The sequence below is a fragment of the Geotrypetes seraphini genome, chromosome 2 (assembly GCF_902459505.1).
Source record: "Geotrypetes seraphini chromosome 2, aGeoSer1.1, whole genome shotgun sequence".
NCBI lineage: Eukaryota > Metazoa > Chordata > Amphibia > Gymnophiona > Dermophiidae > Geotrypetes > Geotrypetes seraphini.
In genome coordinates this window covers 303,774,040-304,002,184 of record NC_047085.1, presented here as the reverse complement: position 1 = coordinate 304,002,184, position 228,145 = coordinate 303,774,040, and the positions used below count along the sequence as shown (strand labels likewise).

At 43.1% G+C, this 228,145-nt stretch overlaps 3 protein-coding genes across 5 annotated transcripts in view; all 3 read right to left on the bottom strand.

Annotated features, from left to right (window-relative positions):
* LGALS1 (galectin 1) overlaps positions 1 to 3,375 on the bottom strand; it is a 27,094-nt gene extending 23,719 nt beyond the window's left edge. Inside the window, exon 1 of the mRNA XM_033929920.1 lies at positions 3,285 to 3,375. Coding sequence (XP_033785811.1) covers positions 3,285 to 3,290 — 6 coding nt within the window. The 5' untranslated portion in view covers positions 3,291 to 3,375. The remainder of the gene's footprint in view (positions 1 to 3,284) is intronic.
* A 34,211-nt stretch (positions 3,376 to 37,586) lies between these two features.
* PDXP (pyridoxal phosphatase) lies at positions 37,587 to 54,231 on the bottom strand. Its single transcript, XM_033929919.1, has 2 exons — positions 53,399 to 54,231; positions 37,587 to 39,799 (listed from the first exon to the last, which is right to left on the bottom strand). Exons 1-2 carry the CDS (start codon positions 54,099 to 54,101, stop codon positions 39,474 to 39,476), a joined length of 1,029 nt encoding a protein of 342 aa, XP_033785810.1. The 5' UTR covers positions 54,102 to 54,231; the 3' UTR covers positions 37,587 to 39,473.
* Positions 54,232 to 70,319: 16,088 nt separating this feature from the next.
* SH3BP1 (SH3 domain binding protein 1) lies at positions 70,320 to 227,931 on the bottom strand. Of its 3 annotated transcripts, XM_033929915.1 has the most exons (20): positions 227,839 to 227,857; positions 184,175 to 184,206; positions 174,937 to 174,979; positions 173,675 to 173,779; positions 171,007 to 171,083; positions 169,758 to 169,869; positions 169,290 to 169,366; positions 157,783 to 157,906; positions 155,553 to 155,621; positions 138,061 to 138,154; positions 132,078 to 132,217; positions 121,945 to 122,056; positions 120,140 to 120,221; positions 106,347 to 106,427; positions 98,313 to 98,426; positions 90,147 to 90,244; positions 83,953 to 84,097; positions 82,631 to 82,773; positions 76,750 to 76,857; positions 70,320 to 71,787 (listed from the first exon to the last, which is right to left on the bottom strand). In XM_033929915.1, exons 5-20 carry the CDS (start codon positions 171,066 to 171,068, stop codon positions 71,390 to 71,392), a joined length of 1,959 nt encoding a protein of 652 aa, XP_033785806.1. In that variant the 5' UTR covers positions 171,069 to 171,083; positions 173,675 to 173,779; positions 174,937 to 174,979; positions 184,175 to 184,206; positions 227,839 to 227,857; the 3' UTR covers positions 70,320 to 71,389. The 3 variants fall into 3 exon arrangements, with proteins under 3 accessions (XP_033785806.1, XP_033785804.1, XP_033785805.1); XM_033929913.1 differs by lacking the exon at positions 184,175 to 184,206 and having other exon boundaries at positions 70,328 to 71,787; positions 227,839 to 227,931; XM_033929914.1 differs by lacking the exons at positions 76,750 to 76,857; positions 184,175 to 184,206 and having other exon boundaries at positions 70,328 to 71,787; positions 227,839 to 227,931.
* Positions 227,932 to 228,145: the final 214 nt, after the last annotated feature.

Here is a 228,145-nt window from a genome sequence, read left to right as displayed (position 1 = left end):
AGGGAGGCTGTGGGGGTGCGAGCGGTCCTTTGGGGTGGGAGTGCAAGCGCTCCTTCCGGGTGATGAATCGGGCGTCGGGGGGAACTATGTAAAAAAAATTGTACAATGCGCTCACGCGTATAACGCGCAAGGTTATGCGCGGTTTGTAAAAACCACGTATAACGCGCGCGTTATATGCGTGAAAATACAGTAACTACAGGGGTCTCGAAATCCCTCCTTGAGAGCCGCAATCCAGTCGGGTTTTCAGGATTTCCCCCATGAATATGCACAAGATCTATGTGCATGCACTGCTTTCAATGCAAATTCATTGGGGAAATCCTGAAAACCCGACTGGATTGCGGCCCTCAAGGAGGGACTTTGAGATCCCTGAACTAGGACGATCATTTCAAATAGTATATGTAGAAGGGTTGGAAACAAATATGACAGCAGATAAAGGCCAAATGGCCCATCTAGTCTGCTCATTCACAGTAACCATTATTCTTTCTCTCTCCGAGAGATCCCACCTGCCTATCCCAGGCCCTCTTGAATTCAGATAGTCTGCTTCAACCACCTCTAAAGGGGAAACTACAATAAAAGTGTATTACCCAATCTTAGATGAATAATGCAAGCGGGAAAAGAACAAAACTAAAGCTTGTTTATTTTTGTATGCCGAATTACATCCTGGCTTTGTTATTGGGGCATGGTTCACAGAACTGGAAGCGACAGGTTTATATCAAGTTCCTGCTCCCCTCCTCTTTAGTGGTGTTTCTCCATCCAGCCTGAAGCTTATCTAGTCAGGTTTTCAGTACATCCTCAATGAATATGCAAGAGATAAGGGGCAGTGCATGAAAACTTATGCAAGTCTGTCTCCTACATATTTGTTGCAAAAATCCTGAAAACCAGACTAGGTTAACTGCTGCTCTATAGTCGCCAGATGTCATTCCCATATGCAAGAAGTCATTGAATGGTGTCATCAGTACTTGTTCTCTGTATGACTGAAATTAGTTAAAGGGGAATCTAATTTTTTTAGGACTTAGTTATCTGTTTTGGCTGATTTAGGAGGTGAGGAGGGGGTTGTGATATAAAGTAGCATCACCAATTGCCTCCAGTGTGCCCCTCCAAATACTCTGCTTGGAGTTGCAGGGGGGGAGCAGAGTGACAAGGCCACTGACTATGCAACTGGTCTTGAGGGAAACAAATCCCTACATAGCATTCCCACCCTGAATAAGACTTACAGCATATAGGTAGTTATGCCAGCATAGCTTTCCCCACCAGCTCTACTCTAAGCAAATAAAACGCCAGCATTAAGAACAATGCATGAAACATCCGTATACCCTCTACTTTTAGTAGCAGAGTAAACAACTTAAGTTGAGCCAAGAGCACAGTAACAGATATGAGCATATACCTCATGCATGTTAAGCTGTTCACAAGCATGCACAATTGTGCATTCAACATTGATTAGGCTTAGGCCTTGTTACCTGTGCCTGAGCTATTACAAGTTGGGAAGTGCAAGCTTCACGTAGTTTGAACAGCCTGAGCTAGTATGAACTGCTTGCACCCAACTTGAAGCAGGAGCTCCAAAATATTAGAGGGTGTGTTATTTGAAATTGAGTTGCTATGTATGATATGACTACATCTGCACATACAGGTTCCTCACTTAGCACTCACCTTGTTTTTCTAGCATTTATGGAAGAGTCGCCTCATGATTGGAGCACTGGGCCTGAAGCCAGCAGTCTATTACCTCGCCTACAAAATTAGATCAAGCCCGCCAGGGACCTGGAATATTTAGTGTACTGAAATGTAATGCATCTTGAGCTACTACTGAAAAAGGTGCTAGCAAGATCCAAATAAAATGCTACTCAGCCTGATGAGCAAGCACCTGCCACTTCTTGCTCTGTATTGGTAGCATGGAATATTGTTGCGCCTTGGGTTTCGGCCAGGTACTAATGACCTGGATTAGGCCACTGTGAGAACGGGCTGCTGGGCTTGATGGACTACTGGTCTGACCCAGTAAGGCTAGACTCATGTTAAGTTAATAGCTACCCAAGATAAAAATAAGTATCTTGGATAGCAAAGTGGTTTGTGATCCCCCCTGATGTAGATCGGTCTCTAACTTACCCAGTATGCCACACCCAATTAACTCAGTATCACCTTAGTGTGGCACAGTTTAGAGACTGACAGGAAAAATTAATAAGTTTAGCAAACCGTTCTGAGCTCCCTTGAGAATAAGTGAATAAAATAAGGGCAAAATAAAAAAGTGTTCTATACTAGAAAGCTAGGATCTATGGTCAAACCAGAACCCCTCCCCCTCCTGCGAGGTCAACTCCATCCCCTTGTTAAATGTCAGCCTAGTAGCAGGCCAATTTCTCGAGTCTAAGATGAGGTTCGTGCAAGCCGACCACCAGGCTTTCTAGTGGTTTAGCTCCCTTAAGGACCCGCCTTAAACGACGGCCGCCTATTGTACAAGATTAGCTAAAGACTACCCACACCCCTCACCCAAAGAAGGCCTGTAGAGGATAGGAGCCATCCAGATCGGAAGATATGACTGCGTAAAATACATCACCCCAGATACCCATTACTCTTATGGCCGGGAGTCAGAAGAAAAATCACCCTTCTACTATGTTTAAAAAAAAAAGTCTACTCTAGCTCAGGATTGCTCCTACCTTTTAGACTCGCCTTCCAAATGGTAACGCACTTTGCCTTTATACAGTAGATCTATATTAAGTGTTATGAATAGCTTGAGGAGAAACAGCTAGACAGCTATGAAAAACAATCATAAGATTCAGAAAAAGATACACCCCCCCCCCCCCCCCCCCGTATCACGAGAATCTTAGACATACCAAACATATGACCAGCTAATCAAATCTAGCGAGTTACCGGTAGTTAATATTCTAACTTCAGTAGCTCAAGTAAGGCTGCCAAGAACTTAGTTACACAAATATTGCAAAGGGGGGGGGGGGGGGGAATTAAATAAGAAAAGCAAGAAAAATGCCTAGAGAACAGAAACTACAGCGTGCAAGTTGTACACGTGCATGATATTGGATATTTGTGAACAGCTTCAACAAGGGCACGCGTTAAAAAGTGACCACATTAAACTTAAGCTTCCGACCTAATCTGCAAAGCCCCTCCACTCCTTCGCCTAAATAGGATCTCGAAATCAGGTCGCCGAGCTAAGCGGACAGGTAAAGAAAAATTAAGACAGCAAAGTTTTAAGATCCCCCCTTCTCATCATAAGCTATAAAGGAAAAGACCGCCCAGCGCCAAAAAACTAAAGAACCGGCCCCGTTTCCTACCTAACTACTTACTGCCATTACACCCGTAGTCCGCTGCAATCGATAAGACCCACAGAGGAGAAGAAGAAGCTCCCATGTCTCCACCCTGCCTTTAAATAGAACGAGCGGTTGGGTCACCTGACCATCTCTGCCCTCAGAACCAACCCCAAAAGGAGGATTTCGATTGACAACTCTGCGGGATTATCTATTGGACAGCTCGCTCAGACCCTCCCTCTTAAGAAGACCCCCCCCTCCCCCTCCCCTCTCTTGCCCTTCAATCCATTCTCGAATCCAAACCCTGCACTGGGCAATCGTGGAATAGAGATTAAGCCGGGGGCGGGGCGGCTGGGCTGGAAAATAGTTTCTAGATGAAGTATTCAAGATATTAAAAAAAAAAAAAAAAAACCCTTTTAAACAAAAGTTAAAATTACTAGCAGACGGTCTGCTGTGTGTGCCAGAGCATGAGCCTGGAATGTCCATGCCGGGTTGGGGAAGGGGAGATTGGAAAACCTTTTGCCAGAATATACAGTATCCAAGTAGCAAAATAATTCTATCCTGAGCTTTAGTTTTCACTGTCATTCTGCAGTAACAATATGTAACGGATTACCATGGCAAACTGAACGGGATGTCGCCTGCTAGCTGTATATAGGAGACAAAAATGTTTCATTTTCTTTGGGGATGGCCTCTTCATAACATTTTCTAGTGATAAAGGATAGATATTCTGTGCGGGAGTGGGCAAAAGAGGATCCCAGGACAAGCAGGCAGCATATTCTCACATGGGTTGTCGTCATCCACGGAACCCGGCACAGACTGTCTAAGGCAGTGGTCTCAAACTCAAACCCTTTGCAGGGCCACATTTTGGATTTGTAGGTACTTGGAGGGCCGCAGAAAAAATAGTTAATATCTTATTAAAGAAATGACAATTTTGTATGAGGTAAAACTCTTTATAGTTCATAAATCTATAGCTAAAGAGACATATGATGAAGATACTGTTTTATTTTACTTTTGTGATTATGATAAACATACTGAGGGCCTCAAAATAGTACCTGGCGGGCCGCTTGTGGCCCCCAGGCCGCATGTTTGAGACCACTGGTCTAAGGTGAACTATCACTTTAAAGAAATTAAAACACTGATTATAGCATGCATGGGGGCCTTCCCCCAACTGCCAGTCACTTTGAACCAATCAGGGCCTTCTCCCCTCCCACTACATCACAAGATGCATTGGGAGGGGGAAGCCCCATCATTACAACATGGGGCCCTGTAGGCAGGAGGGAGGGAGTTTCTCTCCTCCATTTGCTCTTCCAAAGGTAAGGAGGGGATGATCCTTGCAGGGGGATCTTGAGCTGTGGGGATTCTTTCTGCCAGATCAGACAAGGTAGATGGTGAGTATGTCTGCAAAACTGGGAAGGGGTAAAACGCGGACCTCATGTACCTGACAGACCTCGCGGATCTAAACCCGCACGTCCTTAAAAATCTGAGGTCCGGGCCGCTTGTAGTTAGTTTCTGGCTCTGACAGACCTCGGTGACAATTTAGTGCTGACGGATCCGTCTCAGCATAGGGAGGGGAAAGTATTAGGATCCGTCAGTGCTAAAATGTCACCGAGGTCTGTCAGAGCCAGAGACTAGTGCTGGAGCGGCTCTAAAACGAATCCTTTAAACTGGTTTCCTGCAGCCCCAGTAAATCGGCTCTGACAGACCTCGATGACATTGCAGCGCTGACGGATCCTAATACTTTTCCCTCCCTATGCTGAGACGGATCAGCACTAAATTGTCACCGAGGTCTGTCAGAACCAGAAACTAACTACAAGCGGCACGGACCTCAGATTTTTAAGGACGTGCGAGTTTAAATCCGCGAGGTCCGTCAGGTCCGTGTTTTACCCCTTCCCTGCAAAACTTGCTTTTGAATGTTTTTTGTGTGGACTTTTTTATTTTTGAAAATGGGCATAAAAGTTAGACGTCCAAAGGACCAAAACTTATACCTTGCTCATTTTCAAAAATAAAAGATAGATGTTTGGCAACTTTGAAAATGGATATTTTTCCTGCTGGGTTGGTGACCGTTGTGCACAAAACATCCAACCTCAGACATAGTCACAATTTTTAATATGCCCCTCCACGTATATTGGTATTAGATCCCTAGTATGTGTCGAATTAGCACGCACTATTACATGCGTTAAACCGCTAACGCGGCTTCGTAAAAGGAGCCCTAGATTCCACCATTGCATATAGTGTAATTTGGATAAATCTTTCCCAAGAGTTTAAGATAATTTTTAAAGCAATGGATAACAAATAATCTAATAGGCGTTTTTGCTAACATAGATCGCAAGACATTATATCTGTATGTTAGTTTATTTTTCCAAATTAAATATTGAGCAAATAGTATTCTATGTTTCTTTCCAGTATAATTGAACAAATTTACATTCAAACATGTTTTACTGTACCTAAAACAATTTTGCATAAGAACATAAGAAGTTGCCTCCGCTGGGTCAGACCCGAAGGTCCATCGTGCCCAGCAATCCGCTCCTGCAGCGGCCCATCAGGTCCATGGCCTGTAAGGTGATCCTTGTCTCAACCCTTTAGTCCCCTTTATCCTTCTATCTATACCCTTTCATAACCTATCCCTACCCCTATCTGCATCCCTCAATCCCCGTATCCTTCAGGAATTTATCCAATCCTTCTTTGAACCCCTTTAGTGTACTCTGCCCTATCAACAAGACAAACAGAAATGAGAAAATGATACAGTATAGTGTGACTTAATTGGTGTTCGACATGATTTGTGAGCTAAATAAAATATTGTTTGTGTAATAGGTGCTGACCTTGATGATGAAAAGGTTATATTCCAAAATCTTTCCCCCAATCACTATTAGAGAAATTATATTGTAAATCTTCCTCCCACTTGTGTTGAAATCCTGTTAGATTTTCAGAAAGTAAAGACTTTATTAACTTGTCCATTTGAGATGCTAAATGACCTGTAGCCATAAATTGTTTACAATAAATGATTAATGAAGTGAAAGTGTTTAAGTCTTTAATTTCTGTGGTTAACTTTTTTAGAGAATGTAACAATTGAATCCATTTATAGAGCTGAGTATCCGGGAGGTTAAAAATAGATTGTAGCTCAGCAAATGATTTCCATGTAGAATTTATATTACTGTATTTATATGATTTGTTATAAGAAAGTCATTTAAGTCCCATATACTGTATTAGAAGATTGTCAAATTTTCCAAGAAATCATTTTTTATCTATTAATATTGGGTGTGCCAGATAGAGTGATGTAGACCAGGGAGTTGTTAATTTCTGATCTATCTCTTTAACCACCCCTCTTGCAAAACCGTAGTGTGGATGTTAGTGCCGGCCGTGGCGGTAACAGCTCCGATGCTCATAAACTTTTTAGCACCGTCCACAGTGGTAACAGCTCCAGTGCTCATAGAATTCCTATGAGCATCGGAGCCGTTACCACCGTAGACGGTGCTTAAAACCGTGCTATGGTTTTGCAAGGGGTTGGTGGGGGATAAGTATTTTAGGTTAGTGTTAGAAAGTAATGATATTGGTAAACACATGCCTGGAGTTTTAATTAGATGTATAACGTATAAGACTGATTGCTCAATTTGTAAGTATCTTAAATGGTGAGGGAGTTGAAGCAGGTCATGACCAGGTGCCTCTTTCACCTTGTATTTTAATTCAAGTCTCTTAGAAGATGTGGAGACCGATAGGGGTTTTGCCAGTTGTAGGGCTTGTAATATCTGATGGACTGGCAATGCAATAATTTCCTTTGATGGAATTTTACAGGATTGAAGGCTAGCTTGAAAATCCTTACTGCCTGTGGGCACAGCAGCCTGATTAAGATTCATTAGAGTAGAAACATTTTGTAAGAATTTAGGATTAGAAAACGCCTCTGTTGGGACTGGCTGCAAAAGCGGTAAAGAAGGTTGGTCAAGGTTTGCTATAAGGACATCATCAAGATCTGACCAATCTTTAGGTGGCCAGGTACTAGTGACCTGGATTGGCCACCGTGAGAACGGGCCATTGGTCTGACCCAGTAAAGCTGTTCTTATGTTCTTAGGAGAATCTGCCTGTGCTGAGGATGAACAAATGGGGGTGCAGGAGCCCCAATCCATGCTCTGAGGAATACAACAGAGTTTGATAAAACAGGATTCTCTGATGAAAGTTGTGCCACACAACCAGGGCACACGAAATGTGAGATAATAAAATTTGCGGACGATACAAAACTATTTAGTGGAGCTGGGACTAAAGAGGAATGCGAAGAATTGCAAAGGGACTTGAACAAATTGGGGGAATGGGCAGCGAGATGGCAGATGAAGTTCAACGTTGAGAAATGTAAAGTATTGCATGTTGGAAACAGAAACCCGAGGTACAACTATACGATGGGAGGGATATTATTGAATGAGAGCAACCGAGAAAGGGACTTGGGGGTAATGGTGGACATGACAATGAAGCCGATGGCACAGTGCGCAACAGCCGCTAAGAAAGCAAATAGAATGCTAGGCATAATCAAGAAGGGTATTACAACAAGGACAAAAGAAGTTATCCTGCCATTGTATCGGGCGATGGTGCGCCCGCATCTGGAATACTGCGTCCAATATTGGTCTCCGTACCTTAGGAAGGATATGGCGTTACTTGAGAGGGTTCAGAGGAGAGCGACACGCTTGATAAAAGGGATGGAAAACCTCTCATACGCTGAGAGATTGGAGAAACTGGGTCTCTTTTCCCTGGAGAAGAGGAGACTTAGAGGGGATATGATAGAGACTTATAAGATCATGAAGGGCATAGAGAGAGTAGAGAAGGACAGATTCTTCAAACTTTCGAAAAATAAAAGAACACTTGGAAAAGTTGAAAGGGGACAGATTTAAAACGAATGCTAGGAAGTTCTTCTTTACCCAACGAGTGGTGGACACCTGGAATGCGCTTCCATAGGGCGTAATAGGGCAGAGTACAGTACAGGGGTTTAAGAAAGGATTGGACAATTTCCTGCTGGAAAAGGGGATAGAGGGGTATAAATAGAGGATTACTGCACAGGTCCTGGACCTGTTGGGCCGCCGCGTGAGCAGACTGCTGGACATGATGGACCTCAGGTCTGACCCAGCAGAGGCATTGCTTATGTTCTTATGTGGTTCGAGGAGAGGAAGGCTGAAGTAAAGCAGCACTATCCTGCATAAACCTTTGTAAAAGATTGAAAAAATTAGAAAGTGATTGAATAGACTCAGAACCATGAGAAGGAGGTTCTGGAGCTAAAATAGGCAGAGCAAGTGGTACCTGGTCATGGACCAGAGGGGATGGAGATGCAACCCATTTAGTCTTAGCACTGGTTTTTGCCAATTTTGCCTCCACCGGTGGCAATGTTAGTGGCACCTAAGAGGCAAAGAGGCCACACAAAGAGGCACTGGGATGCCGCTGTTGACAATGGATGTTTCTGGAAAGGCTCCCTGGGGGCTTTCAGCCTTATGGTCCTCTCTCAGCTTCATGATGAAAGATTTGGCTGCAACTTTGGGAATTCCTCAACTTGCAGCAGAGTTATTTCTTCTTCTCCAGAACAATGCTATAGAAAAGGTACTACTCCTTCAAATAAATCAGGATTTTTATTCAAAAATGTTCCTAATTCCCAAGAAAACACAAGGACTCCGCCCAATCCTCGATCTCAGACCTCTCAATGCCTGCCTGAGGAGGGAAAAGTTCAGAATGATCTCCCTTCCAGCAATTCTTCCCTTACTGAAACAGCACGATTGGTTAACCACCTTATACCTCAAGGATGCAAACACTTATTTATATTATTTATTTATATACCCTTTAAATCTAAACGGTTTAAATATCATTACATACATACATACATAATTCAGTAAGACGAATAAAATCAAACAAATATTAACATATAATCATAGGAAAATCACGTGAAGTGTCCATCAAAAGAACAATTGCAAAGATCAGTTCCTAGAAAAATGCATTTAATAACAGCATTTTTAATAGTTTTCTGAAATTACCCTTGTCATAACATTTTCGTAATTGACCGACAAGTGAATTCCACAGTTTGACCTCCGCACAGCAAAAGACCATTTTACTGGTCTCAACATATTTTGGATTAGCATTTGTTTTTAATAACGCTGAATTCTCATAACGCAGAGACCTAGATGGTAAATAGTTTGACATCTTACTTTTAAACAATTCAGGTATGGCTCCATACAAGAATATTGATGGCAAATCATTATTGCTTTATATTGAGATCTAAAAACAACAGTCAGCCAGTGCAATTGTTGGAGATAGAGTGAGATGTGATCGTATGTTCCCATTCATCCATCCCACTGGCACTTTCTACGCTTCAAGTTTCTCAATATGCATTTCCAGTACAAAGTCCTGCCCTTTGGCCTATCGTCAGCACCACGGGGTGTTCACAAAGTGTCTAGCTGTGTAGCGGTGCATTTGCAAAGACAGCACCATAGTCTTTCCTTACCTAGACCATCTGCTACTCACCATTCAAACCACAGTGCACACCTTGCAAACACTGGGTCTCATTATCAACTTTGAGAAGTCCAGGCTAGCTCCAGTTCATTCCCTCATGTTCATTGGAGCACTTTTAAACACAATATCTGCAAGGGCCTAGCTTCTTCAGGAAAGACGTCAGGCCATAATCACGCTAGCAGACCAAGTAAGGCAATCATCTTCCCTACTAACTCGAACTATACTATGCCTTTTAGGCCAAATGGCAGCATCTCACTCGCTGGTGCCACATGCCAGATTCCACATGAAAAGGTTCTGGTCCCAATACTGCCCCACACACACACACTCTGTCGTCTCTGGTACAAATGCATCTGGGGGCACCTCCTTAGAAAGAACAGACTACGTCATGTTCAAGGAGAGGTCCATTTATTATGAGTCCTTCATTCATTTATATAGCATTATACATGGGTCAGTTTTTTCAGCATATGACTGTAGGAAAGACCATATTTGGTAACAGGATACATAAAGCAACTAGACAAATGTAGCAAATATAAGGAGGGGGGTTTGGGAAGAATACTGTCCTTTTGTCTAAGGTTTGAGCAAATGTTTCTTTCTTAGCAAATGTTTCTTATCTAAATGAGAAGCAGAATTGCTCAGCTAAACACAAGCTGGCTTACAGAACAAAATGAGGACACAGAGCTCAGAACACAAAGAGAAAATGACCTTGTAGCTTGTCAGCAGAACTTGTTGCAGGAATAGGAATACTTACAAGGAATATATATGTGCCCCTTCACCACATGCGTCCACTACAGTGGCATCTGAAGCTACACTGGAATCAATGCCTCCATCTACTTTCAAAGCTGTTTCCTCTGCCTTCAAAGTTCAAAGATTCTCTCCTGTGGTGGATTCCTGCATAAGGATGTCCATTCCAACTTGTACCTCCACAACTTGTCATAACAACTGATGCTTCCAACCAGGGCGGGGGGGGGGGGGGGAAGCGCACCTCAACAGCCTCGAAACTCAGGGTCAGTGGTCAACAAATGAAAAGACCCTGCAGATCAATCACTTAGAACTCCAAGCAGTTTATTATGCTCTTCAAGCCTTCTGTCCGTGGATTTCCAAAAGAAACATTCTCATTCAGACAATCAAGTGGCTATGTTTTAAATAAACAAGAATGGGGGATCGGGGTCCCTCCGACTCTGTAAGGAAGCTTACCATCTATGGAATTACGCTTTTTCTCTTCAAGTGGGCCTTCATGCAGTCTATATTCCAGGGGAGCTCAATGTTCTAGCAAACTCCCTCAGTAGGAAACTCAATTCTCACGAGTGCACCCTAAATCCTACTGTCCTACATGACATTTTCCAACAATGAGGGACTTCCCAGGTGGATCTTTCCACTTCTCAGATCAGTGCTCAATGCAGCCTGTTTTGCTCCTTACATCCAGCTCCACAAGCAATAGCAAGAGATGCAGTCTCATTCTCACGGCTTGGAAATTGAGAGTTCACTCCTAACCAACTTTCCTCTTTTGCAATCAGTAAAGTCAGTTCTGCTTGCAGCAAGATGACCTTCCACTAGAAAATCTTATCAGGCTAAATGGAAGCGTTTTTCCCTATGGGCACATGCTCGAAGTCAAGATTTTTTTTCATTGCCTGCTGGATTATATCTTCACATATCTTCTACACTTGTTAGACTCTGGCCTAAAGACAAACTCTGTAGATTTCGTTTGTCAGTCATCTCAGCGTACCACGCATTGGTGCATTGTAAACCAGTTTCACAGCACTCTCTCATTTCTCGCTTTATGATTGGTCTTACCAACTTTAGACCTCCACTGAGAAACTCTCACCCCCCTCACTCCTTTGCAGCAGAAGAGTCTCTTCATACATTAGATTGCAGAAGAGCACTTCTTTTTTACCTTAAGGAGACTTCTCATTTCCGCAAATCCAACCAAATATTCATTTCCTACAATCCAGCTACAAGTGGTCAACCAGCAACTAAAAGAGGAGGATTACACGCTGCATCCACTTTTGTTACACAAGAGCTCATATACAGCCCCCTAATTCAATTGGGGCACCTAAACTATGAGCTACAGCTGCTTCAATAGCAAACTTGAAATCAGTCCCAATTCAAGATATCTGCAGAGCAGCAACCTGGTCTTCAGTGCATATGTTTACAAAGCACTATTGTTTAGACCAAAGCTTATCACAAGACATTCATTTTGAACAATCAGTCTTGTGTAATTTATTTGCACTGTAATTTATATCCACCGCTCTTCTGCTTTTTCAGCTTGGGACTCACTGGACTCACTGGAAACCCTGAATATGTATACCCTAGAGCAGTGGTTCTCAACCCTATCCTTGAGGACCACCAGGCCAGTCGGGTTTTCAGGTTAGCGCCAATGAATATGCATGAGAAAGATCTGCATATAATGAAGGTGCCAGGCATGCAAATCTACTCCATGCATATTCATTAGGGCTATCCTGAAAACCCGACTGGTCTGGTGGTCCTCCAGGACAGGGTTGAGAATCACTGCCCTAGAGCAAAAGGAGGGACAGGGGAGATATGATTCAGACATTCAAATACTTGAAGGGTATTAACGTAGAACAAAATCTTTTCCAGAGAAAGGAAAATGGTAAAACCAGAGGACATAATTTGAGGTTGAGGGGTGGTAGATTCAGGGGCAATGTTAGGAAATTCTACTTTACGGAGAGGGTAGTGGATGCCAGGAATGCGCTCCCAAGAGAGGTGATGGAGAGGAAAATGGTGACTGAGTTTAAAGAAGCATGGGATGAACACATAGGAACTAGAATCAGAAAATAATAGTAAATATTGAACTAAGGCCAATGCTGGACAGACTTGCACGGTCTGTGTCTGTATATGGCCGTTTGGGGGAGGATGGGCTGAAGAGGGCTTCAATGGCTGGGAGGGTGTAGATGGGCTGGAGTAGGTTTTGATGGAGATTTTGGCAGTTGGAACCCAAGCACAGTACCGGGTAGAGCTTTGGATTCTTGCCCAGAAATAGCTAAGAAGAAAAAATTTTAAAATTTTAATTGAATCAGGTTGGGCACACTGGATGGACCATTCAAGTCTTTATCTGCTGTCATCTACTATGTTACTATGTTACCAAGTGTGCTTTCATATCCCCTGCTTGTCTCCGGAGAAAGCAAGGTGTTCTCCGTAGACAGCAGGGGAATGCAGCCACACTTGTCCGCCCACCGTCCCCTCATCTCGACTTGTTCCAAGTTTAATTAAAATTTGATTAAATCGCATTATCAAATTCAATTCAAAGCGATGTACAACTTGTTATATTGCTAGAGACAAAACTGACAGGATGAAGGGAGGGGCTCCAGGTGTAGGGCATCCTGCACATGCTCAGTGTGGCTCTATTCCACTACTGCTACAGAGAACACCTGTTCCAGGTAAGCAACCTTGATTTCTTCCCGCTGTAAACCTTTTTACCCATTCATAAACCTTTCATTGATTCATGGTGCCATGTCCATACTGAGTCAATCTCAGACAGTGAATTTCCACAGGTTTCACTCCCTCTGCCCATAGAAAGCGCCATACTGCATGTTGTTCTTCGATGGTTCAATCTTGCAATGGAGCATCCATGTTTCTAAGCTCGTGGCTGCCACGTGACTAAAGGCTGAGCGCTGCACTGTGCGTGGATGAACTATCCAATAGGCAATGTACAAGTGCATTTCACTAGCTCTGTTCCAGTTATGGCATAATTGAACAATTGCCTGAAGAAAGCCGCTGCATGATAGCTGAAACATTGGTTCTACCCAGACAAGGCAAGACCCGGATAACTGCAACAATTATGACGTCAGCTGCGGAAGCCTAAGAGAACAAATGGAAACCAGTTTCTCAAATGCAAGACTGCTACTTCCCTGGTCACACTGAAACCTCAAACCTCTATGGAATTTTATCTCGACTGTAAACCACCTTGCTGTAGTCATATGAAAGGCAGTATATCAATGAGATGCTTCTTTTTAACAAAAATAATTGACTGCTGTGGAAGCATGCGAGTGGGGAATTGCGACTGAAGATTTCCCTCACAGCCCTTTCCAGAAGGAAGTTTGGACAAGGCTGAAAGCTTATGAAAAGCTCCCAAAAAGCTGTTTGGTGTTATCAAAACCGTTGATTCGAGGTATGCACAAGGAGAAGCTGCATGCCACCAGCACTCAGGAGGTTGAGCAAATAGTGAAGATCTAAGTTTCCAAGTTTCCAAGTTTATTAAGTATTTGATTAATCGCTTATTCCAAATTCTAAGCGATGTACAAAATATTAAAATATTAAATTACAATAATCAAATGGAAACAAACTGTATAAATATGACTGACACAACAAAATGTAATACAAAAGGAATGGGATGGGAAAGAAATACAGATTAAAAAATAGTAAACAAGACATGTAAGGGAAAAAAAACAATAGGGAATGGGAGAGCAGTAAGCTTCAGAGAGTTGAAAAGCCAGGGCCCAATTGAAGCACCTGATCTAATCCAATTTTCAGGTTTATAATCCAAATTTTATTTTATTAGTTGTCGAATGCATCTTTAAAAAGAAAGCATTTTAGCTTGCTCTTGAATCTATCCAAATTAAGTTCTTCTCGCACATGAATTGGGAGTAAGTTCCACGTTTGGGGGGCAGTAACGGAAAAAAATAGATTGCCGCCGTGTGTTTATAGTTTTAAGAGAAGGAACAGTCAAAAGTTGTTGGTCAGTAGATCTGAGCAGATCTAGCAGTCAGAAGAATTCAAGAATGCTACAGCTTACCTTCTTAAGAACAAATCAAAACTGTGATTGTTATTTGAAAAGGATTAGGTCCCAATTCCTGCCCCATACTTTCTCTGTTTCTGTCATTTGGAAGCCAGGTACCTGGGGACATATCTCAAAGACCAGAAATCATCTTACAAAAACATGTCCAATTTTATTGTGAGCTTTACATCTCTTTTATATCATTCTAAATGAATCAGTGTTGTCAGCATGTGACGTAAATGCAAACCATATATGGACACAGGTCACATGAAACTTTAAAGAAATCGGCATTTTTTCTATCTCAAGACTGAAGTCCAAAGGATCAGAAGAGCCTTGGCCAGCAAAGCCTCTTCTGTTTGCAAATATGGCTTATAAAAACAATTGAAGTCACTTTACAACAAGATAACACACATCTTATCAAACATCAGAGAAGGAAAAACAAACAGGGTCTGGTTTTCTTACAGCTTCAAAACATATAGCCTAAGGAAAACTACCAAGGTACATGATACCGATACGTGTCCCTTCATTATTCTTACTGACATTAATAATATGAAACACATTAAAGAAGGTCACCATATTTCAGCAAATCGGGATGCATAGCAGAAATTTAGAAATTCAATATTAGATTTAGGTCAAGGTCTTTCATCTGGAGAGGAATAACAAGGTGACAAAGAAACTTTTATCCTTCTGACCTATACGAGACTTCCTAGTGCATCTTTCTAAAACAAAGTCTTACCCTCCTCATGTTTTGACGTTTTATGTTTTCTTTTCTGTACTTATTGTAATTCCTCCCGCTTCCCTTACGTGTAAGTTTGTAATGTCTTTGTCTCCAATGTATTTTAAAAATCACAATATTGCAATTGAATCAAAATTTTAATAAAACTTGAAACTTGATCAAACGTAAGAAACCATAAGGCTTTGAATGCTGCGAGATAAATCCTACCACAAAATGATACAGATTCCTGTGGAGGAGACCATCCTGTATTGGCCTAGATCACATGGTATCATCTGATACTTTTTAGTGGCTGACATAGCAAACGGAAAAGCACAGTAAGGCATCCAAGCATACTACATTTCAAGGGAATTGAAGTGTTAATATCACAAGCCAGGAGTTATTCCAACAGCTTACACCTCCCAAAAGCTTCTATTTTTTAATTATTGGTTTAAAAAAAAAAAAACAACAACATTGTAATAGTTGAAAATGCACATGAGGAAAGCTAAACTTTCATGAGATGTAGGTGACACACAGCTTAGCCCCACATTCCAGCTTTTTTTAAATTTTTTTTATTTATTTGATTATTCGTTATATCTTAATAACAAATTCATGAATGACCACAAAAAAATTTACAAATTCCATATAAAGAACAACAAAGCATATTAGGCAATAATTCAACAATGTCCTAGTCCGCATTATCACTGGTAGCCAGTATTTTAAAATAAAACTTCAAATCTTTCTGTCTACTTATCTAGGGACAGGCAACTGCCATTTTATATATCTATACAACATCCTCCAAAAGTAAAATCAGTATTTGAAATTAAGCTTTCAACAATGGTTTCTCTTTAATAAAGTCTTCTAACTGGACTGGATCATAAAACACATATTTATCACTACCAAACAAGATAAGGCATTTGCATGGAAATTTCAAAAAGAAAGTAGCTCCAACTGTCAAAACTTTAGGCTTTAGCTGAAGGAACTGTTTTCTTTTAAACTGAGTCTGTCTAGATCAGCGATGGCGAACCTGTGGCACGCGAAGGCCTTGCAGCTGGCATGCGCAGGGCCGCCATCAGGGCAGTACTACCAGGGGGTGCACAGGAGAGAGAGCTGAACGGGGACGATGGGGGACCCGCGGGGTTAAATATAACTCGAGCCGCGAGGCTCGTCTTCTACTCCGACTGCCCTGCCGCTCACACAGCCGATCGGAAATCTTCCCCGACGTCAGCGCTGACGTCGGAGGGAGGGCTTAAGCAAAGCCCGCCCTCAGACGTCAGCGCTGAAGTCGGGGAAGATTTCCGATTGGCTATGTGTGCGCGGCGGGACAGGCAGGAAATAGAAGACAAGCCTACGCGGCTCGAGCTACATTTTGCTGAGAAAGTTGCTAAGATGGGCTGGGAGACAAACGGGGAACACAAAAGGGGGAGGGAGTGCGTTTTGGACACAAGGCATGAACTTGGGAGAAAGGAAGGGAGGGAAAGAGATGCTGAGGTGGGGGATGGAATGGGGTTTTGGACACAGAAAGCATGAACTTGGGAGAGAGGAAAGGAGGGAAAGAGATGCTGAGGTGGAGGAGGGAATGGGTTTTTGGACACAGAAGGCATGGACTTGGGAGAGAGGAATGGAGGGAAATAGATGCTGAGGTGGGGGAGGGAATGGGTCTTTGGACACAAGGCATGAACTTGGGAGAGAGGAAGGGAGGGAAAGAGATGCTGAGGTGGGGGAGGGAATGGGTTTTTGGACACAAGGCATGGACTTGGGAGAGAGGAAGGGAGGGAAATAGATGCTGAGGTGGGGGAGGGAATGTGTTTTTGGACACAGAAGGCATGGACTTGGGAGAGAGGAAGGGAGGGAAAGAGATGCTGAGGTGGGGGAGGGAATGTGTTTTTGGACACAGAAGGCAAGGACTTGGGAGAGAGGAAGGGAGGGAAAGAGATGGTTGTGTACACGGGGAATAGAAGAAAGGAGAATTTTTGGTCATAGGGAGGGAGTGAGGTACAGACAGTGGCATACCAAGGTGGGGGTGGGGGCGGTCTGCCCCGGTTTTACGCCCCAAGGGGGTGCACAGCTGGCCACCCTCCAGTGTTCTCCCTAGGCTGGCAAACTGCGTCTCTTTAGCCACTTGAGTGCCACCGCCGCCATTGGGAACAGGCCGGTGCCAAGTTCTCCCTGCTTTTCCCTGTGGGGCCGACCAACTCTCGACACCCGCGTCAATTCTGATGTCGGAGAAGACGTTCTGGGCCAGCCAATCGCTGCCTGGCTGGCCCAGAATGTCCTCTCCGATGTTAGAATTGACGTCGAGTGGCGAGAGTTGGTCGGCCCCGTGGGGAAAAGAAGCAGGGCGAACTCGGCGCCGGCCTGTTCCCGATAGCGGCAGTGGCAGCCTATTCCCCAGTGGCGGTGGCAGCATTTTCTCAATGGTGGTGGCATAGGGGAGGGCAAGGAGAAAGAAAGAAAGGGGGGGACAGGGAGCCAAAAAAAAGAAAGAGGGCTGGGTGAAACAAAGAAAAATGGGGCACAGAGAGAGAGAGAAAGACAGACATACAGAATGAAAGGGGGTATGGAGAGAGAGAAAAAGAAAGAAGGGGGCAGGGTGAAACAAAGAAAAAATTTGGGGAGGGAATGAGATCTGGAGGAGAGAAAGCATACAAGAGGCTGAAAAAAGGGAAGAAATATTGGATGCACAGTCAGAAGAATAAAGTGCAACCAGAGACTGATGAAATTACCAAAGGTAGGAAAATTATTTTATTTTCAATTTAGTGATCAAAATGTGTCCGTTTTGAGAATTTATATATGCTGTCTATATTTTGCACTATGGCCCCCTTTTACTAAACCGCAATAGCGTTTTTTAGCGCAGGGAGCCTATGAGCTTCAAGAGCAGCGTGGGGCATTCAGCGCAGGTCCCTGTGCTAAAAACCGCTATCGCGGTTTAGTAAAAAGGGAGGGGGAATATTTGTCTATTTTTGTATAGTTGTTACTGAGGTGACATTGCATAAAGTCATCTGCCTTGACCTCTTTGAAAACCCGCGGAATATAAATGATAATTAACATTTTCTCTGCGTACAGCGTGCTTTGTGTTTTTTAAATTTTATTGTTGGTAGATCATTTTGACTTGGCCACAAAGGTAAGGGGGAGGGAGGGGAGCTGCTGAAAGAGTCTACCTTGACGTGCTTGCAGGCTTACAAATCTTTTGGTCAAAGAGTGCGGCGACAGAGAAAAGTATGTGTGTATTCGGCCCATGAATGAAATCATTAAAACATTATAAATTGCCAATAAATTGAAATGAAAACCAAAGGATTGTGAATCAAATTGATTCTCTGACTATACAAAGATTCCAACCTTTAAAAATGATGTTATATAGTTCAGGCAACTTTATAAAGAGTTTTTAGATACTAAAATCTTGTTATTAAGGTTTAATTGACGTGCTGGCACTTTGAGGAAATTCTTTGCTTTTGTGCGGCAGTTTGGGCACTCGGGCTCAAAAAGGTTAGCCATCACTGCTCTAGATACATCCGGAAACATTATCATTCCAGCTTTTAATGTAAAATGAATCCTTTATCCCATACTCCCTTATAAAGGCAAACAGCTGCTTTTTTGCTGGGAATTATGTTGAGCATATCCAAAATGCAGATACATTAGAGATATTCTCAGATGTTGTAAATAGTGGTAACTTGGAAGGCAGAGACCAATTTAGGACAGTTTCCCTCAACATGAACCTCAGCTTGGATCCATTACAGATTTACTGAATATAGTGGGAAGGGAGAGAATTGTTATTCTACAGAGTTCTAGTGAAGTTAATAGCGGGGGTTGGGGTGGGGGTGGGGAGAGAAAGTAACTGTATGTAAGGAGGGGATGATCACATGTGTATCCTGTGTGACTCATATCTTGGCAGCTCACAGCTCTCTCCCTAGAGAAATCTTCAGCTACTTTACTCTTAGGAACAAAGAAATCAGATTAAATCAGTGTGCTGCAAACTTTTTTTCACCATGGCACACTATACTCGGGAGTGCATTTAGAGCAGTGTTTCACAACCTGCGTTATGTGTACCTCAGGGGGTAAGCGGGCTGGCCACCTCCTGGGATCTCTCCCTGCCTGCTCCCCCCCCCCCCGCTAAAGCCGTCATCACCGATTCCTCCCTGCCCGACTCCCAAAGTTGACCCTGGCACCCGACACGCTCAATTCCCAACACCCATACACCCCCCCGCCGCTGCCGTAATAGGGATGGACCAAGCGGGTGCAGTGACTGCACGCAGCCAGCCCACAAGCCAACCCCCGATGTCAATTCTGACATCACAGAGAAGGTTCTGGGCCAGCCAATCGCTGCCTGGCTGGCTCGGAACCTTCTCTCTGACATCAGAATTGACATCGGGGGAAAGCCTGTGGGCTGGCCGCATGCAGTCGCTGCACATGCCTGGCCCATCCCAGTTACTATGGCGGCAGCGTGGAGATGGGAATGGAGCATGTCGGGTTGTAGGGTCAGCTTTGGGGGTGGGGCAGGGAGGCAGGGAGAAATTGGCAGTGGTGGCTTCAGCAGGGGCCAGACAGGGAGAGAGGAAGAAAAAGTTGGGGTGAATGGAGTGTGTCGGATGGCAGGGTCAGCTTAGGGGAGACAGAGAAATCAGCGGCGGTGGCTTCAGTAGGTGGGGGGCAGGCAGGCAGAGAGAGAAAGGAAGAAAAACTGGGGGAATGGAGTGTGTCGGGTGGCAGGGTCAGCTTTGGGGGTGGGGCAGGGAGAGAGGAAGAAAAAGTTGGACTCATGGAAGGACAGAGAGAGAGAGAGAGATGTTGGTTGGGGAATGGAATGAGGTCTGAAAGAAAGACAGAAAGAAAGAAAGAAAGACAGAAATATTGGATGCATAGTCAGAAGGAAGTGCAACCAGAAATGCATGAAATCACCAGACAACAAAGGTAAAATTTAGTGATGGAAATGTGTCAGTTTTCTAATCTAATCTTCAGTTTATATACCGGATCATTTTCTGAAGGAGCTTGACTCAGTTTACAATTCTTTAAAAATAGAAATGACATAATAATGGACCATAAGGAGAAGGGTGCTATTGGGGTAAAAATTCTTGAATCAGTGCTATTAAGTTAAGATAGAAATTTAAAAAATTAAAAACTAAAATATACTTGTTACAGTTTGTCAGTTGATAATCTTGAAAACTATTGTGTAAACAGCCAAGTTTTTAGATCTTTCCGAAATTGCTGTAGCTGACCTAACAGTCTTAAAGAGTCTGGGAGTTTGTTCCAAATCTCCACCAATTTAAATGTCATAGATTTACTAAGCTTCCCAGCACATTTAAGTCCTCTAGAGGATGGAAATAATTTATAAATTGTTGTAATCCTTGAGTGACAAAATCTAATAGCATTCCAACCTAGAGGGACTGAAGGATCAAATATTCCATAGAGAAATTTAAAAACAACACATGCACACTTAAACTGTATCCTATGATGGACTGGAAGCCAGTGAAGCTTTCTCAATAAAGGGGATATATGGTCGTACTTTCTCTTTCCAAAGAGAAGTTTAGCCGCTGTATTCTGTATCAACTGAAGTCAGTCTAGATTACCCTGTTTAATACCCAAATAAACAGAGTTACAGTAGTCCAACTGAGCAAGCACGGTGGAGTGTACCAATAATGAGTAGTGTTCATGATTAAATAATGAACTGACTTTTCTCAGCATACGCAAACTAAAGAAACATTTCTTTTCCAAAGAATTTATCTGGTCATTAAAAATAAGAGAGGAATCCAGGAATAATGCCCAAGACTCTGGAAGTAAAATCAAGTTGTAATAGGATACCTGACTTCAATACGACATTAGTGGGGAGAATTTCTAGCCTAGGTCCGATCCAAAGCAATTTGGTTTTTGAAGTATTCAATTTCATTTGAATGGAGTTTGCCCATCTCTGAAGTATAGAGATGCAATTGTCTATGCCTCGTGACCAACTTCTAATAGGATGAAAATATCATCCGCATAAGTAAATAAAGTCTCAACAGATGAAAGGCAATAATTTTTCAATGAGGTCATGTAGATGTTAAACAGAATTGGAGACACAGGGGAGCCCTGTGGTACCCCACATTTGGGTGTCCATGAAGATGAAATCTCGCCCTATAAACATACCTCATAGGAGCATTGCAAAATAAATTTGCTAAACCAGTTTTGAGAATTTATATCTATTGTCTATATTTTGCACTATATTTGTCTATTTTTCTATCGTTGTTACTGAGGTGACATTGCATATTTTAAAGTCATTTGCCTTGACCACTTTGAAAAACCCCTGAATATAAATGATAATTAACATTTTCTCTGTATACAATGTGCTTGTGGGTTTTTTTAATATTTTGTGGTTACCATTATGTATTAATAAGATTATATTGTGTGTATATGAAAAATGGAGGGAAGAAATTGCATTACAATTAGTAGTATTATTATGGGGGTGGAGTCAGGGGCAGAGGTTGGGTGGGGGTACTCGGTTAGTATTTGTTATGCTTAGGGAGTACTTGGCTTCAAAAGGTTGAGAAACCCTGGCCTAGAGGGCCTCCATGCATGCATGGACGTCGACCAATGATATCACACGCATGTCATCAGATTGATGTCTGTGCATGCTCCAGGTGCAGCCCTGAGCTCGGGGGCCTTCCAAAACCCAAACTGCTAGGTTTTGGAAATCTCTCCATCGCTGGGGGAGGGGGGGCAGAGATAGTGGTCCATCATGCCCAGCAGTCTGCTCACATTCTGGTTCAGCAGGAACTTGTCTAACTTTATCTTGAATCCCAGGAGGGTGTTTTCCCCTATAACAGCCTCCGGAAGAGCGTTCCAGTTTTCTACCACTCTCTGGGTGAAAAAGAACTTCCTTACGTTCATACGGAATCTATCCCCTTTCAACTTTAGAGAGTGCCCTCTCGTTCTCTCTACCTTGGAGAGGGCGAACAACCTGTCCTTATCTATTAAGTCTATTCCCTTCAGTACCTTGAATGTATCAATCATGTCCCCTCTCAATCTGCTCTGTTTGAGGGAGAAAAGGCCCAGTTTCTCTAATCTTTCGCTGTACGGCAGCTCCTCCAACCCCTTAACCATCTTAGTTGCTCTTCTCTTCTTAGCTCACCTCCCCCTCCCAAAAATTTTACCCAACTTCTTAAACTTGTTTCAAGCATATTTAAGATCTATTACAATTGTGGCCTATACTAGTAGGTAATTCCAGGCCTTGTCATCTTACTCTTTGAATTATACAAGTCATGCTTTCTAAAGCTACCAGGCCCACCTCCCATGGTTCTCTAATTATTTATTTAAAAAACAAAACCTTGCATTCTGCTCTTATTATAAATTTGTAGGCAGAATACAATAAAACATACATATAAAACAGATTTCATATTCATCAAATATTTATATAGATGCTTACTATTTCTTTATAAAGATGAAATTTGACATTCGCACTTTTGGAAGGTTATGAATATACTTTATCAATAACTATATATATAATAATTTTTGATAGGGAAATATGTTGATCTTATATATTCTAAGGATTTTAAGTGATGTATATAGTGTACAATGTATTTTTTTTCTTATATTCACTTAATGAAAGTATTAAAAATGAATAAAGATTAAAAAAAACCCAACAGATTTCAATCCCCCCCCCCCCATGGTAACAGCTGCCGCGCGGCAAACTCTCCAATGCCTATTAAATCCCTGTCGGCATCAGAATGATTACTGCAGCAGCAGACGCTACCGCAGCTTTGTAAAAGGAGCCCAAAATGAGTGAGGCTGTTGTCTGAAACATCTGGTCACCATATGCTAGTTGATGCTAGGCCTGTAATTGTGGCATCTTTGGGTAGGTTACCTCCGCCTTTTGGAGAACCCAGTATAAAGCTTAGCAACAATACTTTGGCAGAGGTCAGACAGAGGGACCCCAAGACTGGCCATTTGGTGTCATCACTGTGCGACATGAGACTCTGTGGCAGGGGCTTGTAAATGCTATCCCCATAGCCAGCCCAGGGAACAGAAACTGCTATATAAAATCAAGCCCAGCATTCCCACCTAGCAATATTTATTCAGTTTTCTATACTGTTCTCCTAGGAGAGCTCAGAAAGGCTTACATGAGTTTATTCAGATACTCAAGCATTTTTTCCCTGTCTGTCCTGGCGGGCTCACAATCTATCTAATGTACCTGGGGCAATGGGGGGATTAAGTGACTTGCTCAGGGTCACAAGGAGCAGCATGGGTTTGAACCCACAAGCCCAGGGTGCTGAGGCTGTAGTTTTAACCCCTATGCTACACTCTCCCCGCAGCACTACCAAATAGTCACAGGCATCGGGCTGCATTCACTTTTAATAAGAGTAATTTCCTAATCTGGTCCAGTCACCACTTTGAATGGAACAGGACAGCTGGACAACAGCAGGAATTGTGGGATAGAACATAGGTCTTGCCAGAACTGCCTGAAAACTGACTCGGCTGCTGACACACAAAGATGTTTCCTTCCCCTCATTATACAGTATATATATGTACATGAAACCACAGCAGAGAAAAGCCAAGCCAAGTGAAAGCTGCCAGAAATCAAGTCGGGAAATGGAGGCAGATAGTTCTAGAAGTACTTAAGTGAGAGAGCAAGAGACAGACCAAGGTTACTAAATAACCTGAACCATAGTTTGTCTCAACTACTGTATGATGTTGTATTAAATCATCAAAATCTGAAAAGATAAAATGTTGGCTCTCTTCCTTTACGACAGTAGGAATTACCCATCTGTCTAGTGATTACAGCTCTGGAATCCAAGGCCAGCTCAACCATTAGGCAAGACTAGATCACCTGGAGCAGCAGCTTCTTAAGGGCAGCAAAAAAACCCCAGCTGCAGTCAAAACAAAGTAATAGCTCTGACAGCCGCACAAACTCAGGACCATCAGCCTGCACTTTTATCCACAGGCAGAGTGGGAATTTCCAAATAGCCCTCCTGATATACAAAATTAAGTTTAATATTTAAATGTATGGTGTCCAGTTGTGCTTTACTGGATTGAGATTTCTTTGAACTTATGGTATAGCGGTATATAAGAAATAAAATTATTATTATTATTATTTTTCTTGCGGGACATTATTAGCACAATTTTGCCAGCAAAGAAGGGTTTAGAGAACTGCCACATGCAACGTGGCACTGCTTCCTTCCTCTGCGTAGGAGCAATCAGTGTAATATAAAACCTGTGACTAAAGCCAGACACAGAACATGTGCATCCAGGAAAATGATTCACCCTGTACAGTCCTTCAGACCTACAGTAAAGTCTCAGGGCTCACATTCTGCCTTGTCATGCACCTTCTGTCAGCAATATGTATATAAGCCAGAACAAACACCATCAGCCTTATATTTCACAGCCCCATTCACGTAGAAATCCTTTCCACTCTCCATTCGGAGTGCATCTTCACTCAAAGATTTCAGAATAGCAGTTAAAACATGGCTGTTTTCTGACCACAATATATGACTGATGTGTGAGGATGGTAAGGGGGTTAGGGAGGGAGAGGAATGTTCACTCTTATATGTTTTTGGCATCCACTGTACCAAAGAAAACAGGTATGACAGTGTGGAAGTTTTGTTCTAACATGGGTGTTTCCCAAGCTTTCTTCACAGGATAACCTGAGGGTTTGAGACCTTAAGCAACCTGGGCCAATCAGAGCCTTAGGCCTGTCCCCAGCACATCCCAGGATCCACTAGGAAGGGGAAGGCCCACTATTTTGTAAGAGGCAGACCTGCCAGTCAGAGGATAGGCATCCCTCTGGCCAGACTTCCCAATAAAGGCAGGGGGTGATCGGGGGCACAGGGGGATTTAAAATGGGCAATGGCAGTAGGAGGATTAGGCAAGCATGGTAGGAGAGAGTGTGCATCACTCCCGCTGCCAGGGTGAGTATCCAGCATACATGGGGGATATGGGGGGGGGGGTCTGCGCTGTCAAACCTTACTTTTCTGTCAGTGTCCAGGCACTGATCAGAAAGTAAGGCTATAACAGCCCAGACATGTCAGCAAATTTTGGCCGCATATGTGGCACAATGAGGTTAGGGAATCACTCTGCGATGATATGCTCATGAATTGCTTGGAATGCTCATTTTAATATTAATGACCTTGTTGTACTACATCTGCATGGCAGTATCGGAGACTGCTAGAAAACTCAGAAAAGACCATGGTAAGCCGTTTTAATAGTCCGCCTCTAAAATACATGCACACTAAACCAGCTAGAACCAGTTTAGTGACCATGTTAAAGGCAACCTTAAGTTTTGAGAATCTGGCCCTAAATCTGGTCAGGGCACAGAAAAGTCCAGTGTTAAAATCTGGGCTTAGCACATCTTAATACCCTTTAGTACAAGAAGCCTCAAGCATACTCAGCAAAACTTAAGCATGGCACAAGACAGACTCTGGGCTCAATGAAAGGGACTATGTGGAAAAGTGATATGTTCAATTGCTCATAGTTACTTCTATTAAAGCTGTTAAATGTATTTTGCCTTTACTTTTTCATTTACCCTCGTATACGATATCTTGTTAGGCAGAATAGATGGACCATACAGGTCTTACCTGTCATCATATTTGCTGTATCGTTCAACTAGCTTTTGCATTCCTGCAGAGAAGTAGTTTTTCAGCTACTCCCGAAGCCTAGTGAGCACTGCTTCCTTTACCTCCTTTGTCTTTTGCTGTCCAGGTCACAGTGATGCACTTGTGTCTTGTCATCGGTGACAATTCTCTCCAGAATACTCAGATCTTCTTCATACCGTCACAGGAACTGGGTCACATGCTGTTGCTTATGCAGATCAGTAAGCTTTGCGTAGACTTTCCTGTATCCCAAGTCATCATGCATTATGGCAAATGCATATCCATTGCCGATATTCAAATTTGCAGTCTTCTCTAATCAAGGCATCCACTCTTTCCATGTGCTCTTATGTGCACAATGTTGATAGACAACCAGAACCTTTGTTGGTTACACCTGTTCTTTCTACTTTACACCTTTTTACCCACTCATAAACCTTTCCTTGGTGCCATGTCCATACTGAGTCAGTTTCAGACGGTGAATTTCCAAAGGTTTCACTCCCTCTGCCCTCAGAAAATGCACTACTGCATGTTAATTTAACGGTGCAATCTTGCCATGGAGGGTCCATGTTTCTGACCTCGTGGTTGCCAAATGACTAAAGGCCGAGTGCTGCACTGTACATGGACAAATTATCCAACAACCAACGCTACGAATACAGATGTTGCATTTTGCTAGCTCTGTTCTGGTTATCGCATAATTTAACAATTGCCTTTCATTTTTGATTCACCCTCGTATATAAGGAGTCAACTTATTGCATATTAGATCTTGAGCTGTCCATGCCATCTTCAGGGCACAGACTGCAGAAATCTGCCCAGCCTTGGCTTTACTTTCAACTAGTTTTGCCATTGATACCCACTCCAATCCAATCCAGATGCTTCTAGGAGTTGGAAAGACTTATACATAACAAATCTGGCTGGGGGACTGGGACAAAATTTGGCAGGAGGGGAACTAGTGAAAACATACAGTGAATTTGAAAATGGGATATATTAGACTGCGGGTTGCAAAGACATGAACTTCCCCAAAATGGCCCAATGAATTTCTGTGGGAAAAGCAGTTCGTTTTTCACAGCATAGAAACTGACACAGTAATTAAAGAATCACTCCTTTCACACTGCTTATCTCATTTCCCAATCACAAGAGATACACATGAGCTGCACATGAGAGAAAAAGTGGGTGCATGTTTGTTTCTCTCTCTCTGGTGCCAGCATCTTCTTTGAATTTGATAATTCACATATAGATAGGCAGATTGCAATTAGTTTGCCTTTGAAAATTTGGACTGGAGAAATCCTCTGCTACACATGTAGGAGCATGCATGTCTCAGAAATTTATTCATGTAACAGCTGGTCAAATTTGTTTTAAAAATTGTCCAACACTGCCTCTACTCTGTTTATATGCTTCAAGAAGCACATAAGAAAGCTAACACTTTTTCTCTCTTCCCCCCATCAATGAATTTTTTTAGCTCTTAGAATTTTGGGGTCTTAGATATAAATCTAAGTTTATACCTTGAGCACATCACCCATAACTTGTGTTCTTTGGATCAGGCCAGCCTAGACATCTTAAGGATGAAAATGATATGCCCACCTTCCCTATCAGCCCACTGGCCTCACCTCAAGGCCATTCCCATTAAAGCATTTGCTTGCATAGGAAGCATGCTTATAGGCCACACAAACCTATTGTTGCTACCACACCCAGGATAAGACATAGCACTTTTATCGCTCCAGGAGAAGTTCCATGGAAAGGCAAGACATGAGCAAAGATCTCAGCTGCAGGGAAAGGGGGTGTCTAAGAAAGCGAGGTCCATGATAAGGGCCCACTAAGATACATTTGCTTAGGCCCGGATTCTCTAAACGGTGCAGTTGTTGGCAGCTGCTGATCACGTCAGTCATGCGATGGTGCCGTTTAGAGCAGTGGTTCCCAACCCTGTCCTGGAGGAACACCAGGCCAATTGGGTTTTCAGGCTAGCCCTAATGAATATGCATGAAGCAAATTTGCATGCCTATCACTTCCATCATATGCAAATCTCTCTCATGCATATTCATTAGGGCTAGCCTGAAAACCCGATTGGCCTGGTGTTCCTCCAGGACAGGGTTGGGAATCACTGGTTTAGAGAATCGCACCTTGAGGAAGGAAGGCACCAGAAATGTAGGCTAGTGTTTTCAAGGCTTACATTTCCAGTGCCTATCTTTTACATTTAGCCACACCTACAGTGGTGATAGGCATCAAAGTGCCTTCGTAGGTGTGATTCCAGCTCCTTTAAAAGTGCTTTAAAAGAAATTTCAATGGCGTTTTCCTCTTCACAGGCATCGGTAGAGCACCTACAAGCACCTAAGTTAAGGCGCCATTTATAGAAAATGGGTCTTAGTGCCCAATATAGTGCTACCCCACCCTGGGCTCGAGATACTGGCACCATCTGACTTAACATTAATGTTCCTTCTTTTGAATCTGTCGTCGACATTGTATTGGTTTTATATAAATCACACTTGGTTTAGTTTTTATTATTTCTTCCAAACCAACATTTAGGTACTGTGCCATTCGAACCACACCCTCCCCTCTCTCCAAGGCAACACAGCTACACACACTCACTCACTCAAGAGGTTGGAAAGAATTGCATAAGCCTTGTAGCACAGGGACATGCTTTTCCCACCTCCCTTTGTTGTACAGTATAGTCTGAAATTCAGTGACTGATCTACCAATATTTAGCTTGCTTTGTGGTTGCTAGGTAGGGTGACAACTCAAGACTGACACTATAGCTTACCACTGGTTGGTATATGTAATGCCAACTACTGATGAAGGCCAGCCCTGCAACTGGAACCCAGTGATTTAATTGTAAAATCCATCCTTTGAAAGAACTTGACAGTGACATCGGGTGGTAATTCTTAAAAGCTCAACTGTATGGAGTCCATTGACTAATTTTATTGCATTACAGTAAGGGTCATGTTTCTTTCTTTTTCATTAGATTTCCGTACACATCCAGGGAGGGTGGGTGGGGGGTGGGGAATGTACTTTGAGAACATCTTATATAATAAAATGCTAAGCGCGCATGCGCACTCCTGCCTGTGTGTTCCGTAGGTCCGTGGCAGGCAGGAGAGTACATGGGCGCTTACAACGGTTCCACACTCGAGCGCTGTGGCCGACTCTTTTACACTGCACGGCCGAACTCTGCAGCGCCTCTCAAGAGCCTCACCAGCACTCCAGCACTGTAGCCGACGAACTCACAGCCACACCTAAGCGCCAGTTCTTCTATGGCAGCTAGCATAGTGAGGGGCCGGGACTTAGGAGAAGGATAGCAGGCCCGGGATTCGGCCGGCACCGGCCAGGCAAGACCCCCCTTCCCCGCCGCAACCAGGCCCCGGCGGTCCCTGCCGGCAGGAGGGCTTCGAGGGAGCCGGCTGTCGGCGGAGGGCAGACGTGGGCCCAGGACGGACTTGCTCCAGCTCGCGCCACCTTTGTTTTGTTTTTCTCCATCCCCTTCAGTCCCTCTAAGCTGCATAAGCTGTACAATCCTGTCCCTTAAACTCCCTGGCCAAAGTTAATTTTAATTTGAAATCCGCCGCCACTGTGGCTCCTCTCTCATCTTCCGACATAATATAAGTGCAGCTCATGAGAGGAGCCGCAGCGGCGGCTTTGAAAATGGCTCCCTTAGTTCTTTACTGAGTTATTTTTAAGTTTAAAGCTGCCGCCGTGGCTCCTCTTACGATCCTGGCCTGTGTCGAAGAAGGCTTCCAACGCAGGCCGGGATCGTAAGAGGAGCCGCGTCGGCATCTTTAAATTTAAAAAAAAAATCCAGCAAAGAAATAAGGGAACCATTTTATCTGCATGCTGCTACGAAGGAACAGGGGAGGGGGAGGGAAATGCTGATGCACAGGGAGCAGGCAGGCAGGTAGGGGGAGAGGGAAAAGGGCTGCTTTGGAGGGAGGGGTGTGCCGGGGGCACACAGCAATTATGGGCAGGGGACCATGGAGCAGGCAGGCATGGCTCAACAAGGGGAGAGGGAAAGGGGGCTGCTTTGGGTGGAGGGGTTTGCTGGGCCAGACAGCAATCATAGGGGGGAAACAGAAGGGGGCCACGGAGCAGGCAGGCATGGCACAAGAGGGGGCAGGTGCATTGGGAAATGGGGCTGCTTTGGGGGGAAGGGTGTGCTGGGGGCACACACCAATCATGGGGGGGAACAGATGGGGGCCAAGGAGCAGGCAGGCATGGCACAACAGAGGACAGGGGGAGAGTGAAAGGGGGCTGCTTTGGGGGGAGGGGTGTGCTGGGGGCAGACAGCAATCATGGCGGGGAACAGAAGGGGGCCACACAGAGATAGGCAGGCATGGTGCAAAAGAGAAATACAGGCAGGCAGGGGGCAAGGGAGAGAGAGACACAGACAGAAAGAATGACAGACAGACCGACAGACAGCATCCAAGCACAGAGAGAGAAAGGGGAAAAAAAAAAACAGTCGTCTACTCTAGCACCTGTTAATGTAATGGGCTTAAACACTAGTAAGAACATAAGACGTTGCCTCCGCTAGGTCAGACCAGAGGTCCATCGCGCCCAGCAATATGTATTATTGTATTAATAATTAAGATGAGGGTGGGAGAAAATGGCTGTTTAATGTAATAATTGTATAGTTAATAGTGCGTTTTATGTAGTATTTCTGATTTACCAATTGTATTGCACTATCAAAGTATGCAAATCAATAAAGTTTAAAAAAAAAAAAAAAGCTCAACTGAAGCGTTTTGCTATTATAGAATACTAACTAGCCTAAGCCCACAGATATGCACCTAATTAGGTGCAAGCTCAATACCTGGTGTGAATACTCACTCTTCTGTTAGGTGTGTTAACTGACAGTTTTCTAATCCCTTAGCCCTAGGATTACCTAAAGTCAGCGATTGTCGCAAACAGGTTTAGCAACGATCACTGCTAACCAACCCAATTCTCTATACGGCCCACCACGTGTTTTTCTCCTCGATCACCCATTTTCCGATCCGATCATGCAAATTAGTAAAACCCATGCAAAATAGCCAAGCGACTGATTCACTTACATTGCTTGACTATTTAGCATCAAGTTTTACTGATGCAAAAACCCGATTGCTCTAGACCTGTCGGTAACCATGTTTTTTCACTTTTTTTTTTTTTTTAATGGCACATATTTTGCGTGTATTACATGCACACAAAATATCTGTCCCATAAAAAATAATTTAAAAAATCCCCCACTGCCAGCCCTTCCCCAACAACCCCTGATAACCCCCCCCCCCCCCAACAAATGCGATGACCCACAAATGGCAGGAGAGATTCAGACTCTCTCCTGTCCTGAAAGACCTCCCCTGAAAAGGTCCCCATTCCCACCTTTGACTGGCAGGGCCCTCCCCATCTACATCAATAAGTCAAGCTCACCCCCTTGTTCCTTCAACGTAGACCTCAGTCATGAGTAAGAAAGAAATTTACACCCCCCAAACCCCCCCCCCCCAATAATCCCCCACCCCCCAAAAATCAAAACAGCAGACACTCATTTTGGTTCAGTGTTTTAATTACCATACAAATAAAAAGCCCAAGATTCAGGGGTCACCATAACACCAAACACCGAGACAAGTCAGTGCTCATAAAGGCCACCCCATCCCCAACCAGGAATCTGAATAAGTTACAAACATACAATAATTTCAAATAAAGTGACAGCACGAATTAAAAAAGGTCATTTGGCAAAATTTACAGCAAATTCTTTTTAAAAAAATGTAAACAAAAACATGAGGTATGCAACAGTCCTCCTCCAGGTGACTGTGGGAACCGAGCAATGCTGGGTGCTGGCCTGAGGGAAGAGAGCATACAACCAGAATATACATAAACCCACTAGAACAAAAGCTGCTTTTATTTTATTTAATAAGATAATGAGAGTTAGATCAGAATGAAATTGCATTTAAAAAAATTTAATTTTCAGCATTACAGCAGCAGTCATGGCTCTGAAATAAACTGAATTAAATCCATCTCATCTTTTACAAATATGTGCAGCCAATGTCTGTCTGTGTTATACAATATTTTTAAAATTGTCATCACCACAGTATATAAACAAGGCCATTAAATGACTTGAAAAATCAATACAAAGAGGTTGATTTAGGGTCACCATTCTCTGTTGTTTTTTTTTAATTACTGCATGTAAAATAGTTCCATACAATATGGGGGCCTACAACCTCAGCTTGAACCACCACCTGCCAGTCGGGTCCAATGTGCTCCTGTTCCTGTAAATCAGGGGTGTCAAAGTCCCTCCCTGAGGGCCGCAATCCAGTCGGTTTTTGAAAATTTCAACATGAGATCTATTTGCATGCACTGCTTTCACTGTATGCTAATAGATCTCATGCATATTCATTGGGGAAATACTGAAAACCCGACTGGATTGCGGCCCTCGAGGAGGGGCTTTGACACCCCTGCTATAAATGAAAGTTAACAACCTAACAGAACACAAGCAGTTCGTTAGAGGAGTTTTGCGTATACACATGACGTCTCCTCCCTCCCCACAAAAGAAGTATGTCAATCTTTCCTGACAGTGTGATCATTACCATGATTTCACTTGCTAAATATGACCCAATGTTACATATCAGCTTCAAAACCACCTCACCAATTTTACGAGGGGGCGCTGAAAAAGTTCTCAGCCCAACCAACTTCCTAAATTGAGTGCTATTTTGCTACTGTAACTGAAAAGAGTGTTATTTAATTTTTGCAAAGTGCTAATTTGAAGAATCATAATGCTATGCTTTGGCATTGCTTAAGATCATGGATTGAACCATGTCAACGAAAAGTGTGGACCTCCAAGCCGTCATGAAGTTCCTATTCCTGCAGAAGAAAACTCTACTACTACTTATTATTTCTATAGCACTACCAGATGCATTCAGTGCTGTACATTAAACATGCAAGATGACGGTCTCTGCACAAATGAGCTTACAATCTAAGTTATAACAGACACACAGGACATAGGGTGGATCAATATATGGTGCTCATGAAGTAACAAATAAGGGAAGAAGAGGTAGTGAGGGTAGGGGGCACAGAGGGAATGAGAACAGAGATAGTGTATTTATTACAAGCTGCAAGAGTTAGGACTTAAACACAGCTTTGAGCCTGGATATGAATACCGCCAGGGATAGAGCCTGATGTATTGATTCAGGAAGGTTGTTCGAAGTATACGGAAAAGAAATGCAGAAGGGGCAGTCAGGAGTTGGCAGTAGAGGAGACGGGTACAGACAAGACTTACCTGAAGAACAGCGTTCCTAGGGCAGGAAGGGAGAGATAAGAGGAGAGAGATATTGAGGAACCGCAGAGTGAGTGCACTTGTAAGTCAGTAAGAGGAGTTTGAACTGTATGCAGAAATGGACAGGGAGCTAATGAAGCAACTTGAGGAGAGGGGTAACATGAACATAATGAACCTGGCAGAATACAAGGCATGCAGCAGAATTCTGAACAGATTGAAGGGGGGAGAGATGGGTTAGCAGGAGACCCGAGAGCAGCACAATGCAGTAATCCAGGCGAGAGGCGATGATAGAATGGATAATGGTCCTCATAGCATGCTCAGAAAAGAAACTGGATTTTGGCGAGGCTGTATAGAAAGTAGTGAGAAGTTGTGGCGGTTTGTGAGATATGCACAGAGCTCTACGATTGTGGAGAAGATGAGGCATACAAACCTAAGGTTAAGTTTAGTTTAGTTTAGATGAGTCAAAGATGACCTCGAAGTTGCGAGTCGACAAGACGGGGAGGATGAAAGCATTATCTACTGAAATAGAGAATGTAGAAAGAGGCAGGTTTACGAGGAAAGATAAGGAGTTCAGTCTTGGCCATGTTTAACTTTACATGGTGGCGAGACATCTATGTAGCAATGGCAGACATGCAGGCAGACATTCGGGCCTGGATTGCTGTAGAAATTTTGGATGCAGAGAGACAGGTTTGCGAGTTGTCAGCATAGAGATGATACTGAAGCCATGGGAGGAGATTAAGAGTTCCAAATGAAGAAGTGTAGATGGAGAAGAGGTCCCAGGACAGAGCCTTGAGGTACGTCAACCAATAGCGGAATGGCAGCAGAGGAGGATCCTCCAAAGGAAATCCATGAATGTATGATGCAAACATTGAGTGACAAATGTCCATCATACGACATAGTGAAGAAGTGGTGTGCAAACTTTCAGCATGGAGAATTCAAGACCGAAGATGGCAGCAAAGTCTTGGAGTCCTCAAACGGTCCTGAAATTGTTGATCATGTCCATGACCTGATTTTGGCAGATCGCTGAATATCAGTTTAAACAATTGCTGAGACACGAGAGATATCCAGGGAACATGTTTAACAAGCTGTCGGGTATGCAGAAGCTGTCAACCATGTGGGTGCCCAAATGTTTGAATGGAGACAAGAAATGACGTCAAGTGGACACTTCCAAGTTGATTGTGCAGCATTTTTAGAAAGCTGGTGCCAACTTTTTTTGGAACTAGTTACTGTTGATGAAACATGGTTACACCACTAAGATCCTGAGACAAAAACAATCCTTGCAATAGCTGCACCCCAGGTTTCTCCAAGGCCAAGGAAATTCAAGACTCAAATGTCAGCAGGAAAGGCCATGGCCACAATGTTTTGGGATAAGGAAGGTGTTGTAATGATCAACTATCCTCCAAGGGCCCAGTTAATGCAGAATACAACTGTAACTTGCTGTGCCGATTAAAGGAGGCATTGAAAGTAAAAAGGAGAGGAAAGCTGCATAAATGAGTTCTCTCTCAAGAAAAAAAGAAAAATAAAAGGCAATGCACCTGCTCACAAGGCTGGCAAAACGATGGATGTTTTGACTCAATTGGGGTTTCAGTGAATAGACCATCCACTCTACTCACCAGATTTTGCTCCAGCTATTTTGTTTCTAAAACCTTAAAAAGAGTTTAAAAGGGTGACGATTTCCGAGTGAATTAGAGATGATTGCAGCAGTGGAATAGTATTTCAGTGACGAGATAGTATTTTTTGGAAGGATTACAGAAACTTCAGATATGATGTGTCAATTGTGTTGAACTTAGGGGTGACTAACATAACATACATTTTTATTTATATATTGCAAAAGCCTTTTGGTTCTATGCGGCTTACAAAAGAGATGGGTTGACCATTGTCAGTAAAGCTACATTGGCATCGACAAGTTAACAATAGTTTTATATTAATATGCTATGTTGGAGGGATTTGGAATATGTGGAATAACATGTAAGTTTCTTGGCTTCATGTCATTCCTTTCTTGGTTTTATTTTATACTCGAATATAAACCGGGATTTTTGGGGCAAAAAATTGTACCTGGGGCAATGGGGGATTTAGGCCTAGATTCATTAAACTCACCGATCTGGATAGTTGTTGGGCGATTCTTGGCCGAGCTTTGCCGAGCAACAGATTCGCTACAGATTCTGCATGCAAATGATCTGATCGGATGCACGCCCTACAGCGATTCATCTCACAGATCGCTGTAGAGCGTTTGAAATGCATGCGCAGATTATCCTTGTTGGTTGTAGATGCAATTTACGCATGCGCTTCGCACAAGCAAACTCAAAATAAAGGGGGAGGGGTGGCTGCAGTTTACTTGCTGGCCCTACGAGTGGGAATTTTAAAAGGAATGATTTCAATTTTTGTGCAGCCAGATTATGAAACAGAACACAATTTAAACCCGCGGGTTAAAACCATGGGCACACACTGTGCTTTTTGCAGAATATATACAAAAGGAATTTGTATGCATATGTATAGTAGCTTTACAGTTTTATTTTGGTTGTTTTATATGGGGGTTGTAACCTCGATACTGGGATTTCAGAGCGGCAGAGAGCAGGAGAGTCGGCAAGTACAGTAAGTGACTGGTCCTCAGCAGTTGTTTCATTTCGGATCGGCAAACCCAATTGGTGTTTCTTCTTCTGCTTAGTGAATCAATGGCTTCCTACTTTTGCATGCCATTTCCCCTCATTTGCATGGGTGGATCAGATCTGAGATTGATCGGTCAGAAGGTTAGCGAATCGGGTCGGGAAACAATCGCAAACTGGTCGAGACATGAAAGGAAGGTTTAGTGAATCTGGCCCTTAGTGACTTGCCCAGGGTCACAAGGAGCAGTATGGGATTTCAACCCACAACCTCAGGGTGCTGAGGCTGTAGCTCTAATCACTGCACCACACACTCCCCATTTGGTTGGGCTGAGAACTTTTAGCAGCCCCTCATAAAGGCCAAAGCTCCAACTTCTTTACTGGCTGCCTGAGGGCTGAACTCTCCCATCCACTGCCAGTAACAGATAATACACAGGACCCAGTAAGAAAATTCTTTTTCACATTACTTTATCAAATGGATTTTATCACTTTCTGTATAGGATGAGTGGGAGAGGCAAAATGTTAAGCATTTGTCTAGCATAGCAAATTTTTTTTTTTTTTTTTTAAGAAAAGATGGCACATAAAGTGAGCTTACACAGTTTTGGTCCTCAGAGAACAGTCACTGAAAAACAAGGCTTCAATACATCCCTGCTTACTTAGTAAATGGTTGCTTGGTGAGATGAGAAACATTTAAACATCCCTAGTTCAGATAAACAGGCAAGACATGCAAATTCCAATAACCCTCCCAACTTCTCCAGATTCCAGAGTCAAGCTGAAATCTTCCAGAACTCTGTTCTTTTACAAGGCCCAACTGGAATTACACAGATAAATGTCAAGAGGGGATAGTAAGATTCTGCCTCCCCCTTCCCCTTCCCTCCCTCTTCACTGAGGCCAAAATGGTAATTAGGGTCCTACCAGGATTAGGCTATGCCTCTACAATCCAGCCAACTCGAGCCCACAATAATTCCCTACATTGACCACCACTGGGGTAGGGAGGGGATCTGTGAGGGAAAGGGTTACACTACCCCCATCTGAACACTTACTTGTGCAGGAAAGGCCCATTCAAATGCAGACCCAGAAGATTATTGTTACACCACTAGAAATCACTAGTGCAGGATGTCCCTACCTCTTGCTAGTGCAAATCCTGCTTGTGCACTACCACTTAGCCAAACAGGCCTCATGGTCAAATCAGCAGCTTCCAGTTACTGTACTGCATACCGCACAACTGGTATGCTGCCTTCAAATGTGACAAAAAAAGACAGAAAATACCGGCAGGTGCTTTCTTCAGAAAAGGAATGGCAAAAGCTCTCCCTTTACAGTCCCCACCAGGAGGACAGCATCACATCAAATAAACAGGCCCCATGATACTCTAGATGCATTTAAAAATAAGAACATTTTAAAAAATCCACATCATTTTACCATATATACTTGAATATAAACCGGGATTTTGGGGCCAAAAAATTGGCCCAAAAATGGGGGTCCCGGTTTATATTCGGGTCAATGCCCCCTTCCAGGATTCTTTTTAAGGCCGCCGCCTCAAGGCTCTGCCCCCCCTTCCTCCTCCCTGCCCTATCTTCATACCTCTGCCAATCCTTGGTGGAGGTGCAGCGGGCAGGAGCAAGCTTTCTGAACTCCAGCCCCGCTGCTAACTGGCTGCGCGGATCCACTTTGTTCATCTCAGCGGCACAAGCAGCAGCACGATTTGACGGCACTGAGCGACTTCACGAGAATTTGCGGGAGACAGTAAGGAAGCCACTCAGCACTGAGAAGCAGTGCCAAATCGCGCTGCTGCTTGTGCTGTTGAGATGAACAAAGTGGATCCGCGCAGCGGGGCAGGAGTTCAGAAAGCTTGCTCCTGCCCGCTGCACCTCCACCAGGGATTGGCAGAGGTATGAAGATAGGGCAGGGAGGAGGAAGGGGGGTGGGGGCAGAGCCTGGGAGGGAAGGAAGGAAAGTTGCTGGGTGCAGAGCCTGACAGGGGAAGGAAGGAAGGAAGGGTGCTGAGTGCAGAGCCTGACAGGGGAAGGAAGGAAGGAAGGGTGCTGGGTGCAGAGCTTGGCAGGGCAGGACACTTGAATATTAAGCCACCCGACTTATATTCAAGTCAACCATTTTTTTAAAAAAAAATTTCTCCTTTTTTGGGGAAAGGGGGGTCTCGACTTATATTTGAGTATATACAGTAAATCTCCTCTGGATAAATGTACAGTTGTACTGTGTATGGAAGAGGAATCTCCTCCTGTGGAAAAATGAGGGGTAAAACAAATGGCTCAGTTTGCAAGGAATTGGTAAGAATACCCCACCACCTTACATCCAAAATACAAAGGAGGAAAACCACAGCCAGAGCAAGTAGTTTATAGGAATGTCTATAAATGTCACAATGCCACATATGGCTGCCCACCCTGTTTGGCATAAAGTGGAGAGCTGCTATATTCCAGAACACCACACACACTACCCATCCTTGAGAACCAGACTTTGTGGCCTTAACTCGGCTCAGCAGTTTATCCTTTTTGGGGGACTTTTTTTTGACTAGACAGGATCTGGCCTCTACAGGAAGTCTACAGTGCCATAAGTTGGCTCATCCAAGCCACTAGGCAAGAATAGGTGTTCGCCTAGAGCAGCAGCTTTGAGTTGATGGCAAAAAGCAACTGCAGTCAAAAGCAAAGCAGCAGATCCTGACAACTACACAAACACAAACTATCAGCCTGTAATTTCATGCACACAAGTGCGGGAATTTCCAAACAGCCCATTTACTCAGGTAAATAGCTTTTGGAAATTAACCTTTATACTAAATGTAAGTTGTCCAAGGATTGTTCTGGGAGGAGTGGCATTAAAATTATCATGCTTGCCAAGAATCAAAATCTCAGGAACATGCTAGAGGAACTGAAGTTAACAGAGAGGGGTTCAAGACTAAAACTGGCCTAGGGCACAGAACCACCTTGACTGTACCCCTCTCTCAACTGACCAGGATTTAGGTTTTCTTTGCTCTTATTTCTTTTCCCTTTCTTCTCAAGCCCAATCATGTATCGTTAGCCCTCAGCCAAAGGCTTAGGGGTCACAGAAGCAGGTTGCACACCACAGTTCTAGGCCCACTAATGCTCCACATGATACTGGGCAAATTCTTTTACCCTCCAATCCAGGTTGTACAGCAGTGGCAGTCCTATTGAACACAGAAACAATAGATATACCTGAATGTAACTCACCCCCAGCTCTGATCTAGAACCCCCCCCAAAAAAAATTAAAATCAGAATCCAAAATCCCCTTGTACAAAAGGCCGTAGCTGCGAGCAATTTATCTCTGCTCTGAAAAAGCCAGGACTCCCTAGTCTTGCTTCTCCTTTGCCATAGTGGCTTTGAAAACTGCCTTCATTAGATCCCCAGCTGGCTGAGAAGTCTGACTCTGAAATCAAGTCCAGTCTTTCACATGGCAAGCGCTTAATTTTCTTTCTTGCAGTGTCCAAGTTGCTCTGCATATCAAATACCATTAATTTCCAGCCTCTGTCCCAATGAACCACTGAGAACATGCAGTATCAACTGAGTACACACATTCATATTAGAACTAGTCTGGATTCATGGTGTGTTGCACCATTTCTAACCTGTTTGCTAGAAAAGTGGCTGATCACATAGATACTACAGAATTCTATTAATGAAAGAAAGAAAAAAAGATGCATCATCCAGGGTATGGGGGAGGGGCAAGGTACTACTACAGGAAGCGCAACCTTTAGACTGCTGCCCAAGGCTTCTCACAAGAGTTTTACATTTCAGGTTCACCCCAAACCACCTAGGAATAGCTTTCACACACCAGGGCTGGGAAAGGGGAGTTCATAGATTGTGTCTGGTAGGAAAATGGCACAAGCTGGTAACAGGACCCAGAATAATAAGCGAGACAAGATAAGGAAGAGGAGAAAGAGGAAACAGGTTAGGTAGACTCCCTGGATCACAATTCGGAATCTAGTCTTCCAGACCGGGTATCAAATCCGCAATGCTGTCCACATAATAATCTGGCACCAGGTCCCGCTCGGCAGGGATGTCGCTCTCCATGTTGGCTTGTACATCAGCCAGTTGTGAGACCCCTGTCAGGGTCAGGATGGTGGTCAGTCCACAGTTTTTCCCAAACTGGATGTCCATTTCCAGCCGGTCACCCACCATGAGGGTCCTGGAAGGGTCGATGCCAAAGCGACCGACGACATACTCGAACATGTACACACTAGGCTTGCCCACCACTGTGGCCTTACGACTTGTGGCCGTTTCCACTGCGGCAGCGAGGCTCCCTGTTCCTGCAAAGAGAAAAGAAAAAAATGTAATTCAACTCTGGTCAGATTGGATTAAAAGGTATCAAGGCTTCTGATGTAAAGGACAGCTAGAGCGAGGCATCACTAAATCTGAAACAGCAAAATTTAGATGTAATAATTTTCATTAAGCTAATTAAGAGAGATCTTAAAATGCAATCCATATCATTCCTCTGCTTAAAGCACATACACTTTTTGCTTGAAAACTCCAAGATTTCCAGCACCAGCAAACTCATTGAAAGATACCAGTCTTTCCAACAAAAATGAAAAAAAAAAGAAAAACAGAGGGAAAACCAAACACACAGCAGATATACAGGATAAGAACATAAGAAGTTGCTTCCACTGGGTCAGACCAGAGGTCCATCGCGCCCAGCGGTCCGCTCCCGCGGCGGCCCATCAGGTCTATGACCTGTGAAGTGGTTCCTGACCATTTCTATAACTTACCTCTGCTTCTATCTGTACCCCTCAATCCCCTTATCCTTTAGGAACCTATCTAAACCTTCCTTGAACCCCTGTACTGTGCTCTGGCCTATCACAACCTCCGGAAGCACGTTCCATGTGTCCACCACCCTCTGGGTAAAAAAGAACTTCCTAGCATTTGTTCTAAACCTGTCCACTTTCAATTTCTCCGAGTGACCCCTAGTACTTGTGGTTCCCCACAGTCTGAAGAATCTGTCTCTGTCTACCAAGGATCTCCCGTACGAGGAAAGGCTGGATAAATTACAGCTCTACTCACTCGAGGAATGCAGAGAGAGGGGAGACATGATCGAGACGTTCAAGTATCTCACGGGCCACATCGAAGTGGAAGAAGATATCTTCCTTCTCAAGGGTCCCACGGCAACCAGGGGGCACCCGTGGAAAATCAGGGGAGAGAAACTGCACGGTGACACCAGGAAATTCTTTTTCACTGAAAGAGTGGTTGACCACTGGAATAGTCTTCCACTTCAGGTCACTGAGGCCAGCAGCGTGCCTGATTTTAAGGCCAAATGGGATAGACACGTGGGATCTATTCACTGTTAGGTGGGGGAGGGTCATTGCGGTGGGCAGACTAGATGGGCCGTGGCCCTTATCTGCCGTCTATTTCTATGTTTCTACCTTCTCTATGCCCTTCAGGATTTTGACGGTTTCTATCATGTCTCCTCTAAGTCAGAAAAATCATGGAAGGAAGCTTGGAAAGCTCTCGCAAAAGTTTACATTGTGCACATGCCGTGAGCAATTTCAACTATCTCTAGAGAACTCTGCTTAGTGTTAAATATTCATTTCCAACCACTGCTTTTTTTTTCCCTCCCTTCAGGCACTATTCTCAAAAGGAGGACAATATTTTTGCCTAATTCAGAGATCAGTATTTTGATTTCAAGATCGTCTACTACTTTCAGTTCTCTCCTCTTTCTCCCATAAAGCCCCACCGCACTATCCCCTCAACAGTCCTGCTCCTTCCATTCCATCAGCCATCCTCACCCTCCTCCTTGATGCCCTCCCCCACTGCTCCTGTCCATCACCAGCTATAGAAGATTAAGATTTTTGAAATCCTGGACCTTGCTCTTTAAAGGGGAGGGGGGGGGGAATCCTTGCTTTCAAACCTTTTTCAGAATAGCCAATAGCATCTTACTATCATTTTTAAAGTTTTACTTATCACAGGTCTATACATTTCTATGCATATTTTGTTCCAGCACTATGTAATGCTGTGGCCCTTTAGAACAGTGCTTTCTGACTTCTTCAGGCCAAGTAACCCTTAGATTAAAAAATTTTCAATCTAAGTACCTATGAGCAGCAGAGATTGCTAGATTATACATTAATAATAATTTCTCAGTGTTTTAGTCTGCAGAGGGAGGTTAGACAAGGCTGTCCATTATCTCCTTTGCTTTTTGATATTGTATTAGAACCCTTGTTATTAGCTATTCAGCAAGCGAAGGAGATACAGGGTATTCCTTATTCAGATCGGGAATATAAGTTTCTGGTTATACAGATGATATACTGCTTCATTTGAGAAATCCGGAAACTACCATTCCAAGCTAACTAGAATTGATAGAGAAATCTGGAAAATTTTCAGGATACAAGATAAATTGGAGTAAATCAGAAGTTCTTCCACTTAATGTGCATTGTACAAAAGGTTTGTTTGATTCATTCCCCCTTCTATGGCAGGAGGATGGAATAAAATATTTAGGTATTTGGATAAAAAATATGCTGGAAGACACAATGAAAGTGAATGAAAATTTTTTATTACAGAAGGTAACAGAAATGTGTGAGCAATGGAATCCTTTACATCTTTCCTGGTGGGGGGGGGGGGAGTCCAAACTATTAAAAATGATGATTTTGCCTGTGGTTTGTTATCAAATGGGTATGTTGCCGGATTTTTTCAAAGAGTCCTTTTATAAAAAAATAAATAGTGTTCTTACAAAATTTATTTGGCTGGGGAAAACTCCTAAGTTGCTTTAGTATCTCTACAAAAGCCGATTGCAGAGGGAGGGGTAAATTTTCCCAATTTTTATAGGTATCATCAATCCTATATTATGCGCCAGGGTATATATTGGGTCCTCCCAGAGCTCATTGAAAATATCCTAGATTGGTTATGGTTGGAATGGCGCCTCATGTTTCCTCTGCAATTATGCCATGTTCTTAGTATCAAAATGCCTAGACTATATAAAGAAAATATAATATTAGTAGATACTTGGAAAACATTAAGATATGTAAGTAATTTAACACCTATTCCAATTCACAAATCAACAAATCAAACTATACAGCTAAACTCCAAGATTCAAATTGGCGGATTTAAGGTCATCTGGAAGTATTGGATGATAGCAGGTATTCGTGTATTAGATGATGTTATTTCTAATGGTAAACTGCTTGAGTTTTCACAGTTGCAATATAAATATGGCCTTAATAAATCAGAAAGTTTTAGATGGTTGCAATTGAAAAATATTAATAATCAATATAGTTTGCAGTTCTTAAGCTTTCAGGTGGATTTCCTGAGACACCAGGCCGCTCAATGGTATAAATTGATAGCTGGATTTATAAAAAATGAAACCAAAAACTGGCCTTAGGGGCATTTGGAGCATTGAGATTAAGCATCAAATTTCTGTGTCTCAATGGCCACGAATTTGGACTTGGAGGATGAGATGTACAGTGTCTGCATCTGAGACAAACTTGTTTTTTTCTGTTACATAGAGCATTATGGACCCCTGTTCGGTTACAAAAGTTGGATTGCTCTAAGTCTAATAGGTGTTGGCATTGTCATCTTGAAGCAGGGACTTTAGATCATTTATTGTTCTATTGTCCATTTATTATGGCTTTTTGGAAATCAATTTGGGGCCAAATTAATAATTTATTGGAAAAACCGGTGGCATTAACCTATGATACTATATTATTTGGCATGTCAATGGGTGCAAAGTAGAGAACTGCACGGGAACGGGGACGACGGGAATCCCGCAGGACCCACGGGGATCCCTGGGGGTTCCCCCTTCGGGTCACGAGGATCCTGTGGGGACGCCCCCTAGGGTCGTGGGGATCCCGTGGGGACGCCCCCTAGGGTCATGGGGCTGGAGCCGCGAGGCTCGTCTCCCTACCTGCCCTGCCGCACACAGCCGAATGGAAGTCTTCCTGATGTTAGCACTGACGTCGGAGGGAGGGCTTAAGCAAAGCCCTCCCTCCCTCCGACGTCAGCGCTGACATCGTGAAGACTTCCGTTCGGCTGTGTAATGTGGCAGGGCAGGCAGGGAAAAGGCAGTGGTACAAGGCGGGGGGCGGTCCGCCCCGGGTGCAGCACAGCCAGCCAGGTCCCCCGACCGACCGACAACAGGCCCGGTCCGTCAAACCTCCCTGCCCTGTAGCCGCAAATTTAAATTACTTTCTTACAGCAGCTTCAATAATTTAGATTCGCGGCTACAGAGCAGGGAGGTTTGTTGGACTGGGCCTGTTCTGTTGTCAGTCGGGCGGGTAAGCGCCACAAAGGTAAGGGGCAGGGAGGGAGAAAGGGAGGAAAGGTGGATGAGTTGCCATTCCACTCTTAACCAATCAGGTAATTTTTCCATGAGTTCTGGGAGGACCCAATACATACCTTGGCGCATAATATAGGATTGATGATACCTATAAAAATTGGGAAAATTTACCCCTCCCTCTACAATTGATTTTTGTAAAGTCACTAAGGCAACTCTAGCTATTTTACCTTGCCAAATAAATTTTGTAAGAGTACTATTAATTTTTTTGTAAAAAGACCCCTGAAAAAACACTGGTATCATTCCCAATTGGTAACAAACCACAGGTGAAATTATTTTAACTGTTTGAACTCTTCCCCACCATGAAATATGTAAAGGATTCCATTGCTCACATAATTCTGTAACCTTCTGTAATATATGTTTTTCATTTATTTTTATTGTCTCTTCTAATGTATTTTTAATCCACATACCCAAATATTTTATTCCCTCATCTTCCCAGACAAAAGAAGATGTATCAAATAATCCTTTTGTACAATAAATATTAAGTGGAAGAACTTCTGATTTACTTCAATTTATTTTATAACCTGAAAATTTTCCAAATTTATTAATCAAATCCAGTAAATTTGGATTCCTCAAATAAAGCAAAATATCATCCGCATAAGCAGATACGTTATATTCCTGATCTCTACGAGGAATACCCTGAATCTCCTTTAATTGTTGAATTGCCAATAACAAGGATTCTAATACAATATCAAAAAGCAAAGGAGATAGTAGACAACCTTGTCTAACCCCCCTCCGCAACTTAAAACATTCTGAAAAATTATTATTAATATATAATCTTGCAATAGGGGAGCTATACAACGTTTGAATCATTTGAATGAATCCCGAACCAATTCCAAACCATTCCATTGCTTGATACACAAAGGACTATTCCACTCGATCAAAAGCTTTTTCTGCATCTAATGAAACACAGAATGCTGGATCATTAATATCTTTAGATAAATTTAACATATGTAAGGCCAATCTGGTATTGTTAGAAGAATGTCTCTGAGCTACAAATCCAGTCTGATGCATTCCAATAAAATGGGAAAGAGCCTTAGCCAAACATAAGGTTAATGCTTTAGCCAAAATTTTTCCATCTACATTTATTAAAGAAATAGGTCTGTAGTTTGAAACCAAGGTGGGATTTTATTTGGATTTGGCAAAACAATAGTAACTGATTCTGCCATAGTTCCTTTTATACTGCCATTCTCTAATTGTGTTTGATATAGATCTCTAATTGTATTTGATATAGATTCAGTAAATAAGGTAAAAGGGTGATTTGAAAAGATTTATAAAACTCTACTGTGAAACCATCCCCACCTGGAGTGGATCCAACTCTAAGGGACTCCAATGGTGTTTGTAATTCTTTTAATGATAATGGCTTTTCCAAGCTTTCTTTTATATGCTCAGGAATTTTTGGTCCTTTAATTATATTTAAAAATTCTAATCCTTCTTTTTCCTTATCAGAATAAGACTCAGAAGAGTAAAGGGATTTATAAAATTTTAAAAATTGTTTCAAGATTAAATCAGTTTGAGAATATGTATTTCCTTTTTCATCTTTCACCATCAATCTTTGTTTTCCTTTTTTTTTGCTTTTAAATAATTCGCCAATAATCTTCCCGCCTTATTCGAATTTCCATAATACATTGTTTGTTGAGAGAATAAATCTTTTCTTATCATTTTAGAAGAAATCTCATAATATTTCCCTTTAAATTTTAGTAATTCTTGTAAAGTAGAATTATCCCAATTGTTAATCAAATTTGATCCTAATCTCTTTATCTCTTGTTCGAGATTAGAAAATTGATTTTTAATTTGTTTTTTAGTGAACGCTGAAAAAGAAATAATTTGTCCCCTTACAGTAGCTTTAAACGCAGGAGGATGGATGCCAGTCTTTGGGCTCCTGGCTTTACTGACTGAAAATCAGTCAAATTCATTGAAAAAGTGGATTTCACTACTGTTGCTATGGCTTCAGTTAGTGCAGGGATGTCTGGCTGAGTGGTGCCAGCTTTGGGAGTTACACCTGGGCCCCACCAGGTTTCTACCCCACCCTCCCTCCGTTGTTTGAAGGTCCTATGGTCTCTGTATTTTTATCTTCTTCCCAGTTGGTTTAACAGAGGGGAAGGGGTGGATCTTTCACCTTTATTCAGAGAGGCGCCAGAAACAGACAGTTCACTCAGAGCTGATGTAGGCACCTGCACTTAAATATGCTCATCCGTAGAATCTAATAACTTTGTGGAGTACTTTTGTTTTTAATCTTCCCATTTCTTTTAAAGGCAGTCTTGCAACTTGTGCCCTGGCACACTAAACTTGGGCCCGTTTCTGGGAGGGCCTCCACGCACATTTGGATGTCGATACAATGACATCACGCACACATGCAATATCAGCGAATGCACAGAGGCCTTCCCAGACGCTGGCCCTGACCTTAGCGACTTACAAAACCCAGACAAACTGCTGGGTTTTGGAAATCCCTCTATCTGCTAACCCAAAATTACTACACTGGAGGGGAGGGGGGGGGGGGGAGTGGACAGGAGGGACACCGGCACCGGCTGCATCGCGTACATGACATCTCTCGTGGCACAGCAGGAATCTTGACTCTCGTGGCACACAGTTTGCGATTCACTGTTTTAAGGGAAGTGGGAGTCAGTGAACTGCACTGAACTGGATCTGGGGATTTCATTTCAGATGACTACACCAGTTATTACTCAGACAATGAGAAAGAAAGGAGAAAGGGAGTTGCCATTGTGACCACCAAAAGGATCACAAGGTGCGGACAGAGGCCTCAGTACATCAATGATAGGATCATGTCCATCTGCATCAGAGGTAAACCTCTGAATGTGACCATCATCTTTGCACCAACAGCAGACACACCAAAGCAGGACATTGAAGACTTCTATGCCCAAGTCTAAAGTGCTCTTGATAGAACCCCAAGAAAGGACATTATGGGTGACTTCAAAGCCAAAGTTGGAGAAGGAGAGGATGGAGGAGTGGTCAGCAGGCACAGCTTAGGGGAGAGGAATGAAGCTGAGAACCACCTTGTATAGTTCTGCCAAGAGAAGAAGCTTAGAATCACTAACACCTTCTTCACCCAGCTGAAACAGCACCCCTACACCTGGACATCCCCAAATGGGAAGCATTGCAACCAAATTGACTACATCATCTGCCAGCAAAAATGGATGGGATCAATTTTCTCTGCAAAAACACTATCAAGTGCAGACTGTAGATTTGATCACCAACTCCTTGTAGCCAAAGTCAGGGTCAAACTATGCAAGATCAAGCATCCAGACATGCAGAGGAAGTTTGATGTCAGTGAGATCCCTGCACAGTATGCAATTGAGGTAACAGGTTCAACCTGCTCAGGCAGGAAGGAGGCGGCCCAGATCAAAGGCATCATATCACTGAAATTGCTCAAAAGTAGGTGCCATACAAGAAGCCAGTACATGGTAGGAACTGGTTAACTGCAAACACCCTCCAATTCACTAATAAGAGAAGAGGGGTAAAGCCTAAGGGCAGGTTGAATAATAATAATAACAGTTTATATACCGCAATACCATTAAGTTCTATGCGGTTTACAATAGATTAAGCGAGGTACAAATTGACTGAATTTAAGAGGGGGGAAGAGGAGAGTTAATAGGACCGGAAATGCGTTGTTGAGGAGAAAGAGATTAATAGGACAGAGGAATCACTATGGAGGAGAAAGAAGATGAGTGGGTCAGTTGTCTAGATACTTTAGGAACAATTGAGTTGAATGAGATGACTCAATGCTGGATTTCCAAAGAGAAGCCAGGAAAGGCAAGAACATCCTCCAGAATGCTCGATGCATGAACCTCGAAGAAGCCTATAAAGAAGGGCAAAACCAGGGAATTATTTACCATGGTGAAACAAGTGAAAAAGCCTCTCTCAGCACTCCAACCAACCATCAAAGTCTGTGTTGGGAATGAAATTAAGTGACCAGCAAGACATCAAGCAGAGATGGAAAGAATACAGAGGAATTATATTTTGGCACCAGCATTGACTACCCTGAAGAGCTTGGGGGGGGGGGGTCAAGAGGAAGCAGAACCAGACCTATTGAAAGTAATGTGGATTGGGTGCTGAGGCAGCTGCTAAACAACAAAACACCTGGCAGTGATGGAATCCCAGCAGAGCCACACTGACAACACTATGTCAGAAGATCTGGAGGACCTGCACATGGCCAAAGGACTGGAAAAGATCAGTTTTTATCCCACTGCTGAAGAAAGGCAATGCTAGGGACTGTACCAACTATAGAACAATTACCCTGATCCTCCACACCAGCAAGGTGCTTCTAAAGATCATCTAGAGACACTTGGGCAACATCCTTGATCGAAAATGTCCCGATGCCTAAGCTGGATTCCATAAGGGCAGAGGGACCCATGATCACATTGTAAACTTGAAGTGGATCATAGAAAAGACAAGGGAGTAACCAGAAGCTCTACCTGTGCTTCATTGATTATACCAAGATGTTCGACTGTGTTGAGCATGAGAAGCTTTGGAAAGCACTGAAGTAGGAGTGCCAGCGCACCTGATCAGGTTAATCAGATCGTTCTACTACAATCAAGAAGCTACAGTGCGAACCAGGTATAGAGATACAGAATGGTTCAAGATCAAAAAGGGTACAAGACAAGACTGCATCCTCTCTCCTTTTCTTTTCAACCTCTATGCAGAAGAAATCATGAGGAAGCTGGACTTAGATGATTTGAGTGCTGGGATGAAAATAGGCAGAAGAACCATCCGTAATCAGAGATACACAGATGATATATACTATCTTGCTACCAGACAGTGAGAAGGACCTCATGAAGTCGATTCTGAAGCTGAAAGAAGAAAGCGAGAAGATGGGACTTTTGCCTGATCAAGAAGACCAAATTCATGACTACTGTCAACAAGAAAGTCCACATAAAGATCAACAATAAAGAAATAGAAGTGGTTGACAGCTTCATTTTTCTTGGGTCCCTCATTGATCACAGTGGCGGCTCAACAGCAGAGATCAAGTGTTGATTAGCACTGGGATGTGCAGCCTTGGCGAGCATGGACCAAATATGGAAGTGCAAAGATGTCTCAATCACCATCAAACAAAGACTGATCACTGCCATTGTGTTCCCAATCGCGACATATGGCTGTGAGACATGAACACTCAAGAAAGTAGACAGAAGAAAAATCAATGCCTTCGAGCTTTGGTGCTGAAGAAGACTTCTATGATCACCAACAAAGATGTTCTTACTCATATAAGCCCAGAGTTGTCAATGAAAGACAATATTGCCACACAGAAACTAACCTATTTTGGACATGCGATGAGAGCAAATTCACTAGAAAAGGGAGGTGCTAGTCGAAATGGTCAGTGGTAAAAGGAAGCGGGGAGACCAAAGGCCCGTTAGCTGGATACCATCAAGAAAAACATGGGAATGAACATCAAGCAATTGAAAGAAGCTGTGGAAAATGGGGAAGCATGGCAAGGACTGGCCTACATAGTATTCAAGGGTCGGACATGACTGAACGGATAGTAGTAGTTTTAACCCTTTCAGGACCAAGGGACATATTTGTCCCATAACTTTAAAATCCTATAAATTTTGATTGGGATAGTCTACAGTTCTAAATTTGATATGTACGGATTCCATGTGATACTGCCTTTATGTAAACAAACTGGTTCCGACATTCATTCATTAGCGTCGTTGCCAGATTGACGAGAAGATTCACTTGCCACACTGTCCATAAGCCAGAAGTTTGATTTTTTTTTAAAAAAAATAATGATATTTCACAAAAAAAATCAATTTTTTGGCATCTGCAAGCCCTTTTTACCATAAAAATGTTGTCAAAACCACAAAAATTGGCCTACGATCCTTATGGTCCTGAAAGGGTTAAGGGATTGGGACTTGTATATCACCTTTTTGCGGTTTTACAACCACATTCAAAGTGGTTTACATACAGGTAATTCAGGCATTTTCCCTATCTGTCCCAGCATGCTCACAATCTATCTAATATACCTGGGGTAATGGGAGACCAAGTGACTTGCCCAGGATCACAAGGAGCAGCGCGAGTTTGAACCCACAACCTCAGGGTGCTGAGTCTATAGCTCTAGCCCCCTGCACCACACTCTCAAGACATAGTATGGTAGAAGATAGTATGGCAAACATTGTCTGACAGATGGCAAAAACATACCCTCTCCTTTACTAACACGTAACATGGGTAACTTCTCTGACGTACATAGAATTCCTATGAGCGTTGGAGCAATTACCGCCGCTGCCAGTGCTAAAACCCGCGCTACGCATTAGTAAAGGAAGGGGATAGTTAGCAAAGCATAGTAAAACATAATATGACAAAACATGGTATGGTGAGACATAACATGGCGAGACAATACGGAAAAAACAGCATGGCTAACATAGTATGGAGACTTGGCAAAATGGTAACAGTTAAAGTTAAGTTTATTTGATATATCACAATACCACAAATTAGGAGGAGTGTGTGGTGCAGTGGTTGGATCTACAGCCTCAGCACCCTGGGGTTGTGGGTTCAAATCCCACGCTGCTCCTTGTGACCCTGGGCAAGTCACTTAATCCTCCATAGCCCCAGGTACGTTAGATAGATTGTGAGCCCACCGGGACAGATAGGGAAAATGCTTGAGTACCTGATTGTAAAAACCACTTAGATAACCTTGATAGGCGGTATATAAAATCCTAATAAACTTGAAACTTTTAATTTAAAAAAAAAAAGTCAAACTAAAGCGGTTTACAAAAATTAAAACAATGGGTTAAAAAATACTACTAAAACAGGGTAAAAAGACCAAAACAGACAGACAGACAGACAAAAACAGATGGGTTTGCAGAGAAGGGATAAGTTACAAAATTTGTTAGGGAGAAAAAAACAAAAGCTTAAGAGGTAAAATAACAAAAGAGCATAAACGTTCACATTTTTACAAGATGGATAGATCTAAATGCCTTTCTGAAAGTGTGCATAATGAAACATATCATGGAAAACATGGAATGACAAACACAGCATGAGAGATCGTAACATGGCAGACAGTAAATATGGCGTATAATAGGACAAAGAAGGCGAACAGTATGACAGAGTATGGAAGAATGCTGTATGAGAAAACATGGCATGCTTGCTCCTTTGACAGCTATTAAGATGTTTCACTGCTTTGTACAGCGTAGAATATTCTATTAACACAGATATGTGCTAATGCAGCCTAACGAAGGCGTTTCATTAGTATGCTCACATCATATACAGTAGAATCTCAATTAGCCAGTATTCAAATAACCGGCACTCTCAACCAAAAAATCGTCAAAAGAAAAAAAAAGTCTCCCGTGCTCCTAAGCCAACATCCAATCATCTCACCTCCCTCTGTCCTCAAAGCAGCCGATCCTGACAACCCCCTCCCTCCCTCTGTTCCCGAAGCAGCAGAGCCAGCCCCGACAACCACCCTCCCTTCCTTGTTCACCCAATGCTGTATCAGCAGCCGGCGAGCAGAGGAAGCATCAATAAACTGGGAGCTTCTGGCCAGCCCTGGCAGGGCCTTTCCTCTGCCACTTCAAAGCTCTGCTGCTTCGGGAACAGAGGGAGGGATGGGGTTGTCAGGACCAGCTCTGCTGCTTCAGGTAAGAAAAGGGAGAAAGTGTGTGTATGTGTGGCAGTGTGTGTATGGGGGGGGGGCAGAAAGTAACCAAGAAAGAGTGGAAAAAGATGTTGGACCTACAAGTGTGTGTGGGGGGGGGGATGATAGAGGTGGAGAGACGTAACTATTTTTGCATAATTCTCAAATAACCAGAATCTACAGTTATCCGGCATCCACCAATCCACATGGGTGCCAGATAACCGAGATTCTACTGTACATATATCTACATCATATGAACGTTCTTTCCATGCTATTTTTAGCATCATTTTTATTATAAATTGTACTGACATTTCATCTGCTGTATTTAACAGAAATATAAAACAATTATTTTTCTGATACAATTTCATGTTAATCCTTTTATTACAAATCAATTTTCCATCTCTAAGTTTATCTCATTGATTGTATTTATGCTTATATTTGGTCATTTGTTGCGCTATTAACAAAATAATAAGTGTTCTGCTTTGGGTGAATCATTTCATAGAGTTAGTTAATACAGCTCAATAAAACAAAATCCAAGTTGCAAGTTCCAACATGCATCAGAATAAAGCTATCAAGAAATCCAGAATCGCCCAGTTCTATAGAGGGATTTTGGACCAACCTGAGCTCTGCCCTTCAACATTGAGTGAAGGTACAGTATTTGGGGCGGGGGGGGGGGGGGAAGGTTGCGGAAAAAGGTACAGCTCATTAATCCCCCCTTTTACAAAACCAAAGCGTGTTTTTTTGTTTTTTTTTAGCACCGGCCGCAGCGGTAACAGCTCCGATGCTCACAGGAATTCTATGAGCAAGGAAGCTGTTACAGGCGTTAAAACATACGCTTTGGTTTTGTAAAAAATGGGGGGGAGAGTAAGGCCTGATTTACTCAAACTCTTCCTATTCAGTGTCTGTGGTAAGGAAGAAGCTTAATAAGACAGGCCTTAAAATTTAGATACCCACACGCTTACACACCCTTATTTTCACCATTCCCTCTTGGGGTAGGGAAAGGACTTCAGAAAGCCTATGGAAAGCAGAAAGAATCCTTAGTAGATGTGAAAGAAGGAGCTGAAGTGGACAAATGAGATGCGCCTTACCATCTTTGGCAGCAAATTCTATTTCATTAAATCAGTTATTGTTAGCACTGCAGCAGCTTACTACTCATCTCTTCTGACCTCTGCTGTCAGAAAATAAAACCCCAAGCTGCAACACTCAGTGTAATTCTATTTCACATAAAAGGATAGACAGATACTGCAATACAGTTAAAAAGAAGTAAACAGCAAAGTAGCAGCTAAAAGACATTTAAACAAGTGCTTGGTATCCCATAATATCTACGTATACACGAAACAATTTGCTGATGTTTTAAGGGTCCTCCACGTTTCCCAGTCACTAAAGGTAGTCAGCACCCACTCCGCAATTTGCACGATGAAACAATGTAACAAAGAAATGTAAGATATAAACCGTGGACACCGGTTACTGTCTGTGCTATGTTATAAAACGATCAAGTCCCGCCCCCCCCCCCCCCCCCCCCAAAAAATTAAATTTTATTTAAGGGCAACAAGAAGGAATGAGAGCACAATTCACTGCATATAATGATTTAACAAGGGGCTGGCTCGGGGGAGAAAAAAAGGATTCCTGTTTTCTTCCTTTGTTTGGGGGGGGGGGAGGGCGAGGAAGGGTACCAACTCGCTCTTTGCTCTTAGCTTTACATTTTTCCTCCACTGCCAATTCCAGACTTCATTCCTTTCATCTAGCTGCCCCCTATGCCTGGAATAAATTACCCGAGTTTGTCCGTCAAACCCCTTCCCTTAAAGCAGCCTGAAAATCCACCTTTTTGATCAAGCCTTCAATCCTTAATCCTACTCCTCTGCCCTCCAACCCAACCGTTCCCCTTAACTGGAGCCATGACATCCTGTTTGTTTGTCTGTCTTGATCGTAAGCTCTTCCGAGCAGGGACTGTTTCTCCTTCTTTGTGACTCTGTGCAGCGCTATAGAAATAATACAGTAGTAGTAACTTCTTACCGGGGGTGCGCCTCCCACCGCTCATCAGGTGCCAAGGATCTCGGTCAGTGGCCACCAGCAGGCACTCGGGATCGCGCAGGTACAGGCAGGCCTGGCTCAGCTTGTGGAAATTAAACTCCTCATCGTAGCCCACCAGCACAGCACGCACGCTAGACTCGGGTTCGGTCTCGGCCTCGCCGGACCCCTCCTCCGCCGGGTCTCCGACGAGCTGCAGCCCGGCGTCCCGCAGCTCGGTGCGCAGACCCGGGCCCCCAATCACATACACTTTGGCACCGGGCTGAGCGGCGAGGCGCTGGCGCAAGAAGAGCGCCGAGCAGAGCGCCGAGCTAAAGAGATGCTCTGACCTCACACCGCCGAAGCCCAGGCGCGAGAAGCGCTGCTGCAGCTCGGACAGTGAGCGCCGGCTGTTGTTGCTAACGAAGAGCGCCGCCTTCCCGTGCCGGTGTAGCAGCTGCACCAGCTCCGGTGCGCCCGGCAGGGCCCGCTCCCCTTCCCACAGCACGCCGTCGCAGTCGAAGAGCACGCCCTGCGCCGGCTGCAGCAAGTCCCGCAGCACCGAGCCGCACAGCCGCCGACAGCCCGTCACCGAACCACCCACCACTGCAGCCGCCATGCTGCAAACTCCCGGGAAAATGACGTCGCGGAGGCACGACGAGATGGACAGGCGAGACGACCAATGACACGAAAGGAACGGAGAGCGCATGGGGCGGGGACAGTGGCAGTTGATGGAAGGACGGGCTGAGTGACAGTTGCACGAATCCAATGAGAGGCGGGAAGCTTCGAGGCTAGCGAGATTAATGCAAGGACAGCCCTGGCTCTAAGTGACAGTTCGGTGAAGCTAATGAATGATGGTCATTGCTAGAAAGGTGGGCTTGGTTCTGAGTAACGGCTGAAAGAAGCCAGTCAGTGACAGGAGAAGAGGGTCTAACACGGACAATGGATGAAAAAGGGGAGGAGCTAAGGGCTTCCGGAGCCCGAAGGACCTGCAGTTCTTGCTATGGGTGTTTAAACACTCTTAATATTGAGCAATCTTACTGTTCAGCTTTATTTAATGTACCGCAAACAGTGCTGGGCGCAAAAACGGCTTGCCCGATTTGAACGAAACTTGGTATGCAGATCCCTCGCTATGTTCTGGGGGTCTCGCGGCCCACCTGCACACGTGGGCGGAGCTACAAACAGAATATCAGATTTCACCCATTCATGTCAATGGAAAAAAAGTAAAAAGCTGCCATTCTCACAGTAATTCAAAAACGGCTTGACCGATTTGAACGAAACTTGGTATGCAGATCCCTCACTACCTGGGGTGATATGTTCTGGGGGTCTCGCGGCCCACAACTCTATGTTGCTTGCTCAAGGGTGGGTTCACCCAAGAATTTATATGTTCTTGCTCCTGGAGGTGAAACTAAAAATGTTGTTTATAATCAAGTTTTGCGTTAGTTGTATTGTATTGTATTCATTTTGTCAAATATTTCACATTATAATTTGAATATGTGTGTGTGTGTGTATGTATGTATGTTCCAGCATAACTCTTCAATGCATGGACAGATTTCAACCAAACTTGACATACACATTACTTACTATCTGAGGACAAACACTGTGGGGGTGGGAAGGGGGGGGGATATGTAAAAATGATTGAAAATGACTGATTTTAGTATCTACCCCATAGTGTTTTTGGGCTCACAGATGAATACTCAGCATAACTCTGAAATGCATGGAGAGATTTCAACCAAACTTGGTACACATATGACTTACTATCTGGGGAAAAATATTGTGCAGGTGGGACGGGGTAAAATACTGTGGGGGTGGGAAAGGGGTGATATGTTAAAATTATCAAAAGCGACATATATTAATGTCCAACCCATAGTTTTCGGGCTCGCAGAGATGAATACCGACACCCCCGATGCCGTTTAAGTCTAAGTTCAGCCCCATAGAGAGGGACATTCCTTTGGGACATGTGGAGGGTAGGGGGTTGGGACATGGGGGTGGGGCATATGGGACATGTGGGGGGAGGGGTAACGTGGGGGGTGGGACATGTGGGACATAGGGGGGTGGGACATGTAGGGGGTTGGACATTTTGGGATAAATAAATATCCGGGCAACGCCGGGTAATCAGCTAGTCCTCTAATAAAACCCTAAGCCTGCATGCACACTTACAATGCTGTGATCCCTGCCACCGTGGTGTGTGCCTCTGTGGCCGTATTCTATTTGTGGCACTTGTGGTGCATGCAGCGAGTAAGCGGCAGTAGTGGTTTGTCTCCTGCTAGCTGGCCCTAGAGCAACACAGGCGGGTGTCATGCAGGTGCTGTGAGGTGTCCCATGCTGGTAAAAATTCTGCTACTGCTCAGGGAAGTGGAGGGGGAGAGGGAAAGGGGGCTGGTTTGGGGGGAGGGGTGTGCTGGGGGCAGACAGCAATCATGCTTTGCTCTTGGGGGGGGGGGAGAAAGACAGAAGGGGGCCACGGAAAGACAGGCAGGCATGGTGCAACAGAGAAATATAGGCAGGCAGGGGGGCCAAGGAGAGAGACTGACAGAAAGAAAGAAAGACAAACAGCAGCCAAGGAGAAAGAGACAAAAAAAACAAACAAACCCCAGACAGACAGCAGCCAAGGAGAGAGAGAGAAAGAAAAAAAAAAACCAGACAGCGCCCAAGGAGAGAGAAAGGAAAAAAAAAACCCAACCAGACAGACAGCAGCCAAGGAGAGAGAGAGAAAGAAAGATTGACAGACAGACAGGGGACCAGAGAGACAGACAGGAAGAAAGACAGCCAGACAGCCAGCGGCCAAGGAGAGAGAGAGACAAAGAAAAAAACCTCAGACAGACAGCAGCCAAGGAGAGAGAGAAAAAGAAAGACAGACAGAGAGGGGGCCAGGGAAAGACACAGACAGAAAGAATGACAGACAAACAGACAGGGGGCCAGAGAGACAGACAGAAAGACAGCCATCGGCCAAAGAGAGAGAGAGACAAAGAAAAAAAGACAGACAGTGGCCAAGAAGAGAGACAGAAAGAAAGACAGAGAGACACATCTATTCTAGCACCCATTAATGTAACGGGCTTAAAGACTAGTATATATTGTGGCGGGGCCGGGGTAAGCCTAGCGCTGGCAACCCAGCTCCCACCCCAGGCGTAAGGACGGAGCGCTCCCAGGAGGACTCCCACTGGATAAGCAGTAGAATAATTAGTGGAGACTGCGTTCTTGGTAAAGTTCAGCTTTTATCTTTATTACCCCTAGTTCACCGCACTAGGGTTCCAGTAGTCCCTCTGGTCTGAGGAGACTTAAAACAAATCATATATTCACAAGGTTTCTTCCTTACAACACAGTCCAGCCTGCTACCCAGGCAGAAAAGCCAAAAAATAAACCAAAACGTTTTCTCCTTAATTTTGCTCCTTTTGTTTGGAAATACTTCAGGAAGCTCTGTGACCTAACCCACCCGAAGTCCAATGCCCCCCACTACCCTATGCTCCTGGGTAGGGCTAGGGAACTTTATATAACCCAACCTTTTATGACTGGTGCAAGTCACCTCCCGAAAGTTCCCTGCTTCAGGGTTACACAAGGTCAGGTCTCTGAGTTCCATTACACTTCTTGGGGAAGTTAATTAAAGGTTCTCACCTCCTTCCCTTTATCTTCATGGCCTCCCTCTCAGGCTCTAAGTGATTCATTCACACATGGTCACAGTTCTGCTACGGGAGAAAGAACGCTACACAAAGATACATTCACTTTCATTCCCCTCCCCCATTCATACCTTGTTAACTGTGATTCTCGAGATGATCCCATACTGCGAGACTGCACTCCATCTCACTGCTTTCAGATAGCTCTCCCTCTAATTCCATTAGGGAATCTCCGCTTTCTGAGGCAGGGTAAGAACTCCCTTCAGGGACAGCTAACGGCCAGCCCTGCCCTGGAAGTCTTTCTACTCCCCTGCACTTCTGCTTAGGAGTCAGAAGTCTGTTAGCTCGGGAGGGTTGTAAGACCAGCTGTGCTTTAGCTAGGGTCTGGGACAGAGAACTCTTAGCAGGCTCTTTCCTGCTTAGTACGGCATGTCTCTCCCCTGCATTCCTCCCTCCAGTCTTCTCCTGAGTGTTCTCTCCAATCTTCTCCCTAATCTTCCCCCAGTGTTTCCACCTGTGCTCATTTTATGCTGTAAGCCTAATCCCACTCTCACTCTGGGTTCGTCCTGCTTGCCAGCCACACCCCTCTCATTAACCATGCCTGTGCTGGTTTTCTTTACTAGAGGTTTTGTTGGAGATTTGCCCAAGGTATTATAAAAGGGATTATAGTGCCCTAAACCAGATGTTATGGTTTCTGCCCTTCTCTCTCTGCCTTGCCCTGCCTGTTGGCTCTTGGTGATAGGTACAGGATTATTAGGCAGCTTCCTGGGCTTAGGAATAGGGGCCAGCCTTTGCAAGGCAGGGTTTAAAGCTGGGTTTAAACTGCTGACAGGCTCTTCCCTGTCACAATATATATATATATATATATTTATATATATTTACTTATTTATTTATATTTATATATAAAAATCAAGATCAACTAAATTAAGTAACTAGTTACATTATTTTAGTAACTACAGTACTAACAAAATTTACAAGTTACTTTTGTGTTGAACCTGATTGCATCCACACTCGAGAAGATCCACTCCAAATTTCATATCACTGACAAAGTTGTCTGCACAGTTACTGACAATGGATCAAGTTTTGTTAAGGCGTTCAAGGCGCTCTCAGAGACAGAAACAACGGTGGTAGAACCAGCACAAGTTGTACCCTCACAAATTGACAACAGAGAGTTGACCTTCACAAACATTGCAGACAGTGGTGTAGCAAGGGTGAGAGGTGCCCCTCTTCCACCCCTGCTTCTTCTGCCACACATGCACCCCTTCCCTTCCCCTGAACCTCTGCGAGTAACCCCCTTTCCCCGAACCTCTGCGAGTAACCCCCTTCCCTCCCCCCCCCCGAACCACCACTGTGAGTAACTAGCATGGTACCCATAAGTGACATCGGCAAGAGAGCTGACACGGTTGCGAGGAACATGTTGAAGTTGTTGCTCACGGCGGTGAACAACTAGGTTTGGGGGAAGGGAAGGGGGAATGCGTGCGTGGCAAGGGGAGGAATGGGAAGAGGTGGAGAGGAGGAGGAGGGGTGCCGATGCCCCCACCAACACGGTGCCTGGGGTGGATGGCCCCCCACTCACCCGTCCCCTTACTACCCCACTGATTGCAGACATCCTAGACAACCAAACCGATGCAGAAGCAACAGAATATGCACTTCCATCATTGTGGTATCCATACAATGAACTTGATTGCTGTGTCTGATTCAGAAGGGGCCAATGAAGGTGCAATTGACATGAAGTTAAGCCGTAGAACCTTGGTGAAATGCAGTGCCCTCGGGAACAAGAGCAGTAAAAGTCCACAGGCAGCTGAAATAGTGTATGAAACTTCAGAAACCACACTTGCTGTACCAAATGTTATGAGATGGAATTCATTCCATTATGCTGTTGGTAAAGTGTATTCTATTTTGAAGAAGTCTGAAACTGTGCTCAATGACATCTGTGAGCTTTCCCTAACTGCTTTCTATTCAAATGAAATTGCTTTCATGGCAGATTATATTAAGGTGATGAAACCATTGCTATGGCACTGGACACACTGCAGGCTGAAGACCGGTGTTTCATGGGAGTTCTGCCAATGATTTCTTCCCTCCGTTCGCATCTTACCTCCATCAGGCCTTCGCTCAAATTTGCCAGCCCACTTGTTGATGGGCTAATGAATGCTGTTAACATACTGTATATACTTGAATATAAGTCGATTCGAATAAAAGTAGAGACCCCCATTTTTCCCCCAAAAAGGAGGAAAAATGGTTCACTCAAATATAAGTTGGGTGGCTTAATTCAAGTACCCTGCCCTGCCAGAATCTGCACCCAGTGCCCCTTCCCTCCTCTTTCAGACACTGCACCCAGCCCCTTTCCCTCCCTCCCTCCTCTGTCAGGCTCTGCACCCAGCCCCCTCCCTGCCAGGCACTGCACAGCCCCCTTCCCAGGCTCTCCACCCTGTTCCCCCTCCCTGCCCATTGTATCTCCTCTGCCTGGAATCCCTGGTGGTCCAGGCAGGAGCGAGCTTTGAACACTCCTGCCCATTGCTAATCTGGGCGGTCGCTGCCTGCCGCGAGTTCCAGCCTCCAACCGTTGAGCCATACTGAGCAGAAGAGCGCTTCGGTGCTAAGCGGTTTCTTGAATGGCTCCCACAAATTCTCTTGAGACTGACCGGACTAGCAGCGAGCAGGAGCGCGAAAAGCTCGCTCCTGCCCGCTACACCTCTGGACCACCAGGGTTTCCAGTAGCAGAGAAGGTACAATGGGCAGGGGGGGGGGACACACAGGATGCAGAGCCTGGCGGCCTGGCAGAGGCCTGCATAAAGTTTGGGCAGGGGAGGGGGGAACTGACTCAAATATAAACCGGGACCCCCATTTTTTAGCCAATTTTTTGGCCCCAAAATCCCAGTTTATATTCAAGTGTCATTTTTATTTTCATTGGGCTGACTCGCTTCCAGCACAATTGCAATCAGTGCTCAACACCAGAGGCTAGGGGTTTTTCTCATTCTGGAAACTCCCAAACTCATCTACAGACCTACCATGTCTGCCACATTGAGCTGGAGATTTCTGCTTTTGTGGGTCACCTCCAGCACTTCTACTGGTGAGCCAGATCTCCCGCTAAGCAGCCTCTTTTTACAGAAACAGCAGGAGATACTTTAATAAAAGGTAATGTCCTGGTGGTGCTGCTGCTAGACCAGTCTCGTGACAAGAGCTACGGGACTGGTCCTATAGCAGCAGGACATGACCTTTTATTAAGCTGTCTCCTGCTGCTACTAGAAGGGGAGGTGACCGATGGTGTTACAGGCCACATCAGAAAGATGGGTTGGGCAGAGCTAGTGTGCCTTAAATCTCCCAGTGAAAAAGCTGATCCTCTTGGCAGCTCTGCATCTAGAATCTCATGCATAGGCTTCCCAGCTCTGGAAACTTAGGGCCTGATTCTGTACAGGATGCTGATACTGGCGGCCGCTTAAGCAGCAGATGCCGATTGTGTGTCAATCACGCATGAGCATCCTTTACAGCATCGTGTCTACATTGCTGAATAGACGTCTTCAATGTAGGCCAGCATTTTGCAGGCCTATATTTAAGGCACCTGTCTCGCACCTATGGAGACACATAGTGATGCTTAAGCATGCCCAAGGCCATTTCTGGGCAAAACTACATCCCCTCCCTGCCTTGGGGGTGCTTAAGCTTCCCTATGCATCGCCGTAGATGCACTACAGATGCCTACAATGTAGGTATCCTTCCTCACACCATTTTTTTTTTTTTTTTTAAAACATGTGTCCTGATTGGCTATCAGATGGCGATAGGGCACCTACCTGCTGCCTGCAATCAGGATGCGCGTTTAGAGAATCAGGCCCTTAGTGCTGCCACTGGGTGATGGCTGAGACCCCCTTTCACCAAAAGCCTCAATAAAAATCCTAGTCTCCCCTCCCCCCTTCCCCAGGTCTAGAGAACTGAATTGGAATCATTGTGCCTTGGTATATGAAATGACTATTTTCTTTCTTATGGCAGCCACTACCGAATGCTATTTAAATAACCAATAGTCTGGCTAAGACACCAATTTGAGTTAAATGCCAGCCTGTATTCAGTATTATTTGTAGTCAGAGGAATACGTAGATAATGCCAGTAATTGTGATGGAATTAAACATAAATGTTCCGCTTACAAAGGGCAACTTTGTTTAGGTAGCTGCATAATGCAGCAAACTTATTCTATAAGGTCATTTATGCAAGTACCAAGTGTCCTTATAGAATATTACTGTTAACACCTATAGGCATAGACACTTATGGCAGGTTTATGGCTCATGTGAATGACTGTGTCTAAATACTCATGCAACTAACAGTTTAAGAACATAAAAATAGCCATACTGGGTCCATCTAGTCCAGTATCCTGATTCCACAATGGCCAATCCAGGTCACAAGTACCCAGCAGAAACCCATTGCCTGAGTAAGTATTTGCCCTATCTATAGTTCATCCATATTCCTCCCCTGTGAAAGCTCATCTGACATTTCACCCTATGTCATTTGAGTACATAATTACAGAATTGCTGTTGAAGGAAACCCCAGTTAGGTGTGATGCTGCCATTTATGTGGGTAAGTGGATAGCAGTATTCTCTCAATTTTCATATGTACTCAAAGTATAAATATTAAGCAACTCCCCTTCTGTATTATTGGCCCTAAAGTCTATTCATTGCTGGAAGAATAATAGAAGATAAGAACATGTGACTCACTCTGGATAAGAGTGGGTGACAAATAAACAAACAAATAAACCTAAGAATAGCCTTACTGGGTCAGACCAATGGTTCATCTAGCCCAGTATCCCGTCTTCACGGAGACCAATCCAAGTCACAAGTACCTGGCAAAAACCCAAATAGTAGCAGCATTCCATGCCACCGATCTAGGCAACAAAGGTTTACCTTGCAGCATCTCACTAAAAGGGGGAAGTTGCTTAGCAACAAGGGACTTGCTAATTACTTCCTGTGTATGTGACCCTTAATCGTTAGGATTCATTTCTGTCAGCCCCTGCTAAGTTTTACTTGTATTTTCCACTCGCTAGTAGAGTTGGTTTGCCACAACTTCCAGCTCATTTCCATCTGATTTCTTCCAAAGTAACAACTCTGCTCAGGTCAATATTGAAACCCACATGTGTGGTCCTGATGTTGACTACACCAGTGGATTAAAAAAATCTGCTCATCAATATATAGGTAGTTTGGCTGAATGTTTCTATACAGCCAAAACACTCATGTAAACTGTAAAGATGGCCAGGATTAGGGTTGGTCTGGAGACAGGGCCAAAATTTATAGAGATATTACTGATATTCAGTTGTTCACATACTGTAGCTTATGTATCAGGCATAACTTTATATCAATAACTTATCTGTAATTGATCTGAGATAAAAGCTAATCAAATAAACCTGAAACTTGATCCATTTAATCAGACTGTGAGGGGAACACCTCTTCCTGGACTCCAACCTTATCTTTGCCCCCCGACTCTGTTCAACAGTCAGAAAGTTCAAAAGAGTAAGGAAAGTGATGTTTAAAATTCCCTTTATCTGATCAAACAGATTTAAACAAAAATAGTCTCTTATAAAATCTGACATAAGTAGTAAACACATTTGATAAGCTGGTCTACACGTCACAGAATATTTAGAAAACAGCTAGAAAGACCAGCATTTATAAAATGGCAAAAGAAATGGTTCTCTTGGAATAAGTGATATGAGAGAAGAATGAGCACAACAGAATCACTAGAACTGTTGTTTAAGGAGAACATTCTACCCACACCCCATGAAAAATAGGAATGATTTCACTGCTATATACAGACTATTTTCCACAGGCATTTTATGGTTGTGGAAGTGAAAGAGTTAAAAGAATGTGCTTAAAAAGGTATTTATAGCCTTAGAAATGAAAGATGCTTGAAAACCTGAATTTTACTGTGAGGCAGAAGCTAGTTAAACCATAAGCATTAAGCAATGCTGTTTTAGACAGAAATATAGAGCTAGCTATCACCTGTTAAGCAAGGCCTGTAACAAGATAGAAAAGCAGCCTGTCAGTCTAAGAATTACGAGAAAAAACAAATATTCCCCAGAAAAGCATAGTAGCTGGGGATATTTTCCAATATTACACAAGGGTATTGGATGGAGGTACAAAGTTATACTTGTAATATCGTGATATAAGATGGATAACTGGAACTTCTTTTTCACTCTGATATTACACATTTTTCTTATGAAAAATGGTCTCCGTAATACTGTATTTTGGAAAACATTCTATGTAGGGACTTTGTTATTCTGTATTCTGATTTTCCTCCCTTGTCTTGTCAATATCACTTCACACAGTGGTGAAAAAAAGCAACTAATCTGGTATATTTCTGAGACTCATTCTTTTCACAGCATTCCTGAGCCATATGGTTATCTTGTACGAGGTATGTAAGGCATTTTTGTTTGCTACATAGTATCAAGTACTTTTCTCAGGAGGCAGTTTTACAGGTCAAACAGTAGGGTAAGGTTTGCAATAGGGCAGGCATCCCTGATAGTGTGGGTAACATGAAAAGTGAAGACTGGTCCAAAATTTGGCAGCTAAGATTTAAAGCAAAAAAAAAAAAAAAAGTGTAGGGTCGTAGAAGCCAACTTTTCAAAATTATTGAGAGTGCTAAACCAAATGAACATTGCATATCCCTGGATACAGTCAAGGAGTTTGTTCAATACTGGGGCTGCTCAAGGACCCACAGAGCTGGCTCATATGTGCAGGGTAATGCATTTGGGCTACAAAATCCCAAGGAAGTGGATCAGTTTAAGGGGATGAAGAACATCTGTGCATGAAAAAAGGAACAGGACCTGGGTGTGACTGTATGTAATGACCTTAAGGTGGCCAAACAGCTAGAAAAGGTGACGGTGAAAGCTAGAAGGATGCCTGGATGCACTGGGAGAGGAATAACAAGAAAAAAGAGGTGATGATTCACCTGTATACGATTTGGGTAAGAACATCCCAAAAATAAAAAGTGAAAGGAAACCACTCCGGCCCAACGGGAACTCCCCACAGCCATTTCCTATTGGCGATCTGCACGGGGCAGGAGCGTACGAAGATCGCTCCTGCCCCGAAAACCTACTAGACCACCAGGTAAGGCCGGGATGCTGGGAGGAAGGCAAAAAATATGGGTTTTTCCCCTTCCCCCAAAAAAAAATTACGATTATGTGAATTTGCGAGTGCGGAAACCACAAATGGGGAGGGGGAAGTGTACTTTGAAAGAAAAACAGGCGAGGGAAGATAGGATAGAGATGTTTAAATATTTTTGTGGAATAAATGCACAGGAGGCAAATCTCTTTCAGTTGAAAGGAAGGTGAAAAAGGACAGGTTCAGAAAACCTGAAGAAATACTTTTTCAGGGACAGGGTCGTAAATTTGTGGAATGGCCTCACAATAAAGGTGATTTAGATAAACTGTATCCAAATTCAATAAACCTTGAGACAATACATAGGATCTCTAAGGGAGAGGAAAGGATAGTAGATGGTAAGGATGGACAGACTGGATAGGCCACAACTGGGGATTTACCTTCATTTTTCTGCTTCTAGATAAAGAAGTGATAGGGAGGAAATTGGGGTAAGCATCCATAGCTCTGCATTTTGAACATCACCTACTATATTACGATCTACTTGCTAATCTAGCCCCCACCCTTGTCATTTCCCTCCCCTTCCCCTTCCAGGGCATAAGAGGAGAGGGGATTATGGCTATCTTTATTTGATAAACCACAGATCGGATCAAAGAAAATCTACTCAATTTCCTAATCTAGACCCTTCCATTCCCAAGGGCTGAATCAAGGGAGAAAAATGGAGCTAGTACTTGGTACTGGCAGGAAAAACAGCTATGACGACACTGGAAATTACATCTCTGATCTGATGTTGAGAATTTTGGTGTCCCATAGCCATGGATAGGTCATGGGTCCTCCTCACTTCTAAATGACCGCACCATCTTTAGCACACTGTGCTGGGGAAGTGGTTTAATAAAAGTCCAGAGAAAATAGGAACAAGGATCTAAGTACTGGCTGGGGTCAACCCAGTTCACTGTCTCTGATCTTTCTGAGTTCAAAGTGGTTTAGCTGCAGGATGCTTCTGCACTGGGTTAGGTTCAGTTCCTGGTGAGCAGGATTCATTCCCTTTCCCTTAACCTGGGAAAATTTGGAGTTTGTTGTTAGCCCCCCTCCCCCAATGATGCAGGTGTTAATGCGGAATTCCTCCCTATCCTTCCACAGCTAATATGACTTAATTATCATTTGTCCTTCCAAAGTGAGCAAACTATACCTATGCCTTAACCTCAAAACCCAAACCATTTATGTCACGATGGAGAAATGAGATTTAATCTTACATAAGAATTGCCGCTGCTGGGTCAGACCAATTGTCCATCGTGCCCAGCAGTCCGCTCACGTGGCAAAGACCAGGTCAAAGACCAGTACCCTAACTGAGACTAGCCCTACCAGCGCACTTCTTGTTCAGCAGGAACCTGTCCAACCCTGTCTTGAATCCCTGGAGGGTGCTCTACCCTACAACAGACTCTGGAAGAGCATTCCAGTTTTCCACCACTCTCTGGGTGAAGAACTTCCTTACGTTCATCCGGAATCTATCCCCTTTCAACTTTAGAGAGTGCCCTCTCGTTCTCCCTACCTTGGAGGGGGTGAACAACCTGTCCTTATCTACTAAGTTTATCCCGTTCAGTACCTTGAATGTTTTGATCATGTGCCCTCAATCTCCTCTGTTCGAGGGAGAAGAGGCCCAGTTTCTCCAATCTTTCGTTGTACGGCAGCTCCTCCAACCCCTTAACCATCTTGGTTGCTCTTCTCTGGACCCTTTCGAGTAGTACCATGTCCTTCTTCATGTACGGCGACCTGTGCTATACGCAGTACTCCAGGTGAGGGCGTACCATGGCCCGGTACAGCAGTATGATAACCTTCTCCGATCTGTTCGTGATCCTCTTATCATTCCTAGCATTTTGTTCGCCGCCTCCGCTTGGAGTGAACAAAGGCTCAGCTTAGATATTAATTTTAGGGTGTCACAAACACACCCCTTACTAGTTTCATCAGTGTGGATCCCGACAAAGGGCTGGTGAGATCAGGAAGGAGTAGCTTGTATCTCAGACACTCAGTGGGCGGGGCCTTTTCCAAGTCATGTGTTTCTTAAGTCCATTGTGGGTCTCATTTTTCCTTTTTTTTCTTGGCTCGTGCAGGTAGCTGACACTGAAAGGAGGGATTCCTGCATCTACAGGCATTGGGAGTTTTCTCAGTTTCCCCGGAGGATTTTGAACTGGAGACACTTGATCAAAAGCAGAGTTTGTCCTATATCCCTTATTTTCACTGGAGATTTAACCGACATGTTTTATATGTTGTTTCTGTCAAGCAGGTAAAAATTCTACACAGTTAGGGGGTGACCCTAGAAGTATGCAGCTCCTTTTAGATACCCTGAGGCTGTGGGTTGAGAACCTATTCTATATAACGATAGCCAGGTGCCAGATTTTGTTACAGAATACTAAAGTAACCTGATATCAGCGCACCATACATTTAGGTATCCACAATTATACCAGCAATAGAGCCGATTGTAACTTTAAGTGCCTAAATTCAGCAGGGATGGGCTTAAGTTACAGTATTCCATAAGTTATATGTGTGGCAGCCCCGCCCACCTTCCTCCCAAGCAAATGCCCTCCTTCTAAACAAATGCCCCCTTGCATTTATGTGCTATTCCATCAGTGTGTGCTCTTACAGTACAGCATTTAATCATTTTGCTGCCATTTACTCATGTATGCACTATTTTAAATTGCCCTTTTATTCCCTAAGGCCCGTATTCTATAAATGGCGCCTACATTGAGAGCCATTTAAAACAAATTTCAAGGTGCCTAAAAATCCGCCACCTATGATATGCTGCCTATGCCTGCTAGCAGTGTCCCAGAAGCAGAGCATGCATTTGAGCCTGACACAAACAGCACACACCACAGTTTAAAACACAATTTCCCTGAATCTGAGGTTGTTCCAGCCAGACCCTCTAGAACAGTGGTCTCAAACTCAAACCCTTTGCAGGGCCACATTTTGGAGATGTAGGTAGTTGGAGGGCCTCAAAAAAAATAGTTAATGTCTTATTAAAGGAATGACCATTTTGCTTGAGATAAAACTCTTTATAGTTTATAAATTTTTCCTTTTGGCTAAGTCTTAATAATAATATTGTAATTTATAGCTAAAGAGACATATGATCAAGAAACACACCGAGGGCCTCAAAATAGTACCTGGTGGGCCACAAGTTTGAGACCACTGCTCTAGAGGGAAAAAGAGCATAGGTCTGCCTTCACAGCAGGGCACAGGTCACACGTCACACTAAGAGTTATTCTTTTAGTCCTCAGGGAAGGAGGGATAAAACACCTAGAGATTTAGGGCATGGCAGTAACTTCTTTAAACAGGAAGACACAGCAGTTAGAGGGAAGAATGCACAACACCAGAAGTGTAATCAACTCACAGGGCTGAGGGTCCAGAATGGCATTGAGCAGCCGGTGGCCATGGAACTGGAAGAAGCTGGAAAAGTGCTGACAGAGCCAGGTGGACCAGTTCATTGAAGTGGAGCCATATGTAGAACTGCCAAGCCAGAAGCAGCAGATGAAAGTATGCTGCACATTGAAGGCAAGTGAAAAGTAATGCCTTGTTTTAACCAGTTACAAATTGTAATCTTCTTTGAAATAAAAGGACTTTTCTATACCTGCTGGACTGTTGTTTGCAAGCCTTTGTGGAAAGCAGTGAAAGTTTCTTTTCTGACTTTTGTTTTTCCCTGCTGGAGTGGAGGTTTGACTATCTGAAGCCTGAGAGAGTGAGGAGCTCTGTGCTAACCTGTGGTGGGAAAGAGGGATTATTACTAATTACAATTCCAACACACAGAGCATACTCTCCTGCCAGCACAAGACGCGCTGCTGGCCAGTGCCCTAGCAATGGGTCAGGCTGTGCTGCAAGACACAAGCCCAGAGTGAAAAGATGAAGCAGAATTGCTTCTTTATTTATGCTGATGAACTGACCTTGGGAAGATTAAAGGCTTAGTGAAATCAGGACTGTTTATTACAAGACTTACCTATTTGGAAAGGTGCTTGAGTTTTATGTTTTTGTTTCTTGCATTTTGCCATACACTACAGTTGAATCAAAATGTTTATGAAATTCTATGTAAAAAACTTTTATGTTGGTTTTATTTCCATACGCTCAGTTCAATAATCCTTTGGACATACCGTCGATTAATACGAAACTTGATAAAATACATCACTGGCTGAATAATAATAAATTAGCACTAAACATCAATAAATCAAATGTGATGCTTTTTCCCTGGAAGGATAACTTAAAACTTAACCTTCCGATTACTATCAAGGGCCTTCCGTTACAAGAAGTATATCACACTAAAATTCTAGGAATTATTTTTGATCACAAACTTTCTTATCATGATCACATCAGTAGCATTATTAAATCTTCTTTTTTCAGGCTTCGACAAATTCGCTCTGTTTCCCAATTTCTTTGCGCTAATTCTCTTAATATTCTTATCCACTCTCTCGTAATTTCTAAAATAGACTATTGTAATGCGTTGTTCAACGGAATAGCTCAAAAAGAAATCAAACGTCTACAGATCATCCAAAATACGTCCATTAAGCTCATTTTTAAAGCCAAGAAGTTCGACCACGTTACACCCCTTCTTAAGGAAGCCCACTGGCTTCCAGTGGCACATCAGATAATATATAAAATATGTTTACTTACATTTAAATCTCTTCTTTCTAAAACCCCTGCTTTTATCTACAAGTTACTAATCCCTTACACCGCTAATAGAACTTTAAGATCCACTGAGCAGCATTTGCTAACTATCCCCTCCCTTAAAATCATAAATACTCGACAACAATTGATCTTTTCAGTTACAGCTCCCCAAACCTGGAATTCCCTCCCTAGCCATTTAAGGGAAGAAACTAATATAGAAAATTTTAAAAGTAAACTGAAGACTTTCCTCTTTAAAGATGCCTTCATAAACTAATCATAAGAGGCCTTTCCATACTAACCTTTTAGTCTTTGAACTAATTTTAATTTTTCTTTTTTTAAATTTTACTCCCCTTTCCTTACGTGTCCACCTTACTTGTTTTTTCAACTTGTACACAAATTGTAACTTTTTCCCATCTCTCCCCTATGTTTCTAGTTTTGTTAAATTTGTCAATAGTCTTGTTAGTCTTATTTATTATCCCCCTTATATTGTAATTTTATCAGCATGTACATCACTTAGAATTTAGATTAAGCGATTAATCAAATTATTATTAAACTTGAAACTTGAGATACGAAGCTCTAATGGGGAGTAAAAAAAACCCTCGCGGAGCTTACCATCCAGTCATTGCATATGGTGATTTTGAATTTTGGGGGGTAATTCTTTTATGAATGTGAAAATACTTTTAGTGCGAGTCTCTTTGTTGCCTGATACACAAATTTATGCCTTAGCATTGGCAGAATAACAAGCCAACAGCAAGTCTTAATTCAAAAAACATTACTTATCTTAAACATGACTTGGGGGGTCCCGACGTGGCCCCGTGTCGGTGACTGCTTCAGGAGACCCAATGATCGGTATTCAAATGAAGTAAACTCTTCAAAAGACAGTGCTGCTGCCCACAATAGGCTTGCTTGTTTGATAGCGTGGCTGTAATGGTGTTACGTATTAGGTTAAAAAAATGATCAGTTCTTTCAAAGGTGATGCCCTGTAGCTAACTGAACCTGATATGTAACGCCATTTCAGCCACGCTATCAAGCAAGCAAGCCTATTGTGGGCAGCATCACTATCTTTTGAAGAGTTTTACTCCATTTAAATACCGATCATTGGGTCTCCTGAAGCAGTCACCGAAATGGGGCCACGTCGGGACCCCCAAGTCATGTTTATTCTGCCGATGCTAAGGCATAAATCTGTGTATCATGCAACAAAGAAGAGAATCACACTAAAAGTATTTTCACATTCATAAAAGAATTACACAAAAAATTCAAAATCACCATATGCAATGACAGAATGGTAAGCTCCGCAAGGGGTTTTTTTTTTTAACTCCCCATTCGAGCTTATGAGCATATGGAAATAAAACCAACAAAATTTTTTTTTACATAGAATTTCACAAACATGATAGGAGTGAATTTTCATTATTTTGATTCATTTGGTATATAAGAATATACCTTTTCTATCCCTCCTTTTGTCAACTCTAGTACTCTGTCTTTTCCAGCTGACTATGAACTAAAGTTGAGCAGGACACTGAATGAACTGTTGAAACTTAAAGACTCTTTTTGGTACTTTGTTTTCTTGAAGGACTGTTTTGGGAGTATTCTGACACCTGTAGCTTTCTTTTGCCTTTTTTTTTTTTTTTTTTTAGTTTTCTCTTTATGAACTGGTTTTCATTGCTTCAAGAAAGCTGAATACTTTTGTTTTGATCCCAATAAAGTACAGTCCTTATCAAACTGCATAAAGACTCTTGGTGTTAAGTGTTTTAAAGCATAACTCATAAGTCTCCTAGAATTTTTGTATGACCCAGGAGCAGCACATAGGGAGAAAAATCCTGTCACGTGACACACCGGAATCATGCCTATGTAGGCTCCTTACAGCGCCTAATGCCATTGTAGATGTGGCTAATGCTGGATATGGCGCTAGGCACGATTCACATCAAAAGTACGTGCTGGAAATGTAGGCCTTGAAAACCCTGGCCTACATTTCCAGGGCCTACCTTTCCTGAAGGAGCAATTCTCTCAATGTCACCATCGTGTGATTGACAGCCGCCAAACACAGCACCATTTAGAGCAGTATATTGCAAACTATGTACCGCAGAAAGATTCTGGGTGTGCCCCGAGATGCCGATGAGGAGAGGCACTGGTGCCAGCTAACTGCTTACAGGACATGCCTCTTGCGGCAAGAGGCACATCCTGTAGGCAGGCAGCTGGCGCCTCTCCTCCTGTCCGCACCTCTCCTCTTCCAAACCCCCCCCCCACCCGGCATAGTAATAGCAGGTTCTGCGCATGCGCAAACATCGACGTGATAACGTCACTCATGTGCATGATGTCATCGCATCAACGTTCACGCTTTTCTGGATGCCCTCCAGCCATGGCACTGAGTTTAGAGTGCCATGGCTTCAAAAAGTTTGAGGGGCACTGTTCTAGAGGAACATACCAGAGGTTCTCCCACATGGCTAAGAGTTTGAAAGATTGTGTTTCGCCCCTGCTATGAAAGGATATGGGAGTCTCGGAGTTCTCAGCAGATAACTAGGCATTGTGCATAAAATGCATAGCCTAGCTCTTTGGATAAGGGAATGACCTTGAAGATATAAGGTCTTTTTTTTCCCAGGATTTCTACTTTTAACTATCTTAAAAAACAGCTCTGTCTTTGTGTTGGGGGAGCAGAAGCCATATACGACTTGACTACTTCAGTTGTCAGAAGACACGATTCGACCCCTAGGACGAGGCATGGGGGGTTCATCTTTAGCTGGCGAAGGCTCAGGTGGGGTATAGTCAGAGGGTTCACTGGGCAACCTGGCTGTGCAGGTGCCATCTGTTGAGGATGTGGCTGACTCTTTGGATGTGGAAGATGACACAGTGGTGGGTCTCTCATTCTTTGCTATTAGTGAAGTCCTGCTTTGACGTTTCATTGGCTGAGGCGGGAGTGGAGGTGGAACAGAAGGAGACTTCATGCTGCTTGCTGTCCTTCGTAGTCCTTTGCCTTCAGCCTGGCTTTCTTGTGTCTCTGTCACCGAGGTAGCAGGAGATTGGGTACAGGGTTGAACTGGAGGAGGCATGGAAGGACGAGAAGGAGCCTGCTTCTTCACTGCAAACAGAAAAAAAAAAGAGTGGGAAAAAGTGATTGCTGGGCCAAGTTTCTTTGTTCCCAACTCACACATTGCTAAGTTACGATCTATCCTCATTCCAGTATCTTGATTGATTGACAGTTTTGAGGCTTCTTTAAAAAATGGTCTAAAAGATGAGGGAAGCTTCTCAATTCTACCCTTATCCCCAACACTATACATAGTTAATGTTGAATTCAAACGCTGACTGCGTTGTTTAAATCTGTACCAGCCGATACCAGAATACTAGAACTGAATATCCTAATTAAGCCATAAAATTATCTGAGTACCAGTGCTGAATTTCGGTGGTACCAACATAACTTCTAGCTCTGCCCTCAGAGCACCCTGGCATACTCAGTCAGTAATGGTAAGAGATGATTTTCAGTGACATCAGGGTAAGGCAGCTGAAAATCACTGACTGGCCTTGGAGTGTGCTGATTTTCTGCATGTTACAGAACACAGCAATTAATGTTGTCTATGGTGCTAAGTGGAGGAATCATGTTACTCCCTTGCTTCAGAAGGAACACTGATTGATTGTGATTTACAGAAGCTCTTTCAAGATTTTTTCACTTGTATATCAGGTTCATTCATCTGGCTTTCCATTATTCTTGTCACAATACCTGCTTATTTTATGATTTTGTTTCTTTATTAGTTTTATAATTTTGACAATCAAAACCAAAACATAAGAAAAAATATCATGATATTAGAAATATCATTAAATCTGCATAATTCAAGGAAAATTTTGAATACACAATATAGTTGGTCCACAATCAGATGGAGACAGTGCTGAAATTGCTGAAAATTAACAAACAAATTATATAACCAGGAAAACCAAAAGGAGGCTTGACTGCCATGTAACATTACTTATCTAAACGTTCTGAGAATCAGGATTAATTATTACTTACTATCCTGAGAAGTAATAAATTTAGATAACTGCTGCGGTTCATAAAAAACATATCTGTTCTCTTTATAAATCATTACACATTTACAGGGGTATCTCAGAACAAAGGTTGCCCCCAGCTGAACCACCTTAGGTCTCAGTATGAGAAACTGTTTCCTTCTCCTCTGTGTCGGACGTGAAACATCTGGGTACATTCTTATAATGTTAGACAAAAAAGGAACATCTTTATATTTGAAGAATATATTTAACATCCATTCCCTATCTGAATCAATGGCAAACTGTACTAATAGTGTAGCTGGTACCTGAGTCTCAGTTTCCGACCTCTTTAGGAAATCAGTTAAATCCAAACTATCTGCAGATAAATTCTGCCGATTGGAATTTTGAGACCTAGATCTCACGGGTAAATAATATATTTTAGAGAGAGGTGGATATGAGGAATAAGGTACTTTCAAAACTTCACTTAGACACTTAAACATATCTTTTGCCGATATGGAAAATAATTTTGGGAAGTTAATAATCCACAAATTACTTCTCCTGATGGAGTTTTCCACCATTTCTTGTTTGAAATGTAAACTTGTTCTATCTTTAACCCAAGTTAGTGCTTGCACTTCCAATGATTTTATTCTGGTGTCACAGTCATTTGATTTATTTTCCAGTACTGAGACTCTATTCTTCAAATCCAAATTTTCTGATAGTACCACAGTACAATTTTGAGAACGTTGTTGTATCTAGTTTCCCAGAGTAGACTGGAGATTAGAAATAGCCTCCCAAATTGTTTGCATATTGAAGACTTTAGGTTTAGATAAGGGCAAAAACTCAGTTCTGGTTACCCCTGGTAAAGCCAAAGTACTTGTGTTTGCTGCAGATATTCCTGAAACAGCTTTTATCTGATCCTTTTCTCCTCGCGGCTGCATAGATGAAACTGCACACTCCCCCTGCTTCCATATAGCTCCAGGAACTTCACACTTCCGGGCAAGCAGGAAGGCATCCTGGATACAACTCGGCGTCGGTTGCTCCTCTCCCACTGCACCAGCTTCCGCTTTCACCGCATCAGGGCGGGCCGGAGGACTCTGTTCCTCCGGAGAGAGGCTGACACCCTCAAAGGAAGGGAGACGCGCCGAAGCCAGCGCTTCCCCTCCAGCTGAGGCATTACTCTCCGGATACTGCTGCGTCCCATGGCTTTGCTGCACGAACTCGTTCATTGGGCCGACTTTAGGTAATCGCTCACCCGGTAACCCCGGGCGTTTGGACTTTCTTTTTACCATTTCTGGGTAGGAAAAACACTCAAAGTCTGCTATGGTGTCGGTGTGCTGCTTCGAGCCGCCATCTTATCAAGCTCCGCCCCCATACCTGCTTATTTTATATGCCATGTAGAATTTTACTTTCTTCCCACCAAGCTCAATTAACAGTCCCTGCTTTTCATGTAATCTGTTATAAACATATCAAGAAGTTTTTTTTTTCAGTATTTAGCCTCACATTCTGGAATTCCCTACCCCTTTTTCTGTGCACGGAGAGATCTTTTCTAAAACTTAAAACATAGCTGAAAGTGTTCTTTTAAGAGATGCCATATATTATATATACTCGAATATAAGAGAATCCGAATATATCGAGGTACCCTTTTTCCACCCAAATAAGGAGGAAAAAGGGTTGACTTGAATATAAGCCCGGGGTGGGTGTTAATATTCATGTGCCATGTCCTGCCAGGATCTGTATTCAGCCCTCATTCCCTGCTAGGCTCTCCATCCTTTCCTCCACCAAACCTGCCATATGACCTGATGGTCCAGTGGTAGGCTGGGACAGGAGGGATCCCTCCCGTCTCCTGTCCTGGCCAACTGACAATTTTTTGACTTCCTTGCCTCCCCCATGTACCTTTTTGAATCCCAGGCTTGAGTAAGCTTTTGTGCTCCTGCTCCCTGAATGTCTGTCGCAAGTTCTCGTGAGTCCTGCGAGAACTGGTGGCAGCCATTCAGTGAGCGGCTCAGCGCTGGGCAGGAGCACAAAAAGCTCACTCCTGCCCAGTACACCGCAAGAACTCGCAGCAGCCATTCAGAGGGGCTCAGTGTGGGGCAGGAGTGCGGAAAGTCCAGTACACCACCAGGGATTCAAAAAGGAATGCGGAAGGAGGCAGGAGGGAGGTAAAATAATTCTCAGAGTCAGCCAGAACAGGGGGGGGGGGGTGAAATGGGTGCTGACCCAAATATAAGATGAGAACCCATTTTTGGGTCATTTTTGGCCCCAAAATCTCATATTATATTTGAGTATATATGGTAGGTCCTGACATAAGCCTGGCATCCCTGGCTCCGACATGACGCCCTGCTTTGTGGCATAAAGACTTAACACTCTCTCTCTTTTCTTTTTAATGGTATTGTTTGTATTTGTAAACCACTTAGCTGTATGTATGATAGGCAACATAATCAAGAATAAAGTGATACTTGAATATCGGGCCCCAAGTTTTCAGTGGTTGGGAGTCTTTGATTTGATAAATCCTGATTAATAAGGCAGTTTCTCAATCCCTGAATTCTTATTGATGAAGAGAATTAAGTGTATGCGACATCATTTTGCCAGACAGCTATAATTAGTATATCAGATTAAAATGTCAAATTTGTGAGCAACACTTCTAGTAGCTAACAATGAATGTTAATATAGTACACTGACAAGTGTCCTCCTATGCTGTCTCATGGGAGAGATATAAATGCATAAGCTGTGGCAGAGGGAAAGGTTACGAGGGGGTGTTGAAAAAGTCTCAGCCCAACAAACTTCTTAAATTCTGAGCGTTATTTTTCCACCGTAGCTGAAAAGAGTGTTATTCAATTTGCAGAATCGTAATGCTACTTTTTGACATTATTTCAGATCATTGATTTAACCAGGTCAACAAAAAATGTGGAATTTTCAAGTGTGGAACTCCAAGCTGTAATGAAATTCCTATTCCTGCAGAAGAAAACTCCAAAAGAAATCCACAAATGTATGATGAAAACATTGAGTGAGAAATGCCCATCATACTTCACAGTGAAGAAGTGGTATGAAAACCTTCAGCTTGTAGATTTGAAGACCAAAGATGCAGCAAGGTCTGGGAGGCCTCAAACAGTGTCAACTCCTAAAATTGTTGACTATATCTATGACCTGATTTTGGAAGATCAGCTAATATCAGTTAAAACAATTGCTGAGACACTACAGATATCCAGGGAACGTGTTGGGCATATAATCCATGAGCAGCTGGGTATGCAGAAGCTGTCAACCAAGTGGATGCCAAATGTTTGAATGCTGATGAGAAATGACATCGAGTGAACACTTCCAAGTTGATTTTGCAGCATTTTCAGTGAGCTGGTGCCAAAGTTTGAGAACGACTAGTTACTATTTATGAAACATAGTTACAACACTATGATCTTGAGACAAAACAACAGTCCATGCAATAGCAGTACGTTAGCTAGATTGTGAGCCCACCGGGACAGAGAGGGAAAATGCACGAGTACCTGATTGTAAAAACCGCTTAGATAACCTTGATAGGCGGTATATAAAATCCTAATAAACTTAAACTAAAAAACTAAAAAAAAAAGCAGTACTCAGGTTCTTCAAGGCCAAGGAAATTCAGAACCCAAAAGTCAGCAGGGAAGGTCATGGCCACAGTGTTTTGGGATAAGGAAGATGTTGTAATAACCATCTTCCAAGGGGCCAAACAGTTGATGCAGCTGGCAATTGGGGCAGGCTCCATAACAGTAGATCATATCTATTGAAGGTTCAGAAAGCATTCTTTTAAAATACACAAAGCAATCTTTGAAGATGTAACGTAATTTTGTTTGTTCTCTGTGTAATTTCCTATATTTAAATGGTGTTCCTTTAAAAAAAAAATTTTGTTTTAATATACAATTCGTGTCTATGTAAACCGCTGAGACCTATGTTAAAGATTTGGCGGTATATTAAATTTTAATAAACATAAACATACTACTGTAACTTACCGTGCCGATTAAAGGAGGCTTTGAAAAAAAAGAAAAGAAGAGGGAAGCTGCGGAAAAGAGTTCTCTTTTTGCAAGACAATGCACCTACTCACAAGGCTGGTAAAACAATGGATGCTTTGACACAGTTGGGGTTTCAGTGCATAGACCATTCACCCTATTCACCAGATCTTGCTCCATCTGACTGTTTTCTGTTTCCAAACCTTAAAAAGAGTTTGAGAGGTAACAATTTTAGAGTGATTCAGATATGGTTGCAGCAGCGGAGCAGTATTTCAGTGACCAGACATCGGAGTATTTTTTTTGAAGGGTTACAGAAACTTTAGACACGATATGTCAAGTGTGTTGAACTTAGGGGTGAATATGTAGAATGTTTCATGGCTCCATGTCATTCCCTTCTTGGCTGGGCTGAGAACTTTTCAGCACCTCCTCATAACTATATTAACTGTTCTTACCAAAAACTCAGAAAAAAATGTTTGAAGGCATGGCACCCATTCCTAAGATCCTTTACCACCAAATTGAGGAGTGACAAGTTTAACTAATTAAGAGTTGAAACTGTACAAGTGTCAGCATTCAGCTTTTTCAAAATGTACTTTTAAATCTTTGATATTTAAAACCCCAGCTTTTATCTATAGAGTTTTAATCCCATATATCTCATCTAGACTTTTGCATTCAAACGACCAACATTTATTGGTCATTCCCTCTCTTAAAATTATCAATACGCGGCGGCAGTCTATTTTTTCTGTAACGGCTCCCCAATCTTGGAATGCCCTTCCAATTTATTTAAGAGAGGAAAAGAATCTTGAAAAATTTAAGAGCAAATTAAAGAGTCTTCTTTTTAAAGATGCATTCAACGATTAATTGAATTGCTTATGGCTCTGTTTTTAACCTAGACCATTTGACTTTTGTTATTCCCTTCCCCATTGTTCTTAACCCTAATTGTACTACTTTATAATCAAATTGTAATTCATTCCCAATTTTCTTTATGTTTCAATTTGTATGTGTAATTTTATTTTATATTATGTTTTAGTCATTTAGGTACCTGTCATTTAAGTCTATCTTCCTTTACTCTGTAATTCTTATTAATTTGTACATCGCTTAGAATTCAGATTAAGCGATTAATCAAATGTGATAATAAACTTGAAACTTATCATAGAGATGGATGGTAAGAAAGTTTAAAATATCAAGGCAAAGTGCAAGTATTATTTATAAAGTATTTATTAATATAAAGTATTATTTATATATATAATATAAATTTCTGAAACTCTAAGAGTAAAATTCATATGGGAAATCCTAAACTAGGCACCAGAGTTAGGTGCCTGTATGCTACTCACGAAGCACTAATTATAAAATGGCATCTGAGTGCAAGATTCTGTTACTGAATCGGTGGTGCAGTAAAAAGGGGTTGGGAGCATACCATGCCGGGTGCCATCTTGGTGGGGGGCCTCTCTGCCCCCCTATACCACTACATAGCTGTTATTCCCTATCCCAGCCTCTTCCTCAACCAATCAGAGGTCTACAATTATATCATCAACGTTGGACTCTGATAACAACTGACCTGTGGATTCTCAAAGTCATCAGGGAAGGTTTCTCTCTTCATTTTGTCACTATACCTCCAAATCATCCTCCAAGAGAGACCTTTTTCAACCCTCAGCAGACATCCCTTCTTCTTCGGAAAATAGAGATTCTACTTCAACTAAATGCCATAGAGGTAGTGCCCCCTTCTCAGAAAAATCAGGGATTCTACTCCAGGTATTTTCTTATCCTGAAGATGATGAGAGGTCTACGTCCAATTTTCAATCTCTGAGACTTAAACAAATTCCTAGTCAAAGAAAAGTTTTGAATGCTATCTCTGAGAACTTTATATTCACTATTAGATCAAAATGATTAGCTATACTCTCTAGATCTAAAAGAAGCTTAAACCCATATACCAATTCATCTTGCTCACAGAAAATTTCTGTGATTTCGGATAGCCCCTTCAACATTTTCAATACAAAGTTCTGCCAAGAGTATTCACCAAGTGCCTGGTAGTAGTAGCAGCATCTTTAAGAGCTCAAGGGTTTCAAGCTTTTCCTTATCTCGATGATTGGCTCATAAAAGACGCCTCTCCTCAAGGGGTGCTCTCAGTAACGCAGTCAACAATCCTGTTTCTTCAGCAGTTGTGGTTTGAAGTTAACTTTCTGAAATCTAAACTTTACCCCTCTCAAACTCTGCAATTCCTAGGGGCCCTGCTTGACACCATTCAACTCGGGGCATTCCTACCTCAGCAAAGACAAGTCAAATTGATTCAACTTTGCAATTGGGTCTCTAATCGTCTCTAATCTACCAATCATCACAGCCAGACAAATGATGACACTATTGGGTTACATGGCGTCTACACTCCACATTACTCCATTTGCGAGACTTCATCTCAGAAGAACAGCTCAGTGGTCCCTGGCATCTCAATGGTTTCAAGTTCTTGATCCATTCTCACAGATGCCCACAGATGCTCTCCATAAGCACGTCAAAAGGACTGAGCAGATTTTTGAGGAGATGCCGCCTGAGCTTTCTGAGGCCGTTGTTTTTGCTTCTTTTGCGGTGGTGGCCTAGAAGCAGCTTTAGAAGTATATCACCTCTGATATGAAAAGGAAGGCTTAGCAGACTGCTTTGAAGCTTGAGGCTTAGTCTTTGTTCTGACTAAAGAATTCCAATTCTTTTCATGTTGTGTCAATTTTTTCATGGCCGCCTTGATGGAAATCGCCCAAAAATTATTCTCCTAAACATGGAATATTGGCTAACCTATCCTCAAGATTGAAGTCAGAGACTCTTAGCCAAGCTAGACGTTGCATAGCCAATGACATAGCAGATGCTCTAGATGACATTTCAAAATCATCATAAGCTGACCTTGCTATATACTTTCCAGTCTGTGAAAGAGTGTGAATAGTTTGCTGATATTCTGTAAGGTGCTCTGAAGGAATATATTTTTCAAAGTTAGGCAATTTCCTTACCAGTTGTTTTAGATAACAGGACATGTAGAAATTGTAATTAAGGATCCTGCTCGCCAGAATAGAATTTAAATAAAAGCGACGTCCAAATTTGTTCATAGTATGGCCTTCACACCCTGGTGGTGCTGAGGCATAAACTTTTGTAGTGGAAGATTTTTTAAGGGTTGACTCCACAAGTAATGATTGATGTTGGACAAGAAATGATTCTGTAAATGGAATCCAATTTTCTTGGGGCTACCATGATAGTTAAAGGCATTTCCCAATTTTTGAGAAGCATCTCTTTAAGAATGCCATGTAACGGTAACTTTAGGAGCTCTTTGGGAGGCTCATCATAGTCCAAGGCTTCCAGGTACTCAGTGTTTGGTCCAGTATCAGCTTCCAATTTGACAGGTAGGGCTTTGCCCAACGGCCTAATATACCTAGTAAAGGAAAGTCTTTCTGAAGGAGATCTTTTTCAGGAGGCATTTTCTGTGATGACTGTTCTGAAAGTGTGTCATAAAACTCAGTCGCTGATAAAGAACATTCACACTCTGAGTCAAATCGCAAATCTGAATCATAGAGAAGACTTGGAGAAACTGTGCATTGAGTAGAACGATGTCTACAGGAAGGTTTGCGGCACCTTCGGTACCGATCTGATGAAGACGAGGATTGATGAGAATTCCTTTTTTGCTTTAAAGCATGAGATTGACGTGGTAAGGCCCGATGATGCCTTGGCATTGAACGCCGTGTTGAAGAAGAGCATTGGTGCTTTGGAGTAGCGGATCAATGTCTCGATGGAAAACATCAATGTGATGAGCTAGAACGTCAATGCAAAGATCAATGTCTGGAGACAGAACGTCGTCAAGATGGGGAGTGATGATGCCTCGCAGAAGATCCATGAGAAGTAGCTCAATGCTTCAATGGGTATCTGACATTGGTACCTTGAGGTCTCATAGTGCTATGCTTAGGCTGGGCCGGTACTGAGGGAGTTAATGTTAGCACCAGTATGCAGTGTAATTTTAACATATTACCGAGATCCCTCTGGAAGAACTCATTGAGTTTCTCTCTGAAAGCATGCACTGGTACCAATGGCTCATCAGCCGGTACCATTGGCGCAGCAGGTTGTCTCGGAGTGGGTAACCTCGATGAGGAGAGACAACCTGAAAAGCTGGAGAACCATGGTGTTGCTGTTTGGTTTGCATCAAGGGACTTGATGCTGTTGAGACCTGCGATGCTTGCTGGGAAGTGGATGGCTTCTTAGATAGCTTCCCTGATCTTCCGATGTCAATGAAGGAGTTTTCGATGTAGATGGCTCTGAAGATTTGCCAGTGTCCATGGCTGCAAGGTACAGGGTACAGAGTGAAGTGTAACAAACAAAATGGAAACCAGAAAGAGGATTGGATATAGTAAAACAAACTGGCTTCAATAGAAGAAAAGGAGTGATTGAGAAGTGACCCAATTAGGCTTGAAAAACTGCTCAGAAATATGAAATTGGCAATTTGAGTTTGTTACATATCAGTCTCCAGAGCCGTGATACAACTGAACATCACGACCAGTAAAAGTATTTAGCTAATGAAGAACTGTAGATTCACACATGTCCACATTTGTTACTCTCTGATTTTCATCTACATCGGGTCTTCTGAAGCAGGATTCGAAACGGGGCCACGTTGACAATAAACAGAGCTAAGTAACTCAGTGGTGGCAGTTTTAACTTTTACCAAATGAAGACATTTCTTGCATAAAACAGAAAGACTTTGAAACTTTTTTTTTTCAAACATCTTTGGAGTTTTTGAGTATGCCCATAAACTTGTTAAGTTTGCAGTGACTGGAAGGTGAACTCTTCTCCAAGGGAGGTTTAACAGCCTTCCCTTCAGAGTTTCATATTTCTGAGCAGTTTTTCAAGCCTAATTGGGTCACTTCTCAATCACTCCTTTTCTTCTATTGAAGCCAGTTTGTTTTACTATATAGTGTCCATGGCTGAGCAGAACAACTTTTCTTATTGAATATGGCGGGCCTTGATAGAATGCTTTTGTAAGGTGGAACACCGAGCACAAGAATCGACTCAGTGTTCAGGGCCTAAACACTGTAGACACCAACTTTGAGGGTCGGTGATGGAAATAGGCCGCTGACCTCGATAACACGTCTTAAAACCCATTAAATGTTTCGACATGGACGGAAAAATAGTTTCAGTGAGAATAAACTCAATTTTGAAAATAAATGAGAGACCCGTTGAAGCCCGAGATTGAATAGAAAAGAAAAATATACCTTTTTTTGTTTTACTACAGTACAAACCAAATAAAAGATGATATAAGGAAAAAGAAATTATAAAACTAAGAAAAAAAACCGAAAGCGGGAAGGCAACGCAGACTGAACGGAGTCCAGTCAAAAAGTGCTTCTTCGCTCTGCAGAAAACGAAGTACTGAGGTACCACAAGCTGATGTCGGGTGGGAAGGCACTCACGCATGCGTGGTGCGGGCAGTCGTGAAGTTTCTTAAAACTTAAAGTGACAGTACACTTTTTAAACTGTCCGTACCGGGCTCCGTGAATGACATCACCCACATGTGAGAATATGCTGCCTGTTTGTCCTAGGATAACCCTAGATACCTGGCAGCCTGCATAGCAATGGAGTACCAGTACCACATGCAGAAGAGGAAGGAGAGGAATGATAAGTTGAAATGAGCATCTTGCATGCCCCATCCATACCTACTTTGTTCCTCCATTTCCTCAGTACTGTTGCAGAATTAATCTGTGGAAGTTCTTTCTGGAGATAGGGAGAAGAGGAAAATATCTATCTCCTATGGCACTGATTGGCTGGGTGATCCACCACTGGAACCCGGAGGCTCAGTAGACAAGGCAAAAGGAGGTGGGGAGTAGATAGCTTAGTAATGTCTACAAGAAACCTAAATTGTCTGCCTGCTAAGAGATCTTAAAAAATACAAGATTTTAAGGAGGGCCTAGAACCTAAGACATAACTCTTGATATTGCTCCGCTTATTGCAGGTCAATGCAAGCCTCACCTTTGCGTGTGACATTAGGACTGCCATCTGGTTGAGGTGTCAATAGACTTGGTACCATCTCTTTAGAGGGTAAATTGGAATTCTCAAGGGCATTTACTGATGACTTTGGGTCAAATATGCTGTTGCTACTCTCAGGGTCTTTCCTGTAGGGGAAGAAGAGAAAAATTAATTCTACAATCCACATATGTGGGGGCTCCTAGACGTAGGCACCCAGAAGGCAAATATTAGCAGTCCATTCTATAAATCAGTAGTTTGCAACCATTTTCCAGTCAGGACACATCTGAGAGACAATTCTTAATACATTATACGCAGCATGCATGATTGTTATGGAGCTTTGGTCTGGCACAGTGTGCACTAATCCCCCCAATTCTATACATGGCGCTTTGAGCTGCATGCACAAATTTAGGCACCTGTTCAATTTGCATATGCGACTTCATTGAATAATGAGCCAGTCAACGCAGATAACTGGGCAGTAACAATCAATTACTGACACTAACTGGCAATAATTCGCATTTACATTCTCATCTTTTTAGGCATATTCTATAAAGGGGTGTGTGTAAATTCTAATGTATGGATCCAAAAAGGGGGTGTGGCCATGGGAAGGGTGTGGGCATTTCAACAATTTGCACCTAGTGTTACAGAATATGCCTCATCCATGCCTAAGTTAGGTGTGGGGAATTACACCAGGTTTCAGTAAATCCCCACACCTAAAACTTTGCTGTGGATCTTAGTCTTAAGTGTATTCTATAAATGGCACCCAACTTGAAGTGCTGTTTATAGAATACACTTCCCCCTCCCCATTCTCGGTTTCGGCAATTGCGATTTCACATATTCCTGATTTTTTGGGGAGGAGGAAAAAAAGAAAAAAAAACCCGTAGTATAGCCTTCCCCCCGGCATCCCGGGCTCAACTGGTGGTCTAGCAGGCTTTCGGGGCAGGAGCGATCTTCCTACGCTCCTGCCCCGTGTAGATCGCCAATAGGAAATGGCTGCCGTGAGTTCCCATAGTCTCTCGAGACTACGACGGGAGCTCACGGCAGCCATTTCCTATTGAAGGGGGAGAGGGCAGACGGTGGATGGAAGGGGCAGATGCTGGATAGAAGAGGGTGAAGATGAGGAAAGCAAGAACCAGAGATGATAAAGTTAAAAAAAAAAAAAATCTTTTTTTTTTCCTTTAGGGTAAAGTAATATTATATTGTGGGTGGGGCTGGGGTCATATGTCCTCTTTTTAGTCCTCACAACTATGGTAAACCTACTCTTGAGAAGCCCTGCTGCTTAGATCTAGTTCACAAGAAGCCTCAGTTAGGATCAATCTCATGCTTACCCTTCTCTTGGCTCTGGAGGTATCTCAGTAGTATCTGATATGGAAGGCAACTTCTCTTCTGCCAAGTTGTCTCTGCCAGGTGGTTTCTCCTGTGGCACCGGAGAAGGTGGAGGGACAAATGTGTCTGAAACATTGAACTCTAAATCTAAAGCAAAAATAATGAAAACAAGTGAGATCCCTGATAGCAGACAGGTCTTATGCACAAGTATTCAGTCAGGAAGAATAATTTATGCTGCAGATTTTCCTGCTACTGAAAAATGAGGAACTGGCAACTCTGGCTTGACTGATCATGGGTAATGTGGCCACACTGACTTCCACCATTCACATTCTTTTCTCCCTGCCATGGATAGGAGGAGATAAAATCCCTAGGTTCTATAATGTATCTCTATTGCATTCTTGCACTGCACTAAACTATGGGCTAGATTCACTAAAGATAGCAACTCAATCGCTGTTGGCCGATTCTCTGGCCAATTTTCCAACAGCAATTGATTTACTATCAAGTTTGCATGCAAATGATTTGCATGGAGGTGCAAATCATTTGCATGCAAACCCACCAACTCAATCACTCAGTGAGCGACTGACACATGCGCAGAGCCCTAACAGTAGTGACAGGGGAAGCAGCCTCCTGTCACTGCTGTCAGGGCTTTTGCTTTATTATTTTAATGGAACAGATATTCTGCATGACTTAAACATGCACCATCTGTCCCATAAAGAAGCCCCACCCCCGCGCTTGCACCCCTGAACCATTGTCCTCCCCCTTGAACCCCAAAAAGATGGCAGGAGGGATGTTCACACCCTCCTGTCACGAAGGCGCCCACTCTTCCCCCCCCCGACGAAACTTGGCCTTAGGCCGATTGGCTCAGGCGCTTCAGGCCCCTCCCATGGGCGGGGCCTGAGGTGTCTGAGCCAATCAGGGACTTCCTTAGGAAGGAGCCTAAGGAAGCCCTTGATTGGCTATTTGTTTTATACAGCATGAAAAAGTGGCTCTTACAGCCGACGTGGCAGTCCTAACAAAAGCTTGGCCACAATCTTTGTCAACAAACTTTCTCTGAAGGAGCCACTTTTTCATGCTCTATAATATTGATTTCTGACTCCTTTTGAAAAATAATGCACATACCATCATTCAATTTTCAGACTCCTAAGGGAGGCCCATTTGGGGCCGAAACACGATCGAGTTGAGTCTTGATTCAAAATAAAAGGCATCGGGCACCAGAGTCTCCTTCGCTGTAGTTTCCCACTTTCACGGTCTTAAAGCCCACAGTAGTTTGGCGATTTTTTAAGACCATGCCTATTGTATGTCAATGTTTTTCTTTTTTTTCTCTCTCTGAGGAGATAAGAGGGGAGAGCTGTGACTGTACAGGAGCAGTTGAAGAAATAAGTGACAGGATGAGGGGAGGGGCTCCAGGTGTAGAGCATCCTGCACATGCTCAGTAAGTCAAAAGCTTACTATAGCTAGGGGAGAGCACTGACACAGGTTGAGTCAGAGGACTTCACCAATAAGTGTGCCTGCATATCCCCTGCTGATCTCTGGAGAAATGGAGATATGCTGGATTGTGGAGGGGGGGAGGCTGAGAAGGAAGTATGCTGGACTTTCAGAAGCTAACAACCTTGTGTTACACAGATATCTAGCCCTCTTCTTTGAATCTTTAATTTTTATGGAAAATGAGAGAGGAAAGGAGAGAGAGGCTAAGTCACTACTCGTATTGCCCACAGGTACATTAGATTGTGAGCCCACCGGGACAGACAGGGAAACATGCTTGAGACCTGAATAAATTCATGTAAACCGTTCTGAGCTCCCCTGGGAGAACGGTATAGAAAATTGAATGAATAAATGAGTTTACTTTTTATTATTTTACAGAGCTCACTAGGAACTCTGGAATGCTATAGAGTGCTTTCCCATATAGCACGAGTAGACATTAGTGCTGTCTTCTGAGGGTTCCTTGGTGCATACATGGAACAGGAATGGCTCTGCTAAACTGCCCACAGAGCACTGACATGGCTACATGTCCTGCTCCATTCCTCCCACTTGCACCTCTTAGTCTCTCCTTCATTGTATGAGCTCTATGTACGCCACTTAAATGATGGTGGGGGGCAGATGGTATTGTGGTGAGATAAGGGGCTGCAGTTGTGCCCTACACTGAACATGTGTTATGTAGCCCTACTCACATGACTTTTTCCTGTGAGCACAGTTGCTCCCCCTGTATCTAACTTCACCTGCATTTCTAAGGCACTGGCAGCTCTTTCCCCCACATCCCTCCAGGGCAGGGTTTTGCTACTCATTACATGTTTGTCCTGCAGGTTAGTAACCCTTTTCCCACTCCCACTTTCCCGCCCTTCTCTGTCACTCCTGTGTGGACCTGAACTTGTTTATTTGCAGGAATGCGTGGACACAGTGTTGGCTAGTGAACCTGGCAGATGGTGGACATTTGAGTGGTGTTTCCTGGGTCCTTGCTCTCCCCCTTCATGTAGGGCTGCCTACAAGTGCTGTCAGACAGTGCCATTTATATGCAGTGACTACATGTGGGGACTTGTATTTGAATAGGTGATGGGGGATATGGCCTTGTGATTGCTGCAGGGCCATATATGTCCTGTTCACATGTGATATCCTCTCTCCACCTTTTTACAGCTCCCATCCAATCTCGCTTTGTCAGTACTGACAATATATCTGTAGCCTATCTGCCAATCTAGCCCATGTCTATTTTATGCATGGATACAGTTTTAGACATATCTATTACCCTGGCATAATCCAATGTATTTCTCTTCTCTGTACTCTGGTCCCATCTTGGCACTTATCTATCTTGGGACAGCAGCATTCCTGTTATGTCGGTGCTGCAGCCTTTCCAAAGGTCCTCCTCTGGCCAGGCTAAGGAAACAATTTATGTACCCTTTGGCTTGGCCCAAAAGTAGAGCAGCTACCTTCGTTCATTCTGTTGCCTTCAGGATCCTCACTGCAGACTGAATTCTCAAGTAAAGTTCTGGGTCATTATAGATTCAACACTTTCATTCAATGACCATCTTAATTCTCTGGTAAAAAAAAAAAAAAAAATTTGTCTCCAAATGTTGAGGAAAGTGAGATCCTGTTTCCATCATCAACACTTTGCTGTCCTTATTCAATCAATCATCCTTTTGAGGCTGGATTATTATAATTTGGTCTATTTAAGCTTGACCAAGAAAAGCTTTCAAAGACTTCAACTGATCCAGAATACTGCTGCTGGGCTGATCTTTGCAAAAAGTAAATTTGATCACATCTCTCCGCTCCTGCAGAAACTTCATTGGCTTCCAATAATTTCCAGGGTTTATTTTAAATGTGCCTGCTTAACATTTAAGATTTCACATGGCATCCTTCCTCTTTTAATTCCCCTGTCTTGGAATTCTGCAAGATCTGATATTACCAAATCAACTCAGAAATTCAAATCGTCTTTTCCTACGTTGAAAGGCGTTATCTACATTGGCAAATTAGGGAAGTCTCTACTTTTCAAAATTACTGAGCTGTGGAATAATTTTCCTATTCAACTGCACGATCTGGGCTCTTTCCAACCATTTTGAAAACATCTGAAAACTTGGCTATTTTCAAAGTTGTAAATTCCGCTCCTCTCCATACTATTCCAAATCCGTATTGTATCTGTTCTCCTTTCTAATTTCTTGTAAACCGTGCCGAGCTCTACTGTTACAGAGAAGATGTGGTATATAAGCCTAAGGTTTAGTTTAGGAACTCCAAAATTTGGTAGTCTGGTAGTTGCATCCATTTTTCAAGTGTCCCCGGACCTGTGACATCAATGTGCATGTCACATACATGCATGTGCACACATGTGAAAGTGTGCACCCCTCACTGGATGCCCCACTGCTTAATCTTCTGTGTCTGCCACGCTAAAAGAGCATATAGCTGCAGTACTAGTGACCTGGATTGGCCAAGTTTCCAAGTTTTATTAAAAATTTGATAAAACGCTTATAAATATTTCTAAGTGATTTACATTAAAAATTAGGGTAAAGACATATAGACAGTACTAAGACATAAACTCACTTACTAGAGATATAGGAAAGGAGGGTAGAACTACAATTGTAATAGGAAAGTAACACAATAAAGGCAAAAACATTAAGGAGGGTTGTGTGACACCCTATTAAGGCTAGTTTATAGAATTGTATTACATAGGGATCTAAGGTTAAGGTATTGATAATTTTTAAATAAGTGATAGACAGGAGATTATGATCTGCATTTCTTAAGTGTTCTTGAGGGGGCATAAGTTATTAATAGTCTGTCAAGAAAAATGGGTTGGTTTGACTGACAGGTTTTGAATGCAAGAAGTGTTATTCTGTGGGGGATCAGTAACCAGTGTGCATTTTTCAAGAGGGGTGTAACATGATCAATTTTTTTTGAGTTTGTTGTGATTTTTATTGCTGTATTTTGTATTATTTGTAAACTTCTTATTTCTCTTTGTGGCAGGTTGCTGTATAGGGAGTTGCAGTAATCTAGTCTTGTAATGACCAGGGAATGTATCAGTACATTTAGCGCAGCTGGGTCCAGTACCTTTGCTAGAGATCTTATTATTCTCAGTTTAAAGAAACAGTTTTTCACAATTGAACTGAATTGGTTGCGGTAAGTAAATTTCTGGTTGAGCACAACGCCTAAGATTTTAATTGAGGTGACTGATTGAAGAATATGGTTATTGATCAAAATTAGTGATTTTAACAAGAGGCCATCTTCTCATGGAATTAGAATTGTTTTAGTTTTGTTGATATTAAGTGATAGCACATCGTCACCTAATCAGCAGCTAATTTGTTCTAATTTTGCATTTAACTCAGATGTCGTTAGGATTTTCGGTGTCTAGTGGCTATAAAATTTGTGTCGTCTGCATACGCATACATTTTAAGACCAATCGATTGACTGAGTGTCATAAGAGGTGAAAGAAAAAAGTTAAAAAGAAGTGGTGAGAGTATCAATCCTTGTGGAATATCAAAGGTATTGGGAAGAAAACTGGATGATGAGTTGTTAAAGATTACTTTGGATTTGCGATCAGTTAGATATGATTGAAACCAATTTAGAACAAGGTCTGAGATTGAAGCAAGAGCATGAAGTAAGCACAACCGATTTATGGTGATCCAAAAGTACAGTATACTTGTTGTTAGGCCTATCATTGAATGTTCACAGTTGAGTGATTGGTTCTGAAACCCGTTTGATTAGGGTCTAAAACTTTAGTTTTTTCAATGAAGTCTGTGATTTAGTGAAATACAGTTTTTTCTGATGGACCTTTGGTCTGACCCAGTAAGACTATTCTTATGCTTGGTAATATTTCTAATACTGCCAAGCTCCCTTCTTGCCTATGAAGCCACATAGTCCTTTGAGCTACCCCGCCCAAAGCCCTCGCTGGAACTTCTACTGGCAAAGTAGAAAACAGACAATACCAACATCTTAATTGCTTCTATCCTCCTCATCCATGCGAGATGGAGTCTAGTTCACCCTTCCCTCCCATTTGCATCCAAAAAGGGAGATAATTCAAATCATATAAATTGGTGCCCGGCCCAATCTGAATTCCCCAATATCGTAGTGATGTCCACATTCACTGAAAAGAAAACCAGCCAGGACTCCCTGGGCCACCAAAATATTCAGTGCTTCAGATTTAGTCATACTCACCTGGAAGCCAGACACGCTATCAAAAGCTTCCAATTCGTGCACCACTGCAGTCCTCTTTGACCCTCATAATTTAACCAGTCAGTGCTGAATATCAACTTAACCGATTAAATTATAGCCAGTTAAAAAGTACCCAGATATTCAAATGCTAGTCACTGGAAACAGCTTAGCATTCAATATCCAGGCTCACTGCTGACCATCGGATTTAGGCAGATTGCTTCCTGCAATCTGAATAATGGGCCCTGTAGTTTTGCTAAAGCTGCTGGTAGTAAAGCATGACTACTGGGAGTTTCTGGTATAGTGAATTGCAGTCATACAGCCCATTGATAACCAAGGCATCAATTACAGTAGTCAGATTTATCCTACGTAAATAAGGTCTTTTTCACAAATCTGATGCAAATGCAGGAAGATGCTGCACACCGCTGACAATTCCTGGATTCCAACATCTGTTAGACAGCAGAATTGTCTTGGCCAATATCTATTTTGTTTTACAGTGCCTATGCAATCCCTACCTCCAGGGTAGACAGATATATGCTGATATGGATATTATTAACCAAGGCATACTTACCTCCAGGAAAGAGTTCTTCGGCACACTGTATCAGTGCCTCCACGACTCCCACCACGAGAACTGAGGAGACAGAGGCCATGTCCAGCTGAGAAGAATCCCTAAAGGTAGGAAGCAAACACACGGACAATTAGTTCTGCACCAGCTTCTGATTCCATAGCAAGAACCCCAGGAAAGGACAAACCCTGGGTACTCTGCTGTCCTGGACCAATTAAATGCTATTGTCTCGCCTCCTCATTCAACTGAAATTACTTCTAATGGTGCCTTAAAATCTTCAAGTGAGAAGTAGAGACTTGCTATTTCTCTGTTAATAATTAAGCTTCTCTAAATGAGGGCTTATGTAAGGTAAAAAAAAAAAAAAGTATTTCTTTCCACATTGGTTTGATCCACTTCTAATTTAGAATAACAACCGTTGGGGGCATTGAGGGCCTGATTCTAAGAACAGCACCATAAGTTAGGTGACAATAGACGCCCTACCGTTGCCTAACTGGAAGACTGGGCATCCAAATGGCACATGAATTTAATGTGGACAAGTATAAAGTGATGCACTTTGGAAAGAATAACTCAAATTATAGCTACACAATGCTACGTTCCACAATACAAGTCCAAGTTTCATTTGTATTTGATATACCACCCATCAGTTAAGCCATCCAAGTGGGTCACAATCAATTTACAATCCAATCAAGCACTTAAGTATTTCCCCTGTCTGTCTCAGTGGGCTCACACTCTAGCTATGGTACCTTACTTTGTGGAATTCCCCAGAGTTCAGTCCTGCCACCTTTACTCTCTAATCTCTTTTTAGCTCCACTTGCCCTTTTGATACAAGAATCACTGATTAGGTATTATATTTATGCTGACAACATTCTCCTGGTATCCACACTTGACCCTTTCAGCTCCACGTCTTGTTGCAATACAATCATGCCTGGATAGAATCAACTTAAAGTACTTATTAATGTGCTAGCCAAAAAGCTATGCTGAACATATAAATGCTTTCATGAGGTTTATAATGATGAAAGAAAACTTAACTTTGAATAGTGACTGGTTCCGACGTGCACGTTTCGTTTCGTTTTTTTTTTTGAGACATTTGAGAAGAAATATTTTTCTGAGAGACCTAGCTTTTCAATTGCATGTGACTTCACTACCAGCTCTAAATCCAGCTGTATTGTCGGTTCCCTGACGCAGCCACGAAACGTGCACGTCGGAACCAGTCACTATTCAAAGTTAAGTTTTCTTTCATCATTATAAACCTCATGAAAGCATTTATATGTTCAGCATAGCTTTTTGGCTAGCACATTAATAAGTACTTTAAATTAATAATCTTTTTTTGAACACTGCAATGATTGGTAGGTGAGGCCGAGTAATCAGCCTTCATGTCTCTGAGCAGAGTTCTAAACATAAAATAAGTTTTCTAAGTGTATTGATGAATCAGTGGTGACTTTATTTTTTGTTCTATTGACCTCTTTAGTCACTCGATAGTAATTTTCATTTGAACAAGTTACCCCTGCATTTCTTTTTGACTTGGATAGAATCAACAGCTCGTTTCTTTCAAATAAGTTGGTTCTGAATCTCTCTAAGACTTGTACTCTCTCCTGCTGCTGAACCCCCAAACCCTCCTGAAGCATCCAGGCAGGAGAGATGCCCACTCCCTCCTGCCGTTACCCCTTCAGCTACCCCTCTCCAGAACCCTTGATACCTCATGAACAAAAACCCCCATGACCCCCCACCCCAAGGCTGCAGGCCTCACAGTCTGCATTCCTAACTCTAGCCACCTCCCCCGGTACCTTGTATTTGAAAGTCCGGCCAGAGGGAGACACACCCTCCGGCCGTCAGGCTCAACACTCCAAAATAGGGGGACTGCCCCTTCCCAGTGCATTCTGGGATGCACCAGGAAGACGCCTAAGGCTCCGATTGACTCAGATGCCTAAGGCTCCTCCCATATAAAAAAATGGTAATCATCTCAGACTCATAAAAAGGAAAAAAAACAACAACTTATAAAAGAAATACCAAACAGCCCCCATCAATGGAGAAGTTGCCTCAAAGACTTTAAATAAATCAACTTATACAAGGAAAAAAAAAAAGTTAAAATATACCTTCCTAAACATAATAAATCAGCACTGCATTTTGTTAATATTCATTTGTCAAGATATTTTATTCTCAGAGTCTTTCAAAAAACTGTTCTAATTGAAGTGGATCCCAAAAATATATAAACCAAAACAAAAAGACAATACAACGGGTCTGCAGTGAAGAGGCAAACAACGAAAACGAGAAAAACTGTAGGTATAATGTGCAAGGTATAAAAGTCTTATCTTTATTAAAAAAAAATATGCAAATGATCGGGCAGTGAATTCCAGAGAGTAGGGGCAGTGACAGCAAAATTATTGGAACGCAACGTGTTGATTAATTTTAATGAGGATATGATGAGGAGATTTTGTGACATTGAACAAAGTGATTTTAAAGAATTATAATCGCTTCGTTCAATGTCACAAAATCTTCTCATCATCACAAAATCTCCTCATCATACCTTAATTTCATCATCACAAAATCTCCTCATCATACCTTCATTAAAATTAATCAACACGTTACGTTCCAATAACTTTGCTGTCACTGCCCCTACTCTCTGGAATTCACTGCCCAATCATTTGCGCAGTGAATCTGAAATAAAACCATTCAAATCAAAATTTAAAACATTTTTGTTCCAGGATGCCTTTGGACAATAACTGTCCTCTTAAGGACAAAAACAAACAAATTTTATCACTTTTTACCCTAACCTATTGTTTTTTCCTTTTTTGTTTTGCTTTTTCTTTCACGATTGTAGTTCTTCCCTTTCTTTCCTATTGTTTGAAGTAAGTCCATATGTCTTATTATGTGTTTTACTAAGCCACTTTGGTTTTGTCTAGATTTTTAATCTGTTTTTAAGTAAACTTTATATTGTACACCGTTTAGAAACCTGATTAAGCAGTTTAAAATTTTTTTTAATAAACTTGAAACTTAAACAATGTAGCATTCCAGAAAAAATGGTTCTCTTGTATGAGTACACAGGACCCAACACGGAAAACATTCCTTCCTCAGGGGTCCTATGGGAAGATTGCGATAGGGAGAATTTGAGATATGATATAGGTGTAAATAGTATAGTGTGAATAGTGAAGATGAATTAATAATTATAATAGTGAAAAGATTTAAGGTGTGAAAATCTTACACCCATGAAGGTGGAAATGTAAAATGTATATAAGACATAAGAATTGCAGCTGCTGGGTCAGACCAGTGGTCCATCATGCCCAACAGTCCGCTCACGTGGTGGCCCTTAAGTCAAAGACCAGTGTCCTGAGACTAGCTTTACCTGCGTACGTTCCAGTTCAGCAGAGGCTGAAACAGCCAGTAGTGAGATTCTACCATACTGTAAAGTTTATCCAATAACATTTGAGTCTACATTAACAAATTTTTCTACCAGTTCTTGTGAAAAGACCTTATTCTGAAAAATAACAGATCTTAATATCCCTTCCATCCTTTGATATCCCACCAATCCTTAAGGGCAGTGTTCTCCCCAGGGCCTTTCAGCCGGGCGCTCCGCCCAGCTAATTTAGATGAGCGCCCGGCTGTAATCTCGATCGTAATCCTGCTGCTGCTGCTGCTGCCACCTTCTGCTCAACATTTTAAAAAAATCCCTTCTCACCGGCTTGGAGATTTACGGGCTGACTCGGCACAGCCTGAATCGCAGGAGTCTGACTTTTTTTTTTTTTTTAGTTTTTAAGCCAGCAAGCGACTTGAACCCATGCTCCGGGGCTCTAACATGTGCATGCCGCTTCTTTCCGAAACCGGAAGTCACGTCCTGAGGGAGGAAGAGAAGGGAAGTCGGCATGCACACGCTCCGGAGCATGGGTTCGCTATAGGAGACAGGTCAGTTTACAACTTGCTCTTGCTTGCTTTGGGCTTTCTTCGCTGCCGGATCCTGCCTACTTTCTGTTTCCGAAAGTAGGCAGGACCCGGCAACGAGGAAGGCCCGAAGCAAGCAAGAGCAGCGAGTTGTAAGCTTCCTTCCGTTGCTGACTTATGGAAGATAGGTCAGCGATGGAAGGAAGCTTACAACTTGCCTTAGTCCAGCCCTGCACAACATGCGGCCCAAAACGGATCTCACTGCCGATATGGCTCTCACTCCGCTCTCCTTTGAAGATCAGCTCAGGAGGCAAGATTTAGCCCGAGATCAGACGAATATTAAAGGGCATTTGAAGGCATCTGAGCAGATTGAGGAGAACATGTCCTGTTTTTCCATGCCTAAAAATACCACCTTGTCTAATGTAATCTCTGATCAGATCCTTAAGAGTGATGCAACTAGGTATGCTGGACAGTCTCCTCCAGTAAACAGAGCTTTAAAGCCTGCAACCATACAGAACCAGATGGTCAAAGGGCTCCGAAGTGTAGTATTGCCAAGGGATCTGTCTCACAAGTTTCTGACGCTGGCAGATGTAAACACAGCACAAGAAATAGAGACTTGTGACATTCTGTGTAGAAAGCTGATGCATAACAAATTTACTATTACCCATGTAATAGTGCCAAAGCAGTCTGCTGGACCAGACTACAGTACAGTGATATGGAGAATGTGGAAGAATTATTCAGTGTTCAAGATCAACATGATCTCCTCACAGAAGAAAGACGGAGAGAAAGAGAGAGGCCTAGACCAAAGGGGAAAGACAGGAGGCAGATACTGGAGAGGGGGGAGAGAAGGGAAGGAGATAGAGATGTCAGACCATGGGGTGGAGTGGGAAGGAAGGAATGAAAGGAGAAGAGAGAGATGCCAGAGCATTGGGGTGGAGACAAAAAATGGAGAGGGGTTGAAGCTGAAATAAATCATGTACAAAGGAGAGAAAGGGCACAGGATATAGAGTTTATTGAAGGGACATAGAAAGATGGAAGATACCATATGGAACAGAGAGAGGGCAGACACTGGATGGAAAAGGCAGAAAGGGTGGACAGTGGATGCAAGGTGCAGAGATAGGGTGGACAGTAGATGGAAGGGGGTAGAGAGAGGGTAGAGGCTGGGTGGAAGGGGCAAAGAGAGAGGACAGATGTTGCATGGAAGGGAGCGAGGACAAATGCTGAATAGAAAGAAGAGAGTGAAGAGAAGATGACTAAAGCAGAAACGACAAAAGGTAGAAAAAAAATATTTTTGTTGCTTTACGTAGAATCAAGTAGTATTGTAACGTATTGATTACAATTTATCAATAGGAAATGGAAATAAGGCAATTTTGGGAGGGAATAAACCCCTTTCCTCAGGTCAGGACAGGATACCATAACAGCTGTATACTGTACTATCTTGAAGAAAGATTTGGCCTCTGAAAGCTAATTGAAAAATGGATTAGTCCAATAAAATGGTATTTCATATTTCTCATTATTTTATTTCTATTTGTTAATTTGTAAAGTGGTGACTTATGTAGAAGTTTTTTTCAAATTTACATCTACTGTCTTTATATTTTGCACAGTATTAGGGGTCACTGTTTCTATGGTGCTGCATTGTATGCAGAGTCTGGTTTCTTGGTTCAGTTTAACTTTTGTCTACATATTTCTAATTTTAGTTTGTGATTATTCCATATTGGGCGAGGGTGTATCTGTGTTCTGTGTGTATGAAAAGGACATGGCTTTCTGTTAGCATCGACTACAGGATCAATTGACTGTGTAGGATCTGGTTTGTTTAGTTTTACAATGCGTGTGTTGGTGTTCTAGTGCTCACTGCAGTATTTAAGATGCTGCCTTTTCCTAGATGCACCCTTATTGTGTGACTCATGGATTATTACTAAAAATATCTTTTTTTTATATAGAGGAGGGGGTTGTTAAAAAAATGATTAGCACTGGCTGTCATATATACTAGGTACACCACTGGATTTAATGACTCTATTCTAACTTTACTGTTGACGTAGGTGTAGTCCCCCCCAACACACAGGCACACATTATAAAGAATTAAATTAAAGTTGTATTATCATCAAGTAGCTTTCAAATGACATTATAAGCAAATAGAAATAAAATATTTTTAATACATTGCTAATTATTACCTGCATCTTTACCTATATTGTTTTGCCCTAGCTCTTACTTTGCACTATAGCAAAATAAAAAAGAAGCAGATAAAGATCAATCACACAGGTGCCCTTCAACGCCTCTCCATAAATTATGTGGAAGAGGTCTGGAAGTGGGGATAGCATCTATTTCATATCCTCAGTGAGACCTCAGGAAGGAACCTAGTGATCAAAACATTATTAGAGGTGTTGTACAGCCATTTCTTGTATGAATGGATGAGCTATATTTATCTTTTTTTTTAGTTGTTTAAATTCATGCAGAAATAAATGGTTAGATTGAACAGAATGACTTCATTAACGCATTTCCCTTTTTTAAACATCTATACTATTTGAAAGAGGATGAATATCTAATTATTCACTTCTAGAATTGGATACTTCTTAAATTTAGTAAAAATATTCTGGCACAAGTGTCAAACCTTAAAAAAGGAAGTCATATCGAGCATTGTAAAATAATAATAATTAACTAATAAAAATAGTATACATTTAATTTTCCCCACTACCAAATTTCCCCGCCCCACCCGGCTACTTTTTCATGCCACCCGGCTGGAAAACATTTCTGGGGAGAACACTGCTTAAGGGTAACATCTTGCTTTTCTTTAGATACTGGTTCACACAATTGAGGATCTGACAAAGTCACCATCTGAGGCATTTTAGTAAAAGTTAGTTTTGTCACACTTTGTGAGTCCTTCTGAGGTCCAGTTTCTGATAGAGGACCTTCTAATAAGGTTCTCTTGTCACAATGTCCAGAAGGAAGAGGGGAGGAATATGCTCCATCGGGGGGGGGGGGGGGGGAGAGGAGAGAAAAATGAGACCTCTATTGGTGAAGAACCTTGATTTTGACTAAAGTTCAAATTACCTACTGGTGCAAATTGGCAATCCATGGGGCCATCCGGGACCGGCTTGGATACTTTAGTTTTAGCCTTACATTTTCCCATTATCAATCTATTTAAGTACAGAAAGAATACCTTTATCTTCACTCCACCTCGCTCTAAGGATCTGCCTGTTCAATGGTACTTAATCTCATCTACTTCTCTGACCCTGCCAGGACCCTGTTGCAAAATCAGCCAACTCCTGCCACTCTTGCTCCCAAACTCCCGTTTTGGGTTTTCAGTGTCTGGTGTCTCACCAGTATAGTCTGGAGCACTGGCTTTTAAAACAGCACTTCCCCCCCAGAAATTCCACTGCTTTTATTTAATAAAACCACTCCAGGATTTCCAGCAAATCCTGTTCCCACAGCAGCTTTATTTTTTTTCTCTCTCTCTCTCTGTAGAGTCCTGGTAGCTATCTCCAGGTGTAATCAGTGAGGTAATTAATGCAGCTCTCATTCTCTCACTGTTTCAAGACTGCTGGCTCACCAGGTGCCAACAGTGGCTAAATTAATCCTGTCTCACTTTAGAGCTGCATATACAGAAGCATTTTTTCTTTTCCCTGTTGCCACAAAACCAAAAGAAAGAAAACAAATCCTTCCGTTTGAGCTCTTACTATACTGTTTGCAATTCCCTCTCTATCAGCCGGAGCTTCTCTCCTTGGCTGTTCCAAAAAAACCTTTTCTTTATTGAGGTACCCAACCTCTATAGACCCTTGGTCAGCTTCTTGGCAGCAGAAGCTAAAGAACCAGCAAGAAACACCATATGTGATAGACTAGCCTAGTCTAATAGGCTAGCCGACTTGCTAGGAGTAATTAGCACACAAAACTGTCACAGAAACAAAATAAAATGAATTTGGCTTACCTCAGCCAAGCACATACAGGAACCAGTCTGTTTTCCCAAGTCCTGCCTCCACCTATCTCTAGGGAAAACTTGAGAGTTCCTCTTTCCCTCAGGGACCTCTCTAGAATAAATCCAGCCTGGGTAGAAATACCTCTCTCCTGTGAGTCCTGTCCCTGGGACTCAACACTGAGCTCCACAACCCAGTGCATGCTGGGATCTGTAGTTCCACATTTGATTAGCATTTCCTGCTGCCCGGGGGTATATTTGCAAGGGGGAGGGAAAACCCCTTAATCTCTTGCAGGAACTTTTAGAAAACAGTCAGTTATTCAAAACGAGGGCATGACTTGCTTAATGAGGATAAGACAATTCTGCTCCTTATGTCAATAGGGTGACCTTACCCATCAGGCCGCATCCAGAGGAGGTTGGGTCCCAGGACGATGGCAATGTTGCTAGGGCTCATCTTGTTCACTTCTTGGTGTTCTGCCAATTTGGCTAAAAACTTAATCAGGTATCTGTTTAAAAACAAAAAAGAAAAGCACAGAGGTAGAAGAGAATGACCTTCAAATCAAAAACATTGCAGGATTTAACAAAACCAGAAGGAGAATGTGTTAATTAAAAGTAAATCAAAACTAAGAGAGACATTTTAAAAATGGAAAAGCAATGCTATCTGCTCAGAAATATGCTTCTATTATGCACCCAATATGTGCATAGTTACACAAGTATAGCCTATATACACACAATTTCAGTCAGCCTGAACAGAGCTCCTGGGAGTTGAAACTGGAGAAGGGTTTGCATTAATGCATGTACAATAACCCAGAAATTTTGTGCATGCAATACAGCAGATGTAAATCTAAGTGCATAAATTCCCTGGGATAATTTTAAAAGCTTAAGTGTGTATACACTTTGAGGAGTAGGTATGCACATACGTTATACCAGTTTTGAAAAGTATAATGTGTACATACTGTATATACTTGACTATAGGTTGAGAAATTTAGGACAAAAAACTTTTTAAAAAACAGGGTCATTTTATCTATGGTAACACTTATAGAAGCTAAAAAAAATTGTGGATTCATTCCCCCACACCCTTGCTGGCAACATTGCAATCCTCCCCCCACTCCTTGTATCTTTGGCTCTCAAAAGCTTTCTATATAGCACCAGCATTGCAGCATACATCACTCGAGCGTGCCCTCTGACCTGTCCCGCCAAAACAGAAACAAGAAGTTGAGTCAGAGGAGGTGAGATAAGTCAGAGGACATACTCTGGAGCAGAACTTGGACAGTGTACAATGCAGTGCTAGTCCTATATAGAAGACATTTGAGACTTGGCAGGTACATGGTGACTGCAATGACAGGGATGGGGTGGGGAGGGAAGGGACCTGGAAGCAACCAAAAAACAAGCAAAGAGTCCATGCTGGGTCTGTGTTTGTGGGGGGGATGGGGGCGCAGAAGAGATAGGGGCTCAAATCTAGCTATGTGTGTGGCTTCAAATTATACACAGATCACACCAGTTTAGGCCATTTTTAGTAACAAAACTGCCTTCGACTTATATTCAATTATATATAATAATAATAATAATAACAGTTTATATACCACAGTACCGTGAAGTTGAAGAGCACAGGTCCAAGCACCGAGCCCTGCGGCACCCCACTGGTGACGCTCTTCTAGTCCGAGTATTGTCCATTTAACCCCACTCTCTGTTTCCTATGCTCCAGCCAGTTTTTGATCCACAAGAGTATTTCACCCTCAATTTCATGGCTCTCAATTTTCCAAAGTAGTCGTTCATGTGGAACATTGTTGAACGCCTTCTGAAAATTCAGATATACCAGGTCGCCCTTGTTTAGCCGCCTGTTTACTCCCTCGAAGAAGTGCAAGTTCATCAGACAAGGTTGCCTCCCTCTTTCTTCTCCCCATATTCCCATCTATCCATAAACAGAATTTCTTCCATCTCTCTTCCCTTCCCCACCCCTCCCATCCCTGTGTCCATTCTCGTCCCATTTTTCCCTCTCCGTTGGTCTGGAATCTTTATCCTCTCCTTCCCACAGTCTGGCTTCTCTCTCTCATCCTTCCTCCCTATTTATGGTCTGGCATCTCTCTGTCCTTCTCTTTCCCCTCTCCCTTCCCCCCCTCTATACTCCTTCCCTTTCCTGGTCTGGCATTTCTCTCTTTCCTTCCCTTGCCAGTAGTCCATCTCTCTCTTTCCATTTTCCCCTTCTTGTGATCTGGTATCTCTCTCCTTCCCTTTCTTGTTCCTCCCAACCCTAAGTCTGGAATCTCTTTCTCTCCTCCTTCCCTTCCCTGGTCTGGCATCTCTCTCTCCTTCCCTCCCCCTCCAGTAATCTATCTCTCTCCTTCCCTATCTCCCCTTCTCTCCTTCTCTTCCCTCCTCCTCCTACCTACCATGGTCTGGCATCTCTGTCCTCCAGTTCCCTTTCCCTTCCCTCCCCTGAAAGTCTGGCATAACTTTCCTTTATTTCCTCCTCATCCCCACAGTCCAGCATAATAACCACCCCTTCTGTGACCTCCCCTGAGTTCCTCCCCTCCACGGGATCTCATTCGGCAGCAGCTCTTTCACTCTTTGGGCCTACAGCAATATGAGTGAAGTAAACACGCAGCCTTCACCGGCCCAGCTTTCCCTCTGTACTGCTTCATGCCTATGTGGGGACAGGAAGAAGTAGCAGAGTGAAAACTTCCGGGTTGCCAAAGGATCTGTGCTGTAGCTTGCTTTCAGCTCTCTCACAGTAGCTGGATGAGAAAATTCGCTGCCACAATGCTGGGAATGATACTGTAAAGCTGATCTTTGGGCTACCAGTCAGACTCCTATGTCTAACTACACCTCCACCCCTGACACAGCTGGCACCCTGTGAGAAACCACCGAGTCTCCTAAGGGCGCCTAACAGCCTGCACTTGACCCCTGCTTAACAGTAGGTGAGACCATGTCAGGGACGGCCCTGAGCTCCAGATAAAATTATGCAGACTGGCTTACAGGTACCCAGTGGGATCGGCCTGTCAGCTACAGACCGAAGTCTGTGAATTCTCAAGCAGGCAGAGCTTCAAATTCGCATCAAGCACCAAATTACTTGAAAAAGGGACACAATTACATTGAATTAAAAATAATAAAATGGGGAAAGTAGAACAAGCACTCCTGCAGGCATGCGGCAGAAGGAAAGAACTGTAGGTGGAGCAACAGAACCCAGTTAAGTACAGCAGAGGGAAAGTGAAAAATCCAGAGTGGATTTCTTCTGCTGCAGCATGTGGCTATGGGGAAATAACCCATCTGTCTAGAACAGTGTTTCTCAGGTTTTCAGGATATCCACAATGAATATGCATGAAGTAATTTGCATATAATGGAGGCAATGTATGCAAAATCAAGTTTATGCATATTCATTGTGGATATCCTACAAATCTGACTGGCAAAGAGGTACTCCAGAACCGAGTTGACAAACACTGGGCTACAATGTCTCACCTATTGCACTGGAATAGTTTTTCAATCATCAGTCCATTTTTATTATAGTCTGGGTTTTCATATAACAAATTATAGTAGTTTGTGGGTTCTCCTCTGTGATTAAGTAAACATCTGAAGAAGCTAGCACACGCACTGAAATCAACTTTGACAACATACTAGGAGGGAGTCATTTACTTACAGTGTGGCCTAATGCCATTTTATCACACATTATTCACTGCACAGCCCATATTATGCAATGGGCCCTGCAGTAGATAATGCATGATAACAGCATTATTACATGCTGTTAGTAACTGACTGCCCAATGAATTACACCGATGGCAAGGGATGAGTTACCGTATTTTCACGTAGATAACGCGCACCCGTGTAAAACGCGCACACGGGTATAGCGTGCGGGGAACTGTAATTTATGTAAATAAGTTTTTATATACCGCACACACCTGTATACCGCGCATGCCGCCCCGACTCTCCCGTCGCTGCCCGACTCTCCTTTCGCCCGCCCCGACTCTCCTCTGGCCAGCCCGACTCTCCTTTAGCCTGCCCCGACTCTCCTCTGGCCAGCCCGACTCTCCTTTAGCCCGCCCCGACTTTCCTCTGGCCAACCCACTCTCCTTTAGCCCGCCCCGACTCTCCTCTCCCCCTTGAAGTCCTGTCTCCACCCTGAAAGCCTGATGCCCCCCCCCGACGTCCGATTCACCCCCCCGCAGGACCGCTCGAACCCGCACCCCGAAGGACCGCTCGCGCTGGAACACGCACCCGCACCCCCACCCCGAAGGACCGCTCGCACCCCCACAGCCTCTCCCCCCATCATGTAGAAGTTTCCTACCGTCGTCCTGCTACTTCCTCTGCCGGCGGTCCTGCCCCTTGTGATAAGCAGACTATGCCTGCTAGGAGTGTCCCTAGCACAGATTCCAGTGCAAATCCAGACACTGTCCATAATCTGCCTTATTCCCCATTTTCTGCCTCTCAGTCTGAATTTTCTTCTAGGGCCTGTAGAGGGAGTAAGAGAGCAGCAGTGCTAGGTTCCCATCCCCCTCTGGATCACAAGGTGAATCACAGGAAATCCTTTCCACCTGAGGATTGGGGGCGGGGCTGCAAGCTGTTCTCCCTGAAGACTAGGCTCCTAGAGAATCAGAAGAGAGAGGAACAGCAGCAAGGAAGGTCACAAGGCTCAGGGCTGAGAGCTTCTGATAGCGGTCAAGCTCCAGAGGACATGGAGTTTACAGAGGCTGGAGGAGAATCACCTTCCAGTCTGAGTGAGGAACCATTGGCCATGGAGTTAGAAACAAGCCCTGAAGCCAGTGTTGGGCTGACTCCTGATAATGCTCCTATGGAGGTTTGCCTCACAAAAGCAAGTATTATTTGAATATTGCTGAAGTTTATTGCAAGTTTGTTTTGGACTAACTTTTCTCAGACTGAATTAATCTAATTCATGTTAAAGAGTGGATTTGTACTAGGCTGAATTAAGCAAGGATTTTTTTTGGAAGTTTTGTTTTTCCATTTTTGAAAACTTAATTGTGTTTTTCCTTTTTGAGTTAAGCATACTTGATGTGCTAAGACAGTGGGGTTAGCCCCGTGTTACGTGGTGGGATAGCGGGCCTAATTTCTGGCAATTCAAGACCACACGGTGCACACTGTCTTTCCAGCCTTGAGTCGCTGAAGAAGCCAGTATTTTTACACTGTCTTGTAACTTTGTTTTGGTGGAAAAGTTTTTTCCTTTCCTTTTGGTAATGAACTCCACCTGGACTATGATTTAAATGAGAGTTTTGTTTAAGTTTGGACTCTTTTTGGTTTCTCAACCAGAGACTGTTTATTGAACATTGTGTTTAACTTGTATGGGAAGCCCGTTGGCTTTGCCATTGTAATCCTGACAAGCAAGTTACTGTGGTTTTTTTTTTTGTTTTTGTTTTGAACAATTAAATGCAACTCTTTATTCAACATTGAACTTATTGTTTGGATGGTGTCCCTTTCACTGAACATTGAAATAACTTATCCTTGTGAGACACGCAGCGACTCACAAGAGTTTGATTGTGGCCAGTATTCCCAGGCCCTCTGCCTGGAGCGTGCCGGCTACATACGTGGTATCAGTTTTGGGATTTATTTTTACTGCCTTCATGAGAGACTGTGATAAGGGACAGTATTTGTTGTTTCAATTTTGGAGCCCTTTGATGGACTGTGCTGTGAAGAGTGAAGCAGCAAGTTAAAGACCTCTGAGGAGATCGTGGCAGCTGAAAGCTTTGGAAGTGGAACCAGGACCGGAACTGAGGGAGCCCAGCTGTGTACCTGAAGGCCGTGCCTGTTATCAACCCAAATGCTCAGACTCGTCAGTCTGTCCGGTAAGGGTACCTTGGGGACAGCTGATTGAGGATTCTGGGTTGGTAGCGTGGGCGGGAGCAGGGACTAGCTCTCTCTCGAGTGTGGGAAAAAAAAAAAAAAAAAATCCGCACTTGGGTTTCCTTGTCTGTGTTTGCTTCACAGGTTGCACCATGGATCTACAGCAGCTGTTTACCTTGTTGGCATCGGAGCGTCAGAAACAGACCGATGACTTGAAGGTCGTGCTCCAGGCAAACCAGGATCTCTGGCGGGCGAGCCAGGTGGAATCTGGTCGGAGACACGAGGAGCTGGTGAACGCCATGGGCGAACAGACTAGGTCATTCACTCAATTCCTGCAAGGAACTATGACTGGTGGTGCAGGCACAGGAAGATTGCCAACAACCGGGGCTACAGTAGGACCAAACTTTCTAAACTCCATGCAGTTGTGTAAGATGGGACCTACCGATGCACCTGATGATTTTCTAATGGCCTTTGAAAGAATGGCAATCGCGGCTGGCTGGCCAGAGCAACAATGGGCCATGAGGCTAATACCATGTCTTGCTGGAGCAGCACTGGCGGCGTATCAGTCTCTCAGCCCTGAGCTTGCTAACAACTATAGGGCCATTAAGAACCACATCCTGGACTACCTGGGTTACACGAGGGAACATTATAGACAGGAGTTCAGGAGTGCCCAGTTAGGGGATAAAGAAAGGCCCAAAGCTTTGTTGCACAGGCTGAGGAAGTTAGTGGAGCGATGGCTACAACCCTGTCTTTCAGATCCTCAAGCCATGCTTACTGAAATCTTGTTGGAGCAGTTTTTGGAGGCTCTGCCAAAAAGCCTCAAGGCATGGATCCAGAGACAGGGAAGTCGCCCATTAGGGCAAGTGATCGAGTTGGCTTTGCCATTGTAATCCTGACAAGCAAGTTATTGTGGGTTTTTTTTTTGTTTTTGTTTTGAACAATTAAATGCAACTCTTTATTCAACATTGAACTTATTGTTTGGATGGTGTCCCTTTCACTGAACGTTAAAATAACTTATCCTTGTGAGACACGCAGCGACTCACAAGAGTTTGATTGTGGCCAGTATTCCCAGGCCCTCTGCCTGGAGCGTGCCGGCTACACCCTTCTCTTAGCCCTGCGTCTATGCTGCTTCCTCTTCCAGCGGGACCGCCAGAAGAGGAAGCAGCGTAGACGCAGGGCTAAGAGAAGGGGCAGGACCGCCGGCAGAGGATGCAGCAGGACGACGGTAGGAAACTTCTACATGATGGGGGGGGTGGGGAGGCTGTGGGGGTGTGAGCGGTCCTTCGGGGTGGGGGTGCGGGTGCATGTTCCAGCGCGAGCGGTCCTTCGGGGTGCGGGTGCGAGCGGTCCTGCGGGGGGGGGGGGGGGGGGGGGTGAATCGGACGTCGGGGAGGGAACTATGTAAAAAAAAAAAATGGGATAACGCGCTCACGCATATAACGCGCATGGTTATATATGGTTTGTAAAAATCGTGTATAACGCGCGTGTTATATGCGTGAAAATACGGTACTATCTAATATTGTTGAATGATGTAAATTATGCCCTGCTGTTAATAACATCTTTTGGAACACCTCATGGTTTATTGTATCTTTTGTTCTGACATTTGATTTTCCCTTCGGTTCTTTTCCTGCACCTAGGAACTTGGGCCCAGATTCTATAAACAGCGCCCGAGGTTAGGCGCCTCGAGCGGCGTGCCTAGCCTAACTTAGTTTTCCTAATTAGCTAAATTGGCACTGTTAATTGAAAGCCTCATTAAAAACTGATTTAAAAAAAATGAATTAGCTGGTAGGTGCCTAACTTGATAGGCACCTACCGCTACGAAGTAGGCGTCTACTCCAAGGTGCATACCACTTTGAAGTAGGCATGGCTAGTGGCAGATTCTGGGTGTGGTTGGACTTAGGTGCACTCATTTTTGCCAAGAAAAGCCTGGCCTAAATAGGTGTGCGCCTAAGGTTTCAATGCCTACCGATGTCTAAGACTGCTCAGGCACCACTAAGTGCGATTCTATAAGCGACACTTAGCGGTTAATTGGAGATTGCACTCAAAGGTGCATAGAAGTTAGGGATTCATAGACAACGGCGCGAAAGACAAAAGCGCGTGCCGACAATTGAGCACAGTGCGTGCCGCCGCGCCGCTCTAAATTACAGTTTTTAGGGGCTCCGACGGGGGGTTTTGTTGGGGAACCCCCCCAGTTTACTTAATAGACATCGCACCGGCGTTATGGGGGGTTGTAACCCTCCACATTTTACTGTAAGCTGAACTTTTTCCCTAAAAACAGGGAAAAAGTTAAGTTTTCAGTAAAATGTGGGGGGTTACAACCCCCCACAACGCGGTGTGATGTCTATTAAGTAAAGTGGGGGGGTTCCCCCCCGCCCCCCTCGTCGGAGCACTAAAAACAGTAATTTAGAGCGGCGCAGTGGCGCGCGCTGCGCTCAATTGTCTGGGCGCGTCTTTGTCCCGGCGCGCTTTTGACCTGACACATAAGTTAGGTGCCATTTATGGAATCGGGGCCATGCTGTTTGTGTTAAGTATAGTAGCCTGTGCATGTGAAATAAGGAAGTCTCAAAGGTGGCAACCATATCTGCAGCCAATCTCCCTTCTCCAAAGCACACACGCCTCTGGCATGTGTTCAGCAGTACCTCAGATTATTGTAATTCCCTTTAGGCAGCTTGTTGCACACCTCGTGGAAGCACTCCAGACGTTTCTCTGGATCCCTCATGCTGGAAAAGATGGTAAAGAAATAGATTAGCGTTGTGTGAAGATGGACTAATTTTATTTTCCTGGAAGTTTTGATTCAGAAACATCAGAGGCTTCAGTCAATTGAAGAGCATTTGTTTAGTCAAATGTTTAAACCATATTTTGTGACGGCAGGGTAATGCCAACAAACTACTTCAATATGCCAAAACTGAACTACAAGCAGTTAGCCCACTGCATTAGCAGATGACAGTTGTGGATTGCTCCATTTCCTAGGGGACGGGGGATTACAACAGACCATTCCATAATGCCATACTGAGACATTAATATGCTGGTCCACTGCAGATTACAGGGGTTTAATGTTCTTTGCCACTGAGACAAGGGATGTAAGCTACAGTAGTCTTTTGTGTTCTTGCTCACATCTGTTTCTGTGCATGTTTACCTTCTGCTTATATTGTGTGGACAATAGGGTTGTCTAGAAAAACCTAGTGTCGAAAATTGTGTAAATTGAAGTTTTCCCATTAATTTGATTGTGCTCGATCAGAAAATAATTTTTTTATAGTTTTTACAGCCCATTCTGGGGGCCTCTCAAAGTTTTATAATTTACTATTATTTTTGCTTAATGGAGCAATTTTCTTGGTATTATAGTTATAAATTTATGTTTTCACACTCAGCAAGGATACATTGATTAAAATACATTTTAGTGAAGTCATCTACCAATGGCATTCCAAATACTCAAGCATTCAATGTCTTCTTGAGATAGGATAAAGCCTGTGAAGGGATTCCAGACAAAGTTGGACAAGTTCCTGCTAAACTGGAACATACGCAGGTGAGGCTTGACTCATTTAGAGCACTGGTCTTTGACCTAAGTGCCGCCGCGTGAGTGGACTGCAGGGCATGATGGACCACTGGTCTGACCCAGCAGCGGCAATTCTTATGTTCTTATGCTGTTCAACCCCTTGAAACAAGGACTCTCGCTTCATTCAGTGCACTCAGAGTAGCATGAAACCTTATTGCAAAGAGTTGAACAGCATTGCAGACTTTATCCTATCTCAAGAAGACACTGAATGCTTGAATGTTTGGAACATCGTCACTCCACAGTGTTTTTTTGGTTTCTGAATGTTTGGAACGCCATTGGTAGATGACTACACTGTTGACAATCCAAAATATAGTAAGTTTTTAAAATAAATCCTTGAAGTGTTGTAGAATTAATATTAGTATCAATTTCTATTGTTTACCAAGTATAAACAAGCAGGTCCAGGTGGTTTACAAAATTAGTGGTATGTGTAAGCTTGAAATGTTTTGGTGGCCCTCAGTTTTGTCATATTCACCTTGCGGCCCTTTGCATAATATAGTTGGCGACCACTGCTTTAAACTCATAGGTCAAATGTTGCATGTGATCCCTCCAGTCTCTGAGACCTGCCTTGCTTATATCTCTTAAAGTCTAAACAAGACCTGACTATACTGAAAACTAGTGCTGAGAGAGTGACATTTACTTTCTAAGGTATGCTCAGAGAAGTGAAACTCTAAAGAGGGGGTGAAAACCCTCTCTTGGGGTAAGAGTTTACCGTCCAATCACTGCATAGATAGTTCAAAGTCACTCTCTGAGAACTAGAAAAATCCTTCTATTACTATATCAATATAATGTAAATTCAAAAGTTCAAACATGTGATAAATCTCACTGGATCATAAGTGTACTTGTCTTATAGAAATAAGCTTGTTTCTCTGGGGCTCTCGACGTGGCCCCGTTTCGTGGTCTGCTTCAGGAGACCCAAAAGTCAATCTTTAAAGTATACTGTAGGCTGTAATAAGCTGTAAAGCGTTTCAATGAAAAAATCCTTGACAGGATCAATGAGATGATCTGAAATACAAAGATTATTATTAGAACATAGCACAGACAGTACTCTAAATCAGCTCTGCTATGAACAGGTCAAAGCTTACTGGCTAAAAGGGTAAAAGGAAGCAAAAACTGTGAATTCAAAAACATACCGATTGCAGGAGGAGTTCAAAGGTTCCAAGCAACAAAGAACGCTGCCGATCCCGCCAAATTTAACCCGATGCGGGAGGGGGAGGGGAACCTCCGTGCAACGACACGATGACGTCATCATGTCGGCACACGAAGGAAAAAACTGATACATAATGTAAAAATGAATGAATGAGCCACTGTCAAAATAAAATAGAAACATTGAAAATACATGCGTGGAATTAAAGAAAAGCAACCCATTCTATTTCGTTATTCAGCCCATGCGGGGATAGTGTGTTCAGCTCATATATCCATTTTTGCTCTCTTCTCCAGAGCAACTTGGCCACATCGCCTCCCCTCGTAGTTGATACAGTGTCAATTACTGAAAATCTCAAGTCAGACGGGTCATGTTGGAATTGAAGCCAATGTGAGACCAAAGGGGCTTCTTGTATGTTAGTTCTGATCCTGCTAACATGTTCACTGATCCTAATCTTGACACTACGAACTGTACACCCTATGTAAAGTAAGCCACAGGGGCATTGTATAATATATACTACTTGTTTAGAAGTACAGTCTGTATTCGAGGGGGTGAGTCTTCTTTTGATGTTAACATGCATCTGTTGCAGAGGCACACTGTACTGACACATTTTGCAGCGTCCACACAGACTGTGGCTCCCCATGGTATGAATAACATCTTGGGATCTATTGATGAATTGTGAATGAACCAATTTTTGCTTGAGATTCTGATTCTTAGAAAATGCAAAACGGGGCAACTCTTGGTGGTATTGCATGATATGCCAGTGACGTTTGATGATATACTTGATTTGAAACGCGAGATGTGAATAAGGTAAAACACAAACCAAGGGTTGTTCTTCAGACTTCGGACGAGCCTCAAGTAACAAAGAACGATTGGCATATAGTCCCCTCTTGTAGGCTTTATGAATAACTGAAGCAGGATATCCTTTCTCCCGAAATCTCTCCTTCATAACTGCTGCTTTAGAGGTACAAAGTCTTCGGAGCCTTAAAAATTGCCCAACTGGGATATTGTTCCTCAAATGTCTTGGATGAAAATTGTCATACTGTAAGAGGTTATTGCGATCCGTGGGTTTTCGATATATGCTGGTATGAAAACCACCCTCACTTAAAAAAATGTTGATGTCCAAAAAAGGAACCTGATGATAATCTTTGGTCATAGAAAAATGTAACATCAAAAGAAGACACACCCCCTCGAATACAGACTGTACTTCTAAACAAGTAGTATATATTATACAATGCCCCTGTGGCTTACTTTACATAGGGTGTACAGTTCGTAGTGTCAAGATTAGGATCAGTGAACATGTTAGCAGGATCAGAACTAACATACAAGAAGCCCCTTTGGTCTCACATTGGCTTCAATTCCAACATGACCCGTCTGACTTGAGATTTTCAGTAATTGACACTGTATCAACTACGAGGGGAGGCGATGTGGCCAAGTTGCTCTGGAGAAGAGAGCAAAAATGGATATATGAGCTGAACACACTATCCCCGCATGGGCTGAATAACGAAATAGAATGGGTTGCTTTTCTTTAATTCCACGCATGTATTTTCAATGTTTCTATTTTATTTTGACAGTGGCTCATTCATTCATTTTTACATTATGTATCAGTTTTTTCCTTCGTGTGCCGACATGATGACGTCATCGCGTCGTTGCACGGAGGTTCCCCTCCCCCTCCCGCATCGGGTTAAATTTGGCGGGATCGGCAGCGTTCTTTGTTGCTTGGAACCTTTGAACTCCTCCTGCAATCGGTATGTTTTTGAATTCACAGTTTTTGCTTCCTTTTACCCTTTTAGCCAGTAAGCTTTGACCTGTTCATAGCACAGCTGATTTAGAGTACTGTCTCATTTTAAAACTTATATAATTTCTAAATGGAAAGAATTCCTGTCCTTTAATGATCAACATTGTAATAATCCGACGCTGTTTTGGAATACTGCTAAGGCTGTGCTTAGAGGAGATTCCATAGCTTATGTTATAGCACGGAATCGTCGATTATCTCGGGGTATCATTAAGTTGGAGAAGGAATTAGTTAATGCTAAACGACATTATATACAACATCCTACACGTTCATCTAGGGAACATTTGATATCGGTGGAGGTGACCCTTAATTCTTATATACATGAACGTACAGTTAAAATGCTTCTATATCAAAAATATCGCTACCATCGATATGGTAATCGCGCAGGGAAATTACTAGCCCGATTGACAAAACAAGCTCGGGGACATCGTTATATAATGGGATTGAGGGATGTTGCGGGGAATATTCAGCATTCTACAGCACACATTGCGCAGATTTTTACAGCTCATTTTCAGAAGATATATGGTTGCCAGGACTCAGGAGCTGCTCCCCTCATTCGGGATTACTTATCTGGCTCCGGATTATTACCACTTTCAGAGCCAGATGTTGAGTTCCTAAATACAGACATTACTTCTAAAGAATTGCTACAAGCTATTAAACATCAAAGGAATTTTTCGGCCCCTGGGCCGGATGGCTTCACAGCAGAATTTTATAAGCTATTATCAGAACAGTTAAGTCCTTTTCTTAGGAATTATTATTCTCAGGTAATACAGGATGAACATTTTCCTGTTGAAGCGAATGAGGCTTTGATTACTTTGATTTTGAAGCCTGGTAAAGACAATACGGCTCCTGAGTCCTATCGTCCTATTTCTTTATTAAATGTGGATATTAAAATTCTCTCTAAAATATTAGCCGAAAGATTAGCAATTCTTCTACCGAACATCATTGCTTCAACACAGGTGGGCTTTGTAAAGGGCAGACAGGCGGTACTTAATGTTCGCAAGGCGCTCTTATCGTTGGCTCATACACAATTTCATGATACCCCGATGATATTACTTAGTTTGGATGCTGCGCAGGCCTTTGATCAAGTTGATTGGACGTTTCTATTTGAAGTGTTGAACTTTATTGGAATTTCGGGTTGGTATGCATCAGCGGTATGTACGTTATACTCAACACCGAAGGCGAGAATACTTGTAAATGACATTATTACTGAACCTATATTAATTGAAAGAGGTACCCGTCAGGGGTGTCCCTTATCCCCTTTATTATTTTTGCTTTACTTAGAACCATTTCTTCGCACAGTGTCTCTGGACTCTGATATTGTAGGGGTGGATTTTGGGGATCACTCTTTAAAAGTGTTAGCCTATGCAGATGACATTTTATTTATGCTCACTAACCCACATCATTCTGTTGAAAAACTTTTGCAGGCGCTTAATGAATATAGATTTTACTCAGGTTTTACTTTAAATTACCAGAAGTCTGTTGCATTAGCCAGTCCAGTGACACTGCAGCAATCTTGGAGGGGACACTTTCCTTTTACATGGGCAATGTCCTCGATTCGTTACCTGGGTGTTTGGATCCCTAGAGATCTTAGGACTCTTTATGATAGTAATATTTCCTCATTGTTACATGACACCTTACATAGTTTACAAAACTGGTTCACTTTTCCTCTCTCAGTAGCGGGAAGGGTAGCTCTTTTCAATATGGTGATATTTCCCAAATGGTTATATCGTTTTCAGGTCCTGCCTCTGCTTTTATCCTATACACATAATGCTCGATTAACTAAAGGTTTACGACGCTTCCTTTGGGCTGGTAAACGATCCCGAATGTCATTCCTTAGGATGTGTTTACCTAAGGATAGGGGGGGTTATGGTTTATTGAATGTGCGTTGGTACTCTATGGCATGCCAGATGAGACACATTAATGATTGGTTTAAGGGGACATCTGATTTTTCTGCAACGTCACTGGAGTTGTCTTTGTTGGCTCCATTTCATGTGAGTTATTTCTTACATGTGGCGGATCCACAAATGCGTTCTTTGGTGTCTCATTATCCAATATTTACGCCAGCTCGGCGTGCATGGAAGTGGATTTGTAAATCTGCAAAATTGTCTTCTGGGGTTTCCTTATATTTACCCATCCAGGGCAATGGAGCCTTTCAACCTGGAATACAAAATTCTACCTTTCAGAGATGGAGTGCTCGGGGTCTTCAATATCTATTTCACTTGTTTTCAGAGGAGGGGAGACTAGCAACTTTTATAGAATTGCAGCAGTCATTTGAATTACAGCCAAAGGATCTGTTTGCATATTACCAAATCCGACATTATGTTCAGTCTCTCCCAAAGATTCATCTTACGGAAGATAAAAGGGAGGCTCTTTCGGAACTTTTTAGCCTTTCTGCACAACAGAGTATTCCTCTACGGTTTCACATAGTGGGGATTCGAGATGGTCAATCCGGCCCTAATTTGGACATTTTAGCGGCAGCTTGGGCTGAAGATTTGCAATGCACGATAATGGCCCACCAGCTTCAGCGGGTACTGAAGAATATCCAGAAAGTGTCTCCTAATATCATCCACTGGGAAATGCAGTTGAAAATTGTTTTGAGACTTTATATTTCACCAGAACGAGCAGCCCGGATGGGGATAACTACATCTCATTCTTGTCCGAAATGTGCACTGGCTCATGCTTCATTGGGACATATGTTTTGGACCTGCCCCAAAATTCAACAGTTTTGGAGATATCTTGGTCATTATACTACGATGCTTTGGAGAAGGCAATGGCTTCCGCAACCGAGAGCACTATTCGGATATTATAATATAGCAACTCCTAAACCTAAAGGAATGACAGCTTTTATCACTAGAGTGCTTTTGATGGGAAAGAAAGCAATTCTTACTAACTGGTTATCCCGAGATCCTCCTTCTAATGCTCAATGGAGAGCCTTGATGATAACTCATGCTACGCTGGAGCGAAGATCGGTGGGAGACTTTGAATATGGGCCGGGTCGTGGATTTCGTCAGACCTGGGAATATTTCTGGCAGGATCTCACACCATATGCTCGAAGTAGACTCTTGAATCAATAGATTTACTTTTCACTCTCAATTTTTCTGTGGCATTGGACTCTTGGGGTGGGGAGGGAGGGAAGGGAGGGAGGGGGAGTGTATTCAATATTATTTCCTGACTATGCTATTTGTTTTATTTGTTATTTGTTGAAATAAAAACATTTGAACATAGAGTACTGTCTGTGCTATGTTCTGATAATAATCTTTGTATTTCAGATCATCTAATTGATCCTGTAAAGGATTTTTTCATTGAAACGCTTTACAGCTTATTACAGCTCATTACAGCCTACAGTATACTTTAAAGATTGACTTTTGGGTCTCCTGAAGCAGACCACGAAACGGGGCCACGTCGAGACCCCCAGAGAAACAAGCTTATTTCTATAAGACAAGTACACTTATGATCCAGTGAGATTTATCACATGTTTGAACTTTTGAATTTACATTATATTGATATAGTATTAGAAGGATTTTTCTAGTTCTCAGAAAGTTACTTTGAACTATCTATGCAGTGATTGGACGGTAAACTCTTACCCCAAGAGAGGATTTTCACCCCCTCTTCAGAGTTTCATTTCTCTGAGCATACCTTATAAAGTAAATGTCACTCTCTCAGCACTAGTTTTCAGTATAGTCAGGTCTTGTTTAGACTTTACCACATATATTTGGACTGACTTTTTGTTACATTACCTTCCCTGTGCAGTGTGAATGCGCTTGCTTATATCTCTGTCAGATTTATTGAATCCTACTAGTCAATTCCAGAACCTTTGCCATGTAGGTAGTCATCTGCATTCCCCTGCCTTCAGGGAAAATCTCCATCTTGGCTCGGTTCTTTAAGTAAGGTCACACAAGTCTTTTCCTCTCACTGTCTCTGCAAGCCTATTGTCTTTTCACCATATCTACATTCAACAACCCGATATGCAGCATCTACCTGTAATTGCATTCAGCTCCACAGAGACTGTGCAGTTATCAGAAAAAACAAATTCAGACAGACTCTATCAGGGTTGCCCAATTCCGGTCCTTGAGATCTACTGGCAGGCCAGGTTTCCAGGATATCCACAATGAATATGCATGAGAGAGATTTGCCTGCATTGCCTTCTTGGTATGCAAATCTCTCTCATGCATGTTCATTGTGGATATCCTGAAAACCTGGCCTGCCAGTAGATCTTGAGGACCGGACTTAGGCAGCCCTGCTCTACATGCTACTCTTAATTCAACGTTTTGCATGCAGTAAGTTTTTCTTCATTACTTACCTGTATAATTGGAAACTAAAGGGAAGATTCTCAAAACTATAACGTCGTTGCTAAACTGTTTACCGATGTTTTAGCCTGTAAGCATTTTAGCGGTGGATTATCAAAACGGATTATCTCTGTCAATAGCGAGACTTCTAGCAGTCTCCGACAATGAAATGCAAATGGGCTCTTCAACATTGAAATGAGTCCTCCAGTGGATTCTTAAAAAATGCCGAGCCATTTTCTAAAAGCGGCATTGGCTTTTTGCAACAAAAATAAGTGACTGGTCCAGGGGTGCTGGTCAGTGTCAGAGACTGCTAGGAAGCCTGTGTTGTGATGCAGCGGAAGAGATGCCCATTCTTTCTCCCACTGCTTCACAATACCCTTCTCCTGCAGCGGCAGTGAATACCCCCCCCCCCAAAATGGTGGCAATGCCCACTTTCCCTGCTGCCAATTAATGCCTACTGTCACTCAGCTGCATGCACCCCCCGCAGCAGGAGAGATGCCAACTCTCCCCGCTGCCAAGACACCTGCCGCCGCCCAGCCACCCGCAGCGAGAGAGATACCCACTCTCCCTGCTGCCAAGTGACCTCCCCCCGCCTCCGACCTCCCCCTTACCTCAATATAGATACACGGAGGGTGTGGATTTCCTCTTCCCAGCTGGCCTGCCTGCATCATCTAAAATGGGCCTTTCTCTCCCCAGTGCATCTTGGGATACACCGGGGAGAGGCCTGAGGCTCTGATTGGCCCATGTTGGATAAAGCCCCTCCCATGTATTGAAAACGAGCACCCTTCTATAAGATAAGTGCTTGTTTTCAATAGAATTATATATTAAACAGAAATAAAAATTCTTTGATATGGCTGTTAGTGGAATGTTGGACCGATGAGGAGGCTAGCTACATATAACCTGAATTTGAATGTTTGTTTGGGTGTAGCAACTGAGGTCTTTTCTCCAAATAAATGATTATACATAAGACAAACTTGCTCCTTTAAAAAAGTTTTTGAATTAAAGAGAAGATATCTGAGAAAAAAGTAAAATAGAATAATATACCATAAAGTTCAGAATAATGTGAAAGTGGAAATCTATATATACGGACTGATTAGCCTGTTTTTTTAACATGCTAATCTTATACCTGCCGAAGTAACAGTTTTATTGTGGAACAGTCTGAAAGTGGAGAGCAGTCAGCATGCAATGTCTGATTCTGATGTGGAAAAGAGCACTAAATTTTTTTGTGATTTTTTTTTTTTTTTAACTTTCCCTTCAGCCTAATGGTTAGTGTGGTGGGCTGTGAATCTGGGGTGTCCTAGAGGCATAGTTTTCAATTCAATTCTAGGTTCAATTCCCACTGCTGCTCCATGTGACCCTGGGTAAATCACTTAACCATCCTTTGCCCCAAGTACAGAAATTAGATTGTGAGCCCACCAGGGACAGAAAGAAATACCTGTATATAATATAAACTGCTTTGACTGTACTCACAGAAAGGCAGTATATCAAATCCATGACCCTTTACTGAATCTTCAGTACAACCGAGAACTGTAATAAAGATTGTAGGGTAGGAGCAAAAGGGTTATACTAGGTGAAATTGAAGCATTTCAATGTAGATGACCTTGTCATAAAAGCCCTGGCAGTCCAAGTGGGCCCAAAAAAGCTCCCTATCCCCTCTCTGCTCCGAAAAGGGTCCCTGGAGGCCCAAGTGGTTCCTGAACACTCTCTTTCTCCCTCACCTCCCAATCTACCCTGAAGTCCCAAAAAGTCCCAAAAAGTGATGAATGGTTAAGGTATTTATTTTAGAAGCAGCATTCATATTTTAGGAGTCTGTAAGCTGGCACTTAAACATTTATCTTGCATGAACATCTACATTCCGATTTTACAAAGCTGGGACACAGATGTCTAAATCTGAAAAATATTCAAATTGCAAAGGGGTGTGGTCTGTGTTTTGGATGGGCCTAAAAATTGAACATTTATTCCTCATTTCAGAAGGGGAATGAACATCACTGGCCTAACAAATCAATGTGGGGCTTTATACCTGCTATGTAGGATGTTCGGGTTTCTATTGAGCAGTGCTCTACCACAGGGAGCAAAAGTGAAACTGCAGGGACCTGGGCTCTGTGACCGCTTTCGGAAAATAAATGTTTATGTTTCTAAAATGTCTTAGATAGATGTTTAATGCTGGTGTTCCACAATATAAACACTTACATGCAAAGACAAATGTTTATTTGCCTGGTTTTTCTCACATTTAATTTTTATTAATATAAATACCAAACAGAAAAGGCAGAGATCAAAACGTAAACTATGCCTTAAATCAGTGGTCTCAAACTCAAACCTTTTGCAGGGCCACATTTTGGATTTGTAGGTACTTGGAGGGCCTCAGAAAAAATAGTTGTCTTATTAAAGAAATTATAATTTTGCATGAGGTAAAACTCTTTATAGTTTATAAATCTTTCCTTTTGACTAAGGTCTTAATAATAATATTGTAATTTATAGCTAAAGAGACACGTGATCAAGAAACTGTTTTATTTTACTTTTGTGAATACGATAAACATATTGAGGGCCTCAAAATAGTACCTGGCGGGCCGCGAGTTTGAGACCATTGCATTAGTGGTTTTAATAGCATTCCAAAAAAAATCATTTAGCACAATTCAACTGGTATAATTGAACATAAACATCCATCTTACTGACTAATAGAAGAAGAGTATAAATGTAATGATTAACCGCAGCCTCTTTCTCTTAGTATAATAACCTTATCTTCTCTTTTGTGCATTTCTCCCCTTTCTCTCTTCTCCCACCCACTCTCCCTTCCCCCACCTAACATGCCAATTTAAGTTATTACATGTTGCAAATAGCTTTTCTTAACCTGGACACAGCATTCTGAGGGATACCTCTAAAAACAGTAGCCAAATGTCTCCCCTCCTGACAAAGCAATTAAAAATGAAAATCGAGCAGAGGGGCAGGCTAGGAAATCTGCACTGTACGATGATTTAAGTAGGTCAGACATGTCAAACTCTGGCCCGCAAGGTACTGAAATTTGGCCTGCCAATTTCAATTTTCCCTTAAAGCTGGCCCGCCGGTGAAAGTGCCGCATCATTTGTAGGTTCCCACCAAATCATCTGTAGGTTCACGCGGCCTGCAGAGGATCGCTGGTCAACTAGTGATCCTAGCAGGCCACCGTAGCCTCAGCTGCACGTTCCCTCTGGTGTGGTCTCGCCCCTCCTCTGACGTATGGGATCGCACCAGAGGGAACGTGCAGCTGAGGCTACGGCGGCCTGCTAGGGTCGCTACTGCTGACCAGCAATCCTCTGCAGGCCGCGTGAACCTACAGATGATGTGGTGGGAACCTGCAGAGTCAGGTCCCAAGCAGACCTGCAGCTGAGGAAAGGTATTTTGGGGCTTTCCTAAAGGGAAGGAGAGAGATCAAGGAGGTCCACAAAGAGAGAATTTGTGTCTCTGATTCTATTTGTAACTTGTTTCTAGTATCTGTAATTCTGCTCTGGAAGTGAGAATTATATAGACACTGCCCTGTTGATCCCCAGTGCTGGGAAGCTCTCATATACCCACACTGCTGCACGGGGCAAGCAGAAGAAGAAATGAGCCCGGCACTGCGCAAGAAAGAAGGAGACCTAAGCAATAATTTTATTTTCTGTTTTGTGATTGCAATATGTCAGATTTGAAATGTGTATCCCGCCAGAGCTGGTGTTAGACAGCGAGCATGAACTAGGACCTAACAGAGAGAGGAAGAATCTTTTTTTATTTATTTTGTTTACATCACAGAGCCAGCGTGGGGTTGAAGAGGTCGTAATCTTATTCTTCTATTAAGACTAAGGGGTCCTTTTATTAAGGTTCGCATTTAGTGCACACTAAATCGGTTAGCCTACCTTAATAAAAGGACCCCTAAGTATCTTTAAATAAAAATTTGGCCCACGACTTAGCCTTTTTTTCAGGATTTGTTTGACACCCCTGAAGTAGGTAGATAAGAGCAGCAAGGTTTAGAGAGCCAAACCCACCGAAGAACGCAACAAAGCTAAGTAGAGAATAACAGCTTGAGACAGAAGTTACAATGTTTAAGAGACTAGTGAAAAATTAAAGTGACATTGTTACCTAGGCATTTACAGGGACTGTGAAAGTGAAGTGATGGTACCAATGGCAACCTATGCATGCAGTTATAAGTTTTGAGCACATTGATTGGTGGTCTAAGCACTTTTTAATAATACACATATTTTGTATGATTAATGATTAGGAAGCTTTGTGAAAGTAATAAGAGTTAAGTCTGCACACAGGCTTATAGTGATATTTTGTGAGCTCCCCTTTATTTGAGTGGTTATTATTTGACCGTCAGTAAGTTAATTTAGCAGCTTATCCCTTAGGAAACCAGAATATCACAGGTTAGGGCAAGAATGTGAAGAAGTTCAGCGATCCTGCTGCTACTCCATTCCTCAGCACCACCGAAGTCTCTTCTTTGCTGTTTTAAAAACAATAAGGATTTGTTTGATCGCCCATCCTCTTATTGTTGGGAGATTTGGAGTAGATGTGATTTTTAAATGTTATATGTAAGTCTGTTTTTACTTATTGTGTATGTTGTCATGTTAACTGCCTAGGAACTTAGACGGTATAACATTTTTTAAAATACACTTCTCCCTCCGTATTCAATGTGATAGGGGATTAACAGACCCGTGAATACAGAAAAATCGCAAATAACTTTTACATTTGTTATTCGCTGTTTTCTATTAAAAACCATCGTAAATATGGTGAAACCACGAACAACATGGTAGGAGACCTGGCCTGATCCTGAAGGAGAGGCAAAACACGGTGAAGAAAGTGCTGGGAATCAGCGATTTTCTCTGTAAACCTTTGGAATCGGCGATTTCTCTATGCAAGCTGACGTAATGGGGGGGGAGGGGGCGAGGAGCCAGCAAGCTAAAAACCGTGAATAATCGAAACCGCAATTGCTGAAACTGCAAATACGGAGGGAGAAGTGTAAACATATGTTCTTGAAGCAGCCCTAGGCAAGACATGGCCATGTGGGGCATTTGTTTTTAACAACCTGGAGCGGGCGTAGTGAATAAAGAAAAGTGTTATTCTTCTCATTGGCTTACTGTTGTTTTCTTCCATGTTGGATTTTGTTGGCCGCCTATCTTATTGTTTTTTTAGGGGACCCTGAATTCTGATTTGAACATCGTTTCCAAAATACCACTCAAAGGTAACACAGGCACAAATGTTCTTTTGTAAAATACGGCCCCATATCTGGCCCCAATAGTGCAGGTATAAATGTGTGCATAACTGCCTAAATACCTTTATAAAACAGATTTCCAAATCTAATATACCTATACTGAAAGTCCAAGAAGATGCCTATTTTATCAAGATCCAGCTCCAAAAGCACACAGACTCATGGTTGATGGTGTAAATCTGTGAGGCACTCTATGTAAGTACTCATATATTTCATAAAATATGCACATAAGTTGCAATTCCGCCATGGCTTTGCCCAAACTATGCCCCTAGAACACCTACATATGGCACATGTGTTATACATGCTGCTTTGCCTGCATACATGCATGGCCTGTTCCACAAACCAAAATCCCCCTTTATAAAATTATCCCCTAAATGTATTTAAAACTGGACGAGGAGTCCTACACAAAGCTTGCTTATTACCCATTCTTTGGACTTACTTGGCAGCTTTAAACCATTCATCATAAAGTTCATAGGTCATCAGAGGCTCCGGCAGTTCTCTCAGGTAAGACTTCAATGCCCCTGGAAGAGAAGCAGAAAGAAACATAAAGGGGGTGGGACTTGATATACCGCTTTTTCTGTGTAGTTACAATCAAAGTGATGTATTTATTTTAGATAGGTACTTATTCCCATAAGAAGCAAAACCATGGAACCGTATAACCCTTTGCTGCCGCGGACAGCTGTGTTATCACCAGTTGAGTCCCAAGAGAATACCTTCATGCCATTCCTAATGTGGACAGATAGTACAATTTTCCTGTGCTACAAATCATGGATAATATTGTTGGGCTTGTGATGGTCTTCTAGTGGTGGGAGAAAATGTCTGCAACTAGGGAAAGAGAATAAAGCATCTCTTGCTAAGCCACAGACTCAGTATCCTGTGACAAAGGTTAGAATATGAAAATTCTGTTGCTCTGTTTGCATAATAGTTTAGCACAAGAGGATTCTATACACAGATAATTCATTTTGTTCTTTTTTGAGGGATATGGGGTGAAGGAAAAAGGGTAAAAGAGGAGACAGCCTCCTCAGTGCAATAGTTCACATGCCAGGGACTAAGCCGTGTGGACCAGTTCCAAAAGGAGAATTTAATGAGTACCAATAATGAAGACTGAACAACAACCGTGCTTCACCTTCACACTTGTATTAGGGAGTCAATATAAAATAAAATATGAAATATCACAACACGCTTCCAAATAAAGCAAACTCAAAAGCAAGGAAATCTACAAAGAAAAAGGAAAGTAACTTACCAGCTTAGCATAGGATAAAATATACCCATCAGTGCAAAGTAAGTGTTTATAACGGTTCATAGTCTAAAGCGCGCGAGGACAAAGGCGCGCCGACAACTGAGCGCAGGACTTCATCGTGCCGAAGAAAAACCGTATTTTAAAGGGCTCCGACGGGGGGTGTTGGTGGTGAACCCCCCCACTTTACTTAATATAGATCGCGCTGGTGTTGTGGGGGGGTTTTGGGGGTTGTAACCCCCCTCATTATACTGGAAACTTAACTTTTTCCCTGTTTTCTAGGGAAAAAGTTAAGTTTTCAGTATAATGTGGGGGGTTACACCCCCCCCAAAATGGCAGCATGAGGCAGCGTGATCCCTATTAAGTAGAATGGGGGGGTTGCCCCCCCACATCCCCATCAGAGCCCTTTAAAATACATTTTTTCTTCAGCACGATTAAGCCCTGCGCTCAGTTGTCCGCGCGCGCTTTTGACCCATCACCGTTTATAACAACTTCAAAGAGATAAGCTGCACTAACATCCATGCCTTTTCTAACCACCTATCTACATTCAGTATCATCTGTCTTCCCTAACATCTGGCAACAATTGCTTATCATCTTCCCAATCTATAGATACCTCTTTCCCCACTCGCTAGACCAGGGGTGTCAAAGTCCCTCCTTGAGGGCCGGAATCCAGTCGGGTTTTCAGGATTTCCCCAATGAACATGCATGAGATCTATTTGCATGCACTGGTTTCATTGTATGCTAATAGATCTCATGCATATTCATTGGGGAAATCCTGAAAACCCGACTGAATTCTGGCCCTCGAGGAGGGACTTTGATACCCCTGCGCTAGATAATCACATTATTTTCCTCTGCCTTTGAGAGAGCAACCATGAAAACGTGCAAACATGTGAGTCGAGTGATATGTAGCTCAAAGTGCAAATCTGGTTCCCAAAGGCAGAGAAAGATGACACGTCTTGCTGTTGGCACAAGTGCTATGCAGTGCTGTAACAGAGGGTATCGTGTACCTGCCACAGCATGGGGCTCCAAGTAGAACTCTTCTATGTTGCTGGACCCACTGGCAAGACTGTATTTCAACTTCCTTAGGACGGAGGCTCCTGCAGCCAATCGGAAGAGCCCCTAGTAGACAGAAAACAAAAATGCTACAGCCACTGCCATCTTGATGTAGGGACACTGGATCATCTGCTGTTCTATTGTCCTTTGATACTTAACTTTTGGAAGTCAATATGGGGACAGATTAATACCATACTGGAGGCATCAATTCCATTGACGTATGAGGTAGTTATATGCGGAACGTTATTGCATATTAACGCTATGGACCGCTGTAAATGCCTGCTTTTCCTTATTATGACCGGGATAGCCATGCAAATGATTACTTGCAATTGGAAAAATTGGGATCACCTTAATTTTCCTTTTTGATGGGCGAGCTTATGCTTAACTTATAAATATAAAGCTGCAAAATGTGGCAAAAAGTTTTGTTCTATGTTGTGTATCCAGTCAAAACCTTAAATAATATGGAAACAGTAGTTATCTGGATACAGATGAAACTCTCTGTCCTTTTCAAAAAGACGCCTCAGCCCCACCACTCCACCGCTTGAAGTATTTCATATCGCGGGAAGCATATTGTGGTGCTTCATCATTGGCTAGTCAATTTTTGAAAAAAAGTTTTGTAAAGTTTTCTTTTTGCTTTAATTCTAATTATTTTCCCATTAAATGAATATATTTCAACTTTTAATTATTCACTTATGTCTTTTGGAAAATAAATAAATAGTACTCAGTACTTATCTCAGCCAAAGACCCAGGGAGTCAGACCCGACATGTTTCACACGTCCTGGTGTTTTTTCAAGGGTCTCCCTGTAAAATAGATATAATAAGTATAATAAAGAGCTACTACATACAATTGTGTATTGCCCCTAATGAGTAGAGTATTATAACTTAGAAATAACTTCAAAACGATCGCTCACCAAGGGTGCCGCTGTCATCCGACTCCTATAGTTATGAGAATAAGATGGCGGCGGCGTCCTTCGGGTAGAATTTAAATAGTCTCCTTTTCAATGCAAACTCCGCCCCCTGCTATCCGATTAGTCCTAGCAAGAAATCACAATGTCCCCCATTCAATCTCGCTGTTGAGTCCACGTGGCTCAACAGTGTCCAACGTAAAAATTAATCTCTGTTCACTTTCATTTAGTTTAATTTGGTCCCCTTCCCCAGCCCATCCCGTCACACTTTTTATGACACGCCATCTAAAATCAGAAATAGAATGTTTACACCGTATCCAGTGTTCTACCAGGGGTGCATGTGTGTTCTCATTTAAAATGCGAGATTTATGTTCAGTCAATCTCGTCTTTATTCTTCTATTAGTACGTCCCACGTATATGAGGTCGCAGGGACATACAATAATGTAAATGACCCCCTGGGAATTGCAGTCTGTCTTGTGTTTAGATTTCAAAATGATCGATCTTCCAGGGACTTGCCAAGAGTCCCCTTCCTTTCATGAAAGCAGTAGTAGATATGTTCAGGAAGTACTGGTTCATAGTACAACCCCACAAATCCCTAGAAATTTTTCCCAGGATAGCATACACACGAGGCATCACCTTAGGGCAGCGATGCAATTTTCAAAAATATGGAGTTCGTCCTGAGGAAGGGGAGGCGGGTAACCACGGTATATGCGGTCGTTGCCAATGGTGTCCCTCTGCTATTCAAGGGGACTCTTGGCAAGTCCCTGGAAGATCGATCATTTTGAAATCTAAACACAAGACAGACTGCAATTCCCAGGGGGTCATTTACATTATTGTATGTCCCTGCGACCTCATATACGTGGGACGTACTAATAGAAGAATAAAGACGAGATTGACTGAACATAAATCTCGCATTTTAAATGAGAACACACATGCACCCCTGGTAGAACACTGGATACGGTGTAAACATTCTATTTCTGATTTTAGATGGCGTGTCATAAAAAGTGTGACGGGATGGGCTGGGGAAGGGGACCAAATTAAACTAAATGAAAGTGAACAGAGATTAATTTTTACGTTGGACACTGTTGAGCCACGTGGATTCAACAGCGAGATTGAATGGGGGACATTGTGATTTCTTGCTAGGACTAATCGGATAGCAGGGGGCGGAGTTTGCATTGAAAAGGAGACTATTTAAATTCTACCCGAAGGACGCCGCCGCCATCTTATTCTCATAACTATAGGAGTCGGATGACAGCGGCACCCTTGGTGAGCGATCGTTTTGAAGTTATTTCTAAGTTATAAAACTCTACTCATTAGGGGCAATACACAATTGTATGTAGTAGCTCTTTATTATACTTATTATATCTATTTTACAGGGAGACCCTTGAAAAAACACCAGGACGTGTGAAACATGTCGGGTCTGACTCCCTGGGTCTTTGGCTGAGATAAGTACTGAGTTCTATTTATTTATTTTCCAAAAGACATAAGTGAATAATTAAAAGTTGAAATATATTCATTCAATGGGAAAATAATTAGAATTAAAGCAAAAAGAAAACTTTACAAAACTTTTTTTCAAAAATTGACTAGCCAATGATGAAGCACCACAATATGCTTCCCGCGATATGAAATACTTCAAGCGGTGGAGTGGTGGGGCTGAGGCGTCTTTTTGAAAAGGACAGAGAGTTTCATCTGTATCCAGATAACTACTGTTTCCATATAACTTATAAATATGACATGCTGGGGCATAATAAGATATTCAAATTAGTTTGGGGTCCATTGACATATTTTGTAGATTTGCTATAGTTGTCCTTTATCTTTATTTTCCGTTGTTTTTCCACCCACACATCCGGGGGTGGGTAGGAGCGGGAGTGGGGGGGTTATCTTTTGTTTTGGTATTATTCCTGATGGTAATGATGGATGGGGAAGGGAAATTTTATCTTTTGTATAGATACTGATTGATTATAAGTGCTTGGTTGATTATCATTATTTCTATCTAAATTGCATTGCACTTTTTGTTGGCATTAAAAACTAAATAAAGTAAAAAAAAAAAAAAAAAAATGCTACAGCCACGCCACAACCACCATGCCAATTCCCAGCTGAGTCTCTGTCCTAGAGAGCACAGCCCCATCCTTCCAGGGAACAGAGGTTATAAATTTGACATTAGTAAGTTGGGTCATTCCTGTTTGTCAATGAAAAGTACGTCATGCATGCAAAGGACTGGCTCAAGTCCACATATACATTGCATTGAGCTCCAATTTACTCAAAACCAAGAATATGCCCAAGAAACAAAGTGTGAAAGCAGGAGATTTTTAAGGAAAGGATTACTGTTAGACATGCTTGCTCTATGCTTTACAACGAGAATGGCTCTGAAGAGGTTAACACTTTAAATGAGGTAATGGTAACCAGCAATAAGTCTGCAAATTCTGAATAAGGTTGAGTACCCTAGGAGCAGCACCGTGAGGCTCCTAGTTGTAGTTGAGAATATCAATCATTAATTCTGATGTATAGAATTGTATTTTTAACAGTGGTAGGCAGCTCACACCTTGACTTTCAGTGGCAGGACCGGCCCTGCCACCAGACAGACTAGGTATTTGCAAAGGGCAACAGAATTTAGGGGTGGGGGGTGGAAGTGATGTAGTGCCTGCATGGCAAGAGAACAGCATTTTAAAGCTTCACTCAGTGTGGAACAGGGCCTTTCAAGCATAGGCCTGCACTCAACTGCTGCCACCTCCTGCTCCCTGTAGTAGATGTTTGCATCTGAGGGCAAAGAGTGGAAGATGGAGACAGAGTTGCGATGGCAAGGGAAAGGGAAGAGGGCAAGATGAGATTCTGGACAGGGTTAGGGGAAGGAAGAGGAGATGCTGCCTTCCTGGGCAGGAGTAGGGAGGAGAAGAGTAAACACCTTCCTCTTCTGTTAACTGCTTCGGACCTGAAAATTAGTTACGAGGAACTTGGACAATGAAGTCCTCAAGCTATATGAACAGCTTTACAAACCACCATATGAACAAATCTTTGTTCCTCCTGGTGAACCTCCTGGTTCAAGGTGAAGATAACATGTTAGCTTCACCTTGAAGCTGGACCCTCTGCCTACAGTATCTGTACACCATTCCTTGATGATAATTTGTTAGCCTTAAATATTGTACCTAGGTTGCCTCTATTTCCTGTCACCCTCCCAGTTTCTCTGTTATTCCGTTGTCAGAAACTTGTGTTTGCTACACTGTAACCCACCCTGAGCTTTCTGGGAGGGTAGGAAATAAATTGAAATAAATAAAGGAGGAGGAGCCACCTGAGGGAGTTGGAGGGGAGGACTACAGGGTAGAGCACTGAGCTGCTTGGGAGGGGGTATAGTAGCTCCTTCCCCATGCTGGGGAAGGAGAGGGGCTATAGTAGCCCCAGCAGGAGAGCCGCCTAAGTGTCAGATACTCTTGGACATGGTGAATGAGGACAACGTCTGGGACACTGTATTACCAGGATACAAGCTATACCACAGAGACAGCGTAGGACACAAAGATGAGGGCATTGCCCTATGCATAAAAGAGGGAATTGAGTCTACAAGAGAGAACACGCCAGAAACAAACAATAAGGTAGAGTTTCTATGGGCCAAAATACTGGGAACAAATGGAACGGATATGAAGATCGGCATCTACTACCGATCCCCAGGGCAGTCCGAAGAGACTGATGGAGAAATGACAACGAGATCAAACACAAATGCAAGGGAGGCAACGCAGTTATCATGGGCAACTTCAATTATCCGGGGATAGATTGGAACCTAGGCAACTCCAGCTGCAGTAGAGAGACAAAGTTCCTGGATGCTGTAGACGATTGCTTCCAGGAACAACTTGTCATGGAAAATACGAGAGGAAATGCAATTCTAGACTTAATTCTAAATGGATTATGAGGATCGGCACAAAACACAGAAGTAGAAGGGATGCTGGGAAACAGTGATCACAACATGATCCACTTCAAATTAGACATAGGAACAAAAAATCAATCCACGACAGCCACGGCACTGAACTTCTGAAAAGGGAACTATGAAGGGATGAGAGTCATGGTGAGGAAGAAGATTAGGAAGAGGATAAGCACTGTAAATACGTTAGAGCAAACATGGTCCCTTTTTAAGGACACAGTCACAGAGGCGCAAAATTTATATATACCGCGTTTCAACAAGGGTTCCAAGAGGAAGAAGAACAAGGAACCGGCGTGGCTCACTGTAGCAGTGAAGGAAGCGATCAGAGACAAAAAGACTTTGTTTAAGGAATGGAAAAGGACAAAAACAGACGAAAACTAGAAAAAGCACAAACAACATCAAAGCAAGTGCCATAAGGTGGTAAGAGGGGCCATAAGAGACTATGAAGACAAAAATAGCCAAGGAGACCAATAACTTTAAGCCGTTCTTTCGATATATTAAGGGGAAACGACCTGCGAAGGAAGTAGTGGGGCCGTTAGATGACCATGGAATAAAGGGAGTACTAAAGGAGGACAAAGCCATTGCCGACAAACTGAACACATTTTTTTGCATCTGTATTTACCGAAGAGGATATATCCAATATACCAAAAGCAAACAGGCTATACACAGGAAATGATGACAGAAAACTGGCACGGATGACAGTCAGTCTAGAAGAGGGGACGGACGGCATCCATTCTAGGGTAATCAAGGAACTGAAAGGGGTTATAGCTGAACTGCTCCAACTAATAGCCAATCTGTCGATCAAATCAGGAAAGATTCCAGAAGTCTGGAAAGTGGTGAATGTTACGTCGTTCTTCAAGAAAGGTTCGGAGGGAGATCCGGGAAACTACAGACCAGTGAGTCTGACTTCGGTACCGGGAAAGATGGTAGAGGCGCTGATAAAGGACCTCATCATTGATCACCTTGATGGACATAAACTGATGAGGACTAGCCAGCACAGCTTCAGCAAAGGGAGATCTTGCTTGACAAACTTATTCCACTTCTTCGAAGGAGTAAATGGGCAGATAGACAAGGGTGACCCGGTCAACATCGTATATCTAGATTTTCAGAAGGCGTTCGACAAGGTTCCGCATGAATGTCTACTTTGAAAAATTGTGAGCCATGGAATCGAAGGGTGATATACTCACGTGGATTAAAAACTGGTTGATGGATAGGAAACAGAGAGTGGGGGTGAATGTACAATACTCGAACTGGAAAAGCATCATGAGTGGTGTGCCGCAGGGTTCGGTGCTCAGGCCTGTGCTCTTCAACATATTTATAAAAGACATAGAAATTGGCATGATGAGTGAGGTGATTAAATTTGCGGATGATACAAAGTTATTCAGAGTAGCAAGGACACAGAAGGATTGCGAAGACCTACAAAGAGACATAAATACGCTCAAGGAATGTGCCGCAAAATGGCAAATGAGGTTCAACATGGATAAGTGCAAGATGATGCATGGCAGTAACAAAAATCATATGCACGAATACAGGATGTCCAGGATCCAGGATACTCAGAGAGAGCCCCCAGGAAAGAGACTTGGGAGTACTTGTAGATAAATCAATGATACCGTCCATGCAATGCGCAGCGGCGGTGAAAAGGGCGAACAGAATGCTAGGAATGATTAAGAAGGGAATCACAAACAGATCTGAAAAGGTTATCATGCTGTTATACCGGGCCATAGTACACCCCCACCTGGAGTACTGCGTCCAAGACTGGTCACCGTACATGAAAAAAGACATAGTACTACTCGAAAGGGTCCAGAGAAGAGTGACGAAAATGGTTAAGGGACTGGGGGAGTTGCCGTACAATGAGAAGCTAGAGAAACTGGGCCTCTTCTCCCTTGAAAAGAGAAGACTGAGAGGGGACATGATTGAAGCATTCAAGATATTGAAGGGAATTGACTTAGTAGAGAAAGAGAGATTGTTCCCTCTCTCCAAGATGAAGAGAATGAGGGCACTCGCTAAAGTTAGAAGGGAAAAGATCCCGTACAAACGTAAGGAAGTTCTTCTTCACCCAGAGAGTGGTAAAAATCTTGAACGCTATTCCAGAAGCTGTTATAGGGGAAAGCACCCTTCAGGGATTCAAGACAAGGTTGGATAAGTTCCTACTGGAACAGAACATACGCAGGTAAGGCTAGACTCAAATAGGGCACTGGTCTTTGACCTAAGGGCTGCCGTGTGAGCGGACTGCTGGGCACGATGGACCACTGGTCTGACCCAGCAGCAGCAAATCTTATGACCAATCATTTTCAGTGAACATTCCTGCTGAAATTAGTGGGTGTATATTTATGTGCCAGTTGCCACTGCCCCCGATAACTAGCCGTAATGGTTTCCACATATCAGGAAGTTTTTCTTATAAACCCTTGTATACAGCATGAATCATATGCGATTAAAATCTCTGCTGATACGTCCTCTCAGGGACTTTAGAACAGTGCTGAAGGTTCTGTGGCACTTTTACCACCAGGGACAGCAGTGAACAGTTAACTTTTGCTGGAGACTCAGGAGATATGAGGTGATGTCCCCTATTCGGATAACACTAGGCAAGCAGGAAAGATGCAGGATGTAAGGACTGCATCTGCTGTAAATTCTAGAGGCACCGACAGAGATGTGGATGGTACATGGAGCGGGCTTAGAGAATTCAGAATGAAAGTATATTCAAAAGAAGTCTTTTTATAAAGTGGGAAATTCTATCAGTGGTACCTAAAATGTAGGCGCCTACATCAATAAAAAGCAATTTCAAAATTAGAGTTAATGACAAAAAATAACAGTTAACTGTCTGGGAGGCACCTACACCCAGGTTTTTTAAGTTAGGCCTTCTTAGGGATCTCTAAGAGAATCATGCCTACATTGTAGGCATGGTAAACCCTGGCCTACATTAGAGCTGTCTACAATGTAGGAATGATTCTTTTAGAGAAGCATGATTGACACGTCTAGGTGCCTACATTACATTACATTAGTATTTATGACTCACTAACATGTCCCAGAAGGAGTTCAATGCAATTTATAATTTAGAAGAGCCTGGATTTACATTATTTCATTAGGGTTCATGACAGATATCTTGGTTTTTGTTTACGATTATGGTATATGGTTTGGAAAGAAGATTGGCCATATCTGGTCTTGTAATCTTGACATTACTGATTCTGGTACGAGTGTCACTTTGTATCTAATATGGGTGCAGTTTTAAATTTTAGGGATTTCACCAAATAAAGGCATCATTAACTGAATCAAATTCTATATCTATATATATCTATATATATACAAAAGTTGGATAGCTCTAGGTCTAATAGATGCTGGCATTTTAATTTAGATGCTGGGACTCTAGATCATTTACTTTTTTTCTGTCCCTTTGTCAATGCCTTTTAGAAGTTAATTTGGTCCAAAAATTAATTGAATGTTAGAAAATCATGTTGCCCTATCCTATGATACTATTTTATTTGGAACGTCTATGAGATTCAAGAGTCAAATTTCAGCAAATAAACAATAAATATGTTGCCATTCAACATATTACTGGAAATTGGAAGGACTATTCTAAACTTAATTATACCTTTTGGTGGAATTCAGTTTGTCATATTTATAAAATGGAGAGAGTGCTTGCTATATGGCGAGGAAATTATAATAGTTTCAAAAAGATTTGGGGGCCATTGATTGCATATTCTAATGATTAGACTCCTTGGACACCTTTTTATTACATAGGACTATATTTAACATGGGGATGGGGAGGTATGTTATGTGATTTAATGGGTTTATTCCTGATGAATGGGATGGGTGGGGGAGGGGTCTTTTTATATGCATTTGACAATAATTGTTAGAATGTCAAGTGATTTGTACGAATTATTTGATTGAATTTTGTACACTTGTTGCAAGAGTTAAAACCGAATAAAGAATTAAAAAAAAAAAAAAAATTCTATATATAGCGCTTAAAAAATTGGTGTCAACTAGAATGATGCTTAACACGATTCTATAAAAGGCAAGCGCCACATACAGAATTGCGCTTAGCAGCCACATGTGTCACTAACATTTAGGAGCACCCATTTAGGCAAGGAAAACCAGACTTAAATACGTGTGCCTAAGTTGTGCACGGATCGGGCGTATTCTACATCAGTGAACTTAACTTTTATGAATGCCTATGCTCCTCTTCTGGCCACACCCCCTTTTCAGATTCATGCAATAGAACTGACACACAGCACTTTTATAGAATGTGCCTTCCCAGCTGTGCATGTAACTTTTGATTAGTGTCAATGTGTCAATTATGAGGTATTAATTGCCAATTATTGGTGGTGATTGCTCTTGTTAAACAATTAACAATTGGCAATGAAGCTACAATTAACAATTAGCGATGAAGAAACAAACCAGAGAAAATATTTCTTCACCCAATGTGTAATTAAACTCTGGAATTCGTTGCCAGAGAATATGGTGAAATCAGTTAGCTTAGCGGAGTTTAAAAAGGTTTGGATAAATTCCTAAAAGGGAAATCCATAAGCCATTATTGGGATGGCTTGGGGAAATCCACTGCTTATTATAGGCAGAATAAAATCTGTTTTATTATTTGGGTTCTAACTAGGTACTTGGGACCTAGGTTGGCTGGCCACTGTTGGAAACAGGATACTGGGTTTGATGGACCTTCGGTCTGTCCCAGTATGGCAATTCTTATGTTCTTATGTTGTATGCAAAAATCAATTGGACCCACCGATTTGTGCGTACAATATATGGTGCTATATACAGAATTTGGGGGCAAAGTGGCAATTCCATAAGTGAGCCCCTCCCTTTAGGTGTCCCAATGCCGCACAGTGAGAACCTATTGTATTACAGTATCTGTGTGCCCAGAATCAAATGTAGAATATTAACACACCCCATTATCAGCATGCCTTATATTTACACACTCACAGGTACATCAACCATAGACTCGTAACTGTGCTTTTGCAAATGTGGCCATGTCTCATGTAATTGTCAGTACTCTAAGTTACACACATAAGTGGGAACCCCACCCAAGCTCCGCCATGTGTACACCTCTCTTATGCTACGCCACTTATGAATGGCATTACAAAATAGCTCTTAGGCACCCCAATGGTACTTGCATGGGTACGTGTGAACGTACACACACAAGTGCTAGCATTCTATACATTTATGTGCACAAAGGGCATGTACAGGTGGGCACCTTATTATAGATCCCCCTTCACAGATTCAGTTGTGACATTTCTGCAGAGGGTGACTTTTTGCATATTGGAGCACTTGCCTCTTCCTTCATACCCTTCGCCAGGAGCATCATGACACATGCTTCAATGGGAAGAGCAATCTCTCGTTTGAAATTCTCCAAATGCGTCTCCAGGTCCTCTCCATAGACCCCCCCAGGCAAGGCACCCGTGGGGGAAGGATCTGGGAAATAATAAATCTTATATAAATAAATAAAAAATAAACATAGACGTTGCCTTTATGAAGACATTCACCCAAGGCAGGTATTTTGACACAGACAACCTTACTTTGCAGAAACTATATAACAGTAATAAAATGACCAAATTAGAGCATAATTTACACTAAGGCAAACCAAATGCTAATATTAGGAATAGTTTTAAATTGTTAAGTGAATTAAAAAAATTACCACTATCTCACAGAGGATGTTCCCCAACTGGAATTATTTTCTACTGCAGAAGTTCTCAAGGAAGGAAGGAAGCTATCTCCTAAATAAAGCTCTATAAATCTTACCAGAAAATAAAAGTGACTTTTTTTTGCATTTTAGAGAACTTGTCATTATTATTATATCCTGTGTGATTTTATGTGTAAGGCGCACAGTATTTGACCACTGGTTGGTTGGTCTATATCAGGGGTGTCAAACTCAAATACAGTGGGCCAAAATTAAAAACTGGGACAAAGTCATGGGCCAACCTTGATATTTATTGAAAAAAATGTCTACAATTCAGGAAGCCAAAAGTAGAGAGCTATAAGATTAAAAAAGTGTAAACATAAAAGTGGCCAAAGAAGCATCGCGGGCACATACTAAACTAAAACGCAACAAAAAAATATAATATAAATAGTGAAAATTAAATAACAACAAAACCTTTCATGCGGAAAGGTTTAAAAATGCATAAATAAAAAGTCTCTGCTGCAGAATGTGAAAAAAGTGTAGCTGTCCTGCACTAACAAACGTCACAGTGTGGCAATAGATTATAGAAAACATCAGCTAATATTTTATGGGAACTTAAGATAACTTAAAATAACTATGTGCACGTTTAAAAATAAAAAGGAAGAATGAAATAAAGCCATAGTGGCTCTTACCTACTACGGACAATCTGTAGCGTTCTGAGCAGAGCAAACCAAAAGTAAAATAGGCTCGAAAAACACTAGCAATTTAAAAAGGGAGGGGGAGGGGTCACATGTCAAGTGCCGTAGTCATAACTGTAAAGTGGCACAAAAAAACAATGCCCAAAGATCTGAATAAAAAGGTTGGACACTAAAGAAACTGATGGTCACATGATGAATTAAAACCCAATTAAAAATAATAAATATATAAAAGTGAAAGGTCTAAAAACAACTGACACACATCGTGAAGATAGTATAGCTGTCCTACATTGACATACCCAGCGGGCCAGCTCTAGTAGACATTTGGTATTTTCTCACGGGCCAAATATAATTACACTGTGGGCCAGATTTGGCCAGTGGGCCTGAGTTTGATACCCCTGGTCTACATAATGCACTGAGGATGTTTTTTTAAAAAAATTCTTTATTCATTTTAATGCCATGATTAAGTGTAGGATATAATACAATCATAAAAGCACTTAAATACATTTACAATTATAATTTATGACAAATAGATATATCACCCCTCCCCCAATTATATTCAAAAAATACACTCAAATTGAGAACTTGAAAAATACATTCCAACCCGCCCTCCCACCCACCCATGTATGACCAAAGGGCATAATTACTAATCACTCTTTGCACAATTTTGTCAATGGCTCTCAAATCTTCAGAAACTTCTTATGTCCCTGATGTATAGCCATACTTCGTTCCATCTTAAAAATATGACATATAGACTCCCACCAAAAGGTATAGTTCAGTCTCTCCCAGTTTTTCCAATTCCTTAAAATAAGCTGAATGGCAACCCCTGAGGTAGTGCTCTCAAGGGGCATGTTTATATTGTGAAAGAAAAACCATGCATCCATGTGGAATTTTCAGTCAATGCATGCACTTTCTAGGAAATTTCTACCCACAGAAAAAGGAAGTGCTAATAAGCAGACAAAGTTATACCTATAGAAAATTCAAAAAAGAAAGTGCATATATACAAAATATATATATATTTGTGATTTGGAATTGTTGGCAAAGTCTTCATGTAAATAGCTTTGTATAGTAACTAAGTAAAACTAACTACACTTCTCCCTCCGTATTCGCTGTGATAGGGGATTAACAGAACCGCAAATACAGAAAAACCGCGAATAACTTTTTCATATGTTATTCGCTGTTTTCTATTAAAAACCATCGTGAATACACATTGGGAACTACAACTAAAGTTTGTGTTACGTCTTTTTATATCTCCCTTGCGAGCTTATCGGATGGGCATCTCTCCAGTGCACACCTGTCCTAAATGTTCTTGTAACAATGCCTCTCTGGGACACATGTTCTGGTCTTGCCCACGTATTCTCCAGTTTTGGCACTGTGTGGGACAATACATTACCTCCCTGTGGGGACGACGTTGGACGCCGGCCCCAAGAGCACTCTTTGGACACTATATCATTACATCACCAAAACCTAAAGGATTGACTGCTTTTCTTGCAAGGGCATTACTCCTTGGTAAAAAAGCCATTTTGCTCAACTGGTTGTCCCCTGAACCTCCGTAATATGCCCAATGGAGATCATTGATGATTGTACATGCCTCCCTGGAGCGTAGACAACTTGGGGACCTGGACTCTTAAGCTCGGAAGGTGCTTTTGCTCTATCTGGGAACATTTTTGGATGGACCATACTCCGCGTGCCCGCAGTAGACTCTTAAATATATGATTATATAGTTTTCCCTCTCTCTCACACCTGCTCTTTATTTGATGATGTAATGTGGATTTGTGGGGTGGAGGGGTGGGAGGGGGGAGGTTTGGGGCACTGGTGTGTTTTGTGCACATACTTGAGAATTTTGTTGATCGTTTTGTTATTATTTGCTGGCACTTTATTGCAAACTTTTAATGAAAATATTTAAACATAAAAAAAAACATCGTGAATATAATGAAACCGTGAATAACATGGTGGGAAACCTGGTCTGTTCCTGAAGGAGAGGCAAAACATGGTGAAGAAAGTGCTGGGAATCGGCGATTTTTTTCTGTAAACACTTGGAATCAGCAATTTCTCTATGCAAGCTGATATAATTTGGGGGATGGAGCCAGCAAGTTAAAAACCATGAATAATCAAAACCGCAAATGCTGAAACCGCGAATACGGAGGGAGAAGTGTACTATATTTTTCGCTCCATAAGACGCACTTTTCCTCCCCCCAAAAGTGGGTGAAAATACCAGTGCATCTTATGAAGCAAATATAACAGAAAATGGCTCTGCCTCTTTCTCTCTCCCTTCCCTCCATCTCCCTCACTTCCCTGCCCACGCTTCCAAGCGAGCGTCGCCCAAGAGCCACTGCGAGCCTCCCCAGGTGATTCGACTCCTTTGTACCCCACGGGGAAGCTGCGAATGGGCAGGCTGAGAAGCGCTATCACGCCCCTTCTTCCCATTGCCCAGACCTCCACGACTGAGTTGAAAAAAACTTAGGCCCAGCCATCTCTCCCTTCGTTCCATCCCCCCTCACTTCCCTGTGAGCGTGCGCTGCCTGAGAGCCACTGCAAACCTCCCCAGGTCAGCTGAATCTTGCGGTGCCGTCAGCTGCTGTAGCCGTATCTGAGCGTGACTGAGCTGACCCGGGGAGGCTCGCAGTGGCTTTCGGGCAGCGCTCGCTCGCTGGGAAGCTTGGGGCTGTTCTCCTGATTGGCTGTCCTCCTTTGGCCAGCTCTGGGAACAGCAGCTGATGGCACCACGCGACTGAGCTGACCCGGGGAAACATGCAGTGGCTCTTGGATGGTGTGCGCTCGCTTGGGGCTGTCCTCCTGATTGGCTGTCCTCCTTTGGCCAGCTCTGGGAACACAAATATGGTAGGTTTCTTGCCTATTTTTCCTCTGTCCAAGTGATCTGTGCAGCCTCTCTCTCTCAGGCTGTTTAATTGCCTCACCAAGTGGGGCTGTCCTCCTGATTGGCTGTGTTGGCTGCTGCAGGTGACTCGACTCCCTTGCAAGTCCAATGCATCCACATTGCAGCCCAGCGGTGAAGCTATGAATGGGCATGCTGAGGAGAACCGCCATGCGCCCCCCCCCTTTCTTCCCGCTGCCCAGACAGGAGTGGAAAGGGATGCGAGCGAGAGGCGGCAGCTGCCTGTCAGGGGATCCACTGAGCCTCTCGCAGAACTGTCTGTTCGGCATTGGATTTTGGCTCTGGACTTTTCTTTTTCTGTTCGGTGCAGTGGCTTTTTCCTTTACCAGAGGATGGTTTGGTGCTCTGAGAACCCTGCTGGGGGATGGCTCAGAGGGAGCACCGGGGGTGTAAGAGATACACGTTGTGCATAGTTTACTTGTTAAGAAGAGCAGTCTAAAAACACACTCACTTCGGCATCCTTTGATTTGCTCTATACCATCACCCACCCCAGACGAAGGGCAGTTTTAGGGAAATTTATACATTTCTTTAAACCCCACCCTCTCCAACAACAACAAAAAAACAAGTGGCTGGGACTGCCTACTACTTAGACCTGCCAAGTACCCTGTCCTGGCCTACCACTAGACCACCAGAGGGGCTAAAGGGTACAGGGCAGGGAGAATTTGGTTCAGAATGGGTTTTTTCTTGTTTTCCTCCTCTAAATCTAGGGTGCTTCTTATGGAGCAAAAAATATGGTAGTTACTGTATTTAGTGTTGAAACATTTTTATTGAAATAAATGCCATATAAGAGAAAAAAAACCAATCAACAGTAACACTCCTCCAATATCTCTAACCCCTCCCCCTACAGCACTCCCCCCCACCCACCCCCCTCAACAAAGCCCCAGGAGGGAGTCAGGGCCCACAAGACAATCCAAACCTACTACAAAACAATTACCCGGGAATCTGGATTCTTATAATCCCCGGGCCCCAGAAACTGCATGCCCCCCCCTAAAAGCACTCAAGAAAACCATCCCCATCAAAAAAATCCCCCCACCAACATCTACTGCAAAATAAAAAAAATAATAAGTAATAAAAAAAGAAAATTTGGTAGTTACTGTATTTAAGTAGAGGTTTGGTGACTTTTACTTTTAAAGAAGTTCAGGAAACATTACTTTTAGTTTTACCAAAGTAATAATTTCATCAACAGGGTAAGAAGGAGCCTAATTATAAAGTAACTTCTAAGCAAAAGTAGGAATTTTCTTTTCTTTACAACAGGGGTCTTCAAATCCAGTACTCATGGTCCACAACCCAGCCTGGTTTTCAGGATTTCCACAATATGTATGAGGATTCATTTGCAAGTATCAGAAGCAGTGAATGCAAAGAGATCTCATACATATTCATGGTGGAAATCCTAAAAACTAGGCTGAGTTGTGGACCTCGAGGATGGGATTTGAGGATCCCTGCTTTACAAAATACTAGCGTACATGTCAGGTGCAGACATTTACATCAACCCTAAGGCAAATGTAAATGTCCATGCCAATATTTATCGTGTACTGTACACATGCAAATTATAGTATTTTGCAATCTACATATGCTCTTGTGCACTCTGCCCACACTCCACCCCATGCACACCTGCCAGGAAAGTGTGCACCATTACATCATGGCGAACGTGTGCACCATTACATCATGGCGAAAGTGTGCACCATTACATCATGGCGAACGTGTGCACCATTACATCATGGCGAAAGTGTGCACCATTACATCATGGCGAAAGTGTGCACCATTACATCATGGCGAAAGTGTGCACCATTATATCATGAAGTATGCACCATTATTTCATGGCATGTATTTTTCAACTAGCTGGTATTCTAAAAGGGGTCATTTATGCCTGAATGTTTCCATATCCATGCCTAAATGATTAAAATATTACAAAGTGAGCACATACTTTACCACCTTCTAGAATTACCTCTGCAATATCCTGAGTGGATTAGCTGTACTGGGTTGTTTTTGTTTTTTTTAATTAACGATGTACTCTCTCACCCAGACCTTTAAGCCGTTATAAGGTTACCTGTCAGGCCACGATGACTCTCTCTTAACTCCAGCAGCACATGGTCCAGGGAGCTCAAAGACTTCCTGTGGTAATCTGCCTGGATCTCTAGAAGCTGGAAGGGGGTGAGTGAGAAAAAGAGAGGCTGAGTTAGAGAGATGATGATGGTGACGAGGAAGAAAGGGAATATTTCTAATTTGGTTGCAGAAAGGAAACAGCTGAACATACTGCTCCTCTGAACAAAGCCAGAACATATGGCTCAAAATTTGCTCTACTTGAGAAAAGGCACCTATTTGTTCCTATAAAAACTAACTTCAAAAATGAATCTGAAAACTACTCAATAGTACATTGTTTCTCAACCCTGTCCTTGCATCATACCCAGCCACTAAGGTTTTCAAGATATCCACAATGCATATGCATGAAAAATCTGCAAACCAAGGAAGCAGAGTATGCAAATCTATCTCTTGCATATTCATTGTGGATATCCAGAAAGCCTGATTGGCTGGGTGTATCCCACAGATTGGGTTCAGAAACATTGTATTAGCAGAATATTTCACCTTGGCCACATGCACAGAAGAGAGAGCTGATCTACCAGGTTATCCAGTCCCAAGAAAAAGATGTTTTGTTCAGTTCTGCCTTTAAATTTATGTCCCAGTGTGATATTTATAGACCCCGATTCTACCCATTGCAATTAATTTTGCAGGTCCTATAATCCATCAGGAAGGGCAGACTGGATGGACCATTCAGGTCTTTATCTGCCATCATCTACTATGTTACTATGATAGGATTGTCTAAAATCCAGGCCCGGACTAAAATCTCCTTCCTGGAACTGAGTTACACAGTGGGCTATATTTAACTTATTATGGGCTTTGACTCCCTTCGCAGCCTTCTTCAGGGAAAGGAGTTTTGGTCATTGCTTACATAAGAAACTTTGTGGCCAGATTTATCTAGCTTTGATCATGGCCTCTGACCTAGAACTGTTTCTGCAATGAGGTCTGAAACAGACCCTCACCAAATACAGAATCAGAGACCACAATCTGCAAATAGATATACTGTACATAGAAAAAAATTGATCTAGAAGCCACAAGTTGAACTCTGCATGCAGTGTAACACTCAAAAAATAGAAACAAATTTATTTCCTCCTGCTCTATAAAAAATACAAAGGAACAGTGTCTTGAAGTCTTCACTACGATCTGGAAAATATAATTCAAAGAGCACTAAAGCAGGAGTTTATTCCACTAATTTACATAATATACGCTATACTTTCAATGTGAAAGAACAATTACATAAATAATCAAAAAGTTATTACGAATAAAGAAATCAAAAGGTGCGACTGCAGAAGTCTTCGTATATTTTGTTGTAACAAACCTAAATTAGCTCCGCTTCCAACAGGTACATTAACAAAGAGTCAAGCCTTTTCTGTTGTATGAAATCTGAAGCAAAGATGTAAACATGCCAAATACAAATGCCAAACATACAGAGCTGTTGAAAAAGTTCTGGGATAGAGTTATACTAGAGGAAGGCTGGAAAAAAAAAATTTCAATGTGTTTGCATATCTCTTGGGGTACCATCAGCTCTATCATCATAAAGTGGAAGCACTTTGGCATCAAGACACGCCTTAATTAGGCTGTCTCTTCATCAATAGCCATGAGTTAAGGACAAGGCTGGTGCTACCTATTTTACTGCCCTGGGTTTATTTTGATTAAATCATTTACAGCCTTCTTATTTTTTCCCCACTACTAATTTATGAATGTTTGTTTGTTTTTTAAATTTCTTTATTCATTTTAAAGCCATAAGTAAGTGCAAAATATAATACAATCATATAACTCTATAAAAGCACTTAAATACAATTACATTTATAATCTATGACAAAAAGATATATCATCCCCCCCTAATTATATTCAAAAAGTACACTCAGATTGAGAAATTGAAAAATATATTCCAACCCGCTCTCCCACCCTGGACGTGTATGACCAAAGGGTATAATCTCCAATCACTCTTTGCAAAATTTTGTCAATGGCTCCCAAATCTTCAGAAACTTCTTATAGGGCTCCTTTTATTAAGCCGCGCTAGCGGGGTTAAGACGTGCGACTTTTCATCATGCGCTAACCCCCGCGCTGGCTTAAAAAATACCGCCTGCTCAAGAGGAGGCCTTTGTAAAATGAGCCCATAATGTCCCTGATGTCTAGCCATATTACGTTCCATCTTAAAAACATGATAGAGAGACTCCCACCAAAAGGAATAGTTCAGTCTATCCCAGTTTTTCCAATTCCTTAGAATAAGCTGTAGGGCAACCCCCTGTCATAATAAAGAGAAGTTTATTATTGTGAGATGATACTTGACTTTTAGCTCTCATCATATTTGCTATTTGGCACTATGATGAGAGCTAAAAATGTATGAACGTTTGAAGACAATTCACAGGTGGGATGGTGTTAAGAGTAAGGCTATCTGATTTCTAGAGCAGTGTTTTTCAACCTTTTTACACCTATGGACCGGCAGAAATAAAAGAATTATTCTGTGGACCGGCATTGGTCCATGGACCGGCGGTTGAAGAACACTGGGTTAAGTCGTGGGCTAGACCCCGCCCATCTCTACCCAATCTCCACCCCAGACCCCGCCCCCATAATAGTACTAATTGCACCTTGCACGTCCCGTGCCTCATCTGGAAGCTTTCCCTCGGACGTTGCAACGTCAGAGAGAAGGCTTTCGGTTCAGGCACACAATGCCTGTAGGAGCCGCTGCCCGTGGCTTTGTGCACTGAATCAGTGAGGAAGAGGGAGCTGGCTCGAAGATAATGCTGCATCGATCGCACCATGGACTGGCGGTTGAAGAACACTGTTTTGGGCCTGATGCACGTGCTGGCCCTGTGGACCGGCAGGAAATTTCTATGGATCGGCACCGGTCCGTGGACCGGTGGTTGAAGAACACTATCCTAGAGGGTACATTTGGTACACTTGCTTCCTGTGCTGCTTATAACAAGTGAGCAGTTCATTTGAGGGGAGGATAAGTGAATACCCTATGAAACATCCCCATTAAAAATGTACCTACAAAGAAGCAAAACAGAGCAAAGCTCAGCTCATCCAGGGGAAGCTCAAAAGGCAAAGAAGGTCGATAGAACAGACATCAAGTGCCGCAACCTTCCACTATTTTAAATGAACCGTCCTTGAAAAGGACCAACCACTACAAGCACCACCACACACACACCATGCTACTGCTGTTTTATACTTGTATTTGGATGTATTTCTATTCCTGACATACATTTTGTATTCTGCCTGGTTGTGACCTTTTCACTTTCAATAAACATATATTTAAAAAATAATAAAAAAAAAAGTACCTAAAGACACCTTCTTTAAATTTTGTTACCACTGAGTATTTCACGCTCAATATAATGGCCTCTGGACTGGTGAATATGTCCTAGATGCAAGCAAATTAATTAGCCAACAAAATCTCAGTTTTATCTACATGTAAATTCTAGCCTTAGGTTTTCAACTGGGTCTGCAGTTATTTTATAAAGATGAATTATTACTCTAACCCTAGGTTCCAGGTAAGCACCAGGAACAGCATCATAAGAGCAGTTAATGTAGCTGGTTTTAAAAAAGGTTTGGACAAATTCCTGGAGGAAAAGTCTATAGTCTGCTGTTGAGACAGACATGGGATGGTAGCATGGAATGATGCTACTATTTGGGGTTTTGCCAGGTGCTTGTGACTTGGATTGGTCTCCACGAAGACAGGATACTGGGCTAGATGGACCATTGGTTTGACCCAGTAAGGCTATTCTTATGTTCTCAAGAGATTTTTGGACTAGTGTTTGAAGGTCGGAGTCAGGATTAGAAAATGCTAGAAGGCTGCTTGGCACGTTGTTCATACTGTCAGCACACTCCTTGCAGTCAATAAAGTAACCCACACTTAGATATGTTTACACAAACTTGGATATTAGATAACTGGGGAATCATTTCAAAGTAACTGTTTACAGGAAATGTATATGCCAGTAGGTGTAAAACAAGTTTTAAGTTACTCAGTTACTGTTCTTAAAGCTGATGTTCCTCAGAAGAATATCTGGTGCAGGCTTTACCTTGAGTGATCTTCTTGGGACTCTTCTAGTCCTTGCTTTCTCTTTCTCTGACTAGAATATGTAGCACTTCTCTTTCTCCTCCACAGCAGGTAGTGGTAGAAGACAGGTTCCCTGTACCTTGAAACAGTCCAGCAGCTTTCCTTGCTCTGAGGCCGATTTCCACCCCTGGTCTTCCTGATCATGCCACAGCCTGAAGTTATAGTTGGTTTCTCTCCCGTTGCAATGATTGTAAAGGATTGACCAGGGATTCACACAGCGAAACTCTGGTACCCTTGCATGAAGGTACATTAGCTGGGGATCTGGAACCAAGGACAAGAAACGCCCCTTTGGATAGGGTTACTAAACATCTGGGAGAACCTCTTACCTCCTCAGTGAGATAAGCCTGCTGCCTTCGGCCTGCCCTGGAAGCCCTCTCTCTGCAGCATCCCACCTATGCGGGAACAGGAAGTTGCTGCAGAGAGAAGGATTCCAGGGCAGGCCGAAGGCAGCAGACTTATCTTGCTAAGCTGCTGGCAGTCTGAAGAAAATTGAATTGCAGCGCCAAGGAGGTAAGATGGGGAGAGCCACTGGATTCCATGTAAGCCGGCACTGCCAAACTGGGTGGGCTTGCAAGCTGGCTCCAGGGGGGCTGAAGAGAGAGAGGTGTACACATAAACCAGGTTTTGTGCTCCCATTATTTTATGTGTATGGGTGGGGCCAGTGAGGGGTTGTGTGTCCTCTTTTTTGTCTTCACAAATATGGTAACACTACCTTGGTCTGGGTATTTATATCAACCTCAATTTTCCCTCCAAGAGATGTAGCCTCACACTCTGGCAGTCAGGAAGGAAGCCAAAAAAGAAGTGGGAAAGGGACACAGTCAATCAACTTCAGGGACAATCAATTTATTAAAACAGTATAAATCAATGATACATATATAACAACTACATAAAACAAAGCAGGTATAACACGCAATCTTTCAATCCTTTTTCATGCTGGACCCCAACACGGTCCATGTTTCGGCTAAAGAAGTCAGGAAGGAAGATGCAGTCCCTATTCTTGAAATTTGAGGCTAGAAATAAAATATCAGAATTCCTTTACTCTGGTGGAACAACTATAGGTTCCAGCACAGCTCAACAGGCAGAACCTTAGCTGACTCTGCATTAATATCCTTTATCAGAAAATAAAATAGTTATCTTTGCTGCCATGAGTTAATTTTACAGCTTACTGTCTTAACATTCTCTGGTCTTGTTTCCTGTTCTTGGTTTGTTTTCCTCTGACTCTTTCTGGTGTCCTTTTTTTTCTTACTGTAATTCCCTCTCATCTTTTTGGCTTTTAGAAAAAGAGTTTACAGTATCCCCTCTGATTTATTCTCTCTCTATACACTTCCTTGTCTCCTCTATTTATCTGTTCTTCCTCATTTGACCTCTTTCTCATGTTCAATTGCTCATTTCTTTCCTCCTACATTAACTTTATGGAGTCCCATTTTCTCCCCAAAATCTGGGTTTTTTTATTTCATATTCCCATCCTTTGTCCCTCAGTATAGGTCTGTTCTCCCTCTAGCCACTAAAGATTGAGGAGCAAGTGGAGTTCACTCCTGCCCTAATGACCCACTGGACCGCCAGGTGTGGTCAGATAGGCCTGGAGTGTCCAAGTGAAGGATCAGAACTTGTTGTGTGGGACGACTGTCATGTTGAAGGGTCAGAACAGCTGGCAAACTGTGAAGGGTATCAGAATAGGGTGGGACGGGGGAGTGAGGGAACTTTACATCCTCTTATGCGGATCATGGCCAATATTCACCAGAACACATAAAAGTGTCTTAAGTGGGTCCTGGCCAGTGTTCCCGCTAAGCTGCGCTGGCCTGCGCTCGCGCACAAAATAATACATCGCAGCGCACAAGTTTCTCTTCACAGCGCACACACGCGTCGCAAAGGTAAGGGGAGGTAAGGTAAGGGGACGCATTGGGGGGATTGCACTTCCCCACAATTGCCATGCTTCGGTTCCTCTTCTTCCTTCCTTCCTCCCCCCCCCCCCGCGGGACCCTGCGGCACCATCAACTCTTACTCCCTCTAATGTCGGCCCTGCAGCTCCAGACTTCCTCGCACCTTCTCCCCTCCCCCTTTGGATCGCTATTATTTTAAATGTTATAGCCGCGGAGCTGTATCCATCAGTGGAGATGTCTAACCTCGGCCTGCCCCGGAACTCTTACTGCAGCAGCCGCCCGTCTAGGCAGGAACAGGAAGTCACTGTTGCAGTAAGAGTTCCGGGGCAGGCCGAGGTTAGACATCTCCACTGATGGATACAGCTCCGCGGCTATAACATTTAAAATAATAGCGATCCAAAGGGGGAGGGGAGAAGGTGCGAGGAAGTCTGGAGCTGCAGGGCCGACATTAGAGGGAGTAAGAGTTGATGGTGCCGCAGGGTCCCGCGGGGGGGGTGGGGGGAGGAAGGAAGGAAGAAGAGGAACCGAAGCATGGCAATTGTGGGGAAGTGCAGAGCTGCAGGGAAGAGTGTTGCGGTACCCAGCTGGAGGGAGAAGGAAGATGAGGGAGGGAATTAAAGGAGATGCCAGGGCTTGGAGCGTAGGAGGAAGGTATGCCAGTCTAAGGGAAAAGGAAGGGGGAGATGTGAGAGCATGGAGGGGGAGCGAAAGATGGAAGAAAAGGAAAGGAGAGAGATGCCAGAGAATCAGGGAAGGGGAGATAACAGACTATGAGGAGAGGTGTGGGAGAGGGAAGGCGAGGAGAGAGATGCCAGACCAATGGGGTGAAAGGAGAGATGGAAGGGGGAGGCATACAGTTTCTGGAAGGGGCATAGAAGGAGAGAAGATGCCATATAGGGGAAGAGAGACGGCAGACAGTGGATGGAAGGAAGAGAGTTACAAGAAGATGAGGAAAGGAGAAACCACAGAAGACAAAGGTAGAAAAAAATTTCTATTTATTTATTGCTTTAGGAGACATGTGTCACTGTTTCTGTGAAGCATTGTATGCAGAGTCCAGCTTCTTGCTGGTTCAATTTAACCTTTGTCTATGTATTTTTATTTTATCCCCCCTTTTACAAAACTGTGAAGCGTTTTTAGCACCAGCCTTGGTGGTAGCAGCTCTGATGCTCAGAATTTTATGAGCATCAGAGCTGTTACCTCCGTAGCTAAAATCCACACTACAGTTTTGTAAAAGAGGGAGGGGTTAGTTTGTGATTACATATTCCTTACTAGGCGAAGGTGTTTTCTGTGTTCTGTGTGTTTTCTGTTAGGATTGACGGTGTAGGATTGATCTGTGCTGGTCTGGCTTGTTTAGTTTTACAATGGGTGTATTGATGTACTGCTCACTGCAATATGTAAGATGCTGCCTTTTCCTAGGTACTCATGTGTGACGTGTGGTTTGTTACTAAAAATCATGTTTTTCTTACAGATGGGGGGGGTGCCAAAAAATGATGGGCCCCGGATGTTACATATGCTAGGTACGCCACTGTATGTAAAGATACCAGAAAGCTGGCGTAGCAAAAACTTCTAAGTTTTGAGTATTTAACCCTCCCACAATCTCACGGGCACTCGTTTCAAGTTTATTGAGATTTTGATTTAAACGCAATATCAAATATTTTCAATGCGTATAACAAAAATAAATTTGGGGAAATAAATAAAACCATTTGAACCAGTGTTCCCGCTAAGCTGCGCTGGCACACAAAATATTACATCGCAGCGCACACGTTTCTCGTCACAGCGCACAATCGGAAGAGGCGTACGGCAGATGGCAGGGCGGCGAGAGGAGAATCGGGCGAGTTGGCTCATAACTTGCTTGCGCCCGATATTTTTGGCTCACGGTGAAAAAAGTTTGCTCACAACACCCGCCCGCTTAGAGGGAACACTGGTCCTGGCTGATTACCAGCTGGGACTGCATAAAAGCAGCAGGTTTTACATGCCTGGATATCCAATGCCTGGGCATGGCCAGGCATTGAATATCCATCTAATTTAGCCAGAGGCAGTCAGTGCTTTAAAAAAAAATACTTATCACCACCAGCTGAATATCAGGGAAAAAAGGTAATATTTGGAAAGGATTAGAATTTGTCTGCTTTGGGAAATATACATCTTTTCTATTTTTATATTTTACAGAGTACAGGAGAAAATACATTTCTGTTTGACTTTTACCAGCATTGAACTGCTTATAGATTCTGCCTTTCTTGGGGATGTCCATTTCAGTTTTTGTCTGCATGAATCTGTGGTCCCCTATTCTATATCCAGAGCTGGTGTTAAGACATACTGGGGCCCCAAGCAGAAATTTTGGAGGGAGCCTCAAAACCACACTGGCAGGCTTGCAATTTCTTTACTTTTGGGAAGGTTTAGGGCAGGTTTTGATGTATGAGTAAGACTTTTTGCAAAACAGGAGTCATTTATTACAATTTTTTTTATATCACCTGGCTACATGTGATTGTGGCAGTTTTCAAAATAATCCATTTGGAGGAGCATTTGCTCCCCTTCTGCTCCTCCCTTTAGCTATATTTCTGGTTTGGGCCCTGGCTATATCAGGTGAGGGTCTGTCTATACTCTGTATGTGTGACTGAGGTGAAGGATTCTGCTAGCATGCAGTGTCTGAGTAAGAATGTGTAACAGTCCAGCCTGCTCCAGTTTCCCAGTAATGGATATATTGGTGCTCTAGGGCCCAGTATAATATTTAGAACACTGTCTTTTTATAGGTAACAATCCTGCAGTTTGATAAGTTTTCTATACGTATAGGTTTTGTGTTATGAATTTCATACTTTGTTTTTCATGAAGTGTCTTGCTCTATTTGAAAGCAGGCTCTGAGACAAGGGGCCCTTGCTGCCCAAAATAAAAATGCTCAAGACCAGTGGCTTCTACATCCTGTAGAGTCACCACAGAAACAAAAAAACAATCTGCTTTAAACAAAATGTCTGACAGAATTATGTGCTGTACCTGAAGTGATAACCACAATTTAAATATTTTTTTAATGGTGTGTTGTAAGGTGATAGCACCATTATTGGGGAATATGAAGTTTTTGTGATACAGGTGTAGAGCTTATATTGAAATTCTGTTCAATCCTGTCGAGAATCCAGATTTCACTTCCCCACAGAAGAGTTTGTTGAATGTTGTCATCAATTATAATGGCAGTTTTACTGGGTAGTTAGAACTAGCTGGAGGAGGGAGGGTTTCTTATCCTTTGTGTGTTAATAATTGCTAATTTAAAAGTGTGTGTATATCATAGAATGTCACCAATTCGCCCCCCCAATTCCCAGCTTGTCTCAGAGACTGCTAAAAAACTTGAAAAAGCCCTTTTAATAACCTGCCATTAAAATAAATGCATGCTAAACAGGCTGGAACCAGTTTAGCGAGCACATTAAAGGCAGATTTTAGTTTTGAGAATCTGCCCCTCAGTTCTGTGCATGCGCAAAAACTGAGCATGTGCAGAGTGCAAGCATGGGCAGCTCAAGAAGCAGCTGCCAACTGTTGAGATGAGCAAAGGAGTTTCTGGCGCCTTCGGAAGATCTTCAGCTGGCGGGGCTTGGGGATCTCCTGCCAGTTACAGAGTATGCTGCTGTTGAGAGGGCCTGAGCCCAAAGTGGACACCAAAACTTTTTGAAGGAGGGAGTGAAAGGGGTGGGGTGCCATTAGACACCAGGACTTTTTTTTTTCTTTTTGAGAGAGAGCAGTGGGGTTCTTAATGACAAGAGAGAGAATAGGCATGCCACTAGACACTAGGGAAGTGTGTGTTTAAGCAGCAGGAAGGGGAGGGGGTTCAAGTCCATCGGATCATGCTAAGCTAAGAAAGGGGTCAGGGATCAAGACCGATGCAGCCAGACAGCAAATAGTTTTTGTTTCGTTTTTTTGTCACACTAGAAACATATAAACTTGATGGCAGATAAAGGCCAAATGGCCCATCCAGTCTGCTCATCCGCAGCATCTACTGTCAATTGCTACTCAGGCATTGACATGAAGGATGACATTTTGCAATGAACTGTAGATTAGTGCCACAGGTTTTTCTGCATTGGCCCCTCAGAATCAAGGAATTAAAAGCACAGAACTGTAGATAATCGATAAGAGAACTGGATAAAACTTCTGGGCTTTAACATTTTCAAAGCAAAAATACTCTCTTAATGGTCATTCCAGTATTTAACAAGTGAGTACGAAAGAGACTAATGAGAAGCAGAAGGCAACAATCAACTTATGATTTTTTTTTTCTTTTAAAAACTATAGGACCCATTTCAAAAGGTTTCAAAATGGAAATTTAAAAAATAGGTTTAACTGATTAAACCTTATTGACGAAAATACCCACCACCTCCCCAGCTGACCAAATAGAACTAAGGGGTCTAGCTAGCAAACTGAACTAAGTGCTTAACGTGAATTTTAATGCACAGTGACGTCATCGATGAAGCCCCGGTATGGACCACTTTAAAAGTGCATCGCCACTTTAAGATCTTAGAAAGTTTGTGATAGCCCGAACCGCGCATGCGGGAGTGCCTTACCGCCCGACGTAGGGTGCGCAGTCCCTCAGTTAAGATAAGTCAGCTAAGAAGCCAATCCGAGGAGATGGGTGGTTTGTGAGAATATCTGCCTGCTGTCCCTGGATAACACCTGTTATGGTAAGTAACTGTGCTTTATCCCAGGACAAACAGGCAGCATATTCTCACGTATGGGTGACCTCCAAGCTAACAGAAAAAGGGATGGAGGGAGAGTTGGCCTTAAGAAAATAAATTTGGTAATACAGATTGGCCAAAGTGCTCATCCCGTCTGGAAAAAGACTCCAGACAATAGTGAGAAGTGAATGTATGAACTGAGGACCAGGTGGCAGCTTTACAGATTTCCTCAATAGGAGAAGATCTGAGGAAAGCAACAGAAGCTGCCATAGCTCTAATTTTGTGGGCTGTGACACGACTCTCCAGTGCCAGGCCAGTCTGAGCATAATAGAACAAGATGCAGGCAGCCAGCCAGTTGGAAATCGTTCTTTTCGAAACAGGATGCCCCAACTTATTCAAAAAAAAGATATGAACAATTGGGGAGATGTTTGATGAGGCTTTGTCCGGTCAATGTAATAGGCTAAAGCTCATTTACAGTCCAAAGTATGCAAAGCAGTTTCTCCAGCATGAGAATGAGGCTTAGGAAAAAACACTGGTAGAACAATTGACTGATTGAGGTGAAAGTCAGTGACAACTTTTGGAAGAAACTTTGGATGTGTACGCAGAACCACTTTGTCATGATGAAAAATGGTGAAGGGTGGATCTGCTACTAATGCTTGTAACTCACTGACCCTTCTGGCAGAGGTGAGAGCAATAAGGAAAACCACTTTCCAGGTAATGAACTTAAAATGAGCTGTGGCCATTGGTTCAAATGGTTGCTTCATTAAACTGGAAAGGACTACATTAAGGTTCCAGACAGCAGGAGGAGGTTTGAGAGATGGTTTCACATTGAAAGTCCCTTCATAAATCTGGAGACCAAAGGATGAGCAGTAAGATGTTTACCCTCAACTGGCATGTGAAAAGCTGTAATAGCGCTGAGATGGATTCTGACAGATGTAGATTTGAGCACAGAATCACAGAGATGAAGCAGATAATCCAACACCAAATCCACTGATAATGAAGTTGGATTATGATGATGAAAACACCACGAAGATAACCAAGTCCATTTTTGTTGATAACATTGCTGAGTGGCTGATTTCCTGGATGCATCAAGAATTTGACGAACAGGCTGAGAAAGATGTAAGTGAGATGGATTCAGCCCAAGAGACACCAAGCTGTCAGGTGTAGAGATTGCAGGTTGGGATGTAGAAGTGATTCCTGATTCTGAATAAGCAGAGTAGGAAATACTGGAAGAGGTATGGGTTCCCTGGAGCTGAGTTGAAGTAGAAGGGAGAACCAATGTTGCCTGGGCCACTGTGAGGCACTGAGAATCATGGTGACTGCTTCTCTCTTGAGCTTGAACAGAGTTCTCAACATGAGAGGAATTGGAGGGAATGCATATAGAAATAGGCCTGTCCAATCCAGGAGAAAAGCATCTGCTTCCAAACGAACAGGAGAGTAAAGTCGGGAGCTAAACTGGGGCATCTGGTGGTTGTGAGGCGCTGCAAACAAGTCTATTTGAGGAGTGCCCCATTGAGCAAAGATAGACTGGAGAGTTGCAGAGATGAGAGTCCATTCGTGAGGCTGAAGAATTCTGCTGAGGTTGTCTGCTAGGGAATTCTTCTCCCCTTGAATATAGACAGCCTTCAAAAACAGATTGCAAGCTGTCGACCAAGTCCAGATTTTTTGGGCCTCCTGACACAACAGGAGAGCGCCGTGCCTCCTTTCTTGTTTATGTAGTACATTGCTACTTGATTATCTGTGCGAAGGAGGAGGACTTGAAGGCAGAGTAGATGATGAAAAGCATTGAGGGCATAAAACATTGCTCTGAGTTCCAGGAAATTGATGTGAAATTTCTGCTCCCTGGCAGTCCAAAGACCTTGAGTCTGAAGATCATCCATGTGAGCCCCCTCAAGCATAAGGGGATGTGTCTTTCATGATGACCTTGTGATGAGGGGGCAAGTGAAAAAGGAGACCTCTGGAGAGATTGGAAGAGGTCATCCACCAGTGAAGCGACAGCAGAAGAGATGACATCACAAATATATGTTGGGAGAGACAATTCATCGCTTGAGACCACTGAGAAGCAAGGGTCCACCGAGGAGTGCGAAGATGCAATCTTGCAAGCGGTGTCACATGAACAGTGGAAGCCATGTGGCCTAGAAGAACCATCATGTGTCTGGCAGAAATGGTTTGGAGAAGAAGCAGTTGCTGACACAGACAGATGAGAGTCTGAAGTCGATCTGGAGGAAGAAATGCTCTCAAGAGAGTGGTGTCTAGGATTGTCCCAATGAACTGCAGACGTTCAGTCAGAATAAGATGTGATTTGGGGAAGTTGATTTCGAATCCTAGAATCTGAAGAAAAGAAATGGTCTGAGATGTTGATTGGACCACCTCCTGACATGAGACAGCCTTGATCAACCAGTCGTCCAGATAAGGAAAGACTTGAAGGCCATGTGATCGAAGAGATGCGGCTACCACAATCAGAAACTTCATGAAGACTCTGGGAGAAGATGCCAGGCCGAATGGAAAGACCTTGTACTGGTAATAGCATCGATTGAGTTGAAAACGAAGATACTTCCTGGAAGCCAGACGAATTGGAATATGTGTATAGGCATCCTTGAGATCTAGGGAGCATAGCCAGTAGCTCTGATTGAGGAGAGGATAAAGCAGTGTGAGGGATAGCATCCTGAATTTCTCCTTGACTAGAAATTTGTTGAGAGCTCTGAGATCCAGGATGGGATGGAGTCCTCCGGTCTTCCTGAGAACCAAGAAGTAACGGGAGTAGAATCCCTGATTCTGCTGAATGAGGGGAACTTCCTTGATGGCACTCAGCAGGAGAAGGGATTGAACTTCCTGTAGAAGAAGGGAGGACTGTGCAGGGTCCAAAACAGACTCTCTTGGTGGATTCTGAGATAAACCGGAAGCCAATGGAGACTCAAAAGCAATGGAGTTAGATGGTCGAATTTGCTTTTTCCATAAATCAACTTCGCAGCGGTATTCTGAACCAACTATAGTCTTTTGAGGCAGATCTTTGTGATGCCGAGATAAATGGCATTACAATAATCTAGCCGAGATAGTATAATTGATGTTTCTATGTTTCTATGGACCAAGACAGAAAAATGACATTGGTGGAAAAGAGCTCTAACCTTCCTCAGCATTCGTAAACTGAAAAAACATTTCTTAGCACAGCTTAGTAAACAGGCTTCCAGATGCAAAAGGCACGTATTTATTTATTAAGTTTTCTATACCGTTCTCCCAGGAGAGCTCAGATTAGCCACTTAAAAATGGATAAGCATTCCAGAAGCTTTTATGCGACTTTATTGGATAGCACTCATTTTTAGCAGTTAACTGGCTAAGTTTAGCCTCCTAAGACTAGTCATGTGAACTGCAAACTTAAAATCTAACTAGTTAACATAAGAACAAAATAACATAAGAATTTGCCTCCGCTGGGTCAGACCAAGGGTCCATCGAGCCCAGCGGTCCGCTCCCACGGCGGCCCATCAGACCTGTAGAGTGATCTTTTGTCTAACCCATTGATTCTTACTCCTTTATATCCTAAAAAAAAACCTTTTTCCCTTTTATCTATACCCTTTTTTTGCTCCTGTGTCCTTCCCTATCTGTAGCCTTCAATCCCCTTATCCTTCAGGAATTTATCTAGTCCTTCTTTGAAACCCCTTAATGTAGTCTATCATATTACATTTTCCGGAAGCGCATTCCAGGTATCCACCACTCTATGAGTGAAGAAGAACTTTCTAGCATTGGTTCTAAACCTGTCTCCTTTCAATTTCTCCGAGTGCCCTCTTGTTTTTGTAGTTCCCAGTACGCTGAAGAACCTGTCCCTCTCCACCCTCTCTATGCCTTTCATAATCTTGTAAGTCTCTATCATGTCTCCTCTTGAGTCTCCGCTTTTCCAGGGAGAAGACCCCAGTTTCTCTAACCTTTCATTGTATGAAAGGTTTTCCATACCCTTAATCATTCGTGTAGCTTTCCACTGGACCCTCTCAAGTATTGCCATATGACTTCAGGCTTTCGGCTGACGAAACTTCTATTGATACAACCCAATATCTGCCTTGCCTTAGATGAAGCCTTCTCCACTTGATTGGCAGTTTTCATGTCTGCACTGATGATTACTCCTAAATCTCGTTCTGCTGAAGTCCTAGTTAAAGTTTTTTACTTCTTGAACGGAGAAACTTTAACTAGGACTTCAGCAGAACGAGATTTAGGAGTAATCATCAGTGCAGACATGAAAACTGCCAATTAAGTGGAGAAGGCTTCATCTAAGGTAAGGCAGATATTGGGTTGTATCAATAGAAGTTTCGTCAGCCGAAAGCCTGAAGTCATAATGCCGTTGTACAGGGCCATGGTGAGACCTCATCTGGAGTACTGTGTGCAATTCTGGAGGCCACATTACAGTAAAGATGTGCGCAGAATTGAATCGGTTCAACGGAGGCCACCAGGATGATCTCGGGGCTCAAGGGTCTCTCGTACGAAGAGAGACTGAACAAATTGCAGCTCTACACTCTTGAGGAACGTAGGGAGAGGGGAGACATGATCGAAACATTTAAGTACCTCACGGGACGTGTCGAAGTGGAAGATGATATTTTCTTTCTCAAGGGACCCTCGGTCACAAGAGGGCACCCGCTCAAACTCAGGGGCGGAAAATTTCATGGCGACACCAGAAAGTATTTCTTCACAGAGAGAGTGGTAGATCATTGGAACAAGCTTCCAGTGCAGGTGATCGAGGCAGACAGTGTGCCAGACTTTAAGAATAAATGGGATACCCATGTGGGATCCCTACGAGGGTCAAGATAAGGAAATTGAGTCATTAGGGCATAGAAAGGGGGTGGGTAAGCAGAGTGGGCAGACTTGATGGGCTGTAGCCCTTTTCTGCCGTCATCTTCTATGTTTCTTAAGGTACGGTGACCAATATTGGACACAGTACTCCAGGTGCGGGCGCACCATTGCTCGATACAGCGGCAGGATGACTTCCTTCATTCTTGTTGTAATACCCTTCTTGATAATACCCAACATTCTGTTTGCTTTCTTTGAAGCCGCCATGCATTGCGCCATTAGTTTCATTGTTGTATCCACCAACACTCCCAAGTCCTTTTCAAGGTTGCTTTCCCCCAGTACCAACCCCCCATTTTGTAGCTGAACATCAGGTTCTTTTTCCCTATATGCATGACCTTGCATTTCTCTATATTGAAGTTCATCTGCCATTTATTTGTCCACTCCTCCAATGTTGTCAGGTCTCTTTGCAGTTCTTCACATTCCCCTATAGTTTTAACCCTGCTACAGAGTTTCGTGTCATCTGCAAACTTTATAACTTCGCACTTTGTCCCTGCTTCCAGGTCATTTATAAATACGTTGAACAGCAGCGGTCCGAGTACAGACCCCTGTGGGACACCGCTCGTTACCCTTCTCCAGCCCGAGTAGTGGCCCTTCACTGCAACCCTCTGCTTTCTGTCTGCCAACCAGTGTTTAACCCATCTATGTACGTCCCCTTCCACCCGTGGTTCCACAGTTTCCCAAGTAGCCGCTCATGAGGTACCTTGTCAAAGGCTTTTTGGAAGTTGAGATATATGATGTCTATGGGGTCCCCTTTGTCCATCTGGCTGTTTATCCCTTCAAAGAAGTGTAGTAAGTTCGTTTGGCATGATCTTCCTTTGCAGAAGCCATGTTGGCTCGTTTTCATTAGCCTATTCCTTTCAATATGCTCACAGATACTGTCTTTTATCAGTGCTTCTACCATCTTGCCCGGCACTGAAGTCAAACTCACCGGTCTGTAGTTTCCTGGATCACCTCTCGATCCCTTTTTGAAGATAGTGTGACATTTTCCAATCCTCCGGGATCACCCCTGTTTTCAAGGACAGGTTGCAAACTTTTGGAGTATTTCCGCTATTTCGGTTTTCAGTTCCTTTAATACCCTTGGGTGGATCCCGTCCAAGCCCGGGGATTTGTCGGTTTTCAATCTGTCTATCTGTCGGAGGACATCTTGGAGGCTTACCTCTAATGTCGATAGTTTTCTTCTGGGTCTCCATTAAAGATTTCTTCGGATTCCGGTATATTGGATGTGTCCTCGCTTGTGAAGACTGACGAGAAGAACATGTTTAATCTGTCAGCCACCTCCTTTTCCCCCCTTATCGCTCCTTTTATGTCTCCATCATCCAACGGTCCCAGTTCCTTCCATCCAGATCAACTTAGGTAAAAAAGTTTCATCTGAAAAGGTAGCCAGCTGGGTGCCGTTAAACTGGTTTAATGTAACTGGATGTCTTTGCTGCTCAATGTTTTGTGAAAATTGGACCACAGGTATGTAATATTATTATTCATAATGGATTAAATTCTCTAAATTACACCCAAATTTATGCGCTGAAAAAAATTTGTGCTAAGCACTGTTCTGTAAATAGTGATCCAATTTGAGTGCCATTTATAAAATAGTACTTAGCATCCGGATCTGCGCCAAATTATGGGCATGGGGATTTACACCATCTGAAACCCTCGTACCCAAATTAGGTGCAGGTCCACCGCATTCTACAACACTGGGTGCAAATTCCAGGCTCCTCTCATGGCCATGCTCTTTTTGGATCTACATGTAAAAATTTATGCACACATCTTTAAAAAAAAAATGCACACATCCAAATGACCAATTAGCACCAATAATTGATTGCTAGCAGCTGGTTATTGGTGCTAATTTATTCATTAGTTGATTAAATCGCACATGCAATTTTGAGCTCTATATATAGAATTTAGGAGGATTTTCTTACAGGCTTAGGGACACTAGTTTGGTTTTCAGAATTTGGAAAAATAAAATTAAAAAATACTCTCTCATCTAGACAATGCAGGTAGTTGCTAGAACAAAGAAGTGTCCCCCAACCCTCCCAAGTCACCAGACCAGACTTACCTTAACAAAGTAATTGGCATGTTCATTCTCTTTGGTGGAGAAGTGGTAAAGATCAGCTAGATATTCATCCTAGTGAGAGACACATCAGAGAGTCAAGAGACATAGGGGACCATCCTATGTTACCACCATTAGTAATGGCTGCATTATGTCAAAAAATATACTGATTTCTAGGCTTCCAACAATCCTTCATTAGTATAAAAATAAATTAGATTTTGAGACCAGTAGGGATAGAGAAAGCAAATAATACATGTAAACTGCTTTGGTTGTACCACAGAAAAGTTGTATATCAAATCAAAGACCCTTTATCCTTGAACCTTTAGTGTACTAATGATTTTCTCTCATTTTGTGGGGAAAAATGCTCAGTACATCCATCTTTTACAGAGTGAGATCATCACTTTGAGCAGAACCATTATTCCACTCTACCCAAGCAATGTCTTGACTTCCCCAACCCACTTCTCCGCACTGTATTCCCTTCATTTATAAAGATAAAAAAGAACCTCTTAAATACTGAATGCTACAGGAACAGGAATGTCTCTTAAAGGACATGTCCACAGTGTGACTCTTTCTGCCTGCCAGGGCTTCTCTTAACTGAAGAATCAATGAAAATTTTTAACAGCATATGTTAATTTTTTGTATTGTAACCCACTTTGAATCTGTTTGGATATAAGAAGGATATAAGTGCCTTGGGTCTCCTAACTTTTGGCTCAAGCCCCTTCCAAAGTCTCCACCAGCCACTGAGATTCAGTGCTGAAACTGTCCCGTGGTGCCTCAGTAGAGAAGAAGATGGTGGCCTGCCTTCCTACTGCAGACATCGGCACTCCTCGCGCATGAACTGAGTATGCATGAGGTGTGCCAGTGTTGGTGGCAGGAAGGCAGGCAGCTGACTTCTTCCCTACTGAGACACCATTGGGACAGTTCCAGCAGTAAATCTCATCGACTGGCAAGGCTTGAGCATCAAGTACCCATAATCTCCTCTAAATACCCTCATTAAAAATCATCAGCACTAGGCGAAATGAGATCTTTTCAATCACTGCACCCCAGCTTTGGAACTCGCTCTCAAATCATCTTAGAGAGGAACCCATACTGGAAAGATTTAAGAGTTCTTTGAAAGCTTTTCTCTTTAAGGATGCATTTGAAACTTAAATCCACTAGCCTCAGTATATCTAAACAACCGATCAGTAAATCATTCAATTTCTTCTATTTTCATAAAATATTTCTAGTCACGTACCCATCTCATCGTTTTTTCCTTTATTGTGAACTTTTCTTTATACCATTGTAGTTCTTCCCCTCTTTTCCCTTTGTCCCTGTTAGTTGCCGTCCAAAGATTGTCTTGTTTGTATTTCTGATTGCTTGGTACCCCCTATTTTTATTATTATGTACTGCACTTAGAAAGTTTTATAAGTGCTATCAAATTTTAAATAAACTTAAAACTTGAAACTTGAAAAAGCAAGGAATGTAGGTAGGGTTGGGGTGGTGGTGGAGGAGAGAGGAAATACATTGCTCCTCCAGTCCACCCCTGGGCTCCCCTAAAAATCCAGTCCTGGCTATACTCCTGGCATGAGTTAGGACTACACTCATATTCTATAATGGCAATTATATGTGTAATGGCTGATTACAGAATTCATACTTAGCATGCATCTTTCCCAACACCTAACTTTAGGCAACTTTTGAAAAATTATTCCCTGTTCACCTACTTTGATGCGATATGTATGGCATTCCTGTGGGCCTAGTTGAGAAGAACAGAAGTGGAGTTGCAACGAACCAGCACATTTTATAAAATGTGTGTACATGCGTGAAGTACACTCACAAAGGGTATTTGTGTACTATCTGGGAATCTATTTCATAGGAGTAGATAGACACCTTTGTTAGTCTTATAAAATAGGCTTAAAGAAGGTGCCATTTTGGATGTCACAGGCGTCCTATTATAAAATTATCCCTATGTATGTCATACTAAAAATAATTTCTACACATTAAACTGAGGGTTATTTTAAAAACTCCCTAGGTTATATGGAGGTAAAACTATGGACATCCAGTCTGTATGTGCATAAATTTACCCAAACTGACTGGTGGTATTTCTGGAAGCATTTCCAGCAATGATTGCGAATGGGTTTGTTATAAAATATACGCATGTGCTCATAAGATAACCCCGGAAATTTGCACATGCCAAATAGTGTAATTTGTGTGGCTACTTATAACCCTCAAAATCTCTCTCCTGGCTATTTGCACAGACCTTGCATTGTTCCAGTTTCTTCTTCAGCTCTTCTTCCTCTTCCTTCAAGCACTCCAGTTTGGATGCCATGGTTGTTGCTGCAGCACCAGCTGCAGTCGCAGAGCTCTTAACAGCCTGATTAAGCCTTGCAAGAAGGAAAAGAGTTGACATCTTGAAGTGTCATTCATTTACCGTATATACTCGAATATAAACCAACCCAAACATAAACTGAAGTAACCTGTTTTCCCCCAAAAAGGTTGACTTGAATATAAACCAGGGGTGTGTGTGTAAATATTAAAGTGCAGTATCCTGCTCAGCTCTGTACCCAGCACCCCCTCCCTCTCTCCCTCCCTTGCCAGGCTCTGCATCCAGTTTCCCTTCTTCCCTGCCCCAAAACATTTACCTCTCTCCTGCCTCTCCAGCGTACCTTTTAAATCTGTGGTGGTCCAGCAGTGAACCAGAGCAGGAGTGATTTTCCTTTGCTCCTGCCCAGAGGAGAGCTGCTAGCTGAATGGCTGCCATGAAAATGGGGAGGCGGGGTTCTGGCAGAAGGTATCCGGCAGAAGGTGGGGGTCCGGCAAGTTGGATTGGGCATTCCTCCTGCCGGGGAATGTCTCTGGGAGGTGGGAGGTTTCTGGCAGGAGTGACTGGGGGGTGGCAGCAGGAGGAATTGGGCACTCCTCCTGCTGCAGACATTCGTGAGTTGGGGGCGGCTTCAGGGGTTCTGGCAGGAGGGACTGGGCATCCCTCCTGCTGGGAGATGTCTCGGGGGAAAGGGAGGTTCCCTGTTGCGGCCACTAAACTGATCATGGCAGAGAGATTCCGTTGTCGTGATCAGCTCAGGAGCAACCCGATTCTCTAACTGGCACCTGCGACATGGACACTGGGTAGAGAATCATGGTGGTTAGATGAGTTTAGGTGTCTGTCTGTGAAGACAGACGTGATTCTATAAAGGATGCCAGTGTGCGATTCTCAAAAGCCACTTAGGTTCTTCTGAGACCAGGCATCCTATATAGAATCTGGCCCTGTGTGTCTAAGTGCTTTCAAAAAAGAGCCCCCTAATATTCTATAATTTGCACATGTAACTGCAGACCTGACTCATTCTCCACCCAGATTCTACCCATGTGTACGTCATCCTATAAATTGATACTTAGCATGCATGGCACATAGCATACATGTGTGCACATATGTGCAATTATGCTGGCATTATGGTCATTTCCATATGTTTCTAGTGTCTTAAAAATAGGTACACTGTTATACAATTATCTTCAAAGTGCCCACAGACATTTCCACCTGTTTTTCACATTAAAAACAATGCAGGCAGAATTGAAAATGCAGCTTATGTGGGCTGCTTTCTCCATCTGAAAACATGCTTCTTTAGGTCACACACAGGGTAATTGTTACATAGGTGATTAAAAGTGAATGAATTGCTTCATATATGCATAAATCACTTTAAAAAATTTCACCTCTACACTTAAAGCTCTATCAACCTCAGAAGATAAGAAATGTGATATGCAGTAGATCCATATGTTTCTTAGTGCAAACTGATTTTTATTGATGCTTCAAAAACTGAGATAACAAATGAAATACAGTGCCAATATACAAACAAAGAATCCAAACACAATGGGCAAAGTCCTGACTCTTGTGACTCCACTCCCAGAGCAGGACTGGTGGCACAGCAGAACATCATCAAACATTAGTAGTTGGAGGGGGGGGGGAACCATCCTACAGGCACCCGTACCCTCTTCCCTTTCCAAAACCAAAGCAACCCCCTAAACCCCACCCCCCTTGATGGAAGATGACCTGAAGATGAAAGGAGAAAACAGTACCCTAAGAAACATCATTCAGAATCAAACTCCTCACTCTATGTAGCAAGGAGTTAAGATAAGGTTCCCACGTCTGCATGAAAAGTTGTTGGCGTTTAGAAGGTTTACGGATGTCCCAAGTCTCAAGAAGCAGCAATTGGTGGAGTTGATTCCTCCAATGGCAATAATTTGGCGGTGTGTCATGTACCCAAGACTGCATAATGCATTTATGACCCACCAGACATGTCTTCTGGAAAAGCAGACGGTGCCCCTTTCCCAAAAACCCCACAGGAGGCTGCTTTCCCAAACAGGGCACCCCGTAGGGAACTCAATTCCTGAATGCTCCATAAAGCCCCCAAATAAGCAAAAATACCATTCCAGAAGGACAGTGTCAAAAGGCATGAGAAAATGTATTGAGAGCTTGATTACATTTGACACAGGTGGAGGAAGGAACCAAGCCTGCATGAAAAGCCTGCACCTGGGTGAAGTAGGCCATGTGCAGGAGACAGTAAGTACATTCCCTCCAAAGAGAACATGAGGTATCCGATGGATAGCCTGACTAATATCAAGCTCCAGAATCTGCACCCCACATGCCACACTCCACTTTTGGACTATGTCCGTATAGAGGCATGGAGGCTGGAGTTTCCAAAGCAATTTATGTAACAAAGAAACAAACAACATGTCACTTTCAACCCTCTCAAAAAAAGCATACACCCTATCTCCGACTCCCACAGAAATATCAGACTGTCTCAAAGTGGACACATAATGGGTCAACTGAATGTACCCAAAACAATCACCTGGCCCCACAGACAATGCATTAGAAAAAATTGGGAACAACTGTACAGCACACCTCGCATCGAACATGTGTGCAAGAAAAAGTACTCCTTGGGCACCCCAACTACGAAAAACTGCAGAGGTCATTCCAGGCTCAAAATCACCATTACCTTGAATTGGCAGGAGGTCTGTCACTGCTGGATTAAAGTGTATAGCCTTCAGCAAACATTCCCAAGCTTGATGCTTATAACTCAAGATGAAACTCGGACGGATCTAAACAGGTAACTGGGGGCGAGGTATATGGAGTAGATACAAGAAGTGGTAGGGATGGAAAAATGCCCTTTCGTAAGGCAGAGGGGTAAAAGTATCAGCATCCATAATCCAATCACGAAGATGTCGGAGGGAACACGCCCAATTATACATTCTGAGGTCTGGAAGTCCCAATCCACCCCTGCTGCCAGGCCCCAATAGACTAGCAAATTTCAATTTCAGCTTTTTCCCTGCCCAGCAAAATTTCACTAATTCCCTCCACAAGACACACCAATCTTTGTTAGTTAGCCATAGAGGAAGAAGTTGGAAAGTATAGAGCCATTTGGGAAACAACACCATATTAAATAGGGCAATATGACCCCCCCAATGATAACGGTAACAACTGCATTTAGTCAGTTGTTGTTTAGTATGTTGAAGTAGACCAGGTATATTAACTTGATACAAAGAGCTTGGATTGGAAGGTAGGTGTATCCCTAGATATTTAAAATGACCATCCACCCAGTGCAGAGGAAAATCCGGGCTCCATTGACATAACTCAACATCCATATTTAAATGAAATCCTGAGAAATCTCCATATTCTGCAAAACTTTCCAAGAGAGTAGGCAATGAGAACCAAGGCCGGGTAATGTGCACTAAGAGATTGTCTGCGAAAGCAGCAATTTTAAAAGTATGGGCCCCAATGGTCACACCCACTATATCAGTATTAGAGAGAACCTCCCTAATCAGGAGGTCCAGAGTGAGAACACATAAGAGAGTGGACAACGGACAGCCCTGTTTACTACCCTGACCGATGGAAAAGAACTCAGATTGGGCCCATTGACCCCCCACCCTAGCCCAATGGTCCGTATAAAGCATCTGAACTGCATCCCGAAAAAACCCCATGACACCATACTTATCCAAGACCCCAAACAAAAAATCCCACCAAACCCAGTCAAAGGCCTTCTCTGCGTCAAAACTAATCAGCACACAAGGGAGTTTGTGACGATGGACCCACTTCAAGGAAGACAATATCTGACAGATATTTTTCACCTCCGTTCGACCCCGAATAAAACCAACTTGAAGGCTGGCTATCAAAACAGGTAGTTTCTTTGCAAGGTGGTTGGCTAACATTTAACTTCGCAGCAGAGGAGCGAAATCGGTCTGTATGACTCCACTTTAGTTGGGGTCCCTACCCGGCTTAGTGAAAACCACTATTTGTGCCTGTCAGAGTTGCAACGGCAAAATTTTCTCACCAATACAGTAGTTAAACATAGTCACCAGGGAGCTCAAGACCTCAGTAAAAGTTTATAAGATTCAGCCCGGTACCTATCCAAGACAGGAGCCCTACACAACGGACTTCCCTGAATAGCTAGCAGCAATTCATCTTCCCAGAACGGCACATTGAAGAGTTGAATGGCCTCAGGGCTCAAACTAGGCAAATCAAAGCTAAATAGATAAGTGACACTAGATAGCCCAGAAGTGTCTGGTGCATAAAGTCGAGTATAATAGTTCTGAAGAAAACAGCAAATAGCTTTACCCTGGTGGTGCAAGAGGCCTGAGGGTGAATGAATTTGAGACAACACAATAGGATTGCTGGTGTCCCCGAGCTAGACGGGTCAACATAGCCCTGACTTATTACCATGTTTATATAACTGATATTGGTAATACTTCACTGACTTGGCCACCCGCTGGTGAAGAAGTTCATTCAATTGAAGCTGTATCACCAACAATTGGGTTCTATTGTCTGCGGTGTGCCGACGACCATGTCACCATCTAAGCTCACCAAGTTGTTTTTCCAGTCAAAGAATAGCTCGATCTCTCCCTTTCTTTTTATGGCTAGAATTTGCTATAATATCCCCTCATAAAACCGCTTTCGCAGTTTCCCAAAATAGGATGGGATCATCTCTATGTTGGGCATTAGTAAGCTGACCCTCTCCAGTGCTCCTGAATATAAGCCTGGAATTTAACATCCTGATATAAACCTAAAGGGAAACGCCAGCAGACTCGGAATGAAAAGTGAACATGCCCCAAATAAGAGCATGGTCCGAGATTTTAGTAGGACCCATGACAGTCTCCTGTACTTTCGCAAATAGGGCATCAGAGCATGACATATAATCGATACGGGAGTGTGGGTCGTGAGCCCGCGAGCAATATGTATAGTCCCTGTCCAAGGGATGTAAAACCCTCCAGACATCTAAAAAATGAAGGGTGTCGCAGAGCACTGGAATACCCCTCACAGCATCAAAAGAGTCCGTGAGGCGAAGAGCAGATTTATCCACAGTCGGATCCGCTACCCTATTGAAATCTCCCCCTACCACCAAGGGGCAGGAGCCCTGGTCCAATAAATGAGTTAAGATAGTAGTGAAAAATGTCTTGTCATAGGTATTAGGGGCATATAAATTATACAAGACCAATTCCACTCCATTAACCCTTACTTTAGCAATGAGAAACTGTCCCGTAGGGTCGACATGTGTCCGAAGTTTCTCTACCACCAACCCCTTATGAAAAAGTATAATCATCCCCGCCTTTCTATGTACAGCAGGAGTTCTATTATATCCCCAACCCACCAGGTGCATTGCTTTTCATGTTCTAAAGTGGGAGGTGTGTCTCCTGCAATAAAGCAATGGAGGCCCTATGTCTGTGCAAGCTCTGTAAAATCTTTTTCCTCTTCATAGGCGAGGATATACCCCCTACATTCCAAGATAATACCTTTAAAGCAGTGGTCTCAAACTCAAACCCTTTGTGGGGCCACATTTTGAATTTGTAGATACTTGGAGGGCCGCAGAAAAAATAGTTAATGTCTTATTAAAGAAATGACAATTTTGCATGAGGTAAAACTCTTTATAGTTTATAAAACTTTCCTTTAACAGTTAAAAGGAAAGATATATAAACTATAAAGTTTTACCTTATACAAAAATGTCATTTCTTTAATAAGATATTAACTATTTTTTCTGCAGCCCTCCAAGCACATTTAAAGTTTAATATCTTTTCTTTCTCAAAACTGACACATTTCAATCACTATAATGAAAATAAAATCATTTTCCCTACCTTTGTTGTCTGGTGACTTTATTTTTCTGTACTTTCAACTATGTTTCCAGGGCCTTCTTGTCCTTTGACTGTTTTTCTCTCCGTCTTCATGTTCTGCCTTGCATCCATCTTTGGCATTAACTTAATGTTCAATTTTTCTGCTTTCTTTTCAAAATCTACATTTCCATGTCTTACCTTCCCTTCCTATCTCTCTCTTCTTCCGTCCTATTTCCATAGTCTGGCATCTCTTTCCTTCCTTTCTCTCCCTCTCCCCTTCCTTCCTTTCCCCTGGTCTGGCTCCTCACGAGATCCGTGCCTGCGTCTGAAGCCTCTCTGATGTTGTGACATCAGAGAGGCTTCCGATTCAGGAGTGGATAGCGCGAGGAGCCGCCAAACCGCGGCTTTGAACGGAATGATGGACTGAGCCGACCAGACACGCTGCTGCTCCAAAAGGAAGGGAAGGGGGAAGAGAAATGCTGTCTTGATCGCGTCCAGACTGCGGGCCGCAAAATAGACCTGGAGAGCTGCATGCGGTCCGCGGGCCACGTGTTTGAGACCGCTGCTTTAAAGCCTTAGGACCCTTCCAGGGTAAAGAGTAAGAGGCAAGCAAAATTAATTAAATATGAGAACCAGCCCAGCCTCCAGTCCCCACATTGGCAACAGGAAAAAGAGACTGACTCTTTCCAAGGAAAAAAGTTCAAAATAGTATAGAACGGCCAGGTCGTCTTCCACCAAAACAAACAAACAGACCCATCCTCAGCAGCCCCACTCCTCTCCCCTACAACCATTCCACGCTAGGTCTAGCACCTAGCAACTTTCTACCCAATGCCCACTCTCACCCCCCTCCCTTTGAACCTAAATATGCTCAGATGGTTCCTCTTTAATTGAATCCCACCAACCAAAAATTACACAGCACAGAAACCCAAGAATACAATACTGTAAAATAAATGGTGCCCCTTTGAAGAAAAGCAACAGAAAACTAATAGGGCACTCTTCCAGTCTGGTCCAGTCAAAAAATAGGGAGGACCCCAGAAGGACCCTACATCAAACCTGACCAGGTCCATACCAGCTCATAGACTAGATCCACCAGGAACAAACCGGATCCCAGGAAGCCCAATCTAGAAGGCATTACTCTGCTGGGCATAAGGAAAGGGATCGCAGTCCCCACTCCAGGCCAGCTGCCAAGGAGTCCAATGTTCCCAATGGTTCTCTTCTGTAGCCTCCATCCCCAGGATCCGGTGTCCTGGCCTTGAACAAAAAAGCCCCCCCCCCAAAAAAAAAAAAAAGAAAACCAACACACAACAACTACCAACATGCATGGTCCCCCCCGGGAGGCTGAAGGGTATGGGCAGATGTTCAAACCCTTGGACAACCAAAGTTGCCACTATTCAAAAAATGCAATCGAGTCACACCAGGACAACAAGCATTGGCTCAAGAGGCCATTAGGGCCGATCCACTAGGGAGGCCATCCAGAAAAGTTGGGCCTCAGCCACTTGATCATAGAAGGTGGTATGCCCATCATATTGGATTTTAAGCTTTGCTGGATACAGCAGGGAGAACTTGATCTTCTTCTCAAAAAGCACAGAACAGATGCTTGAAAAAGCTCTCTGACATGATTGTACTGCAGGGGAATAGTCATGAAAACATATCATAAGCCGGTTCTCGAATTCCAACTGTGGGCGAGCACGTATTCCCTGCAGAACTAGTTGTTTATGGGCAAAGTTTAGTATGCAGAAAATCACCACTCTAGGCTTCTGAGCCCCATCCCTCTTGGGCCCCAAGCATTTAAGTATGCTCAGTTTTGAAATACAGGAGTTTGTCTTCTAAAGACAGAGTTGTTGGTATCCAGTCCTCTAAAAAGCTCCGGAGACTGCTCTCCACAATCAACTCTAGCAGCCCTGAAGGTTGTTCCTCCTGGACCGATTTTCAAGGTCCTCCACCCAGGGCAGGATTAATTCGTCGAGGGCCCCTAGGCATACAAGTACACTGGGCCCCCTGCCCCGCCCCGCCCCACTCCACCATACGCCTAGGCAGAAACAGGAAGCTGTGTCAGAGGGAAGCTTTGGGCAAGCAGCACCGCTTGCACAATTACAGTTCCCGTTGCCTTTCTTACCCGCGTTGCTTGCTTGTCTTACTTTCCATCAATGGGGGGGGGGGGCTGTGTTGCCGATCAGGGTGGAGCCCGCATTGCCTATCGATGCTTGAGGGGCCCATCGCCGTTTGGATAAAACAATGTTGATGCCCTCCTTCATCGGGCCCCCCTGACCATTTCGGGCCCTAGGCACGTGCCTACTTGGCCTATTGGTTAATCCTGCCCTGCCTCCACCTTATCTTCCAAAGCTGCAACACGTTTACTCAGTGCATCCTTTTCATGTTGTACCACGTGGGCCTGGTCTTCTAGTGCACTTGGATGGAGCTGATGAGCACCCATTTCCAGGCTCATGCTGTCGATACGTTCGTGCACCTCCTCCACTCTATCCAGTATTTGCTGGAGCTTTTTATCCAGGGCAGCTTCCACTGTAGCTGTAATTTCAGTCACCAGCTCCGATGTCCATATCGCGCTTACCGACAGGCTCGGTGGGGATTTTAGATCCGCCATTTAAGGTGCTCCCACCTGCATTTTGGGCTTCTCTTTCCTTTCCGATTTCATAGTTAAACAGCTCCACGATAGTCCCTCCACTAGCAGGACGTGTGGTGATAGCAATTATGCTAAACTGGAGGTAGGCTGAAGTCGGGTAGACAGTGGGGAACCAGCATTTTAATGGTTTAAGGGGAGAGTGTGGTATTGCTCAGCAAACCTGCTGCTACTCCATTCCTCGGCGCCACCGGAAGTCTCCTCCAGATGTTTCTTATAAAGATACCTGTGGCATTAAATAGCACAAGAAATGACCTCAGATAAAGAATAAACTGTAAAAAGGAGGTCCAAAGGGCTAATGAATTTCAGAAAGCCTTTTTATCCCTTTTAGCCTTTTTTAGTCGGAATCCTTATGCCAGATTTATAAGTTTGAAAATGTTAATTCGTTACAGCTGAGACACCACAGTAAATTCAAGGAAATTTGGAGCCCGTTAACAAAATATTGTAAGATTTAAATGTTAATTATTAACATTACTTCCCTTTGATTCATGAAAGATTGTTATGCACATCCAGGAGGGGTGAGGGGGGGGGGGTCAGGTGGGGTTAAATATTTGTATAAGATTTGATGGAATAGAGTGCAATATTACTTGCACTATGTATTGGATTTCAAAAATGAATAAATAATTTTTTTAAAAAGCAAGACAAAAATGATTCACCAATTTAAAACCTTTTCTTTCTTCAGCAAATTTTATCAACATTGTTCATGCTTTGATCACCAGCCACCTGGACTATTGCAACTCTTTATACCTTGGTGTGAGGGAAAATTATTTAAAGATTGCAATTGGTCCAAAACATTGCAGGTCGGCTGATCATAGGGAAGGAAAAGTTTTATCATATCACTCCCATTCGCGAGGAATTAGACTGGCTTCCAATTGAGGCCAGAATTTCTTTACAACCACCATGTCTGGTTAATGTTAGGTGCCATTGACTTGTGCTTGAGTCCTAGCATCTTGATGAATTGCCAATCTAAAAAGAAATCGGTTTTGTGCTAGTCCGGAAAGGTCCTCTAGTGTCATTCCCATGGTTGTTTTCAATGTGTCAAGCCATCTGATTGTAGGTTGTTTGGTTATACGGCTTTTTATTTGGGAGTTCCTGTTTATCTCTCAACTTGGGTAGAAGAATATATTCCTCAGAGATGTCTGCATTCTTCTCATTAAAAAAATATTATGATAATATACGTTTGTGTTATACGGAATGATAGTTATTTGGGTGGATGGGTGGGTGGGTGAGGAAGGAAGGATGATTATGAACATGAGAAAGATGAATGTGCTTTTAATGTATTACTATGAGTTGCACTGGTTGTATTGCACTGTTGTAGTTTTGAAAATTAATAAGGAATTAAAAAAAAAATTTAATTCAGTTATCCTCACTGAATACAGTAAAACTGACCGCCTTTAGAAATGAAGCCTTTAGTTTTACTGGGCCTTCTCAATGAAATTACAGAGCAATCCTAAATGCTTGTCTTTCAGGAAAGCTTTGAAAACCTGGATATTTCTGCAAAGTTATAAGCCAGACATTGCACTTCTTAAAAGAAGAATTTGAGGGGGGGGCGGGGCTATTATGTGCTTGACTGTATTGTTTATTAGACTAGGCAGATTATAATAATAGTATTGTTTTGTGGTTTGTTTGTTTTTTGGTAAACTACTGTATACTAAACCATTTTAATACTATTGGGCTAAATTAAATCAAAACCAGGTATGTTCTTCCACCATTCAGTGTGGATCATTCAGGCAAACGATCCTGTGTAATCAGAACACACATTAAAGAAACACTAACACGATCCTGCCAGGAGTGTGAACTCCTCCCCCTGCAGTCCATTGGAGAGATCAATCTGCCTGCTTTTAAATATCAGCAGCAGTGGAGATCAACTGCTTTTACACCTAAGCAGCAACGAGACCAGCCACAACCACCGAGAGCACACAGACCCGATCCTACCAAGAGTGTGAACTCTTCCCCCCATGCAATCCGCTAAGAAGATCGACTGTTGGCTCCGGGCGGCTTTCCCGCAGAGGAGAGAATCCTGCATTCACCGTGGGCCTCATCTGGGGCAGCCTCCTTGGAGCGGCTGGGGCACGGGCAGTGTGTCTGGGAGGGAATGCATGGATGGGAGAACATCGCAGGGGAGGAGACATAGGCATCCTGGGACTGTCTGCCAAGTTTCTTCCCTGAAGAAGCCCTTTCTGGAAACGTCAATCGCTCCTCCTAAACTTACTTGCTCCACTTCATCACTGACGCTGAAACCGTGGATTGAAGACAAAGTTTTATTTTATTTTTCTTTCCAGCTTAAGATTTATCTTATCTATTGTTTTGCCTTTTGTCTTTGTTTTGTTCTATTTCTATCATTTAAATTTCTCCAGAATTCTACTGTTCAACGGCTCCCCCTTCTGCTTCTATTCCTTTCTCTCCTCTCTTCTACCTTCCAAAGTATTTAGATCAATGCTGTCTTGTTAAAATGTTTATTTTATTTTTATTTTTCCTCTAACTCTACTTTTCACTTCTCTATTACCCTCCAGGTACTTTAGTTAGATTGTGAGCCTTCGGGACAGTAAGGGAATTTTTCAAGTACCTTTCTTATTTCTAATCTTAATGTATATTTTCTGTAAACCGCTTAGAACCTAACGGATGTAGCGGTATATAAGAAATAAATTACATTACATTACTAACAGCCTCTTTTACAGAGCTGTGCTAGCGGCTACACTATGCTAATGGCCCCGAAGCCCACAGAGATTTAAAAGGCTTCGGGGGTTGTTGCTGCGTGGCTTTGTAAAAGAGGCCGTTTATCCTCTGGTCATAACCAAAATGTTTTTGTATATAATGTTTTTCAAGCTAACAGCAAGTCAGATTATAATAAGGTTAAAAAGAACCCTTCAGCTTAACTCAAATTAAGGAATAAAATAAGTGGCTCCAAAAACTGTTAAGCCAAAGTTTTTCTTGTATTTACCTTATTTGTTTTGCAAGGGTTTGAAAAGAATTACTCCTCACGCGAAAAGCACCCATGCCTTATGATCTGGCCATCTGATATTGGGATAGTATAGTACCTGCTTTTGGCGTTGTTCCAGTCTGAAATCAGTTTCTGCAGCTGCCTTTTTCGTTTCAGGATTGCTGGCAGGTCCTCCTGACCACCAAAAAAAAAAAAATGCAACAGTTAAAAAGACATCTCCCAGCAGCTGGAAACTAATCGTATAAAAGGGAGGATGGAACTTCTTTGTTAGATTCTGGGTATATATCAGAAGTTTTGCATGTTCTCAGAGAGCATTTTAAGACATTTGGAAATATTCTGTCTCCTTGGTCCTCCACCTCAACTCACCTCAAGATTAGAGGACAGGAAAGAGTGGGAAGGAAACATACCAGGGGAGAAAGATCTGAAGAGGGGAGGTAAGGTCTATTCAGGGGTGGAGAGAGAAGGGTTCAGCTCAGTGTGGGAGAGAGATCGACGTAGAAAAGATGTTCAGATGGGAGACATGGAAGTGGCAGAGAGAAGGTGAGGAGAATCAGTTCAAGGTTACCTCACTCAGCTTGTTCAGTGGCTGGAGAACATCGCTTTCTAGAGCCATCTCAAACTCGGCCAGAATCCTGGCCAGGCTACTTTGAATACAGCAGCTCATTTCCAAAGCTCTTCTGTGGGAAGAAAAAAAAAAGGCACAGTATGTACCAGGACAGAATGATATTCAACATATCAACATGTAAATACCCTTCCTGCCTAAAAAACAACAATTGTTCAGACTGAACTGGTAACACACAACTCTGCTCCAGTTCAGGCTGGGAATGGGTTTCTGTTGCTGCTGCCTGCTTATGGCTTGGAGTGTGGAGTCTCTCACGCCATCTAAAATTTTAGGTGGTTCACAACTAAACATACAAACAAAAAAGTAGATACGGACATAAACACCCATCTCTAATAAAGTGACAAACATACTACTATCCACAGTCAGCATGCCAGGCCTGCATTCCTGTGTGCATCCTGTGGGGCTTAAAGATGGCAGTAAAACCTCTGGTGCATTAATATGTCAAAATCCAGGAGCATCATAAGCCACAAACGAACTCTAAGCAGCACTCCTGACACGTCACCATCTCCCCACGTGTGTCAGGCTGCCAACAAAAGACAACAGATGGGGGTCGCAAGTTTGGTATCCCAGCTTTCCTTGCATCCATCCTCTACAGCCATACATAACTAACTATAGCCCTCAATCCTACTGTGCCTTAGCTGAGATTAGAGAAAGGGGGTCAATATTCAGACAGTGAGAGGCAGCCAGCACTGACCCTGGATGTTCACCACCAGGCCATTTCTGGTGATTGACACTGAATGTGTGTGTGTGTGTGGTGGGGGGGTGTTGGCCAGCGCTAACTTAATTGGCTAAGTAAATATTCAGCACTGGCCAGTTAATAGCAGTCAAAGATAGGACTGCTATTTATGCAGATCAATTTGCCCGCTAAACTTAGCTAGTCAATGCTGAATATTGCCGGCTATCATGCAATATAGCTGGTTACCTATTTGGCACCAACTGCAATTATGAGCGGAGATAACCGTTTATCTTGTGCTGAATATTCATAGTTAGGCACTGACATGCTATTTAACCAGTCAGCTTTGAGTATAGAGGGGTGGGGGGAGAGAGGGAACTTTATGATCTAAATCTATCAAGCAGCTGAAAGGAGGCCCTCCTACTGTCCAAGCCCCTTAACTGTCCATTGGCTGATAGTGTTAATACTAATATTTTAGCACAAGGTTTTGTAGTATTTGTAGACCAATATGATACTCACCGTAGACTGCAGTCAGAGTCCATCTCCTTGAAGCTGTCAGCCATAGCGACGGAAAGTGCCATCAACGGAAGCTTCCTCTGTAGTAGATGAGAAACAAGCACAACACAGTTTTGGGTGCGATTGTATGTGATGATCTTAAGGTGCCAAACAGGTTGAAAAGGTGACAGCAAAAGCTAGAAGGATGCTAGGTTGCATAGGGATAGGTATGGCCAGTAGGGAAAAGGAGGTATTGATGCCCCTTTATAAGACTTTGGTGAGACCTCATTTAGAATATTGTGTACAATTCTGGAGGCCAAACCTTCAAAAAGTTATAAAAAGGATGGAGTCAGTCCAGAAAAAGGTTACTAAAATGGTATGTGGTTTTCATCATAAGGCTTATGGGGACAGACTTAAAGATCTCAATCTGTATACTTTGGAGGAAAGGAGGGAGTGGGGAGATATGATATAGACGTTTAAATATCTACGTTATATAAATGTGCATGAGTCGAGTCTCTTTCATTTGAAAGGAAACTCTACAATGAGAAGGCATAGGATGAAGTTAAGAGGTGATAGGCTCCAGAGTAATATGAGGAAATACTTTTTTACGGAAAGGGTAGAAGATGCGTGGAACAGTCTCTCAGAAGAGGTGGTGGAAACAGAGACTGTGTCTGAATTCAAGAGGGCCTGGGCATCTTATTGGTCATTTGTGGCACTGCTGCTAATATGGACCAATCAGGGAAGAATCTAAAGACAGTGTCATTGTAACAGACAACAGATGAGACGCATTCTTTCCAGCCTAATGGGAGGGGGAGATGGGTTCTTATCCTCAGAACAAGTGAAACATATCACCCTGCATTTTAATAAGCTAAAAGGACTAAACAGCCCAAAATGTTCTGAGATGAAAGTTTTCAACATAAATTTATTTATTTATTTAAAAACTTCATATACTGCCTGGAGTCACAGCGGTTTCCAAATAAACGTACATAGATCAAAAACAATATACAATACAAATCATTCTTCAAAATAATATCAACACATATGAAAGCAAGACCTACATATTCTTCAATAACATTAAAAAATGTTACAAAAATGCCTAAACAACGTTAGGCAAGACAAATCAAAAGTATGCATCTAAAACAGCTTGGTTTTCAACATCTTCTTAAAGCTATAATGATCCACACATAGTCTTAGTTGCCCAGTAAGCTTGTTCCAATATGATATTCCAGCAATGGAAAACATTTGACACTGAGTGGCCACATATCTTACATTATCGGCTGTCATTGCTACCAATTTCATTTTCCCCTTAGAGTGCAGTGCCCTCAGAGGTTTGTAAATCTCCCAAATAGATTTAAACCAAAGTGGCACAGTGTGGTATACTATTTTATGTACCATTGACAACACTTTGAATTGGATTCTTTGTTCAATTGGTAGCCAGTGCAAACTTTTCAAAGTGGGGGTTATATGGGCTGTCTTCTTCACCCCACTAAAGACCCTAGCTACAGAATTCATGAGTACCTGCAGAACTTTCAATTTCGTTTTTGGCAAACCCAAGAACAAAGAATTACAGTAGTCCAATCTTGTAAAAAGCAAAGACTGGGCCACAGTTCAAAAATCATATTTATTCAGAAATAGTTTTAGCTTATACAACATACGAAGTTGGGCATAATCTTTCTGAATAATACACCCAATTTGCGTCCCCATAGTTAAAGCCGAGTCTAAGCAAACACCCAGCACTGTAACATGCTTTTTTTTAACCTTTATCTCTTCTCCGATAATATGAACACTTTCCCGCCCAATGGCTTCATCCTTCCTCTCTACTATCATAAGTTCTGTTTTGTTCACATTCAACTTTAAACCATGTTGGGACATCCATTCAAAAACCTTGATCATACATTAATTCAATCTTATCTTGACATCACCATCAAAAGGAAAATATAAAAACAGAGGAAGCATTCTGAGGTTCTAAGAGCCAGCCTGGGACCTTACTGATGCCTGTAGCTTAGCACCAGTAACACATCTAAGGGAAGAAAAAGGGGTTAATAATAATATGGCAAAGTTAAGTAATCTTTCAGCTGTCCTAGTTTCTGCTTGCCTGAGGAGATCAGAGTCTCTAGTTCAGGGGTTTCACTTGACTCTGTGGCACAGAACACACCACCCAACCAAATGGGGAATTACACTTCTCCCTCCGAAACCACGGTTTCAGCATCTGCGGATTCAGTTATTTGCAATTTTTTTTTTAGATCCATTTTCATTTTTCGTGCTATTTTTAAGCCCTCTTAGACCCCCCCCCTTAAGCCTTACCTGGTGGTCTAGCAGGTTTTCAGGGCAGAGCGATCTTCCTACGCTCCTGCCCAGTGCAGATCACTCATAGGAAATGGCTGCTGTGAGCTCCCATAGTCTCTCTCGACTACGACGAGAGCTCACAGCAGCCATTTCCTATGAGTGATCTGCACAGGGCAGGAGCGTAGCAAGATCGCTCCTGCCCTGAAAACCCACTAGACCACCAGGTAAGGCTTAAGGGAAGCCGGGGGGAAGCAGGAGTGGGTCAGAGCCGGTCCAAATATTATTTGTGGTTTTTTAATATTCGCGGGCCGGCTCTGCCCCTATCCCCCGTGGATACAGAGGGAGAAGTGTATATGTAATGCCAGTGAGGTCATGAGTAGCAGAAGAGGATAGACCCGCTGCTTACCAGTCGTTTGTCTATGTCGGTGCCGCACGGCCCCTGAAGGCAGGCCTGCAGGCGCTTGGACACATTGTGTGCTGCCTTCTTTGTTGGTTCAACCCTCTGATCATGCTACAGAATGAGAAAGAAAAGGAAAGTGTTAAACTGTGATGGAGGGGACATTGCTGCAACTGCCCCACCTCCCATCTTAATGTCAGATTCATTGTCAATCTCAGTAGGGCTCCCTGAACAGTCTTCAAAAGCTGGCGATTCCCAACCTGTTCAAGCCCAACACTCAACTACATTAACAAAAATGTTATACGGCACACCAACATTTGCAGTGCGGTCGTGAAAAGGACTCATGAGGCCGAAAGAATAGCCTGTGAAAACACCTTCAATCTCTCTTCCAAAATTTAAAACCAAAGGAAAAGGGATGGAGAGACACATGGATGGACCTGTCATTATGGAGCAGCATTCCAGTGGCTTTTAGAATTAATCGGTGTCTGTGTCAGAATAAGAGGCTCCAGGAGTTCCCTCATACCAGCAATTTTGAGGGAGATGGTATTGTGTGCTGAACTTGGATATACATGCCCTAAACTAAACTAAACTAAACATTAGGTTTGTATACCGCACCATCTCCGCATGCGCAGAGCTCGGCGCGGTTTACAGAGGCTTGGGCTAAATCCACAAGAAGAGGCACATGGGCCTAAACAAGTACTCAGAAATTTACTCCTGCATGTCCGGCAGCCTATGAGAGGAGCTGACAGCAGATACGTAATCAGATGGCAAAGACCTTTCCACAGTATACCACCTTGCTGTTTGAGAAACACTGCCTTGAAGAACGCATCTGGCGATTTATTTTTTTGCCCACCTCAAGCTTCTACAGTCTTGGTGATCCTCTTTCTCACGTAAATGTTTCTTTAATTTATTCTTTTTATTTTTAGGGTTACCATCATAGTCTCTCTAATTCTCTTTGTCTCTTTCATTTATTATCTACTTCCTAACACTTTCTATTCCTCCTTCATTTATATATTAACTTTGCTTCAGTCCTGTGCTCTCTTTGCAACATTGAACTCTGTCTTTTCTTTTTTATGTTCTCTCGGGGAGTGCACTTTTACACTCCTATTTCTTAGATATTGAATTATTGCCTCCTCCAGCCACATCTGGCCTATGTCATCTTGAAAACTCACATACTACAGTAATTATACCATGTCACTCTCCTTGTTCCAGTTAGATTCTGCCACAACCCAGAAAGATCTCAGTTAATCCTCCAGAGAAACAAGTATTACCTGAAGCAAATCATCAGTCAGCAGATCTGTCACCTCCTGGTTCCTGCAGAAATGAAAATAAGATTCACAGATAGCCAGTAAAAGAGAGAAAAGCACATAACATAAGGGATGAGAAGGGGAACTAGAGGTTAAATAGAAAGGCACATTATTTGTTCAAGGTCATGCTATGAGCAGGGGGAACAGTGGGACTGGAACCTAGATCTTGAAGATAGGGTTGCCAACTGTATCCAGCTTTTCAAGCCAAGTACATCCAGTCCTGATTTTAACAGAGATACCAGAAATACTGAGTCCATGCAGGCAGTATGGTGGAAAATCAGGCGGTCAACCTATTCTGAAAAGCTGGAGACAGTTGACAACCTTATTTGATGGCAACTGTTTAGATTTACAAACAAACAATCTTGCAGCTTCTGTGTTCCCCGTGAATGATTCTCTTCTTTGCTTGCTGTCTTTTTTCCTCTTTTTAAAATCTCCTGTCTCTGCTTCTCCTATAACCACACTTCCTTCAGTTGTAGGTCTTCTCTCAAGCTTTTGCCATAGTTCTCTATTCACAGAAATAATGGTAGGTGCTTGGAATGCCCTCCCGGAGGAGCTTGTGGAGACAAAGATAGTAGCAGAAGTCAAAAAGGTGTGGAATAAACACAGAGGATCCCTATACAGCAAGAGGATAGGATCAAAGGAAAATAAAATACTTTTGCATTTCAAAAAAAAAAAAAAAAAGACTAAGAAGGGTCCCAAAAAAGGGCACGATAGGTACAGTACAAATCTAGCCACCTTACCAGGAAGGTTGATGAACCGTGTTCGTTCTTATTGTGTTATTGTATTAACGTCTCTCTTTTCACTCTTTATCTACTACTTTTTCTCTCTCTCTACATTCCACTTTTTCTCTTACCCTTTTTTGTTACTAATCTTATACCTTTTTACCTCTTCATTTCTTTATTTCTTTCTCTCTCACTCAACCTCTAACCTGCAACAGTTAAAAAAAAAAAAAACTACAGTACATGCTATCCCCAGACTAAATGAACTCAGTTGCAGGGGTCAGAAAGATCAAAACTAAAGCGGTCTTAAGTCACTGTATCCTTATTCTCCCACAATTAGTCAGTTGTGCTTTTGGTTCAAAAGCGTTCAACAATAAGGCAAAAAAATGGTCAAAAGTTCCGTGAGTGACTGCAGAATAGCAAAAACGCCAACTCAAATTGAGCTCAAAAGAGATATATAAAAGTGATAGTAGTGCAAAGTACCCTCAGTGTGCAGGATAAGCGACGTGAGAAAAACTCCAACGCTTCAAGCGAAAAGGTAGAGGCTAAATAGCCCCCACCTACACACCATCATGGGGTATCAAGTGTGCGTTTTGAAATTAAATAACACAATACCAAAAAAGTGCACAATGAACACAGGTGAACAGGTGAATTCACAAACTGCAATCACTCAGGGAACCCCCCAGCCAACTCCCAGCAAAAATCAGAAAAGCAACTTAGCTTGAAGAGTCTTCATTCAACATCCAGGGGTGCGGGAACAGAGCAGATGAAACACCGCAAAACCAGGTTCAACCAAGCCTGGTTTCGGGAACAAAGTCCCTTCCTCAGGAACCCATGATTCAAATATCCAAACGGACCTCGAGGAAGGCTGGAGGAGCTTCCTGGGTTCCTGAGGAAGGGACTTTGTTCCCGAAACCAGGCTTGGTTGAACCTGGTTTTGCGGTGTTTCATCTGGAGCGCCTCTTTCTCGACTCTAAGACTGTGTGTGTGTGTTTCCTGTGTGGTATTCCTACATCAACACTGGAATTTTCTATTTTCATTATATACTCATAAGTTCCATTTAAGGACAGGCGGTGACCTCATCAGTTTATAAGTTGTAACTGTGTGCAATTTTGCTTTTTATTTTGATAAACCGATTGACCCCCTGATGGAGACAGATACACCAAAACATGGCCTCTGTCGGGTCTAATAAAAATTAAAGGTTCCTTTTACAAAGTTGCAGTAGAATTCTATGAGCGTCTGAGAATTTACCTTGCCAGCCTGTGGTAGAAACAGCATAAGTTTGATCGCCCAGAACTTGAAGGCCCTTTGTGGGGTGGGGAGGGGGAGGGGTTGTCTTGCTCCTTGCATAACTTTTAGGCACCATATATAGAATTTGGGGTCAGTGAAATTTAGGTACTCAAGCCTCGTAAGGCAAGTTAGGAGCATAACTCTCAAAGGGATCCCTTTACTAAACTATATTACATTGTACAGTACTTGTTAACCGCGTAACCACAAGTTCAATGCAGTTTACAAAAGACTATTAACAATAAGCATAGTACAAATGAATTAATTAATCAGATACTTGGAAAATAGATAAGTCTTCAGCTGTGTTCCAAAATGTTTATAAGAATAAGCTGTGAGCAATAACGCTCGAAATTCTTTGTCGTGAGAGGCTGCTTGGTACACTAGTGTATGATAAGACATTTTTTACTTCTACAGCCTTGGACAGAAGGAAAATTAAACAAAGGATGAGTTTTTATGCTGTGTTTATATGAAGCTAAGGAAAATCTATTGACCAAATAAGGAGGAGCTGATCCATACATACTTTGTAGCAAAAACAACCCGGCTTAAACAGCACCCGAGATTCCATTAGAAGCCAATGTAATTCACAGTAATAGGATGCGGCATGGTCATATTTCTTCAGGCCGTAAATCAGCCTGACCGCTGTGTTCTGTATTAGTATCAGTCTCTCTAATTCTTTCTTAGTGATTGTCAAATAGACAATATTGCAGTAATCAAGAAGACTCAGTAATAGTGACTGTACTAATAGTCGAAAAGCAGCAAATTCAAAATAGGATTTAATTGCTCGTAACCTCCATAAGGTGAAATAACTTTTACGTACTGCTGCGTCTATCTGAGTCTTCATGGTGAGATACTGATCTAGAACAACTCCTAATATTTTGATCGTTGAATGAATTGTATATGTAGTTGAATTTATACTAATGGAGGATTCAGGAAGAGTTTTACTAAGAGATGCCATGAAAAATTTAGTTTTGTCAGGATTGAGTTTAAGTTTAAATTGCTGCATCCAAATAGACATCTGTTTCATTATATTTTCAATTTTAGTGGTGATCTGAGATAGAATTGAGTTAAAGGGCATTACACTAGTGATGTCGTCGGCATAGCTGAACATTACAATATCCAAACTACTCAAACAATATCCTAAGTGGAATACAAAATAGAAAATAAATACAGTACAATCATAGCTAATAAGTATCTCAAAGAAATTACAGTGATACAAATAAATCAGTACAGTGGAACCTTGGTTTGCGAGTGTTTTGCAAGACGAGCAAAACACTCAGCAAACTTTTGTCTCGCAAAACAAGTGTTGACCTGAACTTATTTAAATCTAACCTAAAAACTTTCCTTTTTAAAACTTCTTTTAATATTTAAAACCTTCTCACTTATTATTATTTTTAATTTTTTAATCAGCAATTTTAAATAATCCCTCTTTCTTTTTTTCTCAACTTCTCTCAATATGACTCTCTAAACCCCCAACCCTAATGTTTTTTCCTCTACCATATTTTCACTTTCTTCTCCTCCGAGAAACGCAATATGTAACTTTAACCTACTTTATCCCTTCCCATTGTTTCTCTAGTTTGTCAGTATTGTCTGTCTGAAGTTTTTATGTACCTCTTTTAAAGCTATGTATAGCATTTCTTTTTTAATTGTTGCTCGCTTAGTACAAAATAGGCGATTTATCAAATTCAATAAAACTTGAAACTTGATTCGCTACACGAGCTCTCACTATGGTGGCCCAAGGGTAGGTACCTGCCTGTGGGTGCTGCAGCCCTTGTAGCGTGGTGGCTTCTTTTCCCCGGGGTCCCTGTGCGGCTCTCCTCCCTCTTTGGCCAATGCCTATTCCGTTCACCAGCGCCTCCCTGCTTCTGATTCAAGCCAGCCATCCTCCAGACACATGCGCAGGACCTCTGAACTCCCCCTTCAAGCCAGCGCTGCTCTAACAAGCAGCACACTATGTACAAGCACGCAGGACGTCCTGCGTGCTTGTACATGGTGCGCGTGTTGTTGGAGCAGCGCCGGCCTGACGGGGGAGTTCAGAGGTCCTGCACATGCGTCAGAAGGATGGCGGCCAGCTTGAATCAGAAGCTGGGAAGTGCTGGTGAACGGAATAGGCATCGGCCGAAGAGGGGGGAGAGCCGCACGGGGACCCCGGGGAAAGGAAGCCACCACGCTACAAGTTCTGCAGCACCCACAGGCAGGTACCCACTCCTGGGCCACCATAGTAAACCTTGGTTGTGGAACGAATTGTTTCAGTTTACATTGTGGCCTATGGGGACATTTGCTTTGATATACGAGTACTTTGAATTACGAGCATGCTTCTGGAACGAATTATTCTCGTAAACCAAGGTACCGCTGTATGTTAAAACTACTAAGATACATCTTTAAACAGTAGCAGGGATAGGCAAGAATAGATCTTAAAGGCAGAAACAGCATACACTTCACTTATATAACACCCCCCCTCTTTTATCAAGCTTTACTGCTGGGTTACGTGAGCTAAATGCCAAGCCGTCCATAGGACTAGAATGGGTGGCTCAGTATTGAACTCGCGCTGCTTGGCAGCGCAGCTTAATAAAAGGGAGGGTAAGACAATTTTCCTCATACCAAAATATTCTGGACCAAAGACATCATGTACCAAAATTAATAAGATGTCCAGATATTTCTTAAAAAGTCAGGTCTTTAAACTTTGACAAAAAGACATATAATTCTTAATGTCTTGTATCATGACTGGAAGAAGATTCCAGAGTTCAGCCCCTTTACTTAACACAGGACAAAAAGCTTACCACAAGTTTAACCCCCTGTTTTACTAAGGTGCGCTAATCGCTAATGCGTCCATAGACTAACATGCCCGCGTTAGCGTTTAGCACGAGCTAATTCAATTAGCGTGCGCTAATCAGTTAGTGCACCTTAGCAAAACAGGGCCTAAGTGTTTCACTGTAATTTGACTGTCAGCACACTGATTACATTCTATTTAAATCATTTTTTGGGACGGGGCACATCATGGGCAGGGAAACATTAGTGAATTAGTGCAGTGGTTCCCAAACTTTTTCTGTTCACGGCTCACTTAGGGCTCCTTTTACTAAGGTGCGCTAGCGTTTTTAGTGCACGCAGGATTTTAGCGCGCGCTAAACCCGCGCTACGCTTCTAGAACTAACGCCAGCTCAATGCTGGCGTTAAGGTCTAGCGAGTGCTATTCCACGCGTTAAGGCCCTAACACACCTTTGTAAAAGGAGCACTTAATAGTTCAAAATTTTTCCACGGCTCCTTAGGTCAAACGATAGTTCTGTAATCTAATACAGACTTTCTCAATTTCTTCAAGCCAAGTACCCTCTAAATCTAACAAATATCAACTCCCACCCCCATAATAATACTTCTAACTGTAATGCAATTTCTTCCATCCATTTTTCATATACACACAATATAATATTATTAATAAATAATGGTAACAACAAAATAAAAAACACAAAGCACACTGAACGCAGAGAAAATGTTAATTATAATTTATATTTGGATTTGTTTTTCAAAGAGGTCAAGGCAGATGATTTTAAAATATGCAATGTCACCTCAGTAACAAATATAGAAAAATATAGAGCAAAATATAGACAGTAGATATAAATTCTCAAAACTGACAAACTTCGATCACTAAATTTAAAATAAAATCATTTTTTCTACATTTGTTGTCTGGTGATTTCATGAATCTCTGGTTGCACTTCCTTTTGACTGTGCATCCAATATTTCTTTCTGCCTCCTGCATGCTTCCTCTCCTCCAGACCTCATTCCCTTCCCCAACCAACATCTCTCTCTGTCCCTCCAAGAGTCCAGCTTTTCTTCCTCTCTCCTCCACCCCACTGGCAAAATGTCTCCCTCTCTCTCTCACTGTCCATCTGTCTGTCTCTCATTCTCTCCCTTGCTGCAAAGGGAGTGGGGAAAAAGAGAGAGAGAGAGATCCAGGGTGCAAATCTCTCCCAGCTCCTCTACTGCCACATCCAACATTTCACCCTCTCTCATCCCCCGGATCATGTGCAACATTTTTCACAACTGCCCACCAGCCCCATGCCCATTTCTCCTTCTATCACCCCTCTCCAACACCATGACACATCTCTCCTTCCATCACTATATCCAACATTCCTCCCCCTTGCATCCCCTTCAATCTGTCCCTCTGTTCCTTCTCTACCACCATATCCAACATTTCTCCCTCTCACACCTTTCAACCTCTTTGATTACTCCTGGCAGAATTCTGTGCATCTCTCCATCACTTCATTCTGCTCCTGGATCCAATATCTCCCTCCTTCTCCCCTTCCACCTCCTGTGTATCTCTCCCTTTCATCTATCCCCATTTCCAACACCTCTCTCTCTCACTTCCTTGTGCCATGTGTCATATCTCTCTATCCCCTCCATGTATCATCTCTCCATTCCTCTCTTCCATTATTTGCAATTTCATCTTCTCCCCTCATCGTGCATGTATCCCTCTACTCCCCCATCTTTCCTTATTCTCACCCTCCTCCTGTGACACTAGATTTTCTCCCTTTTACCTCTTTCCTCCTCCTGTGCAATCAGATATCCTTCCCCTCCTTCCCTGTCCTCCAAGGCTTGCTTCTTTGGGTCATGGTATCAGCAGTGACTCTCACATGCTGTCTGCCAATAACCCAGAAGTCTCCCCTCTGCTGCATCAGTGGCAAGTAGCATGTAGGAATTGCTGCCGATACCACAATGAAATTTGATGCTGATTCACCCTCCTAGCCTTCAATTCAATGCTGATTTGCCCCCCCCCCAACCTCAATGCTGATTCACCCCCTCCCCTCCACCTCCAACCTAAACAGCAGCAGTCAACAGGCTGCTTAGGGCTTCCCTCTGCTGCATCATCAGTGACATGGCAGAGGGAAGGCCCCAGCGGGCAGGCCAGGAGCTGCTGCTTCTGCTTTGACCCAGAAGAAACAAATCCATTCAAACTGATTCACCAAAGTGAATTGGTGAATCGATTCAAATGACTCGGGCAGCACTACTGTGTACCCCCAACAAGCAGCTTGGTACCGTGTGTTGAGAAACACTGTTGTAAAAAAAAAATGTCTAATATAAGAATAATTTGTGGCTCCCCAGGGAGACGCAGCTCACAGTTTGAGAACCACTGAGCTAGTGCATTCACATTAGCATGCACTAAGGGGGAAATTCTATGAAGTGCTTAAAGACAGGCGCCTAAATAAAGAGGTGTCTAAAGTTAGGCGCCTAACTTAATCAGTAAATTGGCTTCAATTATAAGCTTTAACAAGCTCATAAGTGAAAAAAATAAAAATGTAATTGGGTGATAGGGGCTTATCTTCTCAGGCGCGATTCTACAAAAGATAGGTACCTTGCAGTGCCTAACTCCAAAGTAGACATATTTGGAGAAAGAGAAGGACTCAGGCACTGTTAGGTACGATTCTCTAAAGGACTTAGGCTTTAAAATCCTGGCCTACGTTGCAGGCGCCTAAGTTTTAATTTGGCATGATTCTGTAATAGGCGCCTAAATGTGATAGGCACCTAACTTTTTAGATGCCATTTACAGAATTTCCTCCTAAATTAAAGCAGGAGCACATAGCATGGGAAAAATCATCAGCATGGGAGCTGCAAAAAAAAGCAGACCCTTTTTAATGGCAGCGTTAAAATAGGCTTAACACACGGGAAAGTCCTATGTTAAAGCATGCTAAGCCCATTTTTTAATGCCCGTTAGGATAAGGACCCCACATTTAGGAGCATAAGTCCTTTTCAATATCAGGCCCCAAACTGTTAAATATTAATTGCCATTATCTAGATAAATTCCAGGATCACCCTGGCTCTGCCTACGCTCCATCCTAGTGCCACTAAATAGTGCAGAGGCACCATCCGGTTAGTGCAGGGAAAAAGGAAGAGCAAGATCGAGGGTGACAGGGCCTGGTATGAAGTCAAACAAGTCTATTATTGATAAAATCGTCTCATGCATAGAAACCCATCTTGGACTAGCAAGCCCAACACAGCTACATTTCGGCAAAGGCTAAAATTAAATGATAAAAATCTGTGAATGCCAGAACAATGGAAATGCAGAGTCAGGATTCAAACTGCAGGATTCAAAATGAAAGTGCTACGCGAGACATTTTACCAATGAAGTAGACTTCTACCATACTGGTGTCTTGTTTAACTTTATACTTGCACCTATTGCCCTCAGTTTTGCTCACTGTCTGGATAGTGACTCTGAATATCATAATTAGTAGCACTTTTCTGGATAGCATGCACTGTTATCTGGCTATAAATACTTTTTAAAACTGACCCGGTTGTGTTTTAACTTTGCACCATATAGAGCCTGTGTCGGCTTCTATTGGCTTAGGAATTCATTGAAACAGTCTGTACCTACAAGGAGATTCACTGGGTCAGGACATTTACCTGAACAGAATCATTTATTCTGCAGTCCAAAGAAACGTGAATGGCCACATTTCATTAATTTATTGAAAAACATTTATATGCTTTCAACCATCAGAACAGCTCACAGTTTTACACAGTAGCAATAACATATTAGTTTTGGTTTTTTGCAGAATTGCTCCCTCCAATCCACCTTTTGCCTTGCTCTCTGCTCATGTATTAACTTGCCTTTGAAGTCTTTGATGCAGGAAATAATTGTGGGCCGAATGCACAAAGCTCCGACACCACAGTAAAAAAAACATACAATGTGGTAGGAGTGATTTTTGTTTTAATGGTGATGCTCAGCACAATAGCCTCCAAAGAGACCTATTTGAAAAGCCAAGTTTTGGCAACAGTATACAGTACATTAAAAAGCAATTAACACACATTAAGACCCTTCAAAGCACATTAATTACACCTAATGTGAAAATTTCACATCTTTTAATCATTTTAAAATTAAATGTACAATGACTCAGATCTGAGATAATCTGAAATGAAGTTTGAAAGCAATGCACAAATTCTCAGCTTAATTTTTGTAGGCGGCAGGATAGTCAATTGACTCGGGCTGTGCATGAGGCTTCTATCGCAAGCTTAAAACTAAACCATGCAGAAATCTAATGTTACGCACAGAACTTGCATTAATCAGCACACATGCATCTGTGATTGTTCTCCTATGCATATGGTAAATATTAGCCTTGCAAAAATTTATTGCAGATGGAACATTTACAAAGCTAATATTTCTTCAGCTATCACTTTTGCTTTTTGTTCAGACATGCACACATTAGAACCGTTACCTCCCATCTTTGATTTAAAGCTGCAGGTAAAGCTGTGGGTAAAAAAAAGAAAAATTAAGAATCTGAATTGTAAAGAGTGCGTGAAATCCTCTCAACCAATCCTATGCTACCCTGGACCTGGTAAAATAAATTCTTGCATTGTATGCATGTCAAAAGCCAGGGTTTCCTTCTGTGCATTGCAATGGAATCCTTAATGGTCTCATTGATTTAAATGCAGTGTGCAGCAATCCCTCTCTGAATTGCTTAGCCCATAATGTGCAAGTACAACCCACGGTAACCATGTGGTAGCTTTCTGCATCAGCCTCTGTTTGGAGGACCTAAGTTAGTAAGAAGACCCAGGGGATACTTGGGAATGGCCTAAAAAATGGCATTCTGGGTTAAAATTAGAATATTTACTTTTTTAGCAAGATGCCAGTGCAAATCCACTAGAATCCTGATCTTTTTACAGAAGTTTTACGTCTTTATTTTGGACTAGTTAAAGACAGATTGAGAGAAGAGAACTCGAAACCACCATAGAGAGAAGTGCACCGATCAATTTTTCCACAAGTCAAGGAAAGATTTTTTTTTTTTCTTTTTTAACAAATATTGAAATATATGGCAAAGGATACAAGTATGGTAACTACTTTGTTGAGAAGGAAAGGAGCAGCAGAAATAATGGGGGAAAGAGTGGGAGCCATGTCTCTTCCAAAATTATTGTGTTCAGTTTTGGAGACCGTATCTGGCGAAAGATGTAAGAAGACTTGAGGCGGTCCAGAGGAGGGCGACGAAAATGATAGGAGGCTTGCGCCAGAAGACGTATGAGGAGAGACTGGAAGCCCTGAATATGTATACCCTAGCGGAAAGGAGAGACAGGGGAGATATGATTCAGAAGTTCAAATACTTAAAGGGTATTAACGTAGAACAAAATCTTTTCCTGAGAAAGGAAAATGGTAAAACCAGAGGACATAATTTGAGGTTGAGGGGTGGTAGATTCAGGGGCAATGTTAGGAAATTCTACTTTACGGAGAGGGTGGTGGATGCCTGGAATGCGCTCCCGAGAGAGGTGGTGGAGTGTAAAACTGTGACTGAGTTCAAAGAAGCGTGGGATGAACACAGAAGATTTAGAATCAGAAAATAATATTAAATATTGAACTAAGGCCAGTTACTGGGCAGACTTGCATGGTCTGTGTCTGTGTATGGCCGTTTGGTGGAGGATGGGCAGGGGAGGGCTTCAATGGCTGGGAGGGTGTAGATGAGCAGAGATTTCGGCAGTTGGAACCCAAGCATAGTACCGGGTAAAGCTTTGGATTCTTGCCCAGAAATAGCTAAGAAGAAAAAAAAAAAAAAAATTTAAATTGAATCAGGTTGGGCAGACTGGATGGACCATTCGGATCTTTATCTGCCGTCATCTACTATGTTATATGTTAAATCTGAAGCGATACAGATTCCTAGAAGGTTCAGGCTCAATTTGAACATAAGAATTGCCGCTGCTGGGTCAGACCAGTGGTCCATCGTGCCCAGCAGTCCGCTTCCGTGGTGGCCCTTAGGTCAAAGATCAGTGCCCTAATTGAGTCTAGCCTTACCTGTGTACGTTCTGGTTCAGCATGAACTTGTCTAACCTTGTCTTGAATCCCTGAAGGGTGTTTTCCCCTATAACAGCCTCTGGAAGAGCATTCTAGTTTTCCACCACTCTCTGGGTGAAGAAGAACTTCCTTACGTTTGTACGGAATCTATCCTCTTTTAACTTTAGAGAGTGCTCTCTTGTTCTTTCTACCTTGGAGAGGGTGAACAACCTATCTTTATCTACTAAGTCTATTTCCTTCATTATCTTGAATGTTTCTATCACGTCCCATCTCAGTCTCCTCTTTTCAAGGGAGAAGAGGCCCAATTTCTCTAATCTCTCGCTGTACGGCAACTCCTCCAGCCCCTTAACCATGTTAGTGGCTCTTCGCTGGACCCTTTTGAGTAGTACTGTGTCCTTCTTCATGTACAGCGACCAATGTTGGACGCAGTATTCCAGGTGAGAGCATACCATGGCCTGGTACAGCGGCATGATAACCTTCTCCGATCTGTTTGTGATCCCCTTAATCATTCCTAGCATCCTATTCACCCTTTTCACCGCTGCCGCACATTGCGCAGATGGCTTCATCAACCTTGCACTCCCAAGTCTCTTTCCTGGGTGGTCTCTCTCCAAGTAATGCCCCAGACATCCTGTATTCGTATATAAGATTTTTGTTACCGACATGCATCACCTTACACTTATCCATGTTGAACCTTATTTGCCATATCGCAGCCCATTTTTCAAGCGTGTTTATGTCACGTTGCAGATCTTCGCAATCTTCCTGCATGTTCACTACTGTGAGATAAGAATCAGCCATCTACCTCAACATGAGTTCAATTTCTCCAGATACATACAAGCCACAAACTGAATATCAGCTGCTATCCCAAAACTCTGTTATGAGAGTTACCAAAAGAGAAGGGTAACAACTGAACAAAGCCTGGATAGAATAGAACCCTTGGGAACACAACAGGCCAAGGGGCAAGAGAAAAAAAGATTAGAATTCACCAAGACATTCATCCTGCACCCATAATGCTAGGGGAAAAGAGACAAAAAGCTTCTTCTCTCAAATCTTCACAAAACCTGCTGCTTCTGAACAGTGTTGTCAAATTTTAAACAGGATTGGTAGCCCAAAATTAGATAAACTGTAACCCAATCAAACACAGTCTTTAAAAGACAAACTCTGTATAGCTCATCTAGGTGGGGAAACAAGCATCTGTCCACTTGTTCTTCTTCACCCAGAAGTGGTAGAAAACTGGAACGCTCTTCCAGAGTCTGTCATAGGGAAAAACACCCTCCAGGGATTCAAGACAAAGTTGGACAAGTTCCTGATAAACTGAAACGTACGCCGGTGAGGCTGGACTCATTTAGAGCACTGGTCTTTGACCTGGGGGCTGCCGCGTGAGCGGACTGCTGGGCACGATGGACCACTGGTCTGACCCAGCAGCAGCAATTCTTATGTTCTTATGTGCGCGAGCGACGACTGGTCCAAACTTCCAGAGGCGTTGGAGCTGCTGGACCTGAACCTCGCCTGTCAGCAGCAGTTTGAAGAGGTGGCAAATGGCAGTGCAGTGCTGAGCCAGTGTCTGGTTCGCTTCGCTCAGCCGCTCTGTCTCTGCCGGGGCTGTTGGACCAGGTCCAGGAGCTGAACCGCCTACTCAACAACATCTCATCAGCGCCGCAGGTGAGAGAGCCAGGCAGCGCTGGCTGGCTCCCCTAGCTCCCATCGCCCCCCTCCCCCAAATAGGAGCACTACCTCCCTCTCCTACTCTTCATCCAATAGCACTGCTCCCCCTCGGCTCCCACACTCCTCAAAGCGCTGCTCCCCTTCCTCTCATCTGGCAACATTGCTTCTCACTCCACCTCCCTGTACCCTTTCCTCCCAGCACCCCCACCCCTCATCTGGCAACACTGCTCCCAACCCCTCTCCCCTTGATCCCACCAGCCCTCATGTGGCAATGCTGTCTTCCTGCCCTCCCGTCTCCCACACTCTTCAAAGTGCTACTCCCTTTTTTCCCAGTTCCCCAACCCTCCTCCTGCAACACTCCTCCCCCACCTCTCATCTGGCAGCGGGGGGTAGGGGGATGGGAGGGATAAAAAGATGCTACACAAGTGATGGGAAGGAGGGAGGGATAGAAGCTTCAAGGGTTCTGCTGCACAAGGGGATGGGTGAGAGGGAAGGAATATGCTGCACATATGGGGGAGAGAAAGGAAATAGGAAGAATTGGGGTGGAGGAGAGGAAGAGAGAGATGATCATTGTACATGAAAAAAAATAAGACCTAGTGCCTTTTTTGGGCCCAAAATTAATATAAGACAGTGTTTTATTTTCTAGGAAACACGGTAGCAACTATCCATGCAACCAATTCCAGGGCAAGCAAACACTGGCTTTCCCCATGTCTATCTCAATAGCAGACTATGGATTTTTCCTTCAAGAACTTGTCCAAACCTTTTCTTAAACACAGATATTACATTACTGTTTTCTATTCCGCCAATACCTTTCAGTTCTAGGCAGTTTACAAAAAAAATTGGTCTGGGCATTCTCATGGAGCTTATAAAATTGAACAGATAGAATGAGCTTACAAAAATTGATGGATAGCATGAGCGATGGGATCTGGGGAAGGATTTTATAAGGTTTAGTTAGATCATTTGACAAATTTTTTGAAAAGCATAGTTTTCAGTTCTTTCCTTGATGTTTTGTAGTTAGTCGTCTTGGTCAATAGCTTGGAGATGTGGCAGTCTATTTTCGTTGCTCTGGTGACTAGTAGCTAGTAATATAATTTTTTTGCTTTGTATGCATTTTACTGGGGGATGGGTGAAGAGAGCCTGTGTTCTCTTTGGTCTCGATGTGTTGTTTTTTTTTCTGATTAGGTGGTTGTTTAGATAGCTAGGACCAGTTCCATTTAGGGCTCTCAATAGGGTGCAATGGAATTTGAATTGTATGCATGCTTGTATTGGGATTCAGTGTGAGTCTTGGAAAGCAGTGGTAATGTGATCGTATTTTCAGCACGTATATAAGTCTGAAAGCTGTGTTTTGCACTGTTTGAAAAAAAAAAAAAAAAAAAAATGTAGGTGGGGCACGACAGGATGTTATGAGTAGTCCAGAAGTCCCAAGATTAGCGCTTGGACCATGAGTCTGAATTGTTCTTTTTTTAAGTATTTTCAGGTGTTTCTTAGGTTGTGAATGCCTTCTGGACCACTGTTGCCACATCCTCTGGCAACGAGTTCCAGAGTTTAACTATAAATTTCTTGAGTGAAAAAATAGTTCCTCCTATTTGTTTTAAAAGTATTTCCATGTAAGTTCATTGAGTGTCCCCTAGTCTTTGTTCTTTTTGAAAGAGTAAAAAATTGATTTATTTTTACCCATTCTACACCACTCAGGATTTTGTAGACCTCAATCATATCTCTCCTCAGCCATCTCTTTACCAAGCTGAAGAGCCCTAACCTCTTTAGCATTTCCTCATATGAGAAGAATTCCATTCTCTTTTATCATTTTAACTATTCTTCTTTGAACTTTTTCTAATTCTGCTATATCTATTTTGAGATATGGTGACCAGAACTGAATGCAATATTCACAATGAGGTTGCACTATTCTTGGTCTCATTTACCATCCCCTTCCTAAAGGTTCCTAGCATCTTTGTCTGCAAGCTGGGGAAACCAGAGTCAGATACTTGAAGTCCCTCTAATTGGCCCCTATTTCTGCTTACTGACAGCCTCCAATGATAATTGCTGCCACCAGCCCCAGTTGGAAGTGCGGCAGGATGCTGCAGTTTCTTGAGTAGCAGATTTGCAGGTTTTTGTGTTGCTTTACAATATCTGGCAGTGGAGAGATTTTTGCATTGCTGGTACTGAAATGGCATAAAAGTTTGACTATAATTTGTTTTGTATTAAACATGAGAAATCTGGGCCCAATATGTTGCTTGTAAGTTTTTTATAAGGGATTGAATTATAGTAAGTCTAGTATAATTTCAACAATGAAACATTTAGGAATTTCTTTCCTAAGTGTTCAGTGTATCACATACTGTACATGAGCACTGTCAAGAATGTCGCAATAGAGATTTTTCAATAATGGTGGAAGAAAGCCAAGATTGTTCAAGGGGAGAGAGAGAGTAAAGCATACAAATTATCCCTGTCAACTTCTAAGCAGTCTGTAGATGTTTCGGCGAATACGCCTTCCTCAGGGATCCAATGTTTTGCAACCTCACATATAAAGAATTGGACTGAAAAAAGTCTATTGTCTTTAAACATGTGAGCAAAGAACACCTCAGACAAGACCAATAGAAACAGTTTGTATAGGCAAGCTGGGAGTGTGGTAACTGAAATATCTCTCGGACTACATTGCCCATAATGCTTATCTCGCATGTCCTGGCAGAAAATAACTATAGCATTAAGGTCCTTAAGCAATACTGAATCACGCAAGGCAGTGATCTCAAACTCAAACCCTTTGCAGGGCCACATTTTGGATTTGTAGGTACTTGGAGGGCCTCAGAAAAAAACAGTTAATGTCAATTTTGCATGAAGTAAAACTCTTTATAGTTTACAAATCTTTCCTTTTGGCTAAGTTTTAATAATAATATTGTAATTTATAGCTAAAGAGACATATGATCAAGAAATTGTTTTATTTTACTTTTGTGATTATGATAAACATACTGAGGGCCTCAAAATAGTACCTGGCGGGCCGCATGTGGCCCCCGGGCCGCGTGTTTGAGACCACTGACGTAAGGCATATCTTATAGCCCTGTTACAACCAGGGCAAGGCTGTAGGAGGCATAACACTATCCAAGTGCATTAAACCAGTGGTTCCCAACCCTGTCCTGGAGAACCACCAGGCTAGTTGGGTTTTCAGGATAGCCCTAATGAATATGCATGGAGCAGGTTTGCATGTCTGGCACCTCCATTATATGCAGATCTCTCTCATGCATATTCATTAGGGCTATCCTGAAAACCCAAATGGCCTAGTGGTCCTCCAGGACAGGGTTGGGATCCCTGAGGAAGGCGTATTCGCCGAAACACGGACCGTGTAGGGTCCAGTTGGATTTTTATCAGTATTTTTTATCATTGTACTTTTTTAATTGAATTTTCATGGTTTTATATGGCAGTGTTTAATAAATTATCTCCAGAACATCTATATCCACAGTTTTGGTTTTCATCGGTGGATTGTTTTCACTGTGGATCATTGGGTCTCCCCATTTTTCTTTATTCTGTAAGACCGCTGCTCTCTTTCAGCTAAGCTGGATTCTTTTGTCTCTTCTCACTTCTTGGCCATTTCTGATCTCTGCCTGATAAGGTCATTCAAGGTGCTCCCTTTCCTCGGCCACCTAGAGCTAATCTCAGCTCTGATTAGCCTCTCTTTTGCACACACACACTCTCCTTACCTTGGTGGGTGCCTGGCAGACCCTTTGTACTGTTTTCAGTCATGCTGTAGCTCTGCTGGAATGCACTTCTAGCCACTTGCTCTCTGGCCACATGGTCCAGCCTCATGATCTAGGGCCGCATGGCAGCTTAAACCACCCTGATGGCTCTCTTTGATTAGAGGACTATAGTTTTCACCTTTATCCATCTGACCTCATGCAAGAATCATCCTGCTATCCTCTCTGGCACTTGGGCCTCTTCCCCTTCCTCCTGCTCTCTAAACCTCACCACCTCTTTATCATACTGGAACAAGGACGCTGTGCCCAGAGGGAATCTATTAATCTATCCTCTGAGAAGATTCTACTACTGTGAAAATTCTACTAAAGCATATCTCAGAAATTATTAGAAGTATCTGCGTGTGTATCAGCATTGGGGGGAGGGGGATTAACTTCTGCTAAAGTGTAATCTAACATCTGGGATTTGGTTATACAAAAGCAGCAAAGATAGTTTGTACATTGCTTTGAGTTTTGTGATAGAGGCAATTGATACATGTCAAATAAATTGAGAAAAGTGGATATCTCTGACAGAGCTCTGTTCAAACAAGTAGTGAGGGAACATGTACGGGAAAGGCAGAGATATTGACTCCAGTGTATAGTTAGTCATCATCTGAGCACTAGTGACCATAAAATGGTACAGTTTTGACATAGCTCCTAAGCAAAACAGGATCACAACAGGAATGTTAGAATTACTGACTTTGGTAAAATGAGGAAATACTCAAAGGAGAAGCTGGCAGGCTGGGAGGAAATACATGAAGTTGGAGAGAAAAAAAAAAAGGACTACATTTTGAAAGGAAAGTAAATAAAAATAAGAGGAAAAAGAAATCATTACAGTTCTCCAAACAGGTGACTACATAAATTGGAATTAAAAAAAAAGGACACATCTCAAAAAGATGATCATAGGGAGGAACAGCCAATAACGTTGAGAGACTCTGACAGACTGCCACCCTCCTATGTACCCCTTTTTATGACCTATCTGGATCTTAGCCTTTGTGAAATTTCAGCAATTATCTCCCCCTTTGTACCCCATTACCTTATGACCAGTCATGTCCTTAGTTTTTGTGAAATGTCTGCATTGTGAATGTCCTTATGTAACCCATCCTGAGCTTCTGGGAGGACGGGCACAAGTGGAAGAAAAAGATAACTAAATAGGTAAGCAGGGTGATGAGACTTATACAGAAACACAGAAAATGATGGTAAATACTATGGGCTCCTTTTATGAAGGTGCACTAAGCGTTTTAGAGCACGCACCTGATTAGCGCGCGCTAGCCACAAATCTACCACCTGCTCAAAAGGAGGCGGTAGCGGCTAGCACTTGGCAATTTAGCGCACGCTATTACGCATGTTAAGGCCCTAACGCGACTTCATAAACGGAGCCCTATATTGCCTATCCTAGCCAGTCTCAACCCAGTTCTCGGGGCATACTTAATCCCATCGGGTTTTCAGGATATCCACAATGAATATTTATGAGTTAGATTTGCATGCAATTGAGGCAGTGCATGTAGATCTCTCTCAAGCACATTCATTGTGAATATCCTGGGTTAGGAATGGCTGGCTTATCCAGTCTACCCGACCATAACAATTACTAATCTTTACTATCTCTTTCTCTCCTTTGGAGATCCTCTGTTCTTGTCCCATGGTTTTGTAAATTCAGAGAAAACCCAAAAAACTGTGGAGTGACGATGTTCCTAAATGGACTCAGGGGTCGAAACGCGGACCGTGTTGGGTCCTATATCCCTAGCGGACTAGGTCCTTTAAGGCTTTTATGTGGATAACCTATTTTTATGAGGATGAATTTATTTTTATGTGGATAAATTAATTTTATGTGGATGATTTCAGTGTACCTTTTGAACTTTGACACTTTCAAATAAAGTCCATTTAGGAACATCGTCACTCCATAGAGATTTTTTGGTTTTCTCTGGATTTTCTTCTCTGTGGATATTTTGGGGTCAATTCCTTTTGTTTTTTGCTCGTTGTTTTGTAAATTCAGAAACAGTCCTCATCTTCATTACTTCCATAGGGAGGTCGCCGCATGAGCAGACTGCTGGGCATGACGGACCACTGGTCTGACCCTGCTGCGGCAATATTTATGTTCTTATTCCATATACATCCCCTCCTATTCTCTGACAAAGATAACTCTTGCATCTATCCCCTTTCATCTTCATCATATACCCCCTTATTCCAGAGCTTCATTTTAGTTGAAAGAGACCTGTTTATGATCCTGTACATTTATGCCACAGAGCTATTTAAAAGTCTGTCACATCTCTCCTCTGTTGCATTTCTTCCAAACTAGACATATTGAGATTTTTAAGTCTGTTCCCATACGCTTTATGATGAAGACACTAACCATTTTAGTAGCTGCCTTCTGAACTGACTCCCATCCTGTTTATATCTATTTCAAGGTGTGGTCTCCAGAATTGCACACAGTACTCTAAATGAGGTCTGACCAGAGACTTATACAGAAGCATTATCACCTCCCTTTTTCCGGAAGGCCCTGCAACAGCCCAGCGTAGCACATTGGCTGCAGGCTCTTTCAGAACCAGCTCATAGAAACATAGAAACATAGAAATAGACGGCAGATAAGGGCCCACGGCCCATCTAGTCTGCCCACCTTAATGTCCCTCCCTTACCTTTGCCCTGTGAAGAGATCCCATGTGCCGATCCCATTTGGCCTTAAAATCAGGCACGCTGCTGGCCTCAATCACCTGTAGTGGAAGACTATTCCAGCGATCAACCACTCTTTCAGTGAAAAAGAATTTCCTGGTGTCACCTCGTAGTTTCCCGCCCCTGATTTTCAACGGATGCCCTCTTGTTGTCGTGGGACCCTTGAAAAAGAAGATATCTTCCTCCGCCTCGATGCGGCCCGTAAGATACTTGAACGTCTCGATCATGTCTCCCCTCTCTCTGCGCTCCTCGAGCGAGTATAGCTGTAATTTGTCAAGCCGTTTTTCGTATGGTAGATCCTTGAGTCCCGAGACCATCCGGGTGGCCATTCTTTGCACCGACTCCAGTCTCAGCACATCCTTGCGATAATGCGGCCTCCAGAATTGCGCACAGTATTCCAGGTGGGGCCTTACCATGGATCTATACAATGGCATAATGACTTCCGCCTTACGACTGACGAAACCCCTTCGTATGCAGCCCATGATTTGTCTTGCCTTGGACGAAGCCTGCTCCACTTGATTGGCAGACTTCATGTCTTCACGGACGATTACCCCCAAGTCTTGTTCTGCTATCGTTTTTGCTAGGATCTCGCCATTAAGGGTATAAGACTTGCATGGATTCTGGCTGCCCAGGTGCATAACTTTGCATTTTTTGGCATTGAAGTTGAGTTGCCATGTCCTAGACCATCGCTCCAGTAGGAGTAGGTCGTGCATCATGTTGTCGGGCACTGAATCTTCGTCTGTTGTGCATTTGCCCACTACATTACTCAGTTTGGCGTCATCGGCGAATAATGTTATTTTACCTCGAAGCCCTTCTGCCAAGTCTCTTATAAAGATGTTGAATAGGATTGGGCCCAAGACTGAGCCCTGTGGTACTCCACTAATCACCTCCGTCATTTCGGAGGGGGTGCCATTCACCACCACCCTTTGGAGCCTACCTCCAAGCTCGTGTATGGTAAGCACGATGCCGGTCAGTGTGGGGGAAGAGGTGGGCAGCAGTGCCAATCATCTTGGGCGTAAAAGGAGGAAAGCAGCGCTAGTGGCCTTGCGCAGTGGGGGAGAGGGGGGGGGCGATTTGCAGTGGAGGATAGAAGCACCGGTGGCCTTAGGAGGAGGATTTGGAGTGGAAGGCAGCACTGAAAGTTGTCTTGGGGCAGAGCAATTTTTGTTTTTGCTGATTACTTTAGAGTGCTGGTTGGTAGAGTGCCAGTTAACAAGGATTCTACTGTACCCAAATCCATAACCGCACATTATTTAGCATTAAATTTTAGTTAAAAATGTTCACCATTCCTCAAGCTTTGCTAGATCCCTCCTCATGCTACTCACAACTTCCAGGATGTCTATCATGTTTCATATTTTGGTATTATCCGTAAAGAGGCAAACTTTTCCTCAAATCCCTTCTGCAGTTTTGCTTACAAAAATATTGACAAGAACGAGGCCAAGAATGAATCCTGTGGCACACTTCTGGTAATGTCCCCATCTCAGAATGAACTCCCATTTATCAATACTCTTTGCCACCTTCCATTCAATCAGTATCTGTTCCAGTCAATCACTCTAGGGCCCATATCAAAACCGTTCACTTTATTCATAAGATGCCTATGTGGAACCATATCAGACCTACAGTAAAACCTACAGTAAAACCTTGGATTACAAGTAACTTGGTTTGCAAGTGTTTTGCAAGACAAGCAAAACTTTTGATTAAATTTTAACTTGATATACAAGCAAGGTCTTGCAATACAAGTAGATACAGTAGACACACATCACAACTGAGCCGATGGTTCTTCTCTCTCTGACACTGCAAGAGTGTAATGACTGTTCTAAACAAGCAAAGTCTTGTAATACAAGTACATACAGTATACACGTGTCACATCACAACTGATTCGATGGTTCTTCTCTCTCTGATGCTGAAGGAGTGTAGTGACTGTTCTAAATGAGTGAGGTCTTGCAATACAAGTACGTATAGTATTTTGTATTAAAGGTTTTGGGTTGTGGAATGAATCTTCTGAGTTTACATTATTTCTTATGGGGAAATTTGCTTTGATATACGAGTGCTTTGGATTACAAGCATGCTTCTGGAACAAATTATGCTTGCAAACCAAGGTTTGACTGCATAACACATCTAGTGCTTTTCCCAATCCAATTTTCTAGACATCCAGTCAAAGAAATTGATTCGAGACTTACTCTGGTAAAACCATGCTGCCTTGGATCCTGCATACCACGAGATTCCAGAAACTGCTACAGTATCCTCTGATTTAACATAACTCCATTAATATTTATTCACCAGTTTTTTCAGCTATGTCAAAGAAAGAAAAAAGTACTGTACAGTATAAATAGGCAAATTTAAAATACACTTCTCCCTCCGTTTTCGCTGTGATAGGGGATTAACAGAATCGCAAATACAGAAAAACCGCGAATAACTTTTTCATATGTTATTCGCTGTTTTCTATTAAAAACCATCGTGAATATAGTGAAACCGCAAATAACATGGTGGGAGACCTGGTCTGTTCCTGAAGGAGAGGCAAAACATGGTGAAGAAAGTGCTAGGAATCAGCGATTTTCTCTATAGACGCTTGGAATAAGTGATTTCTCTATGCAAGCTGATGTAATTTGGGGGGAGGAGCCAGCAAGCTAAAAACCGTGAATAATCGAAACCGCAAATACGGAGGGAGAAGTGTAGTTCAAAGCACTCGGGGTGACAACAACTATATAGTCTCAATATATCACCACTATAATATTATTCCAAAGATAAATTATTCTGAGGTACAGGACCTTCAGAGGCAACTTCTTTATGGGAACTCGATTCACCTAGTAATCATCAGTCCTTTTAGTTATCCATTCTTTAGATCTAGATTAGAATGCAGTGAAGAGATTCACAGTAAAGAGGATATGCCTTGAAACAACAGTGGACAAAACGTGAATTCATGTCGGCAATAATCAGCTCCCTTCTAACTCAAGCTTTGTTGAAGTTAAATAATCTACACTTTAGGAAAGCTATTTAGAATTTGTATTCATATTTATAAGTTAAAAAATAAGGATAAAAAAAATAAGATAACTAAAAAGATTGATGACGATTACAAGGTGAATTAAGTTCCCATAAAGAAGTCACCTCTGAAGGTCCTATACCTGGGAATAACTTGTATAAATATTGCTAATAGCGGTAATGTATTAAGAGGCTGTAAAGAAAGAGGAAAGCCAGAAGTAGAATTATAAGATTAAAAGAAGAAACAATGTGGATGGTGGCAATGAGAGAAGGAACGCTTAACAAGTAGTTGTGGATTTCTCCCCCCCCCCAAAGTTCATTGAAAACAACCTTGAAAAAGGATCAAAAATTCACATGGGAGTGAAATAGATAGACAGAAGACAGCAATTATGTGGAACTTGTGAAAATGAAGGTGGACAAAAACAGAGGCCCAATGAGATACATCCCAGGGTGCTAAGGGAGTTCATGGAGATTCTGTTGGACCATCAAAGGATAGGTACTATAATAATAATAATAATTTATCTTTGTATACCCCCATACCATAATTTATCTTTGTATACCCCCATACAACAATCGAATGCAAATACATACAATGCAATATAAACAGTACAAAAGCAAACATTAGATTTGAGGTTCTGAAGGATCTACAAGGTAAAAGTTGACTATGTTGAGAAATGGAAACAATTTAAAAGGATAAAAATGAATTAAGATACAATTAAGATCCTAGCTTGCTAAATAGATAGGTTTTTATCTGTTTTCTGAAGTCTAGATAGGAGGAAGCATCTAAAGCAATTTTTGCAAGCCATGTGTTCATTTTGGCCGATTGAAAAGAAAAGGTTCTCTCTAGGAACCTTTTATATTGACATAGTTTTATTGAAGGATATGTGAACAAGTGTGCTCTTCGGGAGCTCTTATTGAAGTGACTCAAAGTAAAATGAGGAATGAGGTAACCTGGAAGCATACCAAACGCTGCTTTGTAGCAGATGCCAGAAAACTTAAATACTATAGATCTTTCAAGGATAACAAACACTTTCTAGATTAGGAAGAACCAAACAAATCAACTTCAGCCACAGCCTCCCGAGTTCTGTAGATACAGGTGGCATGTGGGGAAAACATTTGTCAGGCTATTGCTCTGGTAACCCATCCCATTCCACTGTCTGGAATCTGTAGAGGTGAGACTGGTTCTTTGAAAATGGAGAAGGTAGCTAAAGTCCTTCTTCACAACAGATGTAAAAGAGATTGTTTTGATGATGGGAGTATTAATGGAAATACTGCCAAAGGAAGGATCATGAACTATTTTGAGTTCAGTAGATTGCAAGGAGGTACAGTAGTAGCATAATTATACCAGATTGTGTCAAATTAATTTGATTGATTTCTTTGATTGGGTGACTAGAGAATTAGATCAAGGACGTACACTGGATGTATTTTACTTGGTTTTCATCAAAGTCTTCAATATTGTCTCGCACAAACAGCTCATAAATAAATTGAGAAGCCTGAGGATGTAACGAACTTAGGGTATAGCGGTATATAAGAAATAAAATTATTATTATTATTATTATTATCTGTAGGTGCCAAAATGAAATAGAAATTGGTGACAGACAGATAACAGAGAACAGTGGTAAATGGTGCTCACTCAGGGGAGAGTTGGGAGAGTTGGGTGATTAGTGGTGTGCCTCAGGGACTGGCCTTGAAGCCAGTTCTATTCCTCAGCACGAAGCAAGAAAAAAAAAAAAGTAACCCCCCTACAGGTTTTTGCAGTTTTCTCAGCAACCACTTTGAATTCCAACAAGATATTTTAAATACCTATTTAGGTCATCATACTTACTTATTTATATTAAATTATCTTAATCTATGTTGGTGTTACTACCCAGTGATTTTTACACAGAATATAAAAATGAAGGCAGATAAAGACCATATTGCCTATCTAGTCTGCCTATCCATGCCAACTACTATTCCATCCTCTCCCTTAAGCGATACAATGTACTTATTCCAAGCTTTCTTGAATTCAGATACATTTTTGTCTCCACCACTTTCACTGGGAAACCATTCCATGCATTTACTACCCTTTCCATGAAAAAGTATTTTCTGAGGCTACATTTTAGTCTACACCAGGCATGTCCAACTTGTAACAGGCCGTGATCTACTTTTTCCAGCCAAAAGTGCCGGTGATCTACCACCATGAAAATTAAGTTGAAAATTAGTTTCTAATTAAATTTTAATCCAATAAAGTTGGTAGATTCCACCCCCCACCCCCCATTTTTAATGAACCTTCTATCATTTACTTGAATGTGATCAGCTGTTAAGCAAATTAAGCAAAAACAAAACAGAGAGACGAAGATCCAGTAAGAACTGCAAGGGGAAATGGAAAGTACATTTTTTTCTTAAAGTTTTATTGAGTAATAACTTTCTTTAACTTTTATTGAGTAATTTGTGTTAAATTTAGGTCGAGTATTGAGCCAGGCTGATCTTGCACAATCTTTAATATTTCGCTCTTGCTCATTAGTGAAACGTCTGAGCCTGCATTTTATCCACCAGCTTTTTGAAGTTGGGTGAATATTGCGTGAGGGCCAGTCTCAGGGAATCCTGGAGATGTTCATCTCTCATGCTGGAACGTTGTGTACTCTGTCATTTTCAGATGGAAAAACATAGATTCACATAAATAAGTTGAACCGAAACAGGAGTGTACAGCTTCACTGCATCTTCTCAAGTTGGGAAATTTGTCTCTAGGCACTAGCTTCCAAAACAATTCTTGATCAGCATGGATCTTGAGAAAAATGTCATTTTTAAGGGTTAATATTTTGTTTTCAATAGATGGCTTGTTCAATGAGTAATTTTTAATGATCACAGCTGCAGTTTCTACTTTGAATGGGTATGACAAGTACTCCACAATTCCAATTTTTTGGAAGTCACAGAATCTATTTTCAAATTCCTGGATAACAGAACAGATTTCTGTCACATACTTCTCTTTCTGAACAACAAAATTTGGATATTGTCCCAGATGGTCCTGCGTATTAGGAAAATAATCAAAAGTGTTATTTGCAAGGACAGTCATCATTAGCTGAAATTTGCTCTTATAGGATGAAACTATAATTATCATCTCGACAATGCATTTGTTTTTACCTTGTAATTCAAGGTCCATATCACTTAGTTCGCCTGTAAAGTCACCGAGAAATGTCAGATCACATAACCACTCCTCATCTTCCAACTCTGCTTGGTCATCTCCCCTCTCCTTCAAAAAACTTCTTATTTCATTCAGCAAATCACAAAATCTTTGCAGAAATTTGTGCTTACTTAGCTAGCCACCTTACATTTGTGTGCAAAATGATTTCCGCTGCCCCTTCATCAAGATTGAAAAGCCATCTTTGAATTGATCTTCCATGAACTGAATTTACAATTTTGAAAGTGATGTCCACGACACTCTTTGTATTGAGTCTCTTGCTTGCCAAAACCTGCTGGTGATGATGCAGTGGTAAGAGGAAATCTGGGAAGTCGTCATTCTGTCTACGAGGGCTATGAAACCCTTAATCTCACCTGTCATTGCTCTTGCTCCATCAGTAGTGATGGAAAGAAGTCTATGCAATGGAAGATTACACTTTTTCACAAAAGAATGGAAAGAATTGAATATTTCCTGACCGATAGCTCTCACTTAAAGAAATCATTCCAAGAAGTTCTTCTTTAACAATGAAGTCTTCAAAAATCATCCGGATAAAGACTAGTAACTGGGCTATGTCTCTTATGTCTGTAGATTCATCCAGTTGGAGTGAGAAAGCAACACAATTTGAAATATCCTCCAACAATTGTTCAGTTGTGTCTCCACATATCTTTTCTATACGCCACACGATGGAATTTCTTGACAATTGTACATCTTGAATAGCAGCTATGATCTCTTTCATATTTTTAAATCCTTCAAAAAGATTGTCAGCTGCTTCAAGAAAACAATCTTTTACAAATTCCCCTTCAGTGAAAGGCTTGCATTTCTTTGCGATCAGGTGGCTGACCTTGAAGGATGCTATGGTTGCATTGACCGAATGTGACCTTGGCTTCGCCATCAACTGTTGCTGAGTAGCCAATTTGATTTAAGTTCTTTGATTTAAGTTCTTTGATTTAAGTTCTTTGATTTAAGTTCTTCAGTTTACGAATTTCACTTTTGGGTGGAAAATCAGCATCAAACTTATTGCTATGCAGAGTCTTATAATGACATTCCAGATTACCTTTCTTGGGCAAGGATACTGGGGCGTTACAAATTAGACAACAACACTTGTCTTTCACCATGATGAAGAAATAGTCCATTTCCTATTCATCATGAAAGTGGTAGGTTTTGCTCTTCTTTGGAACACTCATCTTCATTATACTGGGGTGGCTGGATATAAGAAGGCCAAATCTGCTAAGTTAGTATAAACACTGGCTGAATCTGGTTCAAAACTGTCACTGTCTCGAAGTATTAAAGATCAACATAACTGAAGACCTCTGGATGATGTGCAATACAAGGAGTGGAGATGTAAAAACCAAACATGCAGTTCTAAAAGTAAAAATAAGAATTCATCATACTGGCATCAATAATCAAATACCACCAGACAATCATCAAAAAAACTCAAACACCTGTCCAACAAACCAGATAAAATCAAATACCGCCACACGCAATCTAATAAATTCTGCACACAGTGTAGAATCAACGCAAAGGCTGGGAAAATAAAATTGCAGAGGTAAGCAAAGGTCACAGTGGTTTGAACCAATTTGAAGGCAAGGCATAGGCAAGTTAGAACAAAATTGGAAAAGCCCGCCAAAATCACCAAATTCTTGACACTTTGTTGTTTCTGCCCGAAAACGTTTAATGGAAGCAAACTATAAAGTGACCAACGACCAGCACACGACAACTAATACCGTAAGTGTATTCTGGTAAAGCCTGGGTGAATGGATATCACCCAGTGTATAACACACTTTCAAGGGGAGTTGGGGCGGGGGATGGAATGGGTGATTCTGAGAGGCAGGAGACCAGGTATGACGCCGGGCCTGTGGCGTATCATTGCAGGGCATGGGCAGCAGTACCCTGGGGTACCCACAAACTATTGGCACGAAAACAACAAGCACCCCTAATACATCCGCAGACAAGATTCCTGCAGGCAGGGAAAAAAGACAGGCAAAGATCAGCAGCGACGGCAAGCCCTCGGCAGATGACCTGCCAACACGAGCTCTCTCCTAGCAACGGGGCGAGCTGCTAGAGAGATGGAGCTAAGAGGGACTGGCGATCTATCTCTGACCCCTCATTGTCTATCTGAGGTATTTTTCTGCTACTCTGTCTCTCTACATAGGCTCACGACAGAAAGGGAAAATTAAATGGGGGGGGGGAGTGCATACTTGAAGAATATGACATTTCTAAATAGACAAAAGTGAATGCATTTGGAAATGATCACAATCATTGAGACTATGCCCCCAATGAAGTCTGAAGGTTGGCTGTGGGGATGGATATCATTGACACACACTGGTCAGCAATATCGTAGCTCCTCATGGGAAGGTATTTGGTGGCTCTCCCTCAACTCATTAGAATTCAAAGTGGCCCCAGCTTAAAAATTAATGAAGCCCATTGGTCTATACCAGGGGTAGGCAATTCCAGGCCTCGAGGGCTGGAGCCAGGTCAGGTTTTCAGGATATCCACAATAAATATGTATGAGATAGATTTGCATCTCAAGGAGGCAGTGCATGCAAATCAATCTCATACATATTCATTGTGGATATCCTGACAACCTGACCTGCATCTGGCTCTCAAGGACCGGAATTGCCTACCCCTGGTCTATACCCTTTCACCTTCATCCTATGCTCCCTCATTCCAGAGCTTCCTTTCAAGCTTTCAAGAGACTCGCTTTGGGCACATTTATGTCATGTAGGTATTTAAACATCCCTATTCTGCCTTTCCTCTAATATATATTGAGATCTTTAAGTCTGTCCCCATACGCTTTATGCTGAAGAAGACCACTGACCATTTCAGTAGCTTTCCTCTGGAATGACTCCATCCTGTTTATATCTTTTTGAAAGTGTTGTCTCCAGAATTGTACATAATATTCTAAATGAGGTCTCACCAGAACCTTATACCTTTTTCCTACTGGCCATTCCTCTCCCTATGCACCCAAGCATCTTTTTAGCTTTCACTGTTGCCTTTTCTACCTGTTTGGGCACCTTAAGATCATCACATATAATCACACCCAAGTCCCGCTCCGTTTTCTTGTACAAAAGTTCTTCACCCTCTAAACCAGGGGTCCCCAAAGTCCCTCATTGAGGGCCGAATCCAGTCGGGTTTTCAGGATTTTCCCAATGAATATGCATTGAAAGCAGTGCATGCACATAGATCTCATGCATATTCATTGGGGAAATCCTGAAAACCCAACTGGATTGCGGTCCTCAAGGAGGGACTTTGGGGACCCCTGCTCTAAACTGTACCATTCCCTCAGGTTTTTGCAGCTCAAATATATTACCCTGCATGAATTAGAATTAAATTTTAGCTGCCAATTCTGGACCATTCTTCAAGCTTCGCCAGGTCCTTCCTCATGTTATCCCCATCATCAGGGGTGTCTACCCTATTACAGATTATGTATCATCCATAAAGAGGCAAACCTTACCCAACAGCCCTTCAGCAATATCACTTACAAAAATGTTAAAAATACAGGTCCAAGAACCGAACATTATGGCACAAAACTGGTAATATCTTTTTTCTCGGAGGGAGCCCTGTTTATCACTATCCTTTGTTGCCTTCCACTCAACTAGTTCTTAACCCAGCCTATCACTTTGGGGCCCACACTGAGGACACTCAGTTCATTTTTAGACGCCCAAGTGTAACAGTTTCAAAAGCTTTGCTAAAACCTAAATGTGCCACATCTAGTACGCTCCCTCCATCCAACTCTCTGGCCACCCAGTCAAAGAAAATTGATCAGATTTGTCTGACAAGACCTGCCTCTAGTGAAACCATGTTTCCTCGATTTCTGTAACCCACTGGATTCCAGAAACTTCACCATTCTATATTTTAAAAGCATACCCATTAATTTACTTATTTTTGCACGTTAAAAAAAATGTTTGAGCTAAACAGAGTTAGAAACACAGAAACATGATGGCAGATAAAGGCCCACCCAGTCTGCCCATCCGCAGCATCAGCTATCTCTTCATCTCCCTAAGAGATCCCATGTGCCTGTCTCATGTTTTCTTAAATTCAGACACAGTCTTTGTCTCCACCACCCGTACCAAGAGTTTATTCCATGAATCTACCGCCCTTTCTGTAAAAACGTATTCCCTTAGATTACTCCCGAGTCTATCACTTCACTTCATCTCATGTCCTCTCACTCTGGAGTTTCCTTTCAATTGAAAGAGACTCACCTCATGTTTATTTATGCCACATAAATATTTAGACGTTTCTATAACTCTCCTCTCCTGCTGTTCCTCCAAAGTATACATATTAAGATCTTTAAATGTGTCCTCATATGATAAAGACCATTGACCATTTTAGTAGCCTTCCTCTGGACTGACTCCATCCTGTTTATATCTTTTTAGAGGTGCGGCCTCCACAATTGTACACAATATTCTAAATGAGGTCTCACCAGAGTCTTATATAATGTCATCAATACCTCCTTTTTCCAACAGGCCATTCCTCTCCCTTCTAGCTTTCGCTGTCAGCTTTTCAACCTGTTAGATAACATCATTTAAAAGATACAATTAACAATGTTTAAGAATTTTGCAGTCACTGTGAACGCTCAAAAGTGTCCACTCCCAGCTTTAACGCAGGCCTTCAGTCATTCATTCCCTGTGGCAGGCTGTCCCAGATCATCTGCAGAGTTTCCTTGAGTGTGGCAATTGTTGTGGCTTTGGATGGAGCTTGTGATAGGCTTCCAGCACTTCTCCCCAGACATGGTAGTCCAAGGAGTTTAGGTCTGGCACATTTGGAGGCTACTAGTCCTTTGTGCAAAAGTCTATGCCACTGTGACATCATTAAGCTGATACCCCAATTTTTAGTTTTTTTTCCCTAAATAAATGGTAGTTCTACGGTGGCAAAATAATGCTCAGAATTTAGGAAGTTGGTTGGTTGGGCTGAGAACTTTTCAGCACCACTTCGTAAAGATAGCAAAACAATGCAATGAGGTACTGGCAGGAAAGGAAAGAAATCACACCAATATTCAAATAATCTCTTCTAAAGGAAAAGATGGACCGCAATGTAAAGCGCCAGGAAACAGTATCAGGTAAAGTTTTTTCGCAGAAAATGGTGGAAACAAAAATGGTAATGGAATTCAAAAAGGTGCGAGACAAACAAGAAGGACTCGATATTCAAAAAGAAGTTATACATTTGGAGCCACATCAAATGTACAATATAAGTGCTTTAAAAAAAAATAAAATCTAATGGTATTATTGAGGGGATCCTATAAAAGGCGCTCAAATTTGTGCACCCAAACTTGGGCCTGATTCTGAGCCAATTAAAATGAATAACTGGGTGCTAACAATTATTGATATCCATTGGCACCAATTTGGAGCTGTGCACTATTCTACCCTGCTTTTCAAAAAATTCATCCAAATATCTTAACCCCCCATCCCCATCCCCCCAGATAAATTCTCCCCTAAAAATCCCCCCACATAGAAAACCTCTTCCTCCCCAAAACACCTACCAAGTAAACAGATCCCTGAAATGTATTGTATTCTTATTTACTCTAACTGTAATCTATTTGTTATATCACACAGTTCTGTACTGTCAATTTACTATCGAATTTGTAAGTCCCTTCGGAATCTATCTAGCTATCTCTCCTCTGTTGTAAAAAAAACCCAAAAAAAACCCACATTGTATCTTCACTGGATAATGTCCAGTCAACTCTTTTGTAATTCGCCTTGAACTGCAAGGTTTAGGCGGAATAGAAATCCATAATGTAATGAATCAAAAATTAATGGCAATTGTTAAATTTCACAATATCCGGAACAGAGCTGGCGAAAGGCAACATATGTACTCGTGCATTGCCTGTTGGATAGTTCGTCCACGCACAGTGCGATGCTCGGCCTTTAGTCGTATGGCAGCCATGAGGTCAGAAACATGGATGCTCCATTGCAAGATTGCACCATCGAAGAACGTGCAGTAGTGAGCTTTCTTTTGGCAGAGAGAGCAAAACCTTCTTTTGGGACATGAAGGGGCCTATTCTGGTGCATTTCCAAGCACACAGGCAAACAGTGAAAATTACTGTGCATTGCTGAGAAATGAACTTAAACCTGAAATTCACAGCAAAAGAAAAGGAATGGTGTCCAAAACAGTCTTGCTGCACCATGACAATGCGCGTCCTCATACAGCGGCAGCGATTGAAGAGACAGTGCATCAACTTGGGTTTGAACGCCTTCCACGTCCTAGCCTGGACCTGAAGCCTAGTGGTTGTCACATCTTCGGTCCACTGAAGGAGATTGCTGTGAAGCCGCAGATTCACCTCTGATGATGAAGTAAAGGAAGCGATGCTCACCTGGCTTTGGGAACAGCCAAAAAATGCAGGAATGCAGAAGCTAGTTGAATGATACAACAAATGCGTCATTTTGCATGGGTACTATATGGAAAAGCGATATGTTCAGTGTGCGGTGTAATGTTCTAACACCTACCGTGGTCTCATTAGCCTAATGTCTCCATTTAGTTGTGAATGCACCTCTGTAACCCTTAGTCCCATGCCTCCAATATATTGTGAATGCACCTCTGTAACCCGTTCTAGGCTCCTGGGGAGGAAGGGCTACAAAACTAACTAAATAAATAAAATGTTTTTTTGCCTTGTATAAAACTTTACACCCAAATCCCATGATGAGCAACCCAAAAGAGGACAGGGCCATGGAAGCGGCATGGGCGAGTCAGGGGTGTTCTGTGGAGCCAAGAAGAGGAAGGGAGCCGGGACACGAGGAGACCTGCAGCGGCGCTTCTGTTGGCTGTTTGAGTTGTTTTCTGTCTTTTTTTGGTTTCCAGGCAGAGAGGTGAGCCGGGGACGCTGAGGAGAGGAGGACTGGGGAGGCAGGCAGATCGGGGTCGCGGCGAGAGTTAGCTCCGCCCACCCCGCGCATCACAGGTCGCATCGGCCCGGGCTCCACTAGAAGAGGAAGGGAGCTAACGGCGCCCAGCCGTTCGGCGCGCGGCGAAGGAGCCTTGAGAAGGAGCCCAGGCAGCCCAGCAGCAAACCTAACTTTAACCCAAATATAAAAAAAAAAAAAATATTTCTTCTCTCCACTTTCTTCCTTCTCTACCCTTTCGGCTTCTCATTCTTCTCTCTCTCTCTCTCTCTACCCTTGCAGCTTCTCACTCTTCTCTCTCTCTCTCTACTCTTTCAACTAGCTGCACGCCAAAAGCCACTCTCAACCACCGAGGGACCGTAGGAGCAAGGAGAAAGAAATGGAGGCTACAGGAACCCAGCAGAGCTACCCAGTTTACTGCATTGAGTGTCATATGTATGACTACCTCCCCTCCGGGAGGCGGGCATACATATGCGGTCGGTGTCAGGAACTGGAAAGCCTGAGGATGGAGGTCGGCAGACTGAGGGTCAAGGTCCAGGAACTGGAGGGACTGGAGGGACTGCGCAACATAGAGGAGACGAGCTGGTCAACCAAGGACACAGATGGAGCAGGCCTCATTGTGGACCAGGTGAGGGACCTTGAGAGATTCATCGAGGAGGCCTATAGGAAGGCGGAAGGACAGGACCAGCAACTGCACAGACGGATGTTGGATCCAGACGAGACCCAGGATCCACAAGGCGACACCGGGGAAGAACCTAGCGGAGGAACCACACAAGAGGAGGAGACCGTGACTCACCGAGACCCCGAGGGTGAGACACCTCACTACACCGAGGACACGGACCTGAGACAGAGGAGGTTGCTGAGGAAAGGGAAGTCTGCTATTGTGGTGGGAGACTCGATCTTGAGAGAGGTAGATAGTCACGTAGCTGGAGGAAGGGAGGATCGGCTAGTGACTTGTCTCCCAGGGGCCAAGACACGAGACGTCACTGATAGGATCGAGAGGATCCTGGACGGAGCTGAGACAGAGGAGACTGCGGTGATAATCCACGTCAGAACAAATGATGTGAGCCGGAGAAACTTCAGCATGGCCACGCTGACTGACCAGTTCAGGGTCCTGGGATGAAAACTGAAGCGGAGTAGCCAGAGGATAGCATTCTCGGAGATCCTGCCTGTGCCGAGAGCAGATGCAAAAAGGCAGGCAGACCTCCAGGCTGTGAATGCATGGTTGAGGAGATGGTGCCAGGAGGAGGGCTTCCACTTTGTAAGGAACTGGACATCCTTCTGGGGAAAGAGTAAGCTCTACCGGCGGGACGGCCTGCACCTGAGCACAGAAGGAACTAGACTACTGGCTACCAATGTGAGGAAGGAGATCGAGAGGGCTTTAAACTGAGGAGAGGGGGAAAGCCGACAGCTGATCTGATGTTGACGCTTCGGACAACAGTATCCAGAACAGATGCTGAACGGGCTGACTGCACGGAGGAAGTAGAGAGACCAGTGGATCTCACGATCAGACAGCGAGGGAAACAACAGGTAAAGGGAGTTTGCTGGATGGAGACTAAGGGGCATGGAGACACAGGGGGACTGGGTGGCAAGAGGACGAAAGCTGAGGGCATTTTAGGGGCTACACAAGGCGAGGGGGATCGAACAGAGGCCGGGGCCCAGGAGGGGGCAAGAAAACCCAGAGGAAAAGCGGGGAAGTGGGGTGGCAGAAATGTGGGGAAGCTGAAAGCTACGAGGGTAAAGGCAAAGGGCAAAACAGAAGTACAGGGAACAGGAGAGGTGGCTCAGGTGAATGCAGAGGTGAATACAGAGGTGAATGCAGAGGTGAATGCAGAGGTGGAGGAAAAACGACGGGACCTGCGGTGCTTATACGCAAATGCAAGAAGCCTCATGGCCAAGATGGATGAACTAGAGGTCGTGGCCAAGGGGGAAGACCTGGATATAATTGGAATTACAGAAACATGGTGGACAGAGAACATAAGAACATAAGCAGTGCCTCCGCCGGGTCAGACCACAGGTCCATCCCGCCCAGCAGTCCGCTCCCGCGGCGGCCCAAACAGGTCACGACCTGTCTGAATAACCAGAAGGGGCCCCCTTGCCACCTTGGTTTCCCATTTTAGTCCTATCTTCCCATCGAAGTCCTAACCCTCCGGTCTTGCACATTCACGACTTGGTTGGGTTTCCATACTTATTACCTGGTTAGCTTTCTATACTTGTATTACATCCCAGCACCTCTCTCAGTATCCCACAATCCCTTTATCCCTCAGGAATCCGTCCAATCCCTGTTTGAATCCCTGTACCGTACTCTGCCTGATCACTTCCTCCGGTAGCGCATTCCAAGTGTCCACGACCCTTTGGGTGAAAAAAAAACTTCCTTGCATTTGTTTTGAACCTATCTCCCTTCAGTTTCTCCGAATGCCCCCTCGTACCTGTTGTCCCCTTCAATCTGAAGAATCTGTCCCTATCCACCCTCTCTATGCCCCTCATGATCTTGAAGGTCTCTATCATATCTCCCCTGAGCCTCCTCTTTTCCAGAGAGAAGAGCCCCAGCCTATCCAACCTCTCGGCGTATGGGCAGTGTTCCAGCCCTTTTACCAGTTTCGTTGCTCTCCTTTGGACTCTCTCAAGTACCACCATGTCCTTCTTGAGGTGTGGCGACCAATACTGAACGCAGTATTCCAGATGTGGACGCACCATCGCTCGATACAATGGCATGATGACTTCCCGCGTCCTGGTTGTTATGCCCCTCTTTATGATGCCCAGCATCCTGTTGGCTTTTTTCGAGGCTGCTGCGCACTGCGCAGATGGCTTCAGTGATGCATCCACAAGCACACCCAAGTCTCTCTCTAGACTGCTGTCTCCCAGCAATGCCCCCCCCAATTTGTAGTTGAACAACGGGTTCTTTTTCCCTATATGCATGACCTTGCATTTTTCCACGTTAAAGCGCATTTGCCATTTGTTTGCCCAGTCTTCCAGCTTGTCCAGGTCCCTTTGCAGGTCCTCACACTCCTCCCTGGATCTAACTCTGCCGCACAGTTTGGTATCGTCTGCAAATTTTATAACCTCGCACTTTGCCTCCTTTTCCAGGTCATTGATAAATATGTTGAAGAGTAACGGCCCCAGCACCGATCCCTGTGGTACACCGCTCGTGACTCCCCGCCAGTCAGAATATTGTCCCTTTACTCCGACCCTCTGCAGTCTACCCGACAACCAGTGCTTAATCCATCTGTGCACATCCCCTCCCACCCCGTGGTTCCACAGCTTTCTAAGCAGCCTTTCATGTGGCACCTTGTCGAAAGCCTTTTGAAAATCGAGGTAAATGATGTCTATGGGTTCCCCATTGTCCACCCGACTGCTTATTCCCTCAAAGAAGTACAAAAGGTTCGTTAAGCATGACCTTCCCTTACAGAATCCGTGCTGGCTTGTTCTCAGTAGGCCATTTCTCTCGATGTGCTCGCAAATACCATCCTTGATCATAGTTTCCACCATCTTCCCTACAATTGAAGTCAGGCTCACCGGCCTGTAGTTGCCGGGGTCACCCCTCGATCCCTTCTTGAAGATAGGTGTGACAATCAATGGGATCAATGGGATGTGGCGCTGCCGGGGTACAAGCTCTACAGGAGAGACAGGACCCACAAGAAGGGGGGAGGCATAGCACTATATATAAAGGACTCTATCTACTCGGTCGGGATGGATATGGCAACGAAGGCAGAGGGGCTGGAATCGCTATGGGTCAAATTGCCGGGAAACAAGGGTGCAGGCATAAAACTGGGGCTGTACTATCGCCCACCTGGCACGCCGGAAGGACTCGGACACGACCTGGAAGCGGAACTGAGACAGGAGTGCAGGACTGGAAGTGTAACAGTGATGGGGGACTTCAACTACCCAGGGATAGACTGGAGTACAGGTCACTCCAACTGCACTAGGGAAACAGGATTTGTAGAAGCTGTGAGGGACTGCTTCATGGAGCAACTGGTCAGGGAACCGACGCGGGGGAGTGCTACCCTTGACCTCATCCTGAACGGATTAGGGGGGCCTGCAAGAGGGGTAGAAGTGGGAGGACCACTAGGCAACAGTGACCACAATGCGATCAGATTCACATTAGAAAGGGGGACACCCATAGTAAGGAGAACCGCAACAACTGCGCTCAACTTCAAGAAAGGGAACTATGTTGCTATGAGGGAAATGGTGGGGAGGAAGCTCAGAAACATCTTTAGGATGGAGACTGTGGAAAGCGCCTGGACCCTATTCAGGGACACCCTGCAGGAAGCACAAAAAACGTACGTCCCCAGTTTCAGGAAAGGCTGCAAGAACAAGCGGTCAAAGGACCCGATTTGGATCTCAGCAGAAGTAAAGAAGGCAATAAATGACAAAAAAGTATCTTTCCGGAGATGGAAAAAGGATCCAACGGAGGAAAATCACCAGGAGCACAGGAAATGCCAAAAAGAATGCCACCGAGAGGTTAGAAAAACAAAAGGGAAATACGAAGAGGAAGCAAAAAACTTCAAGGCATTCTTCAGTTACGTAAAAGGGAAACGACCAGCGAGAGAGGAGGTGGGGCCGTTGGACGATGGGGATAGGAAGGGAGTGATTAAGGAGGATAAAGAGGTAGCTGAGAGGTTGAACACGTTCTTCTCGTCAGTTTTCACGAGAGAAGACACATCTAATATACCGGACTCAGAGGAGCTCATGAGTGGGGAACAGGCTGAAAAATTCGAGCACATAGAGGTAAGTAAGGAAGATGTCCTCAAACAGATAGACAGGTTAAAATGCGGCAAATCACCGGGTCTGGACGGGATCCACCCAAGGGTTCTGAAGGAACTAAGACAAGAAATAGCGGGCACAATCCAGCATGTTTGTAACCTATCCTTGAAAACTGGAGAGGTACCAGAGGACTGGAAATTAGCGAATGTCACACCTATCTTCAAGAAGGGATCGAGGGGTGACCCCGGGAACTACAGGCCGGTGAGCCTGACTTCAATTATAGGGAAGATGGTGGAAGCTATGATAAAGGACGGCATTTGCGAGCACATTGAGAGAAATGGCCTACTGAGAACAAGCCAGCACGGATTCTGTAAGGGAAGGTCGTGCCTAACGAACCTTCTGTACTTCTTTGAGGGAATAAGCAGTCGGGTGGACAATGGGGAACCCATCGACATCATTTACCTCGATTTTCAAAAGGCTTTCGACAAGGTACCACATGAAAGGCTGCTTAGGAAACTGTGGAACCACGGGGTGGGAGGGGATGTGCACAGATGGATCGAGCACTGGTTGTTGGGTAGACTGCAGAGGGTCGGAGTAAAGGGCCAATATTCTGACTGGAGGGGAGTCACGAGCGGTGTGCCACAGGGATCGGTGCTGGGGCCGTTACTCTTCAATATATTTATCAATGACCTGGAAAAGGAGGCAAAGTGCGAGGTTATAAAATTTGCAGACGATACCAAACTGTGCGGCAGAGTTAGCTCCAGGGAGGAGTGTGAGGACCTGCAAAGGGACATAGACAAGCTGGAAGACTGGGCAAACAAATGGCAAATGCGCTTTAATGTGGAAAAATGCAAGGTTATGCATATAGGGAAAAAGAACCCGTTGTTCAACTACAAATTGGGGGGGGCATTGTTGGGAGAAAGCAATCTTGAGAGAGACTTGGGTGTGCTGGTGGATGCATCACTGAAGCCATCTGCACAGTGCGCAGCGGCCTCAAAAAAAGCCAACAGGATGCTGGGCATCATAAAGAGGGGCATAACTACCAGGACGCGGGAAGTCATCATGCCACTGTATCGAGCGATGGTGCGTCCGCATCTGGAATACTGCGTTCAATATTGGTCGCCGTACCTCAAGAGAGACATGGAGGTACTTGAGAGAGTCCAAAGGAGAGCAACGAAACTGGTAAGAGGACTGGAACACTACCCATATGCTGAGAGGTTGGATAGGCTGGGGCTCTTCTCTCTGGAAAAAAGGAGGCTCAGGGGTGATATGATAGAGACCTTCAAAATCATGAGGGGCATAGAGAGGGTGGATAGGGACAGATTCTTCAGGCTGAAGGGGACAACAGGTACGAGGAGGCATTCGGAGAAACTGAAGGGAGATAGGTTCAAAACGAATGCAAGGAAGTTTTTTTTCACCCAGAGGGTCGTGGACACTTGGAATGCGCTACCGGAGGAAGTGATCAGGCAGAGTACGGTACAGGGATTCAAACAGAGACTGGATGGATTCCTGAGGGATAAAGGGATCGTGGGATACTGAGAAAGCTAACTGAGAAAGCTAACCAGAAAATAAATGTTGAAACCCAACCAGGTCGTGCAGGTGCAAGACCGGAGGGCTAGGACTTTGATAGGAAGATAGGACTCAATTAGGAAACCAAGGAGGCATGGGGGCCCCTTCTGGTGATTTAGACAGGTCGTGAACTGTTTGGGCCGCCGCGGGAGCGGACTGCTGGGCAGGATGGACCTATGGTCTGACCCGGCGGAGGCACTGCTTATGTTCTTATGTTCTTAACAGTGTTATTAAATACCGTGGATGCGTACCCAAATTGGGCGCTAGGAATTACACCTGGTTTCAGTAGGCATAAGTCCTAGTGCCCAAATTTGGGCATGGGAATTGCACACTAGAACTAGTGTGGAACTCACTTCCCATTGAAATTTGCACAAGAACCTAAAAACACTGTTTTTCAAGAAATCCCTGCCAGGCCTCAGGGAAACACAGACTAATACAAGTTAATAGGAATGGAGATAGGCTTAATGATCGGCTGTTATTTTGATGTATTACCCTATATCAGACCTGGGCATTATACAGACCATTAAAAATATTTTGAGCCAGTGTCTTTTATGCTATTGGTACAAACATTGATCTTACCTATTCTGGATTATTGTAATATCATTTATTTGTGATCCTTCCCAAAAACTTTGAGAAGATTGAGAATAATTCAGAACACCGCAGTCCAATTGATTTTTGGTCTGAAGAATGACCACATCAGCCCATATTATCATTTATTGCATTGGTTAGCGTTAGAAGCAAGTGTATTATTAAAATTTTCTTGCATTTGTTTTAAGTTGATATCAGGAGTATCTCCAGTTTATCTTTTTCCTCACTTTGAGTTATATAGACCATCAAGGAATATAAGAAGTTCTCACTTATCTGCCTATCCTAAGCTAAATGGTGTCCGATATAAGACCTTCTTTGATAGGACCTTGGCGTTTCAGGCAGGTAAATTGCAATCTTGGCTTGGTGAATGTATTCATCAAGCCATGTCCTATTGTTCTTTTTGAAAATTAGTCAAGTCTTCTCTGTTTGACAAATTTATTACTTAGTTGGATATTTTTAAGATTGTAATCATATTTTTAACTATTATTGTAAGATTTTATTTTCATGTTATGAATGTATAACATAAGAACATAAGAAACGCCTCCACCGGATCAGACCGAGGTCCATCCAGTCCGGTGCTCCAGTTCAGTTTCTTATGCTGTAAACCGCCTAGAACTTTTAGTAATGGCAGTATAAAAGAATAAATTTATTATTATTATTATTATTACTACTACATCTGGCCCTTTGGCTATCCCTGACCAGCTTGCATGAGATCAATGGCAAATTAGGAATCAAACATAATACACACACTACAACTGCTGGTGTTTTTACTATGCCTGTTTCATATTTCCCTAGCCTAATCGTAACATCCATCAGTAGCAGCTAATCAAAACTATACAAGTTACTGCTTTTTATAAAGAGATTAAACTAATGTGGAGCAGAATTGAGTTCAGCCTATTGGTCCGGTCCTCCAAAACAGTCCCAGTTTCTCATGTAGGCCTTTGGGAAAATTGCCCACCCCCGCCCCATACTGTTTGCACAAGTTGATATGTATAACTCTGTGTAACATGTTTAACCCTACACAGAACTCTTATGTAGTATTATGTGCTTGTAACCTGCCTAGAACTCTCGACTTGTGCCAGATATACGAGTTCAACATAACACTTATGCATATAAATATATGCCTATCCATTAAACTGCAAGCAGGGCAACTAAGCGCCATTCTGTCATGGTGTCTATAAGTATTATTTGTAAGTGCTGTTTATTGAATTACTTGTTTGAAAATTTTTATGTACTTTGTATTTGAATTAAAAATCAATAAAGAATTAGATATATACAGTATATATAAAAAAAGTAGAACAGCATGTAAATACAAAGGGGTATACGTATACCCATGTACAGAGCAAGGGTGGGCAATGGACAGAGCTCCCACTTATGCACATAATCAACAAAATACAGAAAGTTAAGTGTCTCTGCTGTATCTGCATGACTGTAGTTAAACCAGTTCTGTGGCTTGTGGATGTGTAAATGTAAGGTGAACCGATTCCAAATTATGCTGGTATTTTATATCTGAATCTGGGCCCCCAGATACCATTAAAGATTAGGCTCCTACCACATGTCTTCGGGGTGCCTAAAAGAAGTTTTGGTCACTCAAACAGCAGCATCTAAAATTACTTTCCATATTTCTTTCCTCCCTGCCCCACACTAACCTGCAAAGACCAAGGGAGAGCCTTCAGCCATCCTCCTGGACAGGCACTTCTCAAGGCAGCTCTTCATTCTGCACCAAGGACCCCACAGTGATGAGCAAATTCAGGCCTTGCTCTCCCTCCAAACTTTGGAGATTTTGTGCAGGACAGGGAAGAAAGTAAGGAAAGGACCTTTAGATGCTACCATATGAGTACCCAAAAGTCGGCTGCCCAAATGGCGGAGTCCATATGGCAGTGCCCATAATGCAGCACCCAAAAGTCACAATCCCCATCTAAGTGGAGGTATCCATTTATACTGTAGAATTGCCCAGAATGCATTTCAGAAGTGGCCCCTGTTATCTATATAAACTACACGTGTAAGCATCAATATTCATTAGTAGAAACCAAAAGTAAGGATGAACAATGAACTTCCAAAAGCAAAGGAGAGAACCATAGGTGGACATGATCACAGTTTATTAAATCCTCAGAACAAAAGATAGGTCCAGTTTTAAAAGACATACATAGGAGACCCGTCAAGACACTGCAAAAACCACACCTGCCACAGGTATCAAAACATGCTGCCACAAGATTAAGAGAACCCATAAAAAATTCTGTAAATGTTATCTAATATAATAAAACGGTAAGCCGCGCATGCGCACTTCCTATGCGTTCGTCTGTTTTCCGTGAGCTGTAGCGACCCATAGGAAGTGCGCATGCGTGGCTTACGGTCTGGCCTCACGCGAGGCAAGACAAGTTCGCATGCGCGCCCTTCCCTGCTCTCCACCTGCGGAGCAGCAGCTGCCGGCCGCTAGCACCCCCTGCCCTCTCCGTCGCCTCCCGGCTCCAGCGGCATAGGCAGCACTATAAACACGCTGCTTCGCGCCCTTCTCTGCCGATTTCCTCTGCTGCGTCTCTGATGACATCATCGGAGACAGACGCGGCAGAGGAAATCGCCAGTAGAAGGCCGCGAAGCAGCGTGTTTAAAGTGCTGCCTACGCGGCTGGAGCCCCGAGGTTTGTCGGCGTTGGGAAGATCAGGAGCAGGCCGGATCGACAATGGCAGTAAAAGAAGGGGGAGGGGCCGAATGAAGCAGGGAAGAGAAGGGAAAGGGGGAGTGGGGGAAAATGCTGTTACTGCTTCTACACAGGAAAGGGGGGGGATAGGAGGGAAATTCTGTTGCTGCTGCATAGGGAAGTGGGATGGAAATGCTGCTGCACAGGGAAATGGGGAAAAATGACAGATAGACAGCGGGAGGGAGGGAGACAGAAAGAAAGAAAGACACAGGGGCAGAGAGAGGGACAGAAAGACAGACAGAGAAAGGGGGCCAGAGAGAGAGAGTCAGCGGGAGAGGGAAAGGGGACTGCTTTGGGGGGAGGTGTGCTGGGGACAGACAGCTTTGCTCTGGGGGGGGAGAAAGAAGAGGGCCATGGAGAGACATTTGGGGGGAGGTGGGGGCTGGGGGCAGACAGCTTTGCTCGGGGGGGAGGGGGGAGATAGAAGGATACAGACAGCGGCCAAGGAGAGAGAGATAAAGAAACACAGACAGACAGACACAACTATTCTAGCACCCGTTAATGTAACGGGCTTAAAGACTAGTATATAATATAGACACAATGGCCCAGATTCTATAAACCTGCTGGAAGTTAGGTACCTAGATCAGCGTGCTTAGCTGGTTGCACCTAATTTAATTTCTGGCTTAATCAGCACTGATAATGAAAGTACCATTAAAAACCAATTTAAAACCAATAAAAAATTAAATTTGCTGGTAGGTGCCTACCACCTCGATGTAGGCATCTACACCGAGGTACCTAACGGCAAGCAGACATGTTTAGGGGCAAATTCGTAGTGGAGTTTGGGTGTTGAATGACTTAGGCAACACTCATTTAAGCCAAGAAAACTCTGTCCTAAATGGCAGTGTGCCTAAGAATTCAAGGGCTGATTCTATAAAGGACACCTAACTTAATTGGCAAAATACCCTTAATAGCTTCAAAAGCGCTAAAAAAAAAAAATAATAATAATTGTGTAACAGGCGCCTATCGCTTAGCATCACCTAATGCCTAAGTGGGTGTTTCTATGGGCTGCCAAGTGCTATTCTCCAAAATCTTAGGCACCTGAAATATAGACCTTTAAAACCCTGGCATACATTTCAGGTGCCTACGTTTTTACATAAGCGCTGCTAGTCGTGATTCTGTAAACGGTGCCTAAGTGTGACTGACATGCAGCTGGCACCATTTTTTTATGGCGCCAGTCGATTTAGGAGCTGTTTATAGAATCAGTCCCGTAATGCCTACTGGCACCTAAGAAAGCTTAGGGCACCTCTAGGCACAATTCCATAAACAATGCCTATGAATTGATCGATAACCACACCAAACAGCGCCTAGACACCAGTTATAGAATCAGGACCAATCTGGAAAGCCACTATTCATACCGTATACCAGACATGTCAAACTCTGGCCCGTGGTGTAGTAAAATTTGGCCTGCCAGACGATTATCACTTTGCACTGAAGCTGGCCCGCCGGCGGACATTAAAGCAGCCTGTAGAGGATCGCCAGTCAGCTGTAGCGATCCTAGCAGACTGCCATAGCTTGAGCAGTACGTTCCCTCTGCCATGGTCTCATACGTCAGAGGAGGGGAGGGACCGCGGCACAGGGAATGTGCTGCGGAGGCCGACGGCAGCATGCTGAGGACCGCTACAGCTGGCCGGAGATCCTCTGCAGGCTGCTTTAACATCTGCGGGCCAGCTGAGTTGACGCTGGAGTGAGTACGGGCCTGGGTTAGATTTGTACATATTTGTGATGTAGCTTTTTACAATGAGTCAACTATAGTAAGCTCCCATTTGACACATGCTACCCATGTCTTAGCTCATTGTTTTATTTTTGCACCGGGGAGGGGGGGTGTCTGAAGTGTGGGGAGTGGGTGTTTCTGCATTAAGATGCTCTAATATCTGTCCCGTCTGGACTTTTGCCATTAGGATTATTTAAAATATGCTGAGGCAACAGAGCTGCTTCAGGAAATTGGTTTTCTGTCAGACTTATCTGATTTTTTTTCCCCCAGTTTATATATTATTTTAAATTTTATTCCATTGTTTTTACCCCTATTGTTTTTATTTTAACTGAATTCTATTGTTTAATGGTTCCTCCCTTCTATTCCTTTTTACATATTCCTTTAATTCATTTAGATATCATTTACATAGATGGTGCTATCTGTAAAGTTAGGAATTTCTATGAAATATTCTACATGCTTCTCTCCTCTCCACTCCTTCCTGCCCTCCATAGTCCTCCCTACCCTCTTCTAACCCCTTTCTCTGTAATGTCGCCTAGAGCTTGTATAGGTATGTGCGACGCACAAATGGAATAAATAAATAAATAATAGTCTTGGCTGTGGCTATCTTAGGCCCAATGATTGTGACAAACCAAGAAATATGAAGCAAGTGTGGAGGACAACCTTAAACTGACTTCTAAAATACTTAACTTTCAAGGTTGTTCTAGTCTTTTTCTTGGCACTTAGGCCTCATGCCCAGGTTTAAAACAAGTTTATTTTTTGTTTTGTGATTACAATAAAATGTGTATCCTGCCAGAGCTGGTGTTAGACAGCAGGCGTGAACTAGGACCTAAAAGAGAGAGGAAAAGTCTTCTTTATTTATTTTGTTTACATCGCAGAGCCGGCATTAGGTTGGAGAGTTTGTAACCCTATACAGTGGAACTTTGGTTTACGAGCATAATTCATTCCAGAAGCATGCTCGTAAACCAATTTACTCGTATATCAAAGCGAGTTTCCCCCTAGAAAGCAAGGGAAACTCGCTTGATTCGTTCCCCTCCCATCCCTCCCCCCCCCAGCCACCGACGCTGCTCCATCCCACCCCACCACATCCCCAAAAGACCCCACCCCCACCCCCAAGGCCACTGGTGCACTTCCATATCTCCCCCCCATGCACCGGCATCGCCCCCCCTCACGAACTCCAGCCCCTCCCCCACGTGAACTGGCATCCCCCGACCGTCCAAACTGAAAGCTTACCCCCCAATGTGGCACCGGCACGCAGCACCAACCCACAGGAAGTGCCGGTGCCTGAAGATCGTGCCTCTCCCCTAACTAGGCCTTGAGCATCTACGCATGCTCAAGGCCTTCTGGCTCCCACTTCTCTCCGAGATTCTCGGGCAGGCTCATTTTACAAAAGTGCGCTCATGTTTTTAGCGCACGCACCGGATTAGCGTGCTCTAGCCGAAAAATTACTGCATGCTTAAAAGGGAATAGACTTGGTAGATAAGGACAGGTTGTTCACCCTCTCCAAGGTAGGGAGAACAAGAGGGCACTCTCTAAAGTTGAAAGGGGGTAGATTCTGTACAAACCTAAGGAAGTTCTTCTTCACCCAGAGAGTGGTGGAAAACTGGAACGCTCTTCCGGAGTCTGTTATAGGGGAAAACACCCTCCAGGGATTCAAGACGAAGTTAGACAAGTTCCTGCTGAACCGGAACATACGCAGGTAGGGCCATTCTCAGTTAGGGCGCTGGTCTTTGACCAGAGGGCCGACGCGTGAGCGGACCGCTGGGCACGATGGACCACTGGGCTGACCCAGCAGCGGCAATTCTTATGTTCTGCGCATTAAGGTCCTAACGCACCTTTGTAAAAGGAGCCCTAAGTCACTAACCCCCTCCTTTACTAATGTGTTGAGTGGATTTTAACGCCGGTAGCGGAAGTAACTACTCTGACGCTCGTAGGAATTCTATGAGTGTCAAAGAGGTTACCGCCGCTAAAACACGCGCTACATGTTAGTAAAAGAGGGAGGTAAACATAATACAAGTATCAGTGATGCATATATCCCAAAGCTAACATATGCACAAGGCCCCAACATAGGGAAATGCAACTATAAGCAACCACAAACAAATAAATGAAGACAAAAATCAAACTTAAACCTCAAGAAGCCATATGCAGTTCAACACTATAGAAAGAGAAACAGCACTCTACACTTTGGAATATAAAAAGAAAGCAGTGCAAATTTACAGTAAAGCTGCTTTTCTGTTCATGAAATTAAAAAAAAAATTAGTTTTCTAACTTTGTTGTCTGGCTATTTTATTTGTGTTTATCCCAGTTTCTACTTTCTTCTGTCTTTTCTTAATTTTTCTTTCAGGGTCTTCAGTCTGTCTATCTGCCTTTTCTCTCCTTCACTTCCTCTACTACATTCATCTCTGACTTTAACCTTTTCCTTTCAGTTTTTCTCCATTTATTTTTCTGCATCTCTAACTGCTTCTATTTACAGCTTTCCATTTCCCTCATCCTATTATTCTCCAGGTTTGTTTGGGTTTTTGTTTTTTTTTTTTGCTAACTCTTCCCTCTCTCCCCCTTCCAACATTTTCTCTTTCTCTCTTTCCTTTATTTTCACTCTTCTAACCAGTATCTACTGTCTTGCCCCCTCCATCCAGCATATCCTCTCTCCTCTTTCCTCCAACACCTCATCTCTCTCCCTCCACCTCCATCCAAGATCTCTTCCCATCACCCTTTGCCACTTCCAGCACTACCTAGTACCTCCCTGGGGCTCTGCTGTGGGGAACAAAGTTGCAGGTCTGGGGCAGGCCCAAAATGCGAGACAGGCAGCTGATTCCTCCGGGCAGTGGCCTCAGCGGTCACCCATGCTGTTTGCTGGCCGTTGGGAGGAGTCAGTGGCATATCTGGATTGCGATGAACCCTGCCTTTGGTCCTGGTCCCGCTAAACTGGCTGGCAATGAAGAAGTCAAGACTCCACGGGGGCCTTCCCTCTTGCCAAGTCACTATAGGCTGTGCCAGTATTGATCCTTTCCCCCCCGCCCTCTGGTTAATTCCTGATTTTGAGGGATGGGATCAAGCCCGGCAGAGCCTAAAGTGACTTGGCAAGAGGGAAAGCCCCCGCGGCGTCTGGTTTCTTCATTGCCAGCCGGTTTAGTGGGAACAGCACCAGGGCCAAAGGCAAGGTTCATTGCAATCCAGATGTGCCACTGTCTCTTCACTCCCCCTCCTCCCGATGGCCAGCAAACAGCATGGATTGCCACCACTGGGAGGAATCAGCTGCCTGCCTTGCATTTCGGGCCTGCCCCGGACTCGCAACTCCGTTCCCCACATCCAGACCCCTGGTAGGTTTAAATTTAGATTTATTTTTTTTTAGTTAGCGAAGTACTCTAGTGTAGACTCAAATATAAACAGAGACCCCCATTTTTGGGCCTTTTTTTTGCCCCAAAATCTCGGCTTATATTTGAGTATATACAGTATTTAGCTTATATGTTTATGATTTAATTAAACATTGATATACCGCTCTTCCTGCGAATATAAAAGAGCAGTGAGCACTATAAAGTAATAGAAAAGTTAAGAAAGGAATTCCTTTAAGAACATAAGAATTCCCATACTGGGGCAGACCGAAGGACCATGAAGCCCAGAATCTTGTTTCCAACAGTGGCTAACCCAAGTCCCTAGCTAGATCCCAAGTAGCAGTAGAAGATTTAATGCTGCTTTGTGCAATAGGAAACAAGTCAGACACTTGCGTCTTATTGTGCTGCCCCAAACCCAGATTATAATACATCAGGGAGCAAATATTCAGCCAGCAGCGGTGAGCAACTATTACACTGCCACCAGCTTTATGCTCAGGTATTCAATGGCAGGCCATGCCTTGGGCCCTGGCACTGAAGGTCCAGGTACATGCTCTACCAGCAAAAACACTCTCCCGTCTACAAGGTGTGCAAAATGCCGTAATCTGACTCCTAAAAAATTTGGCCTTCCGCAACCATGTCACCCCTGCACTAACATCCATGCACTGGCTGTCTATCCAAAAATGATGCGCCTCTAAAGCCTAGTACTAGCTTTCAAGACTTTCCACAAAATGACACCAAACTACATAGCATCAAAACTTCAAAATTACGTCCCCAACCGATCACTGAGATCCCAAACAGAAAAACGGCTAGTCCTGCCACCAGGCCGCTCACTCACATCTGAGACAGCCCAAAGACGCTCATATTCTCATTTCATACCCAGAATGTAGCACATCATCCCCCCATCCATTAGATCACTAGACAGTCTTTGGAAATTCAGAAAAGCCGTGAAAACCATCCTCTTTACAAACACAGCTCCGTGAAGACCCACGTCTACCCCCGGACAGATGGAATCTCAAAACACCACCTAATATACTAAAAGGAATCTTGCTAAAACTCTACCACTGAGGCTTGGAGGTAGAAGCCTCGTCTTGCTGCAGCCAAGGAAGAGCCAGATTCGACTCAGGCTGGGGCTGGGGGACGACAACGGCGGTGAGGTCTGGGAGGCAAGGAAGCGGAGCGGGAGGAGTGCTCTATCATGTCAGTTCAGCCCCTGCCCAGGCCTCGGCGGTACCCGGATGTTCTAGAGGCCGTGCAGCAGGATCTGGAGGCGGTGAATGAGCGGGTTAACCTAGCTTTTCTGGACTTGCGTAGAAAGTTTGGGCAACTCCAGCTGTAAAATCAAGTTCTACTTTACAGGGAACACTTACTTTAAAAATGGTGTCTCATTGTGAGGGAGCGCCTGCGCTAGCTGCTGGTTTACTGTCAGTTTACCCGACCTCGGGGGTTGGACTCGTTCATTCCTGTTATTACTATTATCATTAACAGCAACGGGGACAGGTTTTTTTAACCCAGTCAACATTTGTCTTGGTTCTTCACCCCCCACCAACCTTTATCACTGAAACTGTGGCAATCAATTCAGACTCACAGGGTGGGGGTGGGGACTGGAACTGCCTACCACTTAGACCTGCCCTGCACCTTGTCCTGGCCTACCACTACACCACCAGAGGAGGTGCAGGGTGCAGAGCCTGGCAGGGAGAGGGGCTGGCTGCATAGCCTGGGAGGGCAGGGAGGGAAGGGGGCTGGGTGCAGAGCCTGTTATAAGTATACAATTTGGTTCAGAATAGGTTTTCTTTTTCTTGTTTTCCTACTCTAAATTTAGGGTGCGTCTTATGGTCAGGTGAGTCCTATAGAGCGAAAAATACGGTATTTCACTTCCAAGTATATCTGCACTGAAAATGCTGCAATTTAAACCACCCTATGACCACTAAGTCTGTATGTTATGTCTATACTGTAATCTAAACCCCTTTGTCCATGCTGTAAATGCTGTAAAGTCTGTATGTCTCACTAAAATTTGCCTTACCCATACTATGAATGTACTCCTATAACCCGTTATGGGCTCCTTTTGGAGGATGGGCTAAATAAATGACTAAATAAATAAATAAAATGTGGATGGATGGCTCTTATCTGATTAAGGACCAATGTTCAGCCCTTAACTGGCTAACTGACTCTGTTCCCAGACTGCCCACCATATAGCCAGTTTCAGCTTTCGTCAGGGCCTGATTCAATATATGGCACCCACTAGAACAGCACTTAGGCCCGGATTCTCTACAGGGTGGCGATATCGGCAGCCACCGATCAAGTGTCAATATGTGATGGCGCCTTACAGAGAATTGCGCCTCCGCAAAAGATAGGCACCAGAAATGTAAGCCCGGTTTCCGGGCCTACATTTCCAGCATCTCTCTTCGTCATGAATCGCACCTACGTAGGCACTTTAGGCAGACTAACGCCACTTCTAGCACTAGCCATGCCCTTAGTGACGTTCAGAAGCCTAAAGGGCCTAAGTAGGCCCGATTTGGGCAAATATTATTTAGGTGCCATTTTAAATGGCATTTGTTCATTAACTTAGGCGTCAGTAGAATTTCCTCCTTACTGCGATTCCACAAGGTGGGTGTAACTTTTATAGCATCGTGCTTGGCTCCTGTGTGCATCCCATAACTTAGGCGCACCCATTTAGGCCAGCTAAAACCAGGCCTAAATGCCTGTGCATAACCTGTGTGCGCTTGAGTGCGTATTCTATAACAAACACGCATAACATTTAGGAATGCCCACAATCTTCCCCTGGCCAAGCACCCTTTCCAAATTCATGCACTGAAACTGGTACATACTTTTTAAAGAATCACACTCTCCGAATTGTCCGTATAACTTAATTAGTGCCGATTAGCATCAGTTATGAGGTGTTAATTGTCAATTCTTGGCACACATTAGGACAACTAGGGCTAGATTCACTAAGCCCACCAATCAACTTCCGACCACTTAGCGACCCCTTTATGATCCGATTTCCCTCCGACCTGATTCACTAACCTCTGTCCCAATCATCCTCTGATCCGCACATGCAAATGAGGGGAAACGGCATTCAAATGCAGGCAGGAAGTGATTCACTAAAATAAAAAAGCAACACCAACTGGGCTGGCCAATCCAAAAATAAACGACTGCTTAAGACCAGTTGCTGAGGTCCTTTCCGACTGCCCTGCCTTCTGCCGCCCTGCTCTTTGCCCTGCTTCTCTGCTCTCTCCTGCCTGCCCCAAATCTCCCGTTCTTCTCCTGCCCGCCCCAAATCTCCCTTGCCACCCCGCTCTTGCCCCGAATCTCTCCTGCCCTTCCCCGCACTACGAGCCCGTGGTTTTAACCCACAGGTTTAAAGCGGGTTAAAACAACGGGCTCGCAAAGAAAAAAAAAACAAAAGTAAAGTTTTTTTTTTAAGTCGCTGCTCTTACGCATGCGCACACTATCTAGAGAGCGATCCCGACAGTCAGATGGGGGCGTGATTCCGATCGCCCTCATTTGCATGAGGGTGATTTGCGAATCAGCCCCCCCCAGACACTGATCGGATCCCTCACGGATCGGATCCGATCCGTGCCCTTTGTGAATCTAGCCCATAATCCATTAAGTTATACATACACTGGCTACGTGCACTGATGTGCACGCACAACCTTTGGTGTCATATACTGTATTTGAGGGTTCAAGGGGATAATCAGCAGCACTATCCTGTTGGTGGGGGCACTGGCACACCTCCTCCTCTCTGCCCCCGCCTCTTCCCACTCCTCCCCTCGCCACGAGCATGCCCCCTTCCATTCCCCCGTACCTCTAGTTGTTTACCTCCGCAAGCAACCACTTCAACGTGCTCCTTGCTACTGAACTGTCTCTCCTGCTGATGTCACTTCTGGGTACCACGAATAGGAAGTGACATTAAAAGGAGAGCTGACGGGGTCGTGAGGAGCACGTTGAATTTCTTGTTGCTTGTGGCGGTGAACACCTAGAGGTACGGGGGAAGGGGGGGCAAGCGCGCAGCAGTGGGGATCGGGGGTGGAGATGAGAGAGGGGGAGGGGCACCACTGCCACGGGCACCTTTCACCCTTGTTACACTACTGCCACTGACTATCCCTGGATAGTTACGCCGAGGAAATTTCATCTGGCAGGAGCCTAAATTTGTATTCCTGTTTGTATGAGCACAGAGATTTGGTGATTCTATATCGAATTTCTACTACACTTCCCCCTCCCGATTCGTGGTTTTAGGATTCGCGATTTTGATTATTCGCGATTTCCTAAAACCAGAATCACCCCCACCTCCCTCCCGGACCTCACCTGGTGCTCTAGTGGTCTTTCGGGGCAGGAGCGATCTTCCTATGCTCCTGCCCCATGCAGATCACTCATCCAAAATGGCTGCCGGGAGTTCCGGTCGTAGTCTCAAGAGACTACGGGAACTCACGGGGCAGGAGTGTAGGAAGATTGCTCCTGTCCCGAAAGACCACTAGAGCACCAGGTAAGGTCCGGGATGCCGGGGGTGAGGGGGGGGAGGGAAGGCAGGAGGGAGGTAAGTCAGAGTCGGCCAAAAAGTTATTCACAAATTTTCAATATTCGCAGGCCGGCTCTGCCCCTAACCCCCGCAAATATTGAGGGAGGAATACTACTATTTATTATTTCTATAGTGATATCAGATGCACGCAGCACTGTACATTCTAATTAAGACAGACACACAGGTCAGAGGTGAATCTATGCATATTGCTCAGGTAGAGATTTTGAAGAGACTGATGAGAATAGGATAGGGGACTGTAGAGGGAATAACATAGATATTGGTGGTTTACAGGCTGGTAGGGATAGGACTTAAACACCTGGATTTGAATACCGCCAGAGAGGGAACCTGACGCACAGAGTCAGGCAGGTTGTTCCAGGTGTATGGTGCAGCAAGGTAGAAGGGATGGACTCGCAAGTTGGCAGTAGAGGAGACGGGTACCAACTAGAGGGACTTATCCGATGAACGGAGTTCTCGGGGTAGAGCGTAGGGAGAAGCCACAGAGTTAATACTTTTATACACAGCAGCACTGATATTCATCGCCTGTAAGTACAGTGGGACAAACATGTAGTGGTGATTTGAAACATCTAGATTAAACTTTTGAAATTATTCCTTCAGCAATCTGCTAGATATATATACCTGAAAGGGTCCCTTCATAGCAAGAAAATCCTCGCAAAGCACTGGGACATTCTCTAAGGCAGCAATTCCCAAACTTGAGTGCTTCAAGAAATTAAAGAATCCACATATAAATTAAGGGTTCTGCGGTGTAAGACAAAATATTTTAGCTGTTCCACCATAGTAAAAGGTTTAGGAATCACTTGTTCTACAGAATGGTGGCTCTGCCCAAGGGGGTTGTTGATCTGCATGGCAGACTGGATGGGCCGTTTTGGCTTTTATGTGCCGTCAACTTCTATGTTCCTGTGCCAGCAACAGGAGTCACAAAGGACCTGCTGGACCCTCATCAGGCCCTCTAAGTGACTGCAAAGCTAAGAGATCATTTCATCTGGAAACTGAAAGCAGAATTTAGCTGTTCAGCAAGGACAAAAGGGGCCAGGTGGCAACCAAAAATCTAGACCTCTTACGGCTCCAGATAAGCACCATAAAAACTAAACACCTGTCATCCTCATCAGCCTTTTCACAAGGTAGCACACATTCAAGTAATGACACAGCTAGCTATTCCAGTTGGTGCATAGTGGGGAGCCCCTAGGTAGTATCCTAAGGAGAGTTTGGTGCAGTGGTTAAAGCTACAGCCTCAGCACCCTGAGGTTGTGGGTTCAAACCCATGCTGCTCCTTGTGACCCTGGGCAAGTCACTTAATCCCCACATTGCCCCAGGTACATTAGATAAGACAGACAGGGAAACATGCTTGAGTACCTGAACAAATTCATGTAAACCATTCTGAGCTCCCCTGGGAGAAAGGTATAGAAAATTGAATAAATAAAATAAACACCTTTCTGGGCAGGCTGGATGTGCCATTTCTGCTTCCTACTAGACTATCACTCCATGCTCAGTTCCCTGCCAGAGACTCTGAACTGTCCATGCCCCTTTGTATCAAGTATGTGGCTTTATCAAGGACAGAGCATTACATCCGCGCTCCACTACAGAAAGTTGTGTAACGTGAGATGACAAGAAGTTGGGAACAAAGGCCAGGCAATTTGTGGCACAAATCACCTGCCTCCTGGCAAGAGTGAAATCTGCCCCGACTGACTGAAGGTGAGGAGGAAAATGCTCGACATGACCAAGTTTAGGAAAAGAGCTTAAAGCAGAAAAACTACCCCCAGCAGTTCTTCCTATGTGCACAGACTGGGTTGCAGTCGCCATCACAGCCCCTCTGTCAAGGGCTCAGCCTTCACATGAAGGACATGTGCCACTTGCACTCCCCCCCTCCCCGGTTGTCTTTCTCAGTCCAGCCCCCGCCCCTCGAGAACTTCCCAGAAGTTTGTTTTTTTTAAACCCACGGCGCTCCTCTGTCTTACCTGCCCGCGTTGTGGTTGGCCAGTTGCAACATGCGGTTCAGCTGCCGTTTCATCATTTTTGCGTGTGCGTTTAATTTCGGGGCAGAGGGGAAAAAAAAATGCAAAACTCCCCGAAAGCGAGGCGGGAGAAAGCGGCCCCGTCGTTTCTGCGCGTAACGAGCTCCTCCGCCCAGCCTCCTCCTCTGTACGCACAGCAGGTAGGAGTGTTCATGTGCTGGCTCTCTCTGTTCCTGTTAGCAGCGCGCGGTTAAAAATAAACTCGCAGTGAAGGGGAATTATTAGCGCTACCAATGCAACCACAGGCACG

Bases quoted from the DNA above. Each gene is read 5' to 3' on its own strand.
- PDXP (XM_033929919.1), bottom strand. From the start codon at position 54,101: ATGCGCTCTCCGTTCCTTTCGTGTCATTGGTCGTCTCGCCTGTCCATC. The intron at 39,800-53,398 runs GTAAGAAGTTAC...TTCTCTTTGCAG, and splicing joins CGGTGGGAGGCGCACCCCCG to GAACAGGGAGCCTCGCTGCC.
- SH3BP1 (XM_033929913.1), bottom strand. From the start codon at position 227,894: ATGATGAAACGGCAGCTGAACCGCATGTTGCAACTGGCCAACCACAAC. The intron at 122,057-132,077 runs GCAAGTGCTCCA...TCTGTCTACTAG, and splicing joins CGAAGGGTATGAAGGAAGAG to GGGCTCTTCCGATTGGCTGC. The intron at 90,245-98,312 runs GTAAGGTCACCC...TCCTACCTTTAG, and splicing joins CTCTGGATGCGGCCTGATGG to GGATTCTTCTCAGCTGGACA.